At 48.8% G+C, this 258592-nt stretch overlaps 8 protein-coding genes across 21 annotated transcripts; 6 read left to right on the forward strand and 2 right to left on the reverse strand.

Annotated features, from left to right (window-relative positions):
• Positions 1 to 23463: 23463 nt before the first annotated feature.
• CSF3R (colony stimulating factor 3 receptor) lies at positions 23464 to 37624 on the forward strand. 3 transcript variants are annotated; one of them, XM_032302031.1, is made up of 17 exons: positions 23464 to 23697; positions 24859 to 24913; positions 26761 to 26844; positions 28711 to 29007; positions 30358 to 30481; positions 30636 to 30823; positions 31863 to 32032; positions 32141 to 32294; positions 32385 to 32464; positions 32868 to 33075; positions 34035 to 34223; positions 34597 to 34698; positions 35329 to 35475; positions 35601 to 35741; positions 35978 to 36071; positions 36317 to 36395; positions 36827 to 37624. In XM_032302031.1, exons 3-17 carry the CDS (start codon positions 26781 to 26783, stop codon positions 37304 to 37306), a joined length of 2517 nt encoding a protein of 838 aa, XP_032157922.1. In that variant the 5' UTR covers positions 23464 to 23697; positions 24859 to 24913; positions 26761 to 26780; the 3' UTR covers positions 37307 to 37624. The 3 variants fall into 3 exon arrangements, with proteins under 3 accessions (XP_032157922.1, XP_032157921.1, XP_032157923.1); XM_032302030.1 differs by having other exon boundaries at positions 23466 to 23697; positions 36314 to 36395; XM_032302032.1 differs by lacking the exons at positions 23464 to 23697; positions 24859 to 24913; positions 26761 to 26844 and adding an exon at positions 30023 to 30105 and having other exon boundaries at positions 28918 to 29007; positions 36314 to 36395.
• A 2060-nt stretch (positions 37625 to 39684) lies between these two features.
• On the forward strand, positions 39685 to 46434 carry MRPS15 (mitochondrial ribosomal protein S15). Its single transcript, XM_032302753.1, has 8 exons — positions 39685 to 39930; positions 40216 to 40260; positions 41359 to 41434; positions 42239 to 42287; positions 42805 to 42889; positions 43827 to 43885; positions 45830 to 46021; positions 46282 to 46434. The coding sequence occupies exons 1-8, from the start codon at positions 39798 to 39800 to the stop codon at positions 46417 to 46419; spliced, it is 777 nt and encodes a 258-aa protein (XP_032158644.1). The 5' UTR covers positions 39685 to 39797; the 3' UTR covers positions 46420 to 46434.
• A 3963-nt stretch (positions 46435 to 50397) lies between these two features.
• On the forward strand, positions 50398 to 76937 carry OSCP1 (organic solute carrier partner 1). Of its 2 annotated transcripts, XM_032302874.1 has the most exons (11): positions 50398 to 50629; positions 54342 to 54371; positions 59047 to 59201; positions 63611 to 63778; positions 64305 to 64385; positions 72078 to 72181; positions 72634 to 72762; positions 73738 to 73807; positions 75219 to 75358; positions 76318 to 76381; positions 76603 to 76937. In XM_032302874.1, exons 1-11 carry the CDS (start codon positions 50518 to 50520, stop codon positions 76717 to 76719), a joined length of 1170 nt encoding a protein of 389 aa, XP_032158765.1. In that variant the 5' UTR covers positions 50398 to 50517; the 3' UTR covers positions 76720 to 76937. The 2 variants fall into 2 exon arrangements, with proteins under 2 accessions (XP_032158765.1, XP_032158766.1); XM_032302875.1 differs by lacking the exon at positions 54342 to 54371 and having other exon boundaries at positions 50439 to 50629; positions 76603 to 76719.
• A 9393-nt stretch (positions 76938 to 86330) lies between these two features.
• Positions 86331 to 89086, forward strand: LSM10 (LSM10, U7 small nuclear RNA associated). Of its 2 annotated transcripts, none has more exons than XM_032302630.1 (2): positions 86331 to 86649; positions 88328 to 89086. In XM_032302630.1, the coding sequence occupies exon 2, from the start codon at positions 88351 to 88353 to the stop codon at positions 88720 to 88722; it is 372 nt and encodes a 123-aa protein (XP_032158521.1). In that variant the 5' UTR covers positions 86331 to 86649; positions 88328 to 88350; the 3' UTR covers positions 88723 to 89086. The 2 variants fall into 2 exon arrangements, with proteins under 2 accessions (XP_032158521.1, XP_032158520.1); XM_032302629.1 differs by having other exon boundaries at positions 86359 to 86394.
• A 6149-nt stretch (positions 89087 to 95235) lies between these two features.
• On the forward strand, positions 95236 to 136026 carry STK40 (serine/threonine kinase 40). Of its 5 annotated transcripts, none has more exons than XM_032301889.1 (11): positions 95236 to 95596; positions 116589 to 116708; positions 118532 to 118617; positions 118991 to 119134; positions 121162 to 121389; positions 122255 to 122307; positions 127911 to 128026; positions 131695 to 131839; positions 131928 to 132047; positions 132434 to 132518; positions 133710 to 136026. In XM_032301889.1, the coding sequence occupies exons 2-11, from the start codon at positions 116597 to 116599 to the stop codon at positions 133926 to 133928; spliced, it is 1308 nt and encodes a 435-aa protein (XP_032157780.1). In that variant the 5' UTR covers positions 95236 to 95596; positions 116589 to 116596; the 3' UTR covers positions 133929 to 136026. The 5 variants fall into 5 exon arrangements, with proteins under 5 accessions (XP_032157780.1, XP_032157781.1, XP_032157778.1 ...); XM_032301887.1 differs by lacking the exon at positions 95236 to 95596 and adding an exon at positions 95818 to 96028; XM_032301888.1 differs by lacking the exon at positions 95236 to 95596 and adding an exon at positions 105797 to 105802.
• A 6442-nt stretch (positions 136027 to 142468) lies between these two features.
• EVA1B (eva-1 homolog B) lies at positions 142469 to 144159 on the forward strand. 2 transcript variants are annotated; one of them, XM_032301893.1, is made up of 3 exons: positions 142469 to 142715; positions 143152 to 143224; positions 143473 to 144159. In XM_032301893.1, the coding sequence occupies exons 2-3, from the start codon at positions 143158 to 143160 to the stop codon at positions 143901 to 143903; spliced, it is 498 nt and encodes a 165-aa protein (XP_032157784.1). In that variant the 5' UTR covers positions 142469 to 142715; positions 143152 to 143157; the 3' UTR covers positions 143904 to 144159. The 2 variants fall into 2 exon arrangements, with proteins under 2 accessions (XP_032157784.1, XP_032157783.1); XM_032301892.1 differs by having other exon boundaries at positions 142471 to 142715; positions 143121 to 143224.
• Positions 144160 to 144231: 72 nt separating this feature from the next.
• SH3D21 (SH3 domain containing 21) lies at positions 144232 to 158556 on the reverse strand. 5 transcript variants are annotated; one of them, XM_032301885.1, is made up of 17 exons: positions 158481 to 158556; positions 158050 to 158200; positions 157728 to 157885; positions 157561 to 157624; positions 157183 to 157301; positions 156855 to 156945; positions 156624 to 156679; positions 156488 to 156533; positions 156238 to 156338; positions 156032 to 156118; positions 155823 to 155865; positions 146783 to 146876; positions 146632 to 146684; positions 146413 to 146507; positions 145388 to 146259; positions 145229 to 145292; positions 144232 to 145150 (listed from the first exon to the last, which is right to left on the reverse strand). In XM_032301885.1, exons 2-17 carry the CDS (start codon positions 158051 to 158053, stop codon positions 145079 to 145081), a joined length of 2019 nt encoding a protein of 672 aa, XP_032157776.1. In that variant the 5' UTR covers positions 158054 to 158200; positions 158481 to 158556; the 3' UTR covers positions 144232 to 145078. The 5 variants fall into 5 exon arrangements, with proteins under 5 accessions (XP_032157776.1, XP_032157773.1, XP_032157774.1 ...); XM_032301882.1 differs by lacking the exon at positions 158481 to 158556 and having other exon boundaries at positions 144232 to 145144; positions 158050 to 158283; XM_032301883.1 differs by lacking the exons at positions 146632 to 146684; positions 146783 to 146876; positions 158481 to 158556 and having other exon boundaries at positions 158050 to 158282.
• A 617-nt stretch (positions 158557 to 159173) lies between these two features.
• On the reverse strand, positions 159174 to 234664 carry THRAP3 (thyroid hormone receptor associated protein 3). Its single transcript, XM_032301894.1, is given in 14 exon segments — positions 159174 to 160766; positions 162486 to 162629; positions 163077 to 163272; positions 165587 to 165648; positions 165650 to 165718; positions 165720 to 165769; positions 167710 to 167801; positions 168875 to 168986; positions 169730 to 169902; positions 170830 to 171543; positions 173092 to 173997; positions 178108 to 178272; positions 207266 to 207373; positions 234520 to 234664. Coding segments are annotated over 12 exon segments (2877 nt in total). The 5' UTR covers positions 178245 to 178272; positions 207266 to 207373; positions 234520 to 234664; the 3' UTR covers positions 159174 to 160544.
• Positions 234665 to 258592: the final 23928 nt, after the last annotated feature.

The following is a 258592-nucleotide window of genomic DNA, read 5'->3' on the forward strand; positions in this document are numbered from 1 at the left end:
GTCATCCTAGGTGAGTAATTCTCACAGGGGAACAGAATTAAGTGCCCTGTCCAACAAGCCACCACCTGCACATCGCAACCCTGACTCTCGATGGCCAGTCCTCGCCCCTCACTCCCAAGAGCACAAGGGTCACAGTCCTCAGAGTCCATCTAGAGGGGGGTCCATCTTCTGCCATGAGGGTCCACATGCACCGAACTACAATAGGGGCAATTTCATGCCCAGAGCCATCTGTCACTTTTTCTGTGGCTCCTCCACACCTGCCCTGTCGCTCTCTACCTCTCAGTGGCAAAATCCCATGTCTCCCCACCATGAGATGAGGGCAGCTTCCGGCACTGGGCTGCTTTATCCTTCCTGAGCAGCACTCGTGCCCCTTCCTGCAGCAAACACCATCACCCAGGGCCCCAGGGCTGGTCCTGGGCTGTTGCAGCAAAGGGCACCTGCAGCCAGCTGGCTCAGCTCCCGAACGTACCCGAGGCCAGCGGCCCTGCAACGCCACCCCAGAGCCGAGGGAAGGGCGGCAGCAGGTGAATCCCGTTACAGCAGCCCCAGGGGACCGATTAACTCAACTGCACAGGAGCTGAGCGCACAAACTTTAAAGCCAGGTTGTCTGGGTCCCCTCCCGGCTCAGACACTTCCTGGGCAATGTCAAGTTGGTCAACAAACCTCTCCCATTCATCTCTAAAATGAGGGTGCTGCTTGTAGCCGCCTTGTCGATTCTCCTAAGGACCTGTAAACTGTAGCTAGAATAGTGACTGGCACATAGCAGGGCACATATGAATATTACGTGAATCAAAAATGCTGTCGGGGGCAGTTGGCTGGCTCAGTCAGTGGAGAGTGTGACTTTTGTTCTCAGGGTCATGAGTTCGAGCCCCACATAGAGCTTACTTAAATTTATTAAGTAAAATTAAAATGCGGCCCATTGGTTCCAGTCGTGCTCAAGTCGTGATATCCCTCCACAGAGGCACCGTGTTCTACAGCGTCCAGCCTCCCTCGAAGAAGGCTCTGGCAGGTCACTATGACCTTGGCCCCAAAGTGGTGTGTGGCCGCTCCTGGGCCCTTATTTAGAAGAAACTTGGAGGTCGCCTTGCACTCTTCCTTCAACCCATCCTCCAGTCTGTTGCCTAAAACATGGATCTGCCGTCTTGGACCATGAGGACAAGAGGGGCACCCTCGGGACAGGAAGCAATAAGCTGCCAGGAGCCAGAGTCCAAGAACATTCCAGAGCTCCTCCAGCCCTGGACTTGTACATGACAGGAAAAGAAGTTCTCCGTTGTCTAAACCCCCAAGCAAATACCCCTTCCCAGCTGCCACGTGAAAGGAAATGCTGGCCGCAGTCGTGCTGGGAGAGGCATTCCTCCCAGTCAAACACCTGTAGAAATGTCCCAGTTCAAGTCAATCCCAGCGCAAACCCACAAGCTGACAGCTGCCTCGTTCACACCACTGAGGCCACTGTGGGTGCCTTCTGATCCCCACCCAGCACGACATGTCTGGGCATCGAAGGCAACTGATGATTCCCAGCCTAGAGGTTTTGACTCTCAAAAGACAAGAAATGTCAGTACAGTGGCTTCTGAGGCCCAGGGCCTGGAAGGATCACCAGGTAAGTCTCTCACGTGGTTTCCTCCACGAGACATCAGGGTTCCCATTGGTACTTGATGCCCTCCGCCATCTTAGACCAGAAAGACAGCCCGATTCGCTGGAGTTCTGTCCGTCTTCAAGTGGCCGAAGCCATTCTCCACAGCTCCTCAGCTCGGGAGCAGCATTTGAGGGCAAGCAAATTGTTACCCCGTTGTTTCCACAGCCCTTGGCAGTGTCTACTGGTGAGTTTGCCGACCCGGTCCCTACAATAACATGGGGGTGGCCTTGGGGAGAGTCCTGATCCTTCCTGCGAGGTCCCCTGTTCCTGCATTCCATCCCCACTCTCTGCCAGAGACGTGGGGGGGCCCACTGCTCAGCAGGAAGGTACGCATGGGCACCCCAGGACCACGTGAACAGCCGCAGATCCTCACCAGCTCTGGAACGCTCCTTCAGGAGCTCCCCCTGACCTTAGGGATCACCCTGGGAGCCTGTGGACAAGTCCAGCGTTCCCATTCTTGAACTATTGCTGACATGTCTGAAAGCACAGAACTTGCCAGACTTAGATGGGACTCTTCATGCTGCCCTGGTGATGGGGACCCACTGGTTAGGATCAGGGCCGGGAGAGGGTGGAGACGGTTCAGAAGCTCAAGTAGAAGCAGGAGGATTTTTCTAGCAGGATGAACTGGTAAGTTCGTGATTCGCAGAGCTCTGTGTGAGCTGTGTCCGGCTGCTGGCCCGCCCTGGACTCTGGCTAATAGGAAGCCGTGAAAAGTGACCCCCTTGTCGATACGGTCCTCTTAGAAGGGATGATCTCATTTCTGGCTGACAGAGAAATCATCGTCAGATTAATCTGGGGTCAGCCCAATGGGTAGACCCTGCACCAAACCCCCACCTCAGGGAAATCATCCTTCCTCCTTTGCCTCCCAGTGCTGAGACAAAAGAATCTCAACGTTGAGATTCTTTTCTTCTTTCCCCTTCAAATCGCAGTCTGTTGCTTGTCTTTTAGCTTTGTTTATGGTGTCATTTGTCTTATAGGAGATTTTTATTTTTATGAGGTCAAACTTGACAGTCTTTTCCTTCACAGCTTCTGAACTGCGTGCCTTGCTTAGAAAAGCCTTCTCTGTCCCCAGGACACAGGTGCCCCCACAGAGGGGCCCCCTGCAGCTGTGAAGTGTGAGGCAGCCTCCAGAAAGCTCCCAGACAGCGAACACCAAGGGGGCAGGGAGCAGGAGCCCAGGCCGGAGAACACGGCCGTTGCCACGAGGCACCTCAAGCTGGTCGGATCTTTCATGAACGCTAGGCAAAAGCCCCTGGAGGTTACCAGAAATAACTAGACAAGCCCTGCAGGCTTCTGGAAATGCTGGTAAACAGATGGGGTTAGAAGCCAGCCAAGGACAGATCGTGACTGTTAATAGGACTCCACTGGTGCCATTCCCAGGCTGGTGAGGGCTTGGTGGAAACTGGAAACAAAAGGCACGTGCCCAGCCATATCGCGATTCTCCTAAAACCGAATCCTTCCTCCCTGCTTCTTGTTTTGTTGCCCAGCCACCCAGGCTCAAGTGTTCAGTGCAATATCTTCGAAACAACTGGAGGTGGGGGCGTCTGGGTAGCTCAGTGGGTTGAGATCAGATCAGGCTGTGATCCTGAGGTGAGGGCTCCCTGCTCGGTGGGGAGTCTGCTTCTCCCTCTCCCTCTGCCATACCCCCTGCTTGTACTCTCTCACTCTCTTTGTCAAATAAACAAAATCTTAAAAAAAAAAAACAAAAAAAAACAGTTGGAGGTTTCTTCTGTGGCAGAGCCCATGCTAAGTAGAAACTATGCTCATTAATCCTCATGGTGACCTTTTTAAAGTAGAGACCGTGATGATCCTATTTACAACTGAGGACATGCAGGAAAATTATCAAATGTGCACGGGAGTTCTGGGGGAGTGATGGGCAGAGCTGGGATTTGCACAAGGGCAGTCTGGCCCATAGCTCTTGCCGGCATCCCACAGATTCTCCCCCTGCTCCCTGTCGCCCCCCTTGTGTTGTTGCAGTGACTACCTGCTATGTTGCTACTGGCATAGTTTTGAAACCCGTGTGCTGCATCTCTTTCCCAAAAGGGCACAAGGCAGCGTACAACATGGAAAGACCAATTCGTTCAACAGATTCGAATTGCTCAAGAATAAAAACAGCAATCTGAAAGGTTGCCATAGTTGCTGTAACTGGTCCTGAAATCAGGCACTGAGCTTCCAGGTAGCCAGGGCAAGAAATGAAACACTAAGTTCTGATACCGATTATGAGAAAGGAGGAAGCAGATTAGTTCCTCTGCAGGTACACATATTTCCAGGAACTAATTCTGAAAGAGACTTCTACAGGGCCTCGTGTCGGGGACGTGGTGTGACATCATAAGAAAGCAATCTTCTTCACGATCTGACAGCAAGAGCAGATGGAGAATCTCGGTGGAAGAATAAAGGGCATCACGCAGTTTTGGAAACAACAGATTCGGGGGCCCCAGCATGTGGACTGCCTGTAGGCTAAAGCTCAGAAAAGAATTTTCTAGAAAATTCTAGAACTTTCCCCCATGTGTCTGACCTCTTGCTCGGTTTTGTATTTTGAGAACGGAAAGCTGCAATTGGTTTTGACAGATCCCAAAATACTGTGGGGTGGGGGAGAGTGGGGGCAGAGCCATAGGTTACAGAAACCAGAGATGCCCCAAGAAGGGTAGTCCTCTTCTGAAAATCGAGGTTTCACACACACAGGGACTTATCAGACATTTACTATATCCCTTTTGTGGCTGGTCTTGAACTACATGGAGTGGGAACCGAGGAAATAAACAACACAGCGTTCCCAAACTCAAAGAATTCGATCATTAATAGAAAAAAAGGACCTAGATTTTTTTTAAGTGTCTACTGTATGCCAAGCACTGAGCATATAGCAACTCGTTTAATATTTCTAACAAGCCTATATAATAATGATTATCATTTACCATATAATAAGTATTATCACAACACAGGACAGCACAGAAACTGAAAGGGTACTGGACCCACAATGGCTCATGCCCAACGAGGAACACCCGTCAGTCTGTGTGTCCAACAGACCTCTTCTTGCCAAAGGAGCTTTCTTATTCTGAGCCCTGGTAGGGAGCCCCCCAGGCACAACATCAAATGATGTCCTCGTATGTAAAAGTGCTTCTAATCAACAAATAATTTCAGGCAAGGGAAACTTTGGGATGGGAAAAAAAGGGTCTGCGTTCAATCCTACAAAGGTGTATGGAGGAACTTCTCCATGCCAGGACTGTGCCAAGCAGTTTGAATACTCAGACAGTGAGAAACCATCCCTGATGTCAAGAGGCACCCCAGTTTAGTGGAGAAGCAAATGCATAAATGATAACTTTCAACATGAGCTGGCGACTGCTGTGAGTAAGGTAAGCCCAGGGGACTTTGGGAAGATAGAGGAGTCTATCCAGAGGATAGAAGCAAGCTCCAACTTGTTCTCTCTCTGTCAAATAAATAAATAAATCTTTAACAAAAAGAAGGGGTCTGGGGGGCACCTGGGGAGCCCAGTTGATGAAGCATCTGTCTATAGCTCAGGTCATGGTCCTGGGGTCCTGGATCAAGTCACACATCAGGCTCCCTGCTCAGCAGGAAGTCTGTATCTCCATCTCCCTCTGCCCCTCCCCCTGCTCCTACTCCCGCTTTTGCCCGCGCGCTCTCTCTCTCTTAAATGAATAAATTAAAATCTCAAAAAAAAATTGTATTAAAAAATGAGGCACCTGGGGACGCCTGGGTGGCTCAGTTGGTTGGACGACTGCTTTTGGCTCAGGTAATGATCCCAGAGTCCCGGGATCTCGTCCCGCATCGGGCTACCAGCTCCATGGGGAGTCTGCTTCTCCCTCTGACCTTCTCCCCTCTCATGCTCTCTCTCACTGCCTCTCTCTCAAATAAATAAATATCTTAAAAAAAAAAAATGAGGCGCCTGGGTGGCACAGTCAGTTGAGCATCCAACTCCTGGCTTCAGTTCAGGTCATCTCAGTGTCGTGAGATCAGGCCCCACGGATGGCTCGATGCTCAGCGCCAAGTCTGCCTGAGTTTCTCTCTCCCTCTCGCCCCCTCCTCCCCCTATTTTCTTTCTCTCTCTCTCTCAAATAAATAAAGAAATATATATTTAAAAAGAGAGAGAGAGAGCCCTGCAACCTGAAGGAGGAAAAGGGAAGGCTTCCTGGAGGAGGTGTCACAAGTAATAAATCTTATAGGATGAGATTTATCCAGGCCAAAAAAAAAAAAAAAAAAAAAAAAGGTGGCAGTAAGATAGTGGAAAGGGAATTTTAGGCAGTAGAAAAAGCTTGGGCTCCAGCTAGGAAATAGACAAATGACATGGAAAGGGACTTGGGGGAGAAGGTGGGAGCCACAGAGATGTTAGGAATTATTAGAGCATGCAGTTTGAGACCAGAAGCCATGGGGATGAAACTGGAAAGACTACGGGAGGCCAGGACTTGAGGAGCTTGAACTTTACCCTGTGGGCCTTGGGGACCCCTGGAAGGTTTTAACCAGGGAAGTGACTTGATCCCATGCATGCCTTGGTAATTCTCTTCAGCATTGGTATGGAAGAAGGTTAACAGGCTGGAGACAGGAAGAACATCCAAGTCACAAGACAGAGTAGGGAATTGTGCAAAACAGAGGAGTCCTCTCCCAGCAACAGTGTGGATATTGGCCCCTCACGCTGCAATCCTTGAAAGACCGTGCCTTTTTTTTTTTTTTAAGATTTTATTAACTCATTTGACAGAGATCACAAGTAGGCAGAGAGGCAGGCAGAGAGAGAGGGGAAAGCAGGCTCCCTGCTGAGAGAGTCCAATGTGGGTCTTGATCCCAGGACCCCGGGATCATGACCTGAGCCAAAGGCAGAGGCTTTAACCCACTGAGCCACCCAGGTGCCCCGAAAGACAGTGCCTTTTAAGGCATTGCTAGGCACGCCGGGATAAGGGATTGCTCTGAGCACACTAGCACCATCAGCAGAGAGAGAAAAACTGAGAGTTAACATCTGGTTGGGAAGAGAACTATAAGAAAACAAGGGAGTGAGAACAAGTTCTGCAGTGAGGAGACCAAGACTGGGCTAGAAGCAAGGTGCGGCCTGTCACCTTAACACTAACCCAGGACCCACAATAGAGGCTCACGTGACCCCAGGCAGAGATGTCCTTTGACCCCAGACAAAAGCAAACAAAATGCTGGCTAGAGGACAGCATCTCCAACTCAGGCATTCATGATTCCCAAAGAATACACATACAGACCCACAAGTTTTTGAAAACTCAAATACACCCAGAGGCGAGAGTGAGCAGATATAACACACAACAGCCTCAGGTCCCCAGGATGTCAGCAATTGTAACTTTTATAATTACAGTATGTTAAGTAACTGGTTGAAATTTTCAAAGAAATAAAAGATGAAATCATAAGAATTACCAAGTAACAAGAGACCATTTAAAAACCAACTTGCTGGGGCGCCTGGGTGGCTCAGTGGGTTAAAGCCTCTGCCTTCAGCTCAGGTCATGAGTTCTGGGATCGAGCCCCACATCAGGCTCTCTACATAGCAGGGAGCCTACTTCCTCCCCTCTCTCCGCCTGCCTCTCTGCCTACTTGTGATCTCTGTCTGTCATATAAATAAATAAAAATCTTTAATAAATAAATAAATAAAAACCAACTTGCCAGGGGTGCCTGGGAGGTTCAGTGGGTTAAAGCCTCTGCCTTCGGCTCAAGTCATGATCTCAGGGTCCTGGGATGAGCCCCGCATTGGGCTCTCTGCTCAGCAGGGAGCCTGTTTCCCCCCAATCCCCACCTGCTTCTACTGCCTGCTTGTGATCTGTCAAATAAATACATAAAACCTTAAAAAAAAAAAAAAAAACCGACTCGCCAGCTCTGGAAAAGAACACACCAGAACTTTTAGAAATAAAAACGGTAACTTGCAACTGGAAGTCGGCCAATGGGTCCCACTGTAGATAGGACATGACGGAAGAGACAAAGGGTGAGCTAAAAGAGAGATCTGAAGAAATCACATAGGGGACGGCGCAGGCACGAGCAGATAGAAAATGTGAAGGACAAGGGAATGGCCATGGTGGCCCAAACCAAGGTTCCACAAAGAGGCGAGAGAAAATAACAGAGGGGGACTATCCAAAGACATGATGGCTGAAAATTTTCCAGAACTGCAGAAAGCCACACCTGCACAGATATGGCGAGTGACACAAACATCTAAAGAGACGGATGAGAAGAAATCCACATCTAGCCACACGTGGTGAAATGGCTAGCAAAGTGCATCCTAAGACAAAGATCTTAAAAGCAGCAACGAGGAAAAGCCACACCACCTACAAAGAAGGATAATTAGACGACAGCACACCTCTCAAAAGCAATCACAGGAACCAGAAGACAGGGAACAGCTTCAAAGCACTGAGAGAAGATAACCACCAACCTAGAATTGTGAGCTTAGTCAAACTATCTTTCAAGGCTGAGGCTGAAAAGGAGGTTTTTTTTTTTTTTTTAGATAAATAAAAAGAGCCATCAGAGAGTCTTTCCAAAAGGAGGGTCTGAAGGATATGCTATAAGAGAAAGGGAAATTACCCCAGAAGAAAGATCGGGTGTGCAAGAAAGAATGGTGAGCACAGACGTTGATAAACAGGGAGCTACGTCTACACAAACACTATATAAAATAACAACAACATATGGGAACAGAAAGAATTAAAATGCTGCTTGCAAATAGCATGTACATCTGTGGACGATCGAAGTTCAAGTGTTCAAAAGCTCACTGTATTCTTTAGAAAGGGATTTTAAGATACCGATAAGCCAGGGTGCCTGGATGGCTCAGTGGGTTAAAGCCCCTGCCTTTGGCTCAGATCATGATCCCAGTGTCCTGGGATCAAGCCTGTGTTGAGTTCCCTGCTCAGTGGGAAGCCTGCTTCCCCCGCCGCCCCCCCCACTCCTTTCTCTGCCTGCCTCTCTGCCTATTTGTGATCTCTCTCTGGGTCAAATAAATAAATAAAACTCTTTTCTAAAAATAAATAAATAAATAAAACTTAAAAAATAAAAAATAAGTTATTTTAATTGATCACGTACTAGGTTAAAAAGCAGGTCTCGATTCCAAAGAAATGTCACACAGATCATGTTCCCTGACTGCAGTGCATTTAAAGTAGAAGTCAGTAAGAAACAGATCAATTTAAAATCCCCATACATTCAGACATTTTAAAGTTTTCTTCTAAGTAATTCATAAATCAAAGTAGAAATCCAAATGAAAATCTAACAACACTTAGAACAGAACGATGAAATGAAAATACTGCCTGTCAAAACCATGGGGTAGAGCCAAAGTAGTATTTCTAGTAAAACAGAGAGCTTGAAAGTTTCTATTAGAAAAGATGAAAAGTCAAAAAAATTAATGAACTAAGCATCTGACTTACAAATTATAAAAAGAGGCACCTGGGTGGCTCAGTAGGTTGAGCAACTGCCTTCAGCTCAGGTCAGGATCCTGGGGTCCTGGAATGTAGCTATCCCCAAACACCCTGCCCGTGAGCACCCCCTTCCACTCCTTGCTCAGTGGGGAGCCTGATTCTCCCTCTCCTTTTGTCCCTCTCCCTGTTTTTGCTCTCAACTCTCTCTCTCCAGCTCTCATAAATAAATAAAATCTTTAAAAGAAAAAAAAAAGAATTTATAAAAAGAACCACAGAATAAACCCAAAGAGATTTTTTAAAAGTAATAAAGCTAAGAAGACAAACTAATTAAATTAATGCAAACCATATCAAATTAATGCAAAGCAAAGTCAAAAACTGGCCTCATGAAAAGAATAATAAATAGACAAACCTCTGGCAAGATTAATCCAAAATTCTATATTCAAAAAGAATTTTTAAAGGAACATATGTATATATCCAGAAGAGATTTGAAGGACAGAAAGTGAATGCTATGAACCACTGACTCTATTTTAAGGAAAAGATTATTCCAACCTATACAAACCTATAGAAACTAAACAAAGAGCACTTTTGAGTTCATTTCATGAGGACAGTATAACCTTGATTCCAAAACCTAACAGGGAGAATACAAGAAAGGAAAATTATAGGCTAATTTCACTCAAAAGCATAGACACAAAAAATCTTAAACAAGGTAATAACAACCTGAACCCAGCCATGCATAAAAATGTTAATATGGCTAGGTTGGGTTCATCCTAGAATTACAAGGATGTTTTAATATTTTAAACCTACAAATGTTATTCATTATGTTAACAAATTAATTGAGAAAAACCACATTATCTCTTCATTAGAGGCAGAAGTATTTGATAGGACATAACAGCTTACTCATGATTTTTTAACTCTTAACAAACTAGAACTAGGAGGAAAAAAATGTTTTTTTCTAGAGGAGAAAATTCCTAAATAATAAGGTTACTTACCCAAACCTTTAGAAAACTTTATTCTTAATGGGAAATATTAGCATCTCCTTTAAAATAATAAACAAGACAAAGATGTTATTACCACAACTTCTCTTCAAAGCCAAACTGGTAATCCTAGCTAGTACATAAGACAAAAGAATGAAATAAAAAATGTAAAGATCAGAGGGAAAGAAATGTATGTCATTCACAGATTATATATTTATCTCCATAGAAAACCCAAAAATCTACAAAGTGTTAGGATAAGAGATGTAACAAAGTTGCTAGATTTTTTCTTTTTTTAAGTAAGCTCTATGTCCAAGGTGTTCTTTGCCCAATACCCAAAATCAAAGAGTTGCAGACTTGACTGACTGAGCCAGCCAGGTGCCCCCAAAGTTGCAAGCTTTTTGAAACAATATATAAGGGGCACCTGGGTGGCTCAGTCATTAAGCATCTGCCTTTGGCTAAGGTCATGATCGGAGGGTCCTGGGATAAGGTTCCCTGCTCGGCGGGAAGCCTGCTTCTCCCTCTCCCACTCCCCCTACTTCTGTTCCCTCTCTCTGTCAAATAAATAAATAAAATCTTAAAGAAAAGGAAAAAAGACACAATGTATAAGAGGGAAGGAGAAAGGTGTTTTTTCCTGAAAGGGGGAAAAAAATCAGCTGCATTTAGGAAATGCAATTTTAAACTATGTATCATTTATAATAGCAACAAAACCATAAGGTTACCAGTAGTAAATCTAATAAAAGATGTGTAAAACCTGAATGGAAAGAATCCTAAAACTTAAAGACAGTAAACAAAGTTGAAAGAAAGAAAGAAAGAAAGAAAGAAAGCAAGCTTTGTGGATACGGAAACTTAGTATTTAAAGATGTCAATTCCCAAAGCAGGAAAGAATGTTCAATGGAAAAGAGACAGTCTCTTCAACAAATGGTGTTGGGAAATTTGGACAGCCACGTGCAGAAAAATGAAACTGGACCATTTCCTTACACCACACACAAAAATAGACTCAAAATGGATGAAGGACCTCAATGTGAGGAATCCATCAAAATCCTTGAGAACACAGGCAGCAACCTCTTCGACCTCAGCCACAGCAACTTCTTCCTAGGAACATCGCCAGAGGCAAGGGAAGCAAGGGCAAAAATGAACTACTGGGACTTCATCAAGCTTTTGCACAGCGAAGGAATCAATCAACAAAACCAAAAGACAACTTACAGAATGGGAGAAGATACTTGCAAAGGACATATCAAATAAAGGGCTAGTATCCAAAATCTATAAAGAGCTTATCAAACTCAACACCCAAAGAACAAATAATCCAATCGAGAAATGGGCAGAGGACATGAACAGACATTTCTGCAAAGAAGACATCAGATGGCCAACAGACACATGAAAAAGTGCTCCACATCACTCGGCATCAGGGAAATACAAACCAAAACCACAATGAGATTATCACCTCACACCAGTCAGAATGGCTAAAGTTAACAAGTCAGGAAATGACAGATGCTGGCGAGGATGCGGAGAAAGGGGAACCCTCCTACGCTGTTGGTGGGAATGCAAGCTGGTGCAGCTACTCTGGAAAACAGTATGGAGGGTCCTCAAAAAGTTGAAAATAGAGCTACCCTATGACCCAGCAATTGCACTACTGGGTATTTACCCTAAAGATACAAATGTAGGGATGCCTGGGTGGCTCAGTTGGTTAAGCAGCTGCCTTCGGCTCAAGTCATGATCCCAGCGTCCTGGGATGGAGTCCCACATCGGGCTCCTTACTCAGCAGGGAGCCTGCTTCTCCCTCTGCCTCTGGCTGCCTGTGCTCGCTTTCTCATTCTCCCTCTCTCTGACAAATAAATAAATAAAATCTTTAAAAAAAAAAAAAAAGATACAAATGTAGTGATCCGAAAGGGCACATGCACCCAAATGCTTATAGCAGCAATGTCCACAATAGCCAAACTATGGAACCTAGACGTCCATCAACAGATGAATGGATAAAGAAGATGTGGTATATATATACAATGGAATACTATGTAGCCATCAAAAGAAATGAAATCTTGCCATTTGCAACGATGTGGATGGAACTAGAGGGTATTATGCTTAGCAAAATAAGTCAATTGGAGAAAGACAACTATGATATGATCTCCCTGATATGAGGAAGTAGAGATGCAATGTGGGGGTTTGGGGGGTAGGAAAAGAATAAATGAAACAAGATGGGATTGGGAGGGAGACAAACCATAAGAGACTCTTAATCTCACAAAACAAACTGAGGATTGCTGGGGGGAGGGGGGTAGGAAGAGGGTGGTGGGGTTATGGACATTGGGGAGGGTATGTGCTATGGTGAGTGCTGTGAAGTGTGTAAACATGGCGATTCACACACCTGTACCACTGGGGCTAATAATACATTATATGTTTATTTTTAAAATTTTTTAACTACATAAATAAATAAAGATGTCAATTCCTTCTAAATTGGTCTATAGAATCAATGCAGTGCCAATGAAATTTACAACAAAACTGTTGCAGATCTAGACAAGCTAACTCTAGCTACCTTAGAAGAGCAAACACCCAAGCATTAACTTGACTGGCAAAAAATAAAAAATAAGGCCAGGTGACTTGCACTACCAAATATGAATACTTTTAAAGGTCAAGTAACAAAAATAATATGGCATTGGCATAGGGATGGTCAAATAGACCAACAGAACAGAATAGAGAGCCTCAAACCACAAATATATGGAAATTTGGTCTATGACATAGATAAAGTATGACTTCAGATCACTGGGAAACGCAAGACCTATTGTACTTGAGTAATTGGAAATCCACCCAGAAAAAAATAACATTGGATCCTTTCCTCAAACCATTAATGATAATAGTCCCGGGTGGATTAAAGCTTTCAATATGAAAGCCAAAACTTTTAAACTCGTAGGAGAAAATACAGGAGAATATCTATATGACTTCAGAATGGGAAAGACTCTCCCCAATAAAGTAAAAAGCACCAACCAATGATGGAAGAAATTATTCATAAATTCAATTACCTTAAAATTAAGAACTTTTACTCATCAAGACATCGCAAAGAAAATGAAAAGACAGGGGCACCTGGGTGGCTCAGTGGGTTAAAGCCTCTGCCTTCGGCTCAGGTCATGATCCCAGGATCCTGGAATTGAGCCCTGCATCGGGCTCTCTGCTCAGCAGGGAGCCTGCTTTCCTCTCTCCCGCTCTCTGACTACTTGTGATATCTCTCTCTGTCAAATAAATAAATAAAATCTTTAAAAAAAAAATAAAAAATAAAAAATAAAAAAAAAAATAGAAAAAGAAAAAAGAAAATGAAAAGACAAGCCACCGGCCCGGGAAAGGTATCTGCAACATACACAACTGACAGCCCAGCTGAACACATGAGCGAACAAAAGAGAGGAACAAGCATTTCTCAGAAGCAGGACATGAAAGACAACCAACCTATGAAAAGATCAACTTCATTAATAATCAGTAAATGTAGATGAAGACAACATGAGCTACAATTTTACGCCACGTTGGCAAAAAGTGAAGTCTGACACCACCAAGGGTTGTTGAGGATCTGGTTCAACAGGAACTCTTACACTTAGCTGGTAGTAATGCAAATGAGTATGACCGAAGCCTGTTGGGAGACAAGATGATGCCCTTTGCAAATTGGAACATTTGCATATCCTACAGTGCCCAGTAATTTCTCCAGAGAAACCCAGGAACTCATGCTTCAGGGAAGCTGTATAAGAATGTCCCTAGGAGGGACGCCTGTGGCTCAGTGGGTTAAGCCTCTGCCTTCAACTCGGGTCATGATCCCAGGGTCCTGAGATAGAGCCCTGCATCGGGCTCTCTGCTCAGCGGGGAGCCTGCTTCCCCCTCTCTCTCTCTGCCTGCCTCTCTGCCTACTTGTGATCTCTGTCTGTCAAATAAATAAATAGAATCTTTAAAAAAAAAAAAAAGAAAAGAAAAAGAATGTCCCTAGGAGGGACGCCTGGGTGGCTCAGTCGGTTAAGCGTCTGCCTTCAGCTTGGGTCATGATCACGGGGTTCTGGGATCGAGTCCCACATCAGGCTCCCTGCTCAGCGGGGAACCTGCTTCTCCCTCTGCCTGCCACTCCCTTGCTTGTGCTCACTCACTCTCACTCTCTGATAAATAAATAAAATAAAATAATAAATAAATAAAATATCAAAAAAAAGAAAAGAAAATAGAATGTCCCTAGGAACAAAAAAAAGGGTGGGTATAGTACCTCCACCTCTATTAGTAAGAAATGCCTAAACTAATTTTTGGTATGGCTACACAATGACCTCTCCAGAGATAAAGCAAAAAAGCTCCAATCACCCAGAGTGACATGGCAGAAATATAATGCTAAGAGAAAAAATCAGGGAGTCAAAGACTATATACTATAGTCTCTCTCTCTATATATATAGTCTATATATAGCCAAAGATGCCTATTCTAGATCTGAAGTTGAGTGATTAATGGACAGATGGTCACTTTATTATAATGCTTCATAGTTTTCAAGCATGCTTACATATCAAATAGTAAATAATAATTTTTTAATAATTTTTTTTTTATTTGACAGAGAGAGAGATCACAAGTAGGCAGAGAGGCAGGCGGGGGGGGGGGGGGGGGGAGCAAGCTCCCCGCTGAGCAGAGAGCCCTATGTGGGGCTTGATCCCAGGACCCTGAGATCATGACCTGAGTCGAAGGCAGTGGCTTGACCCACTGAGCCACCCAGGTGCCCCAATTTTTTAATAAATTTCAAAGATATATCCAGGGACAACTGGGGAAGTCTGAATAAGATTTATAGACTGGATAGTAATATTACAAATTTTCTGATGTTTATCCTTATACAGTGGTCAAGTAAGAGAGTGTCCTTGTTTTTAGGAAAAACACCATGATAGCACTTAAGGCTGTTGGAGGATCACAGTGTACAACTTACTCTCAAACGGTTCAGAAATAAATGGTATTCATATATGTATACACACACACACACACACACACACACACTCTCTCTCTGTATTAGTTTGCTAAGGCTGCCGTAGCAAAATACCAGAGTTCAGGAGTCCTCAATAACAGAAATGTATTTTCTCGTAGTTCTGGAAGCTGGAAGTCTAAGATCAAGGTGTCAGCAGGGTTGGTTTCTTCTGAGGCCTCTCTCCTCGGCTTGAAGCCACCTTCTCACTGTGTCCTCATGGTGAGAGGTCTTTCCAAGGTATATGCACACCCCTAGTGTCTCTTCCTCTTCTTACAAGAACATCAATCATATTGAACTAGGCCCTATATCAAAGGCCTCATATTAACTTAATCATCTCCTTTAAGACCTTATTTCCGAATACAGTCACTTTCTGCTAGGGGTGAGACTTCAACATATGGATGGGGGGGCACACAACTCAGCCCATGATAGAGCGACGATAGATACACAGAGACATAGATAGATAAGGAAGGCAGGAAGGGAGGAACACAGGAAGGAAGGAAAGAAGGAAGGAAAGAAGGAAATTTGATAAAATGTTGAGGATCTGGGTAAAGGGTAGATAAAAGTGTTCTGCACTATTCTTGGAACTTTTCTATAAACCTGAAATGATCTCAAAATTAAAAGCTTAAAAGTACATACATGGGGTATGTGGATGGCCCATATCAGGCTCTCCGCTCAGCAGGGAGCCTGCTTCCCCCTCTCTTTCTTTTCTGCTGCTCTGCCTACTTGTGATCTCTCTGTCAAATAACTAGGTGGAGGTGACTGGTCAAGGAACTGAACAATGAACATGTGGGGGCACCATCCGTGTAGCTGAGAAGAGCCCCCAGCTGGTGGCAGGATGGGAGTGGAGAGGATGAGGATGAGGCAGGCTCCCAAGTCAGGAGAGAATGAGGCCAAGTGCCCAGAGAAAAGTAGAAGAGTGACAGGACAGAAGAGGGTATCACAGCTTCACGGGGAAGGGCTTCAAATGATGACCCAGGAGCCATGTCTAGATCCAACACCAGGATCAAGAAGAAATTCAACCATGCTTCTGACTCCTCTCATACCTGGAGCTTGATGGAAGGAACCATCTCCAGCCATAAGGGCCACAGGGAGATGTCCTTAGGGATGGGAGGTACATGGGTTCTGTGAAGAGCTCAAGGGGGTGGCAAGTTGGCTTATCAAAGACCGCACAACCTGGCCTTTTATTCATATGCTATCCTCAGACTCACATGCAAGGACACGTTAGTAGTAAGTACTCAAAAATATTTGCTGAACAGAAGGATGGATGGATGAGGAGCGCATGGGTGGCAAATGAACAAATGAATGGGAGAGTGATGGACAGGTGGGTGGGTAGAAAACAGGATGGAAAAATGGATGGGTGGTGGATAGGTGTGTGGAGAGATAAGTGAGTAGGTGGGTGGATGGATGGGTGTATGAATGGATGGATGGGTGGACAGGTAGATGCGTGGGTGGGTGGATGGATGGATGGGTGGGTGGGTGGGAGAATGGTTGGATGGGTGGGTGGGTGGGTGGGTGGGAGAATGGATAGACGGGTGGACGGGTGGATGGATGGACAGATGGATGGACGGATGGATGGTTGGATGGGTGGGTGGATGGTTGGATGGGTGGGTGGATGGGTGTGTGGATGGGTGGGTGGATGGATGGATGGTTGGATGGGTGGGTGGGTGGATGGGTGGGTGGATGGGTGGACGGGTGGATGGATGGATGGATGGGTGGGTGGATGGGTGGGTGGATGGGAGGATGGATGGATGGATGGATGGGTGGATGGGCGGATGGATGGGTGGGTGGGTGGATGGATGGATGGATGGATGGACGGGTGGATGGATGGATGGATGGATGGATGGATGGATGGATGGGTGGGTGGATGGGTGAGTAAGGGGATGAAGAGGAAAAAAAAGTATGGGCGTAGGGATGAGTAAATCAACAAATGCATGAATTAAATAAACCGAGCAATCCAGGAAACATGAGAGGTCAGCCTGGGAGGTCAGAAATGTGACAGAGATGACACGTCAGGCCCTTCCCTCACAGTCCAAACCACTCATAAGAACATTTATAAGCATAAGGAGTTTGCAAAAGTCGCCATCCCTCTGCTCCCTGGTTTCCCCCAGCCCAAAGGCTTATCTGTGGCCACAAGCTCCCATCTGTGGCCCTTGCATCTAGACTGGTGGGGCAGAGGACACGACACCAGGGAGCACTGGAAACCAATGGGGACCCCTCTTCCCTCTCAGGATCCAGATGGAAAATCCCAGAAAGCAGGGGAGAATGCAGACCCCAGCTCTCATCACAGAAGTTATGGACCTGCCTTCACCTCTCTCTTGCCTTAAACAGGTCATCCAGTTTCTCCTTGAAACTCTTACTGGCAAGATTTTTCAGGAAAAGTGCCGCTGTCTTGTCCCTTCCATGGGCCCACCCCAGTGTTGTGAGAAGGTGAACCAGCTGCCTGAACTAACTCCCCCAGCCAAGGAAGCCCATGACGAGGGTAGTTGCTGGCCTGGCCTGAAGATTCTTCCCTTTATCTGGCTGCCCCCCACCTCGTCTGCCAGCCACAGGGTTGCAGAAGGAATAGGTTTCCTCCAAGCCAAGATAAGTATCTGAGCTTTATCTCCCCTCAGTCTCTGATCTTCCCATACCCTGTCCCCCAGACCATACCCCCTCCCCAGCCACACCATGGAGAACAGAGATAAGGCTCTCCTGGCCAGCAGACCACAAGAGGGGTGTTGGGGGGGGGAGGTCCTTCCCTTTGGTCCACCCAAAGCTCGAATTCTGCTTCCTTCCCTAGAGACGGGCCCCAAGACAGCATCTGGACAGTCATCCCAGCGCCTTCACAGCCTGAGCCCTGCACTCTGCTCTCTAGCACCCAGCATTGATTGTGTACTAACTGACTCATTTCTCATCTCGGGGCACCAATCAGAGGGAGAAAATCCTGCCAGTCTGAGCACCAGGGAAGCAGGACAGTGGAGTGCTGGCTGCCACAGGGTGGAAGAGACTTCTCCAGATTCTTGGCAGGAAACCTGATGGCTGCTGGGGACCTCTCAGGCCTGAAAACCAGGACCAACATCCCAACTGTTCAGCATCCTTTCACAGACACCTCCTCTAATGCCACGTCCCATGCTGGGTACTGGAGTCACAGAGCGAGTCCCTGCCTTCACAGAACACCTGGGAGCCCAGGTAAGCAGCAGCTAACCCAGCCTGGGAAATCCAGGGAAGCTTCCCAGAGGAGGTGACATTTCCCCTGGGTTTTGAAGGATGAAAAGGATTTCTTCAGACACAGAAATAAGGGGAAGGCCATTCCAAGCAGAGGGAACCATGTGGAGAAGTCTTGGAGCCATGAAAAAACCACGCGTGACAGGACAGTGATAACTGAAGTGGCGGGGCTGTCAGGTCCAGGAGAGGGAAGAGGAAGCTTAGAAAGAAGCATGAAAAGGGGCGCCTGGGTGGCTCAGTCGGTTAAGCATCCAATTCTTGGTTCTGGCTCAGCTCATGATCCCAGGGTCATGGGATCGAGCCCCACGCTGGGCTCCACACTCAGTGAAGAGTCTGCTTGAGATTCTCTCGCTCCTTCTCCCTCTGCCCCTCCCGCACTCACACTCACTCTCTAAAATAAATAAGTAAAATCTTAAAAAAAAAAAAAAAAGGTAGCAAGAGCATGAAGAGATGAGGTCCCAGCATCAGGGAGGGTTAGGGGCTGGTTTTGAAAGGCCTCAAAGGCCAGAAGAAAGACTTGGGACTTTATCCCATGGGCAACAAGGCACCAATGGAAGGTTTTTGCTGGCGCAATGGTCAGGTGGGGCTGTGTTTTGGAAGAAGCTTTCCAGCCGAGTACAGCAAGGGCGGCCTCACAGGAGTGAAGATGGGAGAGCAGGCGGAGGCTGCCACCGTTGTCCCTGAGAACGAGCCTGGCAGCCCAGCCGGTGGCAGGGCGCTGGGAGAGAAGGACCCATGCAAAGGGCTGACGGGCTGGACGTGCGGCCAAAGGGACAGCAAGGAACCAGGCTGAGTGCAGGTTTCCAGCAGGTTGTAGAGAGCAGGGCAGGGTGGAGGCGAGCCATGGAGGAGTTCGGTGGGGGGCAGATGGGGATCTGAGAGGCAGGCCATACAGGGTTAGTGCCACCTCTGGGTCTAGAACGCAAGCCTGTCCCGCCAACTTCCCAGGGCCAGTGCTGCCTCTTCCTACTATGGTCTCTATACACCTTCTTCCTGTTCCCGGCCTCGATGCCTTTGCTCTTGTTGTTTATCTGCCCAGAGTACCCCTTCCTCCTCTGTATCATCCCACCCACCCTCCAGTTCCAGCTAGAGTCCCAGCTCCATTCAGGGGCTGGAGCACAGAGCCACAGTCAGAGATGAGTGGGGTTCAAAAGAGGGAAGGGTGAATATGACAGAAAGTGCGGAGACAAAACTTAGAACCCAGCTCAGCTACGAGCTGGCCGTGTGACAGGTCACTCTCCCTCTCTGGGCCTCAGTTTCCTAACCTGTCCTAATAAGGAAAGGTCCTCATCCCCAGGGAGCTCGAGGTCTAGAAAGGGCCACAAGGTAAAACAGGACCATTGATTAAGAGGTGTATTGTGTCCCTTGAGGAGGCAAGTCGGGAAAAAGTTTACGGAGAAAGACTTCGTGGTATTTTCTCTGAGCCATGAAGAATGGGTACAATTTCAGCAAGTGGAGAGAGGCAGAAGCGGGCCCTCAAGCAGAGAGACCAGCCCCAGCAAAGACCGGCAGACACAAAGTTCAGGGTGTGTTCAAGGAAGAATGAGTGTCCAGATTCTGGTTTCTTTCTGAGTCAACAGCTCAGGCACTTTTTGTAAGCAAGCAGTCCAAGGCAGGCAGCCTCCAGTAAACACCTTTTTGCACAATCGAGGTCACACACAGGGACGTGTTTGCACAATGACCTGTTTGCACAATCTCGGCCGACTGCTATATTCCAGCCAAACCAGCCTGGGGCAGATGAGCACAGCCTCCACTTCCGGACACGTACCCTGGCTGGCCCACCCATTCCCGCCCCTTGGGGACAGGCAGCTCCTTGACCCACTCAGGAGCCCTACACACCGCAGACAATGACAGAAACCGAAACGATCCAACCCGCCGTAGGACTGCCAAGAGTGGGGTTCCTCCCCTGGGCTTCCTGACTGGGCTTTCCAGACCCCGGAGGTCACTCTGTCTGATGGAGGAGGGGGCTGGGGCAAGAGAGCTGGAGGAGGAAGTATCCACAAAGCAGACACTGGGTGTGATGGAGGTGATGACCACATCTGTCTCGTGCTTTTCAGCGCACGGGAGTAAACACTTATTGAGCACTTACTGTATACCTGGCTCTGTTGCACATGCCTCGCATGCATTGTTTCACCAATTTCTCTCAAAAACCCCATAAAGCAAATACTACCATCCCCACTTTAAAGATGACAAAACCGAGGCTCAGAGAGCTTAAACAACTTGCCCAGCATCACACAGCTAGTAAGTGGCAAATCCAAGCAGTCCAACCCTTCAGCCCCGCTCTTCACCTCTCAACGCCTAATACAAAGTCTCTAAGATCTCTCCCCTAAGTAAAGTTCTTCCTTAAACCTAACTTTCATTTCAGCTGCCACAGTTTTGTTTCCTGGTGCAGGCCTTCAGTGGAGAACAGAACACAGATGAGATCGGTAAAATCTTGCTCTGAAATACTGAACTATGCCGTGGGGGGAAAGGAAAGGAATTGTACTGAACACCTACCACGCTGGGTATTATACCTCCCATAGTTCATTTAATCATCACAAAACCCCTGGGAGGAACTGCTTTCCCTGTGGCAGGTAAGGCAACAGACAGAGGCTTGGAGAGGGAGATTCTGCAGCCCAAGAGATCCTCTAGGTGGAGGCTGGAGGCAGAATGAGAATATGGTTTCTGCCCTCAAGGAGTTCACAGTCTAATGGAGGAGGTAGACAGCCAAGAACCCACTGCGGTTATCCAGGATCACCGAGGAAGGAGGGCACCAGCCCAGAGAGATGCTTAGCACAGACTCAAGTCTGGGTGAGCTCAGGGGCAGGACTCAGCCAGCTGGCGGTGACAGGGGGTCAGCAAGAGCAAACACGCGGAGGTGTTCAGAGCCTGAGGCAGGCAGGGAGAGGTAAACCAATGCTGCTGGACAACAACCCAAAGAAATGTGTCTGGGGAAGCAGAGGCGGGTAAGGCAGGAGAAGGAGGTGGGACCAGCTGGCAGGGTACCTTGATTGTCCTGTGAAGGAATTAGGATGTGCCATAGGGCCTCTGAAGAATAGGGACCAACATGGTCAGCCATCCCTGCATGTAGGAAAGCTCACTCTGCCAGGAGCTGACAGAGGGCAGAGGGAGAGAACCCAGAGCAGGGAGTCCACGGGAGCCCCAGTGAGGGTTGGGGAGACCCGACAAAGGCGGGGAGAGATTAATTTCAGAATTGCGGACAAGACAAAGAGTTCCACAACGGCAGGAATGAAAACTGCTTTGGGTCACCATTATATCCCGGCATCTGCTCTGGGAACATGTTTTTCTGAATAATGAACCAAAGGCCCATTCTCCTTCATTAGGGATTGGCTGGAGATGGGAGTGTGGAGAAAGGGGTGTGAGGAAGGACTCCTGGGTCCCTTCGTTGGGTGACTTGAGGAAGTGGGGATGGTGATATACTTTACCAAGATGAGGCCCACAAGGACTGAGGACAGGTCTGGCGAGGTGCAGAGAAGATTCATCCATTCAGTCATTCATTCTCCACTTTACTCATTCATCCAGTGTGCACTGAGGGCTCACTAGGTGACAGGCAGTGTTGTAGGCAGTGGAGAGAAAGCTTTGACCAAAAACAGACTTAAACCCTCGCCCTCATGGAACTTCCATTCTAGTGGGAGGTTGGGGGTGGGGAAAGCCAATGACAGACGGTGAAAAGGGATATGGGAAAAAAGAGGGCTACGGAGTAGGGGGTGCAATTTTTTTTAAAGGGTAATCAAAGAAAGACTCAATGAGAAGTTGATATTTGAGCAAAGACCTGAAGAAGGAGAGAGAGTGGACCCATGTCATTATTGGGGGGGGGGGGTGGAATCCGGGCAAGAGAAACAGCAAGTGCAAAGGCCCTGAGGCAGGAGGGAGCCTAGCAAATTTAAGAAACAACAAGAAAAACAGCATAGCTGAAGCAGAGCAGCAAGGGAGAGAAGAATAGGAGAGTGCCCCCCCCCATGCTGAGTGGGACCTTGTAGATCATCAAAAGGACCTTGAACTTGACTCTGAGTGAGATGAGAACCACTGGGGGCTTGGGACAGAGGATGACATGAAGTGACTTGACAGGAACTGACTTTTTTGGGGTCAGTATCATACCGGCTGCTGATGGTACAATAGACAAATTGGTGGGGTACAGGATAAATGGAAGTAGGAGACTATTGCAACAATCTAAGTAAAAGGTTAGGGTTGTTTAATCCTGACTAGTATTGGTTTAAGTGGTAGTTATATTTTCCAACTTTGTATCATGAAAATATTGAAACATAGAGGCAAGGTGAACTATAACAGGAATAACTGTCTCCCCAAAATTCTGCTTATATTTTGAAAGAAGAGTTGACAGGATTTGCTGAGCAGGTGGGGTCCTATAGGACATCTTGGGGAGGTTGCCATAGACACGTGGGTATTTCCTTTTGGACCCTCCCCTGCAGCCCACGTCTGCCCCCTCACATAAGACTCAGAAGCCCTTTTTCCAAAAAGGATCATACGTTATGGACGCTCTGCTGGTTAGTTGGTACCTAACCTTACTGGGTCATAAATCCAATGAACTATGAACAGTCTGAACCCTCTTCAGAAAAATGCACAGAAAATTATTTATAAGCAGTTCTGAAGGGCACCTGGGTGGTTCAATTGGTTAAGCACCTGCCTTTGGCTCAGGTCCTGATCCAGGAGTCCTGGGATCAAGCCCCATGTCAGGTTCCCTGCTCAGAGGGGAGGCTGCTTCTCCCTCTGCCTCTGCCACTCCCCCTGCCTGTGCTTGCTCTCGATCTCGCTCTCTCTATCAAATAAATAAATTTTTCAATAAGTCTTTATAACCAGTTCCGGGGAAATCATGGACACAAACAATGAAAGACACAAAATTTAGCCTACTACACCCAATCCAAAAATATTCAGGGTAGCAGAATCATCGTGAGTAAACCAATTTCAAGGTCACATATGAAGACCCTGAGCCTTCCCTGAGGTCTTCCCCCCGTCTTGTTTCCAGAATCCCCATTTCCCCATTGCCAGTCAATGGTGGAAAATAGGCAGTCAAGAAGGCCACAGGGAGTCAGATCCAAAATTTCCCATAACCTGGAGGCTGTCTCTTGAGTACTGTGAAGATTAGGGCCCCAAGGCTAAGCCAAAAAGAGGCTTAGAGCAGAGTGACCCTTCAAGCCAAGGTCTGTCTCCCACTGATGCTCCCTCAGGGATAGGGGTGCAGGAATGGCACCCAGGCGGCTTGACGGCTGGGCCCCGGCCAGCCCCAAAGCTTTGAGGTCAGGAAATCCGGAGGCAGGGGAGAGGGACGTGGTTGCCACACTCCCGGGCCCCTTTGAGACCCCCGAGGCAGGAAGGCTGCCTGGCCTCACCGGCTTCCCTCCCAGGCTCCTTCCTGGGAGGAAGGGGCTGCCCTGTGCTTCAGTGACTGTCTGACAGCACAAGGGAGGGAAGGAGGCTGGGCAGGTGTTGCAATCGGCAGCCCCTGGGCCTGTCAGAGACTGAGCCATTAACGACAGGGCTGGGGAGAGGAGCCGGACTGCGGCTGTTTTCAGGAACTTGCCCTCCAGAGGAGCGCGGAGACCAAGGAGGCCAGGCGGGTTCCCGCTGCAGGCTCCAGCGTGAGTAGGGGAATCCGCTGGGAGGGCTGTACCTTGGGTGGGAAAGGACCCTTGAGTCCTGGGTCCTCTCCCCCGACCTCAGCCAAGTGCCCATGCCCAGGCCTGGGACCAGGGCTCCTGCCTTTAGCGTTGGTCCTTGGGAACCAGGAGCCCCCGGACACGGAGTCTCTTTTGCCAGGGCTGCCCCCACTTTTTTGGGGGGAGGGCATTGGGGAAGTCACGAACCTCTGAATAGCTCTCTGGGAACACAGAGCTGGGCTCCGGGAAGGGCGTGATCACCGCCCTTCGCCACATTCCTGTCTCAGACCCTATGTCTCAGCCTGTCCCTCTCTCTCCCGTTTCTGTCTTGCCTCCCCAGCCCCTACCTGGACTATCTGGCCTCTGGATCTCCGTCTGTCCGTGTGTCTCCAAGTCTTTCTATGCCTTTCCCTGTCTCTCACATTTCCCTCTCTCAAATCTTAAACTCACTCGGGGACCTCTTGCTTCTTGGCCTTGAGCACCTGGGTCTCTGGGTCAGCGTCCTTGTCCTCCCGGGGCCCTGTCTCTCTGCACCTGTCCTGCCCAGGCCTCACGGCCTGCATGCCTGTTTCATATTCTTACACCTTCTGCAGCTCTGCCTCCCTCCTTCTCAGCAAGGGCCTCTCCCTCGGTTCAGTCCCAGCCCCCTCCTCCCACTGGAAGAATCTCCCTTAAGGAGAGGAGATACAACAGGGCGGAGAGGGTGCGAGCTGGGGCAGGGGGAGCAGGGGAAGAGGCCGAGTGCAGGGAAAGGAGAGGAGGGCAGGAAGAGGTGGGTGATGGCAGTGCCTCAAGGAGGCAGCGGGTTCCGCTGGGACTGATCAGAGAGGACCAAAGCCGAAGCGAAGGGGAGACTGAGGGCCCCTCGGGGAGGGGGTGCTGCAAGTAGGGGACCCAGAAACGGGGCTTTGAAGCCATGCTGCGTGACACGGATGAAAGCCAGGTGGCAGTCCTAGGAGGCTGTGACCACACGGCCTGCGAGGGGGAGAAGAGGCCCCATGCTGGATTCCACAAAACGGTGTCCCACTTCACGTCGCGTGAAAACAAATTACGGTCACTGAGTGCGCTTTCTTCCCAGCCCATCTCGGTGCCTCCTCACTACAATCCTGAGAAGTGCGTGCTAATGTTCCCCCTCATTCACAGATGGGGAAACCAAGGTTCAGAAAGGTGAAGTAACTTCTCCACAGTCACGAAGCCGGTAAGTCCCAGAGCTGGGGTTTAGAGCAAGTGGTCTGGCTCAGAGCTGGGATCCCACTTTCTCCACGTACTGACCCCCAGAGAGTGAGACCATGCTCCAACAGATCCCCAATCACACTCAATGGAGGTGGAGGGCACCCCGGGCTGCTGCAGGGGACCAGGGACCAAAGCCAACATGCTAACACTCGGCAGCCCAGGGGAGGAGGCCGGGGCCTCTGAGAGTGAGGTTTGGTTGCCCATTCTGGACAGGAGCCAGAGGAGAGGGATGAAGTAGTACCTTGCTGGGCACACACTAGGCGTGATGCTGACCCCTGCAAGTGTAGCAGAGCTGCGACATGATCAAAAGAACATGGAAATGGAAACCAGCATCCCAAAGACTAGGCCTACAAGGCTAAATCTTCTCCCCACAAGTGTGCATGGGGGATAATCAAATTGCCATGCTCTGGTAAGAAAGCTGCCAACCACTGATTGGTAGACAGGGATGCTCTGAACAGTTGTGTGGGTTTCTCACTGCATAAAGCTGCCCAGCTGAGGACCAAGTAGAAGCTGAAATCCAGCCTATTCTTCAGTTGCCAGGTCTTAGTGTGAGGCTACATCTGTCTAGAGGTAGTGGCACTTTTTTCCTGATTTGCAAAAAAAAAGTGACTTATGGGCTAGCAGTCCTCTGGCATCTTGATATGGAAATGTATATGAATAGCTCCAGGGTTGGGGTAAGGGCCCCGTGAGAAGGAACAGCCTTGGGTATCCTGGGCAGCTTATACTCACACTCCTGTCTGAGAGGGGCAGAGAAGGGGGGGATTTCCCATCTCTGAGCACAGGGGATCTGCTGGGACACCACCTACACGAATGCATTCCTGGATATACACGCAGGCTAGTCAGTGATTTCCACTGACCTGCTGCCAAGAGTGCCACCTGGTGCTGGGGAAGCAGGTCCCTGGTCCCAAGACCCCTAAGGGAGCAGGATGGAGGTCAGGCTAGAAGCCCACCCCAGTGGTAGAATACCTTTTGCATAGTTTCTGGAACACCTGGTCCCAGAAAACCTCCAGAGGTCTGTGCCCAGAACTGGGCATGTGTTGGACCCCTTGTATCATCCATGGAGGCCAGCTTCCCACAAGTGTAAACTGACAGCCCCTTGCCTCGGCTAATCCATGCCAGGGAGTGTCTCTGACCCTTCTGGCATGGCTCATCCAAGAGAACCTGCCTCGTACTCATGCATGTGTAACCTGGATGGGCCAGAAAGTCAATAGCCCAAAGAACATCCTCTGACCGATGAGAGATGGAAGTCAGTAGGTAAATGTTCCCATCCTCTCTCCTGTTCAAGGGATACATTGTCTCTTGAGTGGATGGTCCTGAGGCATAGCCTACACAGCTCCTTGGAAGGTCCCAGTAGGATGGAGCCCCCCTCACCCGTAGAGATGACCCCAATTCCATGACGCACCTTTGTGTTGGCTTTCCCTCCTTACCTGTTTCGTTCTCCCCAACCCCTCCGTCTGTTCCTGGGGTCTCTCCAAAATAAACTACCTGCATGCAAGCCTGGCCAAGATAAAAGGGAAGGGGGAAGAATGCTATTCCTTGATGCTCCTGTCCCTGTTTTCTCCTGGAAGGCAAATATAATAACAACAGTGGCTGTCACTTACAAAGTCATTGCCTATGCGCCTTGCATCATTTTGTGTCTTCTTCCCAAAATCCTACGCAATATAGGCTGTTGTTAATTCCATTTTGCGGACAAAGAAACTGAGGCTCAGAGAGGTCAAATCCCCTGGCCAAGGCCACACTGTGACAGAGCAAGGGTTAAGCTCAGCTCTGACTCCAGAACCCATGACCTTCCCCATCCCCCTCTGCCTCCAGGTGAACACCAAACTGGCGCTATGGCAGGGCTAGGAACCTGGAGCCTGACCGTGGCTGCCCTGATTGTCCCGCTGCTCCCCAGAAGTGAGTATGGCCGGGGATCGGATGCAATGGGGAGAGGAGAGTCACGGGAGAGAGGTACAGCGGGCAGAAGAGGGATTCATTGGCCTGCACCGGCCACACTGCTCCTGGGGTTCCCAGACAATCAAGGCTGGGCCAAGAATGTGGGGTAGCCAGGCCTCCACCCATGAACCTCTAGAGGCAAACCTCCACCCATGCGGAATGGCAAGAAAGTCTGAGCTGGTCAGCCTGGAAAAGGCCAGGGGACCCAGGTCTTGTCCGCAAATCTCTGCCAAGCTTGTCAGAAGGAAACTCTGGGTCCTCTCCAGCCTTCACAGGCAGCAAAGGAATAGGAGTGGAAGCCACAAGGAGACTTATTCCCAGAATAAGGAAACCCAGGCAGAGCTCTCTAAACTAAGGAAACTGTCTTGAGAGGTGGAGAGCTTCCCATCTGTGGGGGTATGCAAGCTGAGGCCAGGATTGACAGGGATGGTGCATAGCAAAGGTCAGCAAACATTGTCTGATAGTCATATTTAGGCTTTGCTGGCCGCATATAGTGTCTGCTGCATGTTCTTATCTGTTTTCTGCTTTGTTTTTACCCTTTAAGATGGAAGAAAAGTGGAAATTTTAAAATTTGGAAATGGAAAACCCATTTTTAATGGATTTAAAAATGGAAAACCCATTCTTAGTTGTCAGACCGTACAAAACCGGGGCCATCCTAGCCCTGCTAAAGAGGATGCAATGTTAGGTGGAGTTCTGGAGTAAACAGTTTTGCAAGATTCCTTCCAGTCTGAAATTCTGAGTTGGTGAAGCTATAGGAGCTCCATGCTGAAAGTCATGAACTAGCTCTGTAATCCTGGGCAAATTCCTAGGACCTCAGCATCCTCCTCAGCAAAACAGACCCCAGAACACATGACAGAGGAAAGAAGGCACGGTGGACAAAGTACAGCGGATCTTTATTTGTTTATACAATAAATATTCACCAAGGGCCTACTCTGTGCTAAGCTCTGGGAATACAGTAATAAGACCAACAGCCAAGGTCTCTGGCCTCACAGAACCTCTAGTCTAACTGGGGAGACAGGCAAGCAATGAGTCACATGACTCCATAATTATGAAGGAGAATAAGAGCTTTGGGAAAGTTCAGGGCACTTGACCTGGTCTGGTTGATCCGGGTCTGGTCTGGTTCCCCCAAGATGCTCAATGTTAATCAGGTGAGCAACATGGGTGGAAACTATTTTTCATCCCCATTGTACAGATGAGAAAAATCAAGGCATGGAAAGCCTCAGTAACCTGCCAGGGTCATGTAATTAATAAGCAATACAGCCAGGCTCTAAACCCAGCCGTGCTCTTACCCACCACACCACTGAAGTGTTGGAGGGCTGTGGTCCAGATGGGGTAACACAATCAAGATTTGAATTCTGAGAGCTGTGGCCGTGGGGTTCTTATCATTCCAACCAATGCTTTCACCACCTCTGGGGAGGGCGCCGCAGAGGGGCCTGGTGTCTGCTTGGCGGTGTGCTAGTGCTGGCTTATGAGACCTAAGTGTGCACATTTCCTCCCCAAGTTCACGTTCAGTGATGTCGCACTGGTAGCTTGAAAAGCAATCTTGGTGGGAATATTTACACCAGAGAAAGCAGCTCAGACTACCAATCAGTATCTGGTTTTCTCAAAGAGCCAGCTGATAGGCCCTGATGGACACATCCCTAGCTCTCTCTCACCCCGGAAAGCCCCTCTCCATCCCCACAGCCATTCACCCCATTCCAGCGCCTGTATCTCAGGGGGTGAGGCAAGGAGGTAAGGACCTTGAGTCTAGGAATACAAAGGCCTAGGTTTATAACTCAGCTCCTCATGGCAGAGGAGTGACTCAGGGCCCATTCTCCCCTCCCCCAGGCCTGGAGGAATGTGGGCGCATCAGCCTCCCCACCCCCACTGTCCACCTGGGGGATCCCATCACAGCCTCCTGCGTCATCAGCCCGAACTGCAGCCACCTGGACCCCGAGTCACAGATTCTGTGGAAACTGGGAACAGAGCTTCAACCTGGAAAGAGGCAGCGACGTCTGGCAGATGGAAGGCAGGAATCCACCATCACCGTGCCCCGCCTCAGCAGCCCCCGGGTCCTTCTCTCCTGCTGCGTGCGCTGGGGCACCAGCCTACAGATCCTGGACCAGGCTGAGGTGCAGGCAGGCTGTAAGTGCCCGTGGCCACCCACCCGCCCGGCCCCCGTGCCTTCCTGCCATGGCTCAGGAGAGCCATTATCATTCACTGAGATCTTGTTCAATAAACACGTTATGGGCATGGTATTGGGTAATCTTCTCAACCCGGCGATAGTGCTGTTTAGCCCCATTTTGTAGATGAGGAAACTGAGGCTCAGGGAGTATATGTGATTTGGTGAAGGTCACAAACTAAGGATAGAGCTGAGATTTCTATCAGGCAGTACGGCTCCAAAGTCAGAGGGCACCACTACTCCGAGTGGCTGGCAAGTAAGCCCAGACACTCAGCCACTGGACAGTGTGCCCAGAGAGGACACCTGACCAGCTCAGCCTGCTCCTAGTTTCTCCCCATGGCAGTCTCAGTCTCCTACTCAAACCGAGAAGCGAGGACTTTCTGCCAAGCCAATGCATAAGAAAACCACTAAGACCAGTTTTCTTTTTCTTTTTCTTTTTTTTTAAAGATTTTATTTATTTATTTGACAGACAGTGAGAGAGGGAACACAAGCAGGGGGAGTGGGAGAGGGAGAAGCAGGCTTCCTGCCCAGCAAGGAGCCCAATGCGGGGCTCAATCCCAGGACCCTGAGATCATGACCTGAGCCAAGGGCAGACACCTAACAAGTAAGCCACGCAGCCGATCTGACCAGTTTCTTTCTTAAGAGTCACTCATAGTATGGGTACCTGGGTGGCTCAGTCAGTTAAGCATCTGCCTTTGGCTCAGGTCATGATCTCAGAGTCCTGGGATCGAGTCTCATATCTGGCTCCCTGCTCAGTGGGAGTCTGCTTTTCCTCTGCCTCCTGCTCTCTCTCTGACAAATAAATACAGAAAATCTTAATATATACATATATATATATATATATAGTCACTAATAGTAGAGCTAACCCTTACATAGCACCTACCATATGCCAGGCATGGCCCGGAGCACTGTGTAAATAGTCATTCAGTTCCCAAAACCCCAAGGGGTATGCATATTACCATCACTCCCATTTCACAGATGAAGAAACTGAGGCACGGGACAATTAAGTGACTTCCAGATCGCAACAGCTAACAAATGGCAAAACCAGGATGAAAAGCCAGGTCTGCACCATCCCTGTCCAAGGGGGCAGAGCCGAGGAGGTGGGAGGCTCTGTGGCACCTGCCCCTGTCCGGGCCTGCATTTCACTTTCCCCAGGGCTGCCCCTCCTGGGTCACTTGATAGGGAGACGAGCAACAAGACAAGGTGACTCCAGAGGGAACAAACCAGAGCAAGGAAACAAAGCTGACTGGTTCCAATCGCAGCTTTCTGAATGGTCCTACCCAAAGCCCTGACTCTCCCCACCCTATGTGCAGACCCTCCCGCCGCTCCCCATGACCTGTCCTGCCTCATGAACCTCACAACCAACAGCCTCATCTGTCAGTGGGAGCCAGGACCGGACACCCACCTGTCCACCCACTTCACCCTCAAGAGCTTCAAGTAAGTAAGGGTCTCTATGCTAGCTCCCTTCTTCTGGGTCCTAGGGTGGGCATGGGAGGGACTGCGGGATGAGGGAGCCAGAAGCAAACACAGGAGAGAGCAGGGAGCCTCGCTTCCTTTTTCTGCTAGACACCCAAGCCTGGCCTCTTGGCAGGAGCCGGGGAAACTGTCAGACACAAGAGGACTCTATCCTCAACTGCTTGCCTAACGATGGGCAGAACCACTGCTCCATCCCACGAAGAGACCTCCTGTTGTACCAGAACATGGGCATCTGGGTGGAGGCCAAGAACGCCTTAGGGACCAGCAAGTCCCCACAGCTGTGCCTCGTTCCAATGGATGTCGGTAGGTGACGCTGGGTCTGGTGGAGGGGAGAGGCCCCCACGATGAGCCAACCCAGAGGGGCACCTGGGTGGCTCAGTGGTTGAGTCTCTGCCTTCAGCTCGGGTCGTGATCTCAGGGTCCTGGGATAGAGCCCCAAGTCGGGCTCTCTGCTCGGCGGGGAGCCTGTTTCCCCCTCTCTCTCTCTCTGCCTGCCTCTCTGACTACTTGTGATCTCTGTAAAATAAATGGATAAAATCTTTTTAAAAATAAATAAATAAATATGATGAGCCAACCCAGAGAGGCACAGAGAGGAAATCACAGACCCAGACACAGACCAGGAGACACTGGGAGACCTAGAGATAGAGGCAGGCAAGAGACAGGGACAAAATGGAATGCAGGTGGGGATGGAGCTATGGAGACGCAGAAGGACAGAGGCAAGGAGACACGTTCTATAATTCTTTCAGCAAGTTTCTTGAGTCGCCCACAGATTACTAGGCATTGCTCTTCGTGCTGGAGATAGGGCACTGAATGAAATATTGAAGCTCCTGCCCTTGGAACATGACATTTTAAGGGACAAACTAAATAAAATGGAATGTCAGGTGACAAGAAGGGTGACAGGGAAGTTAAAACAGGGAAAGGGGTAGGGAAAGCTGGGGGTGGGGGACAACCGCCCTCCCAGTTAGATAGCCAGGGGCGGCCTCACTGAGAAGGTGACATCTGAGAAGATCCTTGAAGGAAATGAGAGAGCAGGCCACTGGATGTCTGAAGGGGAAGATCTCCAGGCAGAGGGAACAAGTACAAAGGCCCTGGGGCAAGAGGATGAAACAGAGACCTAGGGGGAGACAGACACATATACACACTCAGACCTGCAGAAATTGTGATGGCATGGAGATGAAGAGACTCAGGAGAGACAGAGAAAAGAGAGACAGACTGACAGAGACCCCAGGGATGGAGACCCAGAGCCAAAAATGGAATAACAGGCCAAGAGAAAAGCAGGAGTACAGGAGATCCCCTATAGGATGGGACAGGGAATGTTTCTGAAAATCCCCTCTCCTTGCAGTTAAGTTGGAACCCCCAACACTGTGGGCCCTGGCCCCCAGCCCTGAGGTGGCCCCACCCCAGCCAGGCTGCCTGTTGTTACGCTGGGAGCCATGGAAGCCGAGCCTGTACATAGAACAGAAATGTGAGCTGCGCCACCAGCCACAGCTTGGAGAAGACAGCTGGGTCCTGGTGAGGTGAAGGGCAGCCTGGAGGGCCTGGGGCTGGCTGAGGGGAGGGCGGCTGAGCTGGCCCTGAAGGGCACAGGATCCAGGCTCAGAGCCATGGCCACCCCACCAGGTGGGCCCCCTGCTCTCCCAGACCCTCCAGTATGAGCTCTGCGGGCTCCTCCCATCCACAGCCTACGTCCTGCAGATGCGTTGTACCCGCTGGCCCCTGCCTGGCCAATGGAGTGACTGGAGCCCTAGCCTGACGCTGACCACTGCGCAACGGGGTAAGCAGTGGGTGGAGAGGAGCGAGGGGCAGGTATCAGGGCCAAGTCCAGCCCCCAGGGCCCTCCCTGACCCTCCGGCTCTTTCCACAGTCCCCATCGTCAGACTGGACACATGGTGGCGGCAGAGGCCATTGGACCCCAGGACGGTGGCCGTGCAGCTGTTCTGGAAGGTGACCCATCCTGACATCCCTCCACCCCTGTGACTCCTTCCAACCCAGACACATCCCTGTGGGCTGGGGCCCTGGACTCCAACCTGTCCAGGAGCCTTGGATGCATTTGTATGTGATTTGTGTGTGCCTAGGAAGCTGGGTAGTGCCCTTCTGGAGAGAATGCAGGACTCACCTGTGGCAAAGGATTGGTTCAGGGAATAGTTCAGTGCCAACGTGCTTCTTCCTTTTCTCCCTCCAAGGACCTGGCACAGGGTGAACAGGGGTAGAAGGAAGGGAGGGAAAAAGGCTGACTCCCGGCCTGTGGGGCTCAGTTCCTAAGACCCACCCACCCCATCTAGAAGCCTCCTCCCCCACTCAAGATGAGCTGTGCAGCCCCCTTATCTTCTTCCTGTGCCCACTGCAGCCAATGCCCTTGGACAAATACAGCGGGCAGATCCAAGGCTACCTGGTCAGAGCTCCGAACCAGACTGAGGCAGTCCCCCCACTCTGCAACACCACGGAGCTAAGCTGCACCTTCCACTTGCCCTTGGAAGCCCGGGCAGTGGTCCTTGTGGCCTATAACACAGCCGGGACCTCCCACCCCAGCCCAGTGGTCTTCCTGGAGAGCACAGGTAAGGGGGCCGGCAGCTGGTAGAGCATGGTGGTTAAGCATGTCAATTCGGAAGCCAGACTGCCTGGGTTCACACCTAGTCCTGTCACTAGCTAACAGCGTGACCAGGGCAAGGGATCCCAGCTCCCTGGCCTCTGTTTACTCACCTAGCAAAGAGGGACAATACAGTGTCGACCTTAAAGCGTCGTTACAAGGCTACAGGCGTTCAGACGTGTGCCTGACACCAAGTTACTGCTCAATGTGTGTTCACCACTCTTATCATCACGAGCCAGAACCAAGCTGGGCTGCTGGTGGTTACACACACACACACGCACGCACTGCACACACATTCACTCCACACTCACACACGCGGATGCTTACAGACTCACACTCCCGTGTGCACACACATGGAGCCCATGCTGCCAAGGAAGATGGGAAGAAAGCCCTACACTTTTCCAGCTGGAACACGGTCCCTGAGTTAATTGCTCATTCTCGAGGGTCAGCCAACACCACCACCCCCAGGATCCCCCGCACATGGGTCCTCACCGGGTGAGACTGGCGATAACAAGAGGGACTATTCGATCTAATTAGCCGTGTGACCTTAGACAAGTTCCTGAACCTGTCTCAACTGTCTCCTTGATCAAATGGGGCCAGGGCGGCAGCTCCCTCACAGGACTCTCAGGGGCTCAGCAAATTAACATGGACCAAAGACCCTAGCGACATATACCGTGAACTACACAGTGTTACCCTTGATCACGGTCAGGCCCTTCTCTGCACGGGGCACTGTGCTAGGCTCATCCTATGCAGCAGCTCATGGGATCTGCACAGAGCCCTTACAGATGAGCTAAGTGAGGTCCTGAGCTTGAGGGACCCTCAGTCAACCAGTCTATAAGTAACAAAGCCAGGACCAGAACCCAAGCTCCTGGCTCTGGGACCTGCATTTTTCATGCTTTGTTCTCTCAACTCCTACTCTGTCTCCAGGCCCGCCCCTGGCCAGACTCCACATTGAGGCTCGAGATCCCCACAGCCTCTGGGTGGGCTGGGAGCAGCCCAGCCCTCGGCCTCGGGGTTATGTGATTGAGTGGGGCCTGGGTCCCCCCAGCCCCAGCGGCAGCAATAAGAGCTGGAAGATGGAGCATAACGGAAGCATTTCTGGGACGCTGCTGCAGGGTGAGGTGCAGGGGGAGGCGGGGCCGGGGGGGGGGGCATACCTGGGAAGCAGGGAGGCAGCGCTAGTCTGACAGTTAGCAAGGGGTGGCCTGAACCACCTGAGAAGCGGACTCCCCAGTCTTTCTAGACTCTTTCCTGTCATCTCTTATCCCCAGAATCAGGACGTCCTCCCAGTCTAACTGGACCCTCTCTTTTCACAGTCCTGACACCACCACCTTTCTAGCTTTCCCACTTTTCTGCTCTCTCCCCATCCAATGATCTGAAGAAGAGGTAGAAGAGGAATGCTCTGCAGCATGAGGCCTGGGTTGTCCCCAGCTGAAGCTCTGAGGTTAGCTTCCCTCACCAGGGGGCCTGCCCCATCTTCTCTCTACAGAGAACATCAGGCCCTTTCAGCTCTACGAGATCACTGTGACCGCTCTCTACCAGGACGCCGTGGGACCCTCCCAGCACATCTACGCCTACTCCCAAGAGATGGGTACGTCGGCCACCTGGTCCCTCCCAGAATCCTCTCCTCTCAGTGCCTGCCTGGGTCCCAGCAATCAGGACAACGAGGGAACATTTCCTTCCTCCCCCACCTCTGGCCCAGAAGAGGCTCTTTTCCAATCCCAAGATGACCCCTGTCTTACATTGGACACCTGCAACGGGACAGAAGTCAGGTGGTGGGGCGACAGAAATTAGGGAGTGGGTTCAGCAGAATTTGGGAAGCAAGTCTGGCAAAAATCGACCCATTGCCCTGATAGAAATCAAGCGTCATGTGTGGCAGAAGTTAGACAGAGGGCCTGGAATAAAGTCAGAGAGCGGAGCGGGTAGAAATCAGAGAGGGAGCCCAGCAAAATCAAGCCTGGCAGAAAGCGGTGGCAAGGCTTTGGAGTCAAAGAGAATCAAGTTCAAATATGGAATCAGCCACTTATTAGCAGTGGATGTGAATTCAGTCAAAGGTCCTGGCAACATGAGGCTTAAGGCACAAGTCCCCTTGGACTCTCCTTCCTACTCCCCACCCACAGTGTGTCTCAGTTTCTGGGGTCTGGGGAGCCTCAAGATGTCCCGCTGGGCTCTCCACTCTGCCCTGCTTCCCGTCAGCCTCTGCACCTCTCTCTTCCGGCAGCCCCCTCCCGCGCCCCAGAGCTGCATCTAAAGCACATTGGCAAGACCTGGGCCCAGCTGGAGTGGGTGCCCCAGGCCCCCGAGCTGGGGAAGAGCCCCCTTACCCACTACACCATCTTCTGGACCAATGCTCAAGACCAGTCCTTCTGTGAGTCTATCTTTAGCACCCCACAGCCCCAGGAGGCCTGGGGGGTGGGCGGAGAGGTGCACTCGGCAGCCTTGGAGGGAGTCTCAGCATCTGGGCCCAGGCTGACCATTCTCTTCTACTCCCAGCCACTGTCCTGAATGCCTCCTCCCATGGCTTGGTCCTCCACGGCTTGGAGCCTGCCAGCTTGTACCATGTCCACCTCATGGCTACCAACAAGGCCGGGGCCGCCAACAGTACAAGCCTTACCCTGATGACGTTGGCCCTAGGTAAGGGGAGAAGGGGGCCAGCTAGACAAGGCTATTGGGAAGGTTCCTCATCCAATAGAGCTTTCATTTTGAGAACCTGCCTGGATCCACTCATCTGAGGGAAGAGACCCAGCCCTGCCCAGGAGGCTCAGACTGAGGGAGGAGGCCCAATCCTGCCTTCAGAGCTCAGTCAGAGGGAAGAGGCCCAGCCTTACTCACATGCACTCTAACCACCTCTGGCTTTCCCCTCACCCCAGAGGAGTCTGAGCTGCATGTCCTCCTGGGCCTGTTTGGCTTCCTCCTCTTGTTCATCTGCCTCTGTGGGGCCACCCGGTTCTGCAGCAGACCCAGGTGAGTCCTTTCAAGAGACCTGACACCAAGCTACCCCTGCCCACAGGGAACCTCAGGCGGGAGTGGGCCAGTCCAAGCCCCTCTTCGAAGGCCTTCACAGGCCTCAGGGCCCATGTCTGGATTACACCCTGCACCAACTCTTCTCTGCCCAAGGGGCCTTCAGCTGCTGGGAAGGGGTTGGAAAAAGAAGGGAAAGATGGGAGGGCATGCCTGACCCAGCCCTCACCTGCCGTCTTCTGCAGCAGGAAGAATCCCCTCTGGCCAAGTGTCCCAGACCCGGCTCACAGCAGCCTGGGCTCCTGGGTGCCGACCATCATGGTGGAGGTGAGAACCCCAGAAGGAGAGGGAAATGGGGTGTGTGTGTGTGGTGGGGGGTGCTGGTGTTGGTCCAGGCTAAAAGTGAAAAGATACTCCTCCGAGGGTGAGGACTCAGGCCTTCCCATCCCTTCCCGGCAAGGTCCCCTCCCTCTGGAGGAAAGCAGATCTGAGTTAGAATCCCAGCTCCACCCATTACAAAGCCTGGGCCATGTCACTGTGAGATGAGATGTATGTCACCCAGAATCGCTGGGGACATTCACCAAGCTAAGTCTGAAGCACACAGCATGTGTCAGGAAAGTATGAGCAGTTCTACAAGTGTCATCCTTTGGGCTCCAGCAGAAGGAATAGTTCCACAGATGTCCCAGCAAAGGAAGGGGTGGTGGTTGGGATGAACACCTGAGATGATTCATGCCCTCACCCCACGTCCTTGTGTCCAGGAGACCTTCCAGCTGCCCAGCCTTCGGGACCCCGGCATGACACCCATCACCAAGATCACGGTGCTAGAAGAAGAAGAGAAGAAGCCAGGGCCCAGAGAGTCCAATGACAGCTCAGGGACCTGTGGCCTCCCCACCCTGGTCCAGGCCTATGTGCTCCAAGGGGACCCAAGAGCACCTTCCAACCAGCCCCGGCCCCCGTCTATCACCAGTGACCAGGTCCTTTACGGGAAGGTGCTGGGCAGCCCCACAGGCCCAGGTCCAGGGCATTACCTCCGCTGTGACTCTACTCAGCCCCTCTTAGGGAGCCTTAGTCCCAGCCCCAAGTTTTATGAGAACCTCTGGTTCCAGACCACCCCCCTGGATACCCCAGAGTCCCTCGTCCCCAAACAGGAGGATGACTGTGTCTTTGGGCCACTGCTTGACTTCCCCCTCCTGCAAGGGCTCCAGGTCCATGGGGTAGACGGGCTGGGGGGCATCTAGCGTTCCCTGGGGCCCCCACCTGGGCCTGCCTCTTGAAAGGCCTGGGCGGTCCAGACGAGAGGAGAGTGTCAGTAAGTCCATCATGAAAACAACCACGTAGTTCCAGAAGGGCAGAAAGGCTACCAGGATCTCTCTATCTCTGGTTCTCAGCACTCTTCCTCTATCTCCCCAGACCCCACTGGGCCTCTCACTTTAGTGGCCAGAGAATGTTTTGTCCAACCCTGCCCACTCACCTCTTGTGCTTATTTCCTATAATTTCAGTCTCTTAAACTGGTTCATGGTTTGGTTTGGTTTGATTCTGAGAAACTCTTGAGTGTGCCTGTGCCTCTGTTCCTTTTCTTTTAAGGGCCTAGCAGTGATGGGGGTACTTATCAGAAGTATCCATTTGTGTATTCCTTCCTTCGCTCATTCATTCCACCAGCACTTACCTAGCATGGAGGCCCTGTGCTGGAAGCAGGGACTCAAAAATGATTTGGTTCAGTCCACCCGCGAAGGGCTCCCATTCTACTGGTAGAGACTTGAAGACATTAGGGCACAGTGGCCAGGGTTGAAGGGAGTCCCAAAAGGGCTGTGGGACATGGGGAATAGATCTCAGAAAAGACTAAGCCCTGTTGGAGTAGATATAATTAAAAAGAAAATCTGCGGAGGCGCCTGGCCGGCTCAGTGGATGGAGCGGGCTACTCTCAATCTCAGGGTTGTGAGCTCATGTCCCATGTTGGGTGTAGAGATTGCTTAAAAAATAAAATAATAAAAACCACAAAATCTCCTGCCAACCTACAAAACCACTCCATGAGGGTAGAAGAGGACAAAATCAGTTTTATTACTGAATGAGCGTTAAACCAGAACGTGATCTGCATCACCAGCAATCCTCTAAAGAGCTTGAAAAGACAGAAAGAAATCTTACCCTTGTATATAGCCAAGTGGATACAGGTGCATGGCACCATCTGTCACACAGAGTTCATCCTAAATTCACCTGGTAAATGGGGTAGCCACCCATGTTTGCTAATTGCCTTTACCCCAGAGAAAACGAAATTTCTTGTATCTTTATGAGAAGAGGCAGGTTGGCAACTTGGAGCCCGGCAGAAACCGGGAGACAGAGGTACTGTCTTCCTTAACGATTGCATTTCAAGAAATGATGCCTAGGTCCCTGAGAAGAACATTCCTGCGCTGTAAAACTGGCAAGAGGCTTATTCAGTTTTTGGAAAGATGTACATGGTCTCAAAAGGATAGAGAAAGGGGGCACCTGGGTGGCTCAGTGTGTTAAAGCCTCTGCTTTCAGCTCAGGTCATGATCCCAGGGTCCTGGGATTGAGCCCCGCATCAGGCTCTCTGCTCAGCAGGGAGCCTGCTTCCTCCTCTCTCTGCCTACTTGTGATCTCTCTCTGTCAAATAAATAAATAAAAGAGAAAGAATTCACAATTACAACTCTTCAAAAGTCAGTGCTTACAAAAAATGAGGGGGAGGAGAGCTTTTTCCTTTTTTGCACCAAGGGAGAATTAAAGTGTTATTTTTATTTCATTAAAAATTTATGTTTCCTGGGCGCCTGGGTGGCTCAGTGGATTAAGCCGCTGCCTTCGGCTCAGGTCATGACCTCGGGGTCCTGGGATCGAGTCCCGCATCGGGCTCTCTGCTCAGCAGGGAGCCTGCTTCCCTCTCTCTCTCTCTCTCTGCCTGCCTCTCCGACTACTTGTGATTTCTCTCTGTCAAATAAATAAATAAAATCTTAAAAAAAAATTTTATGTTTCCTGCTTTTAATTTGTAGTTGTCTTTACACCCCTCATTTCACAAATATTATCACATCAAATACTTATTGAATGCCTCCTATATTGCAAGCAGATCCCTTGCACACAACTGCCTCAGTTAATACTCCAGCAACCTAAAGAGTAGATACCGTTCCACTTTGGTGAATGAGTACACCATGGCCCACAAAGGTGGGGTGGTTTGCCCACAAGATCACAGTGAGTAAGCAGCTGCACTTCAATCAGCCCAGGGCTGTTCCATTCCAAAATCAGCGACCTTCATCATGAGGCTTACAAGGCTGCCCCACAGGAGGCGGAATGAATCCCAGTACCTCTTGCGGGACCTCATCCTGGAACGTGGTGGGAGAGGAGGCAGAAAGACTAGGTTGGGGAAGAAGACAGGCCGGCCCTGAGAAAACCTCCAAAAGAAACATAGAGTGGGATTAAGGGCGGGATGCATGCCCAATTAAAAACGGCATTTTAGAATTTATACATCGCCGCACACCACTAACCAGGCCCGCAACCACCCAGCCTCCAGCCCTGCGGCGCTGCCAACCAGACCCCTCCCCTTCCCAACCCTGCCGCACCCTGTCTTGCCTTTTTAATCCATTCTCTCGGTCCTCATCTGCTCCAGTCTCGCAACTGCGCTCCATTGGTCGAGCCTGAGGCAGCATGGCGGCGCCCATGTAACCCCGTCCGTGCCGCGAAAGGGACTGTGGCCGTGGCGCCGGCCCCGCGGTGTCACAAGTCACGATGCTGAGGACGGCGTGGAGGGCCCTGAGGTCACTTCGGACCCAGGCAGTAGCCCAGGCCCCAGTCCTTGGGCTGCCAGACGGAGCGTGTGCCAGGCCGCCCTCCCGCCAGTGGGCCCTTCCCTGTACTCGAGGTAAGGCGCTGAGAAGAGGGGCAATGCAATGAGGGAAGTGGGATTAGACGGAGGTAGAGGATACGGGAGAAGAGCAGCGTCAGGATGAGGGGGAAAGGCCGGTGGGCGGGGAAGAAGTGAGACGAGGTGGGAGAGGCGTGGGGCAGCGGGATGCGGACGAAATGGGGCGGCGATAAGGCGCCGAGAGGCAAAGACCGTGCAGGAGGGGTAATACGGAGAGCACAGAAAGGAATGGAGGCTGGACTAGTTAAGGAGCTGGGCCTCAGCCCTCTCTCTTCTGCGTAGGTGTCATCCTCCAGGCCGTTCGCGGATATGCCGCCCGGAAACCAGGTAGGAGCTCTCGGGTGGGACTTCGGCAGAGAGGCACTTCCTGGAGGGGCGCCGGGTGGCCAAAGGGACGGAGGTGGCGAGTTAAAACCACTTGATGGAGTGGGCAGACGCGTTGGCCAGAGGTCCTGAGCAGAAGACCCCCACGTCCGCCTTGCCACCAGGCTGTAGCCTGAAGCCTTTCTGGGGTGGGGAGAGAGGCCGGGGGAGGCTGGGAGCTGGAGCTTTCGGACCGGCTTTGAGTGAGAATGAGCTAGCCCGAGGGAAAGCGTGCTGGCACCACCCAGGCTTACCTAGAGTATAGGTAGACGCTTTGTGTCTCCCCTTCTGTGGTGGAGGCCTTGATTTCCCATTCCAAGGCCGTCTGCACAGTGGGAAGATCTCTTTTCCTCGGTAAATGATATTGGGGAAGTTACTTCCTCTTTCTCTGAGTCTCATTCTGAAACGATTATAAAAGTATCTATTTGAAAGAATCGTTGTTAGGATTCAGTGCTAACACGAAGAGAGTGTTCTTCACACTGGGTGCAAGACATGTATATATTAGCATTTATTGCTGTGATTTGCCTAGTGGCAGAGCGGGGTTGGGCTGGAGAGGACCCGCTGATCTCCCTCGTGCCTCTCCCTCACCTCCCAGGGAATATGATACACACGAAGGCTGAGGGTTTCCTATATGTGGTCTTTGTTTGGTGCTTACTATGCCCTAAAGCGTGGGTTCCCTCCTCAATGCCCTTATTTCATTCATGCTGTCAGCCAGTAAGTGCTGGTTGAGTGTCTGTTTTCCATGAGCCCATGGACCGGACCAGGGGATTTGAAGAGAGTCAAACTCAGGCCGTCCACAAAACGACCCATCCTAGTGGCGAATCTAAAGTGGTGTGAGAGGGAAAGACACAATATGGGACCTTAGGAAAGGTGATCCACTCCCAGTGTGCAATATCAAGACAGTTGCCTGTAGGGTTTGCAAAGGAGAGGCTGAGCCCAGAGATCTCTAGTGCCTTGCTTGAGGCCCTGGATGTCTGTGACAGAGGTGGTGAGAAAAACCAGGACAGGGAGCATGGGCAGTGAGAGTTGACTCTGGGTGTTTTCTCTCCCCACACTTGACAGTCCAGCCCCTCCAAGAAGATGACCCACCCCCTTCCACGCTGCTCAAAGACTACCAGAACATTCCTGGAATTGAGAAGTAAGCAGAAAGAAATCTCTTTTATGAGGCAGGGGGCTGTAAGAGGATTGGGGAGGAAAGAGGGAAGACCGTGGCTTCGAGGCCTGGCCCGCTGTATCTGAAGCTTGATGGTAGAATCTGGCGAGAACTACTGAAGCCCAGGCTTGCTGAGGGGCAGCAGGGTCAGAATGGAGTTTATGGAGCTTAACTGCTTGCCTTTTTTCCTACTGTGGTTCAGATAGAAGGAGGCAACATGCCTCATGGGTCTTTGTGAGATCTCTCATCTCTTGATCCTCACAAAAGCCCTGTGAGGAAAGAATTAGTGTCCCCATTTTATGGATTAGTAATGTCTGCCCAATATCATAGACCTCCTGGCGTGCAGGGCTGAAAGACACCAAAGACACCGGATCCTTCTGCCCAGCCCCTGCCCTATACAGCCAGAGCTGGCCTGTCCCTTCTGCTATACTGTGTGACAGGAGGAAAAAAACAATGATTATAGAATCAAAATGTCTCAAGACAGACTGACTCATATTCCAGCTGAAATGAAAATCCTCCCTTTGCCCTCCCTGTGAGGACCTTAGAACACTCCAGCTAAAAGCCCCAATTTTGTGCAGTTATCACATCATTCCATGTTCTCAGCACAGCAGATCAGATTCCTGCTGACTTTGAATCCCTGAGAAAGGGCTCTCCACTTCCACAGAGACACTTTTGTTATAAAAGAAATTCTTGATCATTCTTGCTTTTCAAACGAAAACGGAAACAGCATTGATTCCCTTTTCCCCTCTCCCCCACACCTGTCTCTCATTGCTGTGCTTTTCCCCACAGGTTTGACGACGTCGTGAGAAGACTCTTGTCTTTAGAAATGGCAAACCAGGTGAGTGACGTGTGCCAGACCTCAGCCTCTCCCAGTCCTCTTCTCTGGGACTCCCTCCTACTGTGGTAACACCTCCATCCCGTGCCTCTCAACTTAAAACAGCATTTATCCCACTGTAATTCCAGGTCCACTTGTCCACCCCCCAGAACAGGCCTCTCCAGGGCGGGGATGCTCTTGTTCTCTCACTGTATCCCTAGCCCCCAGCCCCCAACAAACCACTTATCCCTAGCCCCCAACACCCAACTGAGTAGGTACTCAGGAATGATCTAATGCCTGAATGAATGAGCACAGTTTGAGCACTCTCCTCTAACAAGCTGTGTCACCTGCCATTGGCCTTGGGTTTATCCAGATGTTGATAGCCATGTGCTGACAAAGGCCATGTCCTGATGAACAGAGTGAAGCCAGGTGCTAAGCTTTATGGCCTCATTTCCATGACTGCACCCAGGACCTTTGAGGTATTTGGCTATTTCTTAGGAGAGGGCAGATCTCACAGATTCTCTGTCTCTATCTTCAACAGAAGGAGAAGCTAAAAATCAAGCAACAGCAGCTGATGAACAAGGTCGTGGCAAACCCTGAGGACACCAGCTCCCTGGAGGCTCGAAGTTGGTCAGGGGGCCCTTGGGGAGAGGGAGTGCAGGGGAGTCTGCTAGGTAGCACTCGATCCAGGGCCCTTGTCTACAAGGGCACCAGGTATTAGACGTGGCCTGATGAAGCAAGAGACAAGAAGGACCCAGGGCAATGAAAACTGCCCACCGGGACGCAGGAGTCAGCTCCCAGGTCCCTCCTCACACCTCTCTTGTGAGCTTAGGCAAGTCTCAGGAACCAGACCTTGTCTGGGTCTCTCTCTACCCTGCTGCTAAGGTGGTATGAAGGGCCAGGTGGTCAGGGCCCAGGTTCCGCCTCACCCTACAATGCTCCCAAAACTCATCGTGTTTACGGAAGGGCCTGCTGTAGTGAGAGTGTCTCCTTGGGGCCACCTGCTTCTGCCTTTGCCCCCATCTTTGTAGTTCAGGAAGGAATCAAACAAGAGGCTGCCCAAGGACAGATATTGTGGGGCTTTAGGAGAGGAGTGGGAGCTGATAATTCTGAAAACTCATCAGTGAAAACAGAGCTAAGGGTGGCAGCTGGAAGAGGAGAGGCAAGGAGTGGACCCTTGTCGGTTCTGGAACCTGATCTTCCTGCATTGGCTAGGACAGCCAGCGCCGTGGTGAATCATTAAGAATGAGAGCATGTATCATAGGCTAATTCCTGAATTTGACAGGAGTGCTCTGAAGTTTTACTTTTAAGAATGCTATTTGCTATGGTCTGGGGAGGACACCTTTAAAAGATTAAGGAACGTTCCTTCTTTAGGCTTTGCTTTCTGAAAGGAAGATAATCCAAAGTCTTCTGAACGCTTGACATTCAGAGTGCTTTGGGAATTGTGGAGAGCTGCACCAGAGCATTGGTGATTGTTACTCCGAGAGGTCTTAAAACATAACCCAGGCCCGGGCCCTTCCTTCCTCTGTGCCAGCTCTCAGCCTCTGTGGTTTGTGGTTTCAGTTGTTGCCCTGACTGTCAAGATCCGCAATTATGAAGAGCACATGCAGAAACACCGAAAGGTAAGCCTTGGGTATCACTCACGGCTAAGACCAGCAGAGTCTGAGAGGTCATGGGCTCTGGGTGCAGGGAAGCAGCTGGAGAAGCCGAGTGGCTATAGCATCAGGGTGCCCGTCCCTCAGCTCCAGTGGGCCAGACATTTCCCTCCTGCCTCCAGCGGGAAATGGGAGCCTTACAGGGCTTCGGTGAGTGTCACCCATGGTCCAGAAAACCAACTTCAGGACACGGCCGCAGTGTCTGGCACATGGTGGATGCTCAGTAAATATTTTTTGAATATTCTTGGACTCGGTTCTAATTCTCAGCTTTGCTATTTCCACTGACCAGACGTGTGACTTTGGGGAAGTTACTTTATGTGCCCAAGCCTCAGTTTTCCTGTTCGTAAGTAAAGTGGGGATCATAACAGTACCTGCTGACAGGATTGCAAGAACTACATAAATAATAAAGCGCCAGCATGGTCATGTGAAGTACTAGGCCTGTGCTGAGTACTTCCCATGCCTCAGCTCATTTAACTCTTATAACTATCCTCCTCTTCCATTTTACAGAGGAATGATGCAGGCATGAGGTGATTAACTTATCCTCAAGGCACAGCACTGGGAAATGATGTGCTAGGACTTGAAACTAGGTAGTCTTGCTCCAGGGCCCATACTTTTTTTATTTTTAATTAACATATAAGGTATTATTCGCTTCAGGGGTACAAGTCCGAATCGTCACGCTTACACAATTCATAGCACTCACCATAGCACATACCCTCCCCAATGTCCATCATCCAGCTACCCTCTCCCTAGTCCCCAGCCCCCAGCAACCCTCAGTTTGTTTCCTGAGGTTTGTCTCCCTCCCAGTCCCATTTTGTTTCATTTTTTTTTCTTCCCTATCCCCCCACGACCCTCTGCCTTGCCTCTCAAATTCCTCGTATCAGGCAGATCATATGATAATTGTCTTTCTCTGATTGACTTATTTCGCTCAGCATCATACCCTCTAGTTCCATCCACGTCATTGCAAATGGCAAGATTTCAGGTTTTTGACTGTTTTTGCATAGTTTTGCATTGTATATAAATACTACATCTTCTTTATCGACTCATCTGTTGATGGACATCTAGGCTTTTTCCATAGTTTGGCTACTGTGGACATTGTTGCTATAAACATTCGGGTGCATGTGCCCCTTCGGATCACTACATTTGCATCTTTAGGGTAAATACCCAGTAGTGCAATTGCTGGGTCGTAGGGTAGCTCTATTTTCAACTTTTTGAGGATCCTCCATACTGTTTTCCAGGGCAGCTGCACCAGCTTACATTCCCACCAACAGTGGAGGAGGGTTCCTCTTTCTCTGCATCCTTGCAGGGCCCGTACTCTTAACCAGATGCCATACCCCAGCACAGCACTGGGCATGGTGCTGCTGTAATTGGGCAACTGCAGGTTTTTTTAACAAACGCACCAGACGTCCCAGCACCGTGCAGGGGTGGCACTCGGTGGTCGTTGGAGCCACCTGAGCCAGCTCTTTGGAGATGAGATTTTTGCTCATTTGGAGTGTGGAACAGCAGCCCCACTGCAGAGGTCCCTCATCGAGGAATCCAAGATGGCCTTCCCTTCTCTCCACCCCAGCTGACAGTTGGCCAAAGTGTGGGGAGGCTGAGCAGGGAGTGTAGGGGAAAGAGCATGAGATTTGGAGTGAAACCTGTAGATGCAGATTCAAGACCTGACTTCACACAAGGTCCCTGCCCTGTACAGTTCTAGGACATTCTATGAATCAGGTGACATCTTTGAGCCTTTCTTTTTCTCCCTCTATAAAATGGGAATAACAGTGACAATACCTCCCCCAGAATTACACTAATATTTGCATCAGATTGTCAGGATTCAGTGAGATGATACGATGACCGTCCTTTGTTACCGTAAAGTGGCACACCACTCACTTATAGAATACTAAAGGTAATGTGCCACCTCTCTCTCAGGACAAAGCCCACAAGCGCTATCTGCTGATGAGCATTGACCAGAGGAAAAAGATGCTTAAAACCCTCCGTAAGACCAACTACAGTGTCTTCGAGAAGACATGCAAGGAACTGGGGATAGAGTACACCCTCCCTCCTCTGTACAATCGGAAACCCCACCGACGCTTGGCAGCCAAGAAGGCCCTGTGCATTCGGGTACGAATCAGAATTGCTGCTTTGGTTGGCCCCACTGTGGGACGGTGGTGGAGAGAGCAGCAGGGAGGGTTGTCTGTTCCTGCCTGAGGCACGGAACTGGCCCCCAGACCCCAAGGAGGCTCACAGGCCATCATTCCCATGGAGAAAGTCTGGTGTGCCCACCCAGGGAGGTCTGTGCCCATCCCACCTATGTGCCCAAACCACCTATGCCTGAGGTTTTACATGGGATTACAGTTTCTTCTGCTCCCTTTCATCCCCAGGTCTTCCAAGAGGCCCAAAAGCTCAAGAAGCAGAAAAGGGCCTTAAAAGCTAAAGCAGCAGCAGCCCAGAAACAAGGCCAGAAGAACACAGAGAGTTCTTCCAAAGCTGAACCAGAGCCAATGAAAGAAAACCAATAAACTTTATTAGAGTTATGTCTTTCTGCCTTAAAGGATAACAGGAGAGAAGGTGGTACTGCTCTGTGTAGCCTGAGGAGGAGGAGGAATTCATTCTTCCATTCAGCTTGTCGGAGGCAGGGCATCTGCCCTCACACACCAGAGGACACATTCTCACAACACACCTCACACACACTCACATAAACAGCTCCCTGCGGTCCAGGTGATGTTCCTAAGGAGGTGAGACTGAGCGCCCCGTCACACCAAGGAAGTGTGGCCGGCTGGCTGCTGGGTGAGGCCAGCTGTAGGAGCTGCCTTTGGGACTGGGCCCCAAAGGATGAGTTCAAGTTCACCAGGTAAAAACGGGGTGGGAAAGCATCCAGGCAGAAGACACTGCAAGTGCAAAGGCAAGGAAGTCAGCAGGTGTGTGCCGTGTTCAAGGAGCACTGGGAATGGGAAATGAAGCTTGACCAGTAAGCTGAACCTGGGCGGTGAGAGGCTTGATGTACTGGCTACCCTCTAGGGAGTGGGGAGACAGTTATGGTTTAAAACTGAAGGAGTGATGACAGCACCAAGTCTGTTTTAGATGGTTAAGCAACAGCACTGTGAAGGGTAGATGGGAGGGGGAGACACTCAGAGCAATTTACTGTTTTGGGGTCAGGGTACTGGTGCTCAAATTGAGAATCTGCTAGAAGCTACAAGTCCTATCCCTAAGAAAGTGCAAATGCAAAACATTCTTTTTTTTTTTTTTTAATTTTTATTTATTTGACAGAGAGAGATCACAAGTAGGCAGAGAGGCAGGCAGAGAGTGAGAGGGAAGCAGGCTCTCTGCCAAACAGAGAGCCCAATGCGGGACTCGATCCCAGAACCCTGAGATCATGACCTGAGCCGAAGGCAGCGGCTTAAACCACTGAGCCACCTAGGCGGCCCCGCAAAACATTCTTTATAAATTTTGGGAGTTATGGATACCCCTTTTCCTGCAAAACTCACGGATTCACACCAAGTGAAATGTCAAGGCCTTGATGTCTGAGTATGCTTGGCCTGTCTGAAGAACTCAAGGAAGACAGTGCGTGTAAAACTGAGTGAACAAAGAGAGGAGGAGGGAGAGAGGTCAGAGGCAAGAGCAGACACCAGATAACAGAGTTTTCTGGGTTTATTAGTCTGCTCAGGCTGCCAATAAGAACCGTAAACTGGCTTAAACAACAGAAACTTCCTTAAAGTTCTGGAAGCTAGGAAGTCCAAGACCTAGGTGCTGGTCAATTTGGTTTCTGGTGAGGAATCTTCCTGGCTTGCAGAATGTCGCTTTCTATGTCCTCACATGCAAGGGGAGGGGAAAAAAAGATATTTTCCTTTTACGAGGGCACTAATCACATTGTGAGGACCCTACGTTCATGACCTCATCTAATTCGTTACCTCCTAAACACCCCACCACCAAATATCGTAATGTTGGGGCTTAGAGCTTTGATAATATGAATTTGGGGAGGTATACAAGCATTCAGTCCACAACAGTGGGGAGAAAACTTTGGGCTTCATTCTGAGAAAGAAGCCAAAATGGGGGAACGTGTGTTAAAGGGACGTCCAAAGAATGGTAGGAAACTTAGATCCAGGACTGCAGCAAGGCCTGAGGTAGAGACAGGTTTAGGGGTTAGGTTTAGATGGTGATTGAAGCCATGGGTGTGAGTAAAATTGCCCAGGGAGGGAGTGTAAGCAAAGAAAGGGCCATGTCAGGATGGTAAGGATGCTCTCGGGACACAGAGGGACTCAGGAGCAGCTGAGAGCCCCAGAGGGAGTGGTGAGTGAAGTGAGGATAGAATAGAGCCTGTTTTCCTACAGAATCAGAAGTGAGATGAGAGGCTCAGAACTGTAAACTTGATGTTCAGATGTCACCTCCAGGAACAGTGGGGAAGGCCCTTTAAGGGGCAGGACTTTAAGTAGACACAGCTGCATGGAGAGCCTACGGCTGCGGGGGAGGGGGGGCAGATGCCATCATTTAGGGGGACCAGTGGAGAAGGTGAGAAAAGGGACACCCTGGAGCAGGCCCTACAGGAAAGGCATCGTAAGTGCTGCCTTAGGCACAATATCTCATCTCCTGAGAGCCACCTTCCTCACCCATCCACCCCATATTGGCATGATTATCTTCATTTTACCATGTGAGCACTCAGGCTCAGAGGTTAGGTAACTTGTCCAAGTTCACACAGCTGGTTAGAAACAGGCCTAGGAATCCAGGCCGAATCTGTCTTCACTCCAAGCCTGTGTTCTGCTCATTATACCACACTAGCTAGGGGTAAAAAAATGACTTGAGTCACTATGGGAGGATTTGGTACTATAGCACACTAAAATGCCTTTAGCAATCAGGCAGGTTAATGCATGAGGCCAAGTTTAAGATAGTGATGCTAAATTTCTTGATACATTCCTACCCTAGTTCTTGTCCCTGTTGAAAATGGGGAGACCGGGGAAAATCAAATCAAAGCCTTGAACCACCAGCTTTCAACTACTGTATAGCAGCTAATGCTGAGATGTTAGCTAAGGAGGAAAAAGTCTCCATGATAAAGCAGTTTGAGTGGGATGGAGAGAGCTGAATCCTAAATGTGGTGAGTTAGGGAGTGAAGATGTTAAGGAAATACAAGCTGTGACTGTAGACTACTCAAAAACTTGGCTGGGAAGGAAAGGGGGCCAGAGGAGGTGTAGGAACGATAAGATTGGCAAATGTCAGAGCAAAACTGCAGAGATAGGTGTGGTTAGGAGGAGGGGGTAATGTTTCATTGAGGGGACAAAGCTGATGAGGTAGATGAGTTCAGCTGGATTAGAGAGCAATGAGGGAGTGCAGAAGTCTCTGCAAAGTTAGTTGGAGGAGCACCTGGTTGGCTCCGTCTGCTAAGCATTCAACTCTTGATCTCAGGAGTGTGAGTTCACATTCCACACTGAACATGGAGCCTACATGAAGAAATAATAATAATAAATAGAAAGATAGTTGGGAGTCTGAGTGGAGAGTCTTGAATGCCATGTTGAGGCATTTAAACTGTGATCTGGCAAACAGCTGGGAGCCCCTGAAGGAAAGCCTCATGTTGACAATGGCAACTGCTGAAATTTAGCCTAGCAGCCAGTGCTGGGGGGTGGAGAGAAAGGACCAGTAACATGGAGGAACATACTAACGCAGGCAGTAAAAGAAATGAAGAGATAAATGTGAGAACGATCTTGAAGGAAAATGCAGAAGTAGTGACTGGTAACGAACAGTACCCAGGGAAACAAAGTTGGAAGCCAATGCCCAGATTTCACGGCTGGGGGGAAAGATGTTTCGTGGGTTTTAGAAATACTGAAATTTACAGCAGTGGTTGCTCATCAAAGTAAAAATGTACAGCAGATGATAAGAGTGATGCTGGAGCTCAAGGTGCGGGTGAAGTACAGGGTCGACGTCCTCAAAGTAGAGAAGCAGGTGGGAGGCGTGCTCAACAACGTGAAAGAGAGCTTCGGAGAAGCCTCAGCACGCATCCTCCCGGAGCAGGACAGACAAGACCAGGCCTGGCTTGCTTCACCCCAAGTAGCTTTTAGGAAGGAAACTCAAAACTCAAGGACGTCCGGCCCTTCCCGCGTTCAAAATTAAAGTCCGTTATCATTTCACTGAGTGCCTTCATGGCACTTTGCGTATCTCGTGGATTCCTCTCTGCACCCACGAGAGGTGGCTCGCGCCTCCACGTTCCCTGCGGGGGAAGGCCGCCCTCAAACACCTGCTCAAAGTCGCAGGGCTAGGAAGGGGCTCAGCCACCATCCCACTCCAGGTCCGGCCACCCTGAGACCACTCGGAAGTTCTGCTCTGGCCTTCCTCGTTCTCTGGCTGAGGAACGCGGGTCGGGAGAACGAACTAAGCCACGGCCGCTCCCCATGGCCCGCGCTGGAGGGAAAATCACCGGAGAGCCGGGGACGCAACCTACCGCGGAGGCCGGTGCCGCCGGCCCAATCAGCGTCCGCCCCGGGCGCCTTCCAACAAACGGTCCTCTGATTGGCGCCTTGTGCCAGCCGCCGCGTTGCCCTGGCAACTAGACGACCAGACCCAAAGGCCGGGCTTCCAGGCCGCCGGCTACCCAGCCCCGTGGCCCTTCGCCTCCTCCGCCCGCATCTGGCACCATGTCGCTGCGGACTCTACCGCTGCTCTTCCTGAACTTGGGCGGGGAGATGCTTTACATCCTGGACCAGCGGCTGCGGGCCCAGAACATCCCGGCAGACAAGGCCCGCAAAGGTGAGAGGCGCCCCGGCCCGCACAGCCCAGCCCCACGCCCCGCAGCCCGGTCCCCTCGCGGCCGCCGCCGCCGCGCGCACAGCCGGACTTCCACAGCCAGGCCCCCCTACAGACTGACCAACACCCCTGCACTCCGCGCTCCTGTAGCCACAGATCATCCGCTCAGAGCCCCTCAGGAGTCAAATTCCCCAAAAATATTTTCACAGCAGAAGGATTTAATACCCGTGCTAGGGTCTATTATTAAGGGACCTGACACCCACACACACACATCCCATTTCCTCATCCCCTCAAACTGGAGAGATGATTTCCCTGTCTCTCTTGACAACCAGTCCCTCCCAAATATAGGAGACCCGGCGCCCATCACCTGGGAAACACCCTGCTAGTCCAAGCATCCTCTTCTCCCCCCACCCTGCACCCCAACAGGTGCTGATTCTCCTTTCCTCTGTATGCTATCCTCCTTGAGCTGAGGCCAGTCCTGCTAATTTCAGAAGCTATTTCTAGAAAGGTGGGATTCTGAAATAATGGATGTAAAAGAAAACATAAGAAAGTTGGGTTATTCCCTTCACAATTATTGGAAGAGAAGAAAGTTCTGGAAATAATTATATGAGACTTTCTAAAATGCAAAGTCTGTCATCCATATACACCACATCTAATCTCCAGAGAAATGCCACCCAGAACTCTCTGCCACCATTTTCTTCTTCTTTTCCTCCCTTCTCAACCAACAACTGCTTTCACCAAGTTTCCTGGGATTAAGTGCAGAAGAAATATATAATTCAAGGTAGAGAAAGATAAGTTGGTGTAAAGGTAACCGACATGACCCTAGATTAAAAATGTATTCTCTCCAGCAATCCCTACGCTCAACTGATGTTAAACGTACAGATTCAGATGTTAAGCATACATATTCAGACACTCACTACTGTGTCTGTGTGATTGAGTCCAAGTCCATGCGCAATGAGATAAAAAGAACTCCCTATCGCATACCCTCTCCATTCATTCTGCACACTGCTGCCCATGAGCTTTCTCAAATGCAAATCTGTCCATACGCCCTGCTACTTAAAACCCTTTGTCAGCTTTCACTGATGTTTGGATGAAGACCAAGTCTATGGCAGGACATTTCTGGGTCCCTGCTTACCTGATCTGTCTCCACCTCTGTAGTCCCACCTTCCACCACTGCCTGCCTCCTACTTTGTATCTTAATACCAAACTGCTTGGAGGCCTACATTTAAAACATATTCATTCACGTTTCTGTGCTAATAATCCCCATTCTACCCCAAAGCTCCCATGTCTATGCTAATGGTTCCTCTTCCATACTGCATTATTCGAGAATCAGTTCCTTCAGGAAACCTCCCCACACCAGGCAAGGGTCCGAGAATACTCCCATCGCACCCCATGCATGCCTCTCCCTATCTTACCACTCACTGACCAAGTTATACTGAAATGGTCTGTGGGTGTCTCCCCACCACGTGATTATTTTCTTCGTCTTTGTACTCCAGCACCTAGCATAGCTCCTAGACCAGAATAAATTGGTATTCAGTCAATGTTTGTTGAACTGATGATCTAAATTGGCTGTTTTATATGATGTTGCCATTTCTTCCTCAAGAGGGTTCTGTTTTCCTTGGCACATATGTTCTGTGATTGCTTTCAGGCTAATGGCACCAGTGAGCTGACAGGTCGTCCTTGCACTGGCGGTCTGCATCTTGAAAAATGGTATAAATTAGCAATTAAGAGCATACTCTCTGCAGCCATACAATTGGGTTCCAATTCCAGCTTTGCCCTTTAACTAGATGTATGACCTTGGAGAGTTACCTCTATAAGCCTGTTTCTTTTTCCATAAAACAGGCATCACACATACTCACAGCAAATTTGTGAGAACTGAATGAGATTATGTATTCAACATGTTTAACACAATGAGTAGCAGGTGTTGGCTTTCGAGAGGTCTGGGCAAGACTCTGTGAATATGAAGGGACTGGTTTCCTTTGTCTTCAGGAGCTATAGTTCTTCTGAGTTTGCTAAATACAGCTTTAAGAAGTTTCAGCTCTTTAGTAATTCACATTCACACACCCCTTCCTTCCACAGTTTAGGTGACTTCTCTGAAGACCTTAATCCCCACAACTGTACCATCATGTAGGTTATACTATGCCCATTTTACAGATGGGGAAAATAAAGTTAATTTGCCTGGGGTTACATAGTCAGTAAGAGGAAGAATAAAGAATTTGAACCCAGGTCATCAGGCTCCAGAACTCATACTCTTAGCCTGTATGTCCTTATACTGCTACACTATAGTTCCATTCGTAGGGGGACTGTATCAGAATCCTTGGGGATGGGGGGATGGGAGATCAGGAAGAAAGGGGGAGCTCTGAAAAAATTGTCCAATGGACCCACTGATTTTATGAAAGAAATGACAGAAAGTAACTGGCTCACGGGGACTCATAGACGACAGCCAGAAAACAGGGTGGAGGGTGCAGGATTCAGAAAGCTGAGAATCACCCCCACTATCCCACCAGTGAGAGCTGGTGTAGCCACAGGAGCTGCCGTGACAGTTGCTGGTACACAGAGGCCCATAAAACACCAGCCACGGTCAATGAGTCCCCGCTGATGCTGTGAATGGAAATCATATTTCTTCTAGGTGTTTTCATTCTCTTACACAACTAATTGGTCTCCTGGAGGCCCTGCGGCTCCCACAAGGCCAATGCAGATGCTGCAGTTTTTCACCACGGCAGAGCCTCTAGTTTAGCATTCAACAGAAAGGAAGTGCTCTCGCCATGGGGCAACTTCGGAGTGTTGCATTTGGATGTTGTCCCCGTTTTAAGCAATAGCAAGAACAATAAAAGCCGCCTTGGCCTCACGCCAGTCCTCTCACAAATCTTCATCAATAAGACCCTATTACATTTTGTTTACATCCCTCATTTTACAGAGGGGCTGCTGAGACACACAGCCAGTAAATGATTTTTCCAATGTGAGCAGATCATAGTGAAGGACTGAGCAACCCAATGGTGGCGAAGTTCTATTTTTCTTTCTCTAGCTCCAATTCAGCAGGCAGGTCTGGATAGCCTTGGGCCTTCCTCCCACTCAAAGTACAACTAAAGTGAAATTGGCATAAGCAAGTCATCTGGAAAAATAACAAAGAGCGAAACATGCTTTATCAAATTCCCTTGGATCCTCAGGAGGACCGGGGCGGGGAGCGCGTGGCACTCCAGCGACCTCTGCTGGAGCTGAGCGTCATTGTCCGCAAGAGTGCGGGAACCCCGGGCATGCTTTCCCCAGCCGGCCCCACTTTGTCAACAGCAGGGAGCCAAGGTCCCTTAGAGTTGTGAACCCCTTGAGGCACCACCGCCCCGGTCCTCCTGCGTCAGATGCTCCACTGACTGTGCCACCCAGGCGCCTTTGCAAAGCCTTGTTTTGAATGATGTGTATTCTCATAGCATTAGAGAAAATGACTTCTCGCCTTTCAAGATAAACCCCAGGGGAGCTAGTGCTGGGTTTTCTCTCCCACGAAGCCCCTCTCCAGGGCTTTTTTGGAACTTGTTAATTTACCCATCAACCTTTTCAAAGTTTCAACTGGAAGGCAGAGAGTATTTACATTAGACATTAATGCAAACATGCAAAATGAAGTTTCATTGACCAGATCATTGGAATTGGTATTTTTAAAGCCTCCTTGAAAAGAATGTTCTTGCTTCATGAACGGTGTTTTCTTTTTATATGCTTCATGTAGATGAATGGACAGAGGTGGACAGAAAACGAGGTATGCTATCTCTGGGCTGCATGCGTTCAGTCTGCATCCACAGGCTCACTGGGTCCTTCATCACTGGGCTGACTGGGCGAACACTCTAAATATGTCTAAGGAAAAACACAGGCATGAGTTTCTCTTTAGCCAAGAGACTGGTTGTACATTGGAATCTCTCACTTAAATAAATACAGCATAGCATGTAGGATGAAAACCAAGCACAACTTGGCCAAAGGACCATATGGCACCAGAGGTATTTGTCTCATCGGTTCCAAGTTCTGCAGGCCATCAGCTACACTTCTGGGTCGGCTGTCCTACTTGGTAGTCCTTAAAACAATTCTGTGACAGTATCGCACAGCTAAAGAACTATGCTTCGACGCCAGGGCTCCTCCCTGAGCTGTTCTCCTCCGCACGGAGGAACGGAGGAAAATGGAAGCAGGTGGCTGCGTGGCTGCCGGACGCGCATGCGCTATGGCCTTGTGTCAAATCTTCAGTTTCCCTTTCGGCCACGACTAGCGGCAAACCAGAAAAACTTGCCGGTTCCTCAGAATAAAACCTTAGCCTTTCTCCGCCTTAAATGTCGCAGGGACCTTCCATCACTAGACATCTTGGTGCAGCTGATGCATGTCATCAGCCATCGTCCTGTTGAGTCTCAGTGCTCTCAGCATACCAAGTATGTTGAGGAGATGGCACATGTAGTATCTAAGAGAATGAGCATTAAAACCAAACACCCCATCCTAGTTTCACTTCCACCACCAGCTGTGTGACCTTGGACTTGAACCTCTCGAAGATTCAATGTTCCTCCTTGATAGAGTAGGGAGAATAATTCAGAGTTGTCTTGGGGCTTAAAAGAGAGAATGCATGGAAAGTTCTAAGCCCTGTGCCTGGAACATAGTAAGGATTCAAAAATGGTAACCATCCAGAAGTAGTAGCTTCTCCCTTTTACCCTCGGTTCCAAATTGCATGTTCCTAATAAACAAATGTATAGCACAGGTGGTTGGTAAAAACTCGGTTGCTTTCATCAAGAGAATTATTTCAACAGGCCAGGGTCAAAGAAAAACCTAACTGAAGTGCTTGATATACTTTTATTGTCTTATCATTTCCTATGAGTAATTTTTGGCCCACCTCTTGACACAGGGTGGAATTTCAAGCAAGAGGTGTATATTAGGAAGGCCATTAGTGTACATGATTGAATCACTGGAATTTATTTTAACTTAGGCATTTGCAAAATAATGAGCAGAAACAGACTTCCTAATCAGAACCTGGGACAAGCAACCTGATCTGTTAAGAACTCAGTTGCTAACACTTTTGATGCACCTGTGAAAAATTACTTCCTTCCCTGCCCTTAGTCCCCCCATCCCCAAAACCTGGCTTCTAGTGCAATTCCTGCCTCATGAACTTATGCAAAGCTCATGCAAGTGCCCAAAAACTAATCACCAAGACTGACTGACAGGTCTGCTTAAACCCATTTCTCAGGTTTAACTTAAATACAACGTAGGCTGCTTCTCTAGGGCAGGGACAGTGGCCGGTTCCACTTTGGGTGCTGGTGTTTATCTCATGTCTGGTACAGATTTAGGCCCACCTCAACCAAGTGCTAGGGAAAGCAGAGTGTGAGGTATAAACTTGTCGATTTGTGCCCCCATATTCTTTCCAAAGACTTAAATTCTGGAGGTGGGAGTTCTGGGTACCAGGGCCCTATCATCAAACTGCCATGTCCTCTGTGGGGTCATTTGTATCCACTGCTCGGCCCCCAGGGACAGCGTGTGCTATACTCTGAACAACAGGAAGACTTTCTGGCTGCTAGTGTGCAAGGAGCCATAATGCTGTATAGCCTATTCTCTGCCAAGGGGGAAAGCCTTCCTTTTGCTTTTTACTTTGCCAGAGTGACTAACAATCCCCCCGCAATTTTCTTTCTTTTAGAACTGATATAGTTGGGTCTTAGCTATTTTCACAGATGCTGCTAGGGACTCAAAGATCCTAGAGAAATGGCTCAGCACCCAGGCAAATGGCAGCAACTGAAAGCATCGACAGAATCAGCTGATGTGATCCTTCAGCTGGAATTCTTCCTCTTGGGCACACCTATTTGCCCTACATAAATCCATGGAAAGTTCTTCAAATTCTTTCTCTCAAGACCTCACATGTGGCTTTTCATTTGTACCTATTTGCTTGTAAATTCTGCTCTTGATACAGGCTATGGTAAGAGAAAGCTAGAAAACCCAGTTTCTTGCAGGTCCCTGCTTGCTTAGTTCTAAGCCGAAAGACCATTCATGAAGAAACCCAGAAAAGTTCCTCAGTCTCCAAGCTGTCCACACTGAGGAAATGTTAGTGCACATGAAGGGCAAGCTGCGACCGGTTCACATTGTCAGATGTGAGAGATACCCTGTGTTGGTAATGGATTTGGTTCTTCCTCACAAAGAGGGTAGAGCCTCAAGTAAAGTACAAGGTCAAGTGTGAGTTCACAAATCCGAAAGGAGTCAGTCATTTAGTTCTTTTTTGTCAAAATATGGGAGATCCCTTCTCTCCTTCTCTCTCTAGCCCTTCCATGTAAGAGTTAAATGCAACCAGCCCTCAGCTCCCCCTTCCCCCAAAATTGCTCTTTGAGATCCCTTTTTTTAAAGCTGGATTTATTTATTTATTTATTTATTTGTAAGTAGGCTCCATACCCAGCAAGGAGCCCACATGGAAATTGAACTCACTACCCTGAGATCAAAACCTGAGCTGAGATCAAGAGTCAGATTGTTTAACCAACTGAGCCACCCAGGCACCCCACGATTTTTTTAAAGTAATCTCTACACCGAAAATGGGGCTCAAACACAACCCCATGATCAGGAGTCGCATGGTCTACGAACTGGGCTAGCCAGGCCCCCGATGCTGGTGTGGCCCCAGGGTACTTCTATCAGTTACTTACAGCTGGAAAGGGTGCCTGAAACCATGACCTTAATGAGTTACCTTGCCCCCCTGTCTCTAAAATACATGGTCACAACCAATCACCTGGTGCAACATTTGGCAAGAGAAAGGGGCATTTGTATCCTTCAGTGATAATCACTCATGTTTAATAACTGATTTTGTAAAATTATTGTAAGTCATCGGTTTTCTTTCAAGTTTTAACTATGAATGTATATGCATAGTATTCAGCATCCATATACTGTCACCCTGAGGTCAGGATATATCTGGCTTAATTAATGAATAATCTGTGTTGCAGGGTGCCTGGGTGGCTCAGTGGGTTAAAGCCTCTGCCTTCGGCTCAGGTCATGATCTCAGGGTCCTGGAATTGAGCGCCGCCTGGGGCTCTCTGCTTAGCAGGGAACCTGCTTTCCCCTCCTCTCTCTGCCTGTCCTCTGCCTACTTTCTGATCTCCGTCTGTCAAATAAATAAATAAATCTTAAAAAAAAAAAAAAAAAAGAATAATCTGTGTTCAGGGGCAACCTGGGTGGCTCAGTTGTTAAGCGTCTGCCTTCAGCTCAGTCATGATCCTAGGGTCTTGGGATCCAGCCCCTCATCAGGCTCCCAACTCAGCTGGGAATCCTGCTTCTCCCTTTCCCACTCCCTCTGCTTGTGTTCCCTCTCTTGCTGTGTCTCTCTCTGTCAAATAAATAAAATCTTAAAAAAAAAAAAATGATCTGTGTGTTCATACATACCTGTTCCTATTTCTTATACCAGAGGGTTTTCCTGGCCTTCAGCTAATATTATTTGAGTAGCACAAAATATTGAAATGAATGAGTGAATGAAAAACTAGAATTATAGACACTTTGGTTTGCACATCCCTTAGGATTTTATTATCACCAGATGGAAATTTTCCATTTGAACGACAATATAAGACACATCACCACAGTGTAATATCAATATTATAGACTAAATGTAGAAATTAAGGTGTTCTAAAATGGTGCTAATCTAAGTATATGTTTTGTAGAAGCATTAGAAATGTTTTCATCTCTAACCAGTGGGTAGACTCGTCTATTTTCATAAAATGCTTGTTCTTTAAAAAGAGTCAATTACCATTATTGGTTCCATTTTAATTAAAATTTAATTTTAATTTAATTTTAATTTAATTTTAATTAAAATTTAATTTTAAGTAAAAATGTTATAAATTAGTGGGGCGCCTGGGTGGCTCAGTCATTAAACGTCTGCCTTGGGCTCAGGTCATGATCCCAGGGTCCTGGGATCAAGCCCCGCCTCAGGCTTCCTGCTCAACCGGAAGCCTGTTTTCTCCCTCTCCCACTCCCTTGCTTGTGTTCCTTCTCTCACTGTCTCTGTCAAGTAAATAAATAAAATCTTTTTTTAAAAAGAAGTTATAGATTAGCTAAACAAACTGAAAAATGAGCACTGCTGTTTCTCATTTTAAGGAGGAGATCTAATCTAAAATGTTCATAGGAATCCTTTTTAAAGAAACATCTCCCTTATCATCAAGTGAGAAAACATACGTATAACAGTGGTTTGTAACCACTGAAGCACAACACATTCGTCCGTTGTCACATTTCTGTTTGCTCGGAGACAGTCTCATAAAGCACTCTGGACCCTGCTTTCTGCTGGGACGCCTTGATGGTTTCTCCCGAGGGAGCAGATCTCACCAGCACATCAGCATCCCTACTCTGCATAGACCCAGCTCCTGCATTCCATTCATACACAGACAGCATTTCCTGAATAAATCTGCCTCTGGTACCTTGCTCAGCTGTTTTCTCTCTTGTCTCTACAGTTCTGAATGACATCATCTCAACCATGTTCAATCGAAAGTTTATGGAAGAGTTATTCAAACCCCAAGAGCTCTACTCCAAGAAGGCCCTGAGGACTGTCTATGACCGCCTGGCTCATGCCTCCATTATGAGACTGAACCAGGCCAGCATGGATAAGGTGAGCAGACCGCTGCCTCTGTCCCGTTGGTTGCATTTCTTGTATCTTTGGTGCATGAGCACAGACTGGGTCTAATGAGAGGAGATAAGCTGTGGTGCCTTGCCAAGAAAAGGTATGTGTAAATATCAGTTGTTGGTATTGAGTTCCAGAGTTAGAAAGGACCTCAAGTCATCCATCCCAACCCCTCTGATGATCATGTCATTCCACCCGCCCAAAGAGGGAGCTGGCGTTCAGACCCATATTTAAGAACACACTCCTCAACCCAATGCAAGTGCCTATCCCTAAAAACTTTAATTCTGCGTCATTCTTAATAAACATCAGCTCTGTGATGAGGAAACAAGGCATTTGTAAAGCCAAATCAAAACTGCTTAGTCTTTACTTAGCACGTGAGCATATTGGGGCGCCTGGGTGGCTCAGTTGGTTGGGTGTCCAGCCTTTGGCTTGGGTCTTGATCCTGGGGTCCTGGGATCAAGCCCCGTGTCAGGCTTCCTGCTCAGCAGGGAGTCTGCTTCTCCCTCCCATGAGGGGCTCGTGCTCTCTCACAGTCACTCTCTCTCAAGTGAATGAATAAAATCTTCAAAAAAAAAAAAAAAGGAACATGAACATATCTGTTTCTTTTTCTAAGATTTCTTTCATTTAGGGGCACCTGGGTGGCTCAGTCAGTTTAGCATCTGCCTTCGGCTCAGGTCATGATCCCGGGGTCCTAGGATTGAGCCCCGCATCAGGCTCTCTGCTCAGCAGGGAGCCTGCTTCCCTTCCTCTCTCTCTGTCTGCCTCTCTGCCTGCTTGTGATCTCTCTCTGTCAAATAAATATTTTAAAAAAATTTTTCTTTCATTTATTTGACAGAGAGTGAGCACTAGCAGGGGGAGTGGCAGGCAGAGGGAGGGGGAGAAACAGGCTCCCCGCTGAGCAAGGAGCCCAATGCAGGGTTCAGTCCCAGGACCCCGGGATCATGACCCAAGCCAAAGGCGGATGCTAAACCAACTGAGCCACCCAGGCGCCCCTGAACATATTTGTTTCTTTGGGAAACAAATTATTGGGGCACTCTGATTTTTTTTAAATAATAATTCCAAGTAAATAATGGCAGAGAATAGACAAATCTTCTATTCAAAAAATATTCAAAAATTCAGAATATAGATATCCCCCCTCCCTGTATGGGGGCTATACTCAGTGACTTCCTTCCAAAAGGGCAGTATGAAAAGGGAGAATAGCTGACTTACAGTGGGAAAAATGACAAACACAACAAGGTCAATGGTGATAAGTGATGTTGGTCCTTGTGTACCCTGATGCAGTGTGATGAGGATAGCACTCTAACTCGGTGGTCTTCCTCCCAAAAAACCTACACTCCATTCTGATTGTGAGAAAAACATCAGACAGGTGGGCTGCCTGGGTGGCTCAGTCCATTAAGCAGCTGCCTTCAGCTCAGGTCACGATCCCAGGGTCCTGGGATTGAGCCCTGCATGGGGTGTCGTTCTCAGCGGCAAGCCTACTTCTCCCTCTCCCTCTGCTGCTACCCCTGCTTGTGCGCTCACGCTCTCTCTCTCTCTCTGTCAAATAAATAAAATCAAACAGATAACATTTGGAGGTCATGTTATAAGTACCTGGCCAGTACTTAAAACTCTCAAGGCCACCAAAAACAAAAAACAGTTAGAGAAAGTGTCACAACCAAGAAAGGCTTAAGGAGACCTGATGACTAAATGTAGCTGGGGTCCTGGAACAGAAATAGGACATTAGGGGAAAACTAATGAAATCTGAATCAAATATGAACTTCAGTTACTTTTAATAATAACAATAATAATAACTATTTTTTAAAGATTTTATTTATTCATTTGACAGAGAGATCACAAGTACGCAGAGAGGCAGGAAGAGAGAGAGGGGGAAGCAGGCTTCCCGCTGAGCAGAGAGCCCAATGCAGGACTCGATCCCAGGACCCTGAGACCATGACCTGAGCTAAAGGCAGAGGCTTAACCCACTGAGCCACCCAGACGCCCAATAATAACAATTTTTAAAGAATTCATTTTTTAGCTCCTCCATTATGTGAATTTATGTAAATCCTGAGGACTGAGTGAGTTTCAAGCTTTATACAAAACCTGTGCTTACTTCCTGCCAGGCTAACCTCAGAGAGCTGTCTCCCTTTAACTGTGCCCTTACCTCCTCTCCCTTACTTCTGGAAAGTTACTTTATCTCCTTGAGCCTCCATTTTCTCATCTATAAAACGGGGATAATAATGGCTTTTTCATCAGTTTCAGGAGGGGTAAGTGAGAAAACATAACACACGTAGGCCTGGCACATAATAAATGTTCAGTCAATGTTAATCATCCCTGCACTGCTCGCTCTTCTCCTTCTGCCTTTAAGAAGGTTTAGGTTTCCATGGAGAAGGGACACAGAATTTGGAATCAAAAACCTGGATTCAAGTCTTAGCCTTACCAGTTGCTAGCTGTAGACTCAATTTACTGAATAACTCTGAATTTTCATTTCTTTATCTTCTACCTTGTTTTATCCTTTATTCCTCTCATGGTATCCTATCCACCACAGGGGCTTAACGTGTGATAATGACAACAGAATGTCTGTATCTTCAGTATTCTACATTCCCGCCACACACGCCCCAGGGTATTCCCGGCTATTCAGCTTTCTAAGTTAAATGTTTAGCTGCATGTTGGAGAAATGAGATCATGTAGAAAATTCTAGCAAGTGCTAGGATCTGAACGTCCTGAGTTCAAAGCTCACCCTGCCACTTATTACCAGCTATGTGAAATCAAGCAAGTCTCTTCATTTTTAAACTGGGGCTAACATCTTCGTCATAGAGTCCCATGTGAAGAGTGAATGGGACGAAACAAGGTGATGTATGTGGGTGTGCCCAGCACTACACTCCATGGATGTAATTAGTCTCTCTCCTGCATTGCTGGTGCTCATAGCTTCTCTCCCAGACTGGTTCCTTCCACCTCCCAACCCCCAGACTGCCCTGCCACTGTCAGCGTCAGCCTTCTCCCAGGCACCAGTAGAAAACACTGTGATTGTTTTGGACAACCGTCCTCTTCGGCCCCAAACCTACTTAGCCAGTTCCTTCGAAGAATCATACCCACTTCTTTTCATGGCTTTTTCCATGCCCGCCATCTTTATTCTAGGCCTTATGTCTGGATTATTGCAGCAAAGTTTTTTCATTCTTATAGTCCCTAGATGTTATTACACACCTATCAGGAGCCAGCTACTAGCTAATCTCCCCACCTCCAGTCTCCCTTCCATCCCGTCTCATCATTGCCGGACCCCTAATCTAGCTTAATTACCACTTCCATCGTGACAGCTCGGAGAACTTCAGTAGCTCCCCTAATCCCCACCATGTCTAGTCTAAATTATTTTGCCTGTCTTTCTAAAACCTTTAGTATTCTAACCTTACCATACTTATGACCCCAACACGAACTGCCCTCTCTAATCAGGCTGTTCTTCTCGCTGTTTCTCCCAGGAAAATGGCACATTTGTTGCTGCCTCTAGGCCCCCCTGCACACTGTTCCCCTCGCCAGGAATGCCTCTCCCCTCCCTCAGTCAGTGTGAGCCTATGACTCAGCCTTCTGCTTCCACAAAACCTATCTTGACTACATTGATCCTCACCAGTGTCTCACCTCTGATCATCAGTGGATGGTCAGACCACACGTGGAGCTTGTTGATATCTCATTAGGTGTTGTTCATCACTTACAGTTGCTCTTACACGGTTGTCAGACTTCACACTTGCCACTTGCACACCTACTCTCTCCTTGACTCCTCTCAGCTATTTAACAACAACAGGAAATTAGGGAGTATTTTTTAAGATTGTATTTACTTACATATTTATTTAGTTGAGAGAGAGAAAGAGAGCAAGCTCGAAGTAGGGGAGGGAGAAGGAGAGAGAGAAGTCTCCAGCAGACTCGACACTGAGCGTGGAGCCCAATGTGGGTGTCGATTTCACAACCGTGAGATCATGACCTGAGGTAAAATCAAGAGTTGGCTGCTTAACCGACTGAGACACCCAGGCGCCCGGGGGAATATTTTTTTACAGAAGAGAAAAGTCAGGCTTAGAGAAGCAAAGGGACGAGGCCAGGGCCATCCACAGCACATCAGCTGTGTGGCAGCAGAGGCCTGGTTTTTGAACTTGCTCTCTCTGAGTCCAGGACACAGTCCGGGGCCCCGCAGCTGCCGATGCTGTTCCTAACGTGTTCCATCAGTGGCACGCATAAGCTGACCAGAAATCCTGGTTTTCCCAAGAGTGCCCTGTCGTCCTAGCTTCATAATTCACCATCCCCTTTCCACTCTCCGTCTGAATGATCACCGACGTGGTCGCCTGAGCTCCAGGAGACGCCCAGAACGGGTTTTCCGTAAATGCTGCCTGAACGCGTGTGTGACGGTGCTGATGTCTATTTCTGTGTATTTTGTTCAGCTCTATGACCTGATGACTATGGCTTTCAAATACCAAGTACTGCTGTGTCCCCGCCCCAAGGATGTGTTGCTGGTCACTTTCAATCATTTAGACGCCATCAGGGGTTTCATCCAAGACTCCCCAGCCATCCTGCAGCAGGTGGAGGAGACATTCCAGCAGCTGACTGACGTAAGCGGGTTGCCGGTTCCTCACCGCTCAGCCCCATTCTTGTTCTCGTTCCCTTGTTAAAAAACAGCCAGATTCTATGACAGACAGAACAGGATGAGGGGTGGCAAAGCCTGCCACTCTCCCGAAAAATTCCAAAATTCTGCACGTATCCATTTGGGTCACATAATAGGCATTCCCATCTGAGGCCCTCTCTCTGTCTCCTTCCACGATGGGAAAGCAACAACACAGAGCATGGCCATGTCCTCCCAACTTTTCTAAAAGGCCGTTGGCCGTGGACATTCTGCTAAATGTTGGGGAAGGGTCCCTCCAGATCTTTGGGGAACAGGAAAGGTGAAATGCCCCCCTGCACAGGCGATGCCTGATAGGGTCAGCCTCGTGGACTCTTGGTCTACCATGCTCACCCCAGCAGCCGAGTCCCCTGCCAGCTTCTCTTGCCCCCGCCCCCAAGTGCCTGCCTAGCACTGCCTGTCTGTACTTCTCACCTCACTTCTGGAAGTGAAGTGTCTCTCTGCTTTGCCTCCGGCAGAGATACGGAGGACTCTCAGACGGGGAGTTCCAGCTGATTCGGCAGACACTCCTCATCTTCTTCCAGGACCTGCACATCCGGGTGAGTGACTGGGCGACCCGGGGACCCCGTGCCACCGCCACCCGAGGGAGACAGGGTGCCGAGTGATCAGGCGGAAGAGGGCTGAGGTTGCCCATTAGTGATTCCTCTGTGTTTGGCTCCATAATGACAAACTTCCTGATAAGAAATCTCAGCAGTTTTTCAGTCCACCAAGGAAGGCAGTGATACTGCCATTCCTTCCCAGTTCCTTGAAAATATGATTTGTTCTCTTCTCCGGAGGAAATGTGTTCTCAAGGCTACCAGTCCGATCTTAATAATAAAGCCTTTTCTCAAACCATTCGCATCCTTAACCTCTCCAGTATCTGACGCTGTCAGGAGGCTGCAGTCCCACCCCATGAAACCCACCTTACCAGGACTCTCCTGACCCCAGACCGTCCTGGCCTTGTCTTACCCCTCCCGGCTCTGTGCCCCTTACTCCTTCTTCCTCCCTTTCCTTCACCTTCACCTAAGACTTTGGCGTCTCACCTACACCTTCCCTTTGCTCCAGCTCTGCCACCTAGACCCACGTCTCCACCCACTACGGCGTAAGGTCTGCAGCAAAACTCGTCTCCAAAATTCCAGTCCTGCCCCACTTCCAACTTCCCAGTTTCTGTTGAGGGCCCCACCACTTCTTCACTCAGTCAGCTCTAAAGCAGAGCATCGCCTTCGATTCCCCTTCTCTGACCCTCCTCTAAAGGCCTCCCGAGGCTGCCTTTTTAGGTTATACATCCTCTTTTCCCTTCCTGCTGCCCCCAGCCTGGCTCAGGGCCCCCTCTGCTTGCTGGCTGTTCCTCCCAACTGACGCTGCCTCCTGACCCTGTCAGGCCTACTCAGGACAGCTCTACACCTTTTAAAAACACACTGTGGAGCTTTTGAATGTGGGGCCTGTCTCTCTTGGGTAGGACTTTGATCCTCTCCATAACTTAACACACGGCTGAGGGAAGGATGGGTGATAAGGCAAAAGGAGCCGAGGCTCTAGAGTCAGGCATCCTTGCCTCTAAATCCCAGCTCCAACACAGCTCCGTGACCTTGGGCAGATCACCTCTCTTGAGTGTTACCTTCTTCATCTGATGATGCCTGACTGTGAGCGCACAGCTGAAGCAGTGTGTGTAATACGTGTGTATTCGCTCATATGTGTACAGTACAAAGTGCTTCCTTCCAGAAACTGGTCCCAGTGGTTACCTCCTGGTTGTGGAGAACTGCATGGAGGGTGGGAATAGGACAGAGACTTATGTTCCACTCTATACCCTTTGAACCTTTGGAATCTTGTACTTGTGTAGGCGTAACATATTCGCACAATAAAATTCAAAAAAAAAAGAAGCAATAGGATGTCCTTAGTGCCTGATCATTATTTCCCTTCTGTGGATCAGGGAAGACAAATAGGTTCCAACTCGGAGGCCAATTTTATGTTTAACCCTCATGAATAATTTTATTTTCTATGGCTCGAGGAATAATAACACCAATATAAATTAAGATCTCTAATAGTCATCGGTTAAAATAAAAAATATGAAAGTACAAATAACATTACATTTTGTATTACTTTAAGATATTGAAAGCTTTGCATCAGATTCTTATCTAAACGGGGCCTATTTGGACATTGTTTTATGGATTATGGTGATGTGAGCCGTATTGATTTCGCAGTTTTGACAAGAAAAAAAATCGTTATAATAAAAAGACACTCCTAATAATAAGCTTATAACAAAATCAGTAAAGTATATTAAACTACAAAATACATTAAGCTTTATTTGCTAAATAGGCAAGCAATGAAACATCAGAATGTTCATGAAGAAAAACAGGAATCACGTCTCCTGACAATATTCAGCCACTGCTCCGTGACGCTCGGCTGGTCTTCCGAGTCTGGTCTTGCATGGTATTTCTGTTCAGCCACAATTTGTGATTGCCGGTGAGGATTTTCTGTTTTCAAAACAGCCCTGATAGTCTTTAGATTTGTTTGTAAAACTTACTGACTAAATTAAGAAAATACAGGTCTGATCTAATACTCCCTTGCTCACTGTTTAACCAAGGCGAATACAAAACGCCTCATCCTGATATCCAGAGCTTTCTGTGGTATGGAGAAACAACAAGAAGTAGTCTGAGTGTGCTCGAGGGCCTGACCTGCACTCGGGGCTGGCCAGTTCCACTTCCTGTGGAACCGCAATCCGCTTCCGCGTGGACTCCTGAGCCGTTCTTTACAACCATCCCCATCCCCGACCCCCTCAGCCCTCCAGAGCTCTTCCGGAGTTGCCTCCAAAAGGGCAGCCTCCTCAGCTCAGCCACTCTCTCCTGTCCTCTCATTCCCACTCATGCTTCCTTCCCTCGGGTGCTCCCCGTGGTTTCAGTCATTAGAAAACAACATTCCGTCTTCGCCTCTTCATAGAATGTTCCCTATCCCTCCCCTCCGTGATCCACTCCCCTCGGAAATAGCTCACCCCTGTAAAACTCCTCGGTCTAACGCATGTTTATGGAGTGCACTGTTTTCAGTGTTAGAGATACGAAAATGAACAGGACCGAGGCCCTGCCTAACGGGGTTCTGCGCTAGTAGGAAGAGGCAGGCAGGATAAGGAAGTCAGGTTCTTGTTCTAATAACCTTAGGAAGATGGCAAGATAAGGGAAAGTTATAAAGGGCAACAGGGTGAGATGTCGCGTGAGACCAGTGCTATCCAATAGCACGTCTGTCACGATGGAGGTTCTAGATCTATGCTGTCCAATATGACAGCCACCAGCCTCATGTGGCTATTGAGCACTTGAGATATGGCTAGTGTGACTGAGAAAATGAATTTTTAATTTAGCTTCATTTTTTTAAAGCTTTTATTTATTTATTTGTCAGAGACAGGGCCCACACAAGCGGGGGGAGGGGCAGAGGGAGAAGCCCAGGACCCTGCGATCATGACCTGAGCTGAAGGCAGATGCTCAACCATCTGAGCCACCCAGGCGTCCCTCATTATCTTAATAGCCACACTTGACTAGTAGCTCCTGTTAGGTGACCATGCATCCTTAGATGAGAGAGTCAAAGTCAAGCCAAGGGCAGCCTTTCTGAGGACAGACATTTTAGTTGAGAATGTAACTAACAAAAATCTCAGGGAAGCACATCTAAATGGAAGGGACAGCACATTCAAAGGCCCTGAGACGGAAAAAGCACGATGTGTTCCTTAGAGAGGAAGCCAGCATGAGTGAAACCCGTCTAGGCAAGGAGGGGTGTGCCATCACAGGTGTAGTGTGCAGAGGGGCACTAACTAATCAGACCAGACATCAGCCATAACCAGACTCGCTTGGCTTTATGCCCTAGGGAGGCGTCTTTTCTAAGAGTAGAGAAAACATTTCAGGCACCCTAAGGTCAGTGGTAACGTCTGATCTGTGTTCTGGAAGATGAACTGCACAGGACGGGGCGGAGATGGGACAGCAGTGAGGACACTTACAGAAATCACAAAAATGAAAGTTCTTGGCATAGGTGCTGCCAGTGGAGACAACGAGAGGTCATCACCTCTGGGGTATCCCTTCCAGGCAAGAGCAGTGAGGCTTACTGAGAAGTTGAACGTGGGGAGGAAGGAAAAGAAGAATGAAGGATGACTGCCATGTTTCTGGCTTGAGCAGCTGCTGCTGCCTCATGCCACCGAGAGAGAGAAGGACTGAGGAAAGTATATTTGAGTAGACAAATTAATTAATTCTATCTAAGTTTGATTTGCCGATTAGGCATCCGAGTAGCAATGTCAAGTGAGCAACTGAATATGCAGATGGAGAGCCCAGAGGAGGGATTATCAGCCTACAGCACAGAGGTGGCCTTTGAAGTCTTCTGGCCCCTTGTGGAGGCTGCTCCTTTTCCCTCATCCATGGGTAGGTAGGGTGTGAGAAGCAGGGTCGCATTCTGCCACCTCTCCCCTCCACCCCCACCCCCACTTTCCCACCATGATTCTCCTGCCCTCAGCAGTGCGGCCCTCCTCTAGGGAGGCCAGACCAGCAACCACAACACTGTGCAAAGCCCCGCACGCTTCACTCACTGCTGAAGTTGCCAAGCTGCTCACCCGCATTCCCGGAGCAGTCACATCCCTGGCTCACCGTCCTCCTGGCCACCAGAGCCCTGCCGCCACCCTGGGGAACGCGAACACTCAGGGACACGCCTCAGCCAGCTCTCAGGCCCCACAGCTCTGCAACCTGCGTTTCCTCTTTTGGTAGGAAACATGTGCTTCCTACCCTCAGGAACTCATTAGAGAAGGGGAAAAGGGACAAGCACCTTACAGACATTTGATTTTATTTATTTATTTTTATTTATTTATTTGATACACAGAGAGAGAGAGCACAAGTAGGCAGAGCAGCAGGCATGGAGAGAAGGGGAAGCAGTCTTCCCGCTGAGCAGGCAGCCCAATATAGGGCTCGATCCCAGAACCCCGGGATCATGACCTGAGCTGAAGGCAGCCGCTTAACTGACTAAGCCACCCAGGCGCCCCCAGATGTTTGATTTTAAAACAGAAGAATATAAAGAGAGAGATCACAAAGGAGAGGGTGGTCAGTTCTACTAAAGAGAATCAAAAGTCAGGGCGCCTGGCTGGCTCAGTCAGTGGAGTGTGTGACTCTTGATCTCTGCATTGTGAGTTCAAGCCCCACATTCGGTACAGAGATTACTTAAATAAATTTTTTTTTAAGATTTTATTTATTTATTTGTCAGAGAGAGAGCGAGCGAGATCGAGCACAGGCAGACAGAGTGGAAGGCAGAGTCAGAGGGAGAAGCAGGCTCCCTGCGGAGCAAGGAGCCCGATGTGGGACTCGATCCCAGGACGCTGGGATCATGACCTGAGCCGAAGGCAGCTGCTTAACCAACTGAGCCACCCAGGCGTCCCTAAATAAATTTTTTAAAAAAGAAAATGAAAAGTCTTCATAGAGGATCTGATATCTTTTTTAAAAAGTATCTTTTTAAAAATATATATATATATCTTTTTTTAAAAAAAAATATATTTTCACAGGCCCATGGGAAATACAGGGAGGGGTTAACAGGACACCCTTGTTGGAGGACATCACCACAATACAGGCATGAGGCTCGGATCGGCCTGGCATATTTGGTGGTGCAGGGGGTGGGGGGGTGGGGGGGAGCAGAAGGCTGCAGGCGTTTGGGTGTGGCTGGAACATAGGATTTAAGGAAGAACGTGGCTACAGAGAAGAACAAGGGTCAACGGGACATTATCTGGCAGGCAGTAGAGGGCCACTGAAACAGGAGAGGGACAAAGTCAGAAGCTTAGAAGAGTCTCTTCAGTAGCCGATTGGAGAGGGATCCCAGCCAGGTGAGGGGGGAGGCAGGGAGCCCAGCTAGGTAGGAGGCACCTGCAGCAGCCAAGCCAGAGGTGACAAAGGTCTGCCTTAGAGACAGGGTGGAGGAGAGGGCCCAGATACAAGGTGTGATCCCTGGAGAGGCAGGGCTTGATGACCAAATAGACATGGGAAGGCGGGGGCAGGGGAGTGCAGATTGCTGGCATGGTGCCCAGGCGGTATCATCCACGACGATTGGGAACACCAGAGAAGGATCGGGTTTGGGAAAACAATTGATGACCCTGTTCCAAGCAGGGTGAATTTGAGGTGCATCCCATGGAAGCTGTAGGTGGGCACATGTAATGGGCAATGGGATAGAGGCATCCAGTGCCCAGAGAAGAAAGCTAAGTGGCACCTCAAGATCTGGGAGCCATCAGCACAGAGGTGAGCACTGGGAATAGATGGGATCAGCTGGGGGACAAAAGGGTAGAGTGAGAGGAGGAGGACAGGGGACAGTTACACTGGGCCAGCAGAGGGCCTGGGCAAGCGGACAGACCCAACAGTCCCATCCAGCCAAGGGCAGGTTGTTGGGTCGAACATAGCTACACACTGGACGGAAGCGTGTACATTTCAGACCTGCTGTGACATAGTCAACATTGCTGCAGTCAGGTTCACAGAAAGTCCAGCACATACTTATACATTCCCACTCCTCCAAAATTTCTTTCTCCACGCTCGTATTCACATCCCTTGGTCACAGAATCTCAAGGTTTAAAAATTCCTTAACAGTCATCCAGACAAACCCGCCAATCAAACCAGTTTACACATCCCCCCCCCCCAAAAAAACATGCCCTGTGCCCTCCCATCTCTGCTTCTAAAATGTCTTCACACCCACCTTCCTCTAGGCCCACTTCCAAACCCACAGTCAGCCTACCCACCCCCATGCCTGTGGTCATTCTCCTTAGTGGGCTACTTAAGTAAGCATATGCTAGCCAGCATCTCCTGCTTTATACTCTCCCTTTTCCCCATTTTATGTTCGGGTCCTATGTCCAATTAGACTGTAATACTGAGCATATTAGCTACCATGCTTGGAGCACCTACTGTGCATCAGACTCTGTGATAACTGCCTTTTCATTATCTGATTTAGCTGGTAGCACTTGCCCATTGAATAGAACTGAATAATATTTGAATTATAATAATTGAATAATAATAGAATTATAATTATTGAAAAATAATAGAATTATGACCCCTAGTATAGCAAAGAGAAAACCAATGCACAGAGAGGTTGTGTAACCTACCCAAAACCCAGAGCCAGCCGCTTCACATTACTTGTTCGCATGCAACAGATGCTTGCTTTTGAGGATATTTTGAATATAATATTGTAGCATTTTAGAGTTTGAAGGGGTCTTCAAATTTATCTCCTTTTACAGATGAGGAAGCTAAGATCCAATAAACTGATTAACTGCTACAGCCTTTTGGGATTTTATGTGACCCTGACGTCAACACAAAGTGTGCAAACCAGGGTGCACCCGGCTCAGTCGGTAGAGCATGCGACTCTTGATCTCCAGGTTTTGAGCTTGAAGACCCATGTTGGGTATAGATATAGCGATTACTTAAAAACATTAAAAAAGGCACACAAACCAGGAAGTAGAAATTAGTATAATGTGGTGTTTTCAGTCACACAGAAAACCTTCAGGCACTAATGCCAACCGGACCCATGTGCTCCAGCCCCACCAGTCCAGCACTTGGCCAAAAGATTAGGTTCCAGAGTCAGAAACACCAGGGTTGAATCCTCAGCTCTGCCCCTTATGAGCTGGGGGATCCTCGAGGAAGTGTGTCAACCTCTGTCTGAGCTGCCAATTCCACATCCCTAAAATGGAGGTTCTCATGGCTCCTGCCTCAGAGCTGTATGGGAAGTTCAGGAGGGAACTGAGGAATGGGTGTGGACTTCGTTTTGAATCGTAGCCCTCTTACTGTTCTCTTTGGGCAAGTCCCCTCACTCGGGGAGCCTCAGCTTCCTCATCTCTAAAATGGGGTAATACAGGACACCTGGAAGCCTTGCTACACACTTCAAAAGATCTGTTTGTACAACACTGTAACTCTTCAGGGCTGATTATGCTGAGTCTTTCCCTCTCATTGTTGTTGTTTTGTTTTGTTTTGTTTTGAAGATTTAATTCATTCACCTGACAGAGATCACAAGTAGGCAGAGAGGCAGACAGAGAGAGGGGGGGAAGCAGCCTCCCTGCCGAGCAGAGAGCCTGATGCAGGGCTCAATCCCAGGACCCTGAGACCATGACCTGAGCCAAAGGCAGAGGCTCAACTCACTGAGCCACCCAGGCACCCCTCTCATTGTTATAAACTCCCTAGGTAACATCCCCAAGCCATTATATACTTCCCTTCCTCAGAGTGCTTGTGTCTAGGAAAACATACCAAGAAAAATGACAAGTGTATTTGTTTCCCCAGGTATCCATATTTCTAAAGGACAAAGTGCAGAATTCTAATGGTCGCTTTGTGTTGCCGGTGTCTGGACCTGTTCCCTGGGGAACTGAAGTTCCTGGACTCATCAGGTGAATTCTCAACTGTAATTGTCAGACCAATGTTTGGGGTGCCAGGAAACCAACATGTGGGCCACCACAGAGAGTGTACCCTGCTCGGTCCCCCGCTTCCTTCAGTAAAGTGTGGCAGTTAGAAGGTCAGGTTCTCATGCCCAGCTGTGCCGCCCAGCGGACACTTGAGGCCAACCACCCAGTTCTTCAGGATTCACTTCCTCATCTGTTAAATGGTTGCTGTGAGTGTGGATAAGATAGTAATGCTCTGAAGTGCTCACACGGCACCCAGCACATAACGTGCGCTTGGTAAATATTATTATTACTGTATTACCACTGTTATTGCTTCAGCCAACATCTTTATCTTGAAGGAGTGCATGAATTCCTTTTTGTCCCATAGTACCAAGAATAAAGAAGCCTCCAGGACTCCCCAAGCTTGGAGAACATTCCATCATGTCATATTTGTATTGTAGAATATTCACCGACAAAGGCAAAGAAGCAAAGAAGGTAGAATTCAAGCATGGTGGGCACTATGTCACCGCACCAAAAGAAGGTTCTTTTGAACTTTATGGAGACCGCGTCCTGAAACTGGGAACTAATATGTAAGCAAATTCTCCCTCCCTGAATGAGTTCAAGTCCAAGAGAGGTCACTTCACTTAAAAAAGCAACTTGACTTCCGCTATGAAAATCCCTACTGACAAGTGAAATCGTTTCCCCTCAGATACAATGCATGCAGAGCGCTGACATTTTCAAAGGGCGCCTGACATTTCCAAACATAGGGCTGCTCATGAGGCTGAAGAGATAAATGATAGTAAATGGCCATGGAAGAGAACTAGCCCAAACCTGCGTCCCAGGGGAGGTCAGAAAGGCGAGACCGTCACATAGTGTTCCCGTGCTCTGCGGGAGTATACCTCCCTTTCCCAGAAGAGCCATTTCCACGCAGCTTCGCGGGTATTTTTCTTTGGGAAAGTGTGAAATCTGAGTGGCTGACATCCACTTCGTTATATTCTGTACTCCCAGCACATTTCTGGATACTATTTATTTATTTATTTATTTATTTAAAGATTTTATCCATTCATTTGACAGAGAGACACAGGGAGAGAGGGAACATAAGCAGGGGGAGTAGGAGAGGGAGAAGCAGGCTTCCTGCAGAGCAGGGAGCCCGATGCGGGGCTTGATCCCAGGACCCTGGGATCATGACCTGAGCCGAAGGCAGATACCTAACAACCAAGCCACCCAGGCGGCCCTCTGGATGCCTTTTAATGTCTCAAAATGAAAGTGATGCACTACATTTATGAGTTAGAAGGAAGTGGGTGTGGGGTGCCTGGGTGGCTCAGTGGGTTAAGCCACTGCCTTCGGCTCAGGTCATGATCCCAGGGTCCTGGGATCCAGTCCCTCATCGGGCTCTCTGCTCAGCGGGGAGCCTGCTTCCTCCTCTCTCTCTCTCTGCCTGCCTCTCTGCCTACTTGTGATCTCTCTCTGTCAAATAAATAAATAAATTCTTTAAAAAAAAAAAGAAGAAGGAAGTGGGTGTGAAAGGGCTGGACGATGTTTTCACAGTTTTCTGTTGATACCAGGTACAGTATGAACCGGCCCGTGGAAACCCACATGTCTGGAGCATCCAAAAACTTAGCTTCCCGGACACAGGTGAGCTGCTGCCTTCCTTCTTCAACTTCAGAGCTTATTTCTCGACATAAAAATCTGGACGGGGAGAAGAGTGGAAACGCTAGACTTCAAAGCTAGGCAGCATTTCCCTCACTCTCATTGTTTGCGATCTTCTCAGTTTGGCCTTACAAGTACAAAGGTTTTTAATTGTAGTTTCTCATGAAGACTTCCAGTGATCTGACTAATTAGGTAATTTTAGGCTCGGCTCAGCCACCATAATTAAGCAAGAACCACACACCAGGCCAGGTGAAATAGCATTTGTACCCAAGCTCCTGGGGATCTGCGGATGCTGAGTCCGTGCTCCCATGTCTCCTGATCATCGCAGCAAGCCTCCATAATGCGGGGCTACCCTATATAATGCCGTGGCAGCGAAGTTCAAGTGGGATTTTGGATTCTCTGAATTCCATCTTTATAAAATCTCACAGAAATAGCTACTAGCTAACTCTAGGACAGGTCAGGAAACACCCAGCTCTTTGGCAAACATTTTTTGAACGACTTCTATGGGCTGGGAACCCAGGGATGCAAAGGTAACTTAGAAGAAGAAATGGGCAGGCAGACCAAGGTGTCAGGCACCAAGGGACAAAAGAGCAGAGCGGTATTTGGGGGGAAGCGGGGAAGCAGCATCTCTCCCGCTTGGCTAGATCATAATGCAACTGAGGAAGGTGGCCAGAGACTCGCCTAGACCAGGACCCTGGGGCCCGATTGGAAAGAGGCTTAAGCAATTTGGACTTTGCCATTTAGGCAAGATGCAGAGGGGTTTATCTCCAGTGAGGAAGAAGGGAGAGAACTCTACTTTGGATAACTGGCGGCAGAGTGACCAAAAAAAAAAAAAAAAAAAAGGACAGCAGAGCAGGGAGCAGCTGGTTTAGAGGAGCAGAGTAGGCTTGGAAGGAGGGGTGAGGGTTGAGCAGGGCCAGACAGCAGGAGGAGGAAATGGGTCCGGGGTGTGTGTTCACCATAGTGACCACCTGAGGGCAGTGTGGTAGCTCCTATGAAAGGAGTGCCCTTGGCCCTGGGGCATTGGCTGAGGCTCCTGGTAAATGCCCAGGGAACTAGACTGACGGAAGAGGAAGCAATGTTCTTCTCCTAGGAAGGTCGTCTGAGGAGAACAGGGATGCCTGGGGCCCTCCACTCATCTTGAAAGTGTGAGAATCTCTGGTTTGCTGTGAGAATCTCTGGTTTGCTGCCTTGCTGAAAGTCCTTCTGCTTCTGATGTGGATTGTTTGTTTGGGTTACGCCTGTTTTCTACAATTTATTTGGACACAGTTCTTCCCAGGACAATTGAAACAGTTACTGTTTTGCCTGGTTCTGTAATACTGCCGTGGGTATCTGGGTCTCAGCAGGAAATGTGATCACCTTCATGTGGCTAAAAATCATGAAATTGTTTCTGCAGGAAATCATTGCTCCAAACCCTCTTGCTAAAGAAGAGCTGAATTTCTTGGCCAGGCTGATGGGAGGGATGGAGATTAAGAAACCCAGTGGCCCTGAGCCAGGATTCCGGTTGAATCTCTTCACCACGGATGAAGAGGAGGAGTATGTTTTAAACCTGTTTCTTCCAAGGCATATCTAAAAATCCTAAGTGTGATAAGAACCAAAAAATGGCCATTATAAACCAGTATTACTTATAAACATAGCTGTAAGGGTCACAGAGGAAAACCCAGCAAATTCAATCACCTACTTAAAGAAGAATCCACCAGTATTAAATAGTCTGAACCTTCTGGATTTTTTCAAGAAATAGTTCTAAGGTTTTACTTAGCAAAGCGTAGCTGAACAAGAAATATTGGAAGTCAAGATAATCATAGTAAGAAAAATCTGTTAAGAAACCAGAGGAGAGTCAGAGCATGATATCTTTGGGATAAGGTAGTCTCCCCCAAAACCAATAAGGATAGTAACCCACCCAGATTTACACAGAGATTTACAGTTTATAGAACACTTTTGCACCATTATCTCATGTGATCCTCCTCATACCCCAATATAGAACCGGGCGATTCTAGTTCCGTACCCACTGAACTAACTTTTGTGCATTTCTGTGTGACAGGTACTATGGTTAAGTGCCAGGGACACAAAGAAGGGAGCATAAGACCTAGAGCCTGTCCTCAGAAGCTCACAGGGTAGGAAGAGAATGTACCCGACATGAGTTAGTTCAGTGTCGTGTCATAAATGTGCTAATGGAGGACACAGTGATTGACTTTGCACGGGCAGATGGAGGGAGCTGGCATTCGGGCTTGGTCTTGGAGTTTGCCAAGCAGAGGAAGGGGGAAAAACATTCTCAGCCCAGTTCAGTACATGCAAAGGCACAGAGACAGATAAGGACCTGACTTTCTGGAGCATAGGCTGCACTGCTGGGGATAGGGCAGAAAGCTGAAGGGAAGCGGCAGAAGGTGAGGCAAAAAAAAAAAAAAAACAGGCTGCCAAATGATCAGATGCCAGTGTGCCACGCTGGCAAGGAGAAAACTCTAACCTTTGACCCGCTTCTCTACCACCTCCTGCAGACAAGCTGCGCTCACCAGGCCAGAAGAGTTATCCTACGAGGTTATCAATATACAAGCTACTCAGGTGGGTGCCCGTGATTACACAAGCCGGGGGTCGGTCCCATCCTCATCTCGGGCTAACCTTGAATATCCCAGGCCCTCCCTCCATCCCTCAGCAGCATGTACCCAGAGTCCCTATCCTGACACACATCACAAGGGCGGGGCAAATTTCAACACCATCTGCTCAGAGAAGCAGCCGTGCTGACGCACCCCCTTCTCGGCCTTGCCCTCTCACTTCTCCAACAGGACCTGCAAAGGAACAAGGAGCTGGCTCGCATCATGGGGGAGTTTGAGGTCACGGAGCAGCCGAAGCAGAGTGCCAGCAAGGGGGACGATCTGCTGGCCATGATGGACGGGTTCTAGCTGCGCTGGCCTGGCACCCCCACCCCGCCGCCTGTGGCACCCCACGGAGGCCCCAGGGAGCAGAATGATGCTGCTCGTTTTCGACCAAGTGCGCAGTTACCTCTCATCCCTGTCTGTGTTGTAACGAACTACACAAGCCTCCCTCAAGGAGTACTGTGTCTGCAAGGCACACACATACACATGTTTTCAACAAAATAGATTCTGCCTTTTAAACTGGACGTTTTCCATTTTCTTCTGCCTTATGGCAACTGTCCAAAGCATCCTGGGCCATAGGTTCAGGCGCCAGAGTCACTGAGGGGGCACGTCTATTGCTGCTTTCCATCGTAGCTTTGCAGTGGACACCCATAGCCCACAGATGCCCATCTGTGAGCCCTCACGAAACTTCAGAGCTTCCCGGGATGCACTCGGCCTTGGGAGTTGGCAATAGGTGGGAAAGGCAGTTGAGGCCCAGTTTAGCCAGTCCTCCTCTGCCCGGCACCCTGGAAATTGTAACCTCAGAGGCCCAGTAAGCCAGGCCACGACAGGGGACATGCAGCTGGGCCCCATGTGGAGCAGGCAGGTGTCTGTTGTTCTCTTGCTACCTTTGTGTGCTGTGGGCTTATCCCATGTGGCAGTGCATCCCAAGGAAACAGTTTGTTTGATGTGTACCCTTTGCCCCCCAGAGTCTTACTCTGCCACTCAAGTGTTCTTGTCTTCTAAAGAACCGGCCTCCCCCCAGCATGACGCACCATGACATCCATCTCCACTTCGCCCTCAGTGGCGGGGCAGAGCCTTAAGTGGATAGGATACGTGGGAGGCACACATGCTGTTCCACTTTCCCTTCCCAAGACCAGATGAGTTACTTCCCCTGGCAGGAGGCCAAGTCTAATTAAGATCCATGTAAAATCTCTCAGGCCAGGGCTGCCCTAATTGCTTCAGGAAGAAGCATTAGCCCTCCACCGCATGTTCATCCTGGACTGAGTAACTGACAAGCTCAGGGCCAGCCAACATCTAGAGGTCAAGGTCCACTGAGTCCCAGGGAGGTAATATCCAGAATGGCAGAAGGCAAGAGAGAGACAGAGCTGAGCTGGCCATTGCCTGACATGGAGCCAACCACCAGGACCACTCGGGCTCCTGACACTGTGGCAAGAGTGGAGGCAGACATAGTTCTGGAACGTGAGGGTCAGGGAAGCTGTCCTTAGCGTGCCTAAGGCATAGCAATTGCATACAGAAAAATAAATCACCAAATGAACTTGTGTTGCTTCCTCCGGATGACAGCTTCACTTCCTACCTGCAGAAGCCCACGGAAGGTGGTCTGGGGAGGAGAAGCAGATCACGGTGTAAGCTGCTTGTTACAGTTTACAAAGTACCCTCTGTCTTAGTCTCTTTTAAGCAATCTGGCCACCAGTTGGCATGGCCTGAAATGGTGACAGAGGAAGGGAAAGGGTCTATCCTGTTCTGAGCTACAAACCCAGACTTCAGCGCCTGCTCCGAGCCTGTCCTAGGGCCTTGTAGGTGGGCCACCAGCTGCCGAGAAGCAGCCTCCTCCCTTTACCTCTCCCAGAGCCATGCGGATGATTTCAAACGTGTCTGTTCCCTCAGTAAATAAACAAGATACAGATCTCTGGTAGGGCAGCCTTGTGATGAGGCAACCTCTGGCTTTCATGTCTCTAGACTTTCATAGATATTGAGAAAAACAAGTTTACCTGCATGGTGGTTGAGGGCAATCAAAGGAGGCAGGAGGACGCAAAGAAAATGGAAGCCAGGGATTGCTCTGGCACAAACGTGAACTGGGTACTGACTGGGTACTAACATCGCATCAGTGTTCGTTTGAAACTAGCCCCTGGGTACAAGGGTGTCCCACCACAGTGCCCAGTGCACTTCGGGGGAAGGTGTGCCATCGTCAGAGTCAGGACACTGGGCTCTGGCCCCAGCCCTGCCCCAAATTCACCATGGCCTCTTGGGCAGTCATTCTCACTAAGCCTCGGTTCCCTTAGCTGGAAGAAAGAGAAAGAACTCGTTCGCTGGCATAAACCTGGCTTGCCCAGATACAGTGTTGAGTGCACAGATTGCTAGGCCCTGCCCCAGGTGGGAGCTGAGAACTGGGACTTATACCTAACTCCACTGGGGGCAGGTCTGCTCTCTCTCAGCTCTCCTGGGACTACCCTCTTCTCAGCTGAGTTTCATACTCTTCCATTCCTGTACATATAATGTTGGCATGCCCTAGATTATGGACGGCAACTTTCTAGAAAAGTCTTTTTTTTTTTTTAAAGATTTTATTTATTAATTTGACAGAGATCACAAATAGGCAGAGAGGCAGGCAGAGAGAGAGGAAGGGAAGCAGGCTCCCCGCTGAGCAGAGAGCCTGATGCGGGGCTCGATCCCACGACCCTGAGATCATGACCCGAGCTGAAGGCAGAGGCCTTAACCCATTGAGCCACCCAGGTGCCCCTAGAAAAGTCTTCTGAATGAAAGTTCTTTGATGGTTCCCGGAAGAAAGGTATAAAAAGTGAGAGTGAAGGGGAGAAAGAAAAGGGGGAAGGGTGTATTTAGCCCTCAGTTCGAAGACTAAAGCCCCCCCCATCTAGTCCACATATGTATCTAGCAATTCCTTTTTTTTTTTTTTAAAGATTCTATTTATTTACTTGACAGAAAGAGCAGAAGCAGGGGAAGCGGGAAAGGGAGAAAGAGGCTCCTCACTGAGCAGGGAGTCCAATATGGGGCTTAAGCCCAGGACTCTAGGATCATGACCTGAGCGGAAGGCAGACGCCCAACTGACTGAGCCACCCAGGCACCCCATGTAGCTAGCCATTCTTTTTTTTTTCTTTTTAAGATTTTTATTTATTTATTTGACAGACGGATCACAAGTAGGCAGAGAGGCAGGCAGAGAGGAGGAAGCAGGCTCCCTGCTGAGCAGAGAGCCTGATGCCCGATGCAGGGCTCGATCCCAGGACCCTGAGATCATGACCTGAGCGAAGGCAGCGGCTTAACCCACTGAGCCACCCAGGCGCCCCTCTAGCCATTCTTAAAGGTGAACTCAATTCTTCCACCCAGCATGGTTACCAGATCCCAGAGATCCTCAGGTGTAAACAGGGGCACAGTCCTTTGTCCGCTTGCACCTGGATCACGGATTTATATCCAGGACAGAAGCCAACTTAAGCTGTGGGAAACCACAAAAAGAGAAATGCAAACTTTAAAAAATATATTTACCAGAGTATCTAATCATAAAGACCCAAATTAAAATCTGAAAACTAATACAACCTTTACTTGACCTTCACTCCCTTTGTATTATGCCCTGGGTAACTCCTCTTCAGCTGCCAAATTCCTGGACAGCTGGCAGGAGAGGGAGTTAAGGGAAGTGTTTACCAGGGGTTGGATTAAGGAAACCCCATCCCAGCTGGATCTTCCCCTCAGAGCTTTGTGACTTAGTGTGAAGTAAATTCTCAGCCTTTTCAACTCACCCTTTTTAAATGAGAATGTCAAAATGCACTCCAAGGGTCAACGGAAATTCCTCCGAATTCTTTAACACTTCCCCCCACCACACACACACACACACACACACACACACACACACTCTCTCTCTCTCTCTCTCTCTCTACTTGTTTTTGGCCAGTGGTGACTCTGCTGACAAAAATAACATTACCTTCTCTGTCAGTTCCCCAAACTACATGAAACCCCCCCATTGCACTGGTCATGGTGAAGCCGCTCCACTGAGCTGGGGGCAGGCCCGGGACACCTAACCCCAGATGTGCACATCTGCCCATCTGCTCTGATCAACTGCCCTCCTCTGTCTTTATAAAAATCTCTCGCTTCCTTTTGAAATGTTGGGGCCTTATTGGGCATTTTCAAGGGGTAGTCATGGTGTCAGCCAAGGACCTGTGACACGAGTCTCTGGATGTCCTAAAGGCCTCCCAGCTTCAGTTACAACTTCTTCCTGTGCTTTCCTTCATCTCTCCTCCCCACTTCAGCATATCTTTTATCTGTACCCTTCCTTCCCTCAGTCACACCCAGCCTTCTTTCTGCCGGTCAGACAGCATCTGAAGGGCTGCTGAGGTTGAACTCCCAGCCAAGCGGCTCCCACCCACCCCCTGGGCCTCGGCTTCTCCCTGGCGGTCCTTGTTCCGCTGTTCCCTCAGCGACACTCGGGCTTCCCAGCTGCCTCCCCCGCCCCCTCCTCCCGCTCCTGTCACCACACAGATCCTTCTCCCTTCTCCTCCAGCCCTGACTTCCCCGACTCTGCCTCATGCAATGGCCTGCTCTCTTCCCCACTCCCCTGGACCTCTGGAAGTCTCTCTGTGGCCCTTCTAAACTCCCATTTTCTTCCTAAAACTCTCTGCCCTTTGGCCACAGTGGCTCACATCCTACTTTCTGACCACACTTCCCCTTTCTCCCTCAGTGCCTTCTGACTGAGGATTGCTCTGCATGGTACAGATGTTGCTGTAGCCGTTTTTAAAAGTCTGTCAAAATGGCCAGGTCAGGAGCATGTCGGTGGCCCAGTCGGTTGAGCATCTGCCTTCAGCTCCAGTCCTGATTCAGGGGTCCTGGGACTGAGCCCTGGGGTGAGCTGCGCTCTCAGCAGGGTGTTGCTGTTCCCTCTCCCTCCACTCCTGCCCCCCTGGCTCTTCTCTCTCTCTCAAATAAATAAAATCTTTAAAAAAAAAAAAAAAAAAGGCTCTGTCAATTGCCTGATGGCCCCTATTTCACTCCCTGCTTCTCTCCCCAGTCCTCACTCTTCCTCTCCTCTCCCTCCTCACCCTGCCCCCCCACCACAGGCTCTCCTGTGCCCTGCAGCACCCGAAAGTGTTGACATCACTTTCTTTCCAAAAGGCTATTTTCAACTATTAACTCGGACATCTCTGTGACCCCTCTCCTCGCCTGCACGGCAGGCTCACTTTCCCTGAGACCTTCCACACCACTTCATAACGCAGTGTCCAACACTGATGTCATTTTTACTTATTTGGTACATTTACCTTGCTTTCAAAAGGCTGAAGAAACTTCTAAAATTAAATATAATAGAGGGGTGCCTGGGTGGCTTAGTCAGTTGAGCGCCTGACTCCTGGTTTTGGCTCAGGTCAGGATCTCAGGGTCATGGCACTGAGAGCCCTGAGTGGGGCTCCATGCTCAGCAGGGAGTCTGCTTCCTCTCTCCCTCTGCCCCTACCCCAGCTCCAGCGTGTGCTCTCGGTCTCTCTCTAAAATAAATAAATCTATATTTTTTTAATAAATCTTTTTTTTTTAAGATTTTATTTATTTGACAGAGATCACAAGCTGGCAGAGAGGGAAGCGGGGCCGGGGTGGGTGGGCAGTGGAGCAGGCTCCCCGCCAAGGAGAGAGCCACCCAGGCACCCCTATAAATAAATCTTTAATGTAATATAGAATAGGATAGTTTTCCATAGAAAGGAACTAGAAACAATGTAGAAGTTACCAAAAATCCTAACACTGGACTCAGATGCCTGGGAGCAAGGGACTGTTGAGGGGTTTGGCACCGGGTGCTGACTTGGAGCAGGGGACCTGGGTATTGCCCTCTCGGGATTCTGTGATCCTCTGACAATTAGAAACTAAACCAGAGGGGCGCCTGGGTGGCTCAGTGGGTTAAAGCCTCTGCCTTCGGCTCAGGTCATGATCCCAGGGTCCTGGGATGGAGCCCCACATCAGGCTCTCTGCTCAGCAGGGAGCCTGCTTCCTCCTCTGTCTCTCTGCCTGCCAGTCTGCCTACTTGACGATCTCTGGCTGTCAAATAAATAAATAATCGTTAAAAAAAGAAAAAGAAACTAAACCATACCAGCTCATCTAAAGGGAATAGAGACATTCAAGTCTCCTGAAATGAAGGCAATTCAAGTGGACCCAGCACTAGGCTAGGTGTTTGGCTGCAAAAAACTGAAACCAATTCCGACTACTTCACTAGACGAGGAATCTACTTAAAGGGCTTTAGGCAACTCACAGTTGTCAGGAAGACCAGAGAAGCGTGAGAGAACGGCCAGGAGCCAAGGAAAGGCACCAGGAGCCAAGGAAGGGCAGGGGACTCCAGTGCCAGCAGCAGCTTTAGCAACAGGCCTAGGATGGTACAGGCACAGACACAGAACCTGAACAGTCCCTGCTGGCTTAGGTCGCAAGCCCATGCCATAGCCAACAAGGATCAGAGACAATTTCTGGCCCTTAAATTATCTGTAGTAGGAAGCAGAACCCCACTTCCCACAGAAATGCATAGAATGTCAGATTCCTCCAAATGTGAGGAAAGGAATTTAATTGACTGAGTAGCCAAAAAATGAGATAGCCCCTACAGGGTCATCCCACCATCTCTCAAGATAACCAGAGTTACAATTTAAATCACTGAGGGACTCCTGACTGGCTCAGTCAGAAGAGCATGCAACTCTTGACCTGGGGGTTGTGAGTTCAAGCCCCAAACTGGGTATAGAGATTACCAAAAAAATAAATAAACTTAAAAAAAATTTCTTTAGGGGCGCCTGGGTGGCTCAGTCAGTTAAGCATCCAACTCTTGATTTTGGCTCAGGTCATGATCTCAGGGTCCTGTGATCAAGCCCTGCCTTGGGCTCCATGCTCAACAGGGAGTCTGCTTAAGATTCTCTCTCTCCCTCTCCCTCTGCTCCTCCCCCAGACACGTCCACTCTCTCTCTGCCCCTCAAATAAATAAATCTTTTATCCATTTCTTTGAGAGAAAGAGAAAGCACAAGCAGAGGGAAGAGGCAGAAGGAGAAGCAGACTCCCTGCTGAGCAGGGAGGCTGACATGGCGCTTGATCCCAGAACCCCAGAGATCATGACCTGAGCTGAAGGCAAGACACTTAACCGAGTAACCCAGGCACCCCAATAAATAAATCTTTAAAAAAAAAAAAAAAAAAGACTCTGTTAGTCATTGGTTCCTCCTCTTCCCACCTACACTCCAGATCTAATCAGCCTTCAAAGACTCGGATTAACTTGTTTCAGTCTCGAACATTCAGCCCTTCTTTCCATTCCCATGCCACCATCTTTATTCAGATCCCTGTCACCTCACCACATTCATAACCAGTGTTCCTCCTATAACTGGTTTGTAGTGTGAAGCATTTAGGCCTCCTAAGGCCTTCTCTGTCTCAGCACCCAGGAGACTAGCTGGGGAGGAAATAAGATTCACATAAATAAGTATGGTGAATCTGCATATGAGAAACATACATAGAGCAAGCAACATGTTACAGGGGTTAGGGGAGAGACATCGCTCCCAAAGTGGGTAATCACTATAAGGTGGGTAATCGCTTCAGAAAGGTACAGCAACTGGGGCACCTGGGTGGCTCAGTGGGTTAGGCCGCTGCCTTCGGCTCAGGTCATGATCTCAGGGTGCTGGGATCGAGTCCCGCATCGGGCTCTCTGCTCAGCGGGGAGCCTGCTTCCCTCTGTCTCTCTCTGCCTGCCTCTCCATCTACTTGTGATTTCTCTCTGTCAAATAAATAAATAAATAAAATCTTAAAAAAAAAACAAAAAACAAAAAAAACAAAAACAAAAAAAAAAAGAAAGGTACAGCAACTAAGCCAGGCTTTGAAGGAGAGATTGGACTTAACAGCCAAGGATAAACAAGAGAGGATCTAAGGCAGATGCAGCAGGATAACAAAGGCAGAGGCAGGAGTGGAGGGCTTGTCTGAGTTGCTGAGTGGCTAGGTCTACCTAGAGAGGAGGACATCGGATCTCAAATTTTAGTGCGCATTATTGGATGTGAAGATTTCCGAGCTCCGCTTCTGATTCTGTGAAACAAAGCCTTCCATGAAAGCAACTTGTTCCCATACCACACTTTAAGAAACACTGCTTGGAGGGCTTGAGTAGAGAACCTGAAAGAGATGCAGCTGGAACATGAGTTGGAATCAGATCAGTGTCAGCCTTGGAATCTTTTCTGCTTGTGAATCAAAAGTTTTCTTAGCAGGTAAATTATGAGATCATAACTGTATTTTGAATCCATTCATGAGTGGACCAGTAAGATGGTTTTTATTATGAATCAAATGAAAGAAAGAAGGCCTCAACTGGGTTGGCAAAAGTCAAAATGAAAAGGCAAGTAAAGGGTGGGAGACCCTTCTTCCAAGAATTTGCAGGACTCAGTGACTGATAGGGACAGGGAATCAAGAAATGATCAAACTTATCCTGCTTATTCTAGGTGCTCAATTTGAGTAGCTGAAAAATGTGGTAGCAACCACAGAAGTAGAAAAATTCAGGGCAACAACCAATTTGGGAAGGACATAAATCCGTCTTGTAGACATGCTGACTTTCAAGTACTACTAAGACATGTGGGAATAACCGTCAGACAGTTGGAAAACGGAGTTCTGCAGAGCAGTCTGGGCTGGTGTGCTAGGCAAGAGACTCAGGACATAGTAGTAGGCAGCATGTATAGATGTGACCAATTAGAGAGGGAGGCTGGGAATACAGCCCCAGAGAAAGCACATATATTAGGCAGCAGGAGAATGAGGTTTAAAAAAGGAGAGAGATGGAGAAGAAACAAACCAAATGATACAATGCCCCGGGGCGGGGCGAGGGAGGAAAAAAAAAAAAAAAAAAAAACTAAGGAGGAGAATGGTCTAGAAGTTGGGAAAAGGACTACCCTTGGAGAACCACAGGTATAGAGGCCTCCTCAAGAAGTTCAAGTGTGAAAGGTAGGAAAACAAGAGTAGCTGGCATGGAGGACAAAGGCAGATTCTATTTTTAGAATGAGAAGAGACGAACTGTGATCTTTGGCGAAAGGGGAAGCCTCCTGGGGGAGCTGGAAATCAAAGAGAGTGAAGGAATGAAACAAGCCTAACTCCTATGGAGCCAGGTGCTTGCACCTATGAATGAAGGTCCATTCTCTGAGATAGACACTACCTTGTTTGTTTGTTTGTTTTCTGACAGGGAAATTGAAGCTTTTACCATGGCTATAGAGGGACCTTTGAAAAATGTAAATCAGATCACATCACCCCCTGCCCCCCCCCATAGCCTATCATTGCATTTCTAGTAATACCTGAGGAAACCTGGGCACAAAGAGGATGATTCACTTGTGGACAGTCAGTTAGCAGGGAGCAGATCTGAAGCTAGGCACTGCCTCCAGAGCCTGCACTCCTAAGCAGAAATCCAAATCCCTTACCTTGGCTTACAAAGCCATAAGTACTCTGGCTCTTGCTTCCTCTCCCACCTCTTGGCATACCACTGTCCTGTCTTACTGGCTTCTCCGTTTTCCCAAACTGGCGAGCACATTTCCACCAAGTCCTTTGCACAAACAGTTCCTTCTAATCGCGGTGCTCCTCTCCTAGTTTTCACAAATTGGCTTTATGTCATTGATCTCAGCTCAGATGTCACCGTCTCAGGACATCACTGATCATCCAATAAAAAGCCACCCGGCCACTATCACATCACCCTATTTTAATTCTCTGAAGGACTTTTAACATTTTCTTGTTAGCTTTCGTACGGAAGCCCGCCCCAAGCAGATTTATGGATCGCCAGGTCAGGGAGCTGATCATCTCCTTGGTCACCGCTGTGTGTTCCAGAGCCTGGGAGGCGGCCTGACGCACGGAGGACGCTCAATGAGTATTTGTTTAAAGAATGAATGGCTCCAGTGACGAAGACACCCCAAGACGCAGGCCCGGAAACGCCCGAGCGCGAGCGTGGCGCTCGCGAGGCATTCTGGGGGTTGTAGTTCCGGGCGCGTCCGCCGTGGCGCAAGCTTACGTCGGCCGCGCTCTCTATGCACCGGTAGGACAGAGCGGCCCGGCTGTTGCCATGGCTTCTCGGCACCGCCGCGGGAGGGAAGCGGCCACGCGAGGCGCCAGCTAGTTTGGGCGACGAGGCGGGCCGGGAAGCGGAAGAAGTCCGGTGCTCTGGGTCCCGGAGCCTGGGGCGGAGCTCGGGGGCGCCCGGAACTCCGGAGAGCGGCGGCGAGCCGGGGAAGCGCTTCCTTCCCGATTTGCCGAGTAGAGCCCATCTCCCCACGCCCACCCCCACTGCTCCGTGAGTAAAGGGTCGTCACCATCCCCATTTTCCCGCTGGGCTGACAGGCTTGAAGAAGCTAAGCGGTTTGCCCGAGGTCGCTCACCTGGGAAGTGGCAGAGCCCGTCCTAGAGCCCGGGACTGCCCCTTTGGCGTCCCCCCATCCCCGCCGGGCAACCCCCAACCCCACCTCCACCCCGGGCAGTCCTTACTGTCGCCGGAGTGGCATTCTGGTGAAGCCTGGGTGGGGTCTTTACACTCCTCCGGCTGGACGCCCCCGTCGGTGGTGTGGTCTGGGTTGCCACACTTAACGCCAGCTCTGCACAGCCTGGGGTCGGGGTTGAGTGAGGTCTCAGGGAGGAAAGTTCCACCACCTTACACTGAGAGTCTGAAAGGAGGGACTAGATAAGACAGAGTTACATTCATACAGCATCAGGTCGTGATGAAAGCAAAGGACATTCTGTGTGGGGAGATTCGGTTGGCCTCGTTTAGCCTCTGGTTTAATAGATGTGGAAACAGGTTCAGAGACATTAAGTAACTAACTGTCCTAGGTTTACAGGGTTTGTGGGTGGAGTGAGGATTCCAACCTACTTTTCTCTGCCTTCAAAACCTGTGTGCTTTATATGCTGCCATGTCGGGGTTGTTGTTGTTGTTGTTGTTGTTGTTTTCCACTTTACCAAAATTTCTTCTTCCATGGTGGTTGTATGGTGTAGACCAGTCATTCTGGGAGCATGGGCCCCGTTCCAGCAACATCAGTGTTAACTGAGAACATGTTAGAAATTACCATTATTTGGCACCACCTTGGACCTACTAAGTTTGAAATCTAGAGGGGAGCCCAACATTCTGCAGTTTAACGAGTCCTCAGGTGATTCCGAGACACCACACCAACATGTGAGAACTACGAGTGATTGATGTAGGGATCATGGTAAAGTTCAGATTCTTTCAGTCTGGGGAGAGATCAGGGATTTTGCATTCCTTTTTTTTTAAAGATTTTATTTATTTTTTATTTAAGAGAAAGAGAGCGAGAGAGCACAAGCAAGAGGAGGGGCAGAGGGAGAGGAGGAAGCAGACTCCGCTCTGAGCAAGGAGCCGGATGTGGGACTTGATCCCAAGACCCTGGGTCCTGACCTGAGCCAACGGCAGCCGCTTAAGCAGCTGAGCTGCCTAGGCCCCCCAGGATTCTGCATGCGTAGCAAGCTCCTAGGTGATGCTGCTAGTGCTGGTCCACAGATCACACTTTAAGTAGCAAGGTTGTAAACTACACCTTAGGCCCCACCCCTGACTGAATGAATCAGACCTTTTGGGCGGTGGCAGCCAGGAAAAACCCACCAGGTGATTGAATGTGCAGCAATGTGGGATTAGGAGTCAGGCAGTGATAGATTTGAATCCCAGCACCTCCAGGCATCAACTGTGTAACCTTGGGCAAGTCACGTCCCATCTCTTGCTCATATTTTCTTTATTTACAAGATGAGTAGAAGTAATTGTTGGCTTGCCTGGTAGTGGAAGGGTTCTGTGAGACATGTGCAAGTGTGAGATGTGTGCAATCACCTGGCCCAAAGGGTGTTCCGCAGACACAGAGATTGGGGAGCCTGGCCAGGCTGACTTGGAGAGATCTGTGCCAGAGCCTGGTGGAGGGGAGCTCGCAGTTGTAGCCCCCAAGCCTGCCACAGCTCCCGTCTGTGTGCTCCTGCTCCCACAGCCAGCAGCTCTGGGCATGGAAGCATGGCGGTGAGCCACTCGGTGAAGGAGCGGACCATCTCCGAGAACAGCCTCATCATCCTGCTGCAGGGCCTCCAGGGCCAGGTGACCACCGTGGACCTGCGGGATGAGAGCGTGGCCCGCGGCCGCATAGACAATGTCGATGCTTTCATGAACATCCGCCTAGCCAACGTCACCTACACAGACCGCTGGGGACATCAGGTCGAGCTGGATGACCTCTTTGTGACCGGCCGCAACGTCCGCTACGTCCACATCCCTGATGACGTGAACATCACGGCCACCATCGAGCAACAGCTGCAGGTCATCCACCGTGTGCGCAACTTCGGCAGCAAGGGCCAAGGCCGCCGGGAGTTCCCCTCCAAAAAGTACAAATGAGCCTTCTCTTCGGCCAGCCCCTGTCCCCATTCAGGTTCCTCCAGAGTTCTACTGAGCCAACCCCGCCTGCTCCCCTCCCTGCCTAGAGCCCAGGAAGAGAGCAGGGCCGGCCCAGAGACCGGGGTCGCTCAGACAGACACCCCCGTCACAGCTGCCTTTCAGACTCACGCTGGGATTCTGCTTATCTCTCTGTGGCCTTGATCATTTACATCGGGATCTGATGTACGGATTGCGGGCATCTGTCAAGTTGTCCTTGGCCCTCTCCCGGTGCAGGTTTTGGAGGGTACTCAGACTCAGCCACCCCTGAGTGTTCAGGTTTCTCACAGTTGTGTTTGCTTTCTCATAAAACTTGGATATAAACAAGTCCATGCCTTGTGCTTTCCTTGATGTGTGCTGGGCTCCGTGTGGGTCCAACGTGGTAGACAGTGGACTTAAACTTGGGAGCACACTGGAATCCATTGAACCACATTAGCTATTCAGATTTAATTGGTGTGGGGGTGTAGTCTGGACACTGGGATTCTTTTTAAGTTTCTCAGGTGAGAGGCACCTGAGTGGTCCAGTCTTTAAGCCTCTGCCTTCAGCTCAGGTCATGATTCCAGGATCCTAGGATCAAGTCCCTCATCAGGCTCCCTGTTCAGAGGGGAATCTGCTTTTCCCTCTCCCTCTGCTGCTCCCTCCTGTTCCTCTCTCTTTCTCTTTCTGTCTCAAATAAAAATCTTAAAAAAAAAAAAAAATTCTCAGGCAGTACTACTAAGCAGCAAAGTTTGAGAATTATAGGTGAGTGCTTCAGTTTGGCCTGATGAAAAGCAGCTTTTCTGGTCAGATTCCCTGTTGAAGAGGCTGTTCGTCTCCTTGCTCTTTCCTGAGGTAGAGAGGTTGAGGTAATCCTGGGCCCTCCCCTCGAGTGTGGGAGCTTATCCAACAGGAAGAAATCAGGCTCTGATTCTGAGAAGTTTTGGGGTCCTCAGGAAGAAGGGGCTCTCGGGGGCAGAAGCCAAGTCTTTGCCATGGCTGCCATGCAGCATACCAGCCCTGCCACGGGCAAGCAATGGTCTTAGCCAAAGCAGCTGTGTCCTCATCAAACATCCAGAGAGCTGATACAAGGTGGGCCTTCTGAGCACACACTGTCAAATAAGATTTGGTCCCTTCCAGAGTGGGGCTTCCTGTCCAGTGGAGGAGGGGGTCAAGAACCAAGAACTTGGGCTGAAATCCAGCCTGAGGACCGCTGCACCCGAGTCTCGAGTAAGGCAGGGGCGTTTGACCTTCAAATGCTTTCATTTCTCCAGGGGGACTTGAGACGAATGTGTTCACTTGGGCAGTAGCAGCCTGAGGCATCCGGTCGCCTCCCCTCCCAATCTTTGTCAAAGTGTGGTCCTTGAGCAACCTCATCAGAACCAACTGGGATGTTTCTGGAAAAGCTGCTTTGCTGGCTCCCCCTTCCCCAGATGTGAACCAGAATCCAGAACCCAGGAATCTGCATCAACACACACACACACACGCGTGCGCGCCATGACTCTTTTGAATACTGTTTATTTCATCGCCTACAGGTCGCAGAAGTCCCTGAGACTTGATCTTTGCCTTCAGGAGAGAACAGAGGGTTCTAGCAGGGAGAAGACAACTCTTGAGTTTCTAGGCCCCTCTGACAGCCCCAGTTAAGGGGAGCGACACCACTGCTCTGAGAAACCAGAAGGCAAGCACAGAAGGGAGGTCCTCACTGTGGAGATGTCCCTGCGCTTGAAGTAAGCGAGGAGGGCCACCCTGTCTGGAGTGATGAATGTGGGGGGAGTCCCAGAGCAATCTCCGTTGCAGACGTTTCCAAACATGAAGAGGACTTATGCTGGGAGTTTGGCCTGGAGATGAACGAGAGGTCCAGTTCTATTAAAGGGTGTGCCAGCGACTTCCACAGCCTCCCCCAGGCCGGGGAGGGAAGCTAGCAGGCTAGCTCAGACTGCTGAGACTGAAGCACACATCCTCCTTCCAGAAGCATCATGCACCAGACCCCGCAGGCCCACTGTCATCCACATGTGAGGCACTGGAAGGATAGAGCAGGAGGGGAGACAGACCTGCTGAGACATACTCCTGCTGAACCCTTGGGGTAGAGCACAGCTAAGTCTTCAAACCCCAGGGATAGGTTGGCATCTGGTCCTGGATTACTGGGAAAAGCTGTCAGGGGCCCCAGAAGTATTGGGGGCCAGGAGAGCCTAGTGCCCATCAGGCCATAATGAGCCAGATTTCCCCAATGGCTACCCATCATGCATTCCACTAAGATGCCTCTGCTTACAATGCCAGCTACTGAAGGAACGTCAGGATGGACAGGGTCCTTCCCCTGGAAAGCTGGTATTTCAGAGGGGAAGACTGACAATTAAAAAAATAAAAATTCTTACAGATGTCATGAAGGAAATAAACGAGGTACTTGAGAGAGAACCCAGAGGTGGCTTTATTTTGGCAAGTGTAGCCTGAAGAAGTGAAATGTAAACCAAGGAGTCTGCTGTTTAAAGACCAAGGGAAGGCAGAAAAAACTGCCAGTGCAAAGATCCTGCTGTGGGAACCCAGGAGGTGGGGGGCAGTAACGAGGGCCACTGTGACCATCAGAGGGGAGAGAGACAAGTGAGGCTAGAGAAGGGGACAGGACTGGGGCAAATGATACCAGGCCTTGTGCATGAGGAGTGTAGCTGGTTCCAGAGCCAGTGAACTTGAATTTTTCCTAACTCAGCAGAGTTCCTACTTCACCCCATTCAGCCAGAGTAGCAGAAACTCAATGCCGCTGGTTCAAAGTTCTCCCTTTCCTTGGAACGGGTTGAATTCTAGCACATTTCCCTTGAAGATGGCCATCGTGGGAAAGGCGGTCTGGTCTGGTGCTCATCCCATCACACTAGCATCGCTGAGATGTCCTCATTTCCTTCTGGCCTTTTGTGATCAGCCCACTCAGGCTGCCACCCAGTCACTCCTCCGTGACACACAGACCCTTTCAGGAGTAACCCATACACCTCTCTTGGCATCCAGATTTTTATTCTACTTTTCCCAGGCCATATTAGGCCCAGGAAATTCTTAGGCTCTTGGCTTATTTAGGCCCTGTTTGCCCGAATGCAGCGCACAGCTGTTTCTTTGGAGGGTTTTGTTACTGCCTGGCACTCACTCGCCCAGGAAAAGAGCTCAGATCTTGATGCTCCCCAGGTCTGGACACCTGGCTGACCCTCCAGCTCCCAGGCTGAGGAGAAGCTGGTCTAGTCTCAGAGACCAACCCACTACCCCCACCAAGTCTCAGTCTCCCAGATCCCCCTTGCTACACAGTTTTCCAAATTTGTACGTGCACAGAAATTCCTTCCATTCCTCCCCCCGAAGGCTAAGCTTTTGGAATTCAGAAGCTAAAAATGAGCTCCGCATTCTGTTGTATCATTTGTTTCCCGAAGTCACGAAGGCAGAGTAACCTAACTCTCTGCAGAGGGGAAGGAAGGGACAGCAAGGAAAAGATGAAAAACATCTTTCCAAGTGTTATCGCCCTATTGGATTTGGTGTTTTGCTGCTCACTGCCGTGGCCTTTGTTCAAGCCTGAGTATACACCAACATGGGGAGGCCCAGTTGATGACTGAGCCCCCAGAAATTCTCATTGCCCAGGTGGCCTGATGGGTCCCCATCTTGCCCTGCCCTCCTGGAGAGAAGAGTGCAGGGGGTCTCTGTCATTTGGAGGAGGGGACTGCCAGGCTGGACATACAGCCGGAAGTTCACATCTCCCTGGGGACCACCCAAGTGATGGAGCTCCTTGCCGCCCCAACCCCCAGATCTCAGCTGGATGGGATGTGACAGAGAACATCTAGCGCCCTGAGTTCCAATCTGGCATCCCCAGCTGAAGGGCCCCCCGCCCCAGGGCAAAGTGGGTCCCTTGAGCTCCTATCAACGTTCCAGAAAGGACCCAGAGAAACAGCACATAGCATGTGAAGGGTGACCAAGCTGGTGTGCTCTCTGTTTGGGGCTGAAATTAAACAGATAGAGCGGCGGTCACCCTGGCTTGCTCCCCCAATCACATGCCCCAGCATCTGTAAAGTGAGGCTTATAATCAATAAAAGGGAAGAAATGACTTGATGTAGGTAGTATGAGAGACAAAATCCTTTTTTTTTTTTAAGATTATTTATTTATTTATTTGACCGAGATCACAAGTAGACAGAGAGGCAGGCAGAGAGAGAGGGAAGCAGGCTCCCTGCTGAGCAGAGAGCCTGATGCGGGGCTCGATCCCAGGACCCTGGGATCATGACCTGAGCCGAAGGCAGAGGCTTTAACCCACTGAGCCACCCAGGCACCCCGAGAGACAAAATCTTACTGAATATGAGACTTGTGTGGAGGGAAAATTCTGACAGAAGCTTTGACAGCAAGAGGATCAGGAACCACTGATCCATTCCAACTCGGTCATTTTATAGCTGAGGAAACTGAGGCCCAGTTTCTTCAGAGTGAAAGGGAAGGAGGAGGGCTCTTCCCAGGCCCCATGGTGAAGTTAATGGCTGAATGCCAAGATAGTTGTCACAAACAGCTACCATTTGCTGACTCCAACTGCGGGCCCAGACCTGTGCCAGGGGCGGTGGGAGGGCAGAGCCATAGTCTTTTTGGTCTCCCGGGGTCCCCAGCATCTCAGTGCTCTGTACATAGCAGGCGCACCATAAATCTTCACGGGATGGAAAAATCATCTCCTTTCATCACAACAACAACTGGGAGGTATATCTTAATAGCCTTATGTTACCCTGGCACCACCAGGCCCAGAGAGGTTAAGTGACTTGCTCAGGATCTCACAATCAAAGAGCCAGGGAATAACATAGTGAGGATTTGAACTCAAGTCTGTAGGACTCCAGCTCCATGATCTTAACTACTGCACCGTTATGCTTCCCAGCACTCCTGACATCACACCGATGGCAAAAAGAAGCCGTGCGTCTGCTCGCCTCCGTGGTGGCCCCCACCGGGGTGTGGGGCTGGCACTCGAAACTCTGCCATACCCAGGGCTTGGGGCTTGACCACAAGAAGAAGCCAGAAGCCAGCAGTATGCAGGGTGTGCTGGGTCACAGAAGCCTGAGGAAGCTCCTCAGGGGTGAAGGTTTCTTCCTCTCCTTCTGTGACAGGCAGATCTGCCTATACCTCATCAAGCAAGCATCTTCGCTGTTATGACAGGCGTCACTTTGTTATGGCAGTACCGTCTGCTGGTGTGCCCAAAGTTGGAGAGCCAGCAGGCAGCAGGAGCGTATGTGAGTGTGTGTGTGTGAGTGTGTGAGTGTGAGTGTGAGTGTGTGGAGTGGTGCAACCAGTCTCCTCATGTTGGTGTCCTGACGACAATTTCTCATTTCCTCTGGCTGGCACCTTTCGTTTTTATTCATTACCTCTTCTCCCTTCTTTTTTCTTCCTCCTCCTCTTCTTTGTTAAAATGCTATATTGTGAGGCAACTGAAAGTCTCTGGGGGTTGGGGATGGTGGTGTCAGCTCCAAGTGACTCATCTAGCTGATAATTAGAGCTCTGGAAAACCCAAAACTCATTCCTGGCAGAGTCATGGCTTCCGGAATTCCTAGGCTTTTCCCTTTGTCAGAGACAGAAGCTGGGGGCTGTGGCCTGGCTCCTTTGTGCCTGACTTTCAGTCCCCAACTTTACTGAAGTGAGCGTGAGCACTTTTACTGGCCAGGTCCTGCGAGAAGATGCTTCCATCCTCACCCAGTCCTCTCAGTGATCCCTACTCTAACAGAATGGTAAGGTCAGGGAACCCACACAGAGTCACTCAGCTTGTGAGAGACGCAGCAAGGACTCAAATCTAGTCTTTCTGGAATTTGCCAGACTTGGTTGGAATCACAACCCTGTCGTTATTAGCTGTATGTCTTGGGAGAGGTTACTTCCCCTCTCAGAGCTCTAGCTGCTGCTGCTTCTGTAAACAGACTCCCAACCCTGATGCCTCTAAAGTGCTTAACACAGCATGTGACACAACAGCAGGGAGCTGTTTTGATTACTGTTGTCACTTAGTCCTGTCAGCCCAGTGGGCACCAGGTGTTCTGAGAGACAAAGAGATGGACACAGAGGAGGCCAGACTCACACCGACTCTCATGTCCTGGTACTGCTTGTGTGGAGATGACACAAATGCACATACAGGGAAGCACCTGGCCACATGCCCCTAGGAAAACCCAGCAGCACACAGAGGCTTGGAGATGTATGCCCACACATGGATACAGAGTGACGCAGGAAACCGCCGGAAAGACACCCGGGAGTTAGACAGTCACATGTGGCCAGCACACTGCCTCACACCTCTGAGACAAAGGATTGGGGCCACGGTCGTTGGTGCCACTGCTACTGAGCCCTTCTAGCTGCTTCTGGATGCCAGAGGAGGGAAGCCAGGCTCTCAGAGGGCCTCCGTGAGTCACCCGCCTGATGCAATCCCTTTAAAGGGCTCATCTGCTGGTGCAAGAAGCTGATTCATGGAGGGCGTGGTTGCTGGAGGAGGAGGAGAAAGGGACCGAAACTGCAGCAGGAGGGACTGAGAGGTTAGATGGTTGGAATTGTTAACAGGACCTCTTCACTGTAAACGTCCCTGGTCAAGGCTCCAGGGATCTTCAGGTTGGAGCGGGGTTTCAAAGGCGAGGGGCGCTGAATGAAATAAACTGTGAGGGCTGAGACAGGAATTCCTGTGATTTCATTGAGTCCAACTGCAGCCGCTCCGCGCACAGAGCTACAGAAACCGAGAAATGGGGATCAAGGAAGAGCCATTTTTCTGACAAATACACTGCAACTGGCCGATCTTCCAACTGCGGGAGACTTCTCCCAACCCGGCAGGGCGAGTGTAGGGCACGCGAGGTCCTGCCGAGTCGGGACGCGGGCGGTGTGCGCGTCCCAGCCTCACCGCAGACGTAGATAAGCGGTAAGTACCGCCCCTATAGTGAGGCAGCCTCCAATCCTGTTACAGGTTTCGGCCCAGACCCCATCCTGAGCCAATCCTCAATCGGATTTCAGCCTCCCGCCTGAAGGCTTCCGCCCATCCTCAAGATGGCGCCCCAATCCCGGGGCCGCGGGGCTGCAGACACAGGAGAGGGGCGGGGTTCGGGGAGAGGGGTGGGTCTGCGGCTCTGGCCCGAGAGGAGGGGGCGGTGCGTCACTTCCGTTGTCAGGTGGCGGCGCCGCAGCCATGGAGGGAGGCGGCGGCGGCGGTGGCGGCTCGGGTGGCTGCGCTGGGAGGCGGCGGTGAGCGGCTCCCACGCTCCCGGCCCGGCCCCGGCCCCCCGGGACGGAGCGCCGAGCAGTCCCGGCTCCGGGCTACGGACTATGGGCGAGCAGCGCTGAGCACCGGGGGAAGGTGAGGGCGGGGGTCCCGGAGCGGGGAGCCAGGCGGGGGCGGTGCAGGTTGGCGGGGCGGGCCTCAGCGGCCGTGGCGGTGGGAACCGGGTGACACCCCGAGGCCGTCCGGGTGCGACAGAAATGGCAACAGCGAACGCCCCCTCCTCTGCTGGGGTCTGCCCTTCCCGAGCGGCGGGGGCGGGGGCTGCTGTGAGCGGGGTACCGGCCGGCAGCGGGGAGCCTCAGTTCGGCGGGAGCTCCGGGAGGTGGGCACTGCCAGCCTTTCTCGGAGTCATTCGGCCAGTAGTGAGGGCACCGGCGTTTGAACTCAGCTAGCCCCAAGAGGCACCCTCTGCCTCTCCATGCTTTCCCCCCGATCCCGAGAGGGACTTGAAAGTTAGAAGGAGTCCCCAGGGCGGGCCAGCCAGGGCTTCCTCCAGGAGTTCTCATCCGTCGCAGTTGAGGAAATGTGGGCATCGCAGGAGGCGTTCAAGTGCGGGTCAGAGCTACCTGGTTGCCAGGGCTGCGTTTGGCCGGCCTTTTGCTGGGAGATAGCACGCCGCTGTGGTCAGTGTCACCTGCAGTGCCAGGTCAGGCCCGCCCATTCCCACACCACTGGGCCACACCTTCCGGGCTGTGGGTAAGGGCTTTGGGATTTCCGACGCTGCGTTCTCTGCCAACCCCCGCTCCCTAGGTTTGATGCCCGTTTGTTGGCGGAAGGAAGAGATGACAGCTGCCTTTGGTGGCAGGATAGACTTTGCTCTGTTTTAAGTCACGGGAGAAACCGGTTGGCTTTGGTTGGTTTTGAGAGCAGTGGGGAAGAAGGTAGTCACCCTGGGCTGGGCACATTTTCCTCTTGGTTTAGCTTTGCATGAGATAAGGAAGAGCAGAATATGCAATTGCATGGCCAGAGAATCCTTGTTTGTAAACAGTGCTTGTGAGCTGCTTCAGGACTCCTTGTGGGCCTGCTGTGACAGTGGTTTGCCGAGGTAGCCCTCATTTATTCATTCATTCCCCACATGACAACAGTGTCTTTGCCTGGAGAAGCAAGGACCCTCTGGTATAATGGTGAAGAGTGGGCTTTGGAGTCAGACTCCCTGAGTTCAGATTCTGGCTCTGCAGCTTTCTAGCTGTGTGACAGTAGGTGAGTGGTATAATACTCTCTGTGCCTCATTGTCCTCATCTTTAAAACAGGGGTGAAAACATAGAGTTGTTGTAAAGATTAAAAAAGTTAACACATGTAGGGGCACCTGGCCGGCTCAGTCAGTGGAGCTTTCAACTCTTTTTTTGTTTGTTTGTTTAAGATTGTATTTATTTATTTGAGAGAGAGAGAGAGAGAACCGGCGTGCACCCCAGTCCAGGGAGAGGGAGATGGAGAAGCAGACTCCCCATTGATCCAGGAGCCCCATTGTGGGGGCTTGATCGCAGAACCCTGAGGTCATGGCCTGAGCCAAAAGCAGATGCTTAGTCGACTGAGCCATCCAGGTGCCCTGAGCTTGTGACTCTTGATCTCAAGAGTTGTAAGTTCGAGCCCTACATTGGGTGTAGAGATCACTTAAAAATAAAATCTTAAAAAAAAAAAAAAAAAGTTAACTCATGTAAAACACACAGAACCGTATCTGTTACATGATACTTGATAACTTATTTCAAGAAGCTGGTGGTCTGGTTAAGGGAGGCTAACCTGTAAACAAATAGTTGAAATAAGGTGTAAAAAGGATAGTAGCAGCAGGCAGAGAGGGTTGTGGGAGCCCAGCCTGGGTGGGGGAGCGGGTCCTGGGAAGCCTTGGCTGAAGTGATGACAGTGGGGCTGTGTCTAGAAGGATGGGAAGGCTTAGCCAGTGAGCATGAAAGGATAAGGTGTTCTCCCTAGAGATAAGTACATACATAGTTTGTGCTTTAGAAAAGTGTTTTGTCTTTTTTTTTTTTTTAAGATTTTATTTATTTGACAGAGAGACAGCAAGAGGGGGAACACAAACAGAGGGAGCGGGAGAGGGAGAAGCAGGCTTCCGGCCCAGCAGGGAGCCCAACCCTGGGACCATGACCTTAGCCGAAGGCAGACACTTAACAACGGACCCACCTAGGCACCCCTAAATTGAACGTTTTAATTAATTTATTCATTTAAGTAATCTCTACACCCCGTATGGGGCTGGAACTGAGAACCCCTAGATCAAGGGTCACACATTCCATTGATGGAGCTAGCCAGGCGTCCCTGAGTATATGCATAGTTTATTCCAGAAACCTCAGATTGTGCCATGTGGTGGTGTGAAAGTCAGCATGGTGCAAGGTAAGGCAGTGTAGGTTGACAAGGAAATGCCACGTTAACAGGTTAGGACTTTATACCAAGGGCAGTGAAAAGGTCTTCAAGAGGAGGAGTGACATGATTGGATCTGTGTTTTAGAATAATCTGCCTGGAGTCAGGCAGTCCCCTCCCAGCAGAGGAGGGGAGAGCCTAAAGGACTAGATTCCTCTCAAGAGGCCACTACAGGCCCCTGACTAGGGAGAGTTGGTGCCAGGATGGAGGTTCTCGGCCGAGAAAGCACTGTAAGCACAGGGTGGCAGGTGTCAAGCTCCCTGCCTTGGTCTGAGCTTCGCCCCGCAAAGAAGTGCCTGGTGCATATGCCCCTCTCTTCCTGGGGTTGCAGGTCACTTGAGCAGCTGGGGAGGTAAGGCTGCCCTCTCAGAAGGCCTGTCGTAGGGGGTGCTGCCCTTGCTCCCCTGTGTCTTTTACATTAGCCCTGGGAAGGCAGCACAGTGTTGTCACTGAGAGCCTGTTTAGGGGGCACCTGGGTGGCTTGGTTGTGAAGCATCTGCTTTCGGCTCAGGTCATGATCCTGGGGTCCTGGGATCGAGTTCCGCATCAGGCTCTCTGCTGAGCGGGAAGCCGGCTTCTCCCTCTTCCTCTCCTGCTGCTTGTGTTCCCTCTTTCGCTGTGTCAAATAAATAAATTTTCTCTGTCAAATAAATAAATAAAATCTTTTTTTCAAAGATTTTATTTATTTGACAGACAGAGATCACAAGCAGGCAGAGAGGCAGGCAGAGAGAGAAGGGGAAGCAGGCTCCCGCTGAGCAGAGAGCCCGATGCGGGGCTCGATCCCAGGACCCTGAGATCATGACCTGAGCCGAAAACGGAGGCTTAACCCACTGAGCCACCCAGGCGCCCCTAAATAAATAAAATCTTTAAAAAAAAAAAAAAAAAAAAGAGCCTGTTTGGCTCTGCAGTAAGACAGATCTCAGTTCCAGTTCCAGTTCCAGCCCTGCTGGTCACTAGAGGTAACTTTTTCTCTCCATGCCCAGCTTTGTCATCCTTAAAGTGGGGACAGCGAGGCCCCTCCCTAGGAGGGCTGTTGTGAGGATTAAGATGTTGTGGGTTGAGCATTTAGCACACATGGAGTGAGAAACACTTCATAAGTGTTATTACAGACCGAAGGAAAGAACTTCCAAGAAAGAGTTGAACTGCGCCTCATGGCGCTGTCAGAAGTGTCCTGAGGGATCACAAGATCACAGGATTTTATTGTATTCTTCTGAAAAGAAAATCTGTGGGGAGTTTACCCAGTCTGTATGGGAGCCCTGCAGATGATTCAGCTCAGCTCTTTGAAAGAACCAGTTTTTTTAAAATAGAAGGAGTGCTGAGGGGAAAAAAATACCATGTTTTAAAGTATTCACGAGAAAAAAGGTATCTAGAGTTTCTTCTGTGTGTGTCCCTCTTAGTGACCCTGGTCCGGTATCTGAGTTAGTTTCCATAAGAAGCATCACACACATTGATGTGTGGAGGGGCTCAAAATGCAGAGCCCCAGTTGCACACGCGTGAGCCCCCGTATGTGGTGAAAGGCGGATAGAGAGGCAGTCCCTGGCCTGGAGGAACTTGCGGTCCAGCAGGGATGAGGCAGGCTCCTAACCAATTAACACTTGCATGGTTTGGCAAGTCTCACAGCAGTCTGTGCGGCGTGTGGTGGGAACCAAGAGGAAGGAGCAGTTCCACTGGGGGAGAAGGAGGAGATTGGGGAGAACGTCGGAGTGCCCTTAGAACTTAACTGGCTCCCAAAGGGTGAGGAGAGTTTTCCGAGGGCTCACAGGGCACCCCGGGCAAGGGAGCAGCGTGGCACGGGCTGGGATGCGTGCTGGTGTGGGTGCGACTTTAGAAACCACAGAGGCTCTGGCACAGGGCTCTGGGATGTGTTGGGAGAGGTCAGCGCCAGTCCAAGATGCTTGAACTTCTTATTCTCTTGCAGTGGGATGCTTTAAGTGGGGAAGCACCGTTAGACCCACATCTTCCCCAGCCAGAGCCGTCTAGCTGCAGGGGGAGAGTGGACTGGGGAGAGAGCGAGTCTGGAGTCCTCTAGGAGTCTGCTCCAAGGCTCAGAGCAAGGGCTCGTGAGGGCCTGGATCAGGCCGAGGTGGTTGGGTTGGAGAGGGCGGGTGGTCTTTGGGGAGAAGTTGGTCAGACTCTGGAAATGTTTGGAAGTGATGGTTGAGGGAGGAGCAGCAGTGGCAGGGGATGAGAAGGTTCCTGGTTTGGGTGACAGAGTGAATGATAGCACTGAGATAGGGAGGCTTGACAGACAGTGACTGGTGAAACCCACCAGCTCCGTTCAGTAAGACCTGAGAGCATCTCACCAGCGAGGATCAGTTACAGTCTGTGGCACCCTTTCCAGCTTCAGGCCAGGCTTCCTTCTGGTTGTTCCTGAGTCAGCGCCTGGGAGAAAGGCAGCTTCCCTCCCTTCACCTTTCCTCTGCCCAGATTTGCCCATGGGAGGTGACCTTGTACAGCGTTTCAGAAACTCAGCTGGCTGAGTATGCAGAACTCCTGTGATTTCTCCAGCCTTTGGATGGCCCCGCAGAGCAGCTCTTCTCCATGCTGCTTGAGCTGATGGGGTCCTGGACAGCACCCTCAGGGGAGAGATGGCTTTCCCAGTACTCCCTGGAGATCTTATCCAGAAAGAGAATTTGCGATTGGATTTACTTCCTAGGCTGGATTAGCAGACTTCTGTCCCTCTTCTCTAGAAGGAGAGGTCTGCCAGAGGCCACTGGGACTCAGCCCCCAGAGAGGTGAGAAGGAGTTGCCCCATGCCCTTGTTCCCCTGAGCTCAACAGGAGTGCAGAGCTAGACCAGAATCTGATTGTGATTGGAGACGGTGTGCGCAGGAGACAGGGTTTCAGACAAGCCCTTTGGTACTGGGGAGATTTTCAAGGATTTGTCCTTGGGTTTGTGGGGTCAAGAAGGTGGAAGAGAAAGTGGCCTGAAATCAGAGCACGTCTTCCTCCTCCACCTGCTCAGATGAGACTGGGGACTTGCAGGTGACCCAGGGCCCACAGCCATGTTGCACATCCTCTCAGGCTCTGTCATCAAGATCTGGGATGGTCGTGCCTGCTCCAGGTTACTTACTGCCTTAGCAGTGCTTCCATTCTGGCTCATGGGTGCTTGGGTCAGTTTTCATGATGAGTGTGTCTAACTTATTCAGCAGGCTCTGTGCTGATGACCTTAGGTGATTCTCTCTGTCGTTTGCTCTCCAGACAGAGCTGTAGTGACCATCAGATGATTTTGCACACCTTAGGGATCTGCCGGAATCTGCAGGACTCTAGAAGAGAGTTTGCTGCTTCAAACAGTACCTTTTATTATTATTATTATTTTTAAAGAATTTCTAAGCTCCCTTTTCATAAACTGGAGCAGCCTGATTTGGGTCCAGCAAGCAAAGGTATTCTTTGGAGTTGAGGTACCCCTTCCTGCGGGGGCACTGAGGACTCCTCCCCCTGAAGAGACTACAGCCACATGGTGGTCATCCTCTTCTGATTCATGGCGGTCTACATGGGGAGTGAGTTCAGGCTCCCCAGAGCTTACACAGCGCGGTAATACACAGGCCTGACGATTTAAAAGAAACTCTAGTTGTTGGAAAGCCCCAGAGAAAACTGAGAAGGGCTCTTGTTATTCATAACAAAGCTGTCCCCTCTGAATATGTTTACAGACTGTCACCTACTTGGCAAAAGAGACAGAAAATGTTTAACTTTAAAAAGTCTGTGACCCAAGCATCCGGGAGGAAGACAAAGGGGCACAGACACTGTAGTGGGAATTGGTGAGAAGAGGGCTGGTGTGCCTGTCGTTTGTCTTTAGGTTTGGGCCAGAGCTAGTCTGAGGTTTGATGAGGGGACAACAGGTACTTCTAGAGAGAAGCTTGCTTCCTTGGGAGACCTTAGGACTGGCTAGCCCCAAATTCCGTGGAGCTTTTGGAACCCCATTTCTGGCTTCTGCCAGCTCTAGAGAACAACGATTCTGCTCCTTTCTGCAGTCGGCGTGGGTTCCTGGAGGTGCTGCATTTGGCGGGAGTTCTCCAGGATGCATTCTCTTCGGACTGCTCTCCCAGCGCAGTCCCTTCTGAAGGAAGAGGAAGGAAGCTAGCCAGAAAAGGGAGATTACCACCACTTTGCTAAGTACTCCTCAGTACATAGTACATATTTCTCAGAATCTAAGGAAGGAGGGGTGCCTCTGTTTTATAGAGGAGAACCCCAGGCCCAGAAGGGCTAAGTAACTGGTCTACTGTTTCACAGCTGGTAGGAGCAGAGCCAGACTTCCGGCCTACACTTGGGTGACTCTAGGTCCCACGCCAGGCCATTCAGCCGGGGCCAGTTCTGGCCCTAGGGAGTCCGGCCCACACGGAATCTTGGAATCAGGGCGTTGTAGGAAGGGTCTTTGACAAAGCTGAAGCAGTCCCTTCTTTGCCAGAACATTGGAACTGCTCCTTCCTGCAGGTAGGTCCCTCCCTCTCCTGGCCTGTGGGGAGTAGGTAAGGAAACTTGCAGCCGTATCACCTAGAAGTTAAAGGCCTAGGCTCAGATCAGACCTGGCTTCAAAACCCAGTTCTGCCACTCACCAGGTGAGTGACCTTGAGCGAGTCACTGCCTGTCTTCAGCCTCATCTCCTCCTCTGTAAAATGGACACTTTGCTCCTTGCTCCTAAGGTAGTAATGAGGATTACGCGCGAGCTGCTACTGTCTGTCACAGGTTCAGCCTAGTGCCTGGCCTGCAGCCAGGATGCAGGGCCAGCTCCGGTGAGGTCCGGGTCAGCTCTTTGCTAGTGGGTCTGGGAGTGGTCCAAAAGAGGTGTCCTGAGGCAGCTCCCAGGTCTCCAGTCTGAACATTTTGGTGGTCCTCCCAGCCTGGATGGATACTAGCTGGCAAGCAGGAAGTTCCTTATGTGCATGTGTGCAAGCTGCCTGAGGGAGCTTCAGTGTACCAGGAGTGCTTTTGTCCCTTCCACCCGAGCCTCCTGATGCGGCCTCGCAGTGGCGCCCAGGCTGGTGCATTCTGGACACTCCCACTTCCACCCATGGCCCATGCTGTCCTCCCTCAAGTGTGCCTTCCCTGAGGTCCGGCCTGCCTTGAGCCCGTTACTCCTCTTAACAATTCTAATGGGTTAAAAAATTTTTAGATTAAAAAAATGTATTGTTATAATAGTGTATGGTAACATAGTTAAGCAGTATGGAAGAATATAAAATAAAACTCTCCCCTCCTTGGGCCCCTCGTCCTGCTTGGAGGTACCCACTTCGTGTTTCTTCTAGAAATTTCCTGTGCATATTCAAGTGTGTGTATAATCTTTTTTTCTTTACGCAGATGGGATCATATCATATACAAATAGTACCGGTTTGTTGTCTGGGTTTTTTTTTTAAACATAATATACCATAGGTATCTTTATCTGCAGGTATGGACCTAGTCTTATAGGCTGCATATAGGTTCCATAGAATGGAATGGAATGTAGTGAACCATTCCTTTCTTGGTGGACATGTAGAGTGCTTCCTGTCTGGATATCCGTGTGCATGCGTATTTTGGTTTTTGTGGTTTCATCTTTTGTGTTTTTTTGCAGCTACACATGGTTCTACAGGAACCTTCATTGGGCACATTTATCTTTGTGAACTTGCATGGGTATATGTGTAGGATAAATCCCTAGAACTGAAAGGCTGGGCCTGAGGTGTGCTTTTTTGTTGTTGTTGTTGTTGTTGTTGTTTTTTACTTTGTTGGCTGTGGTTTCAACACATACTTTCTGCGCACCTCCCAAGCCTGGGCAGGGGATTCTGAGGTGGCCAAGGCGTGGGCCTTGCTCATAGGAGCTCCCCCTCCCAAGAGACAAACAGGCAATGAGCATGTTCTCACCAGTGTGAGAACACAATGAGTGAGAACACATTGTGAGAACCATGGAGTGTCAGTGGTAGCTCGTGGACCTCAGCACTGGCCCTGGCTAGCCTCTCGGTGGCTCAGAACAGGTGAGAATCTCACGGAGGCCCGCCGTCTGAATGGCTCACTGAGGGGCACTCCGATGGCCCCTCCTGCCGGAGCCTGTGCCGTCCTGCCCCTCTGAGCTGCCACAGCCAGCAGCATTCATGAACTGTATTATTCATTGTGAAAGTTGTGAAATTTAATTGGATTTAATTTTTGATGGAGGCAGTTAAGGCAGTTTGCTGACCCCAGTCCAAATTGCCTCTCTTACAGGATGATGGCATAGTGATTTTTTCTGTTAAAAACAGTATAAAGAGAGGGGCACCCAGGTGGCTCAGTCAGTTGAACATCCAGCTCTTGAGTTTGGCTCAGGGTGTGATTTCAGGGTCATGAGATGGAGCCCTGAGCTGGCTCTGTGCTGGGCATGGAGCCTGCTTAACATTCTGCCCTCTCCTGCCCCACACACCGCCCCCCCCACCAAAAGCAGCAACAACAACAACAGTATAAAGACTGAAAGTCACTTGTACCTGGGCCTGGCCCAGGCTTTCCCCGTCTGTTGCTCTGGAAATCTGGGGTGGAAGGAAGGAACCGGAACATTTGTCTGGCACCTCCCCCACACAGTCCTCAGGGAGCCCTGTGCAGGGGAGGCGCCATCCCTCTCCTCTAGGTGAGCCAGGGGTGGGCTGAGAAGCGGATTCAGCTTGCACCGCGGACACGAAGGTGGCTCGCAGACTCAGCCAGCCTTTCTTCAGTCACTTGCTCTTTTCTCCTTGCGTGATCTGGGCCATTGTGGGCGGCAAGAACCCAAACTCCACGTGGGACTCTGTGGCAGGCCTGGTTCCCTGGCTGAGTCACCGCACAAGGCAGTCACTGATGGCTTGAGCTGCAAATGGGTCCCCTTAGTAGCAGGGCAGTCTGGCAGGAGAGGGGAGGGCTGTCAGTGACCTGGTCTGGCCTCACTGCCCAAGGCAGAAGGCGCCCCCCACAGAGCCAGGGGCCCCCAGGAACGTCTCCCAGGCCTGGCTCCTCTGGATGGGAGATACCAGAGCAGCACAGCCCCAGAAAGAGCTAAGTCTGTCCCTTCCTCCTCTGACACCCACACACAGTGACGGATTATTTGTTGTCACATCAGCTGCTTCCGGAGGCCCTTGGGAGGGACGAGCTGGTGGCAGGACTGGCACAGCTGCTCTCAGAGTGGTGCCGGTGAGGCCCTCTGCCCCGTCTGCAGGGACTGGTCTCCCCTCCTTATGTCTTTTTCCCCGAGGGGCCCAAGGGGCACACGGGTCCACCTCTGTGTACACAGACTTGGAGCCCTTTCTCCCAGAGTCACTCGGGAACATATCCTTCTGCCCAGGAGCCTTTTGCCTCCAGACTGTCTGCCCCCGGCCCCCATGGAGGCCACAGAGGAGCGTGGGGACTTCCTTGAGGCAGTGGGACCAAGAGGGACATCTCTGATTACGTAATCTCCTTGTATGTGACTCTGGCCTCCTAAAGGACATGGGAGCCGAACTGCGGACACTAGGCCTGCTGTGAGCAGGGGGTCTTTGGGCCCTTGCCTGTGCTGGCCACACTGGAGTCCTACCGGGGAAAGGTGGCCACAGAGGATGGGTCTGGTGCGGATGTGCTGAGGGGGAGCAGGCTGGGCACAGGGCCCTCGCTCTGGCCGCCCCTCCCACTTCCCACTGGGCTGAGTCACTTCCTCTCTGGCCGCTGCAGGTACTCTCCCACATGCTGGAGAGCAGGGGGGTGGGTTCACCCTGGGCCACTAGAGGGAGCTGAGCGGGAGCCGGGCTTGCCTTAGAAGCAGCCAGTTCACTGGGTACCCCCGAGGCATTAAAGCACGACGTTTAGGGAATGATGTGATGTTACGGATTCTTGACAAATTGGAGCTATACATAGCCTGCATTTTAAAAATGAGCAAAATCATCACACTGTTTTGGAACAGTGAAGATGACAGCACATGCATGAATCTTTGTCATCAGGGAGTCCTGGCTGAAGCCAAGGGATTACTAATCCGCCTCCCATCCCCCCAGCTCCATCCTGAGCTCAGAAGCAAATGGCTTCCAGTGGGTTCCTGGAGAGGTTCCTTATAGCCTTCAGGCTCCCAGGGAGAGGGTTCGTGCCTACTTCGGGGGTGGCTGTCATTAAAGCTCAAAGGAAAAGCTGACAAACAGGGCCCCCCCCCCCCCCCCCCCCGCTTCCCTCCACCTAGCAGGAGGCGAAGAGATCAGGCCTCAGGCAGCCTCCTGTGGGCCTGGTAAACTGGCCAGGGTCTCTAGGCTCCCCTCTCACAGAGGGGTAGGTGATTAGTTCAGGAAAACAAAGCAAGTGAGTGACAGAAGCTGGAATTTGAATCCAGATCTACCTGACCTCAAAATCCATCTTGCTCTCCCAACTAGCATTTGGGTCACTGGTCTACAATTTGAAACACAAAGAATTCCTCTTGTTTCCCTGAGTTGACTTTGTGGTTGGAGAGCAGGTTGGAAGTTGGGAGCATTGGTAGAAACATCTACATGTGAGTTTTGGGATGCGGTAGGAGTGGCTCCCAGAGTGGTTGGGTCGTGGAGGGATGGGGGACACATACTTGTTGGCTGGTAGAAGGATATCTCAGTAACCCTCAGCTTGGCCCCTCTCTCCAGAGAGACCTGCTTGGGGGCCCAAAACACCTCCTTCTCCAGGGACAAGCTCAGCCCCTCTCTCCCTGCTTGCCTGCAGCTTTCTGGCTGGCAGCTCCCCAATTCCAGGAGAACAATTGCTAATAAGGAAGCCCAGAGGGCACTGTCCTCTCTGTGCTTGCCACTCCTAGGCCCGCAGCCATCATCAGGTGGGAAAGGACCAGTGGAGGAAGAAAGAATATGGGATTCAGAGCTGGAAAACCTGTGTCCACATCTCTCCTCTTTGAGCAAGCAGTCTGGTAACTTTAGGCAGGTCTCGGGATCTCTGAGTCTCCATTTCTTTTTCTAGACAGTGCTGGGTTTGGTGGTAGTGGTGCGGGGCGGGAGCATGAGTCAGTTACAGTCATGTATTGGAAGGTGCTTTGTAAACTACAGAGCTGTGTGCAAAAGTTAGTTGTTGTGAGAGTTCATTGAGGCTATGGGCCTCCCACGTGGGCTCTGAGTCTGAAATTCACCATCCAGGAAGGAGCCTGGGGAAGTTTCGAGGGAATTGTCAGACTTCAAGTGTGGAGGGGTCTGTCTACCAAGCACAGCCACATGTCTTAGTTGGGTCATCTGCTCAGATTTCACACTGCTCACCTCAAGCCTTGGTGTTTCTTTCCAGGTGTAGTCAGATAAAATGCAGACTTGAGCCCCAGGTTCTCTTCTCTGGGGGTAGCAAGAGTGCTAGGAATCTTTCTGATCCGTAGAAGGACTTTCGCACTACGAGCCTAGAGTGACCCAGAGGACCGATCACTGTGTTAGGGGCAGCCCACGCCGTCATTCACGTGCGCCCACATCTCACTGCGGGAGAGCAGATCTTTTTGCTGGCTTCAGCCGAAAGGGGGCTAGTGTGTCCCTTTGCCAGTGAGAGGTTGGGCCCAAGCCTCAGGCATGCTATGAATGAATTCACTCCTCAGTGGGGGCCGCTCTCTGGCAACAGACACCGGCTAAGCACACCACCTGGCCAGCAGCCAGCCTGGCACCCTCCCTGCCCCAGGCATCCAAGCATTTCTGACATAGGACTTTGCCTGGACAAATGGTTCCCGGCACCCTTGCAGCCCAGTTCTGTATAGCTGTGATCTGATCCTGGATTCTGTCTCCTGCCATGAGCGGGTGGACCAACCGTCTGTACTGCTGGGCCCCACTCTGGCCCTAGCCTCCAGCTGGGTGGTCTCTGTCCCCTGCCCCATTGTGGCTTCTTATGCATTCTGGGTGCATAACAAACAGATCTTCACTCCGTTTTCTCATTCAGCAGTGTGCCAGGCCCTGGACAGTGTGCAGGGAAGCAGCAATGAATGGGAGTTGCTCCCTCAGTGGTGGGGGGAGTCAGATAAATCAGTGGTTACGGGACGGTGGGAGGGAACAGAGGTATGCTCAGATGCGCTGGCAGCTGGAGGAGGAAAGGACTTGCTGCAGTGAGGACCGAGGGAGAAGGATGAGCCAAGCCGGGAGAGGAGGGCAGGGCAAGGGTGTACACAGCACACTCAGGGAATTGTGAGTCATTAGGTGTGGCTGGATTTAGGGGGCCTCCCAAGGCAGTGAGGCTGGACAGGTAGCCTCTGGCCAGGCTCTGGCCAGGCTTACCAAGGAGTTGGGGTTTCCTCGTGAAGACCAGAAGGGTATCAGAGGACCCCCTCGGCGGAGATGGATAGAAACACTGCAGGCCCAGGTCCCAGAGCAGAGGAGAAAGTGCAAGGTGCTTGAGTCTGTTACTCAAGGCCCCCGTTACAAAGGTAGCTGAGGTGGGTCTTCTATGGAGTCTTTCCTGCATCCTTCCTGATGGGCCACCTAGAGCAGCGTCCCGCTTGCCTTGCACCTGAGGCAGGGAGGAACCCTTTGAAGATGTGCTGCAGAAAGATGCCACCAGGTGGCAGACCTGGAGATGGCGCAAAGGCCTCTTTCTTCCCTTTTAGCACCATGTTTGCAGGGGCTGAATGTGGGGGGCATTTGAGACGCAGCTCTGCAGCTCTGGCTCCTGCCAGCCCGCCTCTGCCCAACAAGGATGAGATCCCCTGTCCTGCCACTGTGGACTGTGCCCGCACAAGGAGTCCCTTTGAATCTATGAATCCGGACAGCACATTCCTGCAGGGCTTTGGGAGCTTCAGCAGCTTCAGCAGCTCGCTCTTTCTCCTGTCTCTGACCTCAGAGTCAGTTGCAGGCCTCGTGACCTTCACCCCCAAACTCTTCAGCGACTCTCACCCAAGAAGGACGTTCTCCCATGTAACCACAGTGCACTTTTCAAATTCAGGAAACTTAACATCCACACAGTCCGTATTTAGATTTTGTCAGTTGCCCAGCCATATCCTTTACGCCTGCCCCCCACCCCCCAGGATCACTCACTGCATTTACTTGTCTTATGTCTTTAGGCTCCGTTAAGCTAGACTGGCTCCACAGTCAGTGTTTTGTTTTATTTATTTATTTATTTTTAAGATTTTATTTATTAGAGGGCAACTCCCTCGGGTCCCCTCCCTTCCTGGAAGCTTTGTACTATCACTTTGCTATACCTAATAAACCTTGCTTTGCTGCCCACCAAAAAAAAAAAAAGGAAAAAAAAAAAGGATTTTATTTATTTGAGAGAGAGAGAGTGTGTGTGTCTATGAGCACGAGCGGGGGGAGGGGTAGAGGGATAAGCAAACTCCCCCCCCCCCCCCCCGCCCCGAGCAGGGAGCCCGACAAGGAGCTCTCAACAAGGGGCTCTCTGTTCCAGGACCCCGGGATCATGACCTGAGCTGAAGGCAGAGGCTCAACCCACTGAGCCACCCAGGTTCCCCGGTCATTGTGTTTTTGAAGCCTATCGGCCTGTTTTCGTTGAATGTCCCTCAGTTTGGGTTCATCTCATGATCACATTCAGGCTATACATTTGGGGCAAAATAACAACCGTAAGTTGACGTTGTATCAGGAGTAATACGATGTCAGTTCTGTTATTAGTGATACTAACTTTGATCCCTCGGTTAAGAGTCACAGCTTGCTTTGTTTAAAAAATTGAGGTATATATACACAGTTTCACAGATCCTTTAATTATCTAGTTCAGTCATTTTGACAAATGCACATCCTGGACTAGAGACACTAGGTCTTAATTCCAGACCCCTGGACAGTCCCTTACTGTGCCCTGGGTTGATGACTGCCCAGAGCAAGAGCACGAGCTGCTGTGGGCCTCTGCACTCCAACTGCTGCCCGGCACCTCTCCCCTCCTCAGGAGCTCGGCTCGGGCCCCTACCGCCACTTCCCCTGGCCAGCAGCCCAGTGGCAGGTTCAGGGTCTCTTAAGCCTTGCCTCTGGATACCCTCTTTCTTCTGCCTCTACCCATCCCCTCCCCCTAGTCAGTGCCTATTAAGTAACAACCCCTTTCTCTTCTGGGCAGGAGAAATACAGAGCTAGGTGTTTAAGCTAATGACAGCGCATGCTACTGAATGCTGCAGTATAGAGGCAGACACTATGCTGAACCTCTTTTTTTTTTTTTTTTAAAGATTTTATTTATTTATTTGACAGAGATCACAAGTAGGCAGAGAGGCAGGCAGAGAGAGAGGGGGAAGCAGGCTCCCCGCTAAGCAGAGAGCCCGATGCTGGGCTCCATCCCAGGACCCTGAGATCATGACCTGAGCCAAAGGCAGAGGCTTAACCCACTGAGTTGCCCAGGTGCCCCTCTGCTGAACCTTTTGCATGGGTTGTCTTACTGAATCCTTAGCTCAACCTCCTAAGGTAGGTATTGTGCTCTGTGTTTTGTAGATGCTGACTAAGTAACTGGTCCAAGATCTTACCACTGCTAAGTGATGGTGCTGGGGTTTGAACCAGGATTGACTCACCCCAGAACGCTAGCTCTGACTCAGAGGTTCCCAGCCGCTGTGGGTTATGTGGATGGAGATGGGATCCCTTCAGCCTGCGGGTGACTGGGCCAGGCACAAGACGGCGGGGGTCCTGTGTTCTTTTACCCCAAAGTGTCATAGACATGGTTCTGTCCGTGTTGTGCTATGAAGAAGCCCAAGACCCATTGCTCTAACCATGTTACTGTGTCCTCTCTGCTCCCTCCCTCCTGGGGTGGGGTGTGGGTCTAGACACCCAGACCTTTAATGCGTGTGCAGCCAATGGGATTGAGGCCAGGGATGGGTGGGAGCTCTGTGCCCCCTTTTATGCACTGTGTGAGCCAAACAGAGCTGCAGGGTCCCTGCCTGCAGTGTACAGTGCCAGAGGTGAAGTCCAGAAGAGAGAGGTCTGCACAGCTCAAGGACTTTTTGTTTGTTTGGTTTGGTTTGTTCTGGCAGAGCCAGAAGACATGGGGGTGGGGGGTGGGGCTGCTGGCAGGGACTGCTTGGATCTTGACACCGTCCTCTCAGCCTGACCCTGCAGTGTAGACACAGCCCTTTGGCTCCTGGCAGGCATGGGAGGCTCCTGACATGTTATGGTTACCAGCTGCCATTGTCATCATAAATCCAGACCCATGGCAAATGACGCACTAGGCCGGGGTCTGCTGTCCGCTCCTTGCAGAGACTGACCTTGCCCTCTGCCTTCACTGGTTTGGTGTGCAGGGTCACCCATCTCTCCAGGAACCCAGAGGTTGCAGCAGGAAGCCCAGGCAGTGTTGAGTGCAGAACTTTCCATGCAGTGGGTGGGCTCCATCGCTGCCCTCATACTTGTGGGGGGTGGGGGGCTCGCTCCGTCTCTGTGCACGTGTGCATGTCGCTGCCTGGGGCGTCTGTGAACCTTCATTGTGGGGGGGGGATACTTCTGGGTGTGAGTGATGGTCCCCTCTTGGTCTGGCCGGGCTTCAGTGGCTTTGTAGTGGGTAGAAGTGAAGAAAGGCTGAGCTGGGGGGCCCTCGGCACCATCTCTTTGCAACCCACCTCCTTTTGTGTTTGATGGGATGTCCACCCCGTTGAACCACATCCTGCCATAGAGGGTCCAGCCTGGCCCTACCCTGCCTGGCTGTCCTGGACACTGTCACACTGCACCCCTGCATTTTGCATCAGGGACTTAAAACCTTATGTATCGCTAATGGCCCAGCCTTCATTGCCTTGTGGGAGAGTTGGTCTCCTATCACCCAGCCCCTTTGGAGTACAGTGACCTTAACCCCAAATTGACAGGATAGAGCAGGCATCCTCCTCCTCTGGACATGGCATGGTGGCTGTCATAGAGCTTCGGCCCTCTAGCACTGAGGCCCTTGACTCACTCCCCAGGCGGGGCCAAGCAAGTGAGCCCCCATCTTTTAGGATTGAGGCGCACAGGTGGCAGATGGGGGCAGCCAGGCTGATTCTCTTTCAGTGCCTGTCTCCTGGCTTCCTCCCTACCCCGCACTGTTGCCTCACTTTGCTTCCCTGAGGGCAGGGAACCTGAGGGCAGGTGCTGAGGGAACTGGTGCTAACTTAGGAGGGTAGCACTTTTAAAGTTGACAGATTTAAAGCTCTAGAGACTTCTAAGCCAGGACAGCTGAGTTCCTGGGGAGCTGAGCAGCAGGCCCAGGAAATACCCAGGCAAATGGCTATCCCTTAGCCAGACTGGGCCCGGGCCCTTCACTCCAGCCTAAAGACCAGTGTCTCTGGAGGGGCCTGGCCCCAAGTCCTTTTAGACCAAGGTAGCCGCACCTTCCACCTCAGAGATCTCACTGTGAAGCTGGGATCCCTTAAAGCAGCATCTCCCATGGGACCATCAGTGGCCATTTGCAGGTGTGTCTCTGGAAGGGGACCCATCAGGATGATTGGGGGGGGGGGGCACATCCTCCCTGTGCCTCCACAGGGGGTGGGAGACAGGAGGGTCCGAACTCGGAGGTTTGTCTTTGCTGACCCCTCCAGCGAGCCTGAGGCAGCTTCCGATTTTCTGGGCCTCCTCTTCACACCGCTTCCTTTGCTCCGCCAGCCCTGGGTGGCAGGAATGGATGTTCAGGAAGGGAAACAGCCTTGCTCCCGCTTCCCCTGCCAGCATCTTTTCCCTCTCCCTGCCCGTCTGCTCCCATCCTTCTGTCAGCCTGCATTTTGGAGCAGTTCCCAAGCCATGTGCTTGAGCTGAATCCTGAGTGGGGTGGGTGGGGTCAGGCTGAGCCCCCTCATTGTCTGTGCGGCAGCTGCTCCCGACAAACTGTTGTCTAGACCGTGCCTGCGCGGAGGCGTCCCGGCAGCGTCTACGCAGATGCAGATACGGTGGCGCCTCCGTGGTGCTCTCCAGGGAACCAGCCAGAGAGGGGGGCTTCGTGCTGCAGGGAAGATGGCGACTGAGGCTAGCATGGAAGCAAGGCCAGCTTATGCTGGGGCGGGAGCAGCTCCCACACAGGGCTGCTGACCCTGTGACAACCATCACCACCAACTGGAGGGGAGGCGTCCAGCCATTCCCAGAGAATCTGTGGGACCAGGAGTTGGGGGTGCAGTGGTTTCATACACACACGTAGTTTTTTTTTTTTTCCTTGTGGAATTTTTTTTTTTTTTTTAAAGATTTTATTTATTTATTTGACAGACAGAGATCACAGGAGGCAGAGAGGCAGTGAGAGGAAGGAAGCAGGCTCCCTGCTGAGCAGCAAGCCCGATGCGGGGCTTGATCCCAGGACCCTGGAATCATGACCTGAGCCGAAGGCAGCTTTAACCCACTGAGCCACCCAGGTGCCCCTCCTTGTGGAATTTTTAGTCTAGTGGTGGGGAAAGACAGTAAGCGTATAAACACACACATAAGGATGCCTGGCAGTGGTTAAGCATCTGCCTTTGTCTCAGGTCATGATCCCAGGGTCCTGGGATTGAGCCCCGCATGAGGCGCCTTGCCCAGTAGGGATCCTGCTTCTGTCTCTTGTTCTCCCTGCTTGTGCTCGCTCTCCTGCACGTGCGTGCTCTCGCTCTCTCTCTCTCTGACAAATAAATAAAATCTTAAAAAAAAAAAACACAAAAATACATGCATAATCACAAGATATGGAAAGTGCTATGAATGGAAATTTCATGATAGAGTAACTGGGACCCAGTGATGGAGGAGATACCAGGGAAGGCTTCTCTGAGGAGGTGGTATATTTATTTATTTATTTATTTGACAGAGAGAGGCACAGGGAGAGAGAGAACACAAGCAGAGGGAGAGGGAGAAGCAGGCTTCCCACTGAGCAGGGAACCCATGCGAGGTTTGATCCCAGGACACTGGGATCATGACCTGAGCTGAAGGCAGAAGCCTAATGACTGAGCCACCCAGGCGCCCCTCTGAGGAAGTGATACTTAAATTGAGAAGGATGTATAGAAGTTAGGCAAAAAGTAGAAACGCTGCTCCAGACACATTATTGCCCAGCTTTTTAAGACTTTTCTAGAAGCAGTTTCATTCTTCCCTGCTTTTGTGTGAATGACTTTGAATCTGTTTCCGCCATAAGCCTCTTTGGCAGAAGACATGGCCGAGCCTGACTGTGGCTTCTGCTCCATCTGGGGCCTGTCAAGGCCTACTGAGTTACATGATCCTGCTTACTCTCAGTGTGAAATCGTGGGTCTGTGCCTCAGTGACACAGCTCTGCAAACAAATTGGGGCTTGATGAGAGGCAGGCCTGGTAGATTGGACTAGAGGTACGCCAGGCCCTCTCCCCTGCTTTCCACTTCCGTGCCGGAGTCCCGTCTCCTGGGGTCTAGAATAAGGGCAGGAAAGGCAGCACATGAAGACTTAAGCTAACTAGCGACTATGCACCTGTCTCAGAATAGAAAGGGGGTGGCCTTCCAGGAATAACAGCCTACATAAGCATTTAAACTTTTTTTTTTTAAGATTTTATTTATTTATTTGTTTGTTTGTTTATTTGTCAGAGAGAGAGAGCGCGCGAGAGTGAGAGTGCATGTGCCGGCACAAGCAGGGGGAGCAGCAAGCAGAGGGAAAAGCAGACTCCCAGGACCCCAGGATCATGACCTGAGCTGAAGGCAGATGCTTAACTGACTGAGCCAACCAGGCGCCCCTGTTCTTACCAGAGAGACTGTGTAGATATTTCAAGTGATGCCGCAGGATATTGTCATGTAGGGATGTTACTGATTTCTTTTTTTTTTTATAGCTTTCCTGAGATATATTTCACCTACTGTAAGATTCACCTTCATCATGTATTTTAGGTGGGAGAAAAGGAAGCTTACAAAGTGGTACCACAATGTGGTCCAAATGTTGGTAATAATGAAACTAGAAGCGTGCTCACGTGAGCAGACAGGGAAGTCCACTCGAGTGTTAGCAGTGACTACATCTGGACGCTGAGGTTATGGGTACCTTGTGTTCTTATTTTTGCATATCTGTGTTTTCTAATGTTTCTGCAGGGAATGCAAATCCTGTATGAAGAAAAAATTATGGAAGTTTAGGGCGCAGTGTCCCCAAGCCTTTCACGCAAGGATAAAGGCTGCATTCCTAACTTGGCCCTTGACCCTCCCTCTGGGTCACCTCTCACCCCTTGCTTCATGCTCTGTACTGTGGCAACACAAAGTCCTCGGAGCTTGTTGCTTCTGTGCCATTTCTTACCCATGTGGGTTTGCTTACTTGGGTCCCTCTGCCTAGAATGACCTTGCCGTTTGCCCGGCTCATCCAGTATCACCTCCGCAGGGAAGTTTTCCCTGAGCTGCCTGAGGGCCAAGGGCCCCTCCTCAGGGCTGGGCAACTGGCCCTCCTGGGCATCCCTGTGGCCTCTGCCCTCTCTACCCTCTCTCCTCGCCCCATGTCCAGGACAGTGCCTCCCTGAACTGCTAACTGTCAGCAGCTGAAAGGAGCAACTAACTCTCTTGTCTTACTTAATCCACATCCAGAGGTCATAGTCTAGAGTCTGGTTCCTGGGTCCATCTTTCGTCTTAACCCTGGAGGAGACAGGGGTTTCCAGGTAGATCATGACCTCCACCAGCATCCTTTCACTTGGCCCTTAAATGCACAATATATGTTTTCCTTAAAAGTAATTTAAAAAAAAAATTGAAAATAGGACAAAGAAGAGAAAGTAGATCCCTGCCATTGACAACTTTAGGTGTTTTTTTTTTAAAGATTTTATTTATTTGACAGAGATCACAAGTAGGCAGAGAGGCAGACAGAGAGAGAGGAGGAAGCAGGCTCCCTGCTGAGCAGAGAGCCCAATGTGGGGCTCGATCCCAGGACCCTGAGATCATGACCTGAGCCAAAGGCAGAGACTTTAACCCACTGAGCCACCCAGGCACCCCAGCTTTGGGTGTTTTTCATCAGAGAGGACCTGAGAATCAGGGGAGTTTGAGAGAGGAGATCCCCAGGGCAACCATCCTCACACGTGGTGGACATGAGAGTCCCCCAGACCCCCTCCTCACCATGCCCCAGAGGTCAGACCAGAAGGGGTGTAGGGGGGACCCAGGATTCAGCACCTCAGGCCACTTGGCTGCAGGTATTTGGGGGGAAGGCCTCACTTTGGGAACAGCTGCTTCTGGGCCATCTCTCCTCTTTGTCTCTGGGGTGGTCTCTTGGGGACCCCAGTTGGCATCTGCACAAAGCCAGTGCCCTCCTCTCTGCATTTGACCAGCCCCCTTGAGGCAGGCTAGCTGCCTGCCTCCATAGCCAGTTTTTGCTGCCTGGAATGATATCCACCTTGAGCCTCTGATCAATGCCAAGGGAAGGAGCTGTAGTTCTTTGTCACCGGGAACCTTCGATGCTCCTCCGGGAGGGGGAGGAGGTGGCAGCGGCAGCAGCGGGAACAGCAGCAGCAGCTGTGTGACGCATCCTCAACTCGGAGACTCGCAGGCTGGGTTCGCGTGAGGAAACTCGCTGACTTGCTCAGTGAGAAGGGCTCTTCTCTGTCTTGTCTAGAGCTGAGAATGAAGCGGAGAGCATCGGACAGAGGAGCTGGGGAAACGTCAGCCAGGGCGAAGGCTCTTGGAGGTGGCATTTCCGGAAATAATGCAAAGAGAGCTGGACCATTCATCCTGGGTAAGCCTCTGACCATGGGTTGGGCCAGGGGTGTGGGTGCGGGGGCAGGGGTGCGGGAGAGGGGGCAGGCACAGGCGCGATCCCACCCTGGGCTGTGCAGGGCGGAGTGCCACACCCACCACAGTGCACGTGCGGGGCCCTAGCCTTGCGGCTCTAAGCGCAGCCCCTTTGTGCAGTGGAAGATCGGATAGAGCCTCAGGTCAAGCTGTACCCAGGTTGTCATTTTTGTTGTAGCCTCACTGGTCTTCCATCAGCTCCAGCTGAGAGCTAGACTGTCTCTTCCCCCAGAGCACCCCATATACCCCCCTACCCCATGCTGCACACAGGAGCCACACAAGCTGCATCAGAACCCGAGTCCCATCATCCAAGGCAGTTCCTCGACCATTCTTGGAGGGCACGGTTCATTCCACAAGGTGTCTGGTATAGCCCTCCAAGTTTCTGGTAAAATCTGTACAGAGTCCTGCAGAATTGGGTGTACCCAGTGGTCCAGAAGAGCACCAGGGCCTTTCTACGTGATGTTGGAGGCCCAACAAATTGGAGTTGCAGTGCTCAGGGTTACAGGGGTGAAGTGGGCTCTTGAGGACACTGGAGACTGGGTGTGGGTTTTGATTTGGGGTGGTGTCTCGGGCTGTGGGCGCAGGACAGTTCCAGCCCCAGTCACTGGGCACTAGTTTCTGGAGCCTGCCGTGGGCTGGGCCTGGGCTGGGTGCTGGGGTGCAGCAGTGAACAGGGCAGGCAGGTTCCTGCCCTCACAGAGCTTAACATTCTAGTTGGAAAAAGAAACAGAGTAAACAATGCACAAGATTACAAGCAGGGCAGTAAGTGCCTTGAAGTAAGTAAACAAGACGATGCAAGAGTGGGACGGGTTACAGGGATTGTATACAGGGAAGGTTCCATAGGAGGAAGTGATATTTGGGTTCTCTCCCGGGGAGAAGTTTCGACTATATATTAGAGCAGTGACACTGTGGGTCGCCTAGGTGGCTCAGTCCTTAAGTGTCTGCCTTCAGCTCAGGTCATGATCCCAGGGTCCTCAGATCAAGCCCCACATCGGGCTCTCTAATCAGTGGGAAGCCTGCTTCTCCTCTCCCACTCCCCCGCTTGTGTTCCCTCCCTCTCTGTGTCCCTCTCTATCAAATAAATAAAATCTTAAAAAAAAAAAAAAATGGGGGGCACCTGGGTGGCTCAGTGGGTTAAAGCCTCTGCCTTCGGCTCAGGTCATGATCCCAGGGGCTTGGGATCGAGCCCCACATCAGGCTTTCTGCTCAGCAGGGAGCCTGCTTCCCTCTCTCTCTGCCTGCCTCTCTGCCTACTTGTGATCTCTGTCTATCAAATAAACAAATAAAATCTTTAAAAAAAAAAAAAAAAGGCATCAGTCAGGATGCTAGCAAGGGACGGCGAGCAGTGTCTGCAGGAGTACAGAATTGCCCCCAAACCTGGGCTCCAACAGGGGCCAGGCATCCACCCAGACGACCTGGGAAACTCTCAAAGTGGTAGTTCCTCAGCCTGGAGATGCTGATTCAGAGGCTCCAGGTGGCTGCTGGGGTCTCTGCTTTTAACACCCACTCTTCGGAGGTTCCTGCACACCCCCACAAGTTGAGAACCCCTCCTTTTGCAAGCCAGACCTGTAAAAGCCAGGTGTACCTCAGGCACATGCGCACGCGCTCCATTGTTGGGGGAGTCTGAGAACTCTCTACCAGGAGACTGGCGGCGGTTGGGGTTGGGGGGGTGGCAGTTGCTTAGTAGCCATGAACGGCAGAAAGGCCACATGGTGCCACAAGAGACAGGGCTTCAGAAGAGTAAGCCCAAGGCTCTTTGTGCCGTAGGTCCCCGTCTGGGCAACTCCCCAGTGCCAAGCATTGTGCAGTGTTTGGCGAGGAAAGACGGCACAGATGACTTCTATCAGCTGAAGGTGAGTGAGGCGCCCGGGGCAGGGGAAGCTGGGGCCCCAGGGGCTGCCCTGCGAGCCGGCTCTCCCCCTCTTCCCCACCTTCACACCCACACCACTTATGAACAAGAGTAGCACTGTTTCTTCCCGGGACGCGGTCCGGCTCGTGCCGTCTCACTCGGAGCAGGCCTGATGGCAGGAGCGCGCTCAGAGCAGGACTCACACTGCCATCCCACTGAGAAAGCCCTCGCACATCGTGCGTGCCTATGGGAGCGCGTGTGCAGGTGCCGCGGGCCCAGCTGTGAGCCCTCTGCGCCACCTGCTCCGGTCACTCTGCTTTGTAAAGTAAGGTTTGTTTTTGGGTTTTTGGTCTTTTTGTGTGTGTGCCTTCCTAAAGATCCTTACCCTTGAGGAGAGGGGGGACCAAGGAATAGAAAGCCAAGAGGAAAGGCAAGGCAAGATGCTGTTGCACACCGAGTACTCTCTGCTTTCCCTCCTCCACACGCAGGACGGCGTGGTTCACCACCACGGGCTCTTCCAGGTGAGTGACAGAGGGGCTGCCTGTCCCCGCTCCCTCCTCCCACCCCTGGCTGGCTCCTGGAGCTGCCCCCTGCTGGGGCCACATCTGTACATGGAGCAGCTTGCCCACGTGACCGCCTGGGACCCCTGCGTGCTGGGAGCGCCAGAACTTCCCGGGTGGGGTGGGCTGGGCTGGAGGTCAGGCTCTGGCCTGCACCCCTGCTGTGAGGCTCGCGCCCAGTGGGAATGCCCCTTTCTTTGGAGCGCCACTTCTCCGAGAAGGGAGGAAAGCATGAAGTCATTTAAAGACACGCGGGCTCTTTCCTATTGTGTTGTGCCAGGAATTTTCTAGGCTGGGGGTGGAAGCGGGGCACGAGGAGGGCTGAGCCTTGTGGGCCACCTGTGGACCCCGCAGCTGGTTGTGGTACTCAGTCCTTTCGCCTGCCCAGGCATCGCAGCTTAGTTGAGCGAGTATCCCTGAGCCCCTGTGCTCAGATGTTCCGGGTCCCTTAGGGAAGGTACTCGTGAATAGCTTGTACCCTGGAAAGAGCTCTCCTCAGGGCCAAACCGAAATCGTGTCTCCAGATGAGAAGGCCAGTTTCAGAATGCCTGGGAGGCCTCTTGCTCAGACCCCCAGCAGAGCTGCTGCAGGGCCCTCGGCTGGACGCGCTGGCCTGGGCCACTCTGGCCAGATGGACCTGGTACTCGAGAAGTGATGTGAGGCAGGGAGGCATGAAGGGTTTGGCCTGCGGCCCTGGAATCTGGTTGTTTGACCTTTGGGCAACTCACTTCCAGTCCCTACACCTCGGGTTCCTCATCTGTAAAATGGAGGTGGTGATGGACACTTGCCTCGTGAGGCGGTCAGGAGGGTGAGCAGGCATGTATGCAGCCCAAGCTGTCCCTGTACACACTCACCGCGGTTACTTCCTCGTCTGCTTGAGTTCTTGGATAAAATAAAGGGAAGGGGCCGCTCTGCCCCGTGCACCCTACCAAAGTCTTCATTCTTACATGTGCAGTTAGAGGCAACTCTGAAAGTCCCTGTTTCCCGTCCACGTGAAACCAAACTGAGGGGGATCGTGAGTCTTCAGGGCTTCATCTCTGACAGCTGCCAGAGCTTGGCCCTGCTTTGTGTCCTCTGGGATGATAACACCTGGTGGTGAGAAGCATGTCCAGAGTCACCTGTGTGCCAGCCACGGCGGGCCCCTGGGGAAGAGGGAACGAGAGGCGTGGTTACGCTCGGAAGGAGGGACAGAGCTACTCAGTCCGCAGGGGTCCCCAGAGGCCAGCTTCGGTCTGCGAGGCTGACATGGAGCATTTCCCCAAGCTGGCTCATCGGTAGAGCGTGTAGCTCTCGGTTTTGGGGTTCTAAGCTCAAGCCCCACGCTGGCTGTAGAGAATGCTTGAAAAGAAAAGAAAAGAGAAAAGGAAAGAAACCATCTTTTTGGCAAGGAAAATGGGCCTGGCACTTACCACCACGCACCAGTACAGACCCACCTCCTGAGCAGTGGTGCGGGCTGCCGGATTCCCTGAGCAACCTGTGAGGGAGGGTGCCAGCTCCCTTTGACCAGAGACTTGGAGAAGTGAGGTAAACTGCCCCATGGCCCACAGCCGGAGGGAGCAGGAGCTGGGGCCTGAACCCCACCTTACCCACTATTCCTTGGCTCCCTGGAGTCCGGCTTCTGCGTGAAATCAGTTGTGTCAGACACATGGAACACCTCACTTCCACCATCTCTGACTTTGGTCACAGCTGGAGCCTCTGGGAGTGCCACAGAGAGGGGATGTCCTGGGGCCCCAGGTCCGCTGCCTGTACCCTGGACCTGGAGGTCCCTTTGGCACTACAGGCTAAGCCCTGATCTGAACCCCTTACACTGGGATCAGAGCATGGAGCCTTTAATGGCAGCCTCGGTCCTGGCCACCCAGGCCTCAGGGTGCCGCTCGTGCAGGCTCCTACGTTGGTGTCTGTCTCTGGCTCCAGAGGAGGGTCCCTGAGCCCCAGCCCTTGACCTGTGGGCCCATAGCCAAGCCCTGGTCTGCCCCCTTGCCTCCCAGGACCGCACCTGTGAAGTCGTCGAGGACACGGAATCCAGCCGGGTGGTGAAGAAGATGAGGAAGCGCATCTGCCTCGTCCTGGATTGCCTCTGTGCACACGACTTCAGCGACAAGACCGCCGACCTCATCAACCTGCAGCACTACGTCATCAAGGAGAAGAGGCTCAGTGAGCGGGAGACCGTGGTCATCTTTTACGACGTGGTGCGTGTCGTGGAAGCCCTGCACCAGGTGAGGCTCTGCCCCTGCACCCCCACCACTCCCAAATCCCGCACCCCCACCCCACCGCTGGTGCCTCTTCCTCTAGCCGGCATGGCCTGTGTTCTGGGTGGCTGAGAAGCCTCCTGGCCCCACTGCCACAGAAGGCCACCTTTCTTGCTTCTGCTCTGTGGAAGCGGCTCTGGGTCGTCCCCCCTCCCTGACCCCCAGCCCCCAGGCGTGCTCTGCAGCTGGAATGTCCAGAGGGAAGGTGGCTAGAGGACCTGTGTGGCCAGTGAGGTACATGGCTGCAGGCCTCAGCCCGTGTACCTGGGGAGGCGCTGCCCAGCAGCCCAGCAGAGCCCAGTGTCCTGGCAGAGGAGACGACAGTGAGATCCCCTGGGTTAGCCATAGTCTGTCTCTGAGCTTTCCCTAGAGATGGGGTGTCAGGTACCCCAAGGTACAGTGAGGAGAACCTGGGCCTCTTCCAGGCACACACCTTCTGCCTGTGCTACTCGGTCCCCAGAGCTGTGAGAGATCGGCCCCCGACCGCAGGTGCAGGCAGATGTTAGTGTTTTTCTCAGCAGGATGTTTACTGGAGGTGGTGAGGAGTGGTTTTCCCCTTGGCTGCTGTCCAGAGAAAGCCAGGGAAACCGCCCGCAGCAGGAGAGAGACTGTCTGGGTTCACGTATTACCCCATCCCTGCCCAGGGTTGATGTGGCCTTAGAACGGTGCTCATCTGCCCTTGGCTGACAAATCAAGGCATGAGCCTAAAGAAAGGTGTCCTAGGTATTTTTCCTGCCCCCCTCAAACTCCTGGAGAGCCCACATCTTACAGGCCAGGCCCAACCCTGCCTCCGTTCTTCATGGTCCAAGCCACATGCCTGTTGCTTTTCCAGAAAAACATTGTGCACAGAGACCTGAAGCTTGGGAACATGGTGCTCAATAAGAGGTAAGATCCTTCTCCGTCAGGATGTGACCTTGCGGCTGGCACAGGCTACATGCTGCAGCTACCCAGTGCCCTCCAGTGCCCCCCAGTCTCTGACCCACAACAGCCCACTTCCCCCAGGAATCCCAGGGGCTATGGGATGGGATCCCCGCTTCTGCCTCTTGCCACATGGGGATAGGGTGCTTGCTTCGAAGGAAAGAGCCTTAGGGGCACCTGGGTGGCTCTGTTGGTTGAGCGTCCAACTCGATCTCGGCTCAGGTTTTGATCTCAGGGTCGTGAGTTCAAGTTCCACATTCGGCTCCTCACTGGGCATGGAGCCTACTTAGAAAAAGAGGAAGAAAAAGGAAAAAAAGAAAGGGAGTCTTTTTTTTTCCCTAAATTTTGGTTTTTTAAGATTTTATTATTTGACAGAGATCATAAGTAGGCAGAGAAGCAGACAGAGAGGGAGGGGGAAGCAGGATCCCTCCTGAGCAGAGAGTCCGATGCGGGGCTCGATCCCAGGACCCTGGGATCATGACCTGAGCTGAACTCGGAGGCTTTAACCCACTGAGCTACCCAGGTGCCCCAAGAAGGGGAGTCTTAATGGCCACCAGCCACAAAAAGGGAGCTCAGGGAAGGATTCCAGGGATCCTCCTTGGGCCATTCATTTGTTGGGTCTAGCGGGTGCTCAGTAAATGACTGTAAAAAATGGAGAAACGAGTGAAGGAATGACAGATGAGCAAAAAGAGGCCTCGTTGTAGGTCAGATTCCCAGGAAATAGACTCTGAGGTGTGTGTGCAGAAGGTTTCCTAGGAAGAGCTCTTCGGGCAAAGGGCAAGATTGGACAAAGGGCAAGATTGGACAGAGGGAGAAGTCGAGCTGTGGTACAGTCACGGTGGGGCCTCAGCCTGGAAAACTCGAGAGCCAGGGGGCCCTCAGATGTCCCAGCCGAGGCAGGGGGGCGCATGGCCCTGGATGCCCACTGCGACCAGCCTCAGAATACAGCCTGTGCCCAGGACAAGGTGGGCTAGCCATAGCTGGGGCAGCTTCCTTTGGCTCAGGGGCTTTCCGGAAAAGGATGCAGCTACGAACAGTCAGAAGCCATCACTCTCTGCAGCAGGGAAAAGGTGCCTCGATCTTAGAAGGAGTCTGGGCGGCTCACACTAGCACCCTTGGTCCATCAGTGGCGGGGAGAGATCACTCAAGGCCCGGGCCACAAGCTTGTCACCCTCCTGTCCAGGTGGAGAGGCTCCAGCCTCATAGGGGTCCAAGGGGTCTGCTGCCTCTCCTGCCCTCGCTTGACCTCTCACCCTTGCCACCCCCTCACCTCCAGGTGTTGAAGTGGATCAGGGGGCTCACAAATGGCAAGCACCTGGTCACCCACTCAGGAGGGGACCTGCTGTCCCTGGGAAATGGCTGGAGCCACAGCAGTCACAGGAGGAAAAGCTGCAGGGAGATAGGCCCCTGGGGAAGGGCATGGGTGGACCAGATTTCCCCCGCCCCCAATGCCATGGGGAGGTCACCGCCCTTCTCCTGCCACCACCCAGCCCTGATGCCACAGACGGACAGTCTCCTGGCATCACCGTGCAATGGGCCACCAACCCAAGAGCACTGGCTGGGGGCCCCGGGAGGAGGGCAGAGACTCTGGCCATCTGAGTCAGTTCCCTAAAGGATGAGTAAAGATTGGCCAGCTAGAGAAAGTGAAGCCATGAAAACCTGACCCTGTCATGCTCCTCAGGGAGGAGGGAAGGGAGCCAAAGTTCCAGAGCTGCTGGAACCTCTGACGGGTCGAGTCAGAGGGCTGGAGAAGCTTGGGGGTCACCTGGGTCACAGCCCGTCACTGCCTCTGCATTCCCCGCGAGACGATGGGAGTTCATTTGATCATGTTTTGGTTGGTTGACTGATCCGTGTAGTGAGAGGCTGCTGCGGTAACAGGCAGTTCTCCGAGCTTCCGTATCCTCACCTGTGAAAGTGCAGGTGGTTAAGCCTCCCTGCAGAGACGGGCCTGAGGCGTGGAACTGTCTCCCGGGACTAGGCCCAGCATAAGTGCACCCCATACTCGACAGGCCGTGGCTCTCTTCCCCAGGAGATGAGGCCTGCTGGGGGTTGAGTGGCTGCTGAGGGCGCCCGTGGTGAGTGCAGGGGGGCCCTGGCCCCAGCCCGGAGAGCATGTGGTCTTCCGCAGCCTCGCTGTCCTGGTCTTCTGTGGGACACTGGCCTAGTACCATCCTGCTCTGGACGGCAGGCTCGCTGCGCACAGAAAGGGGCATATCTTTGGGACCACCTAAGTGCATCTGGCTGCGGAGCCCATGTCCTCTGCGGCCTTCCCTGCAGCTCTGCACTGGCTCTCTGTGGCCCAGGGGTGCCCATGGGAGCGCACACGTGGCCTCCTGCACTGCCAGCCACAGAAGTGTTCCAGGCCTCTGTGCATCCTTGGAGGGTCTGCTCCCAGCTTCTGCTCCCCCCAACTTTACCGAGCCACTTCTGTCACAGGAATGTAGTTGGGAAGCCCAGCCTCTCTTGAGTACCGGTCGTGGGGCTATACCAGCTCCTCCCTGTGTGTGTCTGTCTGTCTGTATGTGCGTGTGCGCCCCTGTATGTTTTCCTCAGACTGAGGAGCCCCAGGGCCTCCCTCGGACCCTTTGTCTTGGCTGCATTGCCTCTCATCTGATGATGCCCTTTTTGGGGTTTTGGGACCGATGCGGTTCTGGCCAGCTCTCTCACTTGACTCATGGTGCTCCGGGAGGGGGCGGTGTGCCACGGTGCCCAGCACCGAGGGGCCAAGTACGAACACCACACCCTGCATCGTGGTGTCTACAGGCACACCCCTCCCTTACCGCTCGCACCTGGGCAGAGTCAGAAGGCTGACCTGGAGGAGATCCAGCCCCCGCCGGGCTGGGCCCTGACTCCAGCTGCAGAGTCCTTAGGAGGCCGCCTCTGTCCCTCGCAGAACTGAGTGGCCCCAGGGGAGGAAGCAGGGAGAAGTGTTTGCGGGGCGGCTGTCATGAGTTCACCCCGCTTGGGAGAAAAGGCAAGGGTTGAAACCTGAAATACCCTTTTGGGGTTATATGAGGTCTGCCGTGGGTTCTTTCTCCTTCCTCCTTTCTTTTTGGGTAAGCAAGTTGCACACCAAGTTCCTAGAAAAGGAGAAAAACGCAGGCAGCCCAAAGGGCCATAACTGAAGAGTGACTCAGGCCCAGCGGATCCTGCTGACGCAGAACTGCCTCCCTTCACCCCACTGCCCTTGCTGCCGGAATGAGCCTGGGGGGGGGGGGTCTGGGGCTCCCAGGGAGCTGGGTACCACCCACCAACTTGGGTGGTAGTGGCAGGGCAGGGGCGCACGGCCAAGCTTCGGGAGGTCTCGGGCTGACCATGTGGTTTCCTGTGGGATAGCCTCCAGGATCTTCGGCAGTGTGGGCCAGCTCGTCCCTGCCGCCCGCCGCCCAGCCACACACAGTGTCCTAGAGCCCCCCAGCCCAGCTCGGGTCCAGCTGGCCTGCTTGCTCCAGGGCCCATGGCCACAGCATGGCTCCCCTCGCATGCTGCCTCAGATGGGGTCTTTCCTGGGCTCTCCCATTACCAGCCCTAGCCAGCTGTGCCCACCATCTGAGGAGGAGAGGCTAACCCAAGACAGCCGTTAGCAGTTAGTTCCTAGTTGCCAGGCCCCCGGCTCGGTGCCTTCCCCGGGGTTGTCTTCTTGTCACTTCCTTACACAGTCCTGGGAACTGGGTGCTAATATACTCCGTTTGACAGATGAGGAAACAGATTTAATAAGAGATTAAATGAGGCTCTGGAATTCCGCAGGAGCTGTGACCGACAGCCTCTGCCAGCCCTTAGCTATCTCGGGGAATTCTGCTGGCATAGGGCTTGGTACAAAACAAAGGTTAGTTTGTCCTCTGCATTCCGGGTCACACAGCCATGGAATGGCAGAGCTGGGCCTGGGACCTGGAAATCCAACTCCTGAGCCCCCCGGACCCTGCCCTGAGCGGTCCTCTCCCAGTGTCTTGTGCCTCAGGGCACCCGTGCAAGACACACCACCAGCCATGGCAGCCATCTGAGGTGGGGGACGGACCGTGGATCTTGGGGATGCACAGTCCCACATTCAGGGCTGTGGCATGGCGGCTCAGAGCTGGAGCGATCCACTTCTGACATGGTTTCCTTGGCCAGACCCTTTGCCTGCACTTTCAGACCCTAGCTGCCCTGGGGGCCACCAGGCAGATTTCTGTGGCATCTGACAGGGCAGGCCTGTATGCAGAGAGAGAGTTGAGGTTTCCATTTGGAATGCAGAGGACAAACTAACCTTTGTTTTGTACCAAGCCCTTTGCCAGCAGAATTCCCCGAGATAGCTAAGGGCTCGCAGAGCCTGTCGGTCACAGCTCTTGGGGAATTCCACGCTCAGCCCCATACACCCTGTACCTCAGAGAGCCGACCCCCTCTTCACCCTGGAGGTTCAGCCAGTGAGAGGCAGCGGGAGGCTGCTCACCGGGCTGCCCTTCCTGCCATCCCCCTGCTTCTCTGCCCAGCCAGCTGACAAGGAGCAGGGCGGGTGACCCCTGCCCTCTGTGGGTAGAGAGGCACCCTGCCTCACTGGCTCTCCCCGATGAGGCCTCTTGGAGGGGCCTGCCCACCCACACTGCCCAGGTGTGGAGTAACGTGTCTTCCTTTTGTGCACACTGTGAGCTTCCTTAAAGGATCCAAACCCTAAGCCGCTCTCACCCATGACTCTCAGATGAGGGAGGCTGTGGTTTTCCAGGTCAAAGGAGAGTCTGAAACACAAGACAAGGGCTGAGTTAGCTTTGCTGGAACTGAAGAGAAATTCGGGGGCCGGGCACTGCGAGTGCCCCTGACAGTACCGGTCAGTGTCCGTCCAGAGCGCAGGCTCTGGGGTCAGGTAGACCCTGACTTCGGTCCTGCTCACCAGCTGCAGGACCCTGAGCGAGTTCCTTCATTTCTCTGTTTACTTCCTCATCACCTTCCCTGCATCACCTGGGAAACTGGGGCAGGGAGGAAGCCTCCCTCCTAGGCTTTCATGAGGGGCGAATGTCAACAGTCCACATCAGACCCATAAGCCACGGGCTGCACCTGTTAAGTCTCTGTGAGCATTCATTTTTTTGTACTATTTGGGATGCTGATTGACAGTGATCACGGTGATGACCATATGGATCGACCGAGGGGGACAAAAGTGGCCCCCATAGATGGACTTCAGAGCCCTGCCGAACTTCCTTTTCACTCTGTGTAAATGAGGGAGCCAAACCAGATCTCGTCATTCCAGATGTTGATGTTCTATGAGATGGTTTGTCATCCTGAGTACTAAGCCTTAGCCCCGAGGCTCAGCCCGGATGCCACTTGCCGGGGAGCCCCTCTGGAGCACTCCCTGGGTCATAGTCACTCAGTTCTCGGAACCCAGGTGCTGAGGGGACAGCGGAGCAGGTGGCAAGCAAGGGGGCACGGCCAGCGTCAGCGCCCTTGATGGCACCGTTCATGCAGCCACGGGGGAAGGCAGCAGAGCCCGGGGAGCAGAAAAGGATGTGGGTGTGATTCCTTTGCTCCCTGGGCAGGAGCGAGGGCAGCTGGGTGCCCATGGGTACAGACACAACGTTTGTTCATTCTCTGCCCCCTGCTCCCAGGACGCATCGGATAACCATCACCAACTTCTGCCTCGGGAAGCATCTCGTGAGCGAGGGGGACCTGCTGAAGGACCAGAGAGGGAGCCCTGCCTACATCAGCCCAGACGTGCTCAGCGGTATGTGCGTAGTGCCAGTCAGCGGGCCCCAAGGGCGATGTCCCGCTGGGCTTCACAGAGGCTCCTTCCTTCAGCAGAGCGTGTCCTGGGGTAGGGGGAGCCCTGGCCTGCTGGGGCTGTGGCGGTGGTCCGGACCAGGACTGTCCGTCTGTGTACAGAATATGGGGTCATGTGGAGAGGAAGATGGGGATCCTCACCCCAGTGCTGGGTTAATGACTCTGAGATTATTTCTGTGAGTGTGAACGATGGGCACTTGAAGGACTTGCCTGAGGAAGTGACCTTTGAGCTGTGATTGCCAGGACAGATAAGGACTGGAGGGGGAGTGACTGGGCCAAGGCCGCACAGCCAGCTGTGGCTGCTGCTGACTGGGAGCCTGGTTCAAGGTGAGGCCGGAGAAGTGGGCAGCGGCCAGACCAGCAAGGCCTGAGGGAAGCCCCGGGGAGAACGACATCACTTGTTTCAAGTGCGAGAGGAAGCCCTGAGCAGGTCTTCACCGGCTTTGCCACCTTGACAAGGACACCTCTTCCCTCCTGCTGTTCCTTCATAAGCTCCTTCCTTCGCCCGGCGCGCCCTCCCTCCCACTGGCCTGAATTTACCACGGGCCTACCGGGTAGGAGGCCCTGTTTAGACACTTCCGATACAGCCGTGAACAGGCACGCAGACATCCCCGCTTCCATGAACACTGAGCTGATTTTCTAGTGGGGCCAAAACAGCCAGCACACGAAATAAAAAAGCCAGTTACACCCTGATTACCCACTGATCCTATGGCTCAATGCCGAGCCCTTTGTGGAGTGCGTGACCACGTCACCTGCTCCAGACCGCAACTTTCCCCTGCGAGGTAAAGTTTCGAAGTCCCTCTGTCATGCGAACACTAGACAGGAGAACTGAGGCTTGTGCCCCGGCCAGCCTCCTGCCCAAGCCCATGTTCCCTGGGACTCTTTCTCTTCTTTCCCGATGACCTTTGCCAGATTGGGTCTTTCTGTCCTGATCCTTCAGGAACCGAGGGCTTCACGTCTGCTCCCACCTCTTCCACATGGAGGTTTCAGGGTGCCCCCGGGGCCACCATCCCCAGCACACACTCCTGCACCCCTGCGCACAGCGACAGACCCACCTCTCCCAGGCAGCACGTGCATGCGAGGAATAGGCTGCCGTAACTGGCCGGAGTGTGACCACACCTTGGAGGTCTCCACTGGCGGATGCTTCTGCGCCAGGGCCGGGCCTCTCTCCGGCCATGCTGCCACCTCCCAGGACCTTGAAGTTTGGGTTGGAGTCCCCGTGGCCTCTACTAGAGGGAGCCAGGAACCAGGGCTGCACCCCCCACTTCCCAGGGACTGGCCCAGCCCCGACAGCCTCCATGAGATTCCCCAAAGCATCCCTCTGTGTGACAGAGCCAGGACGTTGCACCAGGCTCCTGCCTCAGTGTAGGCCCGCGAGGTGAGACCCATGGCTGTGCGCACCCCCAGGTGGGCCCCACTCTGGCTCCTCCAGCTTCAGGCCGGCCTTAGAGGATGAAATAGGCGAACCCACCGCTTCCAAGAGAGTCCTAGATCCGTAGAGTAGAAATGCAAGTCTCATTCTGACCTTCATCCCCCTTCTCTGAGCCCCAGTTGCCCCCCAGGTTACAAGTGGGATGCACTGCTGCCCGCCTCCCCCCAAGGTGAAGAGGTTGACGCAGGATGATAATGACAGGTCCCGCTGTGCAGGCTCGAGGTGAGGTCTGCCCCTTGGTTCACTCTGTGCTCCAAGCACAGCCTCGGGCATCCGGCCTGGAGCTGTGGAAAGGCAAACCTGACCTTGCCCACGTAGAGTTTATAGTCTGGTTAATAACTGTGTCCCCCTGAAAAAGTTACTGACTTCTCTGGGCCCTGAGTTTCACATCTATAAAGCAGAGGTAATAGCAGTCCTTGCTTCCTGAGGTCCTGTGGGGCTAAAGAAGGCCTTGAACCTGCTGGGTGGATAGTAAACGTTAGCTGGGTTATTGTTATGGAAAAGAAGCCTTGAAGTTCTGTCCCCTCAGAAGCCAAAGCTCAGGGAAAGGTCTACCTGGGCAGAGCTCCTGGGGTGGCTTGTCTACTAGAAGAGCCTCTCCAGCTCCCATCCAGGTCAGGGCAGAAGTCCTGAGGCTCAAGCTGAGGGAACCCAGGCCGCCTTGGCCCCTGGTTCTGTCCTGGGCATCTCGGCAGGAACCGCCCACAGCTGCCGCCACGAAGAGTCGTGGCCCAGCAGACGCTAGTGATGACCCCACGTGGCAGAGCAGGGTCCGGGGCAACAGGGTCACCCTGGGGTCAGCTGCACAAAGTCACCCACACTGCTCTTTGGCACTGGGGGTTGGAAAAGGGCCAGGGTGATGCAGCCTTGGAGAAAGCTTAGCAGGGGCTCATCTCCACAAAATCGCCTACTGCAGCAGCCAGGGCAAAAAGCAGCTCACTCCCCAAGCAGCCATGTGAGGTCAGCGTCCCGGCCCCATTTCACAGACGAAGTAATAGGCTAGGTCACGGAGGCCCATGGTACCTTCTGGAGGCACAGGCCGAGGTCTATAAGGATACTTCCATGCACCTGGTTATGCTGCTTGACCTTCAGTGGGCCTGGAAAGCCCTCCAGAACCAGGATCCCTTACCCCAAAGGCACCTGTCGCCACCCACGCGGCTTCAGGACCCAGAGGAGGGATCCCATTGTCCAGGCACTGCCTGGTGCCCAGCAGCAGCTCTCCCACTTGCATGGGGCACGGAGTCCCATTCTGGGATCTGGGCTCTGCTGAGCCTGCTTTCCCAGGGACAGGGCAGGCGGGGGATTTGGAAAGGCTTGTCGTGCTGTCCTGTGTTTTCGGGAAGAGGCCAGGCCGTGGCCGGCACCAGAGGAGCTCTAGCCGGGATGGTGGGTGGCGGCCTGCCCGTCAGAGTGGGAGGAGAGTGGGAGGAGCGGGGCTTCCCCGTCAACCATGTGGTGTGGGACAGGTGACATCCCTGTGCCTCATTTTGGAAAAAGAGAAGATATCTAATTCCCGGAGTTTGGTGGAGACATAATGAAATGAAAGCATCTCTACCAGGGCTGTCACAGCGTGGTGTTCGGCACTTGCTTAAGTGCTCACTCCCTTCTGTTCTGCAGGGAGGGAAACCGCACGGCGAGTTCACAGTCACAGATACTCACTCCTCTAGCAAATACTGGAGTCCGTGCTGGGCCCCGGGGCTCGGCCCTGCGCCAGGCAGGGCGGTGCCTGCATTAGAGCTTACCTCCTCGTTGGGGAGATAGGAAGTAAGCAGGGGAGGGGATCCTCCCGGACGGGGCCAAGTGCTCTGGGGTGAGGGGCTAGGGATTGGGGCAGAAGTGCCCAACGGGCCCAGAGCCGGTTAGCTCAGTGTTCCACACATGTGTTCCTGGCCACCTGCTCCGTGAGCTGCTTACCGGGGCTGTAGTCCCAGGCCCAGCCCCCACGAATTTGCTGTCTGGCAGAGCAGGGCTGGTAATCAGGGGCGTGGCCTGCACAAGGCCAAGTATAGTCCCTTCACCTCAGTGTCACTCCGAGATGGGGCGTCCTCCTGAAAGTGCGGGGGGTCGGGGGTGGGCCCTGTGGGTAGGGTCAGGCACGTGGCTGGGAAGCCAAGGGAAGCCCAGGGCCTAGCCCTTCTCCGGGCCTGGGCTGAGTGTGCATGTGTCTGTGTGCCCCGCAGGCCGGCCGTACCGGGGCAAGCCGAGCGACATGTGGGCCCTGGGCGTGGTGCTCTTCACCATGCTGTACGGCCAGTTCCCCTTCTACGACAGCATCCCCCAGGAGCTCTTCCGCAAGATCAAGGCCGCGGAGTACACCATCCCTGAGTGAGTGGCACTCCCTGGGCTGGGGCGGTGGGTTGGAGCGAGCCCGCCCAGCCTGCGCCACCGGAGCCCTCTCCTTGTCCTGCATCAGGGACGGGCGCGTGTCCGAGAACACCGTGTGTCTCATCCGGAAGCTGCTGGTCCTCGACCCCCAGCAGCGCCTTGCTGCCGTAGACGTCCTGGAGGCCCTCAGTGCCATCATCGCATCGTGGTAAGTGGGCAGGAGCCCAGCTGAGGCCCTGCCCCTCCCACCCAGACAAGCAGCCTGAGGGCGGGCCTGTTTCTTTGCCAGCCAGAGTCTGATTTCCAGATTGTCCCACAGTGGAGAGGGGCAGGGCGCTCCCAGAGCATCCCCTGAGTGCAGAGTGATGCCACCTCTGGGATTGACATTAATTACGTCACTGATTTTCCACCACAGCCTGTGAGGTAGAAATGTCCCCATGATCAGATAAGAAAGTCAAGGCTTGGGAGACAGAGTCATTCATGTCAAGAGGGGACTGAGCTGGGACCTAGCCCCATCTGTTGAGTCCAGCCAAGCTGTGGGGCTCCCGTGGGCCAGACCTGGGGAGGCAGCCCAATTCATCTGCCTTCCTGCAGGCAGTCCCTGTCGTCGCTGAGCGGGCCTTTGCAAGTGGTTCCTGACATCGACGACCAGATGAGCAACGCGGACAGCTCCCAGGAGGTGAGTTGAGGTGGTCAGACCCGTTGTCACCCGGTCCCAAGGGACCAGTGTCCAGTGACGGCAGAGGTGGGGCGGAACAGAGTTGACAGCTCCCAGCAGGCTGCAGGGCCCCCTAGGTCACAGCTGCCTGGGGTGTGCCTGGGCTGTGGGGCGGTGGAAGCAGGGGCCCAGCCTGGCCTTCTCTCAGCTTCCTCTTTCTGCCTGAGCCCTGGCCCTGCCCTGGCCTCTGCCCTGGCCTGGCCCTTTACACAGCCATACTGCTCTACCTCTGACTCACTGGGTCTCTCTCAGCCTCTCTGCTCTTCCTTTTCCAGATGATTCATTTTCTCCCAGTTTTCTCTCATTTCCTGCTCGCTGCACTGGAGAAAGTGCTGGGCCTGGGGTGGGGGCTGACTTGGGCCCCAGGCAGCAACTGGCAGGTGATCTTAGGGTGCCCCCTGGAGGGTAAGGCTAGGTGAACAGAGCAGAGCCATGGGTCGGGTGCCAGGAGGACCTTCCCTCCCTGGCCCTGCCCCTCATCCCCTGGCCCCAGAGTTCCACAGCCAGTACTGACTGGACAGGTGGGAGCAGGAGGAGGCACCTCGGGACCTCGGCAGAGCCTCCACGCCCTTGAGACCTCCCTTTCCTAGGTGCCACCCACTGTGCATCTGTTCCTCTGTACCACAGGCCTGTGTGGCCGTGTTCTCCTCTGTTCACAAAAGGAGACTGAGGTTCAGAGAGGTATGGTGATTTTCCCGGTCACACAGCTCAGACCCTAAGTCTGAGTGCAGAGCCCTGATCCGCCCTGTGATGATGAGCGCGGGGAACTGCCACTCTAGGGCGCTGCTGTCTGCCTGGGCTGCACCACCCCCAGGGCTGTCGAGAGCAGCTCTGAGGGGAGATGACTGCCCCTCTTCACAGTTGAGGAAGCCAAGGCTTCCAAGGTCATGCAACCTCCCCCAAGGTCAGTGGGTTAGGAAAGGAGCATGGAGTGGGATCCACTCAGATCCCAGCCTGTGCTTCAGCTAGAGCGACCCCAGGCCAGGCAGCAGGCAAGGACCAGGCTGGCAGGAGGGCTGCCCCACACGCAGGGCAGCCTCTAGAGCAGGTCACCTGACACAGGTTCCCTGCTCTCTTCTCCAACCCCACCCCCTCTCGCTCTCTCTTCCCCTCTCCTCCCGCCCACGCCCCCTTGCGTCTGTCTCTCCCAAGGCGAAGGTGACAGAGGAGTGCTCCCAGTACGAGTTTGAGAACTACATGCGGCAGCAGCTCCTGCTGGCCGAGGAGAAGAGCTCCATACACGAGGCCCGGAGCTGGGGGCCCAAGCGGCAGTTCGGCAGCGTGCCCCCCGTGCGGCGGCTGGGCCACGACGCGCAGCCCATGAACCCCCTGGACGCGGCCATCCTGGCACAGCGCTACCTGCGCAAGTAGCCCCCTGGCCAGGGCGCCGCCCCCCCCACCCTCTCTTACCGGCCCCCAGCCCGCGGCCCGGACTCTCCCCCCACCGGCTGCGATGGGGTTGGGGCAGGGACAGCGCAGGTCACACATGGGCTCAGCAGACGTACCACAAAGCTACCTTGGGAATGATCGCTTGATTGTTTGGTTTTTTTAATCTGAGAAGCCTAGATAACTAATCTGCTTTTAATCATGACGTTTTAATCTACCTCTGGCTCTTTAACCATGCTGTCTCCGGACTGAGTGAGAGGGAGGAGGAGGGAGCCCGGCCAGCTGGCCCAGGGCAGCTGCCCCCCACCCCCAAGGACAGATAAGCTGAACTCCAGCTCAGCTGCTGGCTCCCAGAATGAACGCCCACCACCCCCCATGGCCCTCCCCGGCCCCCTCCCAATCTGTGTCCGTCCCTCCCCTTCTGACCCCAGGCCCCTCAGTCCAAGCTTTGGAAAACTTCACCTCATCTTAAGCAGAATTCAGATATATTTATTTTTGTACTGAAACCCACTTCTCTCCCATCTCTAGGTGGCTCCGCCAGTGGCCGCTTCCCACCCCCGCCCCCACCGACCTGGCTGGAGGGCAGGGAGTCCACTGCCCACAGATGGGCCCCCTCCTGGCCCCCAGGCTCAGAAGCCCCTTCTTGCCGGCCCCTCCACCTCCAGCCCACCAGTCCCTCCTGTTTCTGGTGATGGGGAGGCCTCTCTAGACTTGGTTCTCCTTCTCCCACTCTGTAGCTTCTCTGAGGTGCTGTGTACCCTCGCATTAAGCCTGGTTTCTTTCTGCGCCCCACACCGTGGTACCGAGGTGACGCTGACACAGACGCAGAAGGGGTGCCTGGTGGTCGGGTGAGGAGGGGACGCTGGGCCAACTGTGCACAGGTGGGCCCTGCTCACATGCCCTGTTGCTCCCCACACCCCTCTGTGTTCACAGAGTGGTGGGGGCATCTCCCCTCCTGTTCTTGCCTCATACTGGATGTGGGTCTCTCCAGCAGACCCTGGCCAGAGCCCTTCATCGGGGCTGTGGGGCTTGTGGGGAGAGCTATAGGGATTGGGGGGGCCTGTCTGGCTTGAGAACAGCCCTGCTGCCCTTTTTGAGCCGAGATTTTGAAGTGGATGCCCGTCTTGCCAGAAACACTGTTCTCACCAGAATGCCCTTCCCTCCCACTCTCCCTCACTGGACTTGGCCTTGCCCGGTGCCGAGCAAAGACCCTTCCTCTGGCCTGGCCCCCCTGGAAAGGCTGAGTGTTCCCCTCCAGGCAGCCCTGGGCCCTCAGGCCCTTCCTGTTTTTGCTCCCCAGTGGGGAGGTGACCGAGGCCTGTGTGACCTTGTTTCCCAGAGTGTGAGCTGCCCCCTCCCCAAAAGCTGACTCACTGTGAGTGACTTGGGCAAGTTCCCAAACCTCCTTGTGCCTCAGTTTCCCCATCTGGAAAAAATGGGGCCACCTCTTGCCAGCAGTAGCAGGGCCGCCCATGCCCCCTCCTCCCCATGCCCCCATCCCAGCACTTGGGCGCCTCATGCCTCTGCCTCAGTGGGTCTGTGGGAGCCCGCCTGAGCCCAGCACTTAGTCCCCTTGAGCACCAGACTCTGTCTCTGTTGGTGGCCATTCACCAAGAGCCAGGGTGCCGTGCTGTGGAGGCGGGGGATGTCCTCTTTTCTATATTTATTTCAAAAAGAAGTCTCCCAAGGGAGTAGAAATGCAGTCTGGCCTAGGGCTTCCAGCCCCTGTGACTGTCCTCCCATGAGGGTCTCGGCTGCGTACCTGTCCAGCAGCCTGCCAGGACCCTCTGGGCTTGCTTGCCACGGGTGGGCTTTCTCCTCCTTTTCAAAGCAATACCCTCGGGGGTCTGCAGAGCCTTATCAGACAGGCTGGGCCCTCCAAGGTCAGCCCCTGAGTCTGATGACGTTCGTGGCAAAGCAGATGAGAGGAGGTTGGGCCTGCCTCACTGGGTGTCACACACTGAGAGGTCCTGTTGTAAAGAAACAAAACAGAAAAAGTCACAAAAAAGTTTGTATAAATACATATTTTTGTACTACATGGGGACTCTTCCTGCATGTCAGCAATAAAACTTCCTGACCTGGAGCCAGTGTGGCCTGCTGTTCTGTATGTCTCCGTGTCTCCGTCTCTCCTGCCCCTGCCGGCCAGGGCAGGTTTCCTGCAGCTCTCCGCTCTGCCCCCTCTGACAGCCCCCCACCCCACAGCCCAACCAGCACCACTGCCTTGGTGGGGGTGGGGGGTGGACAGAGCTACCTGGCATTCTCCTGAAGACCCATCAGTGCACCCCGCACCCCTGAGTGCCCCAGGGGCAGGCAGGAGGTGTCTGAGAGCGGCTGCAGCTGGCCAGCCGAGCATCAGTCTTCTCTCCCTGCCAAACCCCCATCTGGGGGTCAAAGATCCTGGCCGGACAGAGACTGCCCCTGTGTCCCCACGCCCATTCAGGGCAGCTGGGGTAAGAAGGGCCAGGCAGACCTTTTCCTGCACTGGTCACCACCCTCACTCCCCTCCATAGGAAGCCGGAGGGCTTCCTTCCTTCCTTTCTTCTTTCCTTCCTTCCTTTGTCTAAATTTAGACATTTCAGCTGGAGCACTGGAGCAGTGAAGATGAAGGTAGGCCGGCTCCTCCCTCAGCACCCCACGGTGCCCTGACAGACCCACTCACGCGAGTGGGAGCCCACACACGGCCACAGGTCACAGAAGGAGCAGAGAGCTCCATGCACGGGAGCCCCTTCGCAGGCAAGTGTGCACACGGCAAGAGTGAGGCGGCCCCGGGGCTCTGCGGCTTTCAGCGCCACCCCGGCGCCTTGCCACGACCTTCACACCACCCCGACCCAGTGGCCGAGTGGCCCCCACCTCCCTGGTCACTTCCATGTCTACACACGCTTTGACCCATATGTCATCTGCGGAGCTGTCCTGGGTGCCCTTGCTCCCAGCACTCTGGCCCTACCGGCTGCTGTGCCTGGGACTCAACGCCACGCCCGCCTCCTCCCGATCCCCCCACCCGATCGGCCTCCCTTCTGTGCCCAGGTGACTCCCGGGCACATGCATGGGTCAGCCTTACCGGTCACCCACACGAAAGCAGCCATCCGAGGGCAGGGGCCCAGCCGGGCCTGCTCACATGTCTACGCCTAGGACGGGCTGTGCACGCGGCACACACCAGAACGCGTGTTCTCTTGACCTCAATGGGTCAGATCGCTCTTCAGTTTTTCTCCTGAGCCCCAGGAGCTACGGAAGGGGAAAGTAGAAAGGTGGGGGGTGGGGGGTTTGGGGATCAACAGCCTCCCGTGCTCCTGAGAAGTCAAACAGGAACTGAGAAGTTTCTACCAGTTTTAGCTGCCTCCAGTGGCCTCAGGGAGAGCCGTTTCAGAGAAGCCGCAGTGGAGCTGCCCAGCTCTCTCAAGTGGGGAAGGGAGGAAATGGAGTCTCGGCCCAGTCATTCAGGCTTCAGAGCCAAGCTTGTCCTGATTTCTTGCCCACCCCCGGCTCCCTCCCGCCCCATGTCCAACCCACTGCTGATCCTGTCCCCGACCAGGCAGCATCTGACCATTGCCACAGCTCCCTGTGACCACCCTGAGTGCTCCACTCTTGCTTCCTGGCCTCCCTACTCCCACCTTCCCCTACAAACGCCCAGGGGCCACATGGCAGCCAGAATGAGCCTGTTACAAGGCAGGGTTTGTCCCTCTCCTGCTTACACACCTCTGATGGCTTCTGTCCCATGCGGGATAACTTCCAGAGGTCGGTCTGTGGCTTGGAAAGGTCCACAAACTAGGCTCTGCACCTGGCCTCCTCTCTAGCTTGTGGGCCCCTCACCCTTCCTTACTTCCTGTGCCAGGCACACTGGGCTCCTTGCTGATCCTAAGGGAGCTGAGCAGGCTTCCACCTCAAGGCCATTGCCTGGGCTATTACTTCTGGAAGGCTCTTCCCCTCGCTATTTGCATGGCTGCCTCCCTGACTTCCCTCTGCTCAAAATGTCACCTCAGAGAGGCTGTCCGTGAACACCTGGCGTTCTCTAACTCCTTAAGGTTTCCACTTTATGTTTCTTCATTGTGCTTACCACAGCCTCGTAGGATTACCATATGTCTGATTATTGATTCTATCTGCCTTCCCTACTCAGATGAGGGCAGGCTTCTTTTGTGCATGTCCATGTGGGAGTTCGTCAGAATGATGAGGGTGCCGCTGGCAGAGGGTGGGAGCCAGAGACAGCCCCACAAGGAAGGCACATTCTACATCCTGCACGACGTGAGTGAAAACATGTTTACAGTGACCAGAGCCAAGAATCTAACTCCCTTTTATACATAAACACAAAGGACTGGTGGACACATAATGTACATGGAACCTTCGGGAAATGCAACAACCATGTGAAGCGGAGGGAATCTGTACTCCGTGTCATTCAGAACTTTACCAAGAGCTCCTCACCATTTCCAAAACAGTCATGACCGCAATGTCCCAACACCAGTCTGCACTCGGAGCTGTCACGTTCCAAGCGAGTGACCACTTCGACCATATCTATTACCTTTTCTTTATATTTTTAATTAGACATGGAGGTGGGCATATTAGCATTAATTTCACTTCAGGAGCATTAGAGGATCCATACAGAGTATCATGAAAAGGCAGCTTTGGGTCTGACTGGGTGGGGAACCGTGACCTAGAACCGCCCAGTGGAAGATTGGTTGGGAACAGACACTCTAAAGTTCAAATCTAGGCCCCACCCCTAAAGCCACGGGACCACACATTCAGGCTTCACCGGAGCCTTGCTGCCCTCCGCCTTAGATGGAGTCCCAGTCCCGTTACAAACTGCACAGGGTCACTGGGAGGATCTGAAGGTGAAGCGCACGTAGCACGTAGCCAACCAAGTACCAGGTGCCAGGAGGGCACTCAATATCCATTTATTGTTTGTTCTATAAATTTCACTGTGGCTTCTTCCCAGCAGCTGTCCCCGGGGCTGAGGAGTATTCAGAGGACTGGGCAGGTCCAAGGAGGCCATGAATGGGTTGCCTTCTTCCCTCCATCTAAGACCTAGTCAGCCCCTGAACCCCTCAGTGGGGAGGCCCTAGTGTCAGGAACAGACCCCCAGCTTGACCACTGAGGAAGGTTGCTGAGTAGGGTTTTGCATCGGGCCCTGAATATGCCAGCCCCCCTGAGAGCCCTCCCAGAGGCCCTGGATCCCTCAGCCCCCTGAACTCCCATCAAAGACCTGTCTTAACTTGTTTCATTAAAAAAGACCTGTCTTGGGGCACCTGGCTGGCTCAATGGGTTAAGCTTCTGCCTTCGGCTCAGGTCGTGATCCCAGGGTCCTAGGATTAAGTCCTGCATTGGGCTCCCTGCTCCGCGGAGAGCCTCCTTCTCCCTCTCCCTCTGCTGCTTCCCCTGCTTGTGTTCTCTCTCTCTCTCTCAAATAAATAAATATATTTTTAAAAATTTTAAAAATAAAAAAGATCTGTCTTTCCTGAGTTTCATCCTAGGATCACTCTCTGTGCCTCCCGAAGTGACAAATCTCTAGTCTCACAGGCTGACAGGAGAGCAGAGGCAGCCAGCCAGTGGGCAGGTGGATGGGCAGCAGGTCAAAGGCTGGCAGACAGGGAGGAAATCAGCAGGTAGAGAGATGGGATGCAAGCCAGGCAAGCGAGTGACAGATATGCAGAGATGCCAGCCAGCACAACCGGAAAGCAGGTGGCTGGGAACACCTACAGACTGGCTGGCGGGCAGGGAGGGCAGGCGGGGCAGAGCGAGGCAGGCAGAAAAGCAGACAGACAAGTGGTCAGGAGGGCATGAGGGCTGTGGGTACGGCCCACCTGGGCCAAAGGCACATTCCCCAGGGCCTCCAGGAGTAGCCCTCAGCTTCTTCAGAACCCTCCAGGGCAAGGCTGCTATTCCTTCCACCCAGCCTAGCTTGGCCCCATGCATCTCCCTAGAGGAAGGCAACACTCTGGGTACCCTGTACACCCCAGTCCCTGAAGGAACTAGGAAGCATCTCAACCGCCACTCTGCTCAGCATGGCCACCAGCTTCACCAGGGCTGAGTCAGACACCTGTGTCAGCAGCTCAGCCATACCCAGAGGTCCACATAGCATGGCAATAGCTGAACACGAACGGATCCAAAACCTGGTATGCTCTCATGAATGCAGAGAGGCGTGCACATGGCCCCTCGGGAAGACGCAGGTGGGCACCTTAGGGACTCAGACCAACATCCTCAAGACGCAAGGTCAGTCCAAGGACAGCTGCAGCACACACCAATGTTCCCATGGACGGAAGGCCTCCAGTGAACCCATGCGCCCTTGGAAACCCACTGATACCACGGCCAGTGGTTAGATTCTGGCCGCAGGTCCACCTGTCTGGCACGTCCACCTGTCTGCTCAGTGTGTTGCCCAGCCGACTCTTCCTCCCACCTCAAGGGTGTCTCCCCACACCTTCTCCACCCCGCCCCCGCCCCCGCCCCCGCGATCTCCTGACTCCTCCCCCAGGAGAGCCCTCAAGGTTGCGCAAGCGGAGCTATGGCTTCAGCGGCTTCTCCTCCCTCCCGGCCCCACAGATGATCTCACCCACTCCCGGGGAGTTCCATCCATCTTCTGTGCCGAGGGCTCCCAAACTCATGTCCAGCCCGGACTCCTCCCAGGGTCCCCTGCCTGACACCTCCCCCGGGTATCTAACGCACATCTCGAATCGATCTCAAAGGCAACTCTGACCACCCCCCAAAATCTGCACCCCATGTACGCTTCCCTCAGGTGCTCCGGCCCAGCGCCAAGCAGTGGTCCTACGTCCTCTCTCCCTCACAGCCTCAGGCAAGGCGGGAATTGTTGACACCGCCTCGAAAGGTGACCCTGCCTCACCTGGACAGGGGCACTTCGGGGACCCAGCCCTGGGCGCCGCCTGCCAGCGCAGCTGCGGCCCTCGCCGCTCTCCGGGCTCCCATGCCCGCCCCGCGGCTGCCTGTGCTGCCTCGGGACCGCACCGGGGTCTCTCCAAAGTCTGTCAGGAACCGTGACGCTACCCCCAACCCCCCAGACTCTCAGGTTCCCCGCCACATGGACAGTAACGTCCGAGGTCGCCCGCGGAGGGTCCCCCACGCCCCCTCCGCTGCACCCGGGAGAGAGGCGACCCAAGGCCCTCTGGCTTCGAGGCCTGGTGACTCCTGCTGCCGCTCTCGCCCTGAGCCCCACGCGGCAGGATTCGGGTGTCCCCTCCCACGGCCCGGAAGAGCAGCCTGCAGGTGCGCTCCATCGCCCTGAGCCTCAGCAGCACCAAGGCTACCTTCTTCGTGGAATGGTGGTCTCTCCGCCGGGAGCCAGCTCCATGAGGGCAGGGGTTTGTGTCTGTCCTTTTTCCCCCCGCCCCCGCCGAACCCCCATTCCCAGGAGGTCCTCCCCATTCCCAGGAGGGAGCATTTGCCGACCAGCAGCTGCAGGGGTTTGCACGCAGCGGTACCCGCCTCCCCCCAGTGCGCAAGCAGATAAACAGGAAACACACACACAAATATACAAATAAAGGCAGAAATGCCTGCACACATGCTCACAAAACAGACTCAAAAGTCACAAAGACACCCAGGAGTCCTTTCCCATCTCCGTGGAAGCGGGTCTGTCCTTTCTCCATCTAGATCTGCCCCCTGCTTGAACCCAGTCTCAGGACTGGGGATGGGGGGTCTCCAGCCTGGACAGACAGGGGGGTCACCAGCCCACAGGCCTCACGCCGCGCCTTCAGCTATGTCTGCAATTTCCTCTCCCCCTTCCTTCCCTCCTCCTCTCTGAGGCTCCCGCCAAGCAGGCCTCCCCCTCACCCAAGCCCCAGCACAGGAAGGGGGGCCCAGAAGCGGGGGGTGCTGAGAGTCTGAGCAGGAAGAAGACCCAGGCCGCACACATGGATCACACAACACATGGCGCGCACAAGCGGAGCCCAGGTGGAAACGCAGGCGAGCGCAGGCGCAGGTTGAGCCAGGACAAAATACATCTCCCGGGCAGGCTCTGGTGCAGAAGAGCACAGAGCCAGCAGAACCTCCAGGCGGGTTGGGCAAGGCTGACCTGCTCCCGGCTCCAAGCACCAGCCCAACATTCATTAACCCCGTGTGACAGAAGCTCTGCCAGCTGGACATGCTCTCCCAGCCGGAGCCCACTCTGTTGTAAACTCACGATCTAGGGGGAGGACTGCAGAAGAGAGGCAGTCTTCCTGGGCGGGAGGGCCTTCTGGGAGGAAGAGCAAGGTGTAGAGAAGAGGTTAAGAGCCCCAGGCTCTAGGGGCCAAGAGCACTCCGTTCAAATACTGACCCTTTAGTCAAGTTATTCAATCTCCATGACTCGGTTTACTTATCTGCCAAGTGGCGACAATGGTACTCACTTTATAGGATTGTTAGAATTAAATGAAAGAATATTACAAAGGGCACATACATACACACACACAGAGACACAGGCAAAACTTCATTATTTTTGTTATTAGTAGCTTGGGGGCGGGACCCTGCCACCAGCCTCCCCAGCGGTTTCCTGTGGGAGAGCAGACGGCCCCGCCGGCCTCGCTCCCCCTCCTCCCAGTCGCTCGCTCCTCTCCCCTTCCTCTCCCGGCCCTTTTCCTCCCCGCCTCCCCCCGCCCCGCCCCGCCCCTCCTCTTTCCTCGGAGGAAACTTTCGGCCGGCTGGTCCATCGGCCCGTGTCCCGCCCGCGCTGCCGCGGCCTGGGAGCCGAGCCGGGCAGGCGGGGAAGCTGGGACCGGACGGGGCGGGAGCGGCCGGGTCTCGGGTGTATGAGGCCGCCGGACGCGCCGGGGCCGGCAGCGGGGAAGCGGGGCGCTGACGGTGAGTGAGCCCCGGCCTTTGGACCGGTGGGTCCGGGCGGGGCGGGCTGGAGGGGAAAGGGAGGCGGCTTCGCCTCCGGAGCCCGCCCTGGGAGTGGAAAAGGCACTCGCGTCTCGCTCCTCCATCCCACTACCGGGACGGCGAAACCGGGCGTCATTTGGGGACCCCACAAGGGGGCGGAGCCTCCTGCGGCCCACTTCCCTGACCCCTCAAAAGTTGGAGGGGCGTCTGCGCTCAGGGAAGGGATCTCCGAGGCAGGGCCCAGGTCTGTAACAAAGTTAGAGAGCTGCTGTCTCCGGTTTGGACCCCAGGGCTGCTCTTCCAGCGAGGGGAGCTACCGGGAGGAGGCGGGGTCAGGATCAGCTCCGGGCTGGGGATTGGGATCTGACCTTGCTGACCCCGCAGGCTGACGGGGGGCTTGCCCCTCCGCCCCCAGAGCAGCATGGATGCCCCACGGAGGGACATGGAGTTGCTGAGCAACAGCCTGGCGGCCTACGCGCACATCCGCGGTGAGGGCGGGCCCCGGGGGGCATGGGCCCCTCCCTGCCCCTCTGAGGCCCCACTCCCCTTCCCTCCCCACCTCCCAGCCCCATCCTCCCCATCCCTCACTGACCGTTGGCGGCTACCTAATGTCTTTCAAATAAGGAGGACGGCCCTTGACCCCTAAACTTCGAAACTGGAGTCCTTCCGCAGTGGAATAACTCCCACCCGCCAGGGAGGCAGGGCTCCTCCATGACTCCTGCCCTCTGACCCTCAGCTAACCCCGAGAGCTTTGGCCTCTACTTCGTGCTGGGAGTCTGCTTTGGCCTGCTGCTAACGCTGTGCCTACTAGTCATCAGTATCTCCTGCGCTCCCCGCCCGCGGCCCCGGGCCCCTGCTCCGCGCCGGGACCCCCGCAGCAGCACCCTCGAACCCGAGGACGACGAGGACGAGGAGGAGGACACGGTGACGCGGCTGGGCCCCGACGACACGCTGCAGGGCCCAGAGCTGACGGCTGAGCCAGACGGGCCGCTGAGCGTAAACGTCTTCACGTCGGCAGAGGAGCTGGAGCGGGCACAGCGCTTGGAGGAGCGGGAACGGATCCTAAGGGAGATTTGGCGCACTGGGCAGCCGGACCTGCTGGGCACTGGCACGCTGGGGCCCAGCCCCACGGCCACAGGCACTCTGGGTCGCATGCACTATTACTGACCGGCCCTTTCCCGTTGCAAGCAGCTCTGCGTACTGGAAATGCGCAGGAACTCACAGCTGCCCCAGGACATTGGGACTGCCCCTGCCCATGGTGCTAGGGAGGCCCCGCCCACACGGCTCCCCCAGTGCCATTGGACCTGGATCCCCACCTTCTGAGATCCCCAGTCCTGCCAGAAAGCCCGCGGGGGAGGACGGGCACAGGGTCCCCAGCCCTTCTCCTGCGATAAGTGACCAATGAAAACTGCATTCTCAGTGACTCAGTCTCCCTCTCTTACTTCTGTCCCCAACGTCCTCCAGGCTCCTGCCATGCAGGGGCACCCAGATTGAGACACTACTCGACTCTTAATCAGGCTGACCATCTCCATCAACCCACTCAACACCTGAGCATACATGCTTGCATTCAGTTCACAGACTGAAAAAAACACTCCCTCCACCACCTCACAGCCTCACGCACAGAACAAGTTATCACTCGCATTCCTTCCTTACAAATGCATTCCTTCCCGGGCAAAGGCCTGGGCGCACTTTGCCCCTGGGATCCTGCATCACTACACACACACACACACACACACACACACAGGCCCCGGGACCCTGCCCTTGATGCTGAAGCACTATTAGCCCGTGTTAACCGTGTGTGCCTGAGCGGGGCTCCGAGCAGAGATGTGTTCCAGCGAGTTCTTCCGAGCGAACTATGGGGCCAACTGGGAGGGATCCTGGCTCGAGAGCAGGCCCGCCCACCTCCTCTGGCGCACAGCTGGATTCCGGAATCCGGGTCCGCGGGCAGAGCCCGACCCCGCCTGGGCCCCTCCTGCCGGCCATTGCTCCAGCACCCGGCAGACGTCCGAAGGAGACACCCCCCACCCGCCCCCGCCATCCGGTGGATAAAAATAGCCGCGCGGAGGCCTTGGGATCGGTAATGGGAGCCACATGTTGGCCAGATGTGCCCGGGAGAGACCGTCAGGAATGCAGTGGGCCGGGAGCACCCGGCAGGCCCCGCCCCCGCCACGCAGGCCCCGCCCCCGCCACGCAGGCCCCGCCCCCGCACGGACCAGGCAGGCGCGGCAAGCGCGTACACTGCGGTTTACTTTCTTGCGTTTCTCAAAGTCGTGTGCAAGGACGTGGGTGGCCGGAGCCTGACTTGCTCCCAGGTCCCGCCGTGGTCCCTGCCGGGCCCACCCTCAGTGCGTCTGCGTCTGCGCGTGGATGGAGCCCAGGGTCCGGGACTCCCGAGTCCCCTGCTTCATCTGCACCTAGTCGGGAGAGGGCGTCAGGACAGGCCTTCAGGGGAGGACCAGCCTCCAGCCCCTTAGGACCCGCACCCCACCCACCTCCAGCAGCCGGCGCTTCTCCTTCTCGCTCTTCAGCTCCTCCCAGATGTCCGTCAGCTTCCTCCTGCGGACGGGAGGTCGAGGGGGAGGGGTGGGCTGGGCAGGCTTAGAGCCACCGGCCCCCCTCCCTGCAGCCGCTCCTCCCTCCACCCCACTTACTCCAGCTGCACCCCCATCCGCTCCAGAGACCTCCTTAAAGATTCCATCTCGTCCTGTAGCCTCATTATATCGCCTCTGTCACTTTTGCTGTCCGTGAGATTTTGCGGAACCAGGGAAAGTGGGGTGGGAGTCTCTTGGGGGTCTGGAGTCGACTTGATAGAATGAGGATTCTTTAGAGCAGGGTCTACCTCTTTGGGGGCCAACTCCTCTTTGGGGAGTGCTGCCTCTTGCGGGGTACCCTCATGCTTCCCAAGTGCCTCCTGGAGGAGGGTTGTAGCCTTCTCAAGGGCAGGCATGGACCCTGGCTTGGACTTAGACTGGAATGGGGAGCTGTTGCTCTGATCAAGAGGGTGTGTTATCATGCAGAGATCAGCCTTCTCTGGCATGTGGACCTCTTGGGATTGAGCCTCATTGGCCACAGGAGACGTGAACTTCGGCAGAGCTTGCTCCGGAGAGAAGTGGTGGAATTGAGTGTTGTCTCTAGTGGAGGCCTCTTCAGAGAGCACCTGCTCAGGAGTCAAGACCTTTTCCAGGGTGGACACCTCATCCCCAGGAGGGACCATCTTGGGGCCAAGGAGTTCATCCTCTGGTGGGACTTCTGGGGCAGGGGCCACATCCACAGAAATGAGGCTGTTTGGGCTGGGGGCCTTGTCTAGAGTCAGGCCCTCCTGTGGGGTGGGGTTCCCTAGGGCTGGGGCCTTGAACTCTAGAGTCAGGGACCCCTCTGAGATGGGGACCTTATCTGGAGTCAGAGATTCCTCTGGAGTGGGGGCCTTATCTGGAGACAGAGTCTTCTCTGGGCTGGGGGTCTTGTCCAGAGTGGGGGTTTTATTCACAGGAGAGGCCTTCGCTAGGCTGCTCTGCTCTTCCTCCTGTGGTGATGGGGGTGAGGGCTCAGTTGAGGGATGGGTACCTTTACAGTTTGAGTCAGGTTCCCCTTGGCCTGGGATCCTTCCCCCCTCACATATCCCAGGGATATGGGAACCGGACTCTGTCAGTGGTCCCGGTGTCTCAGGACCTCTTACCTGACTGGTTGCAGAGCGCTGCCGGGAAGCCTGGGTTTTTGGTCCCTTTCTACCAGGGTGGCCTGGACCCCCGCTGAGGAAGCTGCCACCGGAGCCTATGAGAACAGAACCTCAGGGGTTCAGGCTCCTCTGACCCCAAGTCTCTCCCCATCTCTGTCCTTCAGCACAGCCTACCCAGTCCCCTATTCCTTCCCACCAGAGGGAGGCAAGGAGACCTACCCAAGTCTCGGGAGGGGCGCTTCTGACTGTCTCCACTGGGTGTCCAAGAAGGCCTGGAACATATCCCCATCAGACCAGGAGGTGGGCAACAGGGAGCAGCATTTCCTTTGTACTCTCCTCCTTCCGCAACCCCCCCAACCCTGCTCCTTACTTGGCTTTGCTGGGCCCAGGGGGGGCTGTCACCAGCTTCCTGACTGTAGGGAGGGCTGATTTGGGCGTCACCTTTTTTGGTTCCTTTATAGGAGCTGGGAGAGGAGAAGGGAGTGTGGCAGTCTTTCACTCCCTTATCCATCCATCTAACAGTTGCTGGCCCTGTCCTCTGCATAGGGGACGAGGGACAAGAGATGAACATTTGATTCTGCCTCTTCAGAACTCGGGGGAAGCCGACCACCCTCATGCCATGTGGACATAAGGAACCATGGGAGCAACCCGAAGGGACACCTAGCAGGAGACGGTACAGGGAAGGCTGTGGAGAGGACATGGCTTCATATCCTGCCAAGTTTTTTATCCATACTTTTTTTTTTTTAAAGTAATCTCTGTGCCCAACATGTGTCTCAAACTCACAACCCCGAGATCAAGAGTCGCACGCTCTACAGACGGAGCCAGCCAGGTACTCCTATCCATACATTTCGATGACCTGCTCCCTGCTCAGTGCCCACGGCTGCCTCCCTGGTAAAGACTTTATCTTTTTCTTAGCCCACAGCAATAGCCTTTCCCAATCCAACCCTCCTACCCTAGAACTTCTTGGTCTTCTCTATCTCATTCACTCCCTAAGAGAGCTCGCCCAGTTTTATGGAGTTAATTAGCATCGGTAAGCCAATGACTCCCACATTTTCATCCACAGCCTCTGAACTCCAGATTCCTATCCCAGTGTCCTCTCCCTTCCCACTCGGGGAGCTAACTGGCATCACACACTTAACAGACCCAAAACTGAGCTCTCACTTCCCATCCCCCAAATCTGACTCTTTTCCACTGTTCCCCACCTCCCACACTCACCCATTCGCCCGGATAACAAAATGAGTCACCCTTGACCTCTCTCACTCCCTTATGCTGTACCACCCAAACCACTAGTAAATCCTGATCGCTCCACATTCAAAATAGGTCCTGAATTAAACCCTCGGAGTGCCACTAAGCACTCTAGCCCAAGGCACCACCCCCTTGGCCTGGACTAGGGCAGCAGCCTCTGACATGGGCCCTGGCCGCACTCCCCCTGCCTACAGCGTGTTCCCACAGCGTGTTCCCACAGCAGTCAGGGTGGGCTTGGCTTCCACAGGGGGAGCAGACATAAGCAAAAGTAGACTGTATTGTGTGTGAGAGTTACTGGCTGTTACTGAGGAAGAACAAGCAGGGGAATGTCCATTCTAAATGGGGTGGTCAGAGATGGCCGCGCTGAGAAGGTAAGGTCAGAGTGAACAGTCACATGCAGTGACCTTCACATCTGTGGGCACCGAGGAGCTGCTCCGGCCTAGGCACGCACACCTGCTGGCGTTTAGTCACACACACAGTCTCACACGCAGACATGCACACGAATCCTGACGGGATGCACAGTGTGCTAGTGTAGACCCCAGAGCTGGACACCAGGCTCTGACGTTCCGCTCCACTCTGCGCCAGCTGTGCAAGGACCAGCTGTGTCACTTAGCCGCCCTGTGCCCTGGTATCTGGGCCCTGGTATCCTCGTCTGTACAACGTGCATAATGACAGTATCCACCTGGTGGGGGGGGGCTACTGTGAGGTTGGAGGGACCCCACTCGTGTGAGCTGCTTAGAAGAGTATGGGGCATGGAGTCAAAGCTCAGTGAACGTTCACTCTGACTTCAGTTTCTCATGCGTTGGTGGATGAGGAGCTTGGGAGGGTCCTCCCACTAGAAAGCAATTCTGTCCCCTGGAGGATACACTTTTGAGGCACTGGTGGACATCAAAGAAACAGGGGAGGTCCACAAAAAGGGAGAAATTGAGGCCAGAAAGGTAGTAGGAGGGCCACGCTGCTATGCCTCCACAGCCTGGGCCTGTAATGAGGAACTGATACCCGGGAGTGGGGGGCACCTCCTGAGCTCCCGCCACAGGCCCCAAGCTTGGTAGCGACACCGCAGTGCCTCCCCTTTCTTCCAGAGGGCTCTGGTGATCTCTGGTCTCTGGTGATTGGTACCCTTTGGCTCCCAGCAGAAGTAGAAGCAAGACCTCTCTGGAAGAAGGCTTCTCCTCAGGTTGAAGGCTTCCCCCTCAACTCCCTCAGGTTGGGAACAAGTCCTAAGCTCACACAGCAAGATCACAAAACACATGAAAAGGCAGGCTAGTGACATTGGGAGTCAGCAGACAGGACGCACAGCAGGTGCTAGAATTGTCAGAGAGCACAGCTGTGCTACAGGGCAGGCAACAAAGGGACCATCGGGAATAAACAGGCAAGTCTGGGGGTGGGGAAGGAAAACTGAGCAACTAGAGTTGAAAAACAGCATTTTTTTAAAAATCTTTTTTTAAAAGATTTTATTTATTTATTTGACAGAGAGAGAGATCACAAGTAGGCAGAGGCAGGTAGAGAGAGAGGGGGAAGCAGGCTCCCCACTGAGCAGAGAACCCAATGTGGGGCTTGATCCCAGGACCTCAAGATCATGATCTGAGCCAAAGGCAGAGGTTTAACCCACTGAGCCACCCAGGCGTCCCGAAAAACAGCATTCTTGAAATAAATCAAATATCGGTTAAAGAGCAGGTAAAACAGCCAAAAAGCCAGGGAGAGAATTAGTAAGCTGGAAGCATAGTGATAGAAGGAGCAGAACATTTGAAAGCAGTGGTGGAAAGAATGCCTAATGAAAGGGGGTTTGGCTACTGCTGAATGACGTGGTAGACAAATCCTCACCTCACAAGACAACTAGAAAGCTGGACAAAACCACCACTGCCAGGCTTTGGAAATGGACCAAAGGCATATGATAACCTGAGAAGCATTTTACGCTTGATGGCGCCCTTGCCGGCGCCTGCCCCCATCCCTGCCGCGCCCCCACCAGCCTGGTCTGTGTAGACACTGCTCTGCAGCGAGGGCTGGTTGCAAGGATTGGCAGCTTTGCTGCCACGGTGGAGGGAGGTCACTCGATTTAGGGTGCAGCCTTGGACTTGGCACTGGTTTCATAGACAGGACACCAAAACCACAAGCAACCAAAGAGAAAATACAGACATGAGACTTCCTTCAGATGTAAAAACTTTTGTGCATTAAAGGACACCAGTAAGAACGTGAAAAGACAACAGGATGGGGGAAAATATTTGCAAAGTCAATGCCCGATAAGGGACTTTTCTCAAGACATTTAAAAAACTCTAGAAGTCGACAGTCAAAAGTCAACGAACCTGATGAAAAAAGAGGCAAAGGACCCAAATACACATTTCTCCAAAAGATATACAAATTGGGAATAAACCTATGAAAAGACATTCAACATGGAAGTGGGCAGAGAAGGGTAGAGCAGATCCACAACGAGATACCACCCCACACTGACTAGGATGATTAGAACAAAAAAGAGAGTAACAAATGTTGGTGAAGACGTGGAAAAAGCAGAACCGTCATGCATTGCTGGTGGGAATATAAAACCGGACAAGCATTTTGGAAAACTGTGACAGTTCTTCTCAAAGCTAAACACAGAGCTATCCTAGCGGCCAGAGATCCCTTTCTTAGGCATATACCCAAGGGAAATGGAAACAGCCAACACAAAAACTCGTACACAAATGTTCCTACCCCCAAAAGTGAAAACGACACAACGTCCACCAGCAAACAGATGGATAAAATCTCAGACATTCACATAAGGGAATATTATTGGGCAACGAAAGGGAATGAAGTACAACACATACTAGAACAAGATGAAGCTTGAAAACAATAGGTGCAATAGAAAAGCGTTTTCACGGGGCGCCTGGGGGGCTCATCAGTGGAGCATGAGACTCTAGATCTGGGGGTGGTGAGTCTGAGGCCTACGTTGGGTATAGAGATTACTTTAAAAAACAAATAATTAGGGGCACCTGGGTGGCTCAGTGGGTTAAGCCTCTGCCTTCAGCTCAGGTCATGATCTCAGGGTCCTGGGATCGAGCCCCGCATCGGGCTCTCAGGCTCTCTGCTTAGCAGGGAGCCTGCTTCCCCCTCTCTCTGCCTGCCTCTCTGCCTACTTGTGATCTCTGTCAAATAAATAAATATCTTTAAAAATAAATAAAAAATAAAAAAATAATTAAAAATAACAAAAATGAAAATAAAACTGATTTGAGAATTTTCGTTAGATTTCTGGCCAGCCATGGTTACCCAGGGACCAGGAAACAGAAAGAACACTGCAAGCCTCCTAAAATGCAAGATTCCCTCCCATCTGAGTTCCAAGGTAAAGCTGTTTGAACAGCAGTTATAAAGGGGTCTTTGCAACAGCTGAGGAGTGCCTGAGTGGCTCAGTCATTAAGCATCTGCCTTTGGCTCAGGTCATAATTCCAGGATCCTGGGATCGAACCCCTCATCAGGCTCCCCACTCCGCAGGAAGCCTGCTTCCCCCTCTCCCACTCCCCCTGCTTGTGTTCTCTTGCTGTCTCCCTGTCAAATAAATAAACAATTTAAAAAAAAAAAAAGAAAAAGAGGAGGTCACACTCTATCAGGGCCTTAAACCAATGACTGGTGATCTTATTGGAAGAGGAAAATTTGGACGCCCACACAGTGAAGACAACAATGTGAAGACAGGCAGAGAAGAGTGGTAGATATACCTATAAGGCAAGGATAGCCAGCGACTCCCAGTAGCTGAGAGACGAGGAGAGATGCTTCCCCTAGACTCTTCACAGAAAGCATGGCTATGTCAACATTCTGATTTTGGATTTCTAGCCCCCAGAAAGATGAGAGATTAAATTTCTGTTGATTTAAGCCAAACAAAACAAAAAACAAAACAAAGAAGAAGAAAAAGAAAGAATTTCAGCCAAACTTTCCTGTAACTACTAAAGAAATTAAAAAAAAAAGAAAGAAAGAAAGAAAAAGGAAATGGAAGTAGTTTAAAATCTTCCCATAATGGAAAACAAAACAAAACGAAAAGAAAGGACCAGATGGATTTATAGGCAAGTTTTATCAACTCTCTAGGAATGATGATGCCATCTTTTTTTTGTTTTCCCCCAAGTAAACTGTATCCCTAGTGTGGGGCTCAAGCTCACAACTCTGAGATCAAGAGCCGTACACTCCTCGGACTGAACGAGCCATCTGCCCCCGTAATGATGCCCATCTTTTTAAGATCTACCAGCTAATTAAAAAACAAAATGTGTACCCCTTAACTCATTTATGGGGCCAGTATAATATTCATAATCAGAGGAGGGCAGTAAAAATAAATGCCAAAACCTTAAGAAAAAGGTTTATGAAAAGATAACTGTATATGATAATAGTATATGAAAAAATAATAAAACCATAACCAATTTAATTGATCCTAAGAATACAAGGGTGGCTTAACATTAGAAAATTCTACAAATGTCTTTTATCACATTGATAGATTAAAGGAGAAAACGCAGAGAAATCATTTCAAAAGATTCACATAAACAATTTGGAAAAAATTCAGCACACACTCATAAAAATAATAAATAAACTAGAAATAGAAAGGCCCTTTCTTAATCTGACAAAAAAAAGTATCTAAGAAAAGATCTAGGGACACCTGGGTGGCTCAGTCAGTTAAGGGTCTGCCTTCAGCTCAGGTCCTGATCGTGGGGTCCTGGGATTGAGCCCCACATTGGGCTCTCTGCTCAGCAGGGAACCTGCTTCTCCCTCTCCCTCTGCCTGCCGCTCCCTCCTACTTAAATGCTCTCTTTCTCTCTCTGGCAAATAAATAAATAAAATCTTTAAATAAATAAATAAATAAATAAAAAGAAAAAAAAGGTTCTAAGTAAGTCTCACTGTTAAAGGAGAAAAGCTGGAAATATTCCACTTAAAATCAGGAACATGGTAATGATGTTTAACACAACAACTTCTATCCATGTGTTGAGTCCCTAGCCACTATAGTAGAATGAGAAAATAAAATGAAAAGACATAAGGAGTGGAAAAGACAGAGCAAAGTTGTCATTAGTCACAGATGACATGACTATCTTCATAGAAAACTTACTAAGAAGCTAGAGATGGGGGGGGCTGGGTGGCTCAGTTGTTACACATCTGCCTTTGGCTCAGGTCATGATCCCAGCATCCTGGAATAGAGCCCCAGCCCTGCATCTTGCTCTCCGCTGAGCAGAAAGCCAGCTTCTCCCTCTCCCACTCCCACTGCTTGTGTTCTCTCTCTCACTATGTCTCTCTCTCTGTCAAATAAATAAATAAACAAACAAACAAAAGCTTTAAAAAAAAGGAAGCTCAAGATAGGGGCACCTGGGTGGTGCCGTTGGTTAAGCATCTGACTCTTGATTTCAGCTCAGGTCTTGACATCGAGCCCCACAATGGGTTCCACACTCAGCACGGAGTCTGCTTGAGATTCTCTCTCTCTCTCCCTCTGCCCCTCCTACTTGTGCTCTCTCTATGAAATAAATAAATAAATCTTAAAAAAAAAAAAAAAAGGCAAGGGAGGAGTTGCTTGGGTGGCTTAGTTGGTTAAGCATCTTCCTTAGGCTCATGTCATGGTCTCAGAGTCCTGGGATCACGCTCCACCTTGGCCTCCCTGCTCAGCGGGAAGTGTGCTTCTCCCTCTGGCCCTCACCCCATTCATGTTCTTTCTTGCTTACTCTCTTTCTCTTAAATAAACAATTTTTTTTTAAAGTACAGATAAATTATTAGAAATAATCAGTTTTTAGTACCATGACCGGCTATGAAATCAATATACAAAAATCAATACATTTCTATATTCTTGAAATAAACAGAAGGATATTTTAAAATAAAGTTTAATAATTTATTTATTTATATATTTTTTAAGATTTTAAGGATTTTACTTATCTATTTGAGAGAGAGCGTGAGCGGGGGTGAGGGAGAGGGAAAAGGAGACTCTCCACAGAGCAGAGAGCCTCATGTGGGGCTTGATCCCAGGACCCTGAGATCATTACCTGAGCCAAAGGCAGACATTCAACCGACGTTGCTGCCCAGGTGCTCCTAAGATTTTACTTTTTTAAAGATTTTTATTTATTTATTTGACAGAGAGAGACACTGGGTGAGGGAACACAAGCAGGGTGAGTGAGAGAGGGAGAAGCAGGCTTCCCGCTGAGCAGAGAGCCAGATGTGGGGTTGGGGCTCTATTCCAGGATGTGGGGATCATGACCTGAGCCAAAGGCAGATGCTTAACTGAGCCACCCAGGCGCACCAAGATTTTATTTTTAAGTAATATTTACACCCAACATGGGGCTCAAACTCAAAACCCTAAGATCAAGAGTGGCACGCTCCACCAGTGGAGCCAGCCAGGGGCCCTTATCTAATTTTTTAACAGTCTGAGGCATCTAGAAATAAATCTTATGAAAGCTGTGCAAAATTTATAAGCAGAGTATAATACAGGGTGCTGGAACAATTTATTGCCCATATCGAAAAAAGTAGAATTGGGTTACTCATTAAAAATCAATTCCACGGGGTGCCTGGGTGGCTCAGTGGGTTAAAGCCTCTGCCTTCGGCTCAGGTCATGATCTCAGGGTCCTGGGATCGAGCCCCGCATCAGGCTCTCTGCTCAGCAGGGAGTCTGCTTCCTCCCTTCTCTCTCTGGCTGCCTCTCTGCCTACTTGTGATCTCTGTCTGTCAAATAAATAAATAATATCTTAAAAAAAAAATCAATTCCACAGAGATAAAGGCACTTAAAAACAAAAGGAAACACTTTAAAGGTTTTAAAGAAAATGTAAATGACTTTTCTGAACTTGGAGCAGGATGAATTTCTTAGACAAGAAAAAAACCTGCTAACCATGAAAGACTGATATGTCTACATTAAAATTAAGAACTCCCATTCATCACAGAACACCATTATACAAAAAGAGATGACAAGCCACAATGAAAGAAAATATCTGTAAGGCATGTAACCTGCAAAGGATTGGTATTCAGTATATATAAAGAACCCCAACAAATTATAACCAGGGAAATGCAAATGGAGCACAATGAGATGCTATTCTGTACCTCCTAGATTCACACACAAAAGAAGTAAAATCTGGTAAAACCAAGTGTTGAAGAGGATTTGGAATACTAGGCTCTCCTACACTGATGGTGTAACGTTAAAGTATACAATCATTCTGAAAGCCAAACTGACTTTATCTCATAAAAGTTGAATATTCACAAATCCTACGATCTCAAATGGCATCCCTAGTATTGTATCTTAGAGAAATGGTTGTACCTGCACACCAGAACACAGGTACAGAATTGTTCATGGCAGCAGTACTTGTTGTGACAAAAACTAGGAACAATGAAAATGCCTAACACCAGGAGGAGACCAGAAACATACATAAACTGTGGTAAATTCCCTGCAAGGAATATTATACAGCAGAGAAAAATTTAATGAACTTACATCTAGATACGACATGGATTGATCTTAGAAATATAATGTTGATCGGAAAGAGCAAGTCCCAGAAGACTATAAACATGACACCATTCTTATCAAGCTCAAAAATAAGCAAAAATTAATTGATGCATTATTTAGGCACATACATAGGTAAGTAAATTTAAAAATTCAAGGGAATTATAAAAGCAAAATTCAGAATCATGGTTATCTTTTGCGGGGAGGGTAGGGAGTAGAATGGGAAGGAAAAGGAGCACACAAACCACTAACAATAATCTAGTTCTTGGGTTTGATGACAGCTCATGAATGTTCACAGGTGTTCATTGTTGGTTTTTTTTTGTTTCCCCATTATTGTTTCAAAGCACATTATGTGCAGTTTTGGCATGTGTGAAGTATTCCATTAAAAGAGAAGTAAAACATCCCCAAAGAACTATTCACTGACACATTCATGTGATGTGCAAACACACAACACAGTCTCAAAAACACAGACTCATTGATCACTGTATTTCCTTATAAAATGAAACAAATCTAAACATGTTGATAGCCACATTCTCAAAACACACAAAGAAATACACACGCACACAAACTGACACATTCCTACACAATGACCCACACAAATACCTATCAGATCTTTAACCCACAGAAGTAGCTCCTAAGGGACTATAATACAGCACCACTGGGAAGCTGTGGGTGTTTATGGGCAACTAAACTGGTGGGGTCACAGAGAGCAAAATCCCACCACCTCCCCCCTCAAATCCCAGGCTTCCTGGGCACCCACCTGATTCCCGAGACACCATTTTCCGTGGAGTCAGCTTCTTAACCTGTGAAGAACAAAGTTATCAGAATCTGATGAGTTCCCACATTTCTAGATTCACTGTCATTTAGGGGTAGCCTGAATGCCCACTGAGCACCACCACCCCCAACTTTGTCCAGGGCAGCCTGCCCGCCGTCCTGAACCCCAACTTGAATGCCTGCCCCCATACTCACTGGGGGTGGGGGGAGCACAAAGTTGTCAGGGAAAACTCCTCTTCGGCCTTGAGACTCTCCTTCCCACCAGCCCTTATCCTCTGTGGTCTGGGAGAACAAGATACCATGGGGAGGTGAGCCAGGAACCCAAGGTCCTGCCTTCCCGGTTCCCACGGCTTCTCAACGTGCCCTTCCTGGCCACCTCCCCTTGCCCTGTGCTTTCCTACCTTCCTCAGTACTTTCACCTCGTCCCCCCTCCGCAGCGCCAACTCATCTGGGGCCTCAGGCTGGTAATCGAACAGGACCCTGTAGATCTCAGGGCGGGAGACTGTAGGGGGGTGGTCAGTCCACTAAAGCCAACTGCTCTCTCCAGATCAATCAGGCCCTCCCTCCCCCATCAGCTCGGTTGGGTTCCCCCTTCCCCAAGTCAGCTAGGCTTGGAGAGGGTTCGGAGGAACCCTTGGGCTGGGTGCTCACCTGTCCGCAGGTAGTCTGGAGGGCTGTCATAGGTCAGACTGCTCAGCTAGTGGGGGCAAGGGGAGGGAGGAACAAGCTGAGCCTCCACCCCTCTAAGAAGAACTCGCAATGTCTGTGCCCGCTGCACCCAGTTTACCTTGGGAGGCCGCTGGGTACCAGGGCTGACTGAAGGCATGTCTGGGTTCCCGAGGCCTGGTGGGGACAGTGAGGTTAGGGGGGTGTGCTAATTCAGTTTAGATCATGGGAGAAGTCAAAGGGGTCACAGGGTCAGGATGCGTGGATCACAGGCTCAGGCCACTGGAAGGGTCAATGGAGACTGCAGAGTCTGGTCACAAGGGTTCACGGGGTCACAGGGTGCAGGTCTCACTTGGGGGCCCACTGTCCAGCAACTCCACAAAGTTGGATGGGAAGGCTCCCAGCTGCCCGTTCTTCTTCCCCAGCCACCAGCCGTCCTCAATCTGGGGAGGAGGAGGACGCAGGGCCATCTGGTTCTGCCCCAAGGGTCTCTCGAGAATTCTTCCACCCTTGTTTCTGCCCCGATTCTGCCCAATGCTCCCTCCTCCCTTGCTCCCTCACTTTCCCATTTCTGTGTCCCTCAGCAGCCCCAACGCCCACACCCTCTCTTCACACATCTCTCACCCAGGGACGAGCTCCAGCATCTCCGCCCAAAGCCTCTCATCACTTCGTCCCCTCACCTCCTTTATCACTTCCACAGTCTCCCCAGCTTGCAGCTTCAGCTCGTCTGCCTGCTCTGGGATGTAGTTGAAGTTCACCTTGCACCATCTTTGGGGGCCCCGAGATTTGGCAGGGCGACCTGGGGTCAGACGAGAGAGAAAGAGAGGCCGCTGGAGCCGCGCTCCCCAGTCCCCTGAGCTGCGAGAGGGGCGGGCCGGGGGCTCCCAAGCAAGAGCGCCCGGCCCCGCCCCAAGGTGGAGCATTGTACCCAAGAACCAATCACAGGCCGCGGAGTGCCCCATCGGCCCCGCCCAGAGCCGCGCCCAGAGCCGCCGCTGGGGCTGCTGGAGCTGCGCAGGTTCCGCCCGCCCGCCCACTGGGCCTGGCGCTCAGCTCACCTCCGCGGCGTGCACAGCGCGGGCTCGGCGCCTCCCCCGCGGCGCGCAGATACTCCGGGATCGCCTGGAAACGAAGGCGAGGACACCGGGGTGGGGCGGCGGCTCTCAGCTCCGGGGGTGGGCACGCACTGAGACCCTCATCCACCCGACCTGCGGCCTGGCCTCACCTGCACCAAGCGCTCGGGAAAGAGACCACAACGACCCCCTAGCTCTCCGCGCAGCCAGCCCCGTGAGGGCCCCTCAGACACCTGCCGGACCACGTCCCCGGGCGCCAGACTCAGCTCGTCCTCTTTCTGCGCGCGGTATCCGGCCAGGACCAGCACCTCTGGGGGCAAAGGACGGGGTAGGGGCGCAGCTCAGAAGGGACGGGTCTGGGCACACGGGCTTAGGCGCGAGTCCCGGACTCCGCATAAAGGACAGCGGGAGAGCGGGGTGGTGGTGTGGACTTCTCTTGCCTTTTCCGCCCCCCCCCAAACCCTCTGCACATACCCATAGCTTCCGGGACTTGCTCCAGAGCCGGGCTGGGAGTACAGTGCTGTCCCGTGGGCTGCCGAGTACTGGGCCAGGGTAGGGTGGGACGAGCTGCAAGGATGTGAGGCGAAGGAGGCGGAGACGCTAGCGGATAGGTCGGCCCCAGGTGCTGGAAGTGGGTGTGGGAGAGGGGGTGGCCTGGCTCAGCAGGTTCGGCCCCCAACCCTGGAATGGAGACTCCAGGGTCTCTGGCCAGTGCTGGGGCCGCAGCTCCCCCACCTGCTCTTCCTGGCCCAGTCACTTAAATTCCAGTCTAGCCGCCTCTCCTCCCTCTCGCAGCCGTAGGCCCTGAGGCTCCCACCCACCGTTGGCACAAAGCCTTTTCTGGCCTACCTTCTCCCCGCAGGCAAGCTGTGAGCTGCACGGGAAGAGGTGGGAGAGGCACATACCAGGGTGGGGCCCCCAGCAGGCGGCAGCGGCTCCGAGGCAGGCCCTGGGCGGACTGGGTAGCTGCTCTGGTGTGCACAGAGCTACCACCGAGTTCTATTCCAAATATCTGCTTTCCCTGGAAAGCACGTTCTCCCCATAACCCCACCCCAGAGTGCGACCAGGCTGTTCGCTTTCATAAAGCACACCCAGACTCTCCTTGGGAAAAGACAAGAAAAAAGGAAGTTTAGGAGCTTTCAAGGCTCCCGCTCATAGCCAAGGCCAGAGCCAGCAAGGCCTGAAGTTGAGGGCCCATCTGGTGCCAGTCCCTTCCTGGCTGGGCTTTCTGGTCATCTTTCAGCTCAGAAGGCTGAGGCTGTTCATCACGACCCTTGATCCCTGCCCCACCATTCTGGAAGCCAAAGTCCTTGCCCATTACACCACAGTGCAAGAACCTGGTTCTTTGAGGGTGTACAAGGTACAGGATGAAAAACCACCAGGGTGGCAATGAGTTATTAGCCAGCAAAGGGCGGCAGTCTCCTCCCTGAACTGAGCATGGCACTGATGAGGAAGGAACTGAGCAACAGCCTCAGAGACAGCCATGAGAGTTGCTCTTTCAGGTTCCCTGAAGCTGCTATCCCCCACCCCACCACACACACACACACACACACTCTCTCTCTCTCTCTCTCTCTAAGGGTGACAATGACCAGAGTCCATTTACATCTGCCTTCTTCATTTATTTTTTTATTTGCAGGAGGAGTTGAAACAAATTTTAAGGGTGTTTTCATTTTTTTCCCCTAAACATGAATCATTCAAGTAAAACCAACTTAACTATAGAAATGTAGCAAAGTAAGGGGGAAAGAAGCACAACAACCCAAGAGGCAAAGGTTGGGGGCGGGGGGAGAAGAGGTGGGTGCAGTCCGCATATAACATATGCATAAATGCCGTATGATTCACCTGCTCAGGACCGCCTCCCCAGAAGGCAAGCACAAGGACCCATTTAAAGAGGATGTTTTTCCCCCCAAACATCCAAGAATGTTTCAACTTAAAGCTTAAGGTTAAAAAAAAAAGAAAGGAAAAGAAAAAAAACCCCCACAAACCACCCAGCCATAACCACCTTCCTTAATCGACCATAGGAGTTTCTTTTCATTTTATAAAAAGATTAATAAAAAATATTGAAAAAATTATCTTCTCATCTTATATTTGTAAAGATAATAGAATTCAGAAGTTTCTTAGAAAACAGACCAGAAACTGCCGACCAGTTTCCACCCCTGTTGCTGAGAGGATCAGCAGGACTACAAAGTTTGGGATACTGGAGCTGCTGGTGGAGAATGGGATGCCCAGCCCAGAAAAAATCAGAAAAAATTGGGGTGGGGGGACACGTGGGGTGTGGTTACAGCCATGGAATACATGGCTGTGCAGAAAAGGGGAACACAAGGTGGTCAGAAAGGCCTTGAACTCCTCCTCGACATACAAAACCGATTTTTACAAAGATCCAAGCAGTTTGGTCCCAAACTGAGGTGAACACTTCAATGTTTATTCACATGCTTTGTTTTCTCTTTGAAGAATCAAAGTTGCCCAAATTAAATCTTTCTGCTATTATTACTACATATGCCTAAAAAAGGAAAGAAAAAGAAAAAAGGGATGAAGAAGGGCTTTTAAAATCAGGATAAGAAAGAAGAGATTGAAAATCATCAAATTAGTCCTCTTAGCTCCAAATGAAAGAAAGAACAAAACTGTCGGTTTCTAATAGGGAACAAACCAAAATCCAAGTATCGCTCTCCCCTCCCTACCCCAGCCCCCACCCCGCACACCAACAACAAATGAGAAACACAGCTAAAGCCCAACGTGTTGTGTTCTGCTCCGCTCAAGAGCCGGGCCTGACCCCAGGCTCCTCGGCCGGCCGCCTCTGTCCAGTGGGACGCAGCGCCAGGGATGCTTTCGGCTGTAGTAGGATTCTGCGTGGCTGGCTGGTGGCGGGTAGGGGTAGGATTTTTGCAATCTTCAGGCTCCTCTGTTTTGCTCCTCACCAGCCATCTTCCCAGCGCCCTCTCTCCCCTGGGCAGGGGCTCCCATCAGAGTGGCCCCTACTCAGTTGTGGGCTGTAAATTGTCCTTCTCTTCTCGGTTCTCTGTCCCACTCTCGTCGTCTTCAATCTCCCCTTCCTCCCCACTAAACTTGTCGTGGGCCCATTTGGGGCTGGTGCTGGACTTCCGGAACATGAACCGGCCTCGACCCCGAGGGAAGGCTCCTCGGCCCCGGCCCCGGCTCACCCACTTCTCACTGCCTTCACCTTCACGGTCATCATGCTGAGAGAAAAGAAAACTGCCATCAATCCCGGAGCGAACAAGAGTAGCCAGAACCCTCTTCTCCCCCAAATGTGACTTTCTCATACCAATCTTTTACCTCACCCCACCTTTTGTTGCTTTTCTGTCCTCCTCCCCGTCTCCTACTCCAAAAATGCTACTGATTCAGATCCAAGAGAGTATTCCACCGGGGCCTGAGGCATTCTGAGGCAATAACTGGGCATTACAATGATGATGATAAAATCTTCACTGAGGCCCAACAGACCTTCACCTGCATTTTCTCCTTTAAACCTCACATCTCCCCTACCATCACCATCACCCTCCACTCTGCCAGGAACTTAAGGGGACTTTATGTTATTTAATATTCCAGGTCTCAAAGGACAGGTCTGAGAAAGCCAAGCAAACACCAAAACATGAGATTCTGTCTGGTCTGGGATGTCAGGGAGCTCGTTGGCATGCAAGTTCTTGCCCACCCCAGCCAAGAACAGGCAGGGAGACCAAGGGCAAAATGACCCGGTCATGGTCTCAGACCTGTGAGTGGCAAAGGTAGGAGCCAGAACCCAGCCTCCCATCTCTCTCTCGCCTCTGTAATTTCACGCAGAGAGGCTGTGTGGCAGAGCAGGAAAACCCCAGCCTGCGTCTCGATCCTCCCCTGATAATCACCCGAGAGAAGGGCTCCAATGACAGAACGAGGGAGAAAGCACTCTGAAAACTACAAGTTGTTGGTTTCATCAGCCCCGTGGCTTCAAAACCTCTAAACCATCCCTTAGGTTACAGGGACCAACTCAGTGAGAGGGCCAGCTGCTTCCCGCCAGGGCTGCTGGTTCAACAGCCTAAACACAGGAGGTCAACAATGCTGCTTCAGGCAGCAAATGGGGACAGGGAGAAGGACTCAGATGGCTTTCACCTTCCCCCTGGAGCAGTGCCACTCCAGCACCTGTGGAGTTGGCCCAGTCAACGTTCCCCTAGATGCAGGCCCAAGGGTCCCCGCGGAGTCTCCAGGCAGCTTCCGGCCTCCCCAGAACAGGGAAGGTGGCTGTAAACCTGTGCCACTGCTGGTACAGCCCTGCACTGGTCCTGCTTGTGGCAAGGCAGCTTCAGCTGCAGGCTTACCTTGGTTACAACACTCCAAGTCCCATCTGCTTGGACCTGAGCCTGCTGTTCAAACAGCAGGGCTGACAGAACTTACTCCCTGGCCAGGTAATCCAGCCTAGACGAGCCCCAAAGTGAGGGACGCATGGAGGGAGACCCACAAAGTGCCTGCTGCCTAGGAATGACCAACAGCTCAGATGAGAGACGCCCCAGTGACATCTCATTCTGGAGACAGAGCCTCTCCTCGAAGAGATCCTGAGCTGTCTTTTCTATCTTGTACTCGGGAAGGACAGCGTGAACTGCGGACTTGGGGGGGAAAAGTATGGACTCCATCCCTGGATAAAGGCTGGAGGGCGGCCGAGGGTGGGCTAGCAATTAGACCAGCTCACAACTCAAAAAGCCCAGAGCCACCCTTCTTGCTTATCCTGAAATCCACACGCCTCCCAGATGAGGCCAGGATCCCGCCTCGCGGGAGAACACGCCTCTAGCCAGCAGTGCACTATCCCCCAAGTACAAAGAACTTCTGCATATGCCTTTCATCACGGCTCTGGACAGACCAATGAAGCCTCAGGGTCAGCCATGCTGTGTGCCAGAGGCCCCTGGCCCTTCCTGGTCATCCCAGACACATACCAGGTAATACTTCTTGCTTTTGGGCGTGTACTCGGGGTCCCACTCCTCCTCCCGGTTTCTTTTTTGAAAATCGTTGCTGCTGCTGCTGTTGTTGCTACCGGAGTAGGTGCCTCTCCCCCAGCCTCTCCCTCTGGCTCGAAACTGCTGTGGCATAAACGGGGAAAAGGAACAAAGAACTGTGTCAGGAGTGGAGAAAAACCATTCCCTGCCTTCTGCTCAAATACCTCCTCTGGCACAGGACAGACAGGGGTCCTCTAGTCAATCAGCCAATCAACTGGCTTCTAGCCACTGCCATTGTACTCAGGTCTGTAGTCCAGGCAGAGAACTGGATGGCACAAGGCCCTCCTCCCTACAGATGCTGTAGCAGTCAAGGTAAATGTGGAAATCTGGAGGCCAGAAGCCCTGAGAGGCTTTCTGGGTAAGCACGATTATGAACAGAAAAATAACTAGAAGCAAAAAGCCTGGGTGGGGGGGGCACCACAGATTCTGGGACGTAGAGCTTGGGTTTCTGTAGCAAGGGTAACAAAACTAGTAACCTGATAATCACATAACCAGAACCTGCGGGAGCAGGGAGAGGGGGAAGGATCTTACGAAGGTCCCTCGAGCTCTGCCGCCTCTTTCACTTGGACCCACGAAGTCTTTGGTCCCTAGTCTTGACTTGTCAAAGCCTGTGGTGCTCTCTTCCCTCTCCTCCGTCTCTTCAGTGTACTCCTCCGCTTTGTAGGAATGGGATGACTGGGACGAAGAGGAGGAGGACCTGGACCGGTCTCGTGCTCTCCGGTGCTTCCTATGAGAACAGAAGAGCCGAGGATTTTAATCAGTCGGCGCTGGGGGACAGCCCTCAGCTGGGGCCTCACCAGAGAATCACGAGCATGTCTGTGATGAAGACACCGAAGATGCATAACCTCAAGACTCGCCCCCAGCTACCCACCCAGGGCACCTAAAGTTTCCTCTCAATTCTGAGTCATGTGTCTGTGTCTTAGCCAATGAAGAGCATGGGACATGCACAGTAAGAGGAAGAGAACACGGCCCGCTGTGATACGTATGCGTGAATGAGGAAGGCAGAAGGAAGCCAACACTGCACTGGGAGCCCTGATGTACTGCGCACCTTACATTACCTTCTGTTCTCAAGCTGCCTCACGGACCTGTTCTTAAGACTGAACAAACCACATGCTTCAACACTCTACAGGGACAGAGCAGGCAGGCTGCCCACGGCAACCGTGACCCTTCAGGAGCATTTCCCCATTTTATAGACAGCGGAGATTCAGGGTAACCAAGCTGAGCAGAAGCTGGGCTCAAAACTAGCTCTAATTAGACAACGACTCCACATGCCACCTCTCACTGAGCTCAAACAGGGTGAGTTAGTAAGCACAGGATCTGGCAAAACTCTTCCCAGAGTGACTTCCCGCCCTTCCCTTCATCGGAGAGCAATTACAGACTAGGGCAAATGAGCTTACTACAGTGAGTCACTGTCTATGTACCAGAGGTTGGTGCCAGCCCTGCCATGTGCTGATGGAGCCCACTGGCTGCCTGTAAGGTGGCAGAAAGGCCAGTCACCCAGGACTACAGGACAACTTAGGGGAGAAGCCTGCCAAATGCCAGGAACCTCTCGTTGTCCTCCATTATGCAAAGTATCCTTCTGCCTCTCCCACCACACTCCCTAACATTTAAGAAGCTCAACAACTTAAATATTTAAACCCTAGTGGCTCTTTCTAGCATTTACTCATAAGAAGCCTAAGTTATTGTCATAGGATTTTTATAACTAAGATGCGTAAGTCTTGACTCCTGTAAGTCAGGGCTATTTTAAGAGGTTTTAAAAAATAAGACTCTAAAAGGCCCCAGATTTGAGTCCCAGCACCACCTTCCATACTTGTGTGACCTTGGGTGAGCTGTCCTTCACTCCTAGGACAAACAGTTTTGTCAACTGAGGCGTGACTTAGAGTGAGAGTAAGCGTGAGGGTAAGCATCTTTCTTCTTGCCCCATTCAGAGAATACTAGGATTTCAAAGACTGCAAGGCAAGTCAGAGGAAGAGACACGTGTTCCAGGGAAAGCAATCAGGATCAATAATCCAAACCCAACCCTGAAATGCTGGAGGGGTCCTGCTGCTTCTCCACCAGCAGCGGCGCTGAGGACTGCTGTACAGCCACCTCCACTCTCCGCAAGGATGATCGAGTCCCTCGTCAACAGGCAGCCCCGAAGGCTGCCAGGGCTCCCCGGGCAGAAGTAACACAGCGGAGAGGGAGACAAAGTGGAACAGAACACCTGGGTTTTGATGCCAGCTGATCATCTTAGACAAATCATCTGTCCTCTTAGACCAATCATTATGAGCCTGGCTTATCTTTCAAAAATGGGCAAAACGGGTACCACACCAAGTGTCCAACTTATTTCAAAGGATTGTTATCAGCAAGTGGATATGAAAATGCTTGCCGGCCGAAGTTCACAGACAGGAAAAGTGGTGTTGCTTCATATGGGAAAGTGCAGGGCTTCAACTCCTCCATGTTTAATGAGACATGATTGAAAAGGCATGGAACTTTCACAGATGTAAACAGAAACGACAGGACCTTGGCATGGATGCTGCCCTAGGACGTTCAACAATGCTACCTTTGTTTAAAGAGTATTTGGAATACCTCACTTGGAGGTGTCTGCGAAACTAGTTCTGAAAAGGCATTTAAGATCAACAATCTTGTCCCATCTAGTTTCACTCTATTTCTTTGACAAAACCAGCCAACAACTTTGAACTGTTTCAAAAACGTACATCTCCACAAAGATTTGTGATGAAAAAGAACATATAAAAGAAAATGCCTAACACAACCCAGAAGGAATTCCCAAGTCATTTTCTGCTCCGTCCATATAGCCAAATTAAATGCCCATACTCCCAGGAGGCCTTCTTTATTAGACAAAGATCACAACCTACTTTAAATGCAGAAATTCTGTTTTCCAGCCAGGGACCTTACTTGACAGTTCCATGTTTATACAAGAACTGCTATCATCCTAACCCTGAACTTCTGTTGGCTTAGAAGGTCTGGTATACAGTCCAAAAGGAGCAGACAAGAGACCCCACACTCAAGAGTCCTGAAGGAAGGAACAGGGGCTTACGTACTTCTGCTTCTTTGATCCTTTATGAGTTTTCTCTGTTTTCTCAGCTGATCTTTCCCTTGAGTGTCTTTGAGTCTCTGGAATCTACTGATTCTCTTGATTTACCTCGTTTAAGATCTCTCTCCTTATGTTTTTTGACGACGTTCAATATCAAGGCGGAGATCAACAGGATCATCTTGTATTTTCCCTCAGCCTGCCGTAAGAGAAAATCAAAATTAAGGGTTTTGGGATTCAGGGCTGACAACTCAAACCACCCCACAAACTGTGGTTTTCTACTCCAATGAAGTGGTGCAGAGGAAGCACTGGGAGTGTGAGGCTCCTCACCCAAGCTTAGAGGGCATATAGGATTTCCCACAGAAGTCCCTTCCTGAGGGTCCCTCACAGAACCCAAACTGTTCTCTAAAATGATGACGATTGCCTTCTGAAAATGCCAGACATTGATCTTGCCTTGTTTGTTTTCTCTGTGGCACAGTAATGACTCTGGCTAGCCTACACACTGAGTAGGCCCAAATCAGCTTCACAAGGTGGCCGGTTAGGCTGGCTCAGCCTAGTCACCACCAAGAGTGTAAATGCTGGTGTCGTGTCATCCTTCCCTACCTACACTGTGGCAGCCACCATGGGTTTACCCTCTCCTTGGAATAAGCTCTCAGTATGGAGCCCAACAAGAGACTGTGGGACACTTCAGCAGCCTACCAAAAAGCCCAGTTACAGTGAGAAATTGCTTTAGAGAGGGAATAGCAAAACCACAATGGAGAATCCACAAAGTGGCAATACCAGGTCCAGTTTTATTTTAAAAAGGGAAAAGGCAGCAGCAAAAAAGGAAGGTACCTTTTTTTTTTTTTTTCCCCCTGACTTCCTTTTATTAAGTCGAATTCCCCAGGGCATGTGTGATGTGGATTCAGCAGTGGTGGCAGTGCTGCGTGCCCCAAACCAGTGCAGGGCTTTCAACAGCTTGGGACACTCAGAGCACAGAGGGCCAGGCGGATTCAGGGACATGAAGCACTAGGACTTGGCTCATGGGAAGTAAAACCTCTCTAAAAGAGGAAGGAATGGGCAGTTCACTCCATATAAATATCTCATACAAAGTACTAAGCTTTTTGTTGAAATGAAGTTCAAGAAGGTTTATTTCTGTCCTGTTCATTTTTTAGAGGGAATGGGGCCTCTGTGCCCTCCAAAGACCCAAAAAAGGGGCAGATGCTGCTCCCTGAGGCTGTACACCCACAGCACCTCTATGGAGCAGGCCCAGAGGGTGAGCACTCTTCTGCTGTCTCAAAGCCTTGCATTTCACAGGGTCAGTGCCACGCTGGTGAGAACATGAAGAAAAAGAAAGGAGGGGGAGCGGGGAGAGAAGAGAGACTGTGCAGAGGGCCTCTCCTCACATTTGACTACCGAGACAAATTCATTTGAAGACCTGAAGATGAGCATCTTTAGGAAAAGGTTTCATCAGCACTGGAAGAGCCATCTTTAATTTTAAATTTCAACTGTATATGTGAATGAAGGTCAATAAATACTAAGAGACTTTAAAAAAAAACCCCAAATCTATTATTTCATAGTAAAAGATCGCATACAAGCCTTAACCTCTTCATTAACTCTGCGTGCACATCACTGCAAATGTAGCTGGGCTATCAAAATAATGTTTAGCTTTAAGTAATAGTAACCAACAGATGATAAATATGGTACAATGTTAGGAAAAAAAAAAAACTGGACTAGCTGTTTAAAACAGTCTACCATGTTAAGATATGAATATTTCACTCTCCTCTGACATGCATGTCTTTTTGAAATCATGGTTGGAAATAGTGCATGTAATATAGTTGATTTGATAATACTTACAAGCAGAAAAATATCACAAAAAGTTTCTTCTCTCATCATGGGCACTTGTTCCAAAACTCCTCTCTTTTTTTTCTCAAGCTCACCTCAATAGACTTTGGGGTCATTTACCATATTCTAACCACTTCACAAAGGTTGTTGATACATTTAATAAAAATTAACCCTTTGTAGTTCATTTTTAGAATTATGCCCATCCTTAAAAGAAAAACACAAACTTAAGTAGAGAGTAATTTAAACAAACACATTTCTGTCAAGTTCATGCCCAACGCACTCATTTTGTTGGAATTACGATCAAAGCACAGTTCACCTTATAGCCAGGTTCCCGTGGACTTTTCATTTCATCATGAGCCAAACCATGTTTTCTGAATGTACTGGGAGAAATGTCTATCCTCCTAAAAATTGAAAATAGGAAAACTGCTTAATAATCCCCATAACGTGAATGTATTATTGGTAGTATTTTAGTTCCTCAGTTGGTTAAGAGAATCCTAGGCATTCCTTTAAATTATGTCTCATAACTTACAAATATATATTACTAATATTCTTTGCTTATATATTTATCCTGTCCCATAGGTGTGTCTGTGTACAGGCACATGAGCGCACGCGTACACACACACACACACACAGAGAGACCAACTTCTCAGTCAAACTCAAACTGAAGAAACTTCTTATTCCTTCCTAGTACTGTTACAGCCAGGAAGAAAGACACCTACACCCACGCCTATAATCTCAAGTTCACATCAAGAATATCCATGCCCTGCTAACCTCAAAGAGCAGTTTTCGTCTTGGGAATAAGAATATAATGGACCATTATTTACCTATGAGATAAGGTCTAGGTGAGAAAACTGCCTGGTACATACACACATCCTGAAGACCCCGGACTGTTGTAGAAAGATGGTTCTCCTCCCTACTACAACCGAGATGATTAGTAAGAAATTAAAGCTACAGCCAAGTTTGCTTCTAGACAAAGCCCCTATGTGCTGAATATGCTCCCACAACTGAATGTGACGGTCTTTAAACCTGCTGGGCTTTTAAACCCTTTGACATAATCCTCCAAGCTCTCCCATGCACTGGAAATTCTTCTAGAAGAAGAACTGCTACATGGAACACGTGTGTTCCATGTAATGTGTTCCATATATCAGTCCTGGGAAAAAAGCTTAACATTTACTCCACCTGCAGCAAGTTCACCATGGTCTCAGGTTATCATCTGCCAGTTCTCAAGAATACAAGGATTCATCTATATCAAAAGGCCGGTCCTTCCTCAGGCCCACAGTGAAAAACTGCAGTCATCAAGGCATCCCCTTTCCACTCAAACTACAAACACCCACTGCTAACCTAGCATCCGGAGAATGTTCACCCTAAACTCCGCTGCTAAGGCACCCACCTAACATTGACAAGAACAAGATGAGTTTATCATTCGATGAGCAAGCTTTTATGGCCACCTCCAGCTTAAGGCCTAAGTCCTCACCTGTGTATCTCTGGGCTTTTCTTGTTTTTAGCTGCCTCCTGCTCAGTTCCCCTCTTTAGGTATTTAGTAAAGCGCTCATGCAATGTCATTCCTGAGGACCCAAAGTGATGTTCTGTGGGAATTCAAAGAAAAACACATTACACTCTCAAAGGCGGGACCAAATATTCAACTCTTCTGCATGAACCCGAAGCCACAGAGATGTGATTCAAGTAGTCAAATCCATGTAACAGACACACTGAAAAGGGGAAGGAAAGATGCCCGGGTCACACACCATACAATGTTGGCTACTGAATGTCCACTGTCGCTCCGCCTTAGGATGTGGGTATGAGGAAACCCAGAGCTCACTTCTCTATGAATCATGGCACCAACTCCCCCTGGAGTTAAATTTTCAAGTAGAACCTCTAACTGGCCCACCCCAGCTGCTGTATCACTTCTCTTTACCACTCCCCAACCTGCCCACCTCAGTTTGCCCAGGACATGGCAGAATAACGCAGAGAAGAAATTCACACCACTAGGTCTCTGAGAGACCTCTAGAGGCTTCCATTTGACAGACAGGAAAAAAGAGAGGTGCTGGAAAAGCCACACTCCCTTCTTCAAGTCTTATGTGAAGGATTTTACCTCTTCTCACGATCACAGGTTATTAGCATTTCGTAATCTTCAACACTGTAATTAAAAAATGCAAACTCCTCCTTGGAAGGAATTTCCTTCAAACCAGTCCCTAGCTTCAAAGGTGCTTTTGATGAGATAAAGAGGCCTGAAAGGCTCCCTTACGCACCCAGTCATCATTGTGCTTGTAGCAGAGGAAATGAAGCCCGCAGAAAGGGCGCTCGCAGCAGGCTCGGGGTGTGCACTCACCTTTCACATGGTGAACGATGGTCACTATGTGCTGGGCAAACAGTTCAGAGGGGCTCCGCTGAGACTGAGCTGACTGTATGTGCTGGAAAATGGAACGAAATTCCTGTTCCTTTTTGTTGCTATGGACTAGATCCCGACAAAGCTTGCGTTCCTGAGCCAATAAGCCACTGGGTCTGGAAAAGAAACATAGGGAGGCCCAGTGTAACAAGATATACAGAAAGTCCAAACATTTAAACCCTAAAAAAGCAATGCTTTTCTCCCCGAGAGTTTAAAATTTACCCACAAAGTTGCTTTTTGCTTCCCACCAAAGTTCAAAGTAACCTCAGGGGACCATAACGATGGGAAAGGAAGGTTAAGGGCATCCAAAATCTCTCTCCCCTTTTCTCAGTGGGAGTCCTTAACAGGAACAAATGGGCAGGGGGATGTACTGAACCTCAGTGAGTCTTGTTTTCGGAGTCACTGAGCTTTTAACACACACAACAAACCGAAGAGTATTTTAAAAGATCAACTAGCTTGGCCAGCCAGGACCACTCAGTGAAGTGGGATGTGGCCAGAATGCTGCTCAGGTGTACTTCCCACTGGCAGTACAGCTTTTGCCCCAGGTACAAAACACAGTCAGCCAGGGCCTCCTTACTCTGCTCAAGTTGGGCCAGGAAACCCTCCCCTGCCCCTGCCCTAACTTTAAAACTGCTACATTATGTGATGGAGGTGTGTAATAACAGACTTCAGTAACCTAGCTAGGAATGGAAAAATGGATTCTGGACAGCTCCACAAGGCAAAATCATCTTAAATACATTTAAGGCAAAAAATGGGATGATGGCAAGTAGGGTAATGGATAGAGGTCAAGAGGTGGGGGGACCCAACACCCAGAAAGCCAGTCACTAAAAGATGCTTTATCACCCCTGTGATACGGTCCCTAACACACAACTGCTCAGTGACACGTTAATTCCAGAAACAGGTGAACATTATCAGCACTGAAACTTGGACAGCAGGAGAAATACAAGAGGGGCCTGTCCTGGTTCCAGAACATCCTCAGGAAGAGGGGTTAGGAGATGCCCCTTAGCCCACTAAAGCCCTGAGGTTCAAGGACTACATCTCACCTTGCAAGGTCCTCATCAAAAGAGTCCATCCGGACATTGACCTGGGCCTCTCGAGTAATGGAAAAGGAAGACTTCCCTGTGGAAAAGTCTCCTTTGGCTCCTAGCTTCTCTCGGCTCTCAGAGGTCTTTCTCGGGGGAGGTGATGAGTTTTTCTCCTGGACTGCTTTGTAAGCGGTCACTCGGAAATTCTTTTCAGGCACAAACCCCCTGTGCCCACTTTCGGTTCTCTTGGGTCCTCCCCGATCCTCCTTCTTGGATCTCTCTGAGAAAGATTCCTCCTCCAGCTCCTCTGTTTTCCTCTGCTTTTCCTTCCCTGGAGGTGCATATACCAGGCCCTCCCATTTGCCTGACTTCTCCTCCTCCTGGTTTTTGTTTGCCCCTGCTAGGGCTTTCGACATAAATTTGGGTTCATCATCAAACTCCGATTCCTTCCTTCCCTTAGCTTTGTCCTTATCTTGATCATCCATGTCTTCCTTATGGAAGTCTGCCATCTTCTTCTCAAAGTCATCTCGAAGCTTATACCTTTTGGGAGACTGGCTACCCCGAAAAGACTTGTCGGTATCAGTTTTGGGAGCAAATGGATCAGATTTCATTTTCGCATCACCCAAGCCCGTGTCAGAGAAGCTCCCTTTCTCTTTCATTTTCTCTTTATCGGTATTTGTTTGTTTCTGTTCCTTATCTTTTCCATTCTCTGTCTTCTGCTCATCTAGGTACCTATTTATAAAAACACAAGGGAGACACAAAAGAGGCCCCTTAAGCAACCTGATCTAAAACAGCACCATCTGGTCTTGTGTTTTTAATTCTTTGAACAAACATGTCTTGTGGATTCCAGTGTTACCAAAGGACTTTCTACTTGATTACTTTCTAGTAATTTCTGAAAAGCAGCCTTTCACAGATCTATGAACTTGGATGCCACTTAAGAGAAAAATACACGGTCCACAGAGTTGTGTTACAAGAGCAACCCAAAAGAAAACAGCAAAATTGATTTTTAGGATACTAAAAAACAAAAACCTACTTACCTGTAAGTGGTCTAGGAAAAAAAAAATTAAGGTCTTATCCAACCTTCACTCAGTCACTTAAAATCTGCTTTCAGCAAAGTTAACATAGAATGTTCAACCTTGGACTGATTTTGCTTTTATACAACTCACATTTGGAAATACAAGTCTCAAAAAGAGACTTCATGTTTGCTTCAAGTCACCTAGAAGATCTAAATATGAAATATACTGTGAACACAAATAAAAACAAAATACAAGTTAATTGGGGGAAGGGGACAGAAACCATCCTACTCGTTCTTATGGAAAAGCAGAGCTCATGCCCGAGTCTCCTAATGAGACTCCCAGTTCTGGCAGGGAACCACACCTACACTTTAAAGCAGAGTCACTGAAGATTGGAAAAGTACACAGGCTGAACATCTCATCTGTACCATTAATGATGAAAGTCTAATCAAGTTATAGTGGCACTGCTATGGCAAAGAAGAATCGAAGGACAGGAGAACATCAAAGAATATGCTAATAAGAAGGAAATGGGGAGGGGGTGGAACCACCTGCCCAATAAGTTCCTCTTAACAACCTAGTCCCCATACAACTTCCCTGTTAAGTCTCTGCCATCCCAATCCATCCAACCGCACAAACAAAGATTCAGGTTCCAACTCACCATGTCCCCCAGAGCAGAAAGACAGAAGCACGGTCACGTCCTCTCCTAACACGCAGCCTGGTCGGCTTCTACTGGGACACACACCCACCTTGTGATTTTAAAACAAGAGCTTCCTGGACTAAGCCTTGGGCTTTCCCATTCTGCCCAGTCTCCTCAACTGGAGAGTGTGAGGGTACGAGGTGTAGCTCTTCACCATGATGGGCTGATGCAGATCGATCACAGTAGATGGTGGGTCCTACAGGGTCTAACAGCTCCAATGGGCATTCATTTTGGCAAAGAACGTGTTTTTTTTTTTTTGATAGCTGACCCACAAATCTCTACTGTTCTCTGGCTTATATTGGTAGAATCCAAGGCAAATTTTATATGTGAAAACATCATTGCAGAGCAGTCTAAAACAACTTTATGCTGCAATACAAATTCAGGAAGGTAGGAAAGCTAGAGTTAAGCTAAAGGTTTCCTTGGGTGGTGTTTTCAAGTTTGCTAATGCGAAGTTTAGGAAACAGGGATTACCTTATTACCATTCATCACAGAGCTCTGAGATCACATTACAATTAAGCTGCCAGCTGGGGAGGCAGGAACACCACCAGGGAGGGGAAACAAGACACTTGCCTCTTTGTGTAGGCTGCTCCTCCTGGAGCAGATGCCTCCTCCTTCTGAGACGAGCCATACGTGGAGCCAGTGGCCGGTGGACTCTTACCCACAGGGCTCTTTTTGGATGGACTCAAGGACCCAGAGCCATGATCGAATTGACCTTGGTGTGTCCCAGCCTGGTACCCAGCACCACTCTGCAGAGTTGAGCCCATCTGGGACGTGTTGGAAAGCGGAGGGCTGGGTTTTGGCACAGGGCTTGGACGGGGTGAGCGCCGCCTCACCACCACCGACTGGAGTGGGCTTTTAAGAGCAGGGCTTCGCTCCCGGGGGCTCAACTCAGAAACGGCAGAGGCCCGTGATGCAGAACCAGCACTGTATGTGGTGGCATCTGGCCATGCTTTCGAACTGTCAGATGCTTTTGTATCTTGAGAGGTGCCTCCAGAGAACGTCTGTTCCTTGGCCTCGTCTCCTTGGTTATCCCCGGCAGCCTGAGATGGCCGGCTATCCTTGGAAGAGGACTTTTTCTCCTTTGCAGACTTGCGCTTGGAAGATTCCACTCGGCTGTGGTTGGAGGAAGAACGAGAGGATGAGGAGCGCCTTGACCTGTCAGAGGAAGACTTATCGGAGTTTCTAGAATGGCTCCTGGATCTTGGTGAAGGGGACCTTCTCTTTGGGGACCGGGATCGGGAACGGCCCCGACGAGGACTATATGCTTGCCGGTAATTCTGCCAATTGGAGCGGTAGTTTCCATAGCCACCTCGGTTATACTGGCCCCACGGATAAAAGCCTCTGTTGCGCCCACGGAAATAATAGGGCCTTCTATAGCCTCTGTTGTGGCCTCGGAAATCCCGATTCTGATACACTCTTGGGTGATTTCTCTCTCTGTTATGAGCTGGAGAATATGATCTGGAACGAGACCTAGAACTGAAAAGGGGGATGGGGGAAATATTTGAATTTTTGACACAAGCCCTTTTATTTAAGAAACACCTGCCAACAAAGAGGTACAGTTTCAAACCTTGTTCTTAGCTATTTTATTTTCAGTTTTGTTCTCAAAGAAACAAACTTAAATATTTAATTCCACTGCTGACCCACATTAAGTGCAAACATATAGATAAAAATCATTTTCACCAATGATCCACTGAGACCGCTTCATTACTACCGCATCACATTTATCTTTTTTTTTTTTTTTACTGTAGCACATTTTAAACAGATATCAAATGTTCTTAATATAGTAAGCTAAACAAAGCCATTTTAATTAAAGTATACAAGTTGCTTTGAGTTTCACAGTGGCGCTAACAGGTCCCCTAAATCCCCGGAAGTCAGGAAGAACACAAGCTGCAGACCGGGGCAGGCTGTGCAGGTCCTTCAGCCCCTCCACTGGTATAACCTTCTACTCCTCAACCCATTCAGCCCTCTCTGTCTGTGCAGGGTTATTTTCTTAGAGTCCACTAGGACCTGGGATTGTAAACATGTAGTCCCAAGCAAAGAACACTTAAATAGGAACTTGGAGAATGCAACTTCCAAAGCTTAAAAGAATTCACTGAAATCAGATCAGCAAAATAAGTAAATAAATAAATGATGGTTTTTAGTTTTGTTTTGTTTTGTTTTGTTTTTTACTGAGAACCTGGTTATGGTCTCACTACTCAGGTCTGAGTTTCTGTTGCTGCACACAAGATCCTACACCTGGGTGCCACAAGAGGGCACCATCTGATCACAAGACACCCAAGCACACAAGTTAACCTAAGAAAACTATAAAATCAGCCCTCTTCCCGCATCACCACCCACATTTCTTTCCAGCCAACCTAAAGCCTAGTGCTGTGTTCTTCTTCATTCAACAGTATGGAACCCTAATAGAGCAAAGGCACATTTCCAGAACCACAGGGATTCAACAGTGACCTAACTTTGTAAAAATTTCATGCTTATGAATGCTAGGCTTGTCAATGCTAGGGAGCATGTTAGGGAGCTTCGAATGCTAGGGAACTTCGTTTCCACCAAAAAGCCAAAAGCTGTTATCTGTTGGGTGTAAAAATCCACTGGGGTCCTTGTATACCTGATGTGCCTTGTCAACTTGAGACACAGATCATTCATACTAACCACTACTCCTGAACAGTTAGATAAAAATATGTAAAATTATTAGAGAAGTCTTTCCAAAAATACTTTCTTCATACATAGTAGGATAAAAACCCTTTGGTTAATCAACAGCACTTTCTGTATTAGACCTAACTAGGAACAGATACATTCTGTTTGCCTGTTTTATAAATAACTCCATTTAGCAAATGTGACAGGTCTTAACTAAACAATGGTGTTTTTAAAAAGAAACTTACATTTAATTTAATCTAAAGAAGATAAGGTGGAATTGGTCTTCCACCCCTTATTACCCATGGTGTTCAGGTTCTTTACCTACCCCAAGAACAACAGTGACTGGCAAAAATGCATCCTATTATTGGTTAACGGTTGCTATTCAAGTACAATTAAAAAACAAAAACAAAAACTTACCTTCCATACTTTTCATTCGAAAACAGTAACAATATAAGAAAAGAAGGAAGAGGCAGATGCAGGCTATGAAACTGAACATGACCCAATTAAATGGCTATACTCGAGAGAGGTGATGCACCACCAGCACTAAGGAGGGTTTAATTCATGTTCCCATCCTCAGAGGCTACTGCTGCTTCTGTCACCAACTACTAGAGGGCCCTGTGGCATACTGCATCCAAAACCCGCAGTCACTGCACTGATGCAGGAACATGAGTCTCTGCAGATTGCAAATCAAGTTATTTACGAGAAGTCACTTAAAAGGATACGGTCTGTGAAATACAAGGAAACAATCAATTTTCTCCAATTCTGTAGAACTCAGCAGTTAAGTTAATTTAAAGGCATGGTTTCTCAAACTCTCTGGATAGTATACTTTCCTTATAGGAGAGGGAAAATAAAAGAAAAAAAAAAATCATGGAACAAATACGCCAGAAATAAAAATTGAACATCCAGTGGCAAATTTATCTGTTTCTAAAAAACAGAGATGTCAGACTAGAATCGAGTATAAAAACATGTTTTTTAGTGGAGAAATTCCTTCAAGATAACAATCTTCTCAGTATAAAAGACAGCACATGAAGTGGCTCTAGGCCTACCCCCACACATACTGCCCAAGATATTTTCCCCTCATTTGCCAAGTCAATGACCATGCCAAATAATCTGTAGAGGAAGAAGAGATCTGTCTAGACAGATCTGCCCAGAATCCCAGTTATCACAGATACTTCAGAGCTTGTTAGCATTTTTCATGCTGGTTTGTGTCAGTTCAATTTTGTCACTCAGTTTTGGTTGTATTAGCCTCTTGTTTTTGAGCCAGTTACTTGATTTCCATTCACTCGATTAAGTTTTAAAGTGTTACCTTTCAGAACCAACTGAGATAAACTGAAATTTAAATGGCCCAAATCTAAAGACTCTAGGTGCAAGGCAGGAGTTACGAAAAGCCACTGCTCAATCCCCCATCTTGACAGCAACTTCCTAAGGTAGATATAAATGTATTTAGTGGGCTCCCTCTTCTTTTTCCGGAGAGGTGAAAGGTAGGATAGAATTTTACTTATATGGATTCTCACACAAATGGGCAAAACCTCTATTTAGCCTACGTTTGAACTAAGTTTAGTATAAAAATGCATGCCCAAAAACCAAAGAGGAGAAGAAAGGCTAGGACTCATTACCCTCAAGGTGTAATGTTATCTTTAAAAATAAAAAATCTAGTGTTTCTTTTGTCTGAGGGAGAGACTCATTATATTCTACCTTCTTATCAGAATCATTAATATTTATGGCCGCCAACTTTTTATTCACCCTCCGGTCTGAAATTAATTTTCAGGGAGATCTCTTACAGATTCCGTTTAAGAATCAACTTGTTCTTATCACTTCTTGGCCTTCTGGCTAGGATCAAGTGAAGAATTAACTTGTTCTTGTTGGGAGGAAAGAAAAAAAAAAAAGAATCCCACCAACCATCTCTTTGAAACATTTTTAGGAATACTACAAGACTACGGGAATAAAGAATGCAGCTTAATAACTACTATTCCTATGGTTTATTTTAAATTTCATAATCAGTTCATTTAACAAAAGAACTCTAGATACTCGCAAAATAAAGAATGGCGGGGGTGGGGATGGTCCCCAAGTGGTGAGACTGAGAAATTATCTCCCTGCCTGGTGCGATTCTGACAAAAATAACAAAAACTGTGCACATTATCCCCCTTTGGTAGTTAAATACAACACCATTCACATGTAGAAACTTGTATATACTAAAAGGTTCTTGTCTACTCATAAAAGAAAATTAAAACAGTTTTAAAGACTAAAAAATCCAACTCCCAACACATGAAAAGAGGAAAGGCATTGGAGGGTTAGCATCCTATTCTAAGACATAACTACAATAGGGAAATCCACCTAAAGATGTCAATACTGGCTAAATTAAAGAATACTGGCAACAAATTACAAAGAATTCTTTGTACACTTAGGCACAGTGATGTCTACAAGAGTGACTTTTGGACAGCTTTGCTGTGGTTTACCAGACAGACACTGCTTATTAGTAACTGGCACATCGGGTATATGCAAACGATTCCCATTAAATTTTTAAGGTTTAATTATGTTAAGAGTTAATAAGGTTGCTTTCCTCACAATGTCGGTCATACTATTAATCTTAGCTATCTTTTCTTTGCCGATGATGCATATAAACTTTGGTCCAAAGCCTCCAGGAAAAAACAATCAGGTGTAGAGATTTGAAGCAAGCAGCTCAGATAAAAACAAAATGCTCTTCCTTCCAAAGTAGATGAGAAATAGTACATGCTGGCAGAGGAGAAAAGGAATTAGGCAAACAGCATGGCACTCAACGGTGATTTGGATTCGCAGCGTTTCAAGAAACCTGTAATATCTTACAGCCCCATTATCCCTCTGCCTTAAGCCAACCCACTCCAACTGAAACTCATAGAAAGAATCCAGCAAAAGCTCTTCAGACACCCACAATGATCGATGCAATGGTTATCCTGATACACAATCACATCCCCTTACCTCAGCCTGCGTTTCCTTGAACGAGAGACAGATCGACTTCGGGACCGAGACTTTGAAAATGAACGAGAACGAGATCTTGATGCAGATCTTGAGCGGGAAGAGCGAGATCCAGACTTGGATTTGTTTGTTTTTGACATCTCTGAAGAGGTCACTTTTCAGTTACACCTAAAATAAGAAGACAGATTCAAACAAATGACGGAATACCTTTGCAAAGTTGACCTTCTCTGGACACTTAGAAACAATTAAACACACACACACATACACACAAAACAACTGATTAAAAACACTTTGCCCTTTTACCAAGAGGGATTTCTATGTTAACTGTACGTCAATTAAAAAGAAAACTTTTTTAGGGGCACCTGGCTGACTCAGTTGGTAGAGCACGCAACACTTGATCTCAGGGTTTGTGAGTTTGAGTACCGTGTTGGGCCTGGGGCCTACTTTAAAAAACAATTTTTCTTTTTAAAGGAGGGATTTCTAAGCAGTACAGTCCCAAACAGTTCAAGCCACGGCAGCAAATGGAAAATCTGACCTGTAGCCCTGATTTGGGAACAAAATGAAACAATGACAACAGTAAGGGGAGCTACCAATGATTTGGTAAATACAGTCTTTTGTCAATAAGCACACAAATTTTTCAGACTAAGTCAACTGTTAAAAAAAGTATTGAAACCTGAGGCAGGTTTCCCAATTCTAAGAAAGAAAACCCTATGCAATGGGATCTTGGTTACTAAGTATATGGCAACATCTGACCATTTTCTACTCCCTGGGACTTAAAGTCATGAGGCAAATCCGTAACATTTAATTCCAAGAAAAAGATGAATAAAATGTCACAGAACAACAAATGGGACTGGGGAAAACTGATAGCTACATGAAAAAGAATCAAACTGGATGACTTTCTTCTTATACCACACACAAAAATAAACTCAAAATGGATTAAAAGGACCTAAATGTGAGACCTCAAACCCTAAAAATCCTAAAAGAGAGCACAGGTAGTAATTTCTCTGACACTGGCTATAGCAACGCTGTTCTAGATGGGCCTCCTGAGATGAGGGGAAACAAAAGCAAAAATAAGCTATTGGGACTCCATCAAAATAAAGAGCTTCTCCACAGTGAAGCAAACAATTAATAAAACAAAAAGACAACCTACTGAATAGGAGATGAGATCTGCAAATAATGTATGTGATAAGTAGTATCCAAAATATACAAAGAACTCATACAACACACACACACACACAAACATACACAACCATTAAAAAATGGGCAGAAGAGGGGCTCTTGGGTGGCTCAGTGGGTTAAAGCCTCTGCCTTTGGCTTGGGTCATGATCCCAGGGTCCTGGGATCAAGCCCCGCATTGGGCTCTCTGCTCAGCAGGGAGCCTGCTTCCTCCTCTCTCTCTGCCTGCCTCTCTGCCTACCTGTGATCTGTCAAATCAATAAATAAAATCTTAAAAAAAAAAAAGGGCAGAAAACAGAACATATTTCTCCAAAGACAGACAGATGGCCAAGAGACAAAGGAAAAGATGCCCAACATCACTCACCATCAGGGAAATAAATGCACATCAAAACCACAGTGAGGTATCACCTCACACCTGTTAGAATGGGTAAAATAAAAAACACTAGAAACAACAAGGGTTGGTGAGGATATGGAGAAAAAGGAACCCTTATGTGCTGTGGTGGGAATGCAAGCTGGTGCAGTCACTGTGGAAAACAATATGGAGGTTGCTCAAAAAAATTAAAAATAAACTTACCATATGATTGAGTAATTCCACTACTGGGTATTTACCCTAAGAATATGAACACACTAATTCAAAAAGACATGGGCACCTCTATGTTTATTGCAGTATAATTTAAAACAGCTAACATATGGAAATAACCCAAGTGTCCATCAACAGATGGCTAAAACGATGTGGATGAGGCACCCGGGTGGCTCAGTGGATTAAGCATCCCACTCCTGATTTCAGCTCAGAACATGATCTCAGGGTCTTGGGCTCCGTGCTCAGTGGACAGTCTGCTTGAGACTCCCTCTCCCTCTGCCCCTCCCCACCCCCTTCTCTCCAAATAAATAAATAAATAAATCTCTAAACAAAATGTATCATCAAATACTCTAATACCATGGTGGCAAGGACTACATCCTGTAAAATACAGAGTATCAATCCATAACCACAGTACTAAGGTAATTTATAAAGTGAAGAGCTGTCACTTTCCTTTACCTCTTCTTTAGCATCAAGGGTCAACCTTCTTTCAGGTTTCCTATGAAAAAACAGAATTGCCTTTTCCTTTGTTTACCTCCTCCGCAGGAATGAATAGAGAGCCTCAGAGCTGCCCTGACAAGTTTGCTGGGTTTGGTCTGCGAGGTACGCTCCATCAAGCCAATTCACATACCCTCCTTTATACCCTACCACAACTCTGGGCATCTTCCAAGGAGCAAGAAGTTGAAGTGCTACAGCACGTGTCTATCAAAGACCAGGAAGAACAAGGGCTCTGTCAAAACCCACAAAGCTAGTTAACAGCCAAACCAGGCCAAAATTCCAGAGCTTATTCTATCACACATCCCTGCCTCACTGCTTTGCTTAAGAGTCTCTTACGACAACGTCCTGGCTTGGGAAGGGAAAATGATTATCAGCAAACATTTCACCCTCCCTTACCTCCTGGATTTTGTTATTCAGATCTCAGCTCAAAAGCCATCTCCTCAGAGGTTTGCCTAGCCACACAATCAAAAGTAGCCACCCAGTCCTTCTCTAAGGTACTCCAGGTTATAGGGGAAATAACCATAACCATGAAAAAGAGACCTGATTTAGAGAATGATGGAGAAACTGCTAGGAAGCCAGAGACAAAGGGTAGTGAGTAAGACATTGCCAAATGAGGATGCCAAAGACCTAGAGTCTGAACCCTGCTGAAGGGACTGAACTGCTGTGTGCTTCAGCAAGGTCAAAGGGCTTTCCACCTGATGCTGTTTTTTGGCAGTGGCATCATTATGCAAAGCCAGGGTAGAGGATTAAGTTATTCAGGGATAGGAGCTGGAGGTGTAACCAAGCAATTTACAGAAATTAAGTACAGAAAATGCATTTTATTTTTCTGGCCGGCCTTCAGGATGTTTTGGGTTTTTGGGGGGTTCAGTCCTGCTGAATGTCTTTTTTCTGTCACAAGTTTAGGGCTATCTTTGCCTCATAATATCTCTGCCCAATCTTTAATTTAAGCTTGAGCAAGAAATGAAAATCCTGGGCACCTGGGTGGCTCAGTGGGTTAAAGCCTCTGCCTTCAGCTCAGGTCATGATCCCAGAGTCCTGGGATCGAGCCCCGCATCAGGCTCTCTGCTCCACAGGGAGCCTGCTTCCCCCTCTCTCTCTGCCTGCCTCTCTGCCTACTTGTGATCTCTGTCTGTCAAGTAAATAAATAAAATCTTTAAAAATAAAAAAAAAAAAAAAGAAATGAAAATCCTTTTGGATTATTCACACAACAGGTGGACAATAACAGACTTTAAAAAGTTCAGGGAAAGAAAGTGGCAAGTTAGTGTCAAAGGAAATGCTCATTTCAACCCCCAGAAATCAGAAAATTAAGAAGCTAATTTTCAGGGGCACCTGGGTAGCTCAGGTAGTTAAGCATCAGCCTTCACCTCAGGTCATGGTCTCCAGGTCCTGGGATGGAGCCCTGCATTGGGCTCCCTGCTCAGTGGGAAGTCTGTGCTCTCTCAAATGAATAACTAAAATCTTTTTTTAAAAGATTTTTATTTATTTATACTTGAGAGAGAGAGATCACAAGCAAAGAGCAGGGGAGGGGCTCAATCCCAGAACACCAGAATCATGACCTGACCCGAACCGAGGTACCCCTCAAATGAATAAAGCCTTTTTTTAAAAATAAATAAATAAATAAATAAATGCTAATTTTCATTAAGAACAAAATGTTGTTACCTAAATACAGGCAGAGCCAAACTTAACTTTTCTACATGTATTAAACTTATTAGAATTGGTAAGTATGCTTAAGAGAGTCACAACACTGTGATACACCCTCACTCCCACTCCTGGAACTTTTTAAATGTGAACTGAAACTAATTTTTAAAACATCATTATACCATAAGAAGTGGAATAACTTTGGATGATACAAAAACACAGCTGGAAATAATCAATGAATCATTTAACTCATTCAAGAGGATGCTAGCTAGTGGATAAACACTTAAATTAAAATTAAAGCAGATCTAGGGTGCCTGGGTGGCTGAGTCAGAAGTGTCACTCAGCTCAGGTCATGATCTCAGAACTGTGAGACTGACATGACTGGGTGTGGAGCCTGCTTGAGAGTCTGTCTCTCCCTCTGGGTCACCCCTCCTTAAAAAAAATGTAAACCAGATTTGATCCTTGCCTTCATGGAGCTTATAGTCTAGAGGTGCTGAGAGACAACAAATATGCAACCAACCAAAAATGTAATTACAAATTCTGGTAGGTACTACAAGACAAAGATGATATAATGTTAAATGTATACAGTACAGTTGTGACTTATTTAGATAAGATGGTCAAGAGGTATTTAAGCTGTCACCTAAAGACGAACAAAGATCAAGTTACATGAAGAGAAAGGGAAAGAAGTGTCCAAAGGCAGTAAGTTTTTTCCTCTCTCTTTTTAAAGATCTTATTTATTTATCTGACAGAGACAGACACAGTGAGAAAGGGAACACAAGCAGGGGGTGTGGAAGAGGGAGAAGCAGGCTTCCTGCTGAGCAGAGAGCCTGATATGGGGCTCGATCCCAGGACCTTGGGATCACAACCTGAGCCAAAGGCAGATGCCTAACGACTGAGCCACCCAGGCGCCCCAAGTTTTTTCTCTTGATATACATACATATACTTCTTTTTTTTTTTTTAAAGATTTTATTTATTTATTTGACAGACAGAGATCACAAGTAGGCAGAGAGACAGGCCGGGGCGGGGGGGGGGTGGATACAGGCTCCCCGCTGAGCAGAGAGCCCGACATGGGCCTCGAACCCAGGATCCCGGGATCATGACCCGAACTGAAGGCAGAGGCTTTAACCCGCTGAGCCACACAGGCGCCCCAGCATACATATACTTCTTAGTATAAAATGGGGACAATCGTAAGTAAAGCCATTTGATCAAGTAAGTAAAATCCATTCAAGACAACTCTCAATTCTCTTTTGAAGACTTTTAGATATCACCGTGATTACACATACCTTTTCCTCTATCATTTCTTTCATGTCCACGTCCTACAAATATATTGGGAAGTGAGAAAAACAAACACCCCGTGCAAATCAATGTGGCACCTTTTCACATGTTATGGGTACCGAGCATTTAATTTCTGTTCAAACCAGAATTTCCCCAAAAAGAAGTTTTGCTTCTTCATCAAAGCCCCCCATTCCTAGAGAGGCTGTTTCATTTAGAATATTATAAAACAAGTCAGGTCCCTACAGAAGGACTATGGTGTAACATAGGCTCAGGGGAAAACATGTCCCCTCAAACACAATTTGGGTAAAACCTTCTCACATTTAAGATAAGGTAGTCATGCTCCTACACCAGATTATAAAAGAACCCACCAACTGAACAAGTAGCAATCAACAGTTATGATTAAGTGCCCAGGATGTTAAGGATGCAGAAATATAGGACCTGATTCCTCACCTCCTATACTCAGGGGCCTGGTATGATCGAGTCTCAAACTCTCCAACACTCTTCAGACAATGTGGTAACATATCCCCATTACTACCTTATTAAAGTCAATTCGTTGTGTCTTCCTTCACTGGGATACTCAGAGCTTAAGAGTAAGTCTACAAAGGTGGCCTAATATAGACTATTACTGCATCTGAAAATTTCTTTCTGGAAAGCCATACCAAGCACACACCGGCCTGAGTCTCAAGTCACTAAACCCGGATGTCTTTTCTCGTACACCCTTCTGCAAGACCCCTCCTATACCCTGTATGTATTTACACTATTGTTTTCGTTCTTTTCTCCTCCAACCTTTCCTTTAAAACCCAAGAGAAGAATTTCAAACACCCTTTTGAAATCACTTCAGATACGAACCTGTCACTTGGGAGTTAAGGTTCCCTTTAAGCTGTTCCTGCAGAGCCACCTGAGAGCACAGGTCCCAGCCATCAGCTCTTTCAAAGCCCAAGCCTTCTCCACCAGAACAATTTCTCTAATTACCAAGCAGATCAATGGGCCTTGGAAGAACAGATGCATTTTATTTAAAATGAAGATCTTAAGAGACATAATTATGGCTTTTATATCATTAAAATACATCTTACTTTTCAACCCCAAAACAAGAATACTGGCAGACAAAGCCAAAGCAAACTTCTCTAAATCAAAAACTCTCAACGAGGGGCACCTAGGTGGCTCAGTGGGTTAAGGCCTCTGCCTTCGGCTCGGGTCATGATCTCAGGGTCCTGGGATCAAGCCCCGCTTCAGGCTCTCTGCTCAGCGGGGAGTCTGCTTCCCTTCCTCTCTCTGACTGCCTCTCTGCCTACTTGTGATCTCTGTCAAATAAATAAATAAAATCTTTAAAAAAAAAAAAAACAACCTCTCAACAATAAGGAAGAATTAAATTATTCCTTTTCCCTTCTCACCCCAGATTTTGTTTTCATTGTCCCTAGTAATTACGCCAGCATTATCTTGGCAATTGTTAGGTATCTGCTGAATTCACCAGAATAAACATTATGGGAGTATTTATCCCATCGCCAGAATGCTGCAGGTAGCCTGAGAGGTCACACTTGTCAGGACTTTGGGTTCCTAAAACTAAGTAGTGCCAAATATAACCTCAAAACACTAAGTTTGGGGTTCCAACCTTAGCAGCACCAAATGACCAAGCTATATATATACCACACAACTATCCTTCAATCCATAAATACTTGGTTCATATTTTAAAAGTCTTCTTGGACTTTACCTTTACAGAAAAAGGATTTACTAGTCAAGTAAACAAAAACTAAAGGCAAACATACTACGACCTGAAACAAAATGGTAACATCAAGCAGACCCAAAGCCTTCCTAGTAAGTCCTTTAAAGCTTTTGAAACCCAAGGACAGATAGGTAAATGGAGTTGGCCGAGGGACTAAAGCACGCCCGTGATCAAGTCTAATCTCTGGCTATCTGCATCTACACTGCTTGAAGGGCTCCCCCACTGTAATTTCGTGTCTAGAGAGGGCTTTGCTTGAACAGACTACACTTTTTTTCTCTTCTCATTCCCGTATCAAATTTACTATCTCGCAGAATATTCATTTCTCCAAGAGAGCAGATTCACAACATTTTACACTGTGTTGAACTCTCATTTCAAAGTACACATTACAACCAATTTGAGACCAAAGTACGAGCTGCTATTCTGATCAACAGCAGCCTCTTTTTCTAGCGCCAGCAGCTTCCTTGCAGCAGTGAAGCATACAGAGGTGCCTGTATGTTTAATTAGACTGTATTAACATCATGAAGCTTTCATTACTAGAATACATTTCATTACTAGAATACATTCTTCCTCCAAGCATTCATGACAGAAAACCCAAGTTTTAATTCAAGAAAGCGAGAGTGTTACAAAGGAAGAACACTTTTTTTTTTTAATTTTATTTATTTATTTGACACAGAGAGAGAGAGAGAGATAACAAGCAGGCGGGGGTCACAAGTAGGCAGGCTCTCTGAGCAGAGAGCCCGATGTGGGGCTCAATCCCAGGACCCTGAGATCATGACCTGAGCCAAAGGCAGAGGCCCAATCCACTGAGCCACCCAGGCGCCCAGGAAGAACACTCATTTTAATGTTTAATTTGGGTTACAGGACCTAAGTAAGCTCTAAACCTAGACAATTTCAGGTCAGGATCAGTAAATATCACCTTCTAAGTGCAAAGTAAGAGAAAACTAATGGTCAAAACAGACAAGAATAATCACCTATAAAAATCTTCCCCAAAATCAGTCCCCCAAAAGGAAGTGCAAAAATCTTATGAACAGGGCGCCTGGGTGGCTCAGTTGGTTAAGCAGCTGCCTTCGGCTCAGGTCATGATCCCAAAGTCCTGGTATCGAGCCCTGCATCGGGCTCTCTGCTCAGCGGGGAGCCTGCTTCCTCCTCTCTCTGCCTGCCTCTCTGCCTACTTGTGATCTCTGTCTGTCAAATAAAAAAATAAAATCTTAAAAATATAAATATATATAAAAAAAATCTTTGATAAAATAAAATGTAAATACCATATTATACCCTGAATACTGAAATGCATAGAACACCTATGACATACACTTATAAATATACAAGTTTTAGTCATGAATAAATATTGAAAACAGGAAACTGAAGCACAAGAATTTCCATCTTCTTGAAGTTCAAAAAAAGAGAAAGCTATGATTTTATGACCCATAACAGTCATCTTTAAGAAACCTTAAAGTATGAGACCAGAGTTCAAAGCTGAAAGTTAGCAAATAGCCCAGTGAAAGTTTCTGCCTTGGGCAACCCTCTCGGGGTCCCTCTCTCTTTGGAAGCTTTGTACTAAACCCACCGAAAGAAATAAAGTTTCTGCTTTGCTTCTGGCTAAGACAAGCTGGGATGAAAATATGTTTGTCTCTAGGAAGGTGAAGTTTACAGGATATTTAGGTTGACAATGACGAAAAGGATTTTAAACTGGGACTATCCTCTGAAGGGCTAGGATGTATTATTTCCTCAACAAGGGCCATTCAGCTACACTCATAAGAAGGGCTCACTACTCAAGAACATTCAGTTCCTGGGGCACCTGGCTGGCTCAAAGTCAGCAGACCATGGCTGAGTCTTGATTTCCGTCAGGGTTCTAAATTAAAGCCCTACAATGGGTGTAGACCTACTGGGGGTGGGGGTGGGGGCAGCGAGAGCAGCTAGCTCCGCCTATTCCATATCTAGAATACATTCATAGAACATCCTTCTAACTCAGTCTAACTTACTCTCTGAATGGACCAGCCCACCAAAAAGACCACCTTATGCAAAAAATGGCTTTCTTGATGGATGTTACCTATTGAAAACAGATTAAAGTATCTGCCCTCTGCTCAAACCATAATCCCAGGGTACTGGGAAGGAGTCCCCCATCCCGCTCCCTGCTCAGCAGGAAGGATGCTTCTCCCTCTCCCTCTGCCCCTCCCCCATACTTGTGCTCTCCCCCTCTCAATCTGACATATAAATCTTTAAAAAAGGAAGAGAAAAATGATTCCCTGGCACTTTGATTACCAGTAACAACTGCTAAAGTTTACCAAGATACACTAGATAAGGAGCTACAAACCTTAATTACCTCATTTTTATAAACCTAAACCTCTTTAACTACTATGTTCTGAACCAGTTTTACAGAAGAGAAAACAAGGACCTGAGTTAGGTAACTCGCCTCCCGAAGTTCCAAAGCTAAATAGGTCCAAAATTCAATCACACGTTTTTCCAACATTGTGACTCACCATCACCTTACAGGTTAGCTATTCTATTTTCATATTTCAGCCATCAGTCTCTTGTGAAGCTGTTTAGTTAAAAAAAAAAAAAAAAAATCTCTGAAGCATAATGATCTCTGGGAATTTAGTTCTTCCACCAGCAAAGCAGAAATGCTCAACAAAAGCAACCAGCTCTCTTCTCCAACCCCTATCTCTAACTTGTAACATTCCAAAAAATGGAAACATATTCTGCTTGAAACCTGCCTCAGAACTTCCAGTACAAAAAGAAATCTTTTACCAAAGACAATACGAATGTTTCTGTTATAGATCATTTGAGAGAGCCTGAACAGGAAAACTACAGCCTGGTGTAGAGAACAAAGGGCTTCATGTAACAAGAGACTACTAACAAGAAACTCAAATATAACCACCTAGAATTTTTTAAATGGTCCTTGCTTGGAAAGGGGCAGCTCAACACCAGCCCTCTTCTGGGAAGATTCTCTGCTGTAGAGCTTCCATCCATCTTTAAGCATGATGATAAGCGACAGGTTTTCCACAGAGGTCTATAAGACTGAGGAGGTCTCTTTCTATCCCTAGTGTGTTGAACATTTTAATTATGAAAGTGTGTTGGGATTTTTTTTTTCCCAAATGTTTTTATTGTGTCACTGAGATCATGTTCTTTATTCTATTTATACAGTTTATTCCATTAACTGGTTTTCAACTGCTATTGGAGAACACCTGCTTTTAAAACAGATCTTAAAATTATCCTCAGCTGCTTATGGGTCTCTACTGTAACTCTGAAAAAATCGGAAAAGCTCCTGAGACCTGATTCCATATGGGCCTGCACTGGCTGTCCCTTGCCCACAACTAAGTCTCTGCTATGCCAAGAGGACAGCACACTTTTCCAGATCAGATGGCACTACATCCAATGACCATAAGGTAACCTAAAAGCGCTAACCGAATTAGTTGAACAATTCGGGACACCCAAACCAGGAGGCTACAAAATAAAGTGGCTAGAGATCCTGGTATCCACTGCATCTTCAGCACTCTGCACAGTGTGTAGCCACAGAGTGAACACCACATTTGCTAAATGAACTGATCCTTACAAACTTGCTCTTCATTCTCCAAGCTCCCCACCCACACCAGCAGGAGTAACAAAAGACCAGTTGATCAAATATTAACAATACAATCCAGAATAGAATTCAGTCCATACCACAGCCCTAATCATGACTGCTAAACTGAAAGTTGAGATCACTCTTAACCGTTCTACGTCTTACACCAACACAGAGAAGACCAAACAGACCTCAAGTGTTAGGGAGAGACACTCACACTTCACTTATCAGTGACATGTTAGAGTAAAACTCTACTGCCACCAAGTCAGTCAACGCAGGCATCCTTTCAGCAGTAGCTAGGATAAGCAGCAGAAAATTCTTGGTGAACAAGATACAAAATGACCAAGATAGAGAAAAGACAGAAGCAGAAATACCAAGAGAGAAATTCAGCATTCATAAAAAGATAGTGGGCAAAGCAGTGTGCCTCTGGAAAGTTCAGGGTAGGAGAAAAGAGTTCAGGTGAAATATTAAACATGTTTACTATTTTATGCTTTCCTCTAGAGATTATCCCTCTCCTGAGTGAAAGAGGGAAACAATCAAGAGCAGCTGGGGGTATCTCTAGGGTAACACTTCGTGGAGGCTTCACTCCCCACCTGTATCCCTGAAGGAACTGAAATGAGGTGGGGGGCGGGGGGGGGGAATACAATAAAGTGGTCTCTGATTTCAATTCAGAACCGAAATTAGTATACTTATGGGTTTATTTAAGAATTCACTCTAATGTGTGGCTTTCTTAAATTATTAAGTAAATCAGTAAGTACAATACTAATTTCAATTCTGAGGCCCTAAAATTTATAGAGTATAATCACAATGTGCATTCAACACCTTCCTAAAAGTGGGAAAGGGCCTGTGGGGAGAATGGCAATTACTGCTTGAATAATTTAAAGACACAATAAAAGGCCTGGCCTTGCTTAGGTTATAAAATCAAAATTATTCTGGGGGTACCTGGCTGGTTCAGCAGTAGAGGACAAAACTCTTGATCTTGAGGTCATGAGTTCAAGCTCCACACTGGGCAAAGAGCTTAATTTAAAACAAAACAAAACAAAACAAAAAAACTATTCCGAAGTTTAGTACTAAAATTCTTAAAAGTTTAAATATCGAATTCTATGGACTCTGGCAGAAGTGCTTCACAAATGTGTAATATATAGGTACAGATGTACACATAAGACATACCTATAAGCACATGCAACAACATGTGACCTCTGCAGAGCAAGAAGGGAAGTATGAAGAGGCAGAGGGCAGGAGAAAAAGAGACACAAAATGAGGTAGACAGGATGACAGCTTCTTACTTTACATATTATTCTCTCAGCTGGTCATTTTACAGATGACTTCCCCCCATATTCTAAAAAATCAAAGTTGTTGACATTCCAGAGTTAATGGGTTGACTCTTATCTTTAATGTGGAATCAAATATCTATCCATCTCCTTCTGAGATATCTTTAAAAATCCAAAACAGTCATTTCCATGATCCTAGATAAATAAAGCTGCATTATAATAACTCAAAGTCCATCTGGGGAAACCTTATTACAGTAGGACTGTTTTATTCTTTTACGTCTTTAAAGAGGATTAAGAAAGGCCAGCCTTATAGCCAACTGAGTTCTATTACTTTAAAATGTATTTATTATGGAAGTGTTGATTCATACACAAAACTAGAAAAAAACAGTTGAAAGAACCCAAGTGTACCCATCACCCAGCTTCAAAAACTACCCTCTGCAGGTTGGCTCTATTTATAGTCAAAATCCTAACTAGTATGGGCGGATATAGCCAGTCTCTGCAGCAATTTTCCTGTATCTTTTCCCTTAAAATAAAAAACAACAACAACAATAATAATAAAATACAACAGAGATTCCCTGTATTAAGAAACCCCCCCCCAAAAAATACCAAATCACTGTACTGTACACCTGAATCTAGTATGTCAATTATATCTCAATTTATTTATTTTTTTTTTAAAAGATTTTATTTATTTATTTGACAGAGAGAAATCACAAATAGATAGAGAGGCAGGCAGAGAGAGAGAGAGGGAAGCAGGCTCTCTGCTGAGCAGAGAGCCCGATGCGGGACTCAATCCCAGGACTCTGAGATCATGACCTGAGCCGAAGGCAGCGGCTTAACCCACTGAGCCACCCAGGCGCCCAATTATATCTCAATTTTAAAAAATACACCCAGGGGCACCTGGCTGGCTCAGTCAGTACAGCATGCCACTCTTGATCTCGGGGAAGGGAGGTGCCTATGAGTTCAAGCCCCATGATGGATATAGAGATCACTTAAAAAAAAAAAAAAAGTAATGAAGAGACCCAATTTGCTCACCTCCACATGCTTCTCCATGTATCCTCTGCAAAGAAGTCCACAAGGAAGATCATTTATCAGCAAATAACAATCCCTCTGACTTAACTTCAGACATATTTAAAGCCAATTCCAAAGTGCAACCCTAAACTACCTCCTAATTACCGGACATGAGAAGTCTAAAATACCATTCCCATGGTGGGCTGTTTCATCGACCTGTTTTTAGAAGTGTGAATACCTTGTAACAGCTGAGAAAATCACTTTGAGAGAGCAGAAAATACGTAATAACAAATACACATTTGATTAGCAACCCCCAAAAGCTAAAAGCCTTCTAATACAAAGTCCAAAATCCTCTGTAAAAATTTTGAGCTCACGTCAACTGTTTGGCATTTAGGGAAATACATGATATGGTCACTTGTTCCCCAGTGTGGTTTCCTTGGGGCCGCTGGGTGACTCAGTCCATGTCTGGCTTCAGCTCAGGTCCAGGTCCTGGGATTGAACCCCGCATCTGGCTCCGTGCTCAGTGGGGAGCCTCCTTCTCCCTCTGCCTCCGCCTCTCTGCCCTGCTTGGGCTGCTCTCTCTCTGTCTCAAATAAATAAATAAATCTTTTTAAATTGATTTATTTATTCATTTGAGCTGGGGTGAGGGGACAGTGGGGACAAAGGAAAAGAGGATCTCAAGCAGACTCCCCGCTGAGTACAGAGCCAGACCTCACAACCCTGAGATCAGGACCTGAGCCAGAATCAAGAGTCTGACACTCAGCTGACTGAGGCACCTAGGCATCCCTCCAATGTGCTTTTTGTTAGCCTTACTATCAACTTCCCTCAAAGTAACAATTTTATTAATGAAAGCATATACTTTAGTTCACTTATGTTAACAACGACCTGTTTACAAAAAACAAATTCCCAACTGTCCTTCCTAACTGTTGTTGTTGAGCTGGAAAGAGAATTCTGAGGAACCAGCTTGGCAACCTTCACAGAAACAGTGCAGCACAGGGACCCCTCTGTGGCCTGAAACAGTATCTGGCCCTTGGTCTGTGTGTCTCAAGGTTAAGTGCAGAAACAAAGACCCAAATCCATGTATTGTTTTCACTACATAAAAAAAATTATTCATTATTTCTCCACAGACACATGGATAATTTTTCTGAGTAGTAAGAAGTTTCCCTGAGGGTGGGCTCTACAGCAGTTTAAAAGAGGAGCAACTGAGGAATGGCAAGCCTGGATTATGTGTGGATTATTTGTAATAATACAACCTTCTTTTCTCCCTAGATCAAGAACATTGCCTATGAGGGAAATAGTAAGCCAGCTTTTAACAAAAATTCAATTCCAAGTCCTCCAAAAAGTCCATCACTGTCTCTCTTTTCTAGCACTAGTACTTCTTTGGATGGCAAACAGGAACTCCAGATTCTATCAGGAAATCCGTACCAAACTGTGTAGCAAAAACAGAAGAAAAGAGGGGGGATATTCTACTGTCACTTCAATCTTGAGGGAAATTCCAGGGTAAGGAGTAATCCTTTCCTAATTAATTGCATTATTACTTACTCTGGACACTTTGGGCTCAGTCCAACAAAGCTCATTTCCTAAAGTCTCCTGATAACCTGTTAGAGATTCCGCTGGTGTATCCAGCAGGGAGCAGAGCCGACCTCAGGAGGTCTTCTTGACATCCCTCCTTTCAAGCCCAAGCACCAGCCATCATCGGCTAATAAACAACGGACTGTAGCTCTAGTCTCCTGTTTGACCATTTGCAAACTGTTTTCTTCCCTCCTTGCCCCCAAAATATCAAGATGCCCAGAAGAGGAAGGGAACTTTTTCTTTTCTTTTTAAAGATTTTATTTATTTATTTGAGAAAGACACTGAAAGAGAGCATGAGAGGGGAGATGGTCAGAGGGAAAAGTAGACTCTCCGTGGAGCTGGGAGCCTGATGAGGAACTTGATCCTAGGATTCCAGGACCATGACCCAAGCAGTTACCTAACCAACTGAGCCACCCAGGCGCCCTAATCCTTTTTTTTGGACACTGGGAGCAATGAAAAGCTGTAAATAAATAAATGAATAAATAACTGGCACCAAGCAAGTATGCAAGCACCTTAAGTGAGAGAAATGAAAGAAATTTACCAAAACCAATTGCTCTGGATAAACCCAGAAACTCTTATATAAGGCAATTGTTTTTATCTCTTTGTAGCCATTTTTTAATCAATAAAGTGAGGATCTGAACAGCCCACCATTGCCAAAAAACTTGAAAAATTTACACAAACCTTAGCAGGACATTCCTCATCCTTACTTCAGACATGTCCTAAAACTGGAATTAAATAGAACAGCTTAATCTTTTGGTTTAAAAAAAAAAAAAAAAAAAACATCCTGGGGCTCCTGGGTGGCTCAGTTGGTTAAGCAGCTGCCTTCTCAGGGAACGCCTGCCTTCTCATGCCTTCTGCCATGATCTCAGAGTCCTGGGATTGAGCCCTATGTGGGCCTCCCTGCTCAGCTCTCTCTCCCTCTACCCTTCCCATCGCCCCCCCCCACCCCACTCATGCTCCCTCGAGCTCTTGCTCTCTCTCTCTCAAATAAAATCCTTTTTTAAAATTATTTTTTATTTGAGTGGTGCCTGGATGGCTCAGTCATTAACCATCTGCATTCTGCTCAGGTCATGATCCCAGTATCCTGTGGGATCGAGCCTGCACTGGGCTCCCTGCTCAACAGGAAGCCTGCTTCTCTCTCTCCCTCTCCCCCTGCTTGTGTTCTTTCTCGCTGTCTCTCTGTCAAATAAATAAATAATAAAATCTTAAAAAAAAAAAAACAGAAACAACCCCCCCCCCCAAAAATTTATTTGAGAGCGAGCACGAGCAATGAGAGGGGCAGAGGGAAGCAGACTCCCCACTGGGCAGGGAACCCGATGCTGGACTTAATCCCAGGACTCTGGGATCATGACCTGAGCTGAAGGCTGATGCTTAACTGAGTCACCCATGCACCCCTCAAATAAAAATCTTGTAAGAAAATAATCATCTTTCCATCTCCAGCCAATCAGTACTGAAACTTACTATAGAAGTAATCATTTCACATTCATCACATTCTATTCCTTTATAAAAAAAAACTAGCCAATCTGCCTGAAAATACATTATTAGCTGACCAGGGACTTGGCCACTTACCTTCTGATTATAACTAAAAATTTAGCATTTGGGCCACCGGGGTGGCTCAGTCGGTTCAGCACCTGACTCTTGATTTCAGTGCAGGTCATGACTGTAAGATGGAGCTCTGCACTCAGTGGGGGAGTCTGCTTCTGAATCTCTCTCTCTCCCTCTGCCTCTATCCATCCCTCTCACTCTCGTGCTCTCTTCAAACAACAAACCTTACCAACTTGTATGGGACAAGCCACCCATACCAAATTCAGGCAAGCCCCTCACCTGGTAAAGATGAATTCCCAGAACAAGTCAGGGCTCTGCTACAGACCCCTGTCAAGATGTGGGACACTGTTTCTAGCTTCTTCCATCACAGAGTCAGCAAGAAGTCACATTTCCTTCTTGCTCTTCAGTGACTTAATTAATTTCTTGTCCCAATGATACGGCAAAGTCCACTCCTTCCATCTTTCACTTTTTAAAAGAACAGGACCATATTACAATTCCGTTTTTTTGGGAGGGGGGGTTGTTGTTGTTGTTGTTGTTTTTAAATTAAAAAGAGGGGTGCCTGTGTGGCTCAGGTCATGATCCCAGGGTTCTGGGATTGAGCCCCACATTGGGATCCCTGTTCAGTGGGAAGCCTGCTACCTCTCCCACTCCCCTTGCTTGTGTTCCCTTCTCTTGCTGGGTTTCTGTCAAATAAATAAAAATAAAACATTTAAAAATTAAAAAAGAAAATGTTTAAAGTAGACTCCACATCCAACGTGGGGCCTGAACTCACCACCCCGAGATCAAGAGTCACATACTCTATCAACTGAGCCAGCCAGGCACCCCAGGACCATACTACTTCTGAAGACTTAGAAAAGTAGGAAAAATTCAGTGATATGTATTTTCAGTAAACACAGAGTACAGCAGGCAGAAAGGCACTAGTTATTTCAAGGCTGATTTCCACACAGCAATCAGAGTTCCATAAAGCTTGCTTACTTGCCTTCTTTGACATCAGAGAAAATATTAGGATCCCAATGACAAATCTTTGCTGGGGAACACCTTTATTCACTCTTTTAATCAAACTATTTTTCCCTCAGGGCACCTGGGTGGCTCAGTGGGTTAAAGCCCCTGCCTTCGACTCAGGTCATGATCCAAGGGTCCTGGGATGGAGCCCCTCATCGGGCTCTATGCTCAGCAGGAAGCCTGCTTCCTCCTCTCTCTCTGCCTGCCTCTCTGCCTACTTGTAATCTCTGTCTGTCAAATAAATAAATAAAATCTTTAAAAAAAAAAAAAACTATTTTTCCCTCAATCAGAAATTAAACATATGGAAGTCTTAACTGGTGGGATATTATTTAACACTCACAGAAAGGTAATTTCAAAATCAGTCAGTGCCTGGAAAGTCTGAAAAATCCACACAAACAATGGACTAGGTCTGAGTCACCAGCCTGAAAGAAGCTAGTGAAATAAAATGCAGGCAAAGAATTTTACACACCAATTTCTTTTACTGTAAGTATGCCTCTTAGAGGTATTGTGAAGGAATAACAAGTAAGTGGTAAATAACCTTATTTGCCTGCACCCTGTGTAGTAAGTACAGTCTATGGTTTGTCTACAAATGTCATAGTGAAAGGAAGTGACTTGGAGTAAGACAGTCCTGGGGAACTTTAAGAAAGTAATAATCTCTGCAGGTTTGTTTATTCTTTTGTTAAACGTGGATAACACTGGACATACAACTTCTAAGGTTTCAGGATAGGCAGTAAGTCAGGCTTTACAAACAAACAGGACACTGCGCATTAGAGATGCTTAATGGAAAAGTAAATATACAATCATTTCTGTTTTAAAAAGTTTTGCTCTCTCATTAAAGCAAGTTTCACAATCTCTACATAGACGGCGCACATTGGAAATACTGCAGGTTTGATTCCAAACCACAGCAATAAAGTAAATCAAATGAATTTTTTGGTTTAAAACTTACATTTACACTATACTGTAGTCTATCAGGTGTGCAATACCACAATGTCTTAAAAAAATACATTATTTTAATGAAAAAATATTTTATTGCTAAAAAATGCTACCCATCATTTAAGCTTTCAGCAGGTTGTAATCCCTAATCATAGATCACTATAACAAATATAATTTAACAAGTTTTAAATACTACAAGAATCACCGAACTGTGACACAGAGACATGAAGTGACAAAACCGCTGCGAACATGCACTGTACCGACAGACTTGCGCGATGCAGGGATACCACAGCATTCCATTTGTAAAAACAAAACAAAACCAAAAAACACAGTACCTACAAAGCTCAACAGAGTGAAGTACAGTAAAAGGTAGGTACGCCTACAGTTCCTTTAGGAAGAGTGGGAGGAGTCTATTCTCCAAAACTACCATGGTCCAGCAAGAATCAGGGGTGTACTTCTGTTCCTTCCATGCGGATTTACTCAACACTAACTCCCATGCTGCACATTATGCTAGATGCAGCAAACAAGAAAGACAAGGTCCCTGTCCTGTTGTAATTACACACAGAAAAGTATCTTTCATTATCTCTTCAGGTTCATAATGTGACTTTGGGAGTTTTCCTGCACATGCACTAGAGTAAAGTCAGAAAGGAGGTCACTACTTTGGGATCTTTTCCTAGTCTCTCTTTGAAGTTTTCTCCTGTGCTGAAACAGAGATAACGCTTTAGTTAACAACAATGTATCAGTACTGGTTCATTAATTCTGTACACATACTGACGGGAAACCCGGCATGGGGAACAGAATATGGGTTGAACTGTTTCCCCCTTACCCCCAAAATTTGTATGTTGAAGTCCTAACCCCAAGTACTGCAGAATGTGACCTCATTTGGAGACAGGATCTTTACAGAGATGTAGGTTATCCTTATAAAGAGAGGACGTCTGGACATGGGGGTATGTGGAGGAAAGACAGTATGAAGAGACCAACCTATATGCCAAGGAACCAACCCCACCAACACGTGGATTTTTTAACTCCAAGTCTCCAGATGTGTAAGACAAGAAACTGCTCTTGCTGAAGGCACCCAGTCTGTACTCTCAGCAGCCCTAGCAAACTAATACGGGGATGTGGGACCATCCCTGCAGTGGTATGTCAACCAGGTCTCCAATGAATAAGTTTATTATAAGCAAACAAAAAGCCAGAGGGATTTGGTGTCCATGTTTCACAGTCATGAAGTCCAAAAAAGACAGGCGGCTGGGAAGTCCTGCTCAGTGGCAAGGGGAGCCATAATAATCGCGACACACAGCAACCAAGCTAGGACTCGAATCCAGGTTTCATTCAGTGTTCTCCACAATCTAAGTTACTTCAAGATGGGCATGAAGGTGGCTGTAAGTGAGGGAATATGCTGAATTATCAATCTAAAATGCCCCATCTCCGGGCACCTGACTGGCTCAGTCAGTGGAGCATGCAACTCTTCACCTCAGGGTGGTGAGTTTCAGCCCCACACTGGTCGTAGAGCTTAAAAATTTAAAAAAGGGGGGGGGGGTCTTTAAAAATAAATAAATAAAATGCCCTATCTCAAGTGGACAGCACCCGAGAGTCACTTTTTCTTTTCTTCTTTTTTTTTAAGATTTTACTTATTCTTTCCAGAGAGAGAGAGAGAGAACACAAGTGGGGTAAGGGCAGAGGGAGAAGCGGACTCCCCACTGTGCAGGGAGCCCCATGCAGAGCTCAATCCTGGGACTCCAGGATCATGACCCAAGCAGAAGGCGGACCGCCTAACTGACTGAGCCACCAGGGGCTCCTGAGAGTCACTTTCTAATACTGGACAAGGTTCTGCAGTGAGTAGGGGCTTTGGCACTGAAAAAGAACTAGGTTCTTGGCTCTTGCACTCATGAGCTGGGTAAGCTACTTTCCCAATCCTCCAAGAGTGACGTACCAATTACAGAACCACTGTGGGAACAAAGAAAGTGCACAAAAACTGCCTGGCATATAGCAGGTAAGTTCCTGCCACAAGCTATGTTTAGCTACAAACACAGAGTGGTGAGAAGGAAATGCTAGGGAACCTCTCTAAGAGCAAACAGACGTTCACTGAATTCTATTTTCTTGCTATTAGTAGTAAGTAATCACAGAATACAGTGTTTTATACCTTATATTAGCTAAAGCATGTGTTGCACTGAGAGGTATACAGAAGCAAAAAAAGGCCATATTCTTTTTTTAAAGATTGTATTTATTTATTTGAAAGAGAGAGAGAGAGCATGAGAGGGGAGAAGGTCAGAGTGAGAAGCAGACTCCCCGTGGAGCTGGGAGCCCTATTCAAGACTCGATCCCAGGACTCCGGGATCATGACCTGAGCTGAAGGCAGTCACTCAGCCAACTGAGCCACCCAGGCATCCAAAAAGATCATATTCTACAGTCACAAACTTCGAAGAACAAATTCCTTTGCTGCTAGGTGTTAGCAGGGAACATCAACAGCAAGTTGAGAGGCCATTCATTTGGAACTTGTTCATCACAGTATCCCCAATGTAGGCAACTTGTGGCATCTTCTCTTGAGAGTTTACTCAGTGGGGGTCTACTAAGCTAACAGATCATCTATGCAATCAATCTCATCATTAGAGAAACAGAGTGAACAGCACAATCAGCAGCTTCAATAATCTTCACTTCACCCCAGAGGCTATTCTCCTCTATCCCTAGGGTGGGTAACAGCAATTTTAGTGCCAGTTTTAAATGAGTATGTGTTACCCCTAGGGAGTATCTTTTTATTTTTTAGAGGAACTCTCAGCTCTTCTAACTTAAAGACAGTACAGCCTATGTTAACTAATGACCTATGGCCTCTTGGGCCACCAGGGTGGCTCAGTGGGTTAGTTAGACCTCTGTGTTCAGCTCAGATCATGGTCTCAGGTCGAGGGATTGAGCCCTGCATCAGTCTCTCTGCTCAGCGGGGAGCCTGCTTCCCCCCCTTCCCTGCCTATTTGTGATCTCTCTCTCTCTCTAATAAATAAATAAAATAAATAAATAATCTAGCCCCCCCCACACACACAAAACTAATGATCTATGGCCTCCTTCCAGCTTTCATTATGGTACTAAACCTCTTTAAAAACTGAACAGCCAACTCGGACACTTAACTGTCTCATTTTAAAATGAAATTACTGGGCGCCTGGGTGGCTCAGTGGGTTGGGCCGCTGCCTTCGGCCCAGGTCATGATCTCGGGGTCCTGGGATCGAGTCCCGCATCGGGCTCTCTGCTCAGCAGGGAGCCTGCTTCCCTCTCTCTCTCTGCCTGCCTCTCTGTCTACTTGTGATCACTCTCTGTCAAATAAATAAATAAAATATTTTTAAAAAATAAAATATAAAATAAAATGAAATTACTATTACAAATACCTTGGGCTGAACCAGTGGTGCATACTGCTATCACCTATAGAGCTTTAAAAGAAGTCCATTTATCAAAGATTCTTACTGAGGAAACCTGGAAGGGTTCTGTGCAGAACACTGTTTGCAGATTCCAAGGAGAAGGACTGTGGTCTCTCTTCATGAAGTTATCATCCAACCCCTGACACACAGACAGCACTGTTTACACAGAATTCTACTTTATAACTCTATTAGGAGAAATAAGTTGTTTGACATCTTTTACAGACATTGATCTTTCTAGGATCAAATCATCTTCTCTAAACAAGTCTATCACACAGAGGTTTAGAAGGAAAAAAGTGTGTGTTTAAGTTTATTTCATTATAAGTTATTCTTTCAAGGCTTTATATTTAGAAGATGGGAATGTATCATTCAATAACTGAATCATTAATTTTTCTGTTCCTTCAGATGCATAAGCCCTCACACTGCACTGTCCAATAAACACATGGCTACCAAGCACCTGAAATGTTACTGGTCTGTACCGAGATGAGCCACACATAAAAAATAAAGAATTTCAAAGACTTAGTACAAAAATCAAAATGTAAACTAACTCACTATTTTTTATATTAATTACATGTTGCAACGAGAATGTTTTGGATATAGTACATAAAAATATCATTAAAATTAATTTCATTTGATTTCTTTTATAATGTGGCTGCTATAAAATCCAAAATTATGTACAGTTCAGACTGGACTTCTCTTGCACAGTGCTGTCCTAGAGGACAACAATGATTACATCTTTTTGAATGCTCAAGTTTTAAATCTGATCCAGTATTATGATTTGGTCCCTTTTCTTTTTTTAAGATTTTATTTATTTATTTGACAGAGAGAGATCACAAGCAGGCAGAGAGAGAGGAAGGGAAGCAGGCTCCCCACTGAGCAGAGAGCCCAACGTGGGGCTCGATCCCAGGACCCTGGGATCATGACGTGAGCCAAAGGCAAAGGCTTTAACCCACTGAGCACCTAGGCACCTTTTATTTATTAATTTTTTTTAGGTAATCTCTACATCCAACATGAGACTGAAACTCACAACCCTGAGATCAAGAATGGCACGCTCGACTGACTTGAGCCAGCCAGACGCCTCTACTTAAGTCACTTTTAAATTCATCTGTTATTTTTACAGTTTATAGTTTCTATCCACTAAGATTTTCCTGTTGATATAACCACCTGATGGTTTTCCATTTATATCTGCACTTCACCAGATATACTGAGGGAGAAAAAAAGAAAAATGTCTTAAATAAACACACAACTCTACATAAGAACCAAAAATGATTTCAAGATCTGCTATCACTTTGGATTTTATCCTGAGTCTACAAAAGAAACCAAGAGCCCAACCCGCTGTTTCCATTTAAAAAGAATTAAGGGGGGCGCCTGGGTGGCTCAGTGGGTTAAGCCTCTGCCTTCAGCTCAGGTCATGATCCCAGGGTCCTGGGATCGAGCCCCAAATCAGGCTCTCTGCTTGGCAGGGAGGCTGCTTCCTCCTCTCTCTCTGCCTGCCTCTCTGCCTACTTGTGATCTCTGTCTCTGTCAAATAAATAAATAAAATATTTTTAAAAAAATAAAATAAAATAAAAAGAATTAAGGGAGCGCCTTGGTGGCTTAGTCACTTAAGTGACTCCCTTCCGCTTAGGTCACGATCCCGGGGTCCTGGAATAGAGTCCTGCTCTGCAGGGAGTCTGCTTCACCCTCTGCCTCTTCCCCCACACTCTCTCAAATAAAGTATTTATTTAAAAAATGAATTAAGGCACTATTCAAAGCTACCTACATTTAAAGACAACACAACTACTCCAACTCCAGTTAGATCCAAACACCCAACCAGAACTTAGTTCAGATATATGTGAGCAATGCTGCTCCTCTCTCTGGGCTTTCCTCAGGAACTGCATATAAACCACCTAGAGAAATAGATCTACTGCGATACCTGAGTGGCTCAATCAGTTAAGCGTCTGCCTTAGGCTTGGGTCATAATGCCAGGATCCTGGGATCGAGTCCCCTATCAGGCTCCTTGCTCAGAGCAGAGCCTGCTTCTCCCTCTGCCTGCCACTCCCAGTGCTTGGGTGCTTTCTCTCCATCTCTCTGACAAATAAAAAAAATCTTTTTTTTTTAATTTAATAAAATAAAAGAAAAAGAAACAGATCTATTTATCTCCTAGAACATCTTATATGTATTCCTTAATAAAGGAACAAAACTGAACTCATCAGGTTTATATAGGAAAGATCTGCCTTGCCACAGCTTCAAAATACGAAGTGATTGGGGCACCTGGGTGGCTCAGTGGGTTAAGCCTCTGCCTTCGCCTCAGGTCATGATCCCAGGGTCCTGGGATTGAGCCCCGTGTCGGGCTCTCTGCTCTGCAGGGAGCCTGCTTCCTCCTCTCTCTCTGCCTGCCTCTCTGCCTACTTGTGATCTCTGTCAGATAAATAAAGAAAAAATCTTAAAAAAAAAAAAAAAATACGAAGTGATGTGGCCCTCACCTACTTGTCCAACACCATCTCAAACCACTCTCTCGGAGCCACAACGGTCTTCTTTCTGTTCCTAGAACAAGGCGGGGATTTAGAGTCTCAGCACCTTTCCACTTGGCATTGTCTCCAAATACACTCTTCTGCAGTCTCGAGCATGGCCGGATCCTTTCCCATCCTGCTACTCTCAGCTACTTGAAAAGGCCTTCCTGTAACGTATTATCCAATGAAACCTCACTGCACCCCCAGCCCTCAGTTATCTGGTAGTCCTGTTTCATTCCTAACACTTAGGAAAATCTGAAATTATCTTATCTGCCTCCCCAAACTAGAAAAGTAAGCTCCCCAAGAACACAAGTCCTGTCTGTCTTGCTCACTGCTGGTAACCCGAGCACATAGAGCAGGCACAGTAACAAGGACTCAAGCATCTACTGACTGAATATATCAAAAAAATCAAAAGCAGCCTTAAAAGACAAAGGTAAGAATCTTAAGTAGTTAAAATCCAGTATGCTTATTTAAAAAATTATGCAACTGGTTTCCTATGTACATATGCTTCTAGTCTTTTGTTTTCTAATTACCAATACTTAAGTCTCCTGAAGAGCTGAAATCTTTCTCTATGGATGAAAATATGGAGTATGGATATAATTATATTTAGTTTACTGAGGGTGGAGAGGAAAAAAGGCTTGCATTACTAAGTAAAAGATGAAATAAGGCTACAGTTAAAACCACTGAGTATTAGTACAAGATTAGAGAAATAAATGGAACAAAATACAAAGTTTAGAAATACACTCCCACTACCCCGGGGATACCTGGATGCCTCAGTCAGTTAAACGTCTGGGATCAAGTCCCAATCACACTACTCCCTCTGCTTGTGCTCGCGCCCATACTGGCACTTGCATCTTCTCTTTGAACAATAAAAAAATAAAATCTTAAAAAAAAGAAATATTACCTCATCCCCCCCAAAAAAACATACCCTGTAAGACACACTTTACCAAGGTAGCTTTTCTTTTCTTTCTTTTCAAGATTTATTTATTTAGGGACGCCTGGGTGACTCAGTCAGTTAAGCCTCTGCCTTCAGCTCAGATCATGATCCCAGGATCCTGGGATAGAGGTCTACACGGCGTTCCCTGCTCAGTGGAGAGCCTGCTTCCCTCTCCCTCTGCTACTCCCCCTGCTTGTGTGCTGTTTCTCTCAGTCTGTCAAAAAAAAGAGATTTCTTTATTTAAGGTGTACCTAGTGGCTCAGTCAGTTAAGCAGCTGCCTTTGGCTCAGGTCATGATATCGGTAGGGGTCCTGGGAGCAAGCCCCGCATCGGGCTCCCTGCTCAGCAGGGACCCTGCTTCTCCCTCTGCCTTTCCCTTTCCCTGGTTGTGTGCTCTCTCTGTCCCTCTCTCTCTCACAAATACATAAAATCTTTGAGAAAGAGAAAGAGAATGTTGTGGGGGAGGGAAGGGGCAGAGAGAATCTTCAAGCAGGCGCCCTGCTGAGCCTGGAGCCTGACAACCAATGAGATCATGACACCTGAGCTGAGACCAAGAGTCAGACACTTAACCAACTAAGCCACTCAGGCACCCCCAAAGGTGGTTTTTCAAATCAGATAAAAGCATAAATCAGTAGTCTGTACAACCTGGCCCAAAAAGTTAGATTCCTCCTTCTTACCATAAACAAAAATAAAATTCCTGCTTTATTAAAGAAATATTAAAAAGCCACTGAAAAAGAAAATATTAGTATTTATCTGACAGGCCCAGGTAAGCCTATTTACCAGTTTTCTCAGAGATAAAAGATACTGCATCCACCATAAAAGGACAGGAAAGTAATAATAATAAAGTAATACCAGGCACTTCTCCCAAATGCTTTGCATACATTCATTTGCTTAAGTTACAACACTGCTATGAGGTACACACTATTTATTATTACTCTCATTTTACACATGAGGAAACTATCACAATCTTAAATACTATAATACTATTTCATCTCTCTGCTTCAGAGAACAAAAGGGAACTCCTGAAAATTAAAAATAGAATGCAAATCCAGCAATTCCACTTCTGGGTATTTATCCAAAAGAAGTGAAATCTGGATCTCAAAGAGATAGTAGCACTCCCATGCTCACTTCAGCACTGCTAACAAAAGCCAAGATGTGGAAAGAACCTAAATGTCCACCAACAGAATGGATAAAGAAAATGTGGTGTACACACACAACAGACTACTATTCAGCCTTAGAAGAAAAAAAAAAAGAGTTCTTTTTTTTTTTTAATGAACCTGGGAGACATGATAGTAAGTGAAATAAGCCAGTCACAAAACGGCAAATAATGCATGATTCCACTTATATGAAGCATCTCAAATAAACAATCTCATAGAATCAGAGTGAATGTGGTTGCCATAGGGCTGGGAGTAAGGGGAAATGGGAATTTGCTAATCAAGTGCAACAAGTTTCAGTTAACTAAGACTAATAAGCTTTAGAGATCTGCTGTACAATGCTCTATCTATAGTCAACAATAACCACTAAAAAATTTGTTAAGACCGATATCAACTTAAATGCTCTTATCACAATAACATAAATAAATAAATCTTATCATCCATGTCAATAAACTGAAAAGCCTTCATGAGAGGTGGGAAAGAAGGAGTTTGTAATTTACTGCAACTGGAATCCCTGACTGGCATGGGAAAATTTAAGACCAACTGCCAGCCTGTCCTGGCAGCCACAGAAGGCACAAGATTCTGCATACGTATAAAAAGAGTAACTATATGGGGCACCTGGGTGGCTCAGTGGGTTAAGCCTCTACCTTCAGCTCAGGTCGTGATCCCAGGGTCCTGGGATAGAGCCCCGCACTCTGCTCAGCAGGGAACCTGCTTCCCTTCCTCTCTCTGCGCCTGCCTCTCTGCATACTTGTGATCTCTGTCTTTTAAATAAATAAATAAAATCTTTAAAAAAAAAAAAAAGCGTAACTATATTCTTGTAGGGACTGTGACTATTTAGAGTTGTATGAAGAAGAAGAATGGAGCAAATAAAGATGTTGATGAAACTGGGGTTGCCTGACTGGCTCAGTTAGTAGAGCATGGGGCTCTTGATCTTGGGAGTCGAGTTCAAGCCTCATGCTGAGTGCAGATTACTTAAAAGAAAAAGCTGACGGGGCTCCTGGGTGGATCAGTTGGTTAAGCATCTGCTTTTGGCTCAGGTCATGATCTCAGGGTCCTGGGATTGAGTCCCACATCAGGCTCTCTGTCCATTAGGGAGTCTGCTTCTCCCTCTCACTTTCCCTCTGTATTCTCTTCTCTCTCAAATAATAAAATCTTTTCTTTTCTTTTCTTTTTTTTTTTTTAAAGACTTTACTTATTTGTTTGAGAGACAGTGTATGTGCGCTGGGGAAGAGCAGGCACAGGAACAAACAGGCTCCCGCTGAGCAAAGAACCAATGCGGGACTCCATCCCAGGACCCTGGGATCATGACCTGAGCTGAAGGCAGACACTTAACCGACTTAGCCACCCAGGTGCCCAATAAATAAAATAAAATTAATGAATGAATGAGTGGACAAGGAAAGAAAGAGTTGATAAATATGAAATGAAATGAACTTAAGTGGAAAAAAACAACAAAGGCTACAAAATGCAATCAAAGAAATTTCCCACAAAGTAAATAGAGATGGGAAGAGCAGAAAAAGGATAAATTTATTGGATCAGTTCAAAAGATCCAACATCCAATTAACAATTCCACAAAAAGAATAGAGACAATAAAGGAAAGAAAAATCAAGGACATAATTCCAGAGAATTTCCCAGAACTGAGGGACATTAAGTTTCAGTTAAGTGACCAGGGCATTAGATGAAGAGAGCCACACAAAGAACATAATAAAATTTCAGAATGCTGGGATAGAGAAGTTCTAAAGTTGCAGAGGTCAAAGACAACTGGTATCTCATGAACGGTGAAAGGCAAAGAGCAATAGAGCAGTATCTTCAAAATTTTCTAAGGAAAGTTATGTCCAAATTAGACTTCTAGGGGCACCTAGGTGGCTCAGTGGGTTAAAGCCTCTGCTTTCAGCTCAAGCATGATTCCAGGGTCCTGGGACTGAGCCCCGATTGGGTTCTCCACTCAGCGGGGAGCCTGCTTCCCCCTCTCTCTCTGCCTGTCTCTCTGCCTACTTGTGATCTCTGTCAAATAAATAAATAAAATCTTTTTTTATAAAAATTAAGATTTCTATACCCAACCAAACTATCAGTAAATACCTACATGTCTAAACAATTCACCTCTTGTGTACCCTTTTCTCAGGAAGCTGATGGAGAAAGGTGCTCTTCCAAAATGAGACTGAATTAAGGAAAGGATATGGGAAAAAGTTAACAGGATCCAGCACAAAAGATACAGGAAAAGTCATGAGGATGATGATGTTGACAGGGCAAGCATGACAGCTGCCTAGATAACATCCAAAATGGAGCAGATAAGAAAGGTATCTCCATGAAGGTAAAACTTGTAATATCGCTAAAATATTTAAAATACTGAGGAATATTTACATTTCTGGGTAGACTTTAAAGATTAATTACTGATGAGAAGCAGAAATTAAGCAAAACAGAGCAAAAAAAGATAATACGACAGAGAAAATAAAAAGCTATGCAAAACAGGAAAATTACCCATGGCATGTGAAATGATTCAGCTCTAAGTTATACACAGCCATACACCTCCAACAGTGAATAGTGCTCTAAGCAAAATTGTATTATAACCAGAGTGAAAATAAATGTTAATGTGTGAAGTGGTCAGGGAATTCTACCAGAAACCACCACCATCCAAGGTGGGAAATTAACAGATAATACAAAAAAAAAAAATCAGAAAAATCAGTAAGTAACAAAATAAGCTTATTGTGGTAGAAGCAGTAGCAAAAATAACAGTAGAAGCAGAAACAACAGCTTCTAGGGACCAAGAAGGTTTTTTATACATGTATTAATAAGTAAAATTAAATTCAATAAATATATAAGATGCTTTTAAGAAAATGTACTATGAGAGAAAATCAAATGTATACATAAATGTATTCATGTCTATCACATAGCTATCAGACAGAGGAAAATGCAGAAGAGCCTAAATGTCTACCAAAAAGGAACTAGTTAGATAATTTGAAATTACATGGCACATCCATGATTAAATGCCACGAATCATTTAAAAATGCAAACGGGGAATGCTAACAAGAACCAGGTGGGACAGGGAAGTCCAACCCCGATTTTGCTTAAACACACACATATCCAAGTAATACACATATGAAAATAAATATTCATCAAAATATTAACAATGATTATACACATATAGTTTATGAATGATCTTTTCAATACTTCCTAATGAATAAACATGTATTATTCAGGTAAAATAGAAACTGCTGATTCTACAACTTAGAATCAGAGAGGAGAGCAGAGCTACTTTAATCATCCTGTTTCAGTTTATTAAGCTGAAAAATAAACACTGCTTAACAACGCAGAACTTCCCTTAAGGAATCTTCTGAACAACTCTTTAACACATAAAGCTGGTTTAATACGCCAGTGTTATTACTAGTTCCTTTTAGCGCCATACATTTACCTTATCTGAACAATGATTCAACTTGCACCGGATCCCAAACAGACACTACCGCAGAACAACACTGGCAGTGTCACTGGCTTCTCCAGTTTACAAAGTCAGGATACAATTCTGGAACAAGAGGAAACAAGCAGTGATGAGACAACTTCCCAAACCTTGCAGACTGTATCATGAAATACAGATGCTTCAAATCTCTAAGCAAAAACTCTACTTTAACCCTCAACTTCACTCCAAATGGACCTTCTCTCTCAAAGCATACTGGCCTGAGGGTCTTCAGTCCCACTCAGGTTTTTATCCATCCAACCCCCTACCTACAGTAAGGCTGCAGAACAGAAAGCTAAAACCTTCCCCTTATAACCTGATACTCTCACTGGCAATATTTCAGGTGCTATGGTCTGCATTATGCAAGACTAATTCACAAACCCCGTAATTTAACCTGGACAATTACTTCAGAAGAATTAGGTATCTGAAATTTAAAAATGTAACTGAGGAATGCCGAACTGAATTTAACACACTGCAAGTTAAAACAACTTCGCATCCTCATCCCTTAAAACACAAAATAACCCTTCTGATCCAGTTACTTAAATACTCTCAGTTCTAAACATTACTAACATGACCATACATCAAAGCTATATAGTATTATCCAAAACAAATAGGAAAACAAAGTTCCAAGATGAGCAAGTATGAATGTCCTTACTCCTCCAGGCTTGTTAAAGATTTATCGTTCATTCATATTGTTACAGAGTAGGAAAACACCCAACATTCAAATAATCTGAAGATGCAGTCTTAATCACTTTTTTCCCCACTTACTCAGCATTCACTCAATTAAAGACAACCACCCTAGCTTTCTCTAAAATCTGTGGTTTGCACATAGCTGAACTCTGCCTACCCAAGCCAGGAAAAGAAAGGAATGTATGTGCTTAATCTATGGTCTCTTGGTATATGTGAACCCTCAGCCTAGAATGCCTCCTCCCCTCCCACCAACCAAACCCCTACTCATTCTTACAGGGGTCTCGTTCCCCAGCAAGCTGTCTGTCCCTGGTGCACATAGGCTGAGTTCTGTACTGCTTTTACGTGTTATCCTGGACATGTCTCGCCTTACACTCATCTCATTACATCCATTAATATCGGTTTCCCTCAAAGGACTACAATCTATATATACCTAACACTGATATGTGTTTGCTGAGTAAACTGAAAACCCAAGCAATAAAATCTTGACCTATACCAAAGGTAATCAGGTAATTAACATTAGTTAGAGGCAATAAAAACTTACTCTTAAAACTAACAGGCTAAGACTACTTTATTCAGATAACATTAGTATTCGGTCAGCCCTTTCACCAAATTAACGACAGTGTTTACATTTAAGGAGTTCACAGTAACACAGCACTTTCAAAAACTTTCCTGCAAAATACTTTCCCATATATTCATGATGCTTATTCTTAGAATATATCCTAGGTTACATCAGCCAAAGCTTTTCCTTGTTTCTAACTGCAGAGGAATAGGGGCTCACAGCAATCAGCTGGAGGGAAGTCGAAGTGACTGTTCATGGACTGAGAACCGCTTACTTTACAATGCACTGAATTAAAGAAAATGGGCTATTCTATTAATACACCCATCCTTAAGATTCTAACCAGATAGCTAGCAAACACACACACACACACACATATACACCCCCTTCCGTTTTACTACCCCACCGTATTTCTTTCCTATTAATTAACCTCCTCTTGGACATCAGCAAGAATTTTATCACCCCAACAAATCTTCAATCTTCCACTGTTGCAATGGGTGAAGAAGCAAATCTGAGAATCTAGCCCTTATTTACTCCGTGACAGTAAGGAGACACCTAAAGCCTTGAGTCATCCCTGCCACCGTCTTTATGCACCCTCCCCAGCTTGTCCTGCCTGTGTCATCTGGACATTCACAGGCTACTTTTCCCATGGTCAAATGCCAGATTATTAACAAGGACACCATGGCACTGCCAACAACAGACCTTTTCCCCTTTTACACAATTTCCCTAATTGTCCACTTATTCAATAAAAAATTTATCAAGTATCTACCACATTGCCAGACACTATTCTAGGCAATGGTGGGTCGACAATTTAAGTATCTCTTCATGCCCAGAGCTTATATTCTAGGGGAAAGTTGGGGGTACAGAGATATGGGTGAACATACAGGTCCTGCAAGCCATTTTAGGACTTTGGTTTTCTTCTGGGTAATGTGGGCAGCCAATGGAGAGTTTTCAGTAGAAGAGTAGTATGACCAGAATTATGTTTTAAAAGGATCATTTTGGCTGCTGAGTACAGAACAGGTTTCAATGGGATAAGGTCAGAAGAAATTAATAGATATTGCCTCTAATAATCCAGGTGAAGGACAGGAGTGGCTTAGACCAGAATGCATCTCAGAATACTCCCACATTCCAAACACTACCAGACCCTAAGTAACAACATAGTTCCTAAATCCAAACAGAGGGTTAAATACTAATATTCTAGGACTATATTTGTACCCCTAAAGTTAAAGACTTGAATTATTTTTTTCCTCATCTTACCTCAGGGACCCAATAATCTTAGTTACTGAGATAAAGAACATGAAGAAAACACAAGGATGACCCTGCCTGCTCCTATGAACCTAAGTTTAAAGTTAGTCCTCTAAAACCACCAAGCATAACTTGCTTGTGTAAGACTAATTTCCTCTAGCATTAATAGCAAGATACCAATAAAAGTGAACAAAAGAGCAGTATCTTCTAATGAAGTAAACCAAAATAGCCACAAAACAAAATTTAGGAGTGCCTGGGTGACACAGTCCATTAAGTATCCCACTCTTTGTTTGGGCTCAGGTCATGATCTTAGGGTCCTGAGATCAAGTCCGCCTCAGGTTCCACTCAGCACGGATTCTGATAGCCCCTCTCCCTCTGCTTCTCTTCCAGCATACATACTCTCTCTTTTCTCTCCTGAACAGTATCTTTAAAAAAGAACAAAATTTGAGGGTGCCTGGCTGGCTCAGTGGGTTAAGCCTCTGCCTTCAGCTCAGGTCATGATCTCAGAGTCCTGGGATGGAGCCCTACATCAGGCTCTCTGCTCAGCAGGGAGCCTGCTTCCTTCTCTCTCTCTCTCTCTGCCTGCCTCTCTGCCTACTTGTGATCTGTCTCTAATAAATAAATAAAACCTTAAAAAAAATAAAGTAAAAAAGAACAAAATTTAACCTTAGCTACTTCCTGTCCGGGGGTGGTGGTGGGGGGGAATACTATGGATTGAGGAGATTATGACAGCTGGGCAAATAAACTTTTAGTGTTTTACCACAGAAAACCATGCGAAGTTTGTTCTAAGCCCCTTCCATGGCATCAGCAGGAACCAAAACAGAATCCAAGTCTGGTGAAAATACAAGTGGTTTTGGAGAAAAAGATACTTCCCATATGGGTGGCGAATATAGGGCCTTCTACATCAAGGGCTCATCAAATGATGCACAAAGGCCAATTCAAGCCCAGCCTATTTTTTCCTTTTTCTTTTTTTTTCCTAACCACCCATGAGCTAAGAATTGTTTCTACATTTTTAAACGGTTGAAAAAAATCAAGAGTATTTCAGGATGTGTGAGAATTCTATGAAATTCAAACTTCAACATCTATGAATACTTTTACTAGAATACAGCCATGTTCCCTGGTTTACAGCTAGCTGCTTTCACACAACAGCAGAGTGGAGTAGCTGCAAACGAGTCTACAAGGTCTCACCACCTTGTGCTGCCAAAGACTGCGGGGATGAAGGTACAGTTCAGTCATTCAAGTACCATGCATTCTGCCATTTTATTACTAGTTTTAAATTACCAGTATATCTCCATATGTTAAAACAAGACAAAAGGGGACTTTGAACATTACCCATTTAAGGGGCAGTGTAGAGTGTGGATTATTTTGTTAATGATTTATATGGCAAAATTCTGTTATGAAAAAACACCAGGAGTACCTGGATGGTTCAGTGGGTTAAAGCCTCTGCCTTCAGCTCAGGTCATGGTCTCAGGGTCCTGGGATCAAGCCCCGCGTCAGGCTCTCTGCTTGGTGGGGAGCCTGCTTCTCCCTCTCTCTCTGCCTGCCTCTCTGCCTACTTGTGATCTCTATCTCTCTGAGTCAAATAAATAAATAGAATCTTAAAAAAAAAAAAAAAAAAGGGAAGAAGGAGCACCTGGCTGGCTCAGTCAGCGGAGCATGTGGCTCTTCATCTCTGGGTTGTGAGTTCAAGGCCTATGTTGAGTGTGGGGATTATTTAAAAATAAAATTTAAAAAAAAAAAAAAAAAGAAGAAGAAAAAACACCGTAACTTTACCAAGAATATGATGTGTGTCGACATCACCAAACTAAGCACTCATCACAATATTCTTACCTAACAGCATTCCGTTAGAAAATGAGAAAATGTAAAACAGAGTATCTCATTGCAACAGAAGATCTTCACAAAAACAAAAAAGTAAAAATGAAGCTACAACCAAAGTAAGTTTCTGAGTGGTTCATTTGTTAGCTTAACAGGGAAAGCCATTTATTTACAGTGAGTTGATTAAATCATGTTTGCAGCAGCCAAGAAATGTGTCCAGAGAAAATCATTCTGTTCAAGCCTCTTAGCCTTTTGACTGGAAAAGCTGATGTGAATGGGAGCAAAAGCAGCAGTCAATTAAAAAATTAAGCAGGGAAGCCTGAATAGCATAGTCGGGTAAGCACATGCATCAGTCTCTTGGTTTCAGCATCAGGAATCTGAGCCCTGCAGGGAGTCGGCTTGAGATTCTCCCTCCTTCTCCCTTTGCCCCTCCCTCTTATGCACCGGTGCTCTCTCAAATAAATAGATCTTAAAAAAAAAAAAAAAAAAAAAAGGCAGGGGCGCCTGGATGGCTCAGTGGGTTAAAGCCTCTGCCTTCCGTTCGGGTCACGATCCCAGAGTTCTGGGATCAAGCCCCGCATCGGGCTCTCTGCTCAGCAGGGAGCCTGCTTCCTCCTCTCTCTCTACCTGCCTCTCTGCCTGCTTGTGATCTCTGTCAAATAAATAAATAAAATCTTTTTAAAAAAATAAAAAAATTTTTAAAAAGGCAGGTGGAGGGAAAAGGAGCTGACCTAAGTAACTATGAAAAAGAGTGTAACAAGGAAAACAACAAAAGGAACTGCACATAATCACTATATTCTAGACGTTAAAGTTGTTTCCCATGGGGGTATGGGTTAACAATTCTGAAAACATTATATATGTATACTGGAATTAATAAGTATGGAATTAGTAAATAAATGGATGGCGGATGGTGAGAAGCAAACTTCTCACTGTTGGGAGTAGGAGGCCACAAAGACAGACGGAAAGGCTAGAATGACCCAGGTGGTACAGGATTAGAAGTGGAGATACCAGTATAAGCTCCTGTTTCACTTATACGAATGGACACACACAGATACGTCAGAAATATTTACAAGTATTTCTACATATATATAAAATGTTGTTATACACATAGCTCCTATATGTACACACACATGTATTTCCTTGCTTTGTCACATGAGAAGACCTATAAGCAGTAACATTCCAGTACCAATAAGCACATCTAGCACCCACACCTCGATTTCTAATAATATTCTCCAATAAAAGAAACCAAAGCTCCTTGGAGAAATGACTAACTCAAGGGCTGACTTTGCCAGCAAGACACTGGATAAGCCTGGAGTATCTTGTAATGCCAGAAAGGAAGAAAGTGCAACAAACAAACAAACATACAAAAGCCACCACAATGAAGGGATTATGTCAAAAGAACACTCCTATCCAACTAAGAGTGTTCAAGAGCCAAACTTTAAAAAAAAAAAAAAAAAAAAAACTGAACAAAATGAAGTAATGGATAATTCAAAGTATAAAATATCCCTGAGACTAAACTGATATAACTGTATAAATGGATGAGAAGAGTTGACCAAATGTCTATGCCAAAGAATTCCAAATAATTTATGTATATATTCCACCCTCCAGAAAGCGGAACACAGCTCTCCATTCCATAAGTGGAATGGAATGAGCCTAGTGATTTCCTTCCAAAAAATATGGAAGGGAGGAAATAATTTACAGCAGAGAAACCTAGCCAGGTGATCAAAGTTAACATCAACAATAAATCATGTTGGTAACACATATTCCTTGGTATGGTGTGATGGAAATGATACCTTACTTCCGTGGTCTTTCTCACTAAAATCCGTAACACCAGTCTAACCATGAGAAAAATCCCAACTGAGGGACGTTCTACAAACTGTCTAACCTACACTGCTCAAAACTGTCAAAGTCACCCAAAATAAAAGTCTAAAAAGGTGTCACAGCCAAGAGGAGTCTAAGGAGACATAACTACAAAAGGATATACCAGGATATCCTAGATAGGCTCCTGGAGCAGAAAAGGGGTTATCAGGTAAAAATTAAGAAAATGTGCATAAAGTAAGGACTTTGTTAACAATGCATCAACAATGGCTCATTAGCTACGAACAACATACCATACTAATTTGTTAACAGGGGAAATGGGCATGAGGTATACATGTGAACATTCTGTACTATTTTCGCAGATGTTCTGTAAATCTAAAACTGCTCAACAACCGAACATCTGTTAAAAGGGGAGAAGAATGATTTTCCGTGGTCTTCCTTGCCTCTTGGTTCATTCAACAGATATTATAGACACTGCATAGCTGTTTAACTGCAGAAATCAATGCTGGGTTTGAAATGACCCAGGAACTAGCCTTTCTGAACAGTCTACACAGAACAACTACAGGTGAGAATCTTCAAAGACGCCTGAGAGAACACTAATACAACCTGAACTTGAATGTGAAAATGTTAAGGTGTTTCAAGCACAAGGTTATTCCCTGTACATTCATCAGCAGGTACTCCACAAAACTTCTAATCACAGGCTGAGCCAGTAGTGTCAAAAGTCACCTGCATTCACTGTCAATTCACTTTTGTAGACTGAATGAACCATCGTCAGTTCTGTGATTTTTTTGTCAGAAATAGAAGGTGGATCCTGATTTGCATTACCAAACAGCAGTTCAACGTCTTCGCAGCAAAATTTTATTGATGGGATTTTTTTTAACCTAAAATTTTTCTGAAGAACCACCCTTAAACATTATTATTGAATACTGAAAGGCTTTGGAAATAGCTTTTGTTGCAGACTTGATAATGTTTCTTAATGAATTCAGTAAAAAATTATAAGGCAAAAAAATAGCATTTTTATGGAAAATACATTATAACAGCAAATTAACTTGAACAGTAAACACTGTTTGAACCTCAGGTAATGTAAAGCTACCTTATTCACTCCTCCTGTACTATCATACCTTATTCACTCCTCCTATACTATCAAAGTTAACACAATGATATCTCTGTTCACACAAAACCTCGAAAGACCGGGGCGCCTGGGTGGCTCAGTGGGTTAAGTCTCTGCCTTCGCTCAGGTCATGATCTCAGGGTCCTGGGATCGAGCCCCAAGGCCCGCATTGGGCTCTCTGCTCAGCAGAGAGCCTGCTTCCACCCACCCCCACCCCCGCCTGCCTCTCCGCCTACTTGTGATCTCTGTCAAATAAATAAATAAAATCTTTAAAAAAAAAAAAAGCTTGAAAGACCTATCTTTTTCATTCCAACTACAGTTCCAGCATTATTTCCAATCTTCATGAAAGTGCAAAGTAAATATCCACCTTTCAAAATCATCTAGATGTGCAAGTGAAAAGCTTCCATCTAGGAGTTCTTGGCTGGCTCAGTCAGGTGAGTGTGTGGCTCTTGATCTTGAAGTTGTGAGTTTGAGCCCCACTTTGGGTGTAGAGATTACTTAAAATCTTAAAAAAAAAAAAAAGAAAAAAGAAAAAAACCCCCCAAAACTTCCATCTAATCTTCCACTGGAAAGGATTACTCTGCAGTGTAATGGTACCCAAAAAGGCAAATATCAAGAAATGAATCTAACAGAATTCTATAAATGCCTTCCAAGAGATAATGTGCTCAAATAAACCATATGCTCAAAAAAAATTATATGCTCACGGGATTATTTGGCAATACCTGTCTGTGTAAAGACATTTTCAAAGATGACATACCTGCAACCTCACTAAAGATTTCAGCATTAACAGATAAACATCTGCCATCCATTTTGATAGATAAAGCTAACTTTGAACCCCATGTGAAATGTTATCTCCCAAAGTGAATTCTACTCCTGTAACACACCTGCCTTACAAAAATTGTATTCGACTATTACATTTTGAATTCCGTCAATAAAATACTTGTTTTCTTGGGGAGCCTGGCTGCCTCAGTCAGTAGACCATGTGACTCTCAGAGTAGTGAGTTCAAGCCCCACATTGGGTGTAGAGGTTATTTAAAAAGATAAAAATTTAAAAAATTTAAATATTTGTTTTCTTTCTCTCTAGAGAGAAAAAGTCTGCAAACTCTGGTTCTACGCTATTTGCTTAACAAAGGCATTTAGCGCAGTAATTCTCAAAACTGGGGGTCTCAAATGGTAGAAACTATCACTTTTTAATCCTTATACCCAAAAAATGATAGTTAGACAAATAAAATTAGTAATCAATCATCCCAAAAGCAAGTTCCAAAGCACTGGCCCAATATATAATACAAAACCACATACGCTCTAAAGGTGGACTACCTTTGATTCCCAGCACCACCAACTAGTAGTTCTGAAACATGTGGTTAAGTTACTTTATTAAATCCCACTATCTGTCTCCTCATCTGTAGAACTGATTCCCACTACCTAGGAGCTGTTATTAAAATTGAATGAGTTAGGGAGGCCTGGGTGGCTCAGTTGGTTAAGCGGCTGCCTTCGGCTCAGGTCATGATCCCAACATCCTGGGATCGAGTCCCACATCCGGCTCCTTGCTCGGCAGGGAGCCTGCTGCTCCCTCTGCCTCTGCCTGCCTCTCTGTCTGCCTGTGCTTGCTCGCTCTCTCTCCCTCTATCACTGACAAATAAATTAAAAAAAAAAAAAAACTTAAAAAAAAATTGAATGAGTTATATGTATGTGAAGTACCTCACACGATACTTACTGGTACAGGCCAATGTCAAAAATCAGAGTTAAAAAACAAGACTTCCACCAGCTAGTATGGGTAATCACACTGTCATTAAACAATGACTATCTTTCTCCTGAGAATGCAGAATTTGTCTCTATGGTAGACTCAGAATATGAGGTAGACACTCGTATAGCTTCAGAACCTTTTAAAGAAGCCCTACACTCTGGCAACAAACCCAAGCCTAAACTTGATTCCAGGATGATGAGTCTGCCGCTTAAATGACACCACTAGTCTGTGCCCAGGTTCTCAATTCACAAAAGACAGAGAAGGATCAATATGCCATCCGTGCACCTGACAGTTTCCACCCAGTTTTTAAAAATCATGCTTTCAGGCTATGCTCAAGTACCTTGGGCCAAAATAACATTCACATCAGAATCCTCTGGATCAACCAGCAGTTAAGACTGCCAGGAAATCCTAACAGTTGCTTTCCCAGAATTCATCTTTTTATCATATTGCAAAACTTTTACAAGCTACAATTTCCTAAAAACTTAAACCTCTATCTCCTTGAAAATCACTAGTAGTGTCATGTTAGTGTAATGTTACTAGATTAAATGGCTTTTCCAGGACAAGTACCAAATTCCTTTTTGTATCCCCAGTGTCTAGGTACAAGTCTGCTGAGTGACAAACAAACCAAACAAATGAGTGACAAACCAAACAAATGAATATCGGCTATATATTTACTACGGAAAAAGAAACAAAACGGACTCTTTTAACCATTTTTTCGTGTACAGTTCTGTTCCGTTACACTGTTATACCATCATCACCACCATCCACATCCAGAACCTTTTCATCTTCCCATACTAAAACTGTGTACCCATAAAACATTAACTCCCCACCCACAACCACCATTCTACTCTATGAATTTAACTGCTCTAGGTATCTCATGTAAGGGGAATACAAGATTTGTCTTTTACATAGAGTCTCTATCACCCAGCATGTCTTCAACGTTCATCCATGTTGTTGCACATGTATAGTTTTATAAAAGGGAAAAACATGCATAGAATCTTGGAACTTGAAATACTACCCAAGCTTTTATTTGCCTGAGCAAAGTGTTTAATTCTGCTTACCTAGTTTTCTTCTGAGCACATACACAGTAAAAATGTCAAATGGTACAAGAGTGACAATGAAAAGCGGTCCTCTTCCTAATCTCTACCCTCCTTATACCCAACTTCCAGTCCCCTTCCCTTATTTAACTTTTAAATTTTGGAACATAACCCCCAAGCACATGTTACCTTGCCTTGAGGATGTCCTATTATTAAGACATTCAGTTGGCCTATCAGGAGTGGCTAATCCGTCTCTTCTAAAAATACTATCATAAAGATCAAAAACAATGAACTTGGGGCGCCTGGGTGGCTCAGTGGGTTAAGCCACTGCCTTCGGCTCAGGTCATGATCTCAGGATCCTGGGATCGAGTCCCGCATCGGGCTCTCTGCTCAGCAGGGAGCCTGCTTCCCTCTCTCTCTCTCTGCCTGCCTCTCCGTCTACTTGTGATTTCTCTCTGTCAAATAAATAAATAAAATCTTTAAAAAACAAACAAACAAACAATGAACTTAAACTTTTTTTTTTAAACATTTCACAAGTATTTCACCCAGTTAACACTCACTGAGCACACTATGAATGACGTCTTTGTTAGGCAGCATACTGAAGCAAGAAATATTATAGACCCTGGAGTCATGTAAAAATTAGTTTAAAACATCCCCTTTTAAGCCTCAGTTTCCTGATCTATAAATTAGAGGAGTAACACTACCTCATAAGCTGCTATAATATTTAAATGAGGAAAAATCTAAATTTTAGTACAGTTCCTAGTAATATAGCAAGCATTCAAATAATACTAATAAATAATTCTTGGGCCACCTGGCTGGCTTAGTTGGTGCAACTCTTGATCTCAGGGTTATGAGTTCAAGCTTCACAATGTATAGAGACTACTTAAAAATAACATTTTGAATAAATAAACAAATAAATAAATCATTCTTAATTTCCTTCCCTGGGCACCATGGAAAGCACAAAGATGAATCAGAAACTCTGTATCCTTCCAAGTCCTTACAATACAACACAGGGGTTTATCTCATCATTCTCTTATCATTATGCTGAGAACCTGTATTAATACAACTTCCAGACGGCCCACACTTACATATTTATGGATCTATTTCTAAATCTCAGTAAGTTATTTGAAAAAATAACTGTGACTTGAAGTGCTAGAATAAAGACAAAATTTGCTACCACGAGACCCCGTACAGGGTGTGTAAGCCTCAAGGCAGTCAACAGCAGACTTTGTGGAAGAGCAGAGAGCCCTGCGACTGAGAACCCACAATCCGGGGAACCTGGGTGGCTCAGTGGGTTAAAGCCGCTGCCTTTGGTTCAGGTCATGGTCCCCAGGGTCCTGGGATCGAGCCCCGCATGGGGGGTGGGGGGGGTCTGTGCTCAGCAGGGAGCCTGCTTCCTCCTCTCTCTCTCTGCCTACTTGTGATCTCTGTCTGTCAAATAAATAAATAAATAATCTTTAAAGAAAAAAAAGAACCCACAATCCACTCTAACTTACAGGCAAAAACACTATCCAGAAGAGTATCCATTTTGGACAAACAGTACTGGAAATAAGAGTCACAGAGCAGCAAGAACTGGAAGCATTCCTAGAGATCATATCTAGCACAACCATAGGTTTACAGAAGGGAAACTGAGCACAGAAAAAGAAGGGTTTTACCCAAAAGGTGACCTAAAACTAGAGCCTTAAGGCCCTTGGCCATCAGTGTCCCAATTCTTTCATGTCATCATGCTAATCGTTTACCTGTTAAAGAACCTTAAGGCACTTCATCCAGATGGCTCTGATTCCTCACCTTTCTTCCATTACTTGCCATCTAAGGAAAAAAGTTCTTTAATATGTCTTAAACATTCCTAAACCATCCTAAAATGTGCTCTACTGGAAGCCATAGGGGATGCTGAATAAGAATAAACCTAATTCACTAAAGGTCTATTTGAAAGAAAATTTCAGTAAACAAAAAACTATTAATTTTAGAGGTGGAAAAGAAGATGGTACATTCAGAGTCTATCTTCCGCAACTGCTTAGCTTTATTAAAAAAATTTCACCCAGGGGTGCCTGGGTGGCTCAGTGGGTTAAAGCCTCTGCCTTCGGCTCAGGTCATGGTCCCAGGGTCCTGGGATCGAGCCCCGCATCGGGCTCTCTGCTCAGCAGAGAGCCTGCTTCCTCCTCTCTCTCTGCCTGCCTCTCTGCCTGCTTGTGATCTCTGTCTGTCAAATAAATAAATAAAATCTTTAAAAAAAAAAAAAAAAATTTCACCCAAAACAGAATTTAATTAACAACCCATTTACACCAGGACATTAGACCAAGACAACCAACTTTTAGATGAATCACATCTGCTTTCATTTTCAGAAAAGAGACAAAGCTTCATGACAGAATATCAAAAACAAGAAGATATGATCATATGCTGGAAAATCCATTAAAACAATCACCTTTGGAGATTTTTTGTTTTTCCTTTTTTAAATTACAAATCAGGAGTAGTTACTAGGTTTGACATGAAAGTCAATAACTACTTCTCAGAATACCACCAAACTAACTTATTTTCAACTAAACTATTAGAAAGAATCCCATCAACAATTTTGGAAATCTATCCCAAAATGTCCATATTCTCTGGTTCTAATTCTAGAAAATAAATTTGTAGCCAATATTAACCCAACAGCAATTTGTAAACACAATTTAGGGAAGCTCAAGCCTCCTCTTCCCACAAAATACCAATTCCCAAGAGCACTGAGCCATTCCCCTAAGCAGAACGTTCCTCACAAAATGCATCTCATTCCATCGCATTTATAGGTAATATAACAGCTCACCAGAATCAGTCCTATATTCTTAAGTTTAACTAGGAAAACAGATTACTATAACAATGGTATAATCACTAAGAGAACTATATCATCTGTCAAGCTGATTTTCTTTTTTAAAGATTTTATTTATTTGAGACAGGGATCACAAGTTTGCAGAGAGGCAGGCAGAGAGAGAGAGAGAGAGAGAAGAGGAAGCAGGCTCCCCACCGAGCAGAGAGCCCGATGCGGGACTCAATCCCAGGACCCTGGGACCATGACCTGAGCCGAAGGCAGAGGCTTTAACCCACTGAGCCACCACTGAGCCACCCTGACAGGCGCCCTGTCAAGCTGATTTTTAAAAAAAACTTTATTGGAGAGACAGCACGCAAGGGAGGGGCCTAAGAGGGAGAATCTCAAGGAAATTCTCAACTGAGTGGCGAGCCCAACATGTGAGGCGGAGCTTGATTTCACAACCCTGACATCATGACCTGAGCCAAAATCAAGCTGGACACTTAACCAACTGAGCCATCCAGGTGTCCCTATCAAACTGATTCTTTTACATGGAGTTTTATGACTCATTTCATCCCTGATTTAGCAATCCTGCTTTTTATTTCTTGGAAATTGGGTTTTAGATACATTAATATTTTTCCAATTTCTCATGCATAAAGTTTAGAAGATTTAAGCCCTGGCAAAGGATTATAAAGGCCACTACACACACGCTGAACGGAGAAGAGCCCGATGCTGAAGCTCTGAAACTTTTAAAAGAAAATACAGCGGGGTGCCTGGGTGGCTCAGTCAGTTAAGCATCTGACTCTTGATTCTGCCTCAGGTCATGGTCTCAGGGTAATAAAATCAAGCCGCTTCAGGCTCTGCTCTGCAGGGAGTCTGCTTCCTCCTTCTCCCTCTGCCCCCTGTCACACTCACACTCTCTAAAAAAACATTTTTATAAAACAGAAGAAAATATAGGAATCTATATGAACTTATGAAAAAGGACTACAAACAAAATATTCTGGTTACAAACCATAAAAGCAGAGATTGATAAATACCTATATGTTTTAGAAAATCAAAATGAGGGGTACCTGGGTGGTTCAGTCAGTTAAGCATCTGCCTATGGCTCAGGTCATGATCCCAGGTCCCTGGGATTGAGAACCACAGGGAGCCTGCTTCTCTCTCTGACAGGCGCTCTCCCTGCTTGTGCTCCCTCTCCCCCAGCCCCCAGCAAATAAATAAATAAATAAACTCTTTAAAATAAATTAAAAAATTAAAATTTAAAAGAGAAAAGATTAATCTTCACCATCAGAGAAATGCCATCTAAAACTACAATAAAATAGTTCATACTCCTAAGAATGAAAAAACTTGTGAGCGCCTGTGTTGCTCAGTTGGTTAAGCATCTGCCTTTGGCCCAGGTCGTGGTCCCAGGGTCCTGGGATCATGTCCCACACCTCACAGAGGGAGCCTACTTCTCCCTCTGCCTCTGCCCCTCTGTCTCTCATGAATAAATAAATAAAATCTTTAAAATTTTAAAAATTGTTTTAAAATTTAAAATTTAAAAATTTTTGAAGAAAATGACAAAAATTGTAAAATCTAACAGTATCATGTCATTAAGTGACAGAAATGTCTGTGAGAGACTATAAACTGGTATAATCTCTCAGGAAAATACTGCGCTAGTGTCCTAATAAAGATATGCATATCCTGGGGCACCTGGCTGGCTGAGTCAGCATGAGACTCTGGATCAAGCCCCACACTGGGAGTAGAGCCTACTTAAGAAACAGAAAAGAAACAGGAAGAAAGGAAGGAAGGGAGGGAGGGAGGGAGTGGAGGGGAAGGGAAGGGAAGGGAAGGGAGGGAGGAGAAAAGAGAGAAAGGAAGAAGAGAGAACGAAAGAAGAGCGACAGATACACATCCTATGACCCAGCAATTGCAGTTTTAGGCAAAAACCCTAGAGAAACTCTCACAAGTCAGCAGAAAATAAAACCAAGAATATTTCTGAGAGTGGGTGGCTCAGTTGGCTAAGCATTCAATTCTTGGTTTCTGCTCAGGTCATGATCTCATGGGTCGTGAGATCAAACCTCACCTGGGGCTCCACACTCACCGGGGAGTCTGCTTAAAAGATTCTCTCCCTCTGCCCCTACCCCATACGGCGTGTACATGTACTCTCTCAAATAAATTTTTTTAAAAAGTGGGGCATCTGGGTGGCTCAGTAGCTTAAGCTTCTGCCTTCAGCTAAGGTTGCAAACCCCTCTGGGATTGAGTCCCACAGTGGGCTCCGTGCTCAGAGACGAATCTGCTTCTCCCTCTAACCCTCCCCACTCTCATGCTCTCTCTCCCACTCTTAAATAAATAAAATATTTTTTTAAATATTTTATTTGTTTATTTGACAGCTAGAGAGAGAGCACAAGTAAGCAGAGTGGCAGGGAGATGGGGAGAGAGAGAAGCAGGCTCTCTGCTGAGAGCCCGATGCGGGGCCCGATCCCAGGACCCTGGAATCACGACCCGAGCCGAAGGCAGCCGCTTAACCAACTGAGCCACCCGGGCGCCCCTTAAATAAATAAAATCTTAAAAGAAAAATTTTTTTTTTGGTGGCACCGAGCAACAGAAAAACAGATTAAGTGTTATGTTCATACAGTGAATACTGTACAGCAGGGGCGCCTGGGTGGCTCAGTGGGTTAAAGCCTCTGCCTTTGGCTCAGGTCATGATCCCAGGGTTCTGGGATTGAGCCCCGCATCGGGCTCTCTGCACAGTGGGGAGCCTGCTTCCCCCTCTCTCTCTCTGCCTGCCTCTCTGCCTGCTTGTGATCTGTCTGTCAAATAAATAAAATCTTAAAAAAAAAAAAAACTGTACAGTAATGAAAATGAAAAACACATATACCATAAATGAATCCTACACACAAGCCTGTGCAGAAAGTTACCAAAATAAATCAATACTAAACATATGAAGCTTAAAACCACAAAAGAATGATACCACATTTTGTACAGGAAAGCATGTATTTTTTTTTAAGATTTTATTTATTTGACAGAGAGAGAGATCACAAGTAGGCAGAGCAGCCAGCGGGGGTGGGGGGGGGGGGGCAGAGAGCCCAAGGTGGGGCTTGATCCCAGGACTATGAGATCATGACCTGAGCCGAAGTCAGAGGCTTAACCCACTGAGCCACCCAGGTGCCTCAGAAAGCATATATATTTAAGAGAAGTCTAGAAAAACCCGTACCTTGTTATTTTATTTGCGTGTCCCTTTACAAACTGTTTGTTTTTTTTTTTTAATTTATCCATTTAACAGAGAAAGCGAGAGATCTTGCACAGCAGGGGGAGCAGGAGGAGAGGGAAAAGGAGGTCCCCCACTGAGCAAGCAGGGAGCCCCATACAGGGTTCCATCCCAGGACCCCAGGACCTTGATGTGAGCCAAAGGCATCTGAGCCAGACATCTGAGCCACCCAGGCACCACACCAGAAGTATGTTAAACACTAAAAACATGGTTGAAAGAACAGGAGACAATCCTAGAAGACTGAACTGTAGAAGTGGAGTTTTAGTTCATAAATTTATAAAATTGATCTCTTAAATATATCACTAACACTTGTACTATTCTTTGTATTTTTTGATGTCTTCATATTCCATGTTTTTTCAAGCATGAAAAAAAGGTTCATACAATGCTGAACGTTGTGGTGGTGCTCCCTTTAGATTCCCTTTCTCAGCCTCCAGAGAAAAGAGATCCTCTAGGATAGTGACAACAGAAGAGTACTAGCATTCCCGCGTGCCTCACAAACTTCTTGGTCAAACACATTTAGATTTTTGCAAACACTTTTAAGAGTGAAATAGAATTCATAAAGCAACGTTCTTAGGGTCAAATCAAAGAAACAACTCCACATCGAAGGATAAGCCCATGCTATCTGCTGAACACCGGCAGAGTGATAAGGAGCAAGGGCCTTGCAAACACAAGACTAATGCGGATGAGCGTCCTGATTCCAGTTTTGTGCAGGCTTGAGCATAACCTTTACCGATTTGCCCATCTCTAAAAAGTAGCCACACTAATCTTATAATCTATTGTGAGAACTAAATGAACTGATATATGTAAACCACAAAGCACATTATATTCTAAAAGGTTGCAGTCTGGAGAGAAAAAAAAAAAATCCAAGAAGCTGGAAGGGAGAGGCTCTTTCCCTCAGCAATGTACTTACATAATCATCAAGCAACAAAGAAAATCAAATCCTTAAAGTTAATTCTGTTTCCAGAATCATCTTCAAAAAACTAAGTTGATGCACAAATATCTATACAATGGAAAGCAGAGATCAGGCTAAATCCCTAGGATTTTGGCTTATTCTGTATTAAATCCAGTTCAGGTGCTGACTGCTCAATGAGAAAAAAAAAAAAAAAAAAAAGAAAACACTAAATACTATATAACATAACAAGAAATGTAGTCAAAAAAAGGTTGTGCAGTTTTTTTAAAGATTTTTATTTATTTTAAGTAATCTCCACACACTGACATGGGGTTCAAACTCACAACCCCAAGATTAGGAGCTGCATGCTCTACGGACTAACCAGCCAGGCACCCCAAGAAAAAGTATGTTTGTGTTTGTTTCTGAGACAGAGAGAGTGCGCGAGAGAATGAGCACGAGAGAGAGCACATGGGGGGGGGGGGGGGCAGACGGAGACAGAGAGAACCCCAAGTAGGTTCCACACTAAGTGCATGGGGAGCCCAATGCAGGGCTGGATCCCATCATCATGAGATCATTACCTGAGCCAAATTAAGAGTGGGACACCTGGGGCTCCTGGGTGGCTCAGTGGGTTAAACCTCTGCTTTCGGCCCAGGTCATGATCTCAGGGTCCTGGGATCGAGCCCCGCATCAGGCTCTTTGCTCAGCAGGAGCCTGCTTCCCCCATTCTCTCTCTGCCTGCCTCTCTGCCTACTTGTGATCTCTGTCTGTCCAATAAATAAATAAAATCTTAAAAAAAAAAAAAAGAATGGGATACTTAACCGACTGAACCACCCAAAACCTAAAAGAGTAAGTTTTCAACAGGAAAAGGTAGTATTTTCAACAGGATACTAGATTACTCAAGAGTTACTACAGGAAAAGCTAAGTTTTGCACACATACTGCTTTATGATAGGAGACAATATGTATACCAGGGTGCCTGGGTAGCTCAGTTGGTTACGTCTGCCTTCAACTCAGGTCAGGATCCCAGGGCCCTGGGACTGAGTCCTGCATTGGGCTCCCTGCTCAGTGGGGAGCCTGCTTCTTCTCCCTCTGCCTGCTGCTCCCCTTGCTTATCCTCTGTCAAATAAAAATAAATAAGATTTTTAGGGGGGGAAAAAAAAGGGTATCCAGGATTTATATATTTCAACAATGATGGGTTCTTATTCACCAAAAGGAATAAAGGAAGGATGAATAACCTAGAAGACAAAGCCTGTATCCCTATAGTTTTGCTGTGAAAATTAATACCCAACACGAAACCTAAGATGCTCTCCTCAGAAAGTAACCTGTTTCTTGTTGGCAGATCTCAGATTAGTTACCAGAATAAGATGAGCTGAGAAGGGCAAGGTCAAAATTCTAGCTGCAGTAACATATTGTTACAGTTTATGTATACTTTTGACTATCACATAAAATCTTAATTTCCAAATAACCACAGCAATAATTCAGTTGACAACTTTGAAACTCAAGTGTTATCTTTCACTCACATTCATGGTTTATGTATGCAAATATATGACTCACTAATGATAAGAGTGGTTATCAGGTTTTATCAGGAAGCTGGCACTCTGGATGAACCGTATCAAAAATTTTTCCATTAAAAAAAAACTGCAGGGGTGCCCGGGTGGCTCAGGTGGTTAAGTCTCTGACTCTTGATTTCAAGTCAGGTCATGATGCTAACTAGCTAGGCTCCTGAGATCAAGTCCCAGCTCAGGTTCCATGCTCAGCGGGGAGTCTGCGGAAGATTCTCTCTCCCTCTATCCCTGTGTGTGCAGGCGCTCTCTTCCTTTCAAATAGATAAATCTTAAAAAATTAAGCTTCCTTCTCTACAAGAAAAGATATTCAGGACGTTTGGATGGCTCAGTCGGTTGGGCATCTGCCTTCAGCTCAGGTCATGATCCCAGAGTTCTGGGATCAAGTCATGCGTCCGCTTCCTTGTTCACCTGGGAGCTTGCTTCTCCCTCTGCCTGCTGCTCCCCCTGCTTGTTCTCTCTCTGACAAATAAATAAATAAAGTCTTAAAAAAAAAAAAAGAAAAAGAAATGTTAGGGTGCCTGGCTGGCTCAGTCAGTAGAGCATCTAACTCTTGATCTTGCATTCGTTAGTTTGAGCCCCACATTGGTGTAGAGATTACCTCTTTTTTTAAAAAGATTTTATTTTGGGGGTACCTGGTTGGCTCAGTTAGGCATCTGACCATTGGGTTTCAGCTCAGGTTGTGATCTCAGGGTTATGAGATCGACCCCCACACTGGGCTCCATGCTCAGTGCAGAGTCTGCATGAGACTCTCTTCCTCTCCTTCTGTCCTTTCTCCCCAAATAAATAAATAAATAAATATCTTAGAGAGGCGGGGGGGTGCAGTGGGGGGGAACACTGAGCAGAGAACCCAATGCAGGGCTCAATCCCTGAACTCTGAGATCCTGACCAGAGCCAAGGCAGAGGCTTAGCCCACTGAGACACCCAGGCGCCCCAGAAGATTTTTATTTTCATTTGACAGACACAGAGAACACAAGCGGAGGGAGCAGCAGGCAGAGGCAGAGGGAGAAGCAGACTCCCCGTTGAGCACAGAGTCTGATGCAGGGCTTGATTCCAGAACCCTGGGAACATGACCTGAGCCGAATGCAGTTGCTTAACCAAATGAGCTACCAAGGAGCCCCTAGAGATTACTTTAAAAATAAATTTCAGGGCGCCCGGCTAGCTCAGCAGAGCAAGCAACTGTTAATCTTAGGGTCTGGAGTTCAAGCCCCACAATGCGTATGTAGCCTACTTAAAATAAAATGATAGGGGAGAGGGCACCTGGGAGGCTCAGGTCATGATCTCAAGGGTCCTGGGACAGGCCCCCCATCGGGCTCTCTGCTCTCTGGGGAGTCTGCTTCTCCCTCTCATTCCCCTTCTGTGCCCTCCATGTCTCTAATTAATAAAATCTTAAAAACAGACAAACAAAACTGGACACCTAGGTGGCTCAGGCAGTTAAGCATCTGCCTTCAATTCAGGTCATGATCCCAGGGTCCTGGGATGAGTCCTATATCATGTTCCTTGCTTGGCAAGGAGCCTACTTCTTCCTCTGCCTCCCACTCCCCCTGCTTGTGCAAGCACGTGTGCACTCTGTCTCTGACAAATAAATAAAATCTTAAAAAATAAAATACATGAGGGGCACCTGGGTGGCTCAGTGGGTTAAGCCTCTGCCTTCAGCTCAGGTCATGATCTCAGGGTCCTGGGATCAAGCCCCATACCGGGCTCTCTGCTTGGCAGGGAGCCTGCTTCCCCCCTCTCTCTCTGCCTGCCTCTCTGCCTACTTGTGATCCCTCTCTGTCAAATAAATAAATAATTTTTTTAAAAATCTTAAAAAAAAAAAAATACGTGAATTTCTTTAAAGAAATATACCTTTAGTGGCTCAGTGGGTTAAAGCCTCTGCTTTCGGCTCAGGTCATGATCCCAGGGTTCTGGGATCTAGCCCCACCTCGGGCCCTCTGCTCAGCAGGGAGCCTGCTTCCTCCTCTCTCCTCTCTCTCTGCCTACTTGTGATCTCTGTCAAATAAATAAATAAAATCTTAAAAAAAAAAAAAAAGAAAGAAAAGAAATAAACCTTTAAATAAATAAAAATGAAATGTTAAGCAGAACCCCTAAGTAAAAAACTATCAATGCAGAACTGCTCTGACTGAAATGGGAGGGCTGCTCAGAGTTCTGCCAGCTCAGTCTCTTCCCTCAATAGCTCCTTACGCACCCTCTTCACTCCAAATGGTATTTTTAAATCTCCTGTCCAATCCATATTTGGTTAAACTTAGTAAAAATTCAAGAAAAACCAATCACCATCACAAACTACTTAGACAGTCACTTCAGTTTTACAGAACAGCCTTTAGAGAATGGGTTTTGAAAACCAATTTTTATAAATCCATTTAGTAATTCACTTACAAAAGATGTACACATTGCTAGAACAGTTTGGTCAGTTTTGACAAAATATACTGTGAAACACTACCCCAACCAAAATATGGAGTATTTCAGGGGCACCTGGGTGGCTCAGTCAGTTAAGCGTCTTGACTCTTGATCTCAGCTCAGGTCTTGATCCCAGGGTCGTTGAGTTCAAGCCCCAGGTTGGGCTTTAAAATATATATATATATGGAATATTTCTATTATTCCAGAAAGTACCTTCCTGCCCCTTTGCAATCTCCTCACCTACCACCATACGAATCATTTTCAACTGGTAGCTTAACAGAATCTGAGTAAATCAGGATGTAACAGTGGGAGAATTTCCAGAGACAGCCAACCTTATTCAGTATATGTCTTCCCATTTAATTGACCCTTCTTTCAGTATTTAATAAGCCCCTTCTAGGTGCCAGAGAACATCCTAGCTGTGGGAACTCAGCAGTGAATCAAACAAATCTCTGCTTTACTCTCTACAGAGGTGAAGACATAGTGGATTAAAGTAACATCCCACAGGGGTCCCCTGGGTGGCTCAGTCAGTTGAGCCTTTGACTCTTATTTCAGCTCAGGTCATGATCTCAGGGTCACGTGTGAGGTTGAGCCCCATGTCAGACTCTGCACTCAGCAGAGTCTGCTTGTCCCCCTTCTCTTCCTCCTCCCTCTGGGAGCACATGCGCACACTCTCGCCCTAATAAATAAATAAATAAAATCTTAAAAATAAAATAATGTCCCACAGTAATAATATGCTGGGGGGTGGCGAGGTGATGAAAGGAATACCCTATAGAGTGGTCAAGAAAGGCCTCGTTCAACAGGCGCCTAGGTGGCTCAATCCGCTGGGCATCTGCCTTTGGCTCAGGTCCCTGGGACTGAGCCCCATGCTGGGTTCCCTGCTCAGCAGGGAGTCTGCCTCTCCTTCTCCCTCCACCCTTCCCCCCACTCATGATCTCAAATAGAATCTTAAAAAAAAAAATTTAAGACTACACAAAGTACCACTTCATTTTATCTGAAACAATAATTTATTCTTTTTTTTTTTTTAAAGATTTTATTCATTTACTCGACAGAGACACATCACAAGTAGGCAGAGCAGAAGGCAGAGAGGGAGGGGGAAGCAGGCTCCCTGCTGAGAAGAGAGCCCAATTCGGGGCTCCATCCCAGGACCCTGCTATCATGACCTGAGCCGAAGGCAGAGTTAGCTTAACCCAGTGAGCCACCCAGGTGCCCGTGAAACAAATATTTATCTTCAAAAATTCACCCAATTTTTTCTAGTGGGCAACCCCCCTCTGGCATCTGACCAACTTCCTCAATCTTCTCCATTTTTAACGTGTTTTTCTGATAGCCCACAGTCTGCTAGCCAAAGCTATTAATCAAGACTGTAGGGACACATCTTTTAGACACATTGGGACCATCTTCTGGGAAGCCTGGATGTAATGGAGCCCTGTAGTGAAGAAATCTGATTAACTTTAGAACGCAGTTTCTTTTGATGTCCTCTATCAATTCTTTATTTATAATGCCCTTATTATCAAAATAGAAGGAAAAAATTGAGTTACTGGGGCGCCTGGGTGGTTCAGTCTGGCAGTATCTGCCTTCCACTCAGGTCCTGATCCCAGGGTCCTGGGATGGGGCCCCTCATCAGGCTCCCTATTCAGCAGGTGTCTGCTTCTCCTACTCCTCCCCGCTGTGCTCTCTCTTGCTCTCTTTCTCTCAAATAAATACGTAAAATCTCAAAAAAAAAAAAAAAAAGTGTTATTACCCCTCAAAAAACAAAAAAGCTACAGCATTAGTGAAAGCAAAGCAATGGACTTCATATAAGCATATTAAACACACCTTGGTCCTCATGCCTAAAGACAAGTGCCAAAAGTCTTCTAATTAGACATTCAGCAACTTCTCTTTGCTTGGCCTTCTATGTTCTGAAACAAGCCCAGCTATGCAGTTACCACATTCCAGATGCTAAAAAACAAATCAGGGGCGCCTGGGTGGCGCAGTGGGTTAGATCCTCTGCCTTCAGCTCAGGTCATGATCTCATGGTCCTGGGATCGAGCCTGCCCCGCACCCCGCATCGGGCTCTCTGCTCAGCAGGGAGCCTACTTCCTCCTCTCTCTGCCTGCCTCTCTGCCTGCTTGTGATCTTTCCGTCAAATAAATAAATAAAATCTTTTTTAAAATAAAAATAAATAAAAACCAAATCAGGCAGAACAAAAATGAGGACACCCATGCCAGCTAAAAGGCATGGGTTGGGGTCAGATCAATGCCTTCAGGCTTTCTAAAAGCCCTTGGGTTTCCAGAGTTTGGAAACAAAGTAATTCAATGTTTTGGACTTATCTCCCTCATTGGCCTGCAAAAAATAAGGCAACAAGACATAAAACAATTTTTAACAGCGATATTAACATTAAGAGAAAAAAAAAAAAGACTTAAGTGGCAGTATTAGAGACCTGTATCATGTATCTAGAACAGGGAGACCAAACTCAGGGGCCTACAGACAGACAAGTAATATAAGGTGTAAAATAGTATCAAGTGACACTCCACTGCATGTCAGGGATAAATATCAGGCTGCAGGGAGGTCTCTGACAAACTGGAGAGGACATGCCCAACTACAAAGATGGCTGCTATGAAGGTCCAAGGCTGCCATAACTGATTTTTCAAAGGCAGCCTGAATTCAAATTTTTACATAAAACCTCATTTTTTGATGTTGACAACAAATTCAAATTTACAAGACTGTGTGAGTGAGCCAATCAAAACACACCTAGAGACTGGGTTTAGTCCATAAGCCTTCAGTTTTCAACCTATGCCGTAAAAAGAAAAATACATGGTTCTTTCAGTGGTACATTTCTAACTCTGGGGTACAATGTACACCCTATGCTTCCAATAACACACTGTCGTGTAAAAATATACCCAAAAATAGAAATCTATATCTGAAATCCCTAACTGCTAAAAGAAAGCAAAAAGAAAATGATCTTGCTCTTCATACACTAAAGTGCTCCATTTGTAGAACTTTCTTCCAGTGGAAGAAAACATTAGGAAATGTATTTTCATGAAACTGAGTTCACAAATGTTAAGCTTCCTCAGCACGTGCATTAGCCCGTAACTTGCAGACAAAAGGAAACTAAAAGATGATCAATGGCACAGCATTTAACCTCGATTAAAAAAAAAAGTTCCCCGGGCGCCTGGGTGGCTCAGTGGGTTAAGCCGCTGCCTTCGGCTCAGGTCATGATCTCAGGGTCCTGGGATCGAGTCCGCATCAGGCTCTCTGCCCAGCAGGGAGCCTGCTTCCTCCTCTCTCTTCTCTCTCTGCCTGCCTCTCTGCCTACTTGTGATCTCTGTCAAATAAATAAGATCTTAAAAAAAAAAAAAAAAAAAAGTTCCCATCAAAGACTAAGAAAGGGTGCCTGGCAGGCTCAGTTCTCAGGGCAACTGTTGATTTGGGGGTTGCGAGTTTGAGACCTATGTGGGGTGTAGAGGTTACGAAAGAAAGAGAAAAGGACAGAGAAAAGCAATCTTTTAGAAGGATACCCCAGACTCAACTCTGCTGAGAAGCTGTGGGCAACTACTTTTTTATGGGTTATAAACCTGCATTACAGGCTCTAAAGCAGTGTTCTTAAATTTTGAGACTAATGAGTAAGATGGAAGGTATCAAACCTTTGAGAAAATGCACTCCCTCACAAAAATTTTTACGACTCATGGGCCCCTACAGTCCATGGACCAAAGATTAAGAATGGCCTGCTCTGAAGAATATTAAATCTATGTTATCTCCAAACCCCCCACTTCTTCCCACCAATACATCTCCATTCCATCCTTCTACTTTAGGCAACTACCATGTCTGGCCTAAACCAGTACAGCAGCCTCTTAAATTATATCCCCTCCTCCATCTTCCATACCTCTGCAAAAGTGATTTTAAAATATCAATCAGAAGACTTTGACCGCTCCCCCAAACAACCTTACCTGTCTGTTCTGTAACCACTCTTCTGACTGTGTCAGCTACTTTGGGCCTCTTTTCAGGCTGAAAGCACTGAACTCTCCCCATCTTCAAGTTTTGATGCTTGCTGTTCCCTCCACATGGAATGCTCTCTCCTACAAAACTGTATCCTCACTTGTGCCCGAAAGAATTTCTCTAACCACCCTTAGATCTCCCTTGTTAGTGTCTACTAGAGTCCCTGCTTGCTATCCCCACATCACTTTTCTCAATCTGTCATTTGCTTACCAGTTTTATCTTACCCCACTCTATTGGAACCTCTCCAACAGCAAAACCCCTTCTGTCTCACACCCCCCCTGTACTCTCAGAGCCTGGCACAGGAGCCAGTAGATGGTACGTTCTCAAGGACTACGTGTTGAATCAATCAGCCAAATACTGAACGACTCAATCTTACATGTTTACAGAGTAACTATGGGAAGCAATCCATCAAAATCTAATTATTTGAGAGAACAGCATTAACCACATTGCCTTCAATTCAAGATGTCATTGTGCCCAAGACAAACAGGCTAGCGTCTCAACAATCTCAGTGGTTGAGACTATCCATTCTAAATAAACAGCTAATTGTTGTAGGTCTGCTCTCTCGGTCAACCTCATCTCTCCCCACCTTGGAGTTAACCTCAGCAGTGTTCCAAGCTTCCTCCTTCCAATTTCTCAGGACGAAACAGGACACTCTTTTTGTAACCTGCAGTTTCACTGGCTAAACCAAATTCAAGAAGTGCCTGTATGTGACCTACCGTCGCTACGATTATTACTATCACCACCACCACTAAAATGGGTACATCTGCAGACTAAAAACGTCAGTCTCCAAAACCGAAGACCGGTCACTGATGCCAAAAGAGTTAAAAGAACAAAGTGATAAGCCTGTATTCGACAGAAAAGTTTTATAGATAAACGACTTCTTCTTCTGAAAACTTCAATTCACTTTTTACAAGATACAATCAAACCTAAATGGATGCAGAGTAAGCTTGTTTTTTGATACTGCTAAAACATGTGCCCTAGTTCACAAAATGGAATTCCCAGCAAAGAGCAAACTAAGCCCGAGTTGCTCCACAAGTTGCTCAAGGCAGGAACCGTTGCCAACAGGCTTCCACTTAATGATACATACATCAAGCTGTTCAGAAAACCGAACACAATACTTCCACAAACAAAAAAAAAAAAAAAAAAAAAAAAAGGAGGACCATCAGAAAGGAAAGGAAAACGCTAGTGTTGACACCTGCCTTTCCACCCTGGGCCCACCATCCAAAAATCCTATAATGGTAATGAAGGTAATAACGATGTCGTTTAATACTTGTCAGGAAATGAGCTAAGCGGTATTCAACTTAATCTCATTTAATCTTCACAATCAGTCTATAAAGTAGCCACTGTTACTTACCGCTATTTTACAGGTAAGGAAACTGAGGCACCTGGAAGCGACGGCCCTGGACCTAAAATCAAAAGCTAACAGGGCCAAAATTTGAACCTAGGCAGGCTAGCTCCAGGATGAATCTCTTATGTTGCCACCAGAAGCTTCATTGGCTCTCGGCCGCCAGGCTCTACCACATTCTGAGGTTTCTCCTTCAATGCAATTAACAACCTCCCCGTAAACACCCTACGACCACTGATGGCTCCGAACTTCTCGGCACCAGCGCTACTCCCCAGCTTCTGCCGCCATGCTCCACCCTTAAGATTTTGAAAGACAATAAGAGCTGATAAAAGTTGCTGAGGTGCTAAGGGGAGCAAAAAACAAAACAAACAAAAAAACAACAAAAAGAAACTGCCCCCTACAACCAGAACACACTCTGGATCACCACTGGAATGCAAGTCGGCCTCACCTCCAACCCAAGAGACTGAAATAAAAGTGGGCGCACAAATGTTCCCGGAGCAGATAAATTTGGACTATGCCTCCTCTGGCCGCAAGGCAGAAAAGACGGACTAACATTTACTGAGTGCCAGCCACATGCGCCCTACGAGGACAGAACCAGGCCAATGGAGAACGGGGCGGGGGGAGGGGGAGTTAGCACTCAAAAGAGTTCCGGGAAAGGGAGAAATCCAAATAATGGGGTTCCTACGACTAAAAAGAGAAATGGGAAAGGTGGAGGCCTCTTCCTCGAAGCATGCAGGAAGGGGAAAAAAGGGTAGGAGCTGCTCGGGAGAAAAGGCGGCCCAGGGCGTCGGAAGCTAGGCCGGAGCGAGGGGAAGCCCTGAAGGGCGGGGAGGGGGAGGAGCCGGAGAGAGCGGGGCCCGCTCAGAGAAGGCCTGGGGGTAGGCGCGGGGGAGCGGCTCCGTGCCGGACCTGCCGGGGACCCTGACCCAGCCGCCGCGGAGGAAAGATAAAAGACAAAACAACTAGAGCCGGTGGAACTGCCCTAATCCCCATTAGAGGCCCTCACTCACCTGGGCCCACCGCAGCGATCGCAGCTGCACCTCGCAACGGCACAACCGGCCCGAACCTCGCCCCCGCCCGACAGCGCGCCCCGCGTCCCCGCTCTCCGACGGCGGCAGCGGCGGCGTCGCCCGCTGACTCCTGGGAAATGTAGTGCTAGGCCTGTCTCCCCTTGCCCACTTGATGGTCGACTGAACTACGTTTTCCACAAGGCAAGGCGAGCGTTGGGCCCGCCGCTTTGCGTCACGCGCCAGGTTGTCGGCAGTCACGTGGGGTCCTCCGTTCCATCCCCTCCCCCCGCCTGGGTGGCCTGGGGAAGAAGGAGGGAGGTGGACGGAAGGGGCGGGGGCGTTGCTGACGCCACTACCCCCACCATTTTGGAACCAGCCTGGAGGGAGGGCCTGAGCCCCACCCACTGGCGGCCTTCTTCTGTTGTCGCAAGGTCTCTGAGCTGAGACTCCGGGCCCCTGGCTTTCAGTGTCTGCCCTGCCACCTTTCGTTTTGTGACCTTGAGCAAAACGTCTCCCCTCTGTGAGTCTCGGTTTCCTCCCCTATGGTATGACTCTGGTCATACCATAGAGTTACTGAGAGAGTCCGACAAAGTAAATCACATGAAAGCGAATTACAAGAAAGCGCAACTCAAAATGGAGTTGTTTTTATTGTGATAGCGTGTCCTCTTTCGGAGACCCAGAAGCCGGATGGGTCAAGCTCTGACCGGCCTCATCTCCCGCCACCTCCCCGCTTCCCCCGCCCAGGACCGTAGGAGCACAGAAAAAAAGATTTTCTAATAGTCCTGTGGAGCTTGTTAAAATGGATGCCACTCACCTATTAAGCCAGAAGTTTCCTAGGAAGTACAGGCTTGGAATCTGCATTATGAACACTTCTCCAGTGATTCTTACTAAGCATCTGCAAGTACGAGAACCACTGCATTTATCAGGGTTTTGCACAAGCTGCTTTCCGCGGGAATTAATGCACTAATGAACCTCCAGCTTCCAACAGAGCTCGAATGTTTCCTATGAAGCCTTCCAAGTTTACTAGCTGCCCCCATATCCACTCCCACAGTATCTTTGCACCTTATTCTATAAATATGTTTGTCTTCCCCACCAGACTGCCAGCTCTTTGAGAACAGAGATTGGTTTTGGTGGATTTCTGCATCCCCAGGGCAAAGTGAAAAAAGTGAGTATGAAATAATACTTGTCAGGAAATAAAGAAGTCAGCTCTTCTGCCAGAAAAGTCTCAACTCAAGTCTCAGACCCTGTCACATCAGCCCTCACCCTTACGGACCTCAGCAGCATGTGCTTCTTGAAAGGTTCTGATTCACCTTTTTTTTTTTTTTTAATAGGCTCCACAACATGGGCCTTGAATTCATGACCCTGAGCTGAGCTGAGATCCAGAGTGAGACACTTAACCCACTGATTCCCCCAGTTGCCTCTCAACTTGATTTTCCTTTCACAGATTTTCTGAGTGCTATATGCCATGCCCAGTGCAAAATACTTGGAACACAGGAGTAAATTACAGGGATACAAAAATATATAGTCATTCCTCCTGGTTTCTGAAATACTCTATGATGGATCTCTTCTTACCTCTTTCCCACCTCCACCCTTGGCCTGCCCCAAAACCTTCCTCCTAGTTGCACCCTCCTCCCTCTCTCTCATTCAGTCTCTCTCGAGTGACCTCTCTCCTTGAATGACCTCGCTCCTTGAGTGATCTGGCATACTCAGGTAGTTTCTCCATCTCTTCTGTGTATTTTACTCCCTTAATAACATCCTGACATGGGATGCCTGGGTGGCTCAGTTGGTTAAGCAGCTGCCTTCGGCTCAGGTCCTGATCCCAGCGTCCTGGGATCGAGTCCCACATCGGGCTCCTTGCTCAGCAGGGAGCCTGCTTCTCCCTCTGCCTCTGCCTGCCATTCTGTCTGCCTGTGCTCGCTCTCTCCCCTTCTCTCTCTGATAAATAAATAAAATCTTAAAAAAAAAATAAAAATAAAATAACATCCTGACATCAACTCAGATCGTTCCAGATGGTTAGAATTTGCCATCCCCTGATTTTCCACTGGTATCTCAAACTAATCCTGCAGAAATCTGAAACTCTTTTTACCTCCAATACAACATTGCCTACTTCTGTAGTTAATTGCTTATATGTCTGCATTCTTTACTAAGCTTTGAGTTCCTCTCAAGAAAATCTTATCACTACATTGATTTATTGAGCACTTACTAAGGGCCAGGCCTTATGCTAGAACCTCAGGAGGAAAATGATAAGCAAAACAAATGTGGTGTATGCCTTCACAGAGCTTACTTCTCACTGGAGAGACACATTAAGAAATCTATTGCTGAGGGGGCACCTGGGTGGCTCAGTCGTTAAGCGTCTGCCTTCCACTCAGGTCATGATCCCAGAGTCCTGGGACTGAGCACTGCGTGGAGCTCCCTGCTCAGTGGGAAGCCTGCTTCTTCCTCTCCCACTCCCCCTGCTTGTGTTCCTTCTCTCGCTGTGTCTCTCTCTGTCAAATAAATAAATAAAATCTTTTAAAAAAAATTTTTAAGTCTATTACAAAAAATAATAACCCTATTACATACATGATTGGTTACCAGTGTGGTAACTGCAACACAGGATAGTATGTGTTACATGCTATGATGCTATGATAACAGAAGTTGGCAAACTATAACCTACAAGCCAGTCCTAGCCCTCTTTGGCTTTGTATGGCCAGAAGCTAGGAACTGTTTTTATATTTTTTAAATGGTTGGGAAAAAATCAAAAGAAGACTACTATTTTGTGACATGTGAAAATTATATATGAAATTCAAAGTTTAGCATTCTAGGACTGCTATGACACAGAATTAAGTAGCTGTGGGATGGGTGCCTGGGTGGCTCAGTCAGTTAGGAGTACCACTCATGGTTTCTTCTTTTCTTTCTTTCTTTCTTTTTTTTTTGAGATTTTATTTTTATTTACTTATTTGGGAGAGAGAGACAGATAGTGACAGAGATAGCAAGAGAGAGCACAAGCAGGGAGGAGAGGAAGAAGCAGGCTCCTGCTGAGCAGAGAGCCCAACACAGGGCTTGATCCCAGTACCCTGGGATGGTGACCTGAGCGGAAGGCAGATGCTCAATGGACTGAGCCACCCAGGCACCACCACCACCACCCCAACTCGTGGTTTTTGCTCAGGTCACGATCTGAAGGTTGTGAGATAGGGCTCACCAGGGAGTGTGCTTCTCTGCCTTTGCCTCTGCCCTTCCCCTGGCTCACGCGCGCATGTGTGTGGCTATGCCTCTGCGTGTTCTCGCTCTCTCTCTCTCTAAAATAAATAAGTGGGGCACATGGGTAGCTCAGTTGGTGAGCATCTGACTTCTGCTCAGGCTTTGATATTGGGGTTCTGAGATGGAGCCCCTCATTGGGCTCCCTGCTCAGCAGGTGGTCTACTTGTCCCTGGGTCTCTTCCCCCCACACACACTCATGCACTAGCTCGGGCTCTCTCTCCCAAATAAATTAAGTAAATAAATAAACTAATCATTAAAAAAAAAAAAAGAATTGAGTAGCCGTGACGTTTTGTGATCTGCAAAACCTAAAATATTTACTATCTGTCTTTTATAGAAAAAATTTGTTCACTCTTGACATGGAATCTAAAGATTCTGACCTAGGAGGCTTCACTGAGGAAGTGACGCATAAATTCCTTGTCAACCAGGCCAAGAACTAGGGAAATGTACTCCAGGCAGAAGGAACAACACATGGGAAAGCCTTGTGGCCTGAAGGAACTTGGCACATCCTAAATAATGTTAGGCCTGCCATTGACTCTTTAGTTCCTAAAACACTGTGAGCCTGGTGAGGTCCTAACCAACCAGATCTACTGGGTCTGATAGTCCAGGTGGAAGTTATTGGATTTTACTCTGAGAGCCATGGGAAGCCATTGAAAGATTTATAAGCAGGGGAGGAATTCAGATTTCCTTTTGTAAAGGATTATTCTGGCACAGTGTGAGAATGGATTAGGGCAAACCAGAATGGAGTAGAGCGACCAATTAGGAAGTTATACTGCAGTTCCAATGAGAAGACACGATATCTTGATCTAATGTGTTTTCAGTGGGGATGAAGAAAAAGCAAGCAGATGCAGAAGATGCTCAAAAGAGATTTAGGAGAGCAAATCTACTGATCTTGATGACTGACTGGATGAGGGGGGTGGGGGGGAGGAGTCCAGCCTTAGGTTCCAGCTTGAGCAGCTGTGTGGATGGAAGCACTATTATTGACTCCCTCCCACTCTGCTTGTACAAGGCTGCCCACACTCGTGACAATATATTGGAATCCATTACATGCCTGGTCTCCTGCAGAGAACCATCTCCTGGAAGGCAACCATGAGCTTGTTCTTTGTCTTCCTAGAGCCCAGCAGCAGTCTAGGCAAAGAACTGGCAGCAGTATATGTCTATGGACTTTTTCTTTTTCTTTTCTTTTTCTTTTTTTAAGATTTTATTTAGGGACCCCTGGTGGTTCAGTTGGTTAAGCATCTGCCTTCAGGTCAGGATCCCAGGGTCCTGGGCTTGAGACCCTCATTGGACTCAGCAGGAAATCTGCTTCTCCCTCTGCCTGAGGCTTGCCCTGCTTGTGCTCTCTCTCTGACAAATAAATAGATAAAATCTTTATTTGAAAAAAGATTTGGGGTGCCTGGGTGGCTCAGTGGGTTAAAGCCTCTGCCTTCGGCTCAGGTCATGATCCCAGGTCCTGGGATCGAGCCCCGCATCGGGCTCTCTGCTTAGCCAGAGGCCTGCTTCCTCCTCTCTCTCTGCCAGCCTCTCTGCCTATTTGTGATCTCTGTCTGTCAAATAAACAAATAAAATCTTTAAAAGAAAAGAAAAAAGATTTATTTGGGGTGCCTGGGTGGCTCAGTGGGTTAAAGCTTCTGCCTTTGGCTCGGGTCATGATCTCAGGGTCCTGGGATCGAGCTCCACATCGGGCTTTCTGCTGGGTTGGGGAGAGCCTGCTTCCCCCTCTCTTTCTTTCTGCCTGCCTCTCTGCCTACTTGTGATCTCTGTCAAATAAATAAATAAAATCTTTGAAAACAAATAAATTAATAAAAATTTAAAAAGATTTATTTGAGGGGCACCTGGATGGCTCAGTGGGTTATAGCCTCTGCCTTTCGCTCAGGTCATGATCCCAGGGTCTTGGGATCGAGCCCCACGTCAGGCTCTCTGCTTAGCGGAGAGCCTGCTTCCTCCCCACCTCTGCCGCCTGCCTCTCTGCCTGCTTGTGATCTCTATCTGTCAAATAAATAATCTTTTTTTTAATCTTAAAAAAAAAAGATTTATTTGAGAGAGAGAGAGAGAAGAGAGCATGAGCAGGGGGAGGGAGAAGCAGGCTCCCCGCTGAGCAGGGAGCTGGACACGGGATTCAACCACAGGGCCCCCCGGATTGTGACTGGATCTAAAGGCAGACTCTTAACGAACTAAGCCACCAGGCACCCTGTCTGTGGACTTTTATTAGTACTTATTTCTCTGTTTCTTATAGGGGCTCCTCTATCCTTCCAATCACTCAGGTTAAAAATCTTAGAGGAATCCTGGCTTTCTCTTTCTACCTCATTCTCCGTATGGCAGCAGTCAAAGTCCAGTGTATTCTGCCCCCAAAACATCATTCGAATCTCCTATCACCCTATCACTCCTATCTCCTATCACTCCTATTTCCAGGCCTTGACATGTCCTAACACTTGTGAAGTGATTAGAACAGTGCCTCGGGCTCACCTGGGTAGCTCAGTGAGTTGAACATCCAACCCCTGATTTTGGCTCAGATCATGATCTCAGGCACATGGGATCAAGCCCTACGTTGGGCTTTGCCGGGAGCAGGGAGTCTGCTTGAGATTCTTTCTGTCCCTTCCCCACCCCTCTGAAATAAATAAATAAATCTTAAAAACAAAAACAGTGCCTGGGCCAGAGTAAGTATTGGTTATCATTAAGAGCTCTTCCTCAGCCTCCCTGTCTCCTGCCTCTTTCCATCTAGGCCCTGCTCTAAAAGGCAGTCAGAGTGCTGTCTCTCAAGCCTAGCTCTGGTGTCTCTCAAGCCCAGCTCTGGTCATACTGTTCCCTGGCTTCAGTGCTCTCAAGATCAAACCCTAAATTGTCTGAGGTGGTCTACAAGGCCCCACGTGTTCTAACCTCCTACTGTCTCTCCAGCTTTACCTTTACCTTCGAAGGCTCTCCACTGCCATTGGGATGGAGGGCAAGCTCAAGGTCCTCCACCACCTGGCCTCCAAGTCCTCACTGGCCTCACCTTTCACACACAATGTACTAGGCATGTGTGCTTGTCTTGACCATTCTCTGGGCTTCTGGCCTCCTTGTACCAGTTCATGCCCTTCTTCCTCAATGGCCCCAGCTAGCAAAAGCCTGTCTCATCCGTTCTGAGTCCCCTGCCATCAGGAATACACAAACACCTCCTCTGCATTTGTCAGATTCTGTCTTCCATTGTTGTGATTTCCGTACACCTGATTTCCGTACACCTCATTCCTCCACTAACCTGGGAGCAAATAGAGTGACCATCTGTTGCTACACCTGTCCAGCATCCTTCCATTCCTCCTCCTCTGGGAATAGAACTGTGATAATCCTTTGAGAAGCCTTCCCACCCCCACTCTGGCTCCAGGATGAGCAGGCGACTCTGGCTGATCAGCACATTTCATTCCCTTGGCCACAATGATTGGCAGGTGGCTCAGACCAGGCGCACAGAGGAAATTAACATCGGCCTGAGACCTACGCTGGAACACTGAGAAAAGAGCCCTCTTTTTTCTGGGATTGCCTGACCAGGAAGGGAGCAGCCAGACTGATGAATGGTCATCTTCTCCACTCTTTGGAGAAAAGGAAGCCAACACAGTTGGAAAGCAGAGCCGTGAGCTGAGAAAGACATATTCCAGTTGGAACTGACTGGACCAGCCGAGTCCTTGAGTTCAGCCATGCCTGAAGTTAACACCTCTAGACTTTTCCATGCCTGAGCCACTAAGTGAATTTATTTGAGTCGGGTTCTAAATTGGAGTCGCAGCTAGCCGAGAGGAGCTACTGGAGCTAACTTTTGTACACAAGAGGCTTTCAGAGCAGGAAGGAAGGTGGGAGGGTAAAGCAGAAGAGGCCAGCACCAGTGTGTGTCCCTCTAAGCTTGAACTGTCACCTGTGGAACAGAGGAGCAGTTACCTTTGCTATTGTTTAGTCCGGCCAAAGTGCCTTCCCTCCATCTCTGCTTTGCAGAATTGAACCAAACGTGGTGGTCAGGGTAACAGTTGCTTGTTAACAGAGCAAAAGGAAGCTCTTCGTGGCCGAGCTTCAGCAGATGGTTAGTCTTAAGCCAATTGGCTAGCATCTACCATCAGGGAATAATCTAGTCCGGTGGTTCCCAAACTTGTCTGCACATTGGAATCATCTCGGGATATTTAAAAAATTCCAACAACCAGACCACATCCCAGAACAAGTAAACATAGTCTTTGGAGGTGAGACACAGGGATCATGAGTTTGAAGTTTCCACAGCTGATTCCAACATGCAAACAAGTTTGAGAACGACTAACAGAGAATTCCCCCTGTTTCCAAGGCTTACACTTCTATAAAGCAGAGATTCAATACCTACTTGACATTAAACCACCTAAGGCTTTTTGTTTCGTTTTGTTTTGTTGTTGTTGTTGTTGTTTTTAATTTCCAAATCTAGGCCCCACCTCCCAGAGGTTCTGATTCTGCTATTTGGGTGTGGGGGCCTTCAGACTCGCTGCTACAGAGAGAATGTGCCTGCCCATTCATAAGCTGAAACCTAATCCCCAGTGTGCTAGTATCTGGAAGTGAGGTCTTTGGGAGGTGATTAGGTCAAGATGGTAAAGTCTTCCCGAATCTTCCCTGTAAGAGAGATCACAGGGAACTCCTAACTCTACCCCCTCACCATCCCCCTTCTCAATTGCTTGCTCTTCCTCTGAGGAAAAGCAATATTTTATGGGATGGTTGAAACTGAGAGGAGCTTCAACAGGCAATAAAACCCGAGCTCCCCTCCCTTTTCAGACCCTGCTACTTCTCTCCTTTATGTGGTGAATACAGGCCAGGGCTCAAGTCAGATTTCTGGAGCCAGGTCTGGAGATCCACCTCTCTGATCCCACTCTCATGGCTGGCCCAAGAACTGGGTAGGTAGGTCTGTTCTGCTGACCCGGAGTCTCCCTTCGGAGGTTCTTCCCACGGTCCAGAGATGGGAGGGGAAGGTTTTTGAGCTATGTTCAAATATGAGCAATTGGCAATAAAGCGGATTTGGCCCTCCATCCTACTGCCTCAACTGGCCTATGTAAACACATCTCCATTAGTCTGAACATGGTGGAGGGGTTATAAGTATCACTCTCAAACCCGACACTAGCCTTGGTACCAGCTTCCATTCACTCGTTCTTCTCATTGATCTGAACTGTGTATTGTGTCCCGTCTCCTCTGTACTCCCCTAGCACAGAGACTGCCGCAGAATTTCTCCATATAAATAAAATAGACTCAGGTCTTGATTGAATTCTTGTCGCATTTATAAGATAGGAAGGGATACAAAATATACAGATGAGACACAGTATAATACTTGCCCCAGGGGTCTTCAGTTTCACCAACAGCCTCAGAGGGGCAGGAAAAGCTTCACAAAGAGGAGACACTTGAGCTGGTTCTTTTTTTTTTTTTTTTTTTTTAAGATTTTATTTATGTATTTGACAGAGAGAGATCACAAGTAGGCAGCGAGGCAGGCAGAGAGAGAGGGGGAAGCAGGCTCCCCGCTGAGCAGAGAGCCCGATGTGGGGCTCGATCCCAGGACCCTGGGATCATGACCTGAGCTGAAGGCAGAGGCTTTAACCCACTGAGCCACCCAGGCGCCCCACTTGAGCTGGTTCTTGAAGGATAGCTGGGGCATTGCAAGAGAAGTATGAAGATGCAGGGACATGAAAGTTCATCCAAGGGAAGAGCTTTTGCGAATCTCCCTCCTAAGAGAGACCGCAGAGAACTCCTATCTCTACCTCCTCACCATTCCCCTTCTCAATCGCTTCTGAGGAGAAGGAATATTTTATGGGATGGCTAAAACTGAGAGACGTTCCAACAGGCTAATAAAAACTTGGGCTCCCCTCCTCCCCACTGCCCCCCTCAAGGGGTCTTGGAAGAACTGTTCTGGGGGACACCCCCGCACATCTACCCACACCCCTCTGGGAAAACCAGAGGGCAGGGCTTCACTTCAGTTCTCCTCAGTCCGCTCATGTGGGCAGATCAATTGAGCCTGAGTACTTAAAACCAGATGCTGACAGAAGGAAACGAGGCTCATAGAATAGGTCCCACGGAAAAGTAGGATGTGGCACCAACCATTAGTCATCCCTCTTTTCCCACCCTTGGCTCCAAGCAAGTTTCTCTCGCAGTTGGGGCATCCCCCTTTGGGGTGGCAGTAAAGGCAACAGCACTGACCCCTCTTGGACTCTGATTTGATGGCTCTGGGTCCTGGCAAAGCCAGTTATTCCCAGGAAAGTCAGAGTCAGTCCTCAGAGAATCACTGCAGGCCTCGCTCCAGACAGGAATTCAGGCCTCAGAAGCCACTTCCCCTGCCTACTCTTACATCCCAAGCCCAGGCCTCGAGGCCTCGACCTCACAGATCTATTAACACTGAGCTACTTCAGAACAGGGGGAACGGAGCGGCGAAGGGGAATTTATTCCCACTGGCACATTTTATTTACTACTAAGACCTGCTTCTTTGAGACAACTGCTTTAATCTTTGTCTAGCCCCGTGGTTCTCACCTAGGAGCTATTTTTCTCCCCCAGAGAACATCTAGCAATGTCTGGAGACCTTTTTGTTGTAACAAGCCAGGGTGGGGGTGGGAGTTTGTGCTACAGACCTCTAGTGGGAAGATGTCAGGGATGCTGCTGAACTTTATTGCCGACAGGACAGCCCCTCACAACAAAGAATAATCTTGGGCCGAAGTTTAGAAAATCTTTATCTTGCTTAGAAAAATGTTCAGTGACACTAACCCTTAAAACATTCTATGGTTGGGGCACCTGGGTGGCTCAGTGGGTTAAAGCTTCTGCCTTAGGCTCAGGTCATGATCCCAGGGTCCTGGGATCGAGCCCCCACATCAGGTTCTCTGCTCGGCAGGGAGCCTGCTTCTCTCCCCCTCTCTCTCTGCCTGCCTCTCTGCCTATTCGTGATCTCTGTCAAATAAATAAATAAAATATTAAAAACAAAACAAAAACATTCTATGGTTTTTGGGCACCTGGCGGGCTCAATCGGACGAACACACGGCTCTTGATCTCAGGGTCGTGAGCTTGAGCCCCACTTTGGGTGTAGAGATTATTTAAATAAATAAATAAATATTTTTAGGGATGCCTGGGTGGCTCAGTCCATTAAGCATCTGCCTTTGGGTCTAGTCATGAACCCAGGGTCCTGGGATTGAGCCCCATGTCAGGGAGCCTGCTTCTCCCTCTGCCTGCCGCTCCTGCTGCTTGTGCTCTCTTTCTCTGACAAATAAATAAATAAAATCTTTAAAAATAAATAAATAGGGGTGCCTGGGTGGCTTAGTGGGTTAAAGCCTCTGCCTTCGGCTCAGGTCATGATCCCAGGGTTCTGGGATCAAGCCCCACATCGGGCTCTCTGCTCGGCGGGAAGCCTGCTTCCCTTCCTTTCTCTCTGCCTGCCTCTCTGCCAATTTGTGATCTCTGTCAAATAAATAAATAAAATCTTTTTTAAAAATTAAAAATAAAAATTAAAATTAAAATTAAAAAATGTTAAGAATAAATAAATAAATAAATAAATAGGAGCACTTGGAAGGCTCAGTCAGTTGTGCATCTGACTCTTGGTTTCAGCTCAGCTCATGGTCTCAGGGTTGTAAGATCGAGCCCAGCATCGGGCTCCGCACTCACTGAGGAGGCTGCTTGAGATTCTGTCTCTCCCTCTGCCCCTGACCCCCTTCTCTCTCTCTTTCTCAAATAATACATAAATAACATTTTTAAATTAATTAATTAAATATTCTACAGTCTGACCCCCAGTAACTAACACAAGGTTTTTGTTTGGCAATTTATCAATAAATTCATGCTTGTTCTCTTCCCAGCCCCTGTGTGGGGAGAAGGTGGAAGTTGTGGTCGGGGGGATACTGTAGAGGTATATTAGGGTCAGATGGGGTGAGAGATGGGGGTTACACAGTGCAAAGAACACAGGCTTTGGAGTCAGACTTGAGTTCATATTCCAGCCTCAACTACTCATTTAGCTGTGTGCCTTCGGGTAAGTGACTCAACCTCTCTGAGCCTCAGTGTTCTCATCTGCAAATAGGACAACTCCTACTTTACAGGGTCCAGGCACTCAGCTATTAACATGACTTCATCCTAAGTTGATAGGGAGCTATCTGAGGATGTTATATGAGCATGGAAGACGAGGTCAGCTTTGAGTGGTTGCTGGGGCAGCCTGGAGAGGACACTGCTTACCCCCACAGTGTCTGTGTTTAATCTCCTAGGCAGGTTCAGAGGTCTTTCTTGAAATCTAACTGGATTCTCTACCTTTGATTAGCTGGGGGCCTCAGCTGGTTGTTGCCAGCACAGTGGAGGTTGTCATTTGCATTTTGATCTCCTTGCTGTGGAGAGGTTTCCTCCTGTTGGCCTGGGGGTGGGGACCCAGGCTGTTAAAGGCTTTGGGGTTGCCAGGCCTAAAGCAGAGGTTGCCAGGCACCACAAGACATCCCTCAACCAGGGCTTTTGTTTACCAAAGCCCAGGCTCTAGGAGCCAGGATCTGGGTTATCCCAAGCACTGGGCTCCCAGGCTCGGGAGGGGCAGAAGTGGCCCATTAGAGAAGGTGGGAGGAGGTTTCCCAAGCCTGAGAGAGGGAACCAGGGTCTGGGCGTCTTTGCTGATGTGGCTGTCTTTCCTTGAGTAATAGCAACTTTGTCGCACTCCCATTCAGGTCTCCCAGGACCTCCGATGGACCTGCAGAGCCCCGTCTCTGGGGAAAGGATGGGTGTGCTTGTTGCTGAGTGTGGTGGCTTGGGAGTCACAGCAAAAGACCACTGTGGCAAAGCCAGACAGATTCATGAGGGTAGAGCGAAGTTAATTGCTAATTAGAGTCCTCCCCTGAATGTTCTGGACCGAACACACACTCAAGAATCATACATAGTGCTTAGGAGGGGTGGGGACATCATAAAAAATTAAATTATATAAACTTGCAGTTAAATAAACTGTATTAAAAGGTAATAACATTCGAAGCGCATCACTTCCTAATCACTTCAGCGTGTTCTGCTATCATCTGTGCCCTGGGGTTATTCCCATCTGTATGATGGAAACGTGGCCTCGTGCTGCACAGCTGCACGTCTTCACAGCAACATCTCCAGTGACATCACACTGGCTGTTTGCAGTGGGCTGCGGCGGGGGTGGGGGGTGGGGCAAGATTGATACCACCGCAATTGGCAAATGTTATAAATTAGGTCTCTTCCTAGCACCACCCACCCTCCACCCTTTGTAAACATTTTCCCAGCACACCACTAGGTAGAGGATTCCGCAAATATGACCATAATCAAATTTCTTTTTTCTTTTTTTAAGATTTTATTTATTTATTTGACAGATGGAGATCACAAGTAGGCAGAGAGGCAGGCAGAGAGAGAGAGGAGGAAGCAGGCTCCTCGCTGAGCAGAGAGCCCAATGCAGGGCTCAATTTCAGGACTTCTGGGATCATGACCTGAGCTGAAGGCAGAGGTTTTAACCCACTGAGCCACCTAGGGCACCCCCATGATCGAATTTCCAGCCAGCCTACCTGCCACGAGGGTGGGGATAGGATTTGGAGCAGACAGTGTGATACAGAGAAATAAGTAAATGTGACATGTCTTACATGTGAGCATTGTGGATAACATGCGTACTTGCTACAAATACCTAGTCCGATGTAGTTGGGGGCTCATCTCTCACTCCTCCTGTAGAAACAAGAGCACACACCCACTCAGCACCCTAAGGCACACCCGCGGTACCTTCCAGATGGGAAAGGACCAGGAATGCCATGAGGGCAGGGACTTTTTTCAAGGCTGTTTTAGTCTCAGCAACCCTCCCAGTTTCCCTGGCTCCTGAGGCAGGCAATTGAAGCCATGCTGGGGGCCGGAGGGGACACAAGGGCTGATGGCAGAATTAGCCAGAAACCAATAGTTGCGAGCATACAGAGATCTACTTGGGAGCAGGCAAACTGTCAGTTAGGGCAATTCCTCCCCAGGGAACATTATTTTTTAACTTCTACGCAGGTTCCACACCCAGCATAGAGCCCAACGCGGGGCTTGAACTCACTGAGATAAGGAACTGAGTTAAAATCAAGAGTCTGTTGCTTAACCAACTGAGCCAGCCAGCGGCCCCGTTTTGTTGGTTTTTTCCTAAGTTTTTTTTTTTTTTAAGATTTTATTTATTTATTTGACAGAAAGAGACACAGCAAGAGAGGGAACACAGTAGAGGGTGTGGGAGAGAGAGAAGCAGGCTCCTCACAGAGCAGGGAGCCTGATGCGGGGCTCGATCCCAAGACCCTGGGATCATGACCTGAGCCGAAGGCAGAACTTAAACAACTGAGCTACCCAGTTTTTTCTAAGTTTTTACTCAAATTCTAGTTAGTTAACATACAGTGTAATATTCGTTTCAGGTCTACAATATAATGATTCAACTCTTCCTCAGGGAACATTTGGCAATCTCTAGAGATATTTTTTGTTGTCATGACTTGAGGGGAAAGGGTAGAGTGGCCTCTGGCAGGCAGAGGGGTTTAGCAGCATGTAAATATCCTACAAGACACAGGACAGCACCCCCCTGCCAAGACCTGTCAAAGAATCACTCCACCCCAAACATCAATAGGGCTGAGGTTAAGAAACCTTGGGCTAGGGGCCCCAGTGGGGAGACACCCAGACCTGGCTGAGTCTAGGAAGAGATAAGGAGAAGGTCTGCTTGCTGGGAGACTGCCGATGCCTCCCTCCACGACCATCCATTTCACTACGTGGCATTCAGTCTCTCGCTCTCCGTCTTGCCCTGCTTCTCTGGTCTGTCTCTGCTGTCCACCCCGTTTATCTCTACTTATCTCATGGCCCCTCTTCCTCATCTCACTTGTGCCATCTGCTCCAGCCAGATCCTCGTGTTCCGAGACATGAGACAAGCCTCTGGCATTCCTACTCCCTTGGCCCACACTAATCACTCCAGCTGCCTTGGCCTGGGAGCTGGGCCAGGAGGCTGGCAAAGAGGGAGTGTAGAAAGATGGGGAGCCTGAAGGTTCTAGCTCTCCCCACCACCCATCCTGCCCTTGTCCCTAGGGTCTCACTGTCTGTCTCTGAGATACCTTGAGCACCAGCTTGCTCTCACCCCTAGAGCCTGGGACCTAAGTCAGCCTGCCCAAGTGGCCTTACCGTGTCCACTGACCCCTTTTCTTCCCACCCCACCCCCAGCTCCTTAAATTTCCCCTCTAGCCTAGTCCCGCAGCTGTTACAAAACAGCTGGGTCCTGGGCAGCTCCTCATCCCCGGCCCCACCCTAAGCAGAGAGAGATACCAGACTCTAGAACATACTTTTATACTGAAATATTATTCATTGTTTATCTGAAATTCTACTTTAACAGGGGTCCTGTATTTTTTTTTTAAGATTTTATTTATTTATTTGACAGACAGAGATCACAAGTAGGCTGAGAGGCAGGCAGAGAGAGAGACAGGAGGAAGCAGGCTCCCTGCTGAGCAGAGAGCCTGATGTGGGGCTCGATCCCAGTACCCTGGGATCATGACCTGAGCCGAAGGCAGAGGCTTTAACCCATTGAGCCACCCAGGCGCCCCCAGGGGTCCTGTATTTTGATTTATTCAATTCAGCAAGCCCACCAGGCGATGGGCCTCTCCCCCAGCCTTCAGCCAGATTATCTTCTAGCAACTTTAGGTGGGGAAAAAGGGAGTGTTTCTATCACTGCTCACTTTTCGGTAGAAGAAACTACAGGGGATTCTATTTTTTATTATTTTTACTTTTATATATCATCTCATTTTCTCTAAAGAGTTAGCATTGGTTTACAATACAAAAGAAATCAAATCTTATAGATATCATATCTTGCCTAGATTCTTTCTTTCTCCCTCTTCTTCTTCTTCTTCTTTTTTTTTTTTTTTTTTTTAAGTAGGCACCAGGCCCAGCACAGAGACCAGTGCAGGGCTTGAACTCATGACCTGGACTGAAATCAAGAGTTAGATGCTTAACCAACTGAGCCACCCAGGTGCCATTTGCCTAGATTATTACAACATACTAATTTTGTTCACTCTTTAAAATGATATTTTTGGGGCACCTGGGTGGCTCACTTGGTTAAACATCTGCCTTCAGCTCAGGTCATGATCCCAGGGTCCCTGGGATTGAGACCCACATTTGGGATCCCTGTTCGGCCGAGAGTCTGCTTCTCCCTCCCCCCCCCCCCCCCCCCCCCCCCGCTCACTGCTCACATATGTGCTTTCTCTGCCTCTGTCTCTCTCCCTCTCAAATAAATACATAAAATCTTTCAAAAAATAAAATAAGAGACACCTGGGTGACTCCGTTGGTTAAGCATCTGCCTTCAGCCCAGGTCATGATCCCAGAGTCCTGGGATTCAGTCCTGCATGGGGCTCCCTGCTCAATGGGGAGCCTGCCTCTCCCTCTCCATCTGCCTTTCTCCTGCTCATGCTCTCTCTCTCTCTGTCTTAAATGAATAAATAAAATATTTTAATTAAAAAAAATAAAAAATAAATAAAATGATATTTTGACCAACTGGTGTAGTCCCATGCTTCAAATTTTCCATAGGTACAAAGAACATGCAGTGAACTATCTTTTCCACTCCTGTCCCTTGACCATCTGTTTCCCTTCCTCAGTTTCCTTCTGGAGACATCTTGCTGCCACAGACTCATAACTGTCTTCCTGCCTCCAGTCTTGTCCACCTGCTTCCATCCTGTGGGTGGCTGGTGTGTTACCTCCAGTCATGCTATCCTCGGACTTAGAACCCTTCCGTGCTTTTCCCTGCTGTAGGAGAAAGAACAAACTTCCTAGCCAGTCAGGATACGCGGCGCTCCGTGCTTGATTCCTGTCCAGCTTCCGGGACTCTTGGCAAGCTTCCTGCCTGTCTCACACTGCAACAGAGAAACACGACCTGCCTATTAGTCTCCATTTCTCACTCCCCCGACTGTTCTGGCTTCCATGCTCTTGCTCATGTTTCTCTCTGTCGGACATTCACGGCACACAGACAGCATCAACTGTGTGCCAGGCAGTGGGGACTAGGAAGGACAGAACTGAAATATTCCTGTGACTCAAGTTCTGGCAGAAGAGCCTCTAATAGACAAATAGTTAAAATAAAGCATCTGTTGTGCTAGGGTAGGTACAGACCTCTGGGATCAAAGGAGGCCATCTGGAAAAGATGGTGTTTAAGAGTTGAATAGCCGCCCGCCAACCTTGATAGGGGGGACCCTAGGGCCGGGCAGGGGAGAGTGTCCCAATCCAAAACAATGGTTTGGAAAAAGGCTCTGAAACACTCAGAAGAATCACAAATGCAAGGTAATGGGAACAGAGAGAGGGAAGAATGGGAGGGCCACATGGCCACCCCAGGAAGTCACTCTGCTGCAGTGTGCATTTTATCCTGAGGGCGATGAGGCCTGGGAGGCATTTAAGGAGGGAAGTGTGTGGGTGAATTTGTGGCTGCTGGGCAGAGACTAGATTGGAGGAACAGCCTTGCTATCCTTTCCAGGATGGCCGGGGCTCATGTGAGGGCATTGGGGACAGAGTCAGATATTGCAGAGGTGAGGCAGTGTGAGGAGTGACTTCTGAGGTAACTTCTGGCTTCACAGACTATCAGATTCTGGCGATGTCCTCTAGGATGGTGTTTCTTTTTTCTTTTTCTTTTTCTTTTTTTTTAAGATTCTATTTATTTATTTGACAGAGAGAGACACACAGTGAGAGAGGGAACAGAAGCAGTGGGAGTGGGAGAGGGAGAAGCAGGCTTCCCACAGAGCAGGGAGCCTGGATGTGGGGCTCGATCCCAGGACCCTGGGATCATGACCTGAGCCGAAAGCAGAGGCTTTAACCCATTGAGCCACACAGGTGCCCCTGTTATTTTTTTTTTAAATTAGGTACCACGCCCCACATGGAGCTTGAACTCATGACCCTGAAATCAAGACCTGAGCTGAGATCCACAGTCAGATGTTTAATCTACTGAGCCACCCAGGCACCCGACTGAGTTCACTTTGGAACTCGTTGAATCGGTGGTACTTGCAAAGCATCCAAGCCAGGATGTCCAGCAGATAGATACGTCGGCTGTCAAGCTAGGGAAAGAGGTCTGGACTGGAGGACCGCATTTGGGAGCCATTGGCATAAAGATGGCAATAAAAACTCCATCTTTATTGAGACTTTACTGAGCACTGACCAAGCATCAGACATTTTTCTAAGCTCTCTACATACACTAACTTATTGATTCCTCCCAGCACCTCTGTGAGCTACGCGTCTTCACTCTCGCCATTTTACAGACCACGGGAGAGGAGTTAGTTACCATAACCAAGGTTACACAACTACTAAGTAACTGAACCGGGGGGGGGGGTGGCGCACGACCCCCAGCAGTCTAGCCAGGATCCATGCTCTTCACCACACTATACAGCCTCTCACTGAAACAGGAGCTTGAGCCCTGGAAGCGGGTGAGATCAAATTTCCATTTGGGAAGATGAAAAATTCCAGAGATGAATAGTGGTGGTTGCACAGTGATGGGAACATATTGAATGCCACAAAACTCCGCACTTACAAAAATGGTTCATTCTGTTATGTAAACTTTACTACAATGAAAAAACTGAGGGGGGCCTGGGTGGCTCAGTCGGTTAAGCATCTGCCTTCTGCTCAGTTCATAATCTCCAGATCCTGGGATCCAGTCCCATGTGGGGCTCCCCGCTCAAGGATCTGCTTCTCTCCCTCTCCCTCTGCCCCTCCAACAAGCTCCTACTCTCTCTCTCAAATAAATAAATAAAATCATTTTAAAGATTGAAAAAAATTAATAAGGAAGGTAACTCTTTTACAATATTATTTAAATTTGACAAAAAATTTTATGTTTGAATAAATCTGTACTTTTCAAAAAAGATTTTATTTATTTGAAAGAGAGTGAGTGAGAACATGAATGGGGGGAGGGGCAGAGGGCGAGGAAGAAGCCGACTCCCCCTGAGCAGGGAGCCCTATGTGGGGTTGGATCCCATGACCTGGAGATCATGACCTGAGCTGAAGGCAGACACTTAACTGACTAAGCCACCCAGGTGCCCCTAAATTTGCACTTTCCAAACAAAAATATTATACCTTACAGTTTCCACTGTTAAACACAAAAGTCTATTTATTGTTGAGTTTTAATAATATATGTACAAGTTTAGAGGCACCTGGCTGGTTCAGTCAGTGGAGCGTGCAACTCTTAATCTCAGGGTGGTAAATTCAAGCCCCACGTTGGGTGTAGAGATTACTTAACAATAAAATTTGGGGGCCACCTGGGTGGCTCAGATGGTTAAGCATCTGCCTTCGGCTGAGGTCATGATCTCCAGGTCCTGGGATCAAGTGCCATGTCCAGCTCCCAGCTCAGAGGGGAGTCTGCTTCTCCCTCTCCCTCTGCCTCTGTCTCTCCCCCTGCTTATACTCTCTGTCTCTTTTGCTCTCAAATAAATAAATATTTTTTAAAAAAGAAAGAAAGAATCATTCTTTTTTTTTTTTTAAGATTTTATTTATTTATTTGACAGAGAAAGATGGATCACAAGTAGACAGAGAGGCAGGCAGAGAGAGGTGGAAGGAAGCAGGCTCCTTGCCAATCAGAGAGCCTGATGCGGGGCTCGATCCCAAGGCCCCTGAGATCATGACCTGAGCCAAAGCTAGAGGCTTAACCCACTGAGCCACCGAGGCGCCCCGGCACACAACTTTAAATATCAAGGTTTTGAGTTCAAGCCCCATGTTGGGTGTGGAACCTACTTAAAAAACTGTTTTAAACTTTTAACATATAAATTATTAGCACAAGTGATCACATAGAATGACAGAATTGAAGTAACAGGTTCTGTTTCTTTGCCCTTCCAATGACTATCATCATTCATTCTGAAACTACTGTTTAAACTCAGAAATAGGGTCACCCTGGTGGCTCAGCCATTAAACATCTTCCTTCAGCTCGGGTCATGATCCCAAAGTTTTGGGATCGAGCCCCACATCAGGCTCCCTGCTCAGTGGGGAGCCTGCTTCTCCCTCTCCCTCTGCCGCTGCCCCTTCTTGTGCTCTCTCTCTCTATATATATATATATCTCAAATAAATAAATAATATCTTTTTTTTTTAAATTAATAAGCTCAGAACAGGTAGTGTCACAGAGTTGGAAACACCAATCAAGCCCAAAGCAAACTTGAGCGATTTCAAAGTGAATGTACATATGTGCGTCTGTGTGTCAAGAGGCAACTATTTAAGTGAGATTTCTCCTAATTAACTTCCATGTAGAACACAAGGTTTATTCAAAGGTAAGTAATAATTTTGTGGTAATTGGAAGCTAATATAAATATTACTAAAACTCAATGGTGGCTACAGCAACTATCTAAAGATTTTTTTTTTTTAGTAATCTCCACACCCAGCATGGGGCTTAAACTCACAACCCCAAGATCAAGAGTTGCACGCTCTACCTGAGGCAGCCAGGCGCCCTGTAGCAACTATTTAGAACTTAGGCTAATAAAATTTTTTTTGGGGGGGAAGAAGCCTTTTCGGGGGAGAAGAAGCGTTTTTAAACTGATATTGTTTAAAATTGCCGATGGGTGGGGTGCCTGGGAGGCTCAGTCATTAAGTGACTGCCTTCAGCTCAGGTCGTGGTCTCAGGGTCCTGGGATGGAGCCCCACATCAGGCTCTCTGCTCGGCGGGAAGCCTGCTTCTCCCTCTCCTGCTCCCCCTGCTTGTATTCTCTCTTTTGCTGTCTCTCTCTCTCTCTGTGTCAAATAAAGAAATAAAATCTTTAAAAACAAAAAAATAAAATTGCTGGTGGATGGTAATAATAAAAAGCTCTCCAAGTTTTAGGCGTTTTTTTGTTTTTTTTTTTAAGATTTTATTTATTTACTTGACAAAGATCACAAGTAGGCAGAGATGCGGGGTGGGGGGGAGCAGGCTCCCTGCTGAGCAGAGAGCCCGATGCGGGGCTCAATCCCAGGACCCTGAGATCATGACCTGAGCCAAAGGCAGAGGCTTAACCCACTGAGCCACCCAGGCGCCCCTTAGGCGTTTTTGTTGTTGTTGTTGTTGTTGTTGTTTTTGAGACAGAGACTCTTCAACAGGTCCCATGCCCAGCCCAGAGCTCCACAAGGGGCTTAATCTCACAACTCTGAGATCATAACCTGAGGTGAAACCAAGAGTCAGATACTTAACCAACTGAGCCACCCAAGCACCCCTGTTTTTATTATGATTCTCAAATTCTCTACAGGCAATGCATCTTCGTTACCCATTTCTGAGTAGGGCAGACTCCCCTACCATCATCCTACACTTGGTAGGCCACTCCCAGCAATACGGACATCCATTTCCCTCCCGGTAACTGTGGACTACAGCAGAATGCCAGGAGCCGCCCTTTGGAGTCATTTAATTTCTCAACCCTTAATTTAAAGGACCTTCCCAAGAAGCTTTTCCTGACATTCTCTCCCCCTTTGAGTCTGGATCAAGTACTTCTCCTTTATATTCCCATAGGACCCTGTGCCTAATTCTGTCCCTGACCTCTTAACTTGTATTACATGTCGCCAATTCTAGGCTGAGCCGGGTGGAGGTAAGGACAGGAACCCATGGATGCGTGAGTGCCCAGCGTTCTGGCTGCATCAGATAACTCTAACATGGCTGTCTCGAAGTTAAGTCCTTTCAGGAGGGGGCTGGGAGCACCCAGGAGGTGAGGTAGAGCCGCTCCAGGGTGTCAAGGGCCCTCAAGGTGGAGAGGAGGTCTTGCAGCTAACAAAACTCTTTTTTCCACCTGTCACCGCAAGGAATGTCTCACCCATGTCTAGCCCTAATAAGCAGGAGAGGAATTGGAGCGTCCAGAGCTTGGGGGTATTGCTCAGGGCTACAGAGGGACTCACTGGCCAGGCCTGGACACACCCTTTCCGACCTCTCCGCCAGGACCCTCACCCCCACCCCCACAGCCCTGCGTCCAGTTGTGTCCGGGCAGCTCTGACCTCACCGAGCTTGCCGGCGTGCTCGTTTCACCGGGAGGGGGCGCCTGATGTCCGTTCCTGGGGTGGCCAGGGCCGGGCCTGGGGGTGAAAAGATTGCTCCTTTGAAGGAGGCCCTCCGGGACCGGAGCCTTGGAGCTGGGAAGCCCTGGGAAAGAAATGGTGTGTATTGGGGGCAGTTTTGTGCGAGAGCCGGGGTTCAGGAGCGTTGGCGGCTCTGGAGGGACGCGGAGGAAAGGGCACTGGTTGCCTCCTTCTATGGCCCTGTTGGAGAAAGGGAGGGCTCTCCAGGGCGGAGGGCCGCTACCCCCCCCCCTCCCCCCGCATTCTCAGGCTCCCGCAGGGCCCAGAGCTGACCGGACATTCCTAAGTCTCCGACGGGAAACCAGGAAAAAGACCAGGAGGCCAGCCTCCCTGCAGCCTGGGTCGGTTCCCGCCCTGGCCCAGGACTTCCAGAAAAAGCCCTGAGGTGTCAGAGGACCAGACCCCAGGCTGGTGTACACTGCTCCTGGTGGGAACTTCCCCAACACTCTTCCTTCCCGCCCTCCTGGCTCCTCCCACCGAGCCGGTGGGATCAGACCCATCTCCTTAAGAGATGGACCTGTACAAGAAATGGTTATCCAGGGGTGCCTGGGTGACTCAGTGGGTGAAGCCTCTGCCTTCGGATCAGGTCATGATCTCAGGGTCCTGGGATCAAGCCCCGCATAGGGGGTCTTTGCCCAGCAGAGAGCCTGCTTCCCCGGCCCACCATGCCTGCCTCTCTGCCTACTTGTGATCTCTCTCTGTCAAATAAATAAATAAAATTAAAAAAAAAAAAAAAAGAATGAAATTGTTATCCACCCACTGCCAGGTCAAATTCGTGATCTGTCCCCCTAAACGTGGCTTTCTTCCTGAGTTCCCTCTCTCAATGAAGAGACCAGTATCCATCTGCTTATTAACTTGGAAAGCTTAGAATCATCCTTGACACCTTTCTTTTTTATTCCCCATGGCCAATCCATTTTTTCACCTCTCGTGTCCGGGTTTCCACCTCTCACTGGCCAGTTGCCCATCCTCTCATCAGAGTTGGTGTTCTTGTGTCGACTCTCTACTGTCTCTTCCCCTCTCCTCTCAATCCCTTCTCCAGGTGGTAGCCCTGCTAATCTCAAATAATTAATCTGATCATGTTGCCCACCTGCTGAAATCTTTCTCATGCTTCCTAGTGCTCTTGCACTACAGACTAAACTCTTAGCATGGCCCACAGGGGCCGCATGGCCTGGTCCTTCCTACAACTCTGGCACTACCTGCTTTATCACTGTCTTTGTTCCAACTACAGGGGCCGTGTTAGTCACAGGGCCTTTGCACATGCTGTTTCTTCCTCTGCCTGGAATGCTGCACTTCTGCCTTGTTAACTGCTACTCCTTCAGACTGAGGCTCCAGCATTGCTTTCCTAGGGACACCCTCCAGGACCTCCCTGACCAGGTCAGATCTCTTATGACTGACTCCTAGCACTACATACTTTTCCTTTACATATTTGTCATAGCTGCAATTGTTGATCTATTTGCAGTATTATTTAAATAATGCCTGTTTTTTCTACCAGACTGTAAGTTCCACGGGGATAAGGACCATGTCACTTTTTATTCACTGGAAGTCTCCAGCACTCGTGTATCTCGCACATACTAGGGGCTCAACAGTTCTTGCAAAAATAAGCAAATGAATGTTGCACGTTTCTCCCCATATCTATTTCCAGAGGCTAAGCCTGTATCATCTCCTATCTGGACCCCAGCAATCACTCCTTCCCTGGTCTCCAGTTTACAATCAAGCCTCTACCGGTTTTCCAGCCAAGAGCAAGAGTGGTCTAATAAAAATGCCTGTCTGACCATGTCACCGTTTCCACCCCATTTCACAGCCTTCAGCGGCTTCCCATGGCCCTTGGCATAAAATCCAAACTCCTGACACAGCCTTACAAGGACTTGCACCGTCTGGCGCACCTCAAGCCAAGCCCCACCTCCTCAACGGACCTTCCTTAGTTCAATAAATATTGAGTGCCTATTGTCCCAGGCCTGAGTATGTAGTGGTGAGTAAGAACAGATTCCTTCAGATCTGCTGACAATCCTCCAGAGCCTTCCTTTCTCTGCAGGGCCTTTGCGCATGCTTTTCCCCTTGTCTGGAAAGTGCTTTTTTCTCCTTCCTCCACATCCCTGACTTTGCCCAGTCAATACCTGCTCACCAGCCAGATCTCAGATGAAACACCATTTATTGAGGGATACCCCAAACTTAGGTTCCTCTGTTAGATGTTTTTAATGCTCTATATTCGCTCTTCACAGCAGTTACTGCATTTCCTGCATTTGTATTTATTTGCGTGGTAATTTAGTTAATACCCACCTTCCCCACCAGCAGCTGCCATGTCTGCTTGTTTGCCAACCATCGTATCACTCTGGTGCTTTGCTGGTGCTCCACACTATACTGAATGGATAAAGGAATGAGTAAAGGATTCGCTTGCAGGAATATTCAGAGGGCGCTGCTGCCAAGGAAATGTTGGGTATCTCTGCCTCGGTGGGAATAGGAGCTGGGGCCTGAGCGGAGGGCTCGGGGTGGTATGAAAAGGAGATGTCACCAAGGAGAGGGCCAAGAAGCTAGTAGTTCCTCGTTGGGGTTCCTGGTCGCAACACCTGAAACTTGGCCCCGCTCATCTCTCCCATGCCACCCAGCCCTCCCCAGCAACCCTGCTCCTGCTCCTACTCCACAAGGGCTTTCCACATACCAACCCCTCCACCTGCACCTTGTCTCCCTGTTCCTTTTCACATGGCTGGCTCCTCCTCAGCCCTCGGGTCTAATTTACATGCTGCCTCTTTAGAACACGCCTTCTCTGAGAAGGTTTCCCTGGTATCGCTCATCCTTTCATCCAGTTCATTTCCTTCTTTGAAACAGACATGCATGTACATATCTGTTTATTGTCTGTGTCCCTGCATGAGTTAGCTTTTGGTTACATCAAACAGAAAATCCAGCTCTACTG

Source organism: Mustela erminea, chromosome 10, assembly GCF_009829155.1.
Source record: "Mustela erminea isolate mMusErm1 chromosome 10, mMusErm1.Pri, whole genome shotgun sequence".
Taxonomy (NCBI): domain Eukaryota; kingdom Metazoa; phylum Chordata; class Mammalia; order Carnivora; family Mustelidae; genus Mustela; species Mustela erminea.

Coding starts and splice junctions, on each gene's coding strand:
- CSF3R (XM_032302030.1), top strand. CDS start 26,781: ATGGCAGGGCTAGGAACCTGGAGCCTGACCGTGGCTGCCCTGATTGTC. Junction 35,476..35,600: donor TGCTCAAGACCAGTCCTTCT/GTGAGTCTATCT, acceptor TTCTACTCCCAG/CCACTGTCCTGAATGCCTCC. Junction 36,396..36,826: donor TGCCGACCATCATGGTGGAG/GTGAGAACCCCA, acceptor CCTTGTGTCCAG/GAGACCTTCCAGCTGCCCAG.
- MRPS15 (XM_032302753.1), top strand. CDS start 39,798: ATGCTGAGGACGGCGTGGAGGGCCCTGAGGTCACTTCGGACCCAGGCA. Junction 42,890..43,826: donor CAGCTCCCTGGAGGCTCGAA/GTTGGTCAGGGG, acceptor TTGTGGTTTCAG/TTGTTGCCCTGACTGTCAAG. Junction 43,886..45,829: donor ACATGCAGAAACACCGAAAG/GTAAGCCTTGGG, acceptor CCTCTCTCTCAG/GACAAAGCCCACAAGCGCTA.
- OSCP1 (XM_032302874.1), top strand. CDS start 50,518: ATGTCGCTGCGGACTCTACCGCTGCTCTTCCTGAACTTGGGCGGGGAG. Junction 72,182..72,633: donor GAAGTTCCTGGACTCATCAG/GTGAATTCTCAA, acceptor TTTGTATTGTAG/AATATTCACCGACAAAGGCA. Junction 72,763..73,737: donor CTGAAACTGGGAACTAATAT/GTAAGCAAATTC, acceptor TGTTGATACCAG/GTACAGTATGAACCGGCCCG.
- LSM10 (XM_032302630.1), top strand. CDS start 88,351: ATGGCGGTGAGCCACTCGGTGAAGGAGCGGACCATCTCCGAGAACAGC.
- STK40 (XM_032301889.1), top strand. CDS start 116,597: ATGAAGCGGAGAGCATCGGACAGAGGAGCTGGGGAAACGTCAGCCAGG. Junction 118,618..118,990: donor ATGACTTCTATCAGCTGAAG/GTGAGTGAGGCG, acceptor GCCTTCCTAAAG/ATCCTTACCCTTGAGGAGAG. Junction 119,135..121,161: donor ACCACCACGGGCTCTTCCAG/GTGAGTGACAGA, acceptor CTTGCCTCCCAG/GACCGCACCTGTGAAGTCGT.
- EVA1B (XM_032301893.1), top strand. CDS start 143,158: ATGGATGCCCCACGGAGGGACATGGAGTTGCTGAGCAACAGCCTGGCG. Junction 143,225..143,472: donor GGCCTACGCGCACATCCGCG/GTGAGGGCGGGC, acceptor TCTGACCCTCAG/CTAACCCCGAGAGCTTTGGC.
- SH3D21 (XM_032301885.1), bottom strand. Junction 156,680..156,854: donor GCTGGACAGTGGGCCCCCAA/GTGAGACCTGCA, acceptor TGTCCCCACCAG/GCCTCGGGAACCCAGACATG. Junction 146,877..155,822: donor AATGGTGTCTCGGGAATCAG/GTGGGTGCCCAG, acceptor CTCCTCTCCCAG/CTCCTATAAAGGAACCAAAA.